This window comes from Tamandua tetradactyla, chromosome 4 (genome assembly GCF_023851605.1).
Source record: "Tamandua tetradactyla isolate mTamTet1 chromosome 4, mTamTet1.pri, whole genome shotgun sequence".
In the NCBI taxonomy this organism is placed as follows: Eukaryota; Metazoa; Chordata; class Mammalia; order Pilosa; family Myrmecophagidae; genus Tamandua; species Tamandua tetradactyla.
In genome coordinates, this window is record NC_135330.1 from 15,807,187 (window position 1) to 16,074,220 (window position 267,034).

Below are 267,034 nucleotides of genomic sequence, written 5' to 3' on the forward strand. Positions count from 1 at the left end.
TATGACCAATACAATCCCAGTCTGGTTATAGTATAACATTTAGTTAAATCAATATTAGCATTTACATTATTATAATCATATACGTTTGTCCCACAATTATTATATTTGAGCTTTGCTTTTAAACTTTTTATTTAACCTAGAACTAATAATTTCCTCATTTTTAATTTGCTTCACTTTCTATTTACCTATTGCTCTTTTCTCCAAGTGCTCCAAAAGATCTTTTACATGTGAAGCAATAGTATTTTCAAAATGCTCATCCAGACATCCCTTCCACTTGCCTCTCTCTTTCCACCTGAACTGACTGTTCTCTAGGTCTGCTGTATGGCTTCTGACTAGGCTCCTCCTTTTGCAGCTTTTCAATGTTGGATTCCCAGTTTCCATATCTTACTTTGGCTTTTTGACTTGCTGTGATGGAGTACACGCTCCAGCACTTTCTCAAGAAAGAGTGCATTGGAGATATTGAAATATATTGGTTGTTCTAGGTTGAAAAGTATTTTACCTTAGAATTTGGAAGACATTGATTCATTCTCTTCTAGCTTCCAGTGTCGCTGTTGAGAAATCTGTCCCAATAATGATTCCGCTATGGATTTTTGCACATATTGTTTTCTTCTTATAAGCTTTGAGGATTTTTAATATTTAGGTTCTGATTTCATGATGAAATTCCTTGGTATGAAACCTTTTCATTCATTATGTTGGCTTCTCAAGGGTCCCTTCAAACTTCAGATTTCATGTCTTTCAGCTTTTTTGAAATCTTTTGTATTATTTCTTCATAAGTTCCTCCCTTTCATTTTCTTTGCTCTCTCTTTTCTCAAACTCCTAATGTTGGATGTTCAGAATTCTTCCTTTATTTTTATTTTTTATTTTCCAATGCATAATTGTTCTCCTCTTTTTGTTCTACTTTTGGGGGATTCCCTTGTGCTTAGTCTCTAATCCCTTCCTTGGATTTTTAAAACTTATCTGTCATATTTATTTAATTTTCAGGATCTCTTCCTTAATCTATTATGTTTATTTTGAAAGTTTTGTCTGTTTCCAGCATTAACTCTCTTTTTTTCCAATTTTCTTTATTTTAGCCCACTTCATGGTTTCTTCTAACATTTATTTCTATATAATAATAAATTTATTTATATTTAAGAGTGTAGGTCTAAAAAGAAGTGGGAAACTCGTTTGTGTATAGTGTGTCCTTGTGAGCTTGATCGTAGGATTCGGTGGCGTTTTAGCTGGAGATTGGTTGAGTTAGAATGAACACATTCCCTGAACTCACTGTTTTCAAGTATGTACCTTATGTTGCCCCTGGCTTTGCCTGATGTTTCTGAGTCCAGAGTGTTTCTGGTTAAATTTCACTGAGAATAAAACTTAATTCTACCACAGTGGAATGGGTATAAATCGGAGATCACGGCTGCTGGAGATTGGAGCAAGGAGTTTACCTACCTCATACAGATTTACAACCATTTTCTCTTTCAATCCTGTGCCTCATTTCTTCTCCCTTGGATATCTGGGCCTCCCTGTCCTAAGACTTTCCAAATATGTCCTGCTTCTCATCAATATCAACCTGTGCAGGCACTTAGGTATTATAAAACTTCTGCTCTGCTAAGTTAACAATCCATCTATTTTGTTTTCTTGCTTTCTTTACTGCTTTTGAATGTATAAGGTAAATATTTTTATTCATTCAAAATGTACATATAAATATATCTTGTTTAATATCTCCAAGCCCTCTAAATAATGGTCTTTAAGAACAGCTTAAATCTTGGGCTGATCTGCTCATTACTTTCACTTGTTGGCATCTGGAAAAAAACCCCATCCTTTATCCACTAACAAATGCTTATGGAAAGTCCACTCTGTGCCAGGCACTGTGCTAGTAGATTGCAATACAATGGAGAAGAAAATAAACTTGGTTTCTGCCCTCACTAAGCTTTAATCGTGCATGGAAGAAGTTAATCTATTTTCTTAGGACTTGGCAAGCCAGGCACCCCATATCTATCTTAGTTTTGTGAAATGCCCCGGACTTTCCTGGTTTCCCTTAAATTTACACTCTAGGAGGAGCTGCCTAATTTATCTACCCTGAAAGCCAGGTCCAAGCTGCCTGTGTTGAGTAAAAGCACATCTGCCAGGCCACATGAGAGATGCTAACTCATCCACTCTGCCCTCCTCTGCCCTGCCCCAACAGATTATAGTATCTCAGACTTCTTAAGAGAAACTTGGCAATACAGAGAAATAGAAAGTATATTTAAAGTCACCTTTTTTCTAATGCAGCTGCTATTAATGTTGTGGATTTTTCTCTCAGCTATTTTTCTATGTATTTTTAAAAATCTTCACATAATTAACACAATAGCTTAAATATTATCCCATGTTATTTTGTACCGTTAATAAACCCACTTTTCATTGGCTGAATAACATTTCTTCAGATAGGTTTGTTAGTTTAACCTTTTCCTTAGTGTCGAAAACTAGTATTTTTTCTTCCACCTTTTTGGTGCTATAAATAATGCTGTGATAAATATTTTTTAATAAGAGGTTTTCCATATTTATGACTATTTCCTGAGTATGGATTCCCAGAAGTAGAATTATTTAGTCAAGAAGATATAAATACAGTCTTAAAGCTCTGAAGACATCTTTTTATATTGCTTACTAAAGGATTTTACCAATTCTACTTTTACCAACTTTATTCAGTTTCTAACAAATATTAGGTAATTTGCCCTAATGAATTACCACACGTTTAGTGGCTCAGGCAACCTAAATTTATCTTACCTTTCTGGAGGTCGAAACTCCAGTACAGCTGTCTCTGGACTAACAGCAAGGTATGGCCAGGGATGGGTTCCTTTCTAGAGATCTCGGGAGGGTTGCTTCCTCACTCACTCAGGTGGCCCAACTTAGTTCCATTCAATAAGGACTGAGGTCTGCATTTCTTGGCTGCCATCAGCTGTGGTCCAGCCTCCACTCTCAGCAGCCTCTCTCGGGCCCTCGCACATCACCCTCTACATCTCAGAACCAGCAATGGGGTGCTGAATTCTTCCCACACTGCCATCTTTACATTCACTGTTCTGACTCCGGTTGTCACATCTCTCCCATCCAGTTAGGAAGAGTTCTCCGCTGTTAAGGACCCAGATAATCCCGGATAATCTCCTATCTCAAGGTTTATTCCCTTAGTCACATCTGCAAAGGCTCCTTTGCAACAGGAAAGTAATATATTCTCAGGTTCTGGGGAACAGGGTGTGGGCATCTTTGGAGGCCATTACTCTACCTACTGCACTGATGATACAAAATTGCACATTTCACTAAATCTCAACTTCACCAGGTATTAAAATTCTAAGCATTTTTGTAATTTGATAGGTGAAAAATGGTATCTCATTCTTTAAAATGTGTATTTTTATTTACTCGTGAGGATGAGCACTTGCTATACTTCATATAATTATTTTAATCTTTTGGAACGTTTGTGCCTTTCTTGTAGGCAGAAGAAACATGTCTGTTCTATCATATTCCCCCCAATTCAACCTGCTCCTTGGAATTTATTATTATTATTATTTTTTAGAAAGATATTCTCCTCGAAATCCATTAAAAATTAGTTTGTTTGCTCTTTATGTCTGCTGATCAGCTATTTACTTTTTTTGTATTATTATTATTGAGCTCTTGCTTTAGTCCCACTGTTTCTTATATTTTCACGTCTACCTTGTTCTTGGTTTTCATTCTCAGTTTGCTGCAAGCATTCTCAAGCAACATTCCCAGAAAGGAACGGGAACTAACAACTAAACGTCCTGAGTTCCTGCCTGTTTTATTCTCATATTTGATCATTATTTTGGCCAAATTATTTCAAATTCTTATAAACTTAAAATAATTTTCCTTCAGAACTTTGATGGCTTTGTTTCACTGTCTTCAAACGTTACTTCATTATTGTTAATGAAAAGCCTGATTCCAGTACAATTCTTATTTCTTTGTAGGTAGAACATTTTTCCTTCTCTAGAAGCTTTAAGAATCTTATCTGTATTACGAGAGATCTGAAATTTTGTAATGATATGATCAGTAGAGGTTATGTATCCTAGTATACCCTCATTTAATTAATTAATTAAAACCTTTTATTACGGAAAATTTTAAATATATACAAAAGTAGAGGGAATAGTATACTGTATCCATATATATTCAAGTACCTATCACCATGTCTCAACAATTATCTATTTATGGCCAATCTTGCTTCATCTGAACCCTCCACTGTAGCTCCCACCTGATTATTTTGATGAAAATTTAACACATCATTATCATTTCATCCATAAAATATGTTTCCCTAAAAGATAAAGAATTAAAATAAACCACATTAATAATAATTCCCTAATACCATCAAATATCCAGTTTCTTTTAAAATGTCCCTCATTTGCTCATATTTTTGTTTTTGATTTTTAGAGTTTGTTCCAATGAGAATTCAAATAGAGTCCTCTTGCAATTAATTTATGTATCTCTCGAGTCTTGTTTAAGTAATAATTTCCCCTCTCTTATTCCCTTAGTAATTTTGAGAGCCTGAGAGAAATCCCCAGTTTTTTTTTGTTACATAGGCAGGCACCAGGAATCGAACCTGGGTCCTCGGGCATGGCAGGCAAGCACTCTTAACTGCTGAGCCACCGTGGCCCACCCAGAAATCCCCAGTTTTGATCCTGTTGATTGCAACCCCGTGTCACAAGCTCCTTTGTTTTTCTGTGAATTAGAGTTAGATAAAGAGACTTGATTAGATTCAGGTGTGATTTTTGGGGGGTGGGGGTGGAATACTTCATAAATAGCATCCATTAGAAGGTAAATAGTATCTAGTTGTGTCTTTTTTTGTGATATTAGCAGCCACTGATGTCCAGTGCCCTGATCGATCCTTTCAATTTGTGTTCTGGGATATATTCTTTCATTATTTATGTCATAATGTCTTCTCTCCTATTTTTCTTGCTCTTTCTTTCTGGAACACCTTTTAGTTAGATGTTGGTTCTCCTGGACTTTGACTTTGCTTAAATAGTCTCATATTTTGTCTTTTTAACTTTTGTTTTGTGATTCCAGTTTCCTTTACTTAATATAGAACCCTACTACTAAAACATGCTTTTAATTTATGAAAGTGTTTTCTTTTGTTCTCTGTGTTCCTTTCTTATGGCATACTGTTCTTATTTTATTGAATGCAATACCTTTCATATCAGAGAATATCAAAAATTTCAAAACTCTCTTTTGGTCCATGGATTGTCTTTTTACTCTGGCTTGAAACTTTCTATTTGCTTAAGCTGCTCATTTTCTTTCATGCCGCAGCTATTCACCAAATACTGGTAGTACCCACTTGTTGGTTTATATTTAAGAAGGCAAAAGACAGCTGGCTAGGAGTTTTGTGGATGTTTCTTTTCAGCAATACTCCTAATGCCCCATTTTCCCTCAGACAATTCTTCCACTTGCTGTTCTGTCCTGGGAGTAATAGTTGGTTGCTTCTCATTTTATGCGTTCGGGTATGGGAAGTAGTGGGAAAGCCTGCCTTTCTAAATACAGACCTTAAAGGATCGATACTTTTTTCAGCCCTGTTTCTCATTTCTGTTTCCAATTTCCCATATGGCTAACTCTGAGGTCTCTGTTTGTGGATTCCTTAGGGTTTTCTATATACATGATAATCTGTGAATAGAGGTCATTTTTTTAATGCTCTTTATTTCTAATTTCTTTTTCTTGCTTAATTGCTCTGGCAATCGAATCATATAATAGGGTTTGATATGACTAAGTCTTTAACTAGTTAGTCCAACATCTGGGTTTCCCTTATGTCGTCAGGCTTTTTTCCCTTGCATGGTCATGTTTTCCTGGTTTTGTGTATGTCTATTTTTTTTTTAAATACAGGACTGTTCAAATAATATAATGTAGATACTCTGAAAATCATATTCCCCCCACCCCACTCCTTGGGGTTTGTTGGTTTTGTTTTCGTTGTTGCTGTTGCATGTTTAGTGACTTTTCTGGACTGATTCTGTAAAGTGTGTAATCTTTATCACGTGTGGCCACTGAAGTCTCTACTAGGGTAACTTAGTGGTCATCTGATGATAGGACAGAGATATCTTTAAGTGCTTTTAATAAAAAGTCTAGTCCTTGCCGAGGGGCTCTGTGTTTGTTGGAGTACAGCTTTGATGCTCTTGCAGGCAGTGAACAACTCTTTTTTAGTTCGCTTCCTACTTGCACAGAGCCTCAAAGTCAACCAGACATGTGAGCTTAGAGCTTCCCAGGTCTTTCCCAAGCGTGCACACAGCTCTACTCATATGTGTGTCCTCCTAGATCCCCAGGAATAGATTGGAACTTTTCAAAGCCCCCATGGACACCTTCTTTTCCAGATTTTCCTTTTTAAGTTTTTGGCTAGCCTCTTGTTTTTCCAAATGGTATCACTGCCTTATGCCCCATACAATATTAAACCATTGCCAGTGAATGTTTTTAACAAATATCCTGAGGGTAGGGAGTTTATTCAGTGACCTCTATATCAGGTAACATAAAGACAAGTCCTGAGAATGCAGCTGTTTCCAGAGAGTTAACGGACATGTAAAATAGTGACAATTTTGTGGGGATGGGTTTTTGGCTATTTTTAACCCCTCTGACCTCCACAGTGGTTGCTAGGCTATAGTTTTTTCACAGCTTTCAAGGTTGCAAGGGGGTTGTTTTAAAGGATTTACAGAGTTGGACAGAGGGAGATGGAAATAGGGCAGGTGAAAGTTCCCCAAAGTTTTATTTTCTTGCATAAATGCCCCTCAGATTGTCGAAAAATTTTGGTTAATTTCAAGAGTTTTGAAAAAGTTGATTTTGACAGGTTTTGTTAGTGACCTTTTTTGCTTTTATGGAGGAGTAGATTTTTCGAGGTACCTACTCCACCAGCCAGAGAGGCTTCTTCCTTTGCCTTCATGTTAATGTCGTGTCAGGTGAAAGGAAGAAAAAATGCTTGTCGGTATATTATCTTAAGATGTCTAAATTGAGTGTTTAAAAAATGAATTTTCATTTTATTTTTTCCTACTATAAGATACTTATCACAACACCTTATTTTATATTCATGATTCAAAGTTTGTGGACATAACCCCAAAACATGGAATTTTAGTTTCAAAAAAAAAACACCTCATGACTAATCCAGTGACTTTGATTTGGGAGAGAACCAGAGTTGGCGGATGGTGATGTACCCATATGCCTTATTTTTAAATGATACTGTTTAGGAGATACAGATATTTTGTTCTCTTGTCAATGTCCTTCCACGTATGCAGGAATTGGACCTAAAGGAATTTATTTTTATCGATACAGAACAGAAGCAATAAGTTTCATGAATCAGACTGGAATAATTTATAAACAATGGTTACCCATGGGCCGTGAGTATTTTTTAGCCTTGTTCATCCTTCATGATTTAGGTGAATGAACCAAAAAGGGTTTAGTGAGGGTTGAAGTTGTTACCGGAACGTCTTAGTCACTGGAGCCCCATTTCAGGCTCTCCGACTCATCGCAAGAAGGAATTCAGGGATGCGACAAGGAAGTATAAGCAAGTGAGAAAAGGTTATTGAAAAGAAAGAAAGTACACGCTTGAGGGGTGAGAGCGAGTGTGCTTAAGGAAGAGATACATGCAGGTTTTTTGGCATGTGGATTTTTGTCAGATGAAACAAAGGGAGGTGGGGTTTGAGATATTTGTAAATCGCAATTGGTTAGGAAACATTAAGGGTTGCAAGTAAGCTATTGTGATTGGATGTCGCTATGTTTTTAGGATTGGTTAGTAAATGTGTAAATTAAGGACTGTAGGTAAGCTGTCTCGAGAGGCTGACTAAACATTCAAATTAAGGATCATAAACTGGTTATTGTGATTGGTTCACACCCTGTGGTTGAGCAATGTATCCTGCTTTGCCCAACTGCTTCAAGTTTCAGGAACCTGACTCTTCTTGCCACATGTCCCTCCTCCCCACCTACCCCCCCACCCCCTTCAGGACCTGCAAGATGTTTTCCCATGTGTAACCGGCCTCAAAGTTGGAGTGATGAAGCTAGGTTCTTCAGGAATACAAGGGATGAGGCTCACAGACCCCAGTCTTTGCTGTCGAATGAAAATCTCCCACTCTGTCATGTCTTTCCTTAAACACTGCACACTCTTCAGAAGGGTCTGTGCTGGAAAGAGCTGTTTAACTCATAGCACTACTCTACCTACTATTTACAAAGCAACCCGTGACTGAAAATATCAATTTCCAGTTGGCAGACCAAATAAAAGTTCTATTTTAGACACCTTCCCCTTATTTTTTCCAAATATGCAACTAAACTATGATGATAGTTTCACATTTCCGTAATCTATATGTTTCTTTTTTTACATATTGGGTCTGTTAAGGCTCCCAAACCCAAAACACCAATTTTATTTTTGTTTGATTCCTTTTTTCTTTTGAAAACTTCAAATTAAGTCCCTTTATATTGTTCCAAAATGAGACTTCCTTTCTCCATCCTTGGTTTCTTAAATAATTGCTCCTTTGTAAAGAACCAAACAATGGCAAACCACTGGTAATCTGTTGCTGGTTTAAGTCCTATTTTTAAACAACAAATTGTTTAATCAGAAACATGATATGATTTGGTAACCCACATTTTGTTTAATATATCTAAAGATAATAAATCTCCATCTTTGATGGAGACAATCTCCTTTAGGCAACAGAAGTTTTTAGTATGAAATAGGACACACCAAAATTACATCATTCGATACAATTTGAAACTGGAAAACTAAAAACTTAACCAATATTTCATTTTTATTTTTATCAATCCACAGAAGATTTTTGGTGTGGTTGCTTTTTATACTCTTCATTTTCTCTGATGCTGCACAACATTTTTCATTATTCTCAAGTGTACATTTTGGGGTATGATCATGATTATATGATATAGTGCTTCAGATTTGAATACTTTGTGGTTTTTTTCTTAAGACTGTCTTTTTCTCTTTTTTTGTATGCTGTGTGGTGTGTGTGTGTGTCACATTTTGTTCTTTTTCCTGTAACTATCCCATTTTCGAAGCACCATTTGTTGAGTTTTGTTTGTGTGTGCATTTGTTTTGTTTTTGTTTTTGGAGTCCATGGGCTGGGAATCAAACTCGAATCTCCCACTTGCATGGCAGGTGAGAATTCTACCACTGAACCACGCATGCCCCCGACACTGTTTTAAAGTAATGCTAAAATAGAAATTAAAATTCTAGAGAATTAGGGTTGAGACACAGGAGCTTTGTTTAGTAGAATTGGTCCTCAGCAACCTTCTTTCCTTAACTTCTCTGAGCCTCCCTCTTCTTTGTACTTTTTGATAAATCACTGCAAGTTTTGATCAACCTTTTGGGTCACCTTTATAGTATGTTCTGTGTAGATGGATGTTCTACAGCGGACTGGGTATCAAGATGCCGTACAGCATGTTCCTCCAGGCTGGTTAGTAACTTCAGTGACCCGGGGCAAGTTGTCTGTTTTTTTTCTGATCCTGGGTTTCCTCCTCTAGATCATGAGTAGAGTCTGGAAGGTGGAGGAGGAGGGGTCAGGCTCAACAAGCTACAAGATTCCTTTAGTCTCTTTATATTTTTCTATTACTCAAAGCAGAAACGTTATGGTTATGCAACACAATCTTAATTAGCCAAGAATTTTGACTTATCCTGATTTCCTTGATAACTATCCTCTTTCTAGATGTATATTTCTCTCTATATATATGTATATTTAAAATATACATCATTGTATGTTTCTATGCACATACATATTTCCATTCTATCTTCTATATACTAATCTGTAAACATTTATTTAGCAATTACTATGAGGCGGATACTGATGTAACTGCTTTACATTTTTTAACTCATTTAATCATCATATGAATTTCACAAGGTAGGACATTTGTTACCTCTACTTTATTCACCAGGGAAATGAGGTGCGCAAAAGGTAAATAACTTGCTCAAGGTAACCCTTATAGCAACTAGCTGAACTAGGATACTAACTCAGTTAACCAGGTGCCACAGTCATGCTCTTAATTACCATACCATAGCACTTTTCATGTAAGAATCCTAAGTTGCATGTTAATATGGCTTCAAGCTACTGCCTTCTTATTCTTTGCCTTTCTTTTAAATTTTGTAAAATATTATTCCACATCCGCTATTCCTCCTTTCCTCCACATACTCATTCCTCAACATCTTGCAAGCTGGCTTTTCATTCCCACCTTCTTTAAGGATTGTAGCATCAAGTTCAGTGTCTCTCTCTCTCTCTTCTGCATCTGCTGTTATCTTCTCTGACCACGGGTAGATAACTGGCTCTTACTTTTGCTCTATCTGCTCAATCCTAAATTCCTTTCCTTTCCTTTCTATTTCTGTCACACAGAGGTATTCACATTTGGGGTTTTGTCACTGCTTGTTTTGCCTCTACAATGTGATCCTGTGCTTTTGGCTTTGATATCTGCACTGGCTGAAGTTTTCTCTTCCTAGAATTCCATATTGTATTAGTTCTTCAAAACCTGGATAAAGGGATATTTCTCCACAAAGCTTTTTAAAATCTAACAAGAAGTCCCCACTTCTCCCTCTAAAATCTCATAATATTTGGCCTAGAGCTCTCTGATGGCATCTGTTTTCTACCACGTATTATATTATTTGTTCAATTTTTTATTATATTATTTGTTCAATGATTAAAATGCCATGAGCTGTAGATATGGGGATACAAAGAAGAGGAAGACACACATTCTAATTTTGTGGCTATTTTTTTCTTGTTTTTGAGTCTGTTGAGAAGACACTTGAATATTCAACATGTGTAGAGGGAGGGGTGGTGGTGGAAGAGACTATGTGAGTGAGGGGTCCTGAAACTGAAGTTTCACTGCAAATGTGCTTCTGCCAATGGTTTTGCTGGAAAGACTAATGGGTCCCAAATAGTCATCACTCTATAACCAGATAGAGGCCCTACTTTCCTTTTCTGGGGGTGGGGTAGGGAGAATCTCTGGTAGAGGATCTTGAGGCTTCTAATAATGTAAGAAAGTATTAATTTCTGTGTGGGAGCCGTTAATATTGAGAAGAAATCAAGATACTCTTATGAACTTAGACCTGGGCAGGACTGAAGGAACAGTAGATGAGAGCCTGGAGTGAGCAAAAAATTTATTAAGGGGATGGTTGGACATGCATTTAGGAATGATAATGTTAATGATAATGATAATAAAATGGCTACTACTAATTGGGGATTTACTATGTCTCTTGAAATATATTGTTCTAGTTTGCTAGCTGCCAGAATGCAATATACCAGAAATGAAATGGCTTTTAAAAAGGGGAATTTAATAAATTGCTAGTTTATAGTTCTAAGGTTGAGAAAATGTCCCAATTAAAACAAGTCTATAGAAATGTCCAATCAAAGGCATCCATCCAGGGAAAGATACCTTGGTTCAAGAAGGCCGCTGAAGTTCAGTGTTTCTCTCTCAAGTGAGAAGGCACATGGCGAACACAGTCAGGGCTTCTCTCTCATCTGAAAGGGCACATGGCAAACATGGCATCATCTGCTTGCTTTCTCTTCTGGCTTCCTGTTTCGTGAAGCTCCCTGGGAGGCATTTTCCTTCTTCATCTCCAAAGATCACTGGCTCATGGACTCTCTGCTTTGTGGTGCTGTAGCATTCTCTGCTCTCTCTGAATCTCCTTCATTCTCCAAAATGTTTCCTCTTTTATAGGACTCCAAAACTTATCAAGACCCACCTAAATGGGTGGAGACATGTCGCCACTTAATCCAGATTAACAACCACTCTTGACTAAATCACATCATCCAAGGAGATGATCTGATTAGTTTCAAACGTACAGTATTGAATAGAGATTATTCTACCTTTATGAAATGGGGTTTTGATTAAAACACATCTAAGGGGCATATATCCTCTTAAACCAGCACATATATTAACTATATTAACTGATTTATTCTTTTAAACATTTTTACACTAGATACTACTAGCATTCCCATTTGACAGATGAGAAAACTAAGGCACAGAGAGTTTAGGTCATGGGTGAAAGGGTTTATGCTTAAGTTCTGTTGCATGGAACCCTAGAATGGAAACTTGTCTTGCTGGTTGTGAGAACTCTGGTAAAAGTCTTGCCCAAGTTCTCATGGCTAATAAGTAGCAGAACTGGTATTTAAACCCTGAAATGCTGACTCCTGAGTCCCTGTTCCTATCCAAAATTGCCATACCACCCACTTCTCTGTTTTGTCTTAGATTCTTCCTGCTGCTGGTGAGGTGAGGCACTTCCTAGGACTGCACAACCACCAGCTTCTATTCTTCTCTGGTCTGGGTGCATTGTCAGGTGAGAGATAGAAGCAGAGTTTGGGGGAACAAAGCAGGGAGAAACAGGGCGTAGGGAAAAGAGATCCCATGAGCCTCCTCAGGGAGCTATTATGACTAGACTGGAAGCCAGTTTTGTTCCCTTCATTCCCAGGAGTCTCAGTTACCAGCCCAAGGAGGGCACTCTATTAGCACTGCTAGGATTTTAGGCCTCACCAGCACTGTTTTTATACTGAAGGCATCGTGACTCACCCTTCAGTGATGGGGGCATAGGAGGGTGAATGATGCCTGGAATTCTTCATTCCTCTTGTGAAAATCACATTCTCTCCACTCGTGGAAGCACAGCTTGTTTTGAGGGCAAGGAACAAAGGCTGGGTCTGGTCTGGAAGTTTCTGAAGGGATGGATGCCCTGTTGCCTGTCAAGTCCCACAGTCACCATCCCATCCACATCCTGATGCCCCATTGTTCTCATCCTGCCGCCTACATGTCCCTGCTTCATCTTTTAATGATTAATAAGCTCCTTAAGCTTATTGGAGTAAGAACAGATGAAAATGCTGGGCACACTTGCTCTCCTGCATTTTTTTACACATTGTCCTTTTTTTATCCTTTATTCTAGAACAGCCTTGAAGGATCTAGGAACTTTGGTGTTCATCCCTCCCCAGTTGACTCCCAGAGGTGATTTCCAGGACACACAAGGTCTCTCCTCCTCCAGTTTCCTTCTGACTTAGTCTAGACACCTATGTTCAGCACTCCCAGGTGAGTATTATCTCAGGTATCCATCCATCCATCCATCCATCCATCCATCCATCCATCCATCCATCTGTATAAAATTTAACACGTTGAATCTCTACTATGTGCAAAGCACAGTTATTGGCATGGGGCTATAATAGTAAACACAATTGATAGGGTTTACATTCTAGTGGATATAAAGACATAAAATACATAGTGTGTTAAGTTCTAAAAAGAAAAAAAAAAGATGGGAAAGGGAAATAGGAAGTGGTAGTGGGGATAAAATACTAGATAGGGTCATCAGGGATCACTGAGAAATAAAGACCTTTAAAAAGTGAGAGAGCAATTTAGGCGGCTATCCAGGAGTCAGATCTAAGGAGGTATAGCATGATCTGACTTGTCAAAATAGGTTGGAGCTGCCTGAGAAAGGCAGTGTTCTAGGGATTATAAATACCCTGTGGGTGAGAACACTGAACCAGGTAAGACAACGGAAAGAAGGTTTAGATGACAAGCAAAGCCTAGTGCCTATGGAGGGAAGACAAATTTAAGTGGCAATCTAGGCAAGAGGTTGGAATTGACTGGAGAGAATGTGTCCAACAAGTGGATGTAATGGTCATCGTTAGCCTATTGTCTCAGCTCTGGATCCATCCTTCTGTGCTATGCTCTGTGGGGTTGTGGCTGGGATGCTACAAACCACATTAAAAGATTCCTTTACCAGCAGGCTTCCTCTTAGGTTCTGTCAGTAGGAGGCAGGAGATGGAGACTGAAAGACAGGAGGAGGAGAGAATAGAGCCATTTTCTGTTTCTTGATGTCAGTGTTACTGTCCCAGGAGTGGTACTTTGACCGAGTAGTAGTATTACATACCAACTGTGGTAGTTTGTTGCAGCTTTTTCCAACTTCCCAAACCAGAATCACCACATGCTCCAATAGGTACCAGCAGAAATAGATTATGAACCACTGGGCTCCAGTTTCTGAGTTATGGTTTTATGTATCCATCCTTCTTGCTCCTAAATTCTCACAGCCCAACCCATCCCCTTTTGTTCCTTAAACCTTAAGGTGGGAGCTGATTTCTGCAGCTATGACACTTAATCAGACAGCCCTCCAACACCTGATCAATTCCTTATATTAAATCTCTTCTGTTGAAATACCTGGTATAGTGTCTGTTTTCCTGACTGGTATCCAATTTATATAGAAGTAAAGCTCAGAGCATGGAATCCAAGATGAAGGTAGTACTCAGAAATTTAGGCAGGTAAGTGGTATCAACAGATAGTCAAAGAGTTATTAGGAACCCCCATGTGTCTCTGATCTGTCAGAATTGGAATGATGATACTTAACCTTCTATTCTTCTTAATAAGGCTGAGAGTGTCATTTAATTTACCAGAAGAGACACCTGTATAGAGAACTGAAAGGAGTCTGATTTGAAGTTTCAGAATCCCACCTGACATAGTTTAAGCAACAAATGGGAATATTGTACGAGGATACAGAGATGTCTTTTGGGATCTTAGGGCAGAAAGAACATCTGGAGCTTGGGAAGAGTTTGGGATGGGGAACTAGAAGAGTGTCAAGATTCTCATTTACTTTTGCATTTTCCTGTACTTGACTTCATTCTTTTCTCCCTGCAGAATCTTTATCTGCTTCTCTAGCCCACATGATGAGGAGTTGCTCTCTCCTCTTTCCAAGAAACCAGTCCAGATTGGATTTGTAATCCCGTGCTCCATTTAAAAATTTTATGACACAGAATTTTAAAAATTCTATGAAACAGAGCTTGAGTTATGGCTTAGGTCAGTGTCTATTCCTGTTCCTTTCAATTCTGGCCAAAGAAATGGAAGTTATTTAATACAAGTATGGATTCTGGTAGTTCAACCCTATGGGAGGTAGAGGGTTAGTATGGGCCATTCTGGATTAAGTAGATTTACAAGTATTTACTGTCGTGGGCTCAGGAAGTCAATGAAACGTGGAATTGGGGCCATGACCTAATGGAGGTATTCAATCCCAGAAGGATTAGCCATAACTTTACAGGTCCTCTCATCTCAGGCTCGGATGTTTTCTGAGCAGGTGAGGAGGGAGGTGAGATTGGGTCTACAGATAAGGGTTAGGGGCTCCAGTTGCAGGGACTGAGAGGGATGGAGAATTAGGATCCATCTCTGTATTCAACTCAGCCAGACCTTTCTCAAGAACATTCCAGATTTCTAAAAAAAAAAAAACAATTCTACTTCTGATCTTTATTCTATTAAAGAAAATGCATCTTCCTGTGGGCTAAGAGATGTCCTTGAGGATGTGGGCTTTTATTTGTGTTCCCAGATACTGCTGGCACCCCGTGGGTGATCTTCTCAGATCAGTCTCCTAAAGCCCCTCCCCGACCCCCCATTTGGCCCGGGGATGCTTTGCCCTTCCCCCTCTGTTTATTTTATTGCCTCAAATATCTTCAGTTTTTAAAATAAAAGAATTTTGTGCAACTTCATGATGGTTTGGGATGAGTAAGGGACTGGGACTTGAGAGATATGGGCTTCATTGTTTGTTTTCCCTCCCCGTCTGGTGTGAATTCACACAAGTCACGTAACTGTCTTGGATCTCTGGTGTAAAACGAGGGGGTTAGACTGGTTGACCTCTGAGGCTCCTTCTAGCTTATGCTGAAACTGAGACTGAGGGTTGGGAGGACCTTCTCTTTGCTTTATGTTGCATAAAGTCCCAGAACTGTAATTTGCCTCAATCGTTGTGAAAGCTCTGGCAAGGCCACTGTGAAATTCTGGCAGAGAGTGGCCTGGTAGAAATGGTAATTCTGGAACATGAAGGGCCCTAGAGAACACAGATTCCAGCTATAAGACCAAATCTGAGCCTTCCCAGAAGCAGACAGGGAATTCACAGAATCAGAATCTGCTCTTTATCTTGAAAGGCAACTTGAGTGCCGCTGGACATTCCAAACTGGAATTGTGCACGGAAAAATAACATTGGTGCTATAAATTCCTTTCTGCTCCGAAATATGCTGTGTATTAGAGACAGAGAGGTGGTGTTTATGTTGTAACTCGGGGCAGTGGGATGGAATTATGCTTTGAGAGCTGAATGATAGGGCATGAAGCAAATAAAGTCCTCAGAGTGAGATGTTTCAGAGGATAAAATAACATTTAATTATTATTTAGTCTCTCTCCACAAATAGGCACTCACAGATACTAACCTTTTTGATTTCTTTCGCCATGTCCTCTAGAGTTAGGAAGAAAGTAGAGTGAATCCCTGAAAGGAAGGCTCAAATAACCAAAAGCCCTTTCCCTTTCCAAGCTCCTTGTATCCCTAGCTGGGTACTCGGTGGGGATTGCGTTGTTTCTGTCATCGATGCCGGAAGATCCCCAGCCTGGAAGCGAGGTGGCTGGGGGTCTTCATGTTTCAGAAGGAGGGTTATCATTATGTGCAAGATGACTGCTCTAAACTGGGACTGAGCACAGACAAATAATACTGCTGCCCTAACTGCCGCCTGCTCTGAAGTACGGGTGTATGCGGGAGATAGTTTAACTAACTGAGGGATGTTTCCACTAAGTTCAGATAAGGAACAAAGGGCAGCCGGGGAAGTTCAGGATAGACAGAAAGCAGAACTTTTGACACTGAGTGTTGATAAACACCCAGGCTGCTGAGAGATCGTGTTCCCTGGAGATATCTAAAAGTAGGTTGCTTTCTTATCTGACAAGGACAGTTCAGATTTCCAGACTGTAGCCTCGGAGAGGATTACATTCCTAGGATGATGATATGAAATATATTGTTTTAAAAACTCGTTTTTGTAGCTCTTGCTTTCCGCAGGGATTCTAAATCTGAGTTGTAATTCTGAGTTTTCTGTGGCTGTTTTTTTTGACCTGCCATCTCAGAGTTTCAGCAGAGGTGAGGAATTGTTCTTTTTCACAATGAAAAAGGAAATGAAAGAACAGCAGAGGAGACTCAGGACAGAGAAACCAGATAGCCTAGTTCATTAGAATTGGGTGTAAATTAATAATCTAGTAAATCAGTAGTCTGAGAAACTTTGTTGTTGGTGCCAAATGGTAGAAAGAGTACTGAAAAGCAGAAAAGATAGGTTCAAACGCAGATTCTGCCATTTTCCAGCAAAAGAACCTTGAATAAGTTACTAGTTCTCTGAGCTCATGTGTAAAATGAGGATATTAATATCTTCCCTGAGTACATATTGAGGCTGTCTGTGGATCAGATGAAGTCATGTCTGTGAAAGTACTCCTTAAACCGTGAAATATTATATGTGGTATTGTTAAAAACACAGGCAAATAAGCCCATTTTGGCCATTAACCTCAATTTCCTCTCACAGGACTTTTCAGCTCGTGCATGAAAGAGTCACCCACAGACTAACTTGAATTTTGTTTTGTTGTTCATGCCTCTTTTCTTCCTCTGGTGGAAGTCCTAAGGAAGAGTAACCCAGCCAAAGAAACACAGGAGGAAAAGAAGAGGGAAGGAAAATGGCTTAGATGATTCTTCATATGGATAACAAAACTTCAAACCCTGAAAAACTATGAATTGCCTGCATTTCCCTCACACCCTAAATCTTTCCTGTTTGCTGCATAAACGCATAGAAGTTTATTGTTAATAAAGCACATTTATGTATATTTATACACCTGTTATCTAGTTTCACCAGCCATCATCTTGTACAAGTAATATGACTTCGCTGTGCATTCGTTTTCTCATATGGAGGAAATAATAGTACCCACATCATAAAGTTCTTGTGAGAATTAAATTAAATAATGCATGTAAAGCTCTTAGAAAAGTGCTTGGCACAGAGTAAGTACTCAAAAAATTATTCCTTCCTGATCTCATTTGATCCTCACAGCCTGTGAGTTGTCAGTTCTTATCACCACCCATTTTACAGATAGAAAATTTAATGACTTATTCTCTGTGACTCTGCTCATGTGGTTTGAACTTGGATCACCTTCCACTAAATTCTCTTGAGAGGAACAGCATCTAGAAGGTAGGATCCAGAAAGGCAAAAATCCCTTAGAGTTAAAACTATCTTAAAAAGAACTGCAAATCACTCATAAGGGATTGTACTGATGATTTTGTGGATACAATTCCATAGAATGATTATTAAGATCAATAAAATTTTCCTGGTAGTGTGGGCGATGACTCCCAGGGATGAACCTGGCCCTGGCACCATGGGATCAACAATGCCAACCTGACAAAAAGGGGGAAAAGAAGTGTAACAAATAAGGTATCAGTGGCTGAGAGAGTTCAACTAGAATCGAGAGGCTACTCAGGAGGTCATTTCTTACACAAGTTTCAGTTAGCCCTTGCTACCTATCATAACTCGCCAAACCCCAACCAAAACCATTCCTGCCAATCCTAAAGAATACCTAGGGCAATATATAAGAGTCTACAAAGGCTCCATGCATTAGGATAACTCTCCAAAATCTACAAACTCCAGATGCATCCCTGGACCAAATAAGTCCTAAAACGCTGAGAAGCCATCCCTTCCAGAACATCAGCTAGTTCCATCCCCCATCCCATATTATTAATAGCCCCTTCCAACATGAAAAAGTTAGAATGGAAATAGCCCAAATACCCGTAAAGAGTGGGAGAAAGATCAAAGGTGATGGTGGAGTTATATAGAGAAGTTTGGGTTTAACAGCTAAGTATGAGTGCTGAATCATACTGATTTTTTTAGCCTCCAGTACCTTAGAGCATCTAGAAACAAAAACCTAAAACTGGAATTGTAACCCATACTAGGCTCTGAAACCTATTCTACAACTAATTGTTGTGATGTACTTTGAAATGTATTGCTTTTATGTATATATGTCATTTAAATAGAAGGAGGAGTATAACAGAGAAGATAGGATTTAACAAATGAGTATGACTACTGAGTCATTATATTGATATTTCTGTTGATCTCCAGTGTCTTGGAGCTGTTAGAAGAAAAAATGAAAAATCATGGAACTGTAACCCATACCAAACTTTAAAATCTGTTCTATAACTACTTGTTAAAATGTACTTGCAAATTTATTGCTTTTTTGCATATACGTTATATTTCATAATAAAAATTATGAAGTTTTAAAAATCTTAAAACAAAAAAAGATCAATAAAATTTGAGACTCTTGAGCTGAATCTAGGAAGAAAATAAGTGAAAATCTCTATACAGCCATAAGAACATTTAGATCATTCTGCTTTTAAGAAAACTAAGGTGTTTCTGATTGCCTACAAGAGTTCCTCAGTGATGATTTTTTAAAAAGTGTTAAATCTTTATACTTTAATATAGGCCAGTAAATTTGTGTATTGGGAGAAAATTAATCAAGAACAAAGAGTCATATCTTTAATTAGACTCTTTGTTATTGATTAGTTCTAAGATTAAGTTCTGAAATTGGTACCTAAGTTATTAAATGTGTGCATGATATGACTCTACCAGCATTCTCTGGCTTTGTGTTGGTGAGGTATAATTTCTTTAAAATCCAGGGATTATCAGATTTTGTTAGTTATTGGTGTAGCCGACAATTTGGGGTGTCTTCTAATGTATGACATACTTTTTTCAGGAAAGTGACATGAGTGAGCATGGGCCCTAGAGCCATAATCATACTACATGACCCATGGCTCACTGCAGTTTAGAGGTAGAAGGTAAATAGATGAAATACCCCGGATCAATCAAATCCTTCATCCCAGGATTCAGGAACTGGGCTTCAATAGAACTAGTCATTCTCTCTTATTCACTTGAAATTAGGAGATATAAATTTGAAAGTTAAGGCACAATTTTGGAATAATCACCTTCAGCAACATGAGTACAAGCAGAAAAGCCTGGTCTGCAGAAAAAGAATGGGTTAAAGCAAGACATACAGAGATAAATAGAGTTGGGAGAGAGAGAGAGGGAGAAATGAGAGAGAGAGAAAGAGAGTGATGAGAGAATGAGAAGAGAAGAGGAGGGGATGGGAGAGAAAGGAGAGGAGAGAAGAGGAGAGAAGATTGTGCTAGTGATGGTTAATTTCTGGTTCTAATTGCTGGCGAAGCTTAAATATACCATCTGGGTTTGCTTTTTATGAATACCTATGTGTCCTTTCAAGGGGTGTGTGTTTTTCTTAAACTAGGCCAGTTACAGTCCTTTTACTTCTTAAGGCATCATGAAGGTGTCTGGCCTCTTACCGTCTGGAAACTGAAATACTGTTTATTTTGATTCTCAACCCTAGGATTCACATGTTGGTTTGTAAACTAGAAAAGATCTTGAAAAGTCACTTTGCACATTTCCTTCTAATAAACCTTGCATTCTGACCATTTCAAATAGATCTATCCTACCTTGAGTAAAATCTCAGGAATGGGAAATTCTCTGTTGTTTCTCAGTAATTCATTTTCAGTGTAAAATAGTGCTTATAACTAGGATATGTTACCTCCTATGGAGCAAAAATGATTCCAGCTGCGCTGACCCATGTTTCCCCACCAAACCAAGAAGGAGGTAAAATTTGTTCACAAAAGAGTAACAAAACGGCATTTCTCTTCATCTGTTACCACAATTTTAGGAATTCTGGCCCCACTCAAAGCTCTATCAAATTGTTCTGAGAGTTCCCAGAAAATTTCTTCTGTGTGTTCATACATTAGCCCTCTCAGCTCTCAAGCATTTGCCATTTTCTTTCTTTCTACCTCTGGCTTCCTGCAGAAGTGGTTGCCCTAAGGCTGTAGAAGCACATCCTCTGCCACCCCCACACCCAAAGCTGTCTCTGAAATCTGAGGCTTAATTCTGCTGATTTCTCCTAATAATGTTCTAAATGCCAGATATTTTAGTAAATTATCTCCTTTATTTTTTTCTCTTTGTTGGTAGCACCTTCTTTCTAGAGTTCAAGCTTAGATCCCAGATTTGGCTGAGGATGACCTCAGTGATAGATATGGGGTTTTCCTTAGAGCTATTCTTTCCCTTTGATATAGCTCTGTTGCCTTGAAGCTGTTTTCTGTCCCTTGGTTTTCTCTTCATTCTGCAGGTCCTTCCCCAGGAGTCTCCTTGGTTTTCATAGACAGACTCTTGACAGGTGTTTCGGTTTGCTAAAGCTGCCAAAATGTACTATACCAGAAATGGGTTCGCTTTTACAATGGGAATTTATAATTTACAAATTACAGTTCTTAGGCCATGAAAATGTCCAACTCAAGGCATCAAACAGGACTATACCTGAACTCTGAAGACAAGCTGCTGGCATCCGAGATACTTGTCACGTGGGAAGTTACATGGCCAGCATCTGCTGGTCCTCTGTTCCTGTTTCATTGCTTTCAGCTTCTGGTTCCAGGGGCTTCCTCTATGAGTTTCTATGGGTCCTCTCCTAACTTCTCTGGGGCTTTCCCTTCCTCGCTTTGGTAAAGTGTTTTAGCCTCTCATAAAGGCCTCCAGCAGGAGGGTCCTGACCCACCCTGGATGAGTGGGTCACATGTGAACTGGAATAACCTAATCAAAAGTCCCGCCCACAATATGTTTATACCCTATGCTGGTTTAAAGGATGTATGCCCCCTAGAAAAGCTGTGTTTTAATCTGAATCCCACTTTGTAAAGGCAGCCATTTCTGCTAATCCCTACTCAAGCATTGCATGTTTGAAGCTGTAATTAGATCATCTCCCTGGAGATGTGATGTAATTGAGAGTGGTTGTTAAACTGGATTAGGTGATGACATGTCTCCACCCATTTGGTTGGGTCTTGATTAATTTCTGAAGTCCTATAAAAGAGGAAACATTTTGGAGATAGGAGATTCGGAGAGAACAAAGAATGCTGTAGCACCACGGAGCAGAGTCCACCAGCCAGCGACCTTTGGAGATGAAGAAAAAAACGCCTCCTGGGGAGCTTCATGAAACCAGAAGCCAGGAGAGAAAGCTCACAGATGATGCCGTATTAGCCATGTGCCCTTCCAGATGAAAGAGAAACTCTGACTATGTTCGCCATGTGCCCTTCCACTTGAGGAAGAAACCGTGAACTTCATCGGCCTTCTTGAACCAAGGTATCTTTCCCCAGATGCCTTAAATTGGACATTTCTATAGACTTGTTTTGATTGCGACATTTTCTCAGCCTTAGAACTGTAAATGAGCAACTTATTAAATTCTCCTTTTTAAAAGCCATTCCATTTCTGGTATACTGCATTCCGGCAGCTAGCAAACTAGAACATACCCCCAGGAATGGATTAAAAGAGCATGGTTTTTCCTGGGGTACATAATAACTTCAAACGACCACAATAGCACTGTCCATCTTTGCTTAGACAGGCCTAGGTAGGGGTAGATTTTAGAGTCCACACCCCTGGTTCAAGTTGGAGTTCTAGTTATACAATACACTGACAAACAAACAACCTTGATTATGGAGTAGATCCATCTTTAATGCTGGTGTTTGGGACACATGCCCATGCCTATATCCTTTATTAGGTCTGGCTTTAAGAAGCTGTAACACAAGTTTCCACATTTGGCTGGCAGTCGCACCAAATCTGAAGTTTTAGATCATTGTATTATGGTATCAGCTCATTCTTTATGGTAATGCCAAAGAGGTAAATTACACCAGGTCTAGATAGTCGGGGAGGATTGTAGGCCTATTTCTGAAACCAGATGACCATAGTTGCTTCAGGGAAGCACCTAGTAAATGCTCAGTATGTATTTATTGAGTTGGGCTGAATGACCTGGTCTTAGTCATGCTCAGGCCTGACTTCAGATGTTCTAAGTTATTTGAGAGTCTTCTTTATAGGTTTACTGTGTACTGTCTCTTCTCTTTGTAGAATAACTCCTGTTCTAGTGTTTCTCTTAGGTCTTGTTTTCTACTTTTAATGATCTCCAGGGCTGCTCTCTGAACAGTCTTCAGGTTCTCCGTGCCCTCTTACAGCTGTGGACCACAGATATCAAAGTCAGCTTTCTGATTGTCAGACTAGTGCTAAGTTTAGGAACCTCATAGGGACAGTACACTGACAGTTTTGTTCTTAATTCCGTAGCCATGTCAATTGGAAGTCTTGCCTTCCTGTTCCTCTTATGAGGAGTCTCCGCTGTAAATTTCCTATGAGAATGTCTCTCCATGATCCCTTTCCACCCTCCTTTTCCTGTTTGCCCCACTTCTGTTTTTCCTCACCTTGGAGGTCAGGCAGTCCTAGATCACCTGCCGAAGTACAAAGCAGAGAAGAGAGAGTCATAACTCAAGAACTCAGAGGCAGGAGGTTTCTTTACAGAGGGGCTATCTCTCAAAGCCTGGCTAGGTCCTCCCCACCTTCCCTTGCTATCTGCCTTCTCCCATGGGTCTCCTACCCTGGAGCCCCTACTTGTCCTGCTCACTGAGAGTTAAGATCTCCAAGACAGTTACAGCCTGTGCTTGGTCAGGAAGGACACTAAAGGGTTAAGGCTGGGAGCCTTGATGGATGGAGAGGATTATTATTTAACATTTGGAGAGCTGAGCAAGGGAGTGTGGGTTCCTTTCCTGTCGCCTACACATCCCTTTCACGTGCTCTCTGGCCATCCATGCAGAAAGGAAAAAAAAGTTTTCAAAATAGTTTAGAAAGTCCTTGTTAACGCTTGTGTTTTCATTTATCAGCGTGAATCCAGGACAGCAACAGGCCTCAGAGGCAGCAGCCACTTGGAATTGAATGGAAAAAAAAATAGGAAACCTGGACACTGGAAGGGTCCAGTTTTTTTTTTTTTTTGCTCTTGTTATTAATTATTATTATTTTGGTTAGAGAGGCAGTCGGGGTAAGGGATTAACTCAGATCTTTTGGGGGGAGGGTTCAGCTCTGAGCTTTCATGGCCAAAATACTAAAGATCACTTCCATGTGGCTGATGGGCTGGACCGGAAGCTCCAATTGGAAGGAACCCCGAAACTGAAGTTGTGCTTAAGGCTTCAGCTCAAGTAAGAAAATCGAGGTGGGGGTCACAGGGGACAGGGTGGGACCAAGTCTCAGATGGAGGGAGAGGGCTCTGGGATGGACGTTGATAGGGACAAGTCAGAAGGGAGCTGTGTCTTTAAGCCTATCCTATGGTCATACATATTTTTTCTTCTATGAATGGGTTTTGCTGTAAATTATAGCTTTGCTCGTGGTCCCTTGGGTCAAAAGAAATAGTCTCTAAACAGAACCCAGCTCTGATTGGTGACTTTCCTTCTTCCCTCCCCAACCCCCTTCCTAATTGAAACCAAATGTGTAATATATTGGATGCTGGGATCCCTGGCGCTTTCCCAGGAATCCTCAGAATGTGAGGTTTCTCTCAAAGGCATCTTGCATCAGCCTGTGGATGTATGCCTACCACCGGGCTCCTTCTACCGGCAAAGTGGAAAAAGAAGCGTTGAACAACAGCCTCCTTTTGGGGTTGGAGGAACGCAGTGGATTATAGCTCTGTTTTCTTCTTTCCCCAGCTGTGCACCCCTGGATGAGAGTAAGTTATGCCACTTTTTTTTTTCTTCTTTTCTTACTCTTTCCTTACTGAAAACGAAAGTTCCGAAGAAACTTTTTCTGGTATCTCCGGAAAAGGTTTAAAAAGGAGATGGAAGGGAAATTTCAAGTCTGGCAAGGATGGGAAGGGAATAGGACACTATGGAGGCTTGAGAAATCAAAGGTCCCATGTTTTCTGGGGTCTGGATTTACATCATGGAGTGAAGAATAAAGAGCACTAATAACCAAGGAAGCCTGAAGCAAAATAAATGCATCCATAGCAGCTGCAAGTTATAATAAACAGAGTTAGCTGAGTTGAAATTGTTGGCAGGCAAGACAGGCCGATTGCAGAGTTGGTTTTAGGATGGAGAAACCGGAACAGGGTTTTTTAGGTGTTTGGTAGTGGCATTTGAGGGTCCTGGGACTTGGGGGAGGAGAGCATAGAGCAAGCAATTCTTGTTTCTCTCGGGGAGTTACTGATTTAATTGTGAGAAGAGCAACTTGGGGTGGCTGGGCCAGTGGCTGGGTGTGGGGGAGCATTTTTCAGTCGGTGATGGGGCTGGCTCTGGACTGCCTTTCCTTTTGTTATTGAATGACTTGGGGCTGTTTTTGGTTGGGACCTCTAAGTCCTGTACTCATTTCAAGAGTCCTATCCAAAGGGAAAGAGAATTTTTCCAAATGGCCGAAGTTCTCAGGCCAGCCATTTGAGATGGGAGGTCGACACTGTTCAAGCCAGTAGGGGGTTCAGCACCATCTTGTTGACTGTTTGCTTTCTGTGCCCTTTCAGTAAAGGAGTATTGATTGAGCTCATCCTGAGAAGGGCCTCGGAGAGCTCATCTGCCGCTCTCCATTCACAGAGGTTGAAAATGATACTCAGGAAGAAGGACTGACTTGTTCAGGGTCACACAGCATGTTAGGAGCGGAACTAACAATGAAGTTGAGGTTCTCTTTACTGCTAGTTCAGTGTGCTCTCCTCTCCGTATTGCTCCTTTGTTCTTCCTTTTTAAGGCTGATTCTGGCTGAGAGAATAGAGGTGGTTTAATTAACAAGTCACCACAAGGACATTAAGTATCAGCAAGACGGTGGTTCATCAGCTGAGAGTATCTGCTGTTATGATTAACAGTGTGTGTAGAAAATAAAAGAGCTAACATTTGAACACTTTATAGTATCTTCCAGGTTCCATGCTTGGAGCTTTATATAATTGTTGGATTTAATCCTCCCAGTTCTTTAGGACGGTCTTATTTTATAGATAAGGAATTTAAGGTCTGGAGAAGTGAGATGAGTTGCTCAAGGAAATTCAGCCAATAAGTTTGAAACTCATGCATGTCTGACCCCAGAACTTGCACTTTTCTTCACCATTCAACCATAATTCCCTCACATCTCTCTCTCACTACACACACACACACACACACACACACACACATGAACACACATACGTACACACATTTGGTTGCTTTTGGAGACAAATTCCCCATTTCCCTCGGTGACCAGGGGTTCTATTTGAGGCTGCTTCTGCTCCAGGGTGGTTACTAATCTGGATCTTAGAAAGGGTCTCTGGTGGGCGTCCCCGTGTGGCTTAATTCCCGAGGCCTTGGCATGTACTTCATGGTTCATTATGCAAAGAGACTGGGATTTGGAGAAGGAAGACCAAAGTTCAAGTTCTGGCTCTACCTTTTACTGCTTGGCTGTTACTTTGCCTTTCTGAACGTTGGCTTTGTATCTATTAAATGGGAATAATAATAAGTCTTTTTGGTATTGTCGCTTTAAGAGATATTGGTCGTGAATACGTTCTGAAGGCTGTGAAGGGCTGCACGACTCACTTGTTATTATTACGATTACTGAAAACCAGAACATAATGGGAGGCAGCCCTTTATGCTCCCCCCAGGCTGGACCTGGCAGTGGGTGCTGACCGCCAGCCGGTGGGAAGTTGTGTCTGGCCGTGTGTGGGACTCTGAAATGGGCAGCTTCAGTCTTGGTGCCCATCTCCTTTGAACGGAAACATCCCTTCCTCACTGCGAATGTTCCCAGGTTTTCCATCAGCAGCTTTCCTCTGGTGGCCTAACTTGTCCGTGATTCCTCACCCAGAGCGATGGAGACTGAAGGGCACCGTGCTTATGGAAACTTCCTCTTTCTGCCTCACTCACTTGCATCTGTGCTGCCTTTGACCAAGAAGGGTTTAGTAAGAGCCAGGCTACCGGTTTCTTTTCAAAAGAGATTCGATTTTGAGAAGTTTCATATCTGGCTCCTGGTGGAACTTTGATCCAGGACCTCGCCGCTGGGGCAGGCCTCCCCCCCACCCCGCCTTGCACATCTAACCCCTTCCTTTACCTTCCGTTCCCTCTTCAGTGTCTGTAGGCAGAAAGAATGCAGCTGCTCCTGGCTTAGGGGAGCCTTGGGGAGGTCCCTGGCGCTGCTTCTGGTTAAGATCCATTTGCTTTATAGACACCAAGGTAAAGGAAGTAGAAAGATTATTTTATTTAGGACCCTCAAATTGAAACTTCCAACAGTGTTCATGCACCCGACAGAGTGGAGACAGTGTCCAAAGAAGCCTCATCACCTACTCACCTTCCCTCTCCACTTCCCTCCAGCCTCCCTGTTTTCTTCCCTCCTGATATGATGACTTTCCAGATTTTAATCATATGAATTATCTATCAGCTGTAATGAATCTGGTTCAAACCTTCCCATGTGATTTCATTAAAAAAACAACTGTTTATGTTAAAATAATCTCAAACTTACAGGACAATTGCAAAATTAATATGACATCAATAAGGAGAACTCCAGTATATCCAGATTTACCAACACATTACTTCCATATATCTTTCCTAAGATCAAGGATATTCACTTATGTAACCCACTTTAAGTACATTTATCAAGTTCAAGATATTTAACATCAATATAAAGCATATATATTCCAATTTTTTCATGTGCTTTATATCGATGTTAAATATCTTGAACTTGATAAATGTACTTAAGGTATGTTACATAAGTTTTAATGTTATTTTAGGCCTCTTTTCCTCCCTTATTAGCTCCTGTCCAAGATTAGTTGTTTTTTTTTTTTTGAAACATATACATAACATAGAACTTTCCCATATTAGCCACTCCCAAGCATACAATTTAGTGAGATTAACCGCATTCACAATGTTATACTGCCCTCACCATTATCCATTACCAAACTCTTCCATCATCCTGAAACAGAAACTCTGCACCCATTATGCATTAATTCCCCACTCTCCTTCCCTTGCCCCTGGTAACCTGTATTCTACTTTCCATCTCTTTGAATTTGCACATTCTGGTTATTTCGTATACATGGAATCACACAATATCTGCTCTTTTTTGTCTGACTTATTTCACTCAGCATGATGTCTTTTCAAGGTTCATCCATGTCGTAGTATGTAGCAGAACTTCCTTCTTTTCTTGGTTAAATAATATTCCATTGTATGGATATACCAAGTTTTGTTTATGCATTCATCTACCCATGGACACTCAGGTTGCTTCCACTTGCAGCTATTGTGAATAATTATGAACCCTGGTGTACAAATATCTATCTGAGTCCCTGCTTTCAGTTCTTGTGGGTATATACATAGAGGTTGGATTGTTGGGTCATATGGTAGTTCTGTGTTTAACTTTTTGAGGATCTCTTTTCCATAGCAGCTGTACCATTTTACATTCCCACCAACCCTCTCCTAAAATTTCTATTTCTCCATATCCTTACCACCTTGTTATTATCATTACTTTTTAAATAATCACCATTCTTATGGGTGTGATCTCATTGTGGTTTTGATTTACATTTCCATAATTCCTAATGATGTTGAGCATATTTTCATGTGATTTTTGGCCATTTGGAGATCTTCTTTGGAGAATATCTATTCATGTCTTTTGCCCATTTTTAAATTGGACTGTTTGTCTTTTTTGTTTTTGAGTTGCAGGAGTTCTTTAGATATTCTGTATACTAAATCCTTATCAGACATATGGTTTCCAAATATTTTTTCACATTCTGTTGGTTTTCTTTTCACTTTCTTCAAGTGTCATTTGATCCCTCCCGATTTTTATTTTGATGAAGTCACATTTATCTAATTTTTCTTTTGTTGCTTGTGTATTTGGTATAAAGTCTAAGAAACCATTGCCTAACACGAGTTTCTGAAGATGGTTCCTTATGTTTTCTTCTAGGTGTTTTAAAGTTTTGGTTCTTATATTTAGGTCTTTGATCCATTTTGAATTGATTGTTAGGTAGGGGTCTACTTTCATTCTTTTGCAGAACAGATGTCCAGTTTTACCAGCACCACTTGCAGAAGAGACCGTCCTTTCACTATTGAGTGGACTTGGTACCCTTGTTGAAAATCCACTGGCCACAGATGCATGGATTTATTCCTGCACTCTCAATTCTATTACATTGGTACACAATTCTGTTCTTGGGCCAGTAGCATGTTGTTTTGTTTACTGTAGGTTTGTAATATGTTTTGAAATCTGGAAATAGGAGTGTTCTAACTTCATGTATCTTTTTTTTTCAAGGTGGTTTTGGCTATTTGTGGTTCTTTGCCCTTTACTATATATTTCAGGGTTAGCTTTTCCATTTCTGCAAAGAAAACTGTTTTAGTTTTAATTCAGATTGCATTAAATCTGCAAATTGCTTAGGTAGTATTACCATTTTAATGACATTAAATCTTCCAGTCAGTGAGTATGGGTTATCTTTCCATTTACTAAGGTTTTAATTTCTTTTGGTAATTATTTTTAGTTTTCTGTGTACAAGTCCTTTGCATTTGGTTGGTTAAATTTATTCCTAAATATTTTCTTTTTTTAGCTGCTATTTTAAATGGTATTGTTTTCTTAATTTCCTTTTCAGACTGTTCACTGCTGGTATATAGAAACACCACTGATTTTTGCATGTTTGTCTTGTACCACACTACTTTGTTGAATTCATTTATTAGATCTAGTAGCTTTTTGTAGATTCTTTTGGGTTTTCTATGTATAGATAATGCCATCTGCAAATAGGGAAAATTTTACTTCTTTTCCAATTTAGGTGCCTTTTGTTTCCTTTTCTTGTCTAATTGCTCTAGCTAACACTTCCCATACAATACTGAAGGAGTGATGAAAGTGGGCATCCTTGTCTTGTTCCTGATCTTAGGGGGAAAAGTTTTCAGCCTTATACCATTGAGTATTATGTTAGCTATGGATTTTTCATGTATGCCCATTATAATGTTGAGGAAGTTCCCTTCTATTTCTAATTTTCTGAGAGTTTTTAACAAGAAATGATGCTGAATTTTGTTAGATGTCATTTGTGTATCAATTGAGATGATCATGTGTGTTTTTCCTTTTATTCTATTAATGTGGTGTGTTACATTGATTGATTTTCTTATATTGAGCCACATGTGCATTCCTGAGCACACTCCCACTTGATCGTGGTAAATAATCTTTTAAATTTGCTGTTGGATTCTGTTGGCCAATATTTTGTTTATAAGGAATATATATTTATAAGGAATATTTGTAATTTTCTTTTCTTGTGGTATCTTTATCTATCTTAAATATTAGGGTGATGCTGGCCTTATAGAATGAGCTAAAAATTCTTTCTTCCTGTTCAAGTTTTTGGAGGAGTTTGAGATGAATTGGTGTTAATTCTTCTCTGAATGTTTAGCAAAATTCCCCAGTGAAGCAATCTGGTTCTTGGCTTTTCTTTTTGGGGGAATTTTTGGGCCCTAGGAATTCCCCTATTTACCAGAATCTGAATGTCCCTTTTCCCCTAGGAAAGTGTTTCCTCCTGATCCTGAGTACTTACAGTAAGCAATACTTTGCCCAAGGCAGCTGTAACTTGACTGTTCTCTTACAGTGTTCTAGCTGCCCAGCAAGGTGCTTCAACATGCAGGGCAAGTTCTGGAATAATGAATCTATGACAATTGTCTTGATTCAGTCCATCAGGCTGCCATGAGACACACTGGCACAGACAGACATACATCCTAATATGTGCACAAGGGTTACTCTGATCCCTTCAGAACTGAGACCAGGGTCCTGCACTGGGAGCATAGGCTGACTTCACACACTGAGCTGTGGAGGGGGTGAGAGAAGAGCCAGCAATGATGCCTTTTTATTGATATGGTGCTTGCTTTGGTTTGCTAAAGCTACTGGAATACAATATGTCAGAAATGGACTGGCTTTTAACAGGGTGGATTTATGAGCTTACAAGTTACAATTCTAAGACTGTTAAAATGCCCAAATTAAGACATCAACAGGAGAATACCTTCTTTGAGGAAGAGCTGCTGGGCGGGATACCTCTGTCACATGGGAAGGCACATGGCTGGTGTCCTTCTCTCCCAGGTTTTGTTGCTTTCAGCTTCTGGCTTCAGTGTCTCTCTCAGCTTCTCTGGGGGCTTTTTTTATGTACACTCTCTTGATTTCATCTCTCTTTTATCCTCATAAAGGATTCCAATAAAAGGATTCAGATCCACCTTGAATGGGTCTTGATATAACCTAATCAAAGGGTCCTACCCACGATGGGTCTACACCCACAAGAATGGATTAAAAGAACACGGCCTTTTCTGAGGGTACATTAACAGCTTGAAACTGCCACAGTGCTCTCCTTGTTATTGCAACCTTTTAACTGTTTTCTGGAACTCTGAGAAAGATGGATCTGCCAGTTTTTGGTGGGTATTTACAACTCCTGTGGGGGAGTGTAATCCTGGAGAGTCTCACTTGGTGACATCCTGTGAAAGGATTTTTAATAATCACATGAAAAAATTGGAGTAGTCACTCCCATATATTAATGTCACATCATTTTAAGTTAGCATTACTCTCAGATGTCCTTCCCATGTTCTTTGACAAGATCCACTTTCAGCAACTTCACCTCACCCACATCTCAAATACACAACCCAAACACATGTCTCAGAGGGATGCAGAAAGTAAATACCCACCTGAAAATGAACCTCCACAGACATGATATGCTTTATGCCTGTTCACATAAGTGGTAACCTGTCTGCAACATAAACACAGTGGATTCTTCATACTTCTTGCCTTGTTTGAAGTCATGCAACATTTGTGTTGACTCTCCCAGCACAACAATGACTACCTAATCTAGAAATGCATCCACTGCCCCCCAGACCTGCCCAAAGCAACTCCTCTGAATTCAGTAACCATCCACAACAGGCAGCGCACCAGTAAGTTAGTAACTCCATTTAGATCTTGAAGATTTCTAGGCCAATTAAATCAGAATATCTGAGGGTGAGGATTGGGAATCAGTACTTTGAGGTGTTCTCCAAGTGATTCCAACGTGACCAAGGTTGAGTACCTCTGTCAATACATCTCCAATCTGTTGTCCAGCACTTCTTAGCGTAGACTACGGGCACTCTGTGGAGAGAAATCAACCATACACCCTTCCCCCAATTGTCCTTTAAAGAGCTTAACCATCAGTGCCTCCCTCTTTACCTCCCTCCTCTAGTTGATTTCTCTGACCTTGGTTGAGACCGCCTTACAATGTACACAATTTCCCTTTCCCCTAAAGTGGAAGATATTCTGGGCTTTGGATTCTTTCAGACAGATCTGGCTTCTAGTCCTAACTTCGCGCTTACTGCCTATGCGGCACTGGGCAAGCTGCTTAAGCTCTCTAAGCCTTGGTTCCCCAAACTATAAAATAAGATTTATAATTCCCAACTAATAGGTGTTATAATTGCTATTTGCAGAGTACTTATAATGCTTGGCATATAGTTAGTAAGTGTTGCTGTTGCCGCTCATTTTTTTTTTATTCTTGCTTTTTGTATGCTATATAGAGGGGATCACATTTCGTTCTTTTTCCATGTGAGCATCCTGTTATTGCCGCACCACTTAATTGAATTTTTGTTTGTTTTCTTGCTTGTTTGTTTTGTTTTGGGGAAGAGCATGGGCGGGGAATCGGAGCTGGGTCTCCCACGTGGTGGGCAAGGATTCTACCACTGAACTACCCTTGCACCCCTGATGATTATTTTTTATTAGCAGTTTAGCACTGCTGTTTTGGTTACTCTTGCCCAGCCACATAGCACCAGCCCAGCAATTTTCCCTTAGGTCATCCCTCCAGAACAACAACATTCTTCCAGGCCAACAACTTCCACCCACCAAATTAGATTTCTTTTAGAAACACCCCAAAGCCCCTTCACGGTAGAAAGGACATGGGTTTAAATTCTTGTTTCACCACCACTTACTAGCTGTGTAACATTGGACGAGATACTTAACCTCTCAGAGTCTCATTTTTCTCACCTCCCAAGATTATTAGGAGAAATGTGTCCTTAGATATGCAAAGAGGACAGCATAGAGCCGCATATGTATTTGGTTAATATATGAATGAATAAAAATGAGGACTCTAGAAGAAGCAGAAGACATAACCCCTGTCTTTAGAAACTTGGGAGACAACAGATACATAGGATAGCCACTAGTGAAAATTGCAAAAGCAGATAAAATGTTATTGGAGCTCTAATAAAGGAGGCGAAAGTGTAGGCGATTAAGTTAAAAAAAAAAACAACCCGTCATTGCTTGTCCCATCTTTCTTGGCATTGTATTTCTCATCATCATCCTTGATTTTGTTGCCATGGTCTTAATTATCATCGTAATTACGGCTCCCGTCCCATGTCTAAACTGAGATGCTCCCACACTGGTTAGAGAAGTATGTTTTTTTTTGAGTGTGTATGCTGGTGTATATGTGCGATTTTGGCAATTTTTAAGTGCCACTCATCTCAACACATGCCACTTGCGATGTTCACCTGGAATAAAATGAATTGCTGCTCAGGATGCATAAAAGGAGATTGCACTTTGGATGTCCCCATAGGAGCTATACTACATGCCTTTCAGTGCTGGAACTTTCCAGAGGGATTTAAAACTTAGAGGAATGGTGAAGGTTTCAAGGGTTGCTGGAACTTGTTCTGTAGGGGTGTGCCTCTTGGGATTCTGTGGAGCCAATTGGTCTAGAGAAGAGAGCTGTGGAAGTTAAATTATCTCAAGAGTAGTTCTTTGTTCCTGAGGCAGATTGGCTCTAATTTTAGAATGTGTACTGTGGTAGATAGAATCATGAACCCCCAACAAAAGACAGGCTCTTAATTTTAATGCAGATTTCTGAATGTGCAAATCCATTTGTAAATAGGACCCTTTAAAGGTGTATTAACAATTAAGGAATGGACTCATTTGTGAATAAGATCTTCTGGAATTCTATTTAGGCATGGCCAAACTGAATTAGGGAGTGGGCCTTGATCCACATTACTGGGAGACCTCATAAAGGAAAGCCAGATGTCAGCAGAAATGGAAGAGCAGACACAATTAAAGAGAGATCAGTGGGTGATAGGAGGCCGAGATGCAAACTAAGGAACCCCAAGTAGTAAGGGAAGTCAGCAGCAGAACCAACCGACTTTGGGGAGAAGCATGGTGTTGCTGATGCCTTGATTTGGGATTTGATTCTTGTTTCAGCTGACATATTGTGTGGTATTTGTCTTAGCAGCTCTGGAAAACCAAGACATGCACCTTATACAGAATTTTAAATTGAGATAATAATGTTAAAATAATATCAAAATAAATTAATAGTAAATCCCCCCAAATCCCAACATCCCAACACTTGGATTTCACTCTGGATTACTTCCTTCTGGTTTGAAGACAGATATTTTAATATATAGTTGATATCATTAGCCTTTATATTTAAAAGTGATTAATTTTGTTTTTCAGCTGATTATTACCATCATTTCCAAAAATGAATAATATTATTTTATCTAATAAAGCTAACTGACGCAGAAACTTTCAAAGTTATTGAGAAAGACTAAGTCAACAGATTCATAACAGATATTTGGGAAGTCTTTTTGCCACACTATTTAAATGATAACAGCTATCTCTTGAAAGAATAGTCATTTAATTTGTTTTAACTAAAATGACATACAAATAGTCTCACTTAGATTCATGGTATTTAAGCAAAGGGGTTGTGCTGGTTTGAAAGGAAGTATGCTCCCTAAGAAAAGCCATGTTTTAATATAAATCTCTTTTCTTAAAGGTAGAATAATCCCTATTCAATACTATATATTTGAAACTGTAATAAGATCATCTCCCTGGTTGATGTGATTTAGTTAAGAATGGTTGTTAAACTGGATTAGGGGATGACATGTCTCCACCCATTTGAGTGGGTCTTGATTAGTTTATGAAGTCCTATAAAAGAGGAAACATTTTGGAGATTCAGAGAGACTCAGAGAGAGCAGAGAATGCTGCAGCACCATGAAGCAGAGAGTCCACCAGCCAGCGACCTTTGGAGATGAAGAAGGAAAATGCCTCCCGGGGAGCTTCATGAAACAGGAAGCCAGGAGATCAAGCTAGCAGATGACACCATATTCGCCATGTGCCTGTCCAGCCAAGAGAGAAGCCCTGACTGTGTTCACCATGTGCCTTCTCACTTGAGAGAGAAACCCTGAACTTCATCAGCCTTCTTGAACCAAGGTATCTTTCCCTGGATGCCTTTGATTAGACATTTCTATAGACTTGTTTTAATTGGGACTTTTTCTCAACCTTAGAACTGTAAATGAGCAACTTATTAAATTCCCCTTTTGAAAAGCCATTCCATTTCTGGTATATTGCATTCTGGCAGCTAGCAAACTAGAACAGGGGTTAAAAGGATGAGATTCTGATTTTAACTTTACCACCTGCTAGCAGTGGGACTTTGCATAAGCATTTTTTTTAACCTCTCTGCACTTAAATTTTCTCATCTAAAAAGGGCAATAAGTCTTCCGGTTCAGTTATGCCAATCACTGTCCTCTGCAGCACTCCCACCCGATATTTGCTTTCAATTTTGCTTGAAATTGAATTTGCTTGACTCACTATGGTCTCCATTCCACAATTCTTCTCATTTCTCTCATTTTAAGCAAACTCTAATTCTTCTCGCTTCTCTAATTCTTCTTGCTTCTCTCATTTTAAGCAAATCCTACCTGTTTTTAAAGGCCCGCTTTTCTAGTTTGCTAGCTGCTGGAATGTAATATACCAGAAACAGAATGGCTTTTAAAAGGGGGAATTCAGTAAGTTGCAAGTTCACAGTTCTAAGGCCGAGAAAATGTCCCAATTAAAACAGGTCTATAGAAATGTCCAGTCTAAGGTCCAGAGAAAGATACCTTGGTTCAAGAAGGCCGATGAAGTTCAGGGTTTCTCTCAAGTGAGAAGCACATGGCAAACACAGTCAGTTTCTCTCTCATCTGGAAAGGCACATGGTGAACGGTCAGGGTTCCTCTCTCATCTGGAAGGGCACATAGAGAACATTGCGTCATTTGCTAGCTTCTTCTCCTGGCTTCCTGTTTCATGAAGCTCCCTGGGAGGCATTTTCCTTCTTCATCTCCAAAGGTCACTGGCTGGTGGACTGCTTCTTGTGGCTATGCTCTGCTCTGCTCTCTCTGAATTACTCTCATTCTGTAAAATGTTCTCGCTTTTATAGGACTCCAGAAACTTATCAAGACCCACCCAAATGGGTGGAGACATGCCGTCACCTAATCTGGCTTAACAACCACTCTTGACTAAATCACATTAGGCAGGGAGATGATCTGATTAATTTCAAACATACAGTATTGAATAGGGATTATTCTGTCTTTACAAAATGGGATTCAGATTAAAACATGGCTTTTCTCGGGGACATACATCCTTTCAAACCAGCACACCCGCTTAAGGTCTGGGTCCTCCAGATAACTCAGGTCTTACTTCTTGGAATACCTAGTTCTTTTGGTCAATTTCACATAGTAGAGGAAGGGCCATGTCTTAGGAGATCTCAATACACTCACCTTATAGCATAATCAATAAGTGAATATTTACTGAGCTCTCAATATGTATTATATTATACACTTACAATCTGCTTAGCATAGTGCTTATTTGTTGTTGGGAAAATTTCTAGAGGAGAAGAATTGGAGCCTCATCTCTTATATTCTTGGAGGAGCCAAAGATGTCCAATAAGTCCCTATTAATGGGTTATGCTGTAACAAACATGAGAGTCTCAAGAGAGCCAGATCAGGGAGAAATGGGGTGAGCTATCAGAAGTACTGGGTTCAAATCCTGCCTTTTTTAGTTGTGAAAACTGAAAAAAGGCACTAATTTCATTATATGTACAAATGTCAAGGAATAAATAAACTCACATGGAGTACTTGGTGCATATTTTGTTATGTAATGCATGCAGAGCTTTTTAAAAAAATTTTTAAGCAATTAATAGAAGATGTTATTCCCTAGGGTGATGATTTGTCATTCTAGGTTTCAGTATACAGCACTAGATTTGGTTTTTCCCGGGTTGGCTATAAGCAGACACTGTGTCTTTCACCTAATCATGTCTTCTCCATGTGGGTGTGTTCAGACTCTGATAGAAATTCTTATCCTTTATCTTCCTCTCCTCCACTGGATGTGTGTATGTGTACTCTTAGCTGATATCTGCTTTGCTGAAAAAAAACAAACAGCTTTATTTAAACGTTTCTCACTTGAATATTTAATGTCATATGAAAAGCAAATTAACCACTGCTTATTATCAGGTTTGGAGGTGAAGTTTTTTTCTAAGCCTTTTGTTCAGTCATTCATTACCAAAGGGTGAATGTCAAGCTTGGACGTCAGGCTGGGTTGTAAATCCTAGACTTAGGTGGATCCCTCATGGGAGTGTGAAAATGAGGAATTTCACAGATATTTAGATCTAAGCCCTCTTTATGGGGAGGGGTGGGGCAAGGAGGAGTGTAGTGAAGAAATTCCTAGGCAGCTAAATAGGAAAAAAAAAAGAGTATGGCACATTAAGGAAAGCGCCATATTTGTTAGCTATAGACTATAAGTCATTCATGAGCTCTGGTTTTAAGCAATGTGTGTGGAAATACTGGATACATTTGACCAATGTTGCTTTACACCAAAGACATGTGTTGAGGGTTGTAGATGAGGCACCACCATTTCCTTTGGAAATTGATTGATATTTGATACTCCGAAAGAATACTGAAGTAGTCATAATGAGAAAGACAGAACATTATTGAATGTCTGTTTTAGTTTGCTAAAGCTGACAAAATGCAATATACCAGAAACGGTCTGGATTTTAACAATAGGGATTTATTAGCTTATAAATGTACAATTATAAGGCCACGACAGTGTCCATGTTAAGGCATAACGGGATGGTACCTTCTCTGAAGAAGGCTATCAGTGAGCCTGGGCTCCTCTGTCACATGGGAAGGCACATGGCGTTGTCTGCTGGTCCTTCTCTCCTGGATTTCATTGCTCCCAGCTTTTGGCTTTCAGCAGCCTCCTCTCTCAGCTTCTGTGCGTTTGTCCTTGTTTTTCAGTTTCTCTGAGGTTTCTTCCATGATTTTCTCTAGGTTTTCTGCGTGAACTTTATCATTTTATAAAGGACTCAAGTAAGAGAATTAAGACCCACCTCGAATGAGGTTGAAATAGCCTCTCAGTTGAAATAGCCTAATCAAAAGTACCCACCTAAAAAAAAAAAGAAAAGTTCCCACCTACAATAGGGCTACAGCTATGGGAATGGATTAAAAGAACATTATTTTCTGCGTACGGAACGCCTGCAAACAACCACAGTGTCCTTGTACTTAATGTTACCTTAATGCTGTTTTTTACAATGAAGTGCATGGTGGGGTGGGAATGGGGAAGGTGCTGTAATATTTTCAATGCTTCGAGCTTCTAAAGGTTCTAATCGAGTCCTCCACAGGGACATAAACCATTCTTACCATTAACTCGTTCCTGCATTTACTCAGCCACAGTTCCTCAGAAGTGTTGAAGGACTACTATACTGCTTGTGGTAGTTAGATTCAGTTGTCAACTTGGCCAGGTGAAAGCACCTAGTTCTGTTGCTGTGGACATGAGCCAATGGTAGGTGAATCTCATCTGTTGCTAATTACATCCGCAGTCGGCTAGGAGGCGTGTCTGCTGCAATGAGTGACGTTTAACTTAATTGGCTTGTGCTTAAATGAGAGAACGCAATGTAGCACAGTCTAGCAGCTTGGCATTCCTCATCTCAGCACTTGCAGCTCAGCCCGGGCCCTTGGAGATGGAGAAAGAAATCACCCCGGGGAAAGTTGTTGGAACCCAGGGGCCTGGAGAGAAGACCAGCAGAGACCATCCTGTGCCTTCCACGTAAGAAAAGAGCCTCAGTGGAAAGTTAGCTGCCTTTCCTCTGAAGAACCAACAAAATAAATCCCCTTTTATTAAAAGCCAATCCGTCTCTGGTGTGTTGCATTCCGGCAGCTAGCAAACTAGAACACTGCTATTCAGAAATACTTTAAAATCTATCCTTTTGATGATGAGGTATTATTGTTACCACTACATAATTCAGCAATAGGCACTGGGGAAAAAAACACTCACCACCCAGCCCACTGATCATGGGGTGGTAAAGCTTTCTTTTGAGTAAATGAGAGTTGTATGAGAGTGGTGAGAAGGCATCCAGATATCTAGACCCATGCCATTTCTTTTTTTCTCAGAGCAACAGCTCTTAAGCACACTTCTCAGGGTTGGTTAAATGGCATCAAATGTAATATAAATGGGGCTCCTCATTCCAAGAAGATACTCTTTTGACCTCTCAAAGGTAATGGCTTTGCTAACTGCAATGCTGGGTGTAGGAGGATGGGAAGTTCATGAAGCAGTGGTGGAGGACGTCTGAATCAGACAGGATGCAGGGAGTAGTTTGGCCATGGGTTTCTGATGGATCAGATTCTTTGTTGCTTATTACTGGTGACTAGGCAGGTGCAGACTTTTTCAAGGGAGAGGGTTTCTGGAAGGATAGATGCAGCTCTCAAAGAACCTGCCCTGGGCACTGTTGAATATATGTCCCCATAATGGACTTTTGTTTTTCAAACCCTCAGGATGTTTGATTATTAGGTGTTATTAAATATGTACAAACATAAAACTAGGAAAGGCTCCTTTTAGTTCTTACTCAACTATAAAACCAAAGCAAAATTATAAATGATATCGAGCATAACTGTAAACTCAATAAGGCTTCATTGATAAACATTATTTTAACATGACAGATGATGTGGCTTTGTTGAAACTAAATACCAGTATGGAGGATAAAGATGGACAGTGGAACCAAGTAGCCTCGGTGCCTAGTTTATCTTTCATCTGGTTAGTTATTTAAACTTCTTAATACTTGTGTAGAGAGTGCCTGCTGGTGTAAGTAAGTTGAATGAATTGTTATTAATGCCTCAAGTCTATATATAAATTTGGGAAAATCAGATCTTAGACTTAACCAAAACTCTGCTAGTAGGCCATTCATCAGATGTCAGATTTAATGAGGTGTTGTTTGATAATTTGGTAAATTGTCTATTCATTTAAAGATAAGGTGAGCATTGTGGTGATATTGAAATAATTACTAAATGGGTTTTTTATTCACTTATTAATAGAATCCAGGACAGAAACATTCTCCTTTGAGTATTTACTCTGCAGGTTTCTGCTTATGAACTGGTACAAGTTGGCAGGTAAAAATCAGAGACAAAATCACACATTTTCTCACAGCATGAACATGGCATCGACAGCTATGGCTTGGCAGATTAAACTGCTCTATGCCATGCAATGACTCAGTTTTCCCACCATTACCTCTATTTCTAGATTGGTCGTTGACTTGATCTGGCATTTATTTGGCATTTGCCCATTTGTAAACACAAAAGAAAAAACTGGCACTGAAATTGCCTGACAGTGCTTGGGTACTGCTTGTATTAAATTTTTCAATTTATGGAGTTGAATTTTAAAGATGCTAGAAGTTTTGTGGGCTGCAAAAGTGCATTTATACTTTGAGAGACACTGCCTTGACTCCATTTTTCTCAAGAAAAGTTTCCTTACCTGTCCTTTTTCCTTTAAATTTCATTAATAATTAAAAATAACAATCATAAAGATGGCTTCTGGTGGATGTGTTTATTGTGTACCGAGCTTTAACTACTTTACACACATAAACTCACTTACCCTTACAATAATTGTGTGTTGTGGGCATTTTTCCTATTTTACATATGAGGGCACGTGAGACCAAGAGAGGGTTACCAACAGAGCAAGTAAATGATGGCACCAGAATTTGTACTAGGTCTTTCCTTCCAACATCCAACTCTTACCCAACACATGGTTATTCTTGAGCCTCTAATATATATTGCAAATACCCCTTTTACTTCATGTAGGCAATATAAGCACAATTATACTCATAATTATCTCCTCCTAGGCCCATCTTTTCCACAGGATCAGTTACTGTCAAACTTTACTATGCCTCAGAATCATATGGAGTGCTCATTAAAAATGCAGACCCTGAAGCTCATTCCAGATTTATCAAATAAGAAACTTTCTGTGCAGTGTCCAGGGAATCTGTATTTTTTTTTTTAACACCCTCCCTTGGGCGATTTTGTGCAGGTGCTCCTCTGACCATATTTTGAGTGAGACTTCATTAGACTGTGGGTGTCTCGGGGATGGAGATTGTTTTTTAGCCATCCTTGTATCTCAAGGGCTGGCTCGCCACATGTTTGCCAAACAATTGAAAAAGAATGAATGAATGCATAAAGGAACAACTGTCAAGACAGCCTGTGTTCTTAAGAAGAACATTTTGGCCAGACCCTTGGAAAATTTAGAGATACATGTTTAAATATCACTTAATAGTCTCAGTCTAGACTCTCCCTCCTGCAGGCCAATCGTGGCAAGGAGCCTGGGATAAGGTGGCAGAAAACACAGCTCTGTCTATAAGAAAAGAAATGAACTCTCCCTGGGCCCTCCAGGATGGAATAAAACAAATCTCCCCATTTTCTAAAACTATGAACGACTGAACCAGAAAGATTTTAAAGCTTTAGAGGTCCAGAAAAAGAAGGTTAGTTTCCCTAGTGCTTTGTAGAATTAAAATTTTCTGCTTAACACATAGTACTAATGTCAATATAGATTCATTTATTTATTCAGAAAGAATTTTGTTGGTACTTACTAAGTGCTTTGCACTCCATCATGCATAGCCCTTTCCTTTCTTTAATTTATTATTGGTTAAAAAAGGGAACAGTCAAAAAGCAATGCAAGTAAATGTGGGCCTAGCTGCTCAGGATCTGCAGGAGTGTGTGGAAGGGTTTGTGTAGCCAGGGGACTGGAGCTGGATGCTGAACGTTGAGTAAGAATTGGACAGAATTGGAAGCAAAGAGCAGGAAGAGCAGAGGCTTGGCAGTCAGACTGCTTGTAGCTGGCTGGCTCAGATAGCAGCGAGGATATGAGCCTGGGGTGGCGAGAAATTTGCACTGGGGAGCACGGATAAATAACCTCACACAGATGTGTTTTATTACATTAAGGAGAGCTTTGGAAGCTGTGGAGACTTCAACATTTTCCCTTATCGTAAAGCAGATGAGGTGGTGCTTTGAGACGCTGAATGAGGCAGCAGCATCTAAAGTTAATTGCAGGGTCAAGGTTGGGGACCAGCTAGGAAGCTCCTTTCAGTAATCCAGATGGGAGGTGATAGGGTTTGTAGCAGGGTGGCGGAGAGGGAAAGGAAAATCTAGAGCTGATATGGAAGTAACTTGAAGTACAGCGATAAGATAATGGCAGGGCAGAAGCAGAGTGAAATTGCACATTCGCTGATATAGAGTATACAAGTACTTAAAAACCCATTTCCCACAAGAAAAGTGGGAAATTTAGAAATTTCATGTGTGTGTTAAAATGTCCTTTCTTTAGGGTGGGCCACAGTGGTTCAGCAGGCAGAGTTCTTGCCTGCCATGCCAGAGACCTGGGTTCAATTCCCAGTGCCTGCCCATGCAAAAAAGAAAAAAAAAAAGTCCTTTCCTTATACAATGATGGTGACATCATATGGCATTTGCAGAGGGATATTAATGAGTTTATTTGGTAAAATAAAGAAATTGGTAGTCCTATGTAGGAACCCCAACCCCATTTAAAAAATAATAATTGTATTGTTTCATGAAGCCTGGGAACCACTAGAATATACAAAGCATCCTTTTGTAAGCAAAAGCCAAAGTCAGCTTTTATCCTAGAAGAAGAGCATTTTTTGGTCTGTTTTCATTTTTATGTGGCAGATGGAGCTTTTGTGATGCCTGTTTGAATAGAAGATTCATTTTTCTAAATATATACATAAATAAAAGCTAATTTGATTTTTATTTTATTTTAAAAATAAAAGCTTATTACAAGTTTAAAATCAGTACTCCCAAGTCAGATGTCTCAAAGAGCTATTGTCCCCTTCATTGTTGGCATAGCAGATGTTGCTGGAAGGTATCAGGAACTTTTGTTGGTTCTCTTTCCTCTTCTTGTCTTTCATTGCAACCCCCCCACCCTCCATCCCCCATTCCCAGAATGAGGACTTCTCAGAAGTGAAACTTCTCCTTGAGACCCTTATAAAAGGAAACTTGCCAATGAAACTAAGGTGATGTGTCCCAAGGCACAATCCTTGGAAATCTGTGTGATTTCTTTCTTTTTTTTTAATGATATCAAGAGGGGTGAATCAAGAAGCAGAATTCTGTGGCCAAAGAAGTTTGGGAAATTTTAGAGAATTCATCACATTTCTTTATTGTAAGATTTCCGATTGTCTTCAATATGGTAATAAGCAGCTTGACTCTCCAAGGGAGGGGTAGCTTATGATAGTCTGCAAACCTCTTGGGCCATGGAGCTCTTTTTAAAACAAGGATCCAGAGAAGAGAAGCCTGCACAGTGTACACTCTGAGAAATTAGGGACTAGAGAGTTTGCCTTAAAAATGTTTCTTGTACTAAAGGTTGATTGTTTAAGGGAGAAAAACTGGGTCTCGTATTTTGGTTCAGGCTCTGTCACTACCTGCTGCTCTGGGAATCACTGAATCTCTCTGGGTCTCAGTTTCCACAGCAGTAATCCTAATACTCGATGAACTCTTAAATTCTTTTCAACTCCTAGAGTCTGTACTCATGTGCATATCCAAAAAAGGAAAATAATCAGTGATATTTCTACTCTTTAATGACACTGATGTTGGGGCCAGTGGGGGGGAAACAGAGTAGAGAGGACAGTGACAACAAGATGAATGAGGTGTGAAACTCGGAGCTATTTATGTGGTTGCACAGTTACAGAGCAGAGATGAATGACCTTTCTAGTCCTATGGGACCTGTGCAACTATCCCGGTTGCTAAGGCACTAATAATTCACAATGGTCATTTCACCTGTGCAGTCTCAGCTTTGCTAACAAGGGCCTGCAAGGCCTTGGATAAATCCATTATCCCTCAGGACCTGGGTTTTCTTCATCTGTGAAAAGCGGGAGATGAGTGAAATCATGGATTCCCGATGTTTTGTAAAGAGGAACTATTTTAATTTGTCCTCTGGATCTTACCTGGTGGGTGCTGGGAGAAACGGAGACGGTCTTTTCTCACCATTCAATGCAGGTGGCTCCAAGTCTCTGATTTCAGTTTTCTCATCCGCCTCTGGCTTCAATTACTGCCTTTATATAACTGAAGTTCAAATCTATGCCTCTAACACCAAACTCTTCCTTGAATGTCAGGAGAAAACTTCTGCCTTTCTGCTGGATGTGTCCACCTGTCTGCATTCTAAGGGAACCAAATTCCTTATGTTCAAAGCAAAATGCATGGTCTTCCCTTGCAAATCAATTCCTTTTTCCTTTTCCCCCTAGTTTTGTAAACAGTGCTGGGGTTCCTGGTCACACCCAAGCTGGAAACCCAGTCTTCTTTGACTCGTCCCTCCTTTTCCCCTCCAGTAGCCAATCCTCCTGACTATACCTCCACATTACTTCTTTTCCATTCCTGATATTATCCTAGGGCAGGCTCTAATTGGTCATTATGCCCTTTGTCTCTGCTTCTCATTTTGTTTTCTGCATGCCAGGTTGAGCTTTATAAATCTTCTCTGAACCTGCCATCTCTCTCTTCCAAACCTTTTCCCAGATCGCTGGTCTCACTCCTTCGAAGCATTCACTGCCCTTTGTCCTCCCACTTCAACCATCTTTCCAATTTTGTCTTCAATTACCTATAGGCTCCTGTGCTCCCCCCAACCCTTCAACGATCACCTCATCCCATAATTTGCCTAAACTAACTTGTTCCTTGTTCTTAGGCTTTCATCTTCACTATTTCTACCTGACTAGATCTTAGCTGTATTTCAGGAGTGAGCACAAGAGATACCTCACTCCCTCAGTTAGTCTTCCCTGAACATGCAACTAACTTGATTTCTCCTTCTTTTAGCCTTTATCCTTTTATATTGTATTACTCCACTAAAAGAAATTATATCTTTTTTGGAGGGAAGGAACATGTTTTCTTCTTTTTTATGTTACTTATGGTACATAGTAGGAGCTCAGAAACTTTGATGTATTAATTAATATTTAAATAATTAATCTACTATTCAAAATAATCTGTCAATAAAATGATCAAATACTAATAAAGTAAATTAATCTACAAATCTAAAACTAGTAAAATCATGGTTTTAATGTTTTGCTATTTTACTTTTGTGTCCAGTTTAGGGATGACTCTGAAGAATTTTGATTTTAGTTAAGTTCTGGGTTAGCAGAATCATTAGCTTAGAGCTAAGGGTGACTTGCCTCTTCTGTGAGATGTCACCATCTCTAAGAAGAGCATTACTGTATTAGGGTTCTCTAGAGAAACAGAATCAACAGGGAACACTTGCAAATATAAAATTTATAAAAGTGTCTCACGTGACTGTGGGAGCGCAGAGTCCAAAATCCGCAGGGCACGCTGTGAAGCCAATGATTCTGATGGAGGGTCTGGATGAACTCCACAGGAGAGGCTCTCTTCTGACTCCTTCTTAAAAGGCTTCCAGTGATTAGACTGAGCATCACTCATTGCAGAAGACACTCCCCTTGGCTGATTACAAATGGAATCAGCTGTGGATGCAGCTGGCATGATCATGATCAAATTCTATGAAATGTCCTCATTGCAACAGACAGGCCAGCACTTGCCCAACAGACAAACAGGTACCACCACTTGGCTGAGTTGACACATGAAGCTGACCATGGCAATTACCTTGCCATGGCATGGGAGGGTGGCATGCTTTCTAGTTGGAGTGTCATATGGTGAAGTGATTGAAAACATGGGCTTTGGAGTAGGACAGATCTGGTTTGGAATTCTAACTCTGCCCTTTTTAGCTGTGGTACCTTGTGGGAATTTACTGAGCATCTTTAAGCCTCAGTTTCCTCTTCTGTAAAGGGAGAAAATAATACATTTGTCCTGTAATTGCTGTGGGTGTTAGTTCTACTCCTGGGAACTGTTCTTTTCTCATTCATTCTCATTTGAAGGCCTTCTCCATGCCTGGAAGGATTTTCTCTAGGTACTGTGGACCTATAAATGCAAACCATTGTAACCTATGTCATTTCAGAGGCAGGCTAGGATGCTAAAACCGAAATGCAGGGAATGTTAATACCAGTTTTCCTGGCATGGTAAGGAGGCAAGGAGAAGGCAGACCTGGGTCTCTCATTTTGAACTAGACAGGATGACAAACATCTCAAGGAATTAAATTCCTTTTTGCTGAAAATAAAATCCTCTACCATCTTCTTTTGCTTCAGGCTCATCTATCTAAAAGACTGGACTACTGGGGTTCCCTAAAGTCAGCTCAGCCCAAGACAGAACCGTAGTCCCACATCGCATTTCTGTTCATAGAACTATACAAGGGACACTAACAATGATTAGATGCTGAGAACTTACTATGTGCATCTGCTAGACATATTTTCCTCATAATTATTCTTAACACCTGTGTAAGATAGTTGTTTAGTTTCCTAAGCCGCTTTAGCAAATGCCATGAAATGGTTCAGCTTAAACAATGAGAATTTATTCATTCACGGGTTGAAACCAAGAAAATATCTAAATCAAGGCATCATCAAGTGACGCTTACTTCCTGAAGACGGCAGCATTCTGGGCTGGCTGCCAGCGATTATGGTTCCTCTGTCAGATGGCAAGGCACATGGCCGCCTCTCCTGGTCTCCTCCTTCTCCTTGGGTTCTGGTTCAGCCTCTTGCTTCCTGAGGTTTTCTCCCTCTGTGTCTGTATTTCTTTCCGCTTGTAGAGGATTCCACTAACAGGAGTAAGACCCATCCTGACTGAGGTGGGACACACCTTAACTGCAGTGACTTCCTCAAAGGTCCTACTTACAATGGAGTCACCCCCACAGGAATATAAGAACCTGGGCAGGCTTCAGTGGCTCAGCAGACAGAGTTCTCGCCTGCCATGCTAGAGACCTGGGTTCGATTCTCGGTGCCTGCCCCTGCAAAACAAACAAACATAAGAACATGATTTCTCTGAGGCACATTCAGACTACCGCAGATAGGTAACCTGCCCACGATTGTTCAGCTAGTAAATGTCTGAGTGAGGAAACGAACCCAGATGGTCTGCACAAATGTTGGCATCGGAGACCTGTGATGAGATTGGGCCAAATTAACAATATGAGGAGGAGCTTTAGCATCTATGCCAGGGACATTGTGAAAAAACAGAGTTAACCCTTGCCAACTTAGAATGGCAGGAAAATAGCTTTCAGAAATATTGTTTGGGGACACTTAGGCATGACCCTGCTTTCTTTGCCAGCGACTGTTGGGTGCTGATGATAGTGTGTTTCAAGAAGCAAGAGAGGCTGATGTTTGCAAGCATTCCTGTAAACACAGGCACAGAGGTGGTTAATGTGAGTTTTTCTGCAATAGTGAGGTAAGCCACGCATATAAAAGTTTGGCTGTCTTCTCATATTTGGAAGGCTTCAGCTGTCTGTCTTGTTAGGGAGCTAGAAATGAAGGAAAAGCTGTACCAAGATTTGTGGTGTTTGCTTTTGCTTTGTATGGCCACTTATTCCCATTAAGTTTTGCATCCTTGACTAAAGAAATTGGCAAGTTGTAGTAGGTATTCAGCAACCCACCTGAACAGTGTGACACTATGTAGATATTATAGATGTAGAAGGTAGAGAAAATAAATAGATACAGATAGATATAGCTACATTTAGATATAGACAGGTATAGACAGATATACAGACACATATAGAGATGGATTTGACATGGACATAGATTTGGAATCAGATGTAGATATGGATTTAGAACATATACATGTATATACACACACACACATGGTTTCATAGTTATATAATCATATGGCTGTATATTGTCAAGTCTAGTCAGTGGAACATAGTAGTTCAATTAAAAAGAATGAAGTAGCTACATATGCTGATTTAGAACTTTCTCCAACATGTATAATAGAAAAACCAAGGTGAAATGCATAATATACTAATACTTAATTAAAAAATGATGCATCTATATTTTTATAACTGTTATAATCATACGATTATAAACATTATAAATGTTTATAAATGCTAGTTCTAGGAGACTACTCAAGGAACTGATAACTAATTACCTCCAGGGAAGGGGACTAGTCTGAGGTGGAAGCAAAACTGATTTTTCATTGTATCTTGTGGTGGTTTTTATAATAATTTTAAGATAGTTTTTCACTGTTATTCTCCCAAGAGAATATGAGGGAGGTTTTTTTTAAAAACTTTTTTTTATTGTATAGTATAACATATATACAAAGCAAAGAAATAAAAAAGCAATAGTTTTCAAAGCATTCTTCAGCAAGTGGTTACAGAACAGATCCCAGAGTTTGTTGTGGGCTACCATATGATCCTCTCAAATTTTTCCTTCTAGCTGCTCCAGAATATAGGAAGCTAGAGGGCTTAAATCATCACAATCGACTTTATTCTTAATTTTTTTGTGTGAAAAATAACATATATACAAAGCAAAGAAATAAAAAAGCAATAGTTTTCAAAGCATTCTTCAGCAAGTGGTTACAGAACAGATCCCAGAGTTTGTCGTGGGCTACCATGTGATCCTCTCAAATTTTTCCTTCTAGCTGCTCCAGAATATAGGAAGCTAGAGGGCTTAAATCATCACAATCGACTTTATTCTTTATTTTTTTGTGTGAAAAATAACATATATACAAAAAAGAAAGCTATAAATTTCCAAGCACAGCACCACAATTAGTTGTAGAACATATTTCAGAGTTTGACATGGGTTACAATTCCACAACTTTAGGTTTTTACTTCTAGCTGCTCTAAAATATTGGAGACTAAAAGAGATATCTATTTAATGATTCAGCTTTCATATTTATTTGTTAAGTGCTATCTTCTATATATAATTCCACCATCACCCTTGATCTTTCCATACCTCTCTTTAGGATTATTTGGGCTATAGCAATACTAAATTTTTCTCTATTGGAAGGGCGTGTCACTAGTATGGGTAGGGAGATGGAACTATCTGATGTTCTGGAGAGGCTGAGCTGGGTTTCAGGACTTATCTGGACAAGGGACCCATCTGGAGGTTGTAGGTTTCTGGAAAGTTACTCTAGTACCTGGAACCCTTGTGGAATCTTACATATTGCCTAGGTGTTCCTTAGGATTGTCTGGAATGGTCCTGGTTGGGGGTTAGCAGGTTATGATAGGTAGCAAGGTCTGCCTGAAGATTGCGTAAAAGCAACCTCCAGAGTAGCCTCTCAACTCTAATATTTGAACTCTCTCTGCCACTGATACTTTATCAGTTACACTTCTTTTCCCCCTTTTGTCAGGATGGAACTGTTGATCCTACAGTGCCAGGTCTGAATTCATCCTTGGAAGCCCTCTCTCATGTTACCAGGGAGACTTACACCCCTGGATGTCATGTCCCACATAGAGGGGACAGCAATGATTTCACTCGCAGAGTTGGGCTTAGAGAGACTGAGCCACATCTGAGCAACAAGAGAGGTCCTCAAGATGTAACTCTTAGGCATGCCTATAGGTAGTCTAAGCTCTGCTACCTACATAAGCTTCACAAGAGTAATCCTGATCGAGAGCATGGCCTATTGATTTGGGTGTCCCTAAAGTTTGACACAATATCAGGGGATTGATGGCAAGGTTTAATAATTCCATATTCTTTCTCCCCTCCCTCAGAAGACTTTGCCAATACTTTTTGATTATCTGCTTAATATACTCTAGGATGTTTCTAGGCATTGCAATAATCTATATAGGATTAAAGGATCTCTTTCTTATTCTGTGTTTTCTGTGTTTCAGTTGTTCAAATGAGCTATAGGGATAGGTTGAATTAGATTATGCACTATAGAAAATTTCAGTTCCAGATCAAATAACCTTTTGTCCATTGGTCTCAAAGAGTATTGTGGTTCTAAAATATAGATACTGTCTTCCTTACCCTTATATTCTGAAGTACTTTAATCCCAACCTGCTCGGCTTCGTTCTTATCTGTAAGTATGATGGAGTTTTGCGGAGGCTAAATAGCATGTGACATTGCAACAAATTGAATCCAGAAGCAGATATGAGAAACCAACTGTTTTTTGTTAAGTCATATATTAATGGGATTTGCAAATATGTAAAGCAATGTCAGTTTTCTTGCTGATTTTTAAAAAATATGGGTTATTTGCATACAGTTTAAAATTTTTGTGACCATGGAAACATAATTTTAATGAGTTAATAAATAATAAAATGTAAAATTCTCAGTTTTAATTTCTAAGATGGCAAATGTAAATAGATATATGCAAACAAAATGTCTTTGAAGTCTTCTGGGATATGTCAAATTCCTTCAATGCATGGATGGGGTGCCTGGAAAGCTTATGTTGGATAACGGTAGATAGAAATGTCAGGTAGGAAAGAAAATCTGAATGAAGCAGAGTCTGTAATAAAATATTGCTCTCCCTTTTCTGCCTCTCCATAAAGGGAGATCTACAAGAGGTTTGGAGTTCAATGCCCTAGAAAGTTCCGGGGCTTGTGGCTTGAGGCAAAGAGGTTGGAATAATTGAGGAGAAGCAGAGGCCAGCTGTTCCGGAATATCAGCCTCCACCAAGAATGTTCCTCATCCGTTGATGTAAGTAGGGGGAGTTGCTGGAGCCCTTTTATCACATTAGGTGGCTGGTAGTGGCAGGAGGGAACACTATCTGCTCCCAGGGTGGCTCCCTTGAACTTCTCACTTACCCTGGCTGGTGTCACAGGGAATGTTGAGCCCTGGGTTTCTATGTCTTGAGCTGCCATCTAATGAGGAGACAATGTGTTCAACTGCATATAAAGCCTGATGTTGAATGGACACTTTCACTTCCTAAAATCTGGCTGCAGCCAGCCCCAGATTAGAGACTCATCAGAGGATGTCCTTACTCAGAGTGCCTCAGGGTACCTGGTTTAGTGCTTGGCCTTCCCTGCCTCTGCAGGACTCGCTGGGAACTCTGGTCTTCCCGGATCAATCTGGGTCACTTCTAATATTGCCATTTCATTTATTTATTTTTTTATATAGGTTGCTTTCTTCCAGCCATAATTTGAAGTGTAAAATAATATCTAGTGGAACCTCTAAAACCAGGATAATAGAACAAAAGGCCAATAATAAAGGTTTGGGGGACTTACACATATAAGAAAACCAAACCCAGGGATACTTTCTATAAATGAATACAATACCCAGCTCTGGGATTCAAGGCAAAAGGGAAGTGTCATACATTGCAGAATTTTCATTAGGAAACCAGGAAGCATTCCCATATATAAAGATGGTTTTCTTTAGGTGAATTTTTGTCTTAATTCATCTTTGAGCAGGTCAAATCCTACCAAATGAATCTAGAACTAATGTTTCCATGTGTCTGAGACTTTCTGGCCTGGAACTCCTTGAAGGCAGGAGCTGTATTTCCTTCGTGCCTGTATCCCCAGCATCCCGCACAGTATTGCACATGGAAGGTTCTCAGTGAGAACCTGCCAACTTGACTTAGACTTTTTTATTTATCCCTCACAGCTTCCACAGTACTTGTTCAATGAATGAATGAATGAATGAGTAAATGATATGCATCTGAAAGTTCTTGGGAGTGAGGGTTGATTACAGAGATGAGAGAAGGGGATAAAGTAGTATTTTCTCTGCATTGCCTAGGAGATTTCTCCGCATTGTCAAAATGCTTCTTGGGTCATACATTCTCTTTTTCTCTCCACTCTCCCCCTCCCTCTCTTCCTTTCTTTTTGATAAACTCTCATTACTGGGGAGGTAAGAGGTCTTAATCCGATTCTCGATGGTATACATTTCAGAATGAATAATTCATTGCTATGCTTAATCACTAACCAGACGTCATTGAAGGGTTTCTCTATTACATTAGGTTGCTCAAACATTATGTATCTATGAATCATTCTGCTTTACCTTTCAGAAATTATCATTATGGTTTTTCTTCCTCTGCCACCCAATCTCAAATGGCTATTTTCCAGAATTTATTATTTCAATATCCAAGGCATGTGATATAAATAGCCCTGGCTTGTGTAGCCTGGTCTGAGTGCTTGGTGCCCACTCCTGCCATCTCAGTACCATACCTGGAACCACCTCAAGTATTCTGACTCCCCCAGGAGAGAGTCCTTTCGATTTCCAATCCAGGCTACTTTCCTTCAGGGAATGATGAAACTGAGTCTTTCAGCCTGTTTAAAGGCTTAGCAAGTCTCAATTTCCTTATTAATAGGAAGGCCAAATAATTTATCATCTAAACCAGACACTTGCAAGGGAAAAGGGCTGCTATTAATAAATACTCAGGAGCAACAAGGTTTAATCTGGATCTATGGTCATCTATGTTTCAAAGATCTTGCATCTTTAAATGCTACAGAGAGCATAAGGTTCACAACAGGCTTTGAAGAATGCACTCCCTGAATTCTTGTTCAGGTGTTTGTTTCAGGACTAGGGGGCCCTGGCATTGATTTCACAGCACTAGTTTCTTCTGTTAACCAGTGGGCGCCTGTCCCCTCATGAATGTTAAGGCTCTGAGGGGAGATCATCAAGATGACCATAGAGCTTGTGGCCTGTGTTAGAGACACCCAGCTGTACAGTCAAGTGTGCAGTCTTTCTCTGTCTTTAATCCCTCTTCTCTTCTTTCTCCTACCCCTTCGTCCTCTCCTCTTCCCCCTTACCCCTCTGCTCCTTTCTCCTTTTTCTCTGATCCTCTCCCTCTCCCACCATCCCCCTTCTTGTCTCTTTCTCACTGTTCTTTCCACTTTTTTTGTTCTCTCTTTTTCTCTGTTTCCTTCTTTCCATTTGTCACCCTCTCATCCTTTCCCTTTCTCTCCCCACATGGCTCTTTCAGGATCCTTGGCGGGCAGCTCAAAAGAGCAACTCTGCCAACAATTTATCCTTTACAGGGAAAAGCTTGTATTTCCATCTGTAATTTGATTTTCCTTCATGAATTAGAGGCTGTCTTTTATGTATCACAAGTGGCTTCAGAATCGTGTTTCTCATTATTTTGAGTGGAGGTTCTGGCTTTGTGTATCCTGGAGGAAATGTTTTCTAGGGCAGGAAGAAAACATAGACTTGGCTGTTGGAGTTGGGGGTGACAATGGGGTTGTTTGGAAGTGGGACTGTGGAAGGAACCAACCTGGGGGGTGTCAACCTGGTACAGAATAGATAATGGCTGAGATGAATGAGGCACCATGACCACATTGCTGCATAAACCTCAATGACAGAGATTGTGGAATTTGACTGTGCCGGGATAATTATGGAAAATGCAAGAGTAGGAACAATGTCTACCCTTTGTAGGGAAAAGGTGATAAGGCATGCCAGAGGTTGATTTAGACATCTGGATGACTGGAGCTCAAAAAATGTTCTACAAAGCATAAGTTGACAATGGAGTACAGTAATATGAAAAAGGAATGGGTGGGCTAGAAAACAAGAAGCACTTATTGTCTCATGGGATTGAAGGACTTAGGCTAAAATTTTTCCTTACCAAAACAATAGCAATGTTTATTGAGCAGCCATGATGGATAAAGAATACTAGAAGTGGTTTTTTGAAGGGATATATAAAATTTTACTATAAAGAAAGGTTTATAAAAAAGGATGACCCCAGCCTAAATTGCTCATGGGACAACAGGAGAGGGAAGGCACTAAAAAGAGAATGACACAATAAGGGAAGTAATAGCATGTCCAGAGAGATGAATGGTAGAAGGAGGTAGAAGGAGGGCATGAGTACTTGTAGTTGGGATGGTCAAGGAATGAGGATGGAGAGTGTGGAGGTTGGGCCAAACCTTGAACAATAGGCAGGAATTCTATCTGTAGAGAGAAAGGTATAGTTTGGTCATTATTGATAGAACTGACCTAGTGGATAAGGATTCAGAGTGACCTAGTGAACAAGGTCTGCAGTGGGCAAATGGAGTTGAGGAAGGGGAGGAAATAGCAGTTTAGTTGGAACAGAGGGTTGGGATTGAGGAGTAACAGAAGATAAAGCTGGATAGGAGGGAGGCTTTCAGATTGGGGAGAACCATAGTGAAGACTGAGCTAAGACATCTCGATGCATTTTAGGGATTTAACATTGATGTGGCACATGTTCTAGGAGGGAAAGATGACCTTGCTTTTGGAGATGCTCATTGCCATTGCCCCTTTTGCTAAATGTGAGTGCAATTCTGAACCAGATCTAAGGTATCATAACATAAACTATTAGGGGAAAATATTTTGGGATCTAAAATACTTATATAGGAGACATTTTGAGCCAGTGTTTTCTAAGGTCACAATCTCTTTTTGCTTTGATTTTCATAGTTTCATAGCTATAAACTCTATTGCTCTTAGACCAAATCTAGGGCCACAAGTAGAAATCTTATTTCCGTTGTCCCAATTCTCAATGCCTTATAATTTCTCAGATTACATTAGATTTGGATTTGATTTAATATAATTTCTCAGATTACATTAGATTTTTTTATATTACAAATTGTGGCCTGCAGGGATGATGTTAAGTGTTCCTGACCAACAATGTTCTTTGAATTTCCTTCTGAGCTAGAACATATTCAAGGTTTTTACTTCCTGGGGCACAGAGCTCCTGGTTCTTTCCTTAATGATGAGTGAGAGCGGCTATGGTCTTCCTTCTAGACACTCATAGCATTTATTGTCAGGACTTCTCATGGATGGCAGATTGTCTTGAGAGAGATAGTCATATAACCTCTTATATTGTTTGATTTTTTTATGTGTGTGAGATTCTTTCCCCCCTAAAAAAAATATTTCAAGCCCCTCTGACCTTGTTCTGTGTCATTGGCAAATATTTTTGCTTTTGCATGACACTTAGCATGGTATTGCACAACCGTTATTCTGTTTGGGGTGATGTGGTGTTCCATTTGGAGGAACTGGGAAGGTAGTGACGGACTGCAGGAACCCACCTGCTCCTATGTCCCATCCCAGTCTGGGGTTTTGTAGAAAAATGGCCCAAAATTATATCTCTGCTACTCAGTGTGCAATCCACTGACCAGCAGCACAAGTTTCATGTGGGAGGTTATTGAAAAATGCACACTATCAGGCCTCAAACCAACTAAATCAGAATCTTTCTATCTCTTAGGAGTTTACAGTTGGCACAAATGCCTATGGAGTTTAATATGTACAGATCACCTGGGGTTCATGAAAAATTCAGATTCTGATATTATTTGAGGTTGCTTAGGTAATGGTAGAACAACTAAGCTGCAAAGTTGCCTTGCACCAAGGCAGCCCATCCTTTCTAAGGGGGTCAGTGGCCATCATTCCTGCCTTAGAGTGACATTCCTGAACAGAACAAATAGCTGTGACCAAGGGCAGCAAACTATGGCTTGTGGGCTAAATCCAGCTTGCTGCCTGTTTTTGTAAATACAGTTTTATTAGACTGCAGCTATGCTCATTTATTTACGTATTGTCTCTGTCGGCTTTTGCACAATTGAGTAGTTGCAACAGAGACCATCTGGATTGTAAACATTAAATATTTACTATTTGGACTTTACAGGAAAATGTTTGCTGCTCTGCAGCTCCAGAGATAGACCCTATCTATTTACTCAATAGAAAAGAACTAGCCATGACCTTTGTTTCAGTGGCAAAATTTGCAAGACTATCTTAAACCATCACTGTTCATGGAGAAGCTGAATAATAATCTATAATTTTCATGTAACTAATGAAGGGCCTTGATCCTCAAATTTGATTTTCCAAGGCCCATTTCATGCCTCTCTCCTTTAAGAAATGATGGTAATTTTATTGGATTGACTCCCAGCTTCCCAAATTGATTTCATTAATTGTTTAAAGTTAGTTTGACTTTCTCCAAGAATTGGAAAGAACCAAGGAGAAATTCTGAGTAGAAATATGTTTGAGACCAAGGTGTGGAAGGGGGAAGCCCTGCATGGATTGGTTAGGATTTGCATTTTACTCTTGAAACAGTAGCCTTGGCCCCAACCCATCTCTGAGCTATTCACCTGGAAGCCAGACTCAGACAGTGTGCGCTTAGAGTCCTTCTTTTAAATCTCTGTGGAGAATCCCACCACCTGTCTCTTATTTGGGGTTTCTGAATTGTGAAATGATGGCACACACAAGCTCCAAGAATAACTGTATGTGTATGCCAAGCATACAGAAACAGGAGGTAGCTACTCTGGCCAAGAAGCAGTAAATACAGAAGGGGGCCTGACATGGATGCATCTGCTCCACAAATACAGAGGAGCAAGAAGTTGTGGGAGTAGTAAGGTGGAGCCCATGCAATCACTTGAGATTATGGACTTGCTGTTGTATTTTGGAGATCCTGGCTCACCTCCACCCAGAACCAAATTTCAGGAGTTGGTTGTAGGATAATTGGGGTCATTTTCTCTTATCCAGAGTGATCTAGAGCCAAAGAAGTCTTGTTTGAGATTCTACAGGAATCTTTGCTGTAGCTCTAGGAACTCTAATTCTTACTTAGTTTCTTTTCTCTCTTTGTCTACATAAAGAGACTAAAAGAGTTTTGGAGGAGATGGGACTTCTGCTTCAATTTTAGAGTATATCTCCCCACCCAACAAATTCTGAGATTGTAGGAGTGAATTACAGCCCCATATATTGAGAACCACCTGCCCTGTTGCATGGGAGCCTTCTGGAATTCCCTAAGAGATGGTAGTCAATGCACTCATTCACTCAGCTGATGACAATGTATGGTTTTTAAGCCAAAATTGTTATTTGGATTGACATTTTAACCATTATCTCCATTGGAAGAAGGGTAATATATTCATTCATGCGTTCATTTGTGTGTTCATTTACCTACCAGGTAATAGGATGGTGGGAACTATCCTATTAAGATAAGAGCTGGGGAGTTAAACAAACCTGAGTTCAAATGATAATTCCTCTACTTATGAGCTAATTCTAACTCCTCATTCAAATTCCAGCTCAGTTGACATGTTGCCCCCATCCTGACCCCACCTTCCCTGAATCTTCTAGAAACTATGGGTTGGACTGGAAGTTTCCTTCTCTGTGCCTTTGCAGCAACCTGTGCATTGTCTGTCCTCATACCATATTATGTGGAAATTATCTATTTACAGTATATATCTGTCTGTAAATTCATTGAGGGCAGAGACCTTTGTTAATGTCTTTTTGTCCTTGACTCCTAGCTTTGTGTCTGACACATGTTAGAAATTAAACAAGTCTGTTCACTGAAGAGAACTGGTTGTGAAACTTATTTCCCTAAAGCCATGGTTTCCTCAACTGTAAAATGATGATGAAAAAACATAACTTGTAAGTTCGTTGTGAAACTTAAATTAGATGTTTGAAAGAATATTCTGTAAATATAAAATGCTTGCAGATATTGTTTTCAAATATCTGGATTGCTTGGGATTAAGTAGAATACAAATATAAGAGAATCCAGAAAATGTGTGGAGATGTGCCAGACCACTTTTCCTAAACCAAATGATTGAATGGGGGAGGATCTGGAGATTTATGCTTGTGAGGCACAGTTTGAGTACATAAGTGATTCTGGACCAGGGGTACCCTCCTGCAAGTTCTCTGTCTCCCCACTAGATTGTATGCTTATGACAGTGGGGGCATGCTGTATTCATTTCTGTAATCTTTACACTTCTAAGCACAACTTGGAAAGTGAAAAAGTACAGAGTTGGATTTTGATGGGCACTGCTAGGCCAAAATCTCCTGGCCCCTCCAATCTCCCCATATCTCTGGCTTGTATCTATGTCATCTTGAGAACCTGCTTAGTGAAATCATTATATGGGAAACATAGGTTTGGGGAGAAGAGAGTGAGTTCAGTTCGAAACACGATAGTAACAGATCTGGCAGTCAAACATGCAGCACTGGAGCAGTACAAAGGGGTGGGAGCTGGACAAATGGTGGGAGCTGGAGCCTGTTGTTTAACTTTTCACGTGCCTGTTTTAGCTTCCAAACTAGACTCAGAGCTCATTATATAGCTCCTGCAGTGCTTCATGCTGTGACTCATCCATTAAAAGGTGCATAATAAACGTTTATTGATCCATTGCAAAATATTGTCAAATGAACATACTTTTTAGGTATGCCCATTTCTCGCTGACCACTGGAATCCAAGAACCTTGATATGTAATGCTATCCAAATTTCAGCCTTCTCTCTCTCTCTCTCTCTCTCTCTGTCCAGCTTGACTTACTGTTTGTCCAGTTTGACTTACTGTGTTTATTTAAGTTCAAAAAGGACCTCCCAACTTTCTTCTCTGGGAGTGAACTACTTGCTTCAGACAGAAGGAGGTAGAAGCATGAAATGCATGTGGTTTTATATTTATAAATTATTCATAAGACACATTAGAAAGTGCCATTATAGAACTTTAGGGCTTCAGAGGAAGAAAGAATGTTTCTAGCTAAGAGGATCAGGGAAGGATTCAGGAACAGGGAGGCATTTAATATAGGTGATGAAGGCATTTAAGATGGAGGAAATAGAGCAAGTAGAGGTTCAAAAGTAGGAAGATGGAGACATATATGAGAAGTATCAAGTTCAATGGATGCTTTAATTTGACTAGAGAATATATTCAGGGAACTAATGGGAAGTAAAGTTGGAAAGAGTGGTTGGATTTGATTCTGAAAGACCTGGGATACCAGAGCAAGGGATTTGGGCCTTGTTTTCACTTTAAGTAGCAAAGAATTACTGCAGATGTTTGAGCAGAGTCATAGTTGATTTTTTGCTTCAGGAGGACATGATCTTGCTGCAGTATATAAGAAAGATTGAAATGGAAGGAAGCTAGGGAAAGGGAGAATTGTTAGGAGACCAACCAAAAAACCAGGTGGTTTTTTTTGCTCCATGGCAAGATGAATAGAGAGACAGGGGCTTCTGACTACACCAGAGGCTGGTGATTCTGCTTCCTCTGTAGCATTTAGCCCTAAAGCAGCCTCTCTACTCTGTAAAGAGCCATGGCCAGACTCCTGTGGTTCCAGAACAAAAGCCATGACTGCGTTTAAAGGAAGATAATGCAAAACACACAGGCCATGAAGATCAGGAAAGCACCATTAATCTTTTTGTTGCAAAACTTTACTTTCCAGAGGCTTGGGCAAGGGTACAGATGTCTTAGCATGTGGTCTTGGCTCCTTTATTAGGAAATAATAAATGGAATCCCCCTTAATAAATCACCAAATGGATAATATCCAAAAATATTAGTAGTTTGGAGAAGTAGGGTAGGTGAGGAAAGGAAGGGAGAACTTAGTACTGATTAGAAGACAGGAGAAAGCAGCAATGCAAGAAGTGGTCAAAGGGTTAGTAGACATTAAATTTCATATAGGCTGCCCCCACCCAGTGTAGTTCTTTGGAGGATTTTCTTCAAAGAAGAAGTATTTTGTGATTAAAGAAAATCTGTTTTAAAAAAGAGAGACTGCTTTCGTTGGGTAAAAACTTGGGTAATTTTTCCCAACCTCAGAATTTTATAAGCAATATTTTCCTATTAAACAATCAAAAATAAAAATAAATTCCAGACGCTATATGAATTACCTTAAAAAATGTCCACACCGTTTGATCTAGGAATTTCACTTTTATGTATCTATTCTAAGGAAACATCCAGAAAGGGAAAAGTTTGTACACGAAGATATTTATCATAAGATTATATACAGAAAAAAGGGAATAACCTAAGTGGCTAGCATTGAGGGTATGGGTAAGAATAGAGTTATAAACCTTGTTTTAGGTTGCTAAAGCTGCTGGAATGCAATACATCAGAAATGGATTGGTTTTTGTAAAGGGGATTTATTTAGTTACAAATTTACATTTGTTCAGAGGAAAGGCATCTAGCGTTCATCTGGGTTCCTCTGTCACACGGTAAGGCACATGACAACACCTGCTGGCTTTCTCTCCCAGCTTCTGGTTTCAAACACCTTTTCCTGGGGCATTTCCTCTCTGCATCTCCAAATGTCTGGGTCTAAGTAGACTCTGAGTGCTTTTCTTTCTCTGACTTTTCCTTTTAAACCCACAGCGAATTAAATTAGATGTCACTCATTGCAGAAGACACGCCCCTCAGCTGACCGCAGATGCAATCAGCCATAGATGAAATTCACATGCTGATGATTAAAGTCTATAGCAACAGAATTGGGCACCATCACCTGGCCAAGTTGACACCTGAACTTAATTATCACAAACCTTTAAAGTGATAGTTTTTGAGAGTTTGAAATAACACCAGAAAATACGCCATTAGTTTAAGTGAAAATAGAAGTTACAAAGTTACGTAAAGGTATGAAACCAATTATGTAAAAAATGCAGGGAAAAATTCAAATGAAAATATGACAGGATGGTAACTATATTTGCTTTTAAATGAAGAGATAATGGGGTTATTTGTTGTTGTTCTTTATACAGCTGAAAGTTCATAAATGAGCACACATTGGTTTGACCTCAGAAAAAGGAATAAAAGAGGGTAGTTACTTTTTTATGAACTGAGATAAAAGATACTGAGATAAAAAAGGAGTATTCTTTCTTTTTATAGAAAATATATGAAAAATCCAGGTAACTTTTCCTCCTCTGGGATCTTGAGAGTTGTATGTTTTGTTGTTGGGTTTTTTTTTCTTATAGAAAGATCTTTCCTATTCCTAAAGCATCATTGTATATCAGTCTGTTCCTGTGGACAATGAGACTGTTCATAGAGCTGTTTGAAAAATGGACAAGGGGCCTCCTTCCACATGACCAGGTTGGTACTACTGCTGATCTTGGCTGGTCATTTCACCTCTCCAAATCTCAGAGGGTGCTGCCAAGATCGCTTGCCGCTCTCAAATTTGGTGATCCTTGTTTCCTCACTGTCCTAGGTGAGCTCCCTCATCCATCTGCTCCTTGTCTCAGGTTGTGACTGCTGTCTTAAATGTCCCCACCCCTCTTCACCACTTCAAATCTAGACTCCCTAGCTCACGTTCCCTTTCCTTCATGTTGTGATCCCAATGGTTCCAATGAACACTAATTGCATGTATAAATCCTTTGGCCACTCATACATACTACTCTTAATAAAACTAGGGCACATGCTGAGGATATAATAGATAATATTATTTGAATAAAAATTCAACTCCATGGAACAAAACAAAGACTTTAGAGATGAAGGTGCACATTCCCCTAAGTGCTTGGTTCATGGTCCAGGAGAGCCCAACCTATGATTCTCAGATACAAAAGGGGAGAAAAGTATATAAACTATTACCAATATTTTAAAGAATCCTAAGAAAAATTGCATTCAGACCTATGCTAAGTCTATAAATCTGTATTTCTTTTTCAGCCAGAGGATGTTTTCTTTTAGTCAGCATTAAATAAGAACTTTACAGGATCCATCGGAGGATTTCCCTTTCCATCAACCGTGGGCTTAACCTTCAGTTCATGTATAACCCCTAACATGACTACAGCCCTTTTCTTCCCTTAAATTTCTATGAAGAAGACATTGCATGCCTCCTTTATCTCCACTGCCCGCAGCAGACACGTATAATAGAAAAGGTTCAGAAACTTGAGGTTGTACCAAAAATGTGAAAGTGCAATGTTTTAGCACAAATATGGTATTAGAAGCAGGTAATCTGAGTCATCTTCTGACTCAACCTCCTAAAAGTGGCTGGGACAAATGGGTGGCTCCCAACTCTTTACTCTCTCTCTCTGACCATGAGGCATTCTTTTTTCTTCTGATTTTATTAATGCCACAGGACATGACGAACTGCTAACGGACAGAGATCTTACCCTGTTCATCTTTGCACCTCTTTCTGGAGCCAAGTAGGTGCTAAACATAACACTAGTATTTATTAAGTATTTGTGGAATGAATGAATGAGCAAAAATGAAAGGCAAAGAGCTCTGGTGACAATGGGGGCATTCTGGGCTAGGGAAGATGGGCTGTGTAATCTCGAGCATGTCCCTTTATCCCTGTGGGCTTAGTTTCCCCAGCCGTTTGGAAGCAGGGGTTAGGGGGAGTTGGAAAAAGCATGCTTTAAGGAGAGAGTATATGTAAAATCAGCTGGCACATCCTTGCTGCCAAGGAGCTGATATTTGTGTAGAATTTTTCCCCTATTTTTTTTTTAATTAAGAAACCTGAAGTTCACTAAGTAAAAATAATCCACAATCCTACCATTTAAGAACTATATAAAATAAGAGAATTTCCACTTCCAGCCATCTCTTTTCATTCTCCACAGATATCCAATCTCCTTAACGATTTAATGCTTATCCTTCCTGATTTTCCCAAGGTTGCTTAACTATCTGTATGCACATATATCCACATTTTCAAAATGGGAACTGTTCATATAGATCAATCCATATCTATCTATGTTTGTCTGTCTATCATTATCTGTCATTTATATACCTACATAGATGGTGATTGCTGTATCCCCAAGTCAATCATCCTTTGAATGACTGAAGAATAATTCATTGTTCCTCCACTGCTGGGCTTTAAAATTGTTCTAGTGCTTTGCGATGACAAATAATACTGCCATGAATCTCCCGGTCCCTAGACATTTGTGAGCTTTCGTGTGCACTTACTTTAATCATCAAGACACATGAACGTGTATTATTTTCTTCAGCTTTGTGACAACTATATGTGGAGGAATAGTAGAAAATGTTACTCCAGTATACAGAGGAAGAAAATGGCAGGTGAGGGAGCGCAAGCTATTTGCCCAGAGACGCACAACTACATGTGGCAGAGCCAGAATTTCTGAATGCCTTGAATTTTGGTGCAAAGCTCTTCTGATCGCACCGAAATAGAGCTCACTTGCCAAGAGGGAGCACCCGTAGCCAGGCAGAGCAGTGCGGATCCGTGGGAAGGCAGCTGTATTAAATTATATTAAAACAACAACAATAAATGCAAAAAAAGCCTCAAGGTCAAACACATTTAAAAGTTTTTGCTTGGAAGAAATATGCTATTAGTGAGTGAAGGACCAACATCAGATGAGTGGTCCTTTCTCTAGCTTTGTGGGGAGACATTTCCCACCACCTCTTCTACATCGCCCTCAGCGTGATAGCCCACATGGTAAGGATGGTTGAGGCTGCACAAATAAGTTGCAAAGGGCACCCCAACAGCGGCCACCCCCCCAGTGAAGTGTCTAGGGAAGGCCTATGGGCGTCCTGTTAGGTTTGGCCTTAACTGACATTATTCTCAATTATCTGCAGGAAATATTAACTATGTTATTAAAATTCACAAAAGCAATCAATTGTGCAATAATTGTTACTCAGGGGACTAAGACCATTGCAGAGAGGCTGGCAAAAAAAAAAAAAAGAACAATTTGGCATAGAAAGATGCAAATTAATGGAGACAATAGGAAAAGTCCTAGGGAACAGGGCTGGCGTGAGGCTGGGGTGAGGCTGTAAGGCCCAGGGGTGGTGGGGCCAAAGATTTAGTTATCAAGATAAATAAAATTTTAATGCAATAAAACATCAAATTGGCAAACTGCAGCCTGTGGGTTGGCAGCCTATTTGTAAATACAGTTTATGGGAAAGCAGGGGAGGTCTAAGCTAATCTTTCCACATGCAGAAATTCTGGTTAAACGTGTGAAGGTTAGTACATCAGAAGTTAGCCTGTGATTCGCTGGAAAAGCTACTTCTGAAGGAAAAAAAAATTAAATGGATTTGACTATTAAGCATGGGGAATTTAACTTAGATGCAGCACAAGCCTGTTATCTATTTGGAGAGGCCTGGAATTGTAGTCTAGGGCAGAACTACTGCCGTGATTTAAATACTTAGGTGAAGCATTTAAGAAAATGCTGTTTACTTCCTTTGGAGGTACATATGTTAAAAGTTTTTCTAGTGACCCTAGTGACAAACAGGCGCAGGATTTTTAAGGATAGTCCTGATTTCAAATATTCGAATGAGTGTAACTGAAAAATAGCCTTGCTACATTTTATATTTCTTTTGTTGGTATTTTATTCTTCTCAACAAAAGCAATGTACTTAACTGTTACTGATAAAAACTGAATGTGTTTCTTTTAGAGGTTTTTCACACAGATTCACAGACTAGAAAAAAATGTCCTTTGTCAGACCTGGCACCCTGTATTTCAGGTCATAAAATGTGGTTGTTGTACCCCTCAGGTTTGCTCAAAGGGTGTGGAACAACAGAGATTATTAAATATCATTAGAATTTTAAGGGAGTGGAGATGTAAATGGGAGGCAAATCTGTTGTCTCCCATTTTTCAAATACATCAAAGCCAAGTTCCAAAACTTGCATGTTTCGAAGTCTTTTACTGAGTATTGTTACAAACATGCATCCTAAAGTGTGGGTACATGTAGTTGTGTCAGCAATAATAATCGTTATTTTTAGTATTTATCATTAATACATGATCACTGTATAATTAATAAATGTGTCATATTTAAATTAGGGATTCAACAATAGCAGTAGCTAACATTTATCGAGTACTTATTATATTCCAGACACAGGGATTATTCCTGTGTGTGCATTATCTTATTTACAAACAGTAATTCTTCCTTAGAAATGACATTCTGGTTACCTGGATTTGAAATGCCCTATATATATATATTTTGCTATTGGCTGAGAGTTATCAGCTAATTTAAAAACAGCTACATCTTTCTGTACATTAGTCTCTTTTGGTCTTACTGTATTAACATCAACAGGAAGGAAGCATAGGGGCAAGTTCTGCTGGCTCAGAGCGAAGGGGCCTGCTTTAATGAAAAAGATAAGTCAGTTGTTTTTGTTTCCTAGGCTGCTTAAAGCAGATATCATGAAATGGTTTGGCTTAACCAATGGGAATTTGTCAGCTTATAAAGTTAGTTTTGAGGCTGTGAAAATGCTCAAATCAAGTCTTGATCAAGGCAATGCTTTCTTCCTGGAGGATGCCTGCCGGCCATCTTTCACGACTCTGCCACGTGGCAAGGCATTGCCTCGTCTTTCCCTTCTCTTCTGGGTTTCCCTGATTTCAGCTTCTTGCTTCCATCACTTTCTTCCTCTCTCTCTGAGTTTTATTCTGCTTGTAAAGACCCTCGGTGATGGGATTAAGACTCAGCCCAACCTCTCTGTCTAAGCCAACTGCGCAGGTGAACTCACACCCTCCCCCCACATGGACTGTCCTGCCCAGGGGGGACATCTCCTTGACCACGTGGGACAGGACTCCTGGGGCAGCCTGGACTGGATGGTGGGAATGAGAAAGGCTTCTTGACCAAAAGGGGGAAGATAAGTGAAACAACGTAAAACTTCAGTGGCTGAGAGATTTCAAAGAGAGTCAAGAGGTTATCCTGGAGGTTATTCTTATGCATGATATAGATATCCCTTTTCAGCATGGCATATTGGAGTAGCTAGAGGGAAATACCTGGGACTGTTGAACTGTAATCCAATGGCCTTGATTCTTGGGGATGATTGAATAACTATAGAGCTTTTAAGGTGTGACTATGTGAGTGTGAAAACCTTGTAACTGATACTCCTTTTAACCAATGTATTGACTGATGAGTAAGAAAAAAAAAAGACAAAAATAAATAAATAATATGGGGGTATGGGGGTACAGGATGTTTTGGGTGTTCTTTTTTATTTTATTTTTGTTGTTTTTGGAGTAATGGAAATGTTCAAAAATTTTAATGATGAATCTACAGCTTTATGTTGATACTGTGAACCCCTGATTGTAACCTTTGGAGGATTATATCTCACACAGAAAAAAAATCATTGAAGAAAAAAATACAAATAAAAAGGAGAATATGACATAAGTAGGAAAAAAAAAACTCATCCTGAATGAGGTGGGCTGCACCTTAACTGAAGTCACCTCATCAGAAGATCCTACTTACAATGGGTTTATAGCCACAGGAGTAAATTACATTTAAGAACATATTTTTCTGGGGGTACACACAACTTCAAACCACCACATCAGTTGTAGTAAGCATTATCGTTGTTGGCCCTTACATGTAACTATTGATATATAAAAAAAAATTATTAGAGAAATTGTTAGATTTATAGAAAAATTATGCAGAAAATACAGAATACCCATATATCCCCCTCACACTCAGGTTTCCCTATTATTAACACTTGCATTAGTGTGGTGCCTTTGATACAATTAATGAAACAATGCTATTATAATTATACTTTTAACTATAGTTCCTAGTTTATATTAAGATTCACTACTTGTATTGTGCAGATTTTTTATTAAAAATTTTTATCCTAATGACATATATACAACCTAAAATTTCTCATTTTAGCCACATTCAAATATGTAATTCAGTGGTATTAATTACATTCACAATGTTGTGCTATCATCCTCACCATCCATCACCAAAACCTTTCCATCACACTCTACAGACACTATGTACCAATTAAACAATAATCCCCCCTTCCCTACCCTCATTCTGTCCCCTCGTACCCTGCATTCTAGTTTCTGACTCTATAAATTTGTTATTCTAATTATTTCATATCAGTGAGATCACACAATATTTGTCCTTTAGGGACTGGCTCATTTCATTTAATGTGATGTTTTCAGTGTTCATCAATGTTGTCACATAAATCAGAGCTTCATTCCTTTTCATGGCTGAATAATATTCCATAGAATGTATATGCCACATTTTGCTTCTCCATTCATCTGTTGATAGATACTTGGGTTGCTTCTATCTACCGTTTAGCAGTTGTGAATAACACCACTGTGAACTTTGGTGTGTAAATATCTGAGTCTCGCAGTTGTTTTGGGTGTATACCTAGAGGTAGGATTTCCAGGTCATATGGTATGCCAAACTATTTTCCACAGGAACTGCCAAACTATTTTTCAAAGGGTGACACTATTTCACATTCACACCAATAATGGACGAGTGTTCATGTTTCTCCACATCCTCTCTGACACTTGTTATTTTCTGTATTTTTTTTTTTTTTGTAGTAGCTATTCTAGTGGGTGTGGAATGGTATCTTGTTGTAGTTTGATTTGTATTTCCCTGATGACCAATGATGTTGAGCATCTTTTCATGTGCTTGTTAGCTATTTGTATATCTTCTTTGAAGAAATGTCTACACAAGTTTTTTGCTCATTTGTTAATTAGTTGTTTGTTTTTTGGTATTGAATTGTAGGATTTATTTATATATTCTGTATATTAAACCCTTATTGGATATGTGGTTTGCAAATATTTTCTTCCATTCTGTAGGTTGTCTTTTTTGCTTTCATGATGGAGTCCTTTGATGCACAAAAGTTTATAATTTTGATGAAGTCCCACTTACCTTTTTTCCTTTTGTTCCTTGTGCTTTTGGTATAAAATATAAGAAACCATTGCCTAACACAAATTCCTGAAGATGCTTCCCTGTTTTCTTCTAGGAGTTTTATAGTTTTGGTTCTTATATTTAGGCCTTTGATCTATTTTGAGTTAATTTTTTTTTGTATGATGTATGGTGGGGGTCACATTTCTTTCTTTTGCCATGTGATTATCCCATTATTGCAGCACCCAGTTATTGAATTTTTTTTTTGGAAGAGCATGGGCCAGGAATCTAACCTAGTCTTCTGCATAGTTGAGTTAAATTTTATATGGTGTGAGGTAGGGGTCCACTCTCTTTCTTTTGTGTATGAGTATCCAGTTTTCCCAGCACAATTTGTTGAAGAAACTATTCTTTCCCCATTGAATGGACTTGGCATCCTTCTCAAAAATCAATTAGCCATTAATATCTGGGTTTATTTTATGAATTCTCAATTTAATTTCACTGGTCTGTAAATATGTTTTGTGCCAGTGCCATGATGTCTTCTTAAAAACATTTTTTTATTGTAAAATATAACATATATACAAAGCAAAGAGAGAAAAAAAAATAATTTTTCAAAGCACACTTCAACAAGTAGTTACAGAACAGATCCCGAGTTTGTCATGTGCTACCATTCTGCCGTCTCAGAATTTTCCTTCTAGCTGCTTAAAAACACTGAAGGCTAGAGGAGACATTAATTTAGTGATTTGGCAGTCATACTCATTTGTTAAATCCTATTTTCTCTGTTATATCTCCTCCTTCTCCTCTGACCCCTCTCCCAGATCTTTAGGCAATGCCCATTCGAACTTTTTCATGTTGAAAAGGAGTGCTGACACTAAAGGATGGAGGATATAATCAGTAATATTGGAGAGGCTTTTCCCTTTGGGTTTCAGGATTTATCTGACCTAGGAACCATCTGGGAATTATAGATTCCAGAAAAGCAAACTTAGTGCTTTTATAGAGCACTTTATAGAGTCTCAGTTCAAGCCCTAGGTGTTGTTAAGAGTCAACAGGAGTGATGTTGGTTGGGGTTTAACAAACCATGGCAATTAACACTATCTAACTGAAGCTTGCATAAAGGTAACCTCCAAAGTAGTCTCTTGTCTCTATTTGAACTCTCTTGGCATCTGATACCTTATTTTATTACACTTTTCCCCCCTTTTAGTCTGGAAAGAGTTGTCGATCCCATTGTGCCAGGGCCACACATACCCAGAAGCCACATCCCACATTGTCAGAGAGAGCGTCACCCCAAATGTCATGTCCCACGTAGAGGGGAGGATAATGATTTTCCTTGTAGATTTGGGCTTAGAGAGGGTGAGGCCATATCTGAGCAACAAAAGACATTTCCTGGAAGCAATTCTTATGCCTCATTATGGGCAGTCTTAACTTCTCCCCTACAGAAATAAGTTTCATAAGGGAAAGCCTCAAAATCAAGGGCTTGGTCTATTTTCTTGGTAGTCCCCAGTGGTTGAGAGGGTACCTGGGGTTTTCCAGATGGGAAAGTATAATAGTTCTGCCATACTGTTTGATTACTGTGTCTTTGTAATAAGTTTTAAAATCAGGAATTGTGAATCTCCCAACTTTGTTCTTCCTTTTCAAGATGGCTTTGACTTTTGGGGGCTCCATACCCTTCCATATAAAATTTTTAATTTGCTTTTCCATATTCTTAAAGAAAGTTATTGGAATTCTGATTGGAATTGCGTTGAATCTATAAATTGCTATAAGAGGTAGAACTGACCTCTTAACAATATTTGGTCTTCCAAAACATGAACATGGAATGTCCTTCCATTCATTTAGGTGTCCTTTGATTTCTTTTAGCAATCCTTTGTTGTTTTCTATGTACAAGTCCTTTAGATTCTCGGTTAAATTTATTCCTAGATATTTGATTCTTTTAATTTGATTGAATTTTAATTACTATTGCAACTGGAATTTTTTTCTTGATTTCCTCTTAAGATTGTTTATTACAGTGTACAGAAACACTAATGATTTTGCATATTGATTGTAGAACACTGAATTAGTTTATTAGCTCTACTAGCTTTGCTGTGGATTTTTCTGAATTTTCTCTTTTTAGGATCATTTAACCTGAAAATAGGGAAAGTTTTACTTCTTCCTTTCCAATTTGGACACCTTTTATTTCATCTTGCCTAATTACTTTGGCCAGAACTTCTAGTACAATGCTGAATAACAGTGGTGACTGTGGGCATCCTTTTCTTGTTCCCGATCTTAGAGGGGAAAGCCTTCAGTCTTTTACCACTAACCTATGTTAGCTATGGGTTTTCCATATATGTCATTTATCATATTGAGGGTGTTTCCTTCACAAATCAATGCAAAAACCACTTTTCACAGTCTTTGCAAATTGGCTCTGGGTTGGTTGGTGCCCTTCTTCAGAGTTTATCCCTACCACCCAAACATCAGCCTAAGGCAAATGTGAAGTGCAGGACTCTCTCTTTTTTCTGGGGCTTGTGATCGCTTCTGGGAACCCTTTAGGATACTATACTATATGACTTAAAGTAGGTAATCATTTGCCCTGGGCTGCTTTGTTAATTGTTTCTTATACTGCTTTAGTGGGTCACAAGCTGTTTCTGCCCATAAGGCAAACCAGAGAGAAGTGTCCTGTTTCAGTATTTCAGTCTGCATCCTGATAGATTACACCCACCAACCTACAGACACTGCAGTATATTCCTAGGGGCTTCTCTGCTCCCTCTGGAACAGGGCCAGGGGCCCACAGTGGCAGTTCAGCCTGGCTTCATAGGAGCTGGGGTAAAAGCTGGGGGAGGGGCCAGCAAGGGCACCCAGACATTCTCCTACCATTTTTTTTTAACTTGAATTTTTTTATTTTTAAATTTTATTTATTTTTTATTTATTAAACATAACATACAAACACAAACATTCTTACCATATGATCATTCATTCTTGATATATAATCAATAACTCATGATATCATCACATAGTTGTATATTCATCATCATGATCATTTCTTAGACCATTTGCATCAATTCAGAAAAAGAAATAAAAAGAGAACAGAAAAAAATTCATACATACCATACCCCTTACCCCTCCCTTTCATTGATTATTAGCATTTCAATATACTAAATTTATTTTAACATTTGTTCCCCCTATTATTTATTTGTTTTTAATCCATATGTTTTACTTGTCTGTCAATAAGTTCGGTTAAGCTGTCACATAAGTTATATTAGATTAAAGAAGCATCAGACACATGGTTTTTACAATCACACAATCACATTGTGAAAGCTGTATCATTATACAATCATCTTCAAGAAACATGGCTACTGGAACACAGATCTACATTTTCAGGCAGTTCCCTCCAGTCTCTCCATTATACCTTAACTAAAAAGGTGCTATCTATGTAATACAATAAAAATAACCTCCAGGATAACCTCTCGACTCTGTTTGGAATCTCTCAGCCATTGACACTTTATTTTGTCTCATTTCGCTCTCCCCCCTTTTGGTTGATAAGGTTTTCTCAGTCCCTTGATGCTGGGTCCCAGTTCATTCTAGGATTTCTGTCCCACATTGCCAGGAAGGTCACACCCCTGGGAGTCATGTCCCATGTAGAGACGGGGAGGGCAATGAGTTTGCTTGTCGTGTTGGCTGAGAGAGAGAGGCCACATCTGAGCAACAAAAGAGGTTCTCTTGGGGGCGACTCTTAGGCCTAACTTTAAGTAGGCTTAGCCTATCCTTTGCGGGGTTAAGTTTCCTATGAACAAACCCCAAGATTGGGGGCTCAGCCTATTGCTTTGGTTGTCCCCACTGCTTGTGAGAATATCAAGAATTCTCCACTTGGGGAAGTTGAATTTTCCCCCTTTCTCACCATTTCCCCAAGGGAACTTCACAAATACTTTTTTATTTACTGTTCTAAACTCTCTGGGATTTACTGGGGCATCACTCTGGACAAACCTATAAAATCTTATGCCCTACTCAAGGTTCCATGTACTATAGTGTTCAGTTAAGCTGTCATATAAGTTCTTTAGGAAATGCACTATTCAAAATATAAATTTTGCATCAAATAAACACTTTTTTGCTTTAGTCTCACACATAAGTTAAAGTTTTAAAATATTAATTACCATGTATTTTCAATAACCTGCAGTACAGACATTTTTAAATTTGTTCATTTAGTCACTATCATTATACACTCCAGGCACTCCTATAATACCTCAGTCTTTATCGTCTATCTTTCCTTCTGCTTTCATTTGTGCCCCAGGCCTCCTCCCTCTATCATTCTCACATTCAGTTTCATTCAGTGTTTTAACATTACTGTATTACAGTTAGATAGTATTGTGCTATCCATTTCTGAATTTTTACAATCAGTCCTGTTGCACAATCTGTATCCCTTCAGCTCCAATTACCCAATATCTACCCTATTTCTATCTTCTGATGGTCTCTGTTCTTAACTGGAATTCTCCATGTTCATTCATTAATATTAGTTCATATCAGTGAGACCATACAGTATTTGCCCTTTTGTTTCTGGCTAATCTCACTCATCATAATGTCTTCAAGGTCCAACCTTGTTGTTATATACTTCATAACTTTATGCTGTCTTATAGCTAGATAATATTCCATCGTATGTTTATACCACGGCTTATTTAGCCACTCATCTGTTGGTGGTCATTTGGGCTATTTCCATCTCTTGACAATTGTAAATAATGCTGCAGTAAACATTGGTGTGCAAGTGTCCATTTGTGTCCTTGCTTTCATGTCCTCTGAGTAAATATCTAGCAATGGTTTTGCCGGGTCACATGGCAATTCTATACTCAGCTTCCTGAAGAACTGCCAAATGGTGTTCCACAACCTCTTACCAATTTTTAAAGTGCCTTTTCTTGATTTGGCACTTTCCAAGTTACTGTAACCCTTTAACTGTTTTCTGGCATTCTGAAGAAGATGACTGCCAATTTTTTACCAGTTGTTCAAAGATTCTGGTGGTGGTGCTGGTAACAGCCCTGGAGCATCTTAATGCTGCCATCTTGGTCAGCCAGTTCACTAGCTCATTATTTACATGCTTGGAAATAGTTCGTCTCTTTCAAAAGGCTGAAATTCTATAATCTTGTTTATACAGATGATTTGCATTTGTTATAGTAGAAAGGTGAAATTGTACTGTAGCTTTTTTGTTATAGTAGAAATATAAAATCAAGTTTATTTTAGTTTAATTTAATTTATCCCCTAGTATTAACAAAACATGCATTGAATCTACATAAATATGTAATTTTAGGAAAAATCTAAGGAATAATATTCTAGAGTTTGGGTTAGGTGGCTAAAGGAGTTTGTGGATTTTCTACTCCAATTTAAATTTTAAATTCGTTTCAATTCCCAGACTTTGTCTACCTGCTTTAAATATGGACCTTCTAGAAGTGGGAAAATGGAAAGTAAGGGTTCTCAAACCTGAGGTCCATACAAAAGGTATGTGGGTAGGATTTGGGGCATGAACATAAACTTGGATAGGAAAAAATTTGCATAATTACTTTCTCTAAACTCTAATCAAAATGTAGCATTTCCTTCAATTAGTAGAAATCAAAGATATATTTATATCACATTATATTTGTGGCAGCTATCTCAGATTATTGAATATATATTAACACTTTGAAATTATAGCAATTATTAGACTCCAGTTCCCTTATTATTATTTTCTGAAATAATAAAGACACGTATATTAATGTATCATACATAGTTTAGTAATATTTTGATAAAAATGTTAAAAAATAAATATTTTTATATCTATACTTTAATATAATTATTTTTTGTAACCTATGTTCTTTATTTTATGCTTTAAAAATCATTACTCCTAGAAAGGGTTCAGAGGCTTCCCCAGACTGCAGAAGGTGTCTATGGCATGTTGGGTTGGAGGAATCCTGTTGGGCCCTTCCTATTCTTTGATTCTATCAGGGAGAGGATGATGGCTTGGGTGTGAATGTTGTATTAGGAGTATGGGCATGTGCATGTGATATCAGGGTATTGTCCTTACAAATGGCTGATGGGTCAAGAGGAACAGAATGAAATATATGTGATACTTCCATGCATGACTGCTCACTTAAGATGACACTTAGCTGGCCGCCTTCACTTAGGGGAATATGCAGCATCAAAAGGTAGGTCAACATAGAGTCAGAGAGGCTCTCCACCTTACTGCTTTCTCAAGATCTGAGTCTGGCCAGGCGATCCCTCTGTGTCTCATATGTTAAAATGGGATGGACAGTGTCTGTCGTCTTGTTGCATGTGACTGATCTCTAGTGATAACCAAACAAGAGAGAGAATGGAAAAGCATCCTGTAAACTCTGAAATGCCCTGCAAGTATGAAGGAGTCTTGTGGGCAGAAAGGTTGTCTGGATGCAGATCCAGTTTGACTCTGCAGCCCAGCACAGAGGGACCAGAGGCTCTTTGGGCTGGGGTGCTTAGGAGCAGGGATAATTTAGTGGGAATGGGCAAGGGGTTTGTGGCAGGCTGAATGATGGCTCCCAAAGATATTTATGTCCTAATCCCTGGAATCTGTGACTATGTCACCTGACAGTAACAGAGATGTTGCAAATGTCATTAAATTAAGAAACTTGGCATGGGGAGATTATTTGGGATTATCTGAGTGAACCCAATATAATCAGAAGGATCATATAAGAGGGATTCAAAAGGATCAGTTAAAGAGAGATATAAGGACAGAAGCAGAGGTCAGGAAGGGAGAAGATGCTACCAGTCTCTAGAACCTGGAAAGGACAAGGAAACTGTCTCCTTTAGAGCCTCCAGAAGAAACGCGCCCCTGCCAACACCATGATTTTAGGACTTTTGACCTCAAATAATAAATTCATTTGGTGGCAATTTGTCATAGCAGCAAGAGGAAGCTAATACAGGGCTACCAAGCATTCTGATGTGACAGAGTGCTGCTGACTTGTGCAGGGCCCCTCGTGCCATGGTGCTGGGCATTGCCCTAAAGTTTTTAGTCGTGATTGCTTGATACTTATTTTTGTTTGTTTTATCTTTGTTTCTCTAGGCTGGTGTAGATAAACTCGGAGTTATTATAATATCAAAAAAGAGTACTTCTCTGATTTTGTTGACATTCATGATTCTAGGGCTTTGGCCTCTTTCTCTCCCTTCCACCTACATCCAGGGTTGTCTCTCCTGTGGCTCAGGAAATTGCCCTCTCATCTACCCTGTGCCTGCTGCTATTTTTTCCCCTTTCCTTGCTCTGGCTCTGTGCGGTGCCGCTGGCTGCTGGGCTCTCCGAGGGTTGCTCAGGCCTGGACGTGTGTCAGCTGCAGCCCCCACCGCCATCTCCACAGCAACCGCACTTCCCAGCCCCTCCCAGCCAGGGTGCACCCATCCGCGTCTACCGTGCACAGCCGCGCCGGAACCGCTCTGCTGTGTAGAGCTGAGGCAACGATGCTGCTGACATCACTGTCTGGCTTGGGCAGTGAAAACGAGGCGCCACCTCGAGCCTGATGAAATGCCATGGTGCAGTTCTGCTTGCTGTTTTCAATGTGTCACTGGGAATATATAGTTTTAATGAAAACAGCCTTTTCCAGGTTCGCTTCAGGAACCCTTTCCTGAGCGCTGAGGCACAGGCCTGCAGCGGTGGTCGGGACCGGCAAGGGGAGCGGATGAACTCACAGTCACCGCTCTCTGCCGACACAGCTCCTGATAATTGGCTCAAGCCTGTGGTCTTGAGTCCATCTCCCTTAGGACGAGCAAGTTCCCTGGAGGCTCTTCGGTCCCTCGTTACAGAGACTTCTGGAGAATCTCCTGGCAGAGGTCCTCTCCATATGCTGGGCTCTCTCTGCATCCTGCAGTGACCTCAGCTTAGCCTTGGTGGTAGGGGCCTTTCTGGCTGCACCTCTGATTTCATGTGGAAAATATTAGAATGGTGACTCTTCTGTTCTTCATTTGCCTGAGAAGCAGTTTTAGGGTTCAATTGGATGCCCACAACTGGTAACCTCTAAAATGCATGCTATCTTTGAGGCTAAGCTCCTCCACTTTGGCAGGATATTTCTCCTATTCCAGCTGTGTTAGAGCTGCTGAACAGAATATTAGGAGAGGTGGTGCATGGCAGGGGTCAAGATTTTAAAGGCCAGAACTAGGTTTGGGTGAGAGAAAGTCTGTGTAAGGTGCCCTGCTTTCCCTTTGGGAACCTTCATCTTTCTGTGACTTTGACCAACTTCCCTAATCCTAGGCCTGAGGGCTGCTCTCTGCCAGCCCTTCTAACTTTACTGCTGAGAAACCTGCAGTTCTTCCAGGGCTCTTCTTCATCATATGAAAAACTGAAGATTTTACTTTTGCAAAATAAACCCTATTGCCTCATTATCTTTAGGGTCAACATCTACGTTTGGGAGAGGGTGATTCCAGGCAGATATGTGCGTAGGAGGATTTGTGGTCACCACTAGTACTTATGGCAGGGGTTTCAGGCTGACGGGGGAGTACCTCCTGGTGGGACAGGCACCCTGGTTCTCGGGCGTCACCTGGGGCTGCTGTCCCCTTCAACTGTCTTTCCATTCTTCTGTTTCATCTCTACCAGCTGGAACTGAACATGACACTTAGTAAATACTTAATACATTGAATGGAAACATACCTTCAGAGGCTATCCCTGATTTTGTATACACACATACATACACACACTTTATTGCAAGGATTGGTTTACGAAATGGTAGGAGCTGGACAGACAAATCCAAAGTCCTTGGGGCAGGCTGTCAGGAAGGGCAGGCTGCAAGGGAACTGTAGCCCAGCCAAGACAACACATCAAACAGACATGACACTGACGAGTTTCCACTGGGCCATTGACATTCAAGCTAATGTCAACCCGAACACTTCTGATGATACTGAGTGAATTCAGCCTGCCTTATGTCTCTGTTCTTCAGTTGCTTTAACAAATACAAACCCATTTCTGCCTCTGTTGCTTGTTGATACCGAATAGCTCATGTGGTCTGGAAGGATTAGTGGATTCTCTCTGACTTGCCAAAAATAAGTGGTTATGTTAGCCGAGGAGCCAGAATGCGAATTTCAGTGATTTGACTCTGGTACAAGTTCTGTGGGGCTGGAGGGATGGTGTTTTTTCTTTTGGCCTCTTTAACATTTTATGCTTGTTATGGTGGGTGAAAGGCTGGATTTGATCTTTTAATTGTGAGCTGGGAGGTTCCCAGTAAATGAGGGGTGTGGTCTGTTAAGGGAAAAGTGGCTTTGGTTTGGCCTCTCTGCACTCTGTCAACACACGCACATGTTCTGCCACATGTGAGCGCGTTGTGTAGGGAGCTCATTACTCAACGGGGAGGGCTGCCCGTGAGAAACTGCGGGCAGTGGTGTGGGGAAGGAGGGGGTCAGTGGTGTGGGGAAGGAGGGGGCGGCAGGGAGAGCGAACAAGTTGGTACCACTGACTCCTCATCAGCTCAGTTCTGCCAAACCTCTACTCATTCCTTCCGTTTTCTGCACACATTTATTAAGTGCCAACGAATTGCCAGGCTAAGCACTAGGCTTTCAGGATTCAGTAGTAAGCAGATGCTGTTCCTGTCTTTTTAGAACTTACCCTGGGCAATGTCAATGAACGATAGTGTTCATATCCTTGGGTATTTTCTGTGCCCCAAGCAAGTGGATTATGACAGAGGAAGTAGAGGGATTAGTCTACATTAAGAGTCAGGGGAGCATCCGGGAGCAGAGGACTATTTATTAATACCTCCCCTATTTTAGGGTTGTGCCCTTCTTGTGACCCGCCTTTCTTCTCTGCATACTCACCTTAGCCTTCTCGGGCTGCCTCCTGGTTTCTGTCTCCTCTCTTCCCAGACCTCTCTTTCACTCAGACTCTAGTCTTGAATTTCTAGTAGCCTAATGGACACAACTTCATGTGGAAACGTTCAGGCATTTCAAAGACGCAGCATCTGTAGAAGAACTCAAACCCTCCATCACATTCTTTCTTCCCTTTTCTGGCTCTGATCATTTTATCACAATTCCTGAAGTCATTCAGGCCAAAGAGTTAGTCATCTTTGATCTGCCCTCTCTATCACTCCTACTGGTTACTTGGTCCTGCCCTTTCTACCCCCGTTATGTCACTTATCTCTCCCTCCATTGATTTGTCACTCCCAAAAGCCTGGTTGGAGGGTCTCGGCCGTGTTCCCGGACAATAGCTACAGCTTCTTAACAACCTCCATGTTTACAATATTCCCTCCATTTAGCCCCTCCTGTTTAGAGCTACTGGAGCATGTATTCTTTCTAGATCTTCATGTGGAACTCTATTGCTCAAAAACCTTCAGTGGGTCACTACTGGGCTGTGCAGCCAGATGCCTGGGCTCTAAACCTGACTCTGTCACTTACCAGCTGGGTATCCTTGGGGCAAGTTATTAACTGTTTTGTGCTGCAGCAATTTCCTTTATGAAATAGTTGTTCCTATCTCAGAGGGTGGCTGTCATATTAAATGGGGCGATGTATGTGCAGCGCTCTTACAGTGCTGGACTTGATATTGGTATTTCAGACAGGCGGATCCTCTGGCCCCTTGTTTTTCTCTTATATCTTGACTTTTTGCTTTTCCAACTCTCTTTGACTATTATATTTCTGAATTGGTATTTGCAGAGTAATCTGCAACTTAATGGCTGGATCTCCATCAATACATGACATACTTGTCTTCTCCTTACATTCCCCTAAAAACTGTAGTCACACACTCTCATATACATGCACACAAGCAACATTTGCATATAGATACACACACTGAATTATATATACACACATACATACATATGTTAATAAATGATCTTTTCTTTTTTTTAATTAATTGATTCAATGTTTTGATGATATTCCTAAATGAAAAAGATTTACTTAGACAAACCACTTTGTCATGGACAAAGATTAATTTTGAGAACTGGCCAGCGAATGGCTTTCTATCACACTAATCAGTGAAACGTTGTTTGTTTTTTCCCCAGTGTACTGGTTATTCTGATAAGGGGAGACTGTGCAACCAGTCTTAGCTGAAAATCTCCTGTGAGCACATTTTCAGAGTCTCTCTGGTCTCCACGAAACAAATCCACTCAGGGACCTGGAAAACCTCCTCTGAGATGAGCTCATGCAAATGGTTTCTGGGATGAAAATAGCAATGTGAAGTAGTGCTAGGGACTTCAGGTTCACAGATTATAATGAGAAGTTTTCCTGAATCATTGCATACTGTAATTTCATTATTACATACATTCTTTAATTGTGGGCTCTAAGTGCCCACTTTGGTTCTGTAATTAGATATAAAGGCATTGATTTTAGATATAACTATCAGTTCAAATGTATCCCTAGCCTACCTTTCAGAAAAAAAATTTTTTTCCCTAGCCTACCTTTCAGAGAAAATTATTACCTCGTTTCAAAGGTTGTGGTTTGGAAGGAGCCTCTCAGATGGCTGCTTTGGGGGACCAGTGGGTGTTTCATGAAGGGACCCTGGAGAAGGAAGGACATGGGAGCGGCGCTCTGCCTATATTCTCTATGAAGTTTGCTGCATCGTTTCCATAGACCCTGCTGGGTCTAGAGCATGGAAGAACTCTATTAATTCAAATAGATTCGGTTTTTCCTTATTGGAAAATGTAAAGGTGACATCAGTGCCTAATGAGTGATGAAAGAGGAAAGGAATAATACTCATGCAATTCTAGACTTTTGTTTCTCCCGTGACTTCTTAAAAGATGAGAAAATTAGGCATTTTAGATTCATGGGGCTTGCATTTTGTATGTATATATATATATATATATATATATACAGTTGAATAACTGAATGAACGTGTTGCCATTTGTTGATATGGAGAAGAATAGAATAATGAACTGGGGTGGGGTGGGGGGAGTAAATTCAATTTTGGAAACATCAAACTTAAGATACCTATGAGTCTTCACGGTGGAAATACCAAGTGGTCTGATTGTCATCTGAATATGGGGCTCGGCTGAGTATATAAATTGGAGGGTCAGGAATCCCCTGTAAAGCTGTGAGACCAGTGAGATCACACAGATAAAATGTGTATGGGCAAAAAGAGAAGCTAGATGGACCAGGACCTTTATGAAGGCTCATTGACTCCACCACACTCACTCTTTTTTTTTTTGCTTAGGTTTATAAATAGGGGCAAATAGATAAATGCGTAGAAGATTTACGCACCCACTGGTCCCCCAAAGCAGCCATCTGAGAGGCTCCTTCCAAACCACAACCTTTGAAACGAGGTAATAATTTTCTCTGAAAGGTAGGCTAGGGGAAAAAAATTTTTTTCTGAAAGGTAGGCTAGGGATACATTTGAACTGATATATATGCGTATATATATGCATGTATCTTTCCTGATCTATCATCTATCTTTCTCATCTACCTACAAGAGAGAGATTGATTTACATTGTTAAGAAGCACAGACCTTGATTAAACTAGAATCCATTTTACAAGAACATTCAATACTTCGAATCTCTCTGATTTTTTTTCTTCTCTATAGCACACTACTTAAAAACAACAAACAGACACAAGATCAACTTCAAGGATACACCCCCACCCCCCACCCCGGACCATGACATGATCGGCTCACCCTAAATCTTCTACACATTTATCTATTTGCCCCTATTTATAAACCTAAGCAAAAAAAAAAAAAAGAGTGAGTGTGGTGGAGTCAATGAGCCTTCATAAAGGTCCTGGTCCATCTAGCTTCTCTTTTTGCCCATACGCATTTTATCTGTGTGATCTCACTGGTCTCACAGCTTTACAGGGGATTCCTGACCCTCCGATTTATATACTCAGCCGAGCCCCATATTCAGATGACAATCAGACCACTTGGTATTTCCACCGTGAAGACTCATAGGTATCTTAAGTTTGATGTTTCCAAAATTGAATTTACTCCCCCCACCCCACCCCAGTTCATTATTCTATTCTTCTCCATATCAACAAATGACAGCACGTTCATTCAGTTATTCAAGCCAGAGCTCTCAAGGCCATCCTGGATGATTCCTCTTTCCACATATGAGCCATAAGCAAGTCTTCTTTCAACTTGTAGCCAGATCTGTCCACTTCCCTCTTTCCCCAGTGCTATTGTTCAAGTTCATGCTGCTATCACCAGTGGCCTAGATAAATGCAATAGCTTGCTGTTTACTCCTCTTCAGTGCTTGCCCTTGTCCATCTTTCTTCCTAATGCCAGCAAGAGCAATTATTTTAAAATGTAAGTTAATTTATGTCACTCCCTTGCCTGAATCTTTTCATTGAATTGAACTCAAACTTTTGACCATGGCTATAAAGTTCTACATAGTTCGGTACCCCCTGCTCTCCTGACCTCTCCCCACCACTCCCCTCCAGTTTCTCCTATCCAGCCACTAATGAATGCTTTGGTTTCTTGAAAAGACCAAACTCTTTTTGTGCTTCAGGACTTTCATGCAAACTATTTTATTTGCCTAGAAAAACCAACCTCATGCCCCCACCCTGGCCTTTCTTCTGGGTGGTTATTTTTCATCCTTCAAGTCTGAGCCTTCACCCTTGCTTCACTATCTGAAGATGTTCTTGATATTCTTGGTCACTGTGTTGTATTCGCTTCTTTCATACCACTCATCAGGCATTATACTTGGTTTGTTTCCTTATTTCCCCCATTTGGTGTACATTTGACTAGGACAACAGTTCCTGGGCTTTTAACCCACTGATGGGTTGCCCAGAACTTGCCACAGAACCTGGAACTCAAAAACATCTATTGATGGGTGAATGGATGTGTGGATGGTTGGATAACAAACTCTGCATCCTGGGAGTTACTAATCCAGAAGCCAGATTAATGTGATTTCATACGTAAGCAGTGAACAGGATAGAGTGTGACTTTTATTTTTTTGGCAAGAGAGAACATTCTTTTGCTTTACAGTACCAGCAACAAATCTCTTGTTTGTTTTTGCCAGCTCTTTTGAACCCACAATTCAGTAGAATCCTACCTCTGAAGGTGGGCTGACACAGAGCACTGTACAAAAATTATTTGTTATTTACTAATTATCTTGTAACTATTATTATTAACATCACCAAAAGCAATGCTGGAAAAGCTTGGAAGCAACCTCATATAGAGTCTCTTCTCTTAAGCCACATTAAGGTATAAATAGTACACAATAGTACACAACCACATATTCAGAGAATCAGAGAAGAAACACTGTTTCATTCAGCAAGCACTTACTAAAGGCATTTCATGGTCTGGAGCCTGTGCTGGATACTGGGGAGATGGAGTGAATAATACAGAGTTCAGAGGATATTGGGCATAGGAGGATGATGGGCATCGGAAAAAATGAGTGCATGACAGGGATGGTGCTGCTGGCATAGGGATGGGACCCTGGAGGACTTGGTGGTCAATCCTATGAAGAGAGGATGATAGGAAAGAGAAGGGTGGTATTCAGTCAAAAGGGACAGATGAGAAAAGGCCTGGAGGCTGGAAATAGCCTTGAGCTTTCAGGGAACACAGTCTTGCTGCTGAAGCATGCTAGAGGTGTTGGAAGAGATGAGAACATGGAAGACTTGCAGGTCATCCTAAGACTTAGGTGATGGGATGGAGAAGTGGTCACTGGGGTTTTCTTTAAGTAGGAGAGTGGCCTGATCAATTTGAGTTTTAGAAAAATCCTTTGGAGGCAGAACAGAAAATAGGTGGAAGAGTATGAGAAGCCATGAGCACAGATGGGAAGGGGAGCTGAGCATTTGGAGAGAACCCAAAATATAGGCAAGAAGGGTGTTCAAAGATTATTATAGTAAACAGGAGAGAAATCCTGGGCCTGGCCTACCAATACAAAATCAGAGATAGGTAGTGGGTTGGAATGAGTGGAAGTGTTTATGTTTTTTGAGAGTAAGTTGGCGTGTATGTGTGTGCGTACACACAGGCAAGTTAGTTAGAATGTGCTAGTAAACATGCATGTTAGAATATGTGTGCACACGAGTTGCAATATGTATGTGTGTGTAAAGTGGATGGTGTGTGTGTGTATGCATAAATGCATTGAAATGCATGTATGTTTTGAACATGTATGTGCATGGAAGTGCATTGGATTCTGTATGTGTGCATGCATAAGTGCAAATGAGCAGTCAAGAATAATATTTACGAATACTTATCTATTTGGCTAAAGTCTTTAAAGTGCTCCTTATGTCTTATTCCTGATCACATGCTCCAAGTCACATGCAGAAACGGGTGGAATAGCTCGGCCCAGCAAATCCATCCTGACTCACACAAAGCTATTTCCAGGACAGTTAATTGTTCTCTTCTTTTGCTCACACAGCCCTTTTCTCTATAACATCTGTGATTCTATTATTGTGAGATTGTATAACACTTTGTCCTTGCTAGCGTGTGAGATCTTTAACAACGTCATAACATGAAGTCTCCAAGCAATGTCTCCTTTGGAAAACACCAGTAATAAGCATTACCATTTATTAAGAACCTACTATGTGGTAGATAGTGCCAAGTACCTTATGTGTAATGTTTTTTCAAGTACCTGGAGTTTCAAAATTCCTAGGAGGTAAATATTATCAATTGCCTTTTGCAGATGAAGGAAGCGAGACTCACGAAGTTTATGCAACTTACCCAAGTCACCTAGCTAGAAAGCAGAGAGCTAAAATTGGAACCCCCAAATGGTGCTCTTTACCCTTATGCTCTGCTGCTTTCCGTTCCTTATGATGTCCAGCCCTCAGTTTTTTATTTCCTGCACAGTGGGAAAAAGTCACTGCCCTTTCAGTGAGAAATAAAAAGGTTTAATTTGGTCAAAAGGAAACACTGCTCCCTTTGTGTTCAAGGGGGTTTGGCCATCGCAGGGAGTGAACCAAAAACAATATTATCCCAGAGACATGGCCAGTTTGTTGATGGGTCCTAATTGGTTACTTACTCTTTGCAAGAGTCCATTCATGGATAAATTTCAGTCCTTTGGGAAACGCAATTGATCTTTCCAGGCTCCTCTTGTCTTTTCCCAGGAGAAGTCTCATGCTCATTTTCACGGAGCCTCTCCTTCATGCACAGGTGGGAGTTAGCCAAAGGAGGTCTTTTAGCTTGTTTTTAACTCTCCCAGCTTTTAAATGCCCTCCAAGTTGGATAACTCATCCACATAGTCTTTTATTTAGCATCTTGGAACTGACCAGCACCTCCCAGGCAGCCCTCAGTCCTGGAAGCCAGGCAGAAGAGATAATGGGAGGTTATGAACTTCAGGGCTCCAGGAAGGTACCCCATTTCCTAAACCACTTCCCCATCTGCTGGATATGAGCTTAATTTCTTCAGCTTTAGGTTTTGATCTCTATTTAAATATAACTCTCCATTACTCCTCCCATTTTATGTTATTTATAGCTATGTATTAGAACTTGGGCAATTAAAACAAATTTTATGGAGAAGAGATCATGACTTTGGGCAACTTATAGGGAAAGGAGAGGATGAACTTTGTGAAAATTAATGCCAGAAAGGTCACTTGATGGGAAACCTTGGCATACTGCAGACAGATCTTTCAACATAAAATAGCCATTAAGGACATGGCTCTGAAGCCAAATTGGCTGAGTCCAAGAGTTGACTCTGATTAGAAGCCAATTATGAAGCTATTATTGCAAGCGCAACAAGTGAGGCAAAATAACAGACAACATATAGTATTTTGGTTTTTTTGTATCCTGTATGGTAGGGGTCACATTTTATTATTTTTCCATGTGATTATCCCATTATTGCAGCACCATTTGTTGATTTTTGGGGGGACTGGGAAGAATACATGGGCCAGGAGTCAAACCCAGGTCTCCTGCATGGCAGGCGAGAATTCTACCAGGGAAGTACCCTGGCATCACCAACATATAGTTTAAGAGTGTTAAGGCTAGAGCCAACTCTTGTCTCTGGCCATTATAAGTTCTCTGACTTTGGAAAAAACTCTAATGCCCCTCTGCCTCGGTTTCCTGATGAAAAATCAAAGAATTTTTTTTTGAGGAATTAAAGCAAGTCAGTATACCTAAAGTCCTGAGAACCATGTCTCCATGTATTATGTATTAAGCATTATTACTCATAAGATTATTTTATTTCTATATATTGTCATCTCTGAATTTCAAACACTGCTGTGGAATAGATATCATTATTACTTCCTTTTTAGAGGGCAGAATTGAATCTCCAGTTTAGGTCTTTCTAAAAGCACATCAAAACAAACAAACAAAACAAACAAAAAGAGTTGACTCCATACCTACTAGTTGTGTGACCTTGGGCAGGTTAAGTAACTTCTCTGAGTCTTAGTTTACTCATTGAAATTAGTGATACTAATTTCTACTTTATAGAGTTGTTGTGAGGATGAAATGAGGCAATGTATGTAGAGTGCTAAGAATAGTGCCTGACACATAGTAAACTCTCATTAGAATGAACTATTATTAATATTTGGTTGCTAATGGCCTTTCATACCTGATGTGAAAACCTCTCTCAAATTCTCTGGAATTTAGCATTAGAAACCCAGATCAGTAGAGTATTAGAGCTGAGATGAAGCTTAAAGATCAACTAATCCAAAATTTCCTTTGTAGATGAGGAAACAAGCCCCAGGTGGGGAAATGACTTGTCCAAGGTCACAGGGCAGGTCCCTAAAGGGTTAGAAACTGTTTCTGAACTCCAGGCTTAGGATGTTCTTCTTATCACAAAGCTTTCCATCCTTGGCTGGAGGGCAAGTGGACTAACCCTTCAATCCTCTTATCTTCTTGCTTTGCAAATGGTAGAATTTCTAAGGAAATTGCTTAGTTAGGAAAGTAGGTTGTGTTCAAAGACCTGAGGGGTGGAGAAATTGCCCAGCCACAGGTCTCCAGACTGGCCATGGTGAAGGGGCTCAGTGGAGTCTGAGTTCCAGAGGCCTGTGGGTAAAGGAGAGGGCCCTTAAAGGTCTTGGAGTAATTTGAAGTAGACGGAGAAACACGGACATTCTTAGAGACACAGATGAATATATTTTTAAGCCACAAACGAGTATGTTTTTGTCATGATGAGTCTTACAATTCTGAGGCATGTCTTTAGCAAGAATACTAGTTCACTTCTCTCATATTGAAGCTTCAGTTTAATGACGTCTGACACATTTAGAATGGCTTTTGGAAAAACTGACTCCTTTCTAAATAAGTGCAAATAACACAACTCAACCTTAGAGAAGTTTTCTTTCTTTTTTTTTTTTTTAAGGGGGTGAAGACTTTCCTCACAATCCTATCATCTGAACACATTACAGTCTTTTTCTGTAAAACACAGAACTTTTATAAAATTGAAATTGTAGAGCTAAAACATTTCTAAGAAAACTCAAGTCTTGATCTTGGTTCAATCAGGGATTTGTTGTTTGGCCTCAGGGAAGTAATTTTGGCTTCCTTTCTGGGGGCGGGGTGGGGGTGGATAATATTGTGTCCTTACAAATGTAAGCAAAGAAGTCTGTTTCTGTGACGAAGCATAGTAGTAGGGGGAAAACATTGTACTGGAGTTAGAAGATTTCTATTGAAACCATACTCTAAGCCTCGCATCTGCTGTCCCTTCTGCTGGATGATCTTGAAAAAGTATCTTAACTTTCTGGATCTGTTTTCCCAACAGCTGAGTTGCTTTGCAGGATATAACACAAAGTAGAATGGGAAGTATAACTTCTATAAAACAGATTACTGCCACATAGAAGCAGCATCAGCTTGTTTAATATGTACTGTGCTAGTCTTTGACAAACACGCAAAAGATTTCTAGTGACTCAGGATTAAAATCTCGGTTCTATAACGTCTTTAATAGCAATTTGATAGATTGATTTACACAGTTAAAATTGTGGATTGATTGGGAGTCTTTTGCTATGCTGGTTTCTCAAGTCTTCTCCTCTCTGGGTGACAGGGGTACTTTAACAGATCATTTTGTCCTTCCCTTTTCAGTAGTTAGGCTCCCAAGTCCATGCAAGTCCCAGGAGACCCTACATGGATGATGGGGGTGGTGGGAGAGTGAATGTTCACAGGAAGGGAACAGTGGACCTTCATAACTCTGATCTGAGTTATTTTATCAGGTGCTTCATACCAAGGGGAAAGGTGGGCCCTCTTTGGGAAGCTGAGACACCTGCACAACATTTTGGGAACTCCTACCAAATCCAGGATTGCCTTGAGCTATAATCTCATGAGATCCTGGGTATGTTTGTGCCTGCATTGGACAGAACCCAGGTGCTGCCCTGTGTCCCATCTAGGACCCTCCTACCTCTTTCCTGGAGAAACCCACAGACAGGGTGGAGGGTGGGCATTGAAGGTTGTCTTGGGGGATCTCGCTTGAACTGGACACTGCTGCTCTAATGGACCAGGGTGAAATTTGCTCCTCCTTTTCAAGTGGGCTAGAGAATCTCCCCAGCCCTTTGGCTTGGCAATGTTTCTCAGGTCTTCTGGGATCATAGGAGAGGCACCTTCACCTCCTGCCGCCTTGAACACAGAACAGCAGCAGGCTGTCATAACTGGTATGCATGGATGCAAAAGTTATTACCAAAGGCCTTCAATAACCTGAAACTTCACTTTTTTCCCAGGTGGCAAGTAGGTCTATTAAGAGTATATACAACTAGTGCTAAATTCAACTCCAGGGAGGGGAAGAGACAGCCGTACTTACTGGCTACCCCAGGCTGGTAGCATAGTGGTGTAAAGCAAGCATGCTGAAGCCTGACTGTCTGGGTTCAGATCCCAAGTCCACTGCTTCCCAGATGTGTTAGCTTTGGCGAATTATTTTAATTCTCCATTTCTCAGTTTCCTCATTTGTAAAATCAAAATAATTATAGCACCTAACTTAGAATATTGTTCTGAAGATTAAATGAATTTATATATTCAATGGAAACATATGCAATTGTTGATATTTATCTGTTTTTAACCTACAAAAATGGCAATATCATATGGTTTAATCTAATATGTAAAAGCTCTAGGACTGAAGGTGTCATGTCAGTATTAGATAGTGGCTATCTATCCAAATAGTTGAATAAGCAGTAGGGTAGAAGAGTCAACTAAGTTCTTTTGGCTCTGATTTTGAAGAACAGGAGAGCTATATTATAGGTGAATTTTAGACTGTTTTCAGTGATATTCAAACCACCATTTTCGTCTTGAAACACTTTGACCTAATGAAAACTTATGTAGAAGCTTGATATGTAAAACAGGATAGAGTGGCTGCTCTAGGGGAAGCATTAATAAGGTGCCCTGAGCTTTGCCTGTATGGCCCTTTCCTGCTAATTAAATGCTTCTGATGGGCTCTGAGGAGTCCTTAGTTCTCGTGAAACACAATTGAAAGCCTGCGGATCAGATGCTCTTCTATCCATCCAGTATTCTGTCAAATAAATATTTACCAAGGATCCACTCTGTGACAGCTGTTTGTTAAGCATTGGGGATAGAATGATGTAAAAAAATTGACTTAGTCACTCATCTCACACAAATAACTCAAATAAGATGCAGCAAAACCACATCCTGTGCAGCAGGGGAGTGTGGTGCTGAGAGAGCTTATGGTGGAAGGTCAGGGCATATTTCCCACTGAACTGAGGCTTACGAGGTCTCTCAGATTTCTTCCAACTTTGAGATATGGCTGTACTTTGGACTTTCTGGTGCAGAGTTGGGAGCAGACTGGTGAAATTGAAGGACTTTGAAGGTGGAATAACCTGGTTCAAAACCTGGTTCACTATTTATCCTCTGGACTATTAGCTATGCTTTCTGAATCTCACTTTCCTCAATTGTAAAATGTCTAAAGTTAGCGACTATTGTGAGGTTGAAATAAAATAATGTATAAAAGTATCTGCAGACACTAACAGCCCAAAAACTTTAGCTTCAAAGACCTCTGCTTTTGGGAAGAGGGATAGACATGCTTTTCCTTATTCCTCCCACCAAGTACAACTAAAATCCTTGGATGTTATTTATAAAATAAGTTCAAGAAGACTCTAAAATGTGGAGCAAAGAAGACATACCAGCGACACATATCAGAACCTGAGGAATAACATGTTGGTGAGTTCCTTGGGTTTTGTTTTGTTTTATTATGGACTAGACACTGGAGTAGCTGGCAAACCAGAAACATCAATGGATATAGAAAAAAATGAAGCAAAACAAAAATAAAAAATAAGAAAAAGTAGCTTACTCTAACCAAAGGATCAGGAAAGAGGCAGCCTAGTAAGACAGAAAATATTTAGACAATAATAACACTATTCCAGCATAACACTACAGAAAAGACTGGGTCTCACCTCCACACAGGAACCAACAAAGGCTGAGTGGGGAGTCTAGATTTCTATCCTTGCCAGTTTGTACGAGACATCCCAGTTCCCTCCCTTTTCCCTGTTAGAGTGGTGTCAGACAAGACCCTGCCATCTAGTAATGAAGCCCCTCCTATCCCCACCAATGCAACGTCAGTGAAGTCCATGTGAGGAGCAATAACCAGGCATCCCTCCCCTCTCAGTTAGGGAGGTATCAGTGGAGTCCTAGAGGAGATCTAGAATCCCCATTTCTAACCAGCAGTAACAAGGCACTCCTTACCCCACCCCATTTGGGCAGCAGTGAAAGCTCAATAGGAGACATAGACATCTACCCTCACCTGGGAGGTAAGAGGTACCTCTCACCATACTTCCCTCCAACATACTTTCCCACAGGAAACCAAATAATAAAGAAGACTTAAATAAGACCCAGAGTCTCATACCCAAAATGTCCAGGTTTCAATAAAAAACCACTTATTCCCAAGAACCACAGGAAGATCTCAATCTGAGTGAAAAAAGATAATAGATGTGAATGCCAAGATGACAGAGATGTTAAAATTATGTGATAAAAATTTCAAAGCAATCATCATCAACATATTTCATGAGCAATTGCAAACACACTTGAAACAAATGGAAAAATAAGAAAGTGTCAGCAAAGAAATAGAAGATGAAGAAGAATCAATGAAAATTTTAGAATTGAAAAAAGCAGTAGCAGAAATAAAAAGTTCAGTGTATAGCTTCAACTACAGAGTGGAGGAGACAAAGGAAATGTTCAACAAGCTGGAAGATAGAACAAAAAAAATTATCTAATCTGAACAAAAAGGGAAAATAGACTGTAAAAAAATGAGCACAGTCTCAGGGACATGTGGGACTAACACAAAATATCTAACTTTTGCATCATTAGAGTCTTGGAGAGAGAAAAGAAAGAAGTGAGACTTTAAAAATGCTCAAAGAAATAATGGCTGAAATCTTCCCAAATTTGTCAAAAGATATGAACCTTAAATAGGATTAATCCAATCACCAAGACACATCATAGTCAAACTTCTGAAAACTAAAGGCAAAGAGGAAATCTTGAAAGCAGAGAGAGAGAAATAGCATTTAAATTTAAAACTGAGAAAATAAATGAAACAAACAGCTGGTTCTTTGAAAAGATCAAAAGACAGAAACCTCAAGCAAGACTGACCACAAAATAAGAGAAGATATGCATTACTTACTAATATTAGGAATAAGAAAGGGGATATCACTGTAGGCCCTACAGACATCAAAAGGATAATAGTAGGAACAACTGTACACACATAAATTTGATATCTAGATGAAATGAATCAAATTTTTTGAAAAACACAAATTACCACAACTCACCCAATGTGAAACAGGTCATTTGAATAGTGTACACCTATTGATTTAGTTTGCTAATGCTGCTGGAATGCAATAAACCAGAAATGGGTTGGCTTTTATAAAGGGGATTTATTAAGTAACAAGTTTGTAGTTCTAAGGCCATAAAAAATGTCCATTCTAAGGCATCCAGAGAAAGATACCTGGACTCAAGAAAAGCCAGTGTCCGTCACATGTGAAGTCATGTGGCTGGTGTCTGCTTGTCCTTGTTCCTGATTCCATTGCTTCTAGCTACTGATTCCAGTGGCTTCCTCCCTAAGCATCTGGGGGCCCATATTTGGCTGCCCTGGGGCTAAACTCTGGGTTTCATCTCTTAGCTTAACCAGACATCTCTTCTCTTTAGGTTCTGGCTATTTCTGTGAATCCTCACTTAGCACCCAGGCTATTTCTTTTGTGATTTCCAATTATCTGCATCTATGTCACTTCTGAAGCAACTCCAAAATGTTTCCCCTTTTAAAGGATTCCAGTAAACTCTTCAAGACCCACCTTGAATGGGCCTAGTCACACCTCCATCTAATCAAGAGGGCCACACCCACAATTATAAGCATGTTACATCTCCATAAAAGTAATCTAATCAAAAAGTCACACCCAGAGTTGAGTGAGTCAATCTCCATGGAAACAATCCAATTAAAGGTTTCCACCCTAAACAACAGGTCTGCCCCACTAAGAATGGATTAGGAAAAGAACATAGCTTTTCTGGGTTACCATAACAGTTTCAAACTAGCACACTTAGTAAGGAAATAGAATTGGTATTAAAAAATTCCCCCCAAAATGAAATCTCCAGGCCCAGATGATTTCCCTGGAAAATCACACTAAATATTTAAAGAAGAATTAACATAAATCTATGTATGCAATTCTACACGGTTTCTTCCAGAATATAAAAGAGGAGTGAACACTTCGCAATTCATTTTATGAAGCTATTACCCTGCTCCCAAAACTGAATATGGTACAAAAGAAGAAAACTAAAAAAAAAAAAATCCCTCGTAAATATAAACACAAATATTTTTAACAAAATATTAACAAACAGAATTCAACAATATATAAAGAATTTTACACCATGACCAAATAGTATTCATTCCAGAAATACATGGCTGGCTCAATATTTGAAAACCAATAAATGTAATCCACCATATTAACAGGCTAAAGAAGAAAAATCACATGAGTGTATCAATTGATGCAGAAAGAGCATTTGACAAAATTCAACACCCATTTGTGATAAAAACTAGATGAGAAGGCAAGTGAAACATAATAGCTAGAACAGTTTAGACAAAGATGAATAAAGTGAGAGAAACCAGTCTACCCTACTTGAAAACTTATTACGTAGCTACTGTAATCAAGAGTGTGTGGTATTGATGGGAGAATAGACACACAGAACCAATAGAACACAACAGAAAGTCAAAAAATAGACCCCTACAAAAATGCCTCTGTGTGGTTTTATTTTTCAAAAATCTCTACACTTGGAGTCAGGATGCCTAAGTTTAGATCCTAGGACTCTTGCTAACTTGCTGTGTGGCCTTGGACAAGTGACTTTTGCCAATTCTAAAACACTTTGATTCTCTTTTTCTGTCTGCTTTCCTCCTCTGTGTAATGGGACATCCTGCCCTCCCTCCCTTCCAAGATTGTGGTTGACAAAGGATGACAAAATACCTTTCTTTTTTAAGTGTAAGGAATTCTTCAAGCCAGAAGGACCATTACATTCACTGCTGCTAATTCTGCACCTCAATACCATGAGAATTCAACTCTGTACACATGGAGTCAAATGTCAAGAACATTAGTGTAATTTGTTTATAGGTTTCTTTCTTCCCCACTAACACTACCAACTCTTCATTTGGACTTTTTAAGGAGCGTGAGGAATGGGACTCATTTTTGTGGAACTGCTCCTAAAGTTCTCCAAGGCTCAAAGTTCAGAGTTTGGTTATGTGAACTTTGGAGAATCTCTATGAAGAAGAAATTTTATAGCCACTTGAGAGGTTCAGAAATAGACGGTTTGCTTCCCAGTAAAATACTTCTGCTTGGGTGGGCAGAAATATTGGCAACGGTTCAAGTTAACTAACATCAACCATCCAAAGAGAATTATATGTAAATTCATGTTGGGTAGGTCCTGAGACCTTTGAAAACCACAAATGTGGAACATAAATACATACATACTCACACACAGAGACCAATACACCCTGAGCACCAATTCCACCTATGTGGTTACTACCGTAAATACCTACAGTTAAAATCAAGCAGGAAAAATCGAAACATATAAATGTAGATAAAATCCAAACTTGGACTGGCCCACAGGAACTTTTGCCCCTCAAGCCAGATGGTTGGACGTGCGAATTATGGAGACAGTTACCCTGCTTATATACTGTGATCTTGTAATTATTAATAAGCATGGGCATAAATACCTTATGCCTTGGTTTGCTCTTCAGTATAATTGGAATAGTAATTATAATAATGATCTTTTAGGATTGCTGCAAGGATTTTAATAAATAATTCATGTTAAGCTTTTATGCCTGAAATACATTTAGAACAGAGTGAGGCAGAAATAATTCTACTCTTTCATATAATGTCACCCATGAATTAAGTAGGACTATGGGGGATGCACTGCCTTAAATTACTCTCCCCATGGATCCTGTCATGGTGCTGTTGCCGAAATACTTTCATGGTTTTCATTAAAAAAATTTAATTGGTGAAATGCAAACATCTTTTGATGAGGGTTGGAGAGTGATTCATAAACTAGTTTATCAGACCCGGAGGCAGTTTGGAGACCTGGGTTAGGGGCCTGGGTCTAATCTCAGGGCTGCTGTTAACACAATGTATCATTGTGGACAAATCAACTGATGTCTCTGACCTCATTCTTATCTGTACAGTGAGAAGGCTGAACTGGGTGGTGGCTGAGGTCCTCTCCATCTGTAACATCCTATGAGGCAGGGTGCTCCACAGGGGAAGAGACTGTTTCATTGACGTAAATGCTGTTTTGGTTTGCTAAAGCTGCTGGAATGCAGTATATCAGAGATGGGTTGGCTTTTACAAAGCTTTTTTTACAAAGGGGTTTTATTAGGCTACAACTTTACAGTCCTAAAGCCATGGAAATGTCCAAATTAAGGCATCAAGTGGATGCCTTTTTTTTTTTGAAGAAAGGCTGATGGCATCCAGGGTTCTTCCACCACCTGTGAAGGCACATGACTGGCATCTGCTGGTCCTTCGCTCCCAGGTTTCATTGCTTTCACTTTCTTATTCCTGTGACTTTCTCTCTGAACCTCTATGGGTCCTTGCTTGTTCCTCTGGGGACACCTCTCTAAGCTCTCTGTGTCCTATGGATCCACTCTTAGTGTCTCTGGAGGTGTTTTTTTCTCTCTCTGTTTCTTGGCTCTGTATTGGCTCTCTCCAAAATATCTCCGGACTATTCTTTTCTCTCTTTAAACATCTCTCTCTGTTTTTTTTCTGTCTTTTATTCTTTTCACAAAGGACTCTGGTAAAGGATTAAGACCCACCTTAAATTGCACGGGTCATATCTCCACAGAAACAACCTAATCAGAAAGTTCCCACCCAACAACAGGTCTTCACCTACAAAAGTAGATTAAAAGAACATAGTTTTTTTCTGGGGCACAAAACAGATCCAAACCCGCACAAACACTATGAAGCTTATAGTTAAAAATGAGCACTTTTTCTGTATCTGCTACTTTTCTAAAGTCTTTTGACCTATTTAGCCCTTTCAGCAATCCTATGAAGAAGATTTAATCATCTATCCCATTTCATAGATGAGAACACTGAAGGAGAGAGAGGCCAAATGATCTGCTCAAGATCACATAGCTGGTAAGCATCAGAGCTAAGATGCATGCACAGATACTGTCAGGTACATACACCAGGCATTGATGGGGTAGTTTTCTTAATCTCTATTCTGTTCAGACCCAGACAGTTCTAGGCGGCACAGAACTAAAGAAGGACCATGTCCTATTTGTTTTGTTTCCTCTACAGACCTGTAATAGTATTGGAACCCTTGTATAGGTTCCCCATAAACACTGATTATTTTTGTCCTTACTGCTGTTTTTGCTGGCAGTGATGATGATTAAAACTTGTGCTGTTTTAAACTGAGTTCGGCCTGGGTTGCTAAAATCATATCGCAGTTGACCATGTTAAGCTTCATTTCTTTCATTAATCTTATCCAGAGGAGGTGAAGGTGCTGGTTAGGAGCATAGGAGGGCACCTGACAGAGCAGGAAGTGAGAAGACCTAGACCCAGGAGTGGAAAGTGGGGCTGCCAGGATTTGGGCTGCTCTGGCCTCTTTTCTGCCCACCGTCACCTTCATCCCATATTCAATAAAGTGGTCTTGGGTGTTTCTCCAAGTCAGAATTGCGCCTCTCTGATTGCTCTCCAAGTTGCTCTGGATGTGATAGAAGGAAGAGAAGGCAAATCATTACCTTCTCGGGAATAGTGACAAGTGGTTTGCTCTTTCTGCTGTGACCAGTAGCTTCGTCCCAAGTCTATTAATAAGTATGACAACCATTGCCATGAAATGGCCCCATTGTTTGACTTGCTTTCCGGCCTCTGTAATTATATAGTCCTCCTTAGCAATGTTGAGGACTCACTTCTTATTTCCAAAACTGATTATGGCAGATTAGGAGGGTTGGTTTGCTTTGAATTTGTTTGAGTTCTGTATATCATTGACATATTCTTTAAAAGTGTTTTCCTAGTGTCTTAGGAAAAAAGCTCTGCTTTTGGAACCAGTCACCCTGGATGTTCTAGTCCCAATTTGGGCTTCAGCTGACATGACTCTGTGATGACACTCTGACTTGTGTTCTCTTATGCCCAAGATTTCTGGTGGGGATGGAGGAAACACTTGATGCGTCAAACTAGAGGGATGCTGTTGGCCCAGGTTGGGGACAGGCAGGGGTTGGATTCTAAGACCTTGACCTCATCACTCTGGCCTTAATGCAGATACATTCCTGACCCCCACAATGAATAATGAGCCTTTAGGATACACATACCAGACATTAATGGAATACTCAGGTGGATAATTTTCATGGGTACCCTTTCATATGCTGGTACAATCAGAAAAGCAACACATGATGTAGGTGAGCCTCTGGTGTTTTCACTCACAGCTTTTTGAAACTGAAATCCAGTCTACTAAAAGTTTCCAGGCTGACTCAGTCCAAAGGTGATTATTTGGAAAATGTGAATGGGATTGGTTTGGTGACTTTGATGTTATGCAAGTGAAGGGATAGGAACAATTGAAAGAGACTTTACTTCGGATATGTTGTTAGTGGCTTTACTGGTGGGAATACTTGAGACTTGGTTAAGAGCTAAATAAGTGAACCTAACTAATTCCTGCAGTCCAAGCACTAGCACACACAAATGGATACACCTTTTGCTGTTTGTAGTATGACTTCTTCTCTGTCTCCTCTCATTTGCACAAATATCTTCACCACCTGGTACAAGTGGCATGCTACTAACAGCTATACTAGTATAGTGCTAGGTACTAAACACAGGTACTACCCAAATGTTTTACACATGTTAACTCATTTCATCTTATAGCAGCTATGCATAGTAGATATAATTGTCATATTTTACTGATAAGGCAACTGAGGCATGGAAATGTTAAGTATCTTGTACAAGGCAAATGAGTGGTTGAGCCAAAATCTGAACCCAGGGAATTTGGCTCCATAGTCTAAGCTCTTAAACACAGCCTACGCTGGCTCTATAAAATCTAAAGGCTTACTGATTTTAAGCTTTGTAAGTGAAGAGTGTTTAAACATTATCTCTATAAAAAATCGAGCTGTGGGGGTTTAGGCATCTGCCTGTGAGGAAGACTCTGCAGTGACTCAGAGAGGAGGGACGTCCAGGGTGCGGGAGTAGATATGATAGTCCAAATGCTGTCCTGGGTTGAACTGAGCTGTGCTGCTTCCAGGTGCTGACCAAAGATGGTCCAGAAAAGCACCACAGGCTCCCAGCGCCACCCTTGCTGAGGCCGATCATAGCTTGGCAGTCATTGTCTGGGTGCTGACCCTCCCCACGCTCTTGTCAATGCGTTGGCACCTTGGAAGCTTTGTTTCTGCTGCTGATAAAGACCCAGGTTCCTGAGATCCCCTTACAATGTTCTGCCAGAAAACTGCCCAGATTCCTTAATTCAGGCTAGTTCACACTAATCCAGTAATCAGGGTTGGTTTTGTATGTCGTTCAGTGTACTCCGTGGGCTGGTGTCCGAGCTGCATTGTGTGTTTGCACTGTGTCTCTGGTGCCAGTTGCTGCGTGGTCGGCTGCTTCAAGGATAGCCAATGGCAAGACTTAGACACTGTCATGTAGCTGAATTCATGGCAACTGATATTTTTTTAATCTCCCTTATGTGTGGTGATAGCTAAGGCTTAGAGCTTCAGCAACCTGCCAGGCATTGTTCAAGCCTCACCACAACCTTATGTAGCAGGTGCAGTTATTGAACTCACTATTAAAATTGAGGAAGTGACACACAGATTGCTTTGGAGCTTTCCCAGGTCATTGAATCAACAAATAGGGAAATGTGGATCTAAATCTAGGTGTTAAAGCACAGTGACTATGCTTATGACCATCAGATATCCGGCCTCTCCCTTGTGGGCTTTGAAGGAAATCAAGTGATAAGTAACAGAGGAGCCACCCTTCAACATTGTCTTATTAGTCTCATTTTAAAAAAAATGTTTGGTGGTCTTTGGGTTTACTTTAAGTTGATGGACAATTGAAAAACATGTAAAATGTCATTTATAAATAATGCTTCAAGGTTTGTCTCAGGTTAACTTTTCAAAGGCCTTAGCAAGGAACCGGAAGACAGAATGCCTGAGCCTTTGGACACTAAGGGGTCATTTAGCCTCAACTTATTGTTGGTGAGAGAACAGTCATGGCTGTGGGGTAATGAGGATGCACATGATCTGGGGGCTTCCTAAACACTGCAACATGTGTTTCCTCATTCTATGCTCATAACTGTCCTCTGAGAACAGGACTTTGTCTGTCCCTATTTTATGGAAGAAGAAATTAGGGCTCAGAGGTGTTACATAACCTGCTCACAGTCACACAGCTAGTACATGCTGGGGCTGGCATAGGAACCCAGGCAGTCTGGCTCCAGAGTTCATGTTCTTAATTAACCACCAATTTAGGGTGGAAAGATCACTGGGTTTGGGGTTAGGACACTCATGCCAGCTCTGCCGAAATATCGGCATGTGTGATGCTGGCCAAGTCATGTCTCCTCTATGGTTCTCATTGATTCATTGATTCATTCATTCTACAACAATTTTCAGTGTACCCATTAGGTACCAGGCATTGTTAGTGCTGGGCAAAGATTGATGAATAAGACAGACTTGGTCCATGCACTTGTAGAGATTATATTTCAATGTTCAGTTTCCTCAGCTGTAAAAGACAAACATTAGAATATATTAATATTTCTCAACCTTTTGAAAACCCATGCCCCTTTTTATAAACACAAAACATTATGCCTCTTTTAATATTTTTTGAAGTTTTCGAGTAAGTGAATTATCATGACTAAAAATACATGAAAGCTGTTACAATGTTGAGTAATTTTTGTTTGACTCTCATAGGTCCTCATCTCTGTCCCTGGGGAGATTTGAATACACTGGCCTGTACCCCAGGCATTCTTTTGGTTAAGAATCACTGGGATGGTACTCCAGCTCTAACAACAAAGAGATATAGAGTTTAATTTTTTCATTGCTTTGATATGCTGGGGTTAGTTTGTGCCTATTTGATTTATGTTCATCCTTCATCAAGTTTTGGCTCTTGGGTTTGTATGACAAATTAAACGTTACTCATTCCTTTTACTGAAAACCCACTTACCCTGCCAGGTTTTTTTTCTTTTCTTTTCTTTTCTTTTTTTTTCATTTTTAAACAGTTTTATTCACACATCACGGCCAGAGTATTGTTGTCATGAGTCATGTGTTCTCTAACCATCTGACATTTCCCCATCCTGTTTATAGAGGGAACACCGAGGGTCATGCCTGTCTGTCTGACACAGCAGGCCCACAGACTCCCCCTCCCTTCGTAGCCTTGCCAGTTAGATGAGCTTTTGGCTCTAGGAAGTGCCTAGGCTGTTTTTATTCTGAGATTTACACGGGAAAAGATGCTTTGCAGATCCCTTAGAATACCCATTGGCTTGTAAATGCTTCCTGAGGGCTGGGGTCTGGAGGGTCTGGAAGGCTTGGCTGCTCTAACCCCTGCCTTGCAGCTGACTCTGCATTGTCCTCTCTTCTCTGTGGGTTCACTTGTAAATGCTCAGGAATGGTGCCACTATGCAAAGTAAGTGAGCACAGCATACTCGCTGGTTGTGTTGAAGGAGCAGGGAGCAAGACAATTATTATTAGAATAATTCATTTACTTAGGGTTCTGAAAGGAGTGGCAGGTGGTATGAGAAAATCAATTCAAATTCAACAAACGTGAATATAGACACTATGCTCAGCGATAGGCCTATGGGGTGGAAATGACCAGTGAGGTGCTGGCAAATGCTTAGCAACCAGCTCAGCAGGGAAAGGGAGTTCTTGATTTGTAGCACTTGCCCATTTCCATGGTGTAAATACTCCCACCAGCATTGATTTCAAGCTGCCAACCAGGTATCAACTGCCTTGTAGAATTCCTGACATTTTTAGTAATCTGCTCTCATGAGCCTGTCTGGGTTGGCTCCTTCAACCCAATGCCAGGGTCTGCTTTCAAAAGGTTGTCAGTTTAGGGCGGGCCATGGTGGCTCAGCAGGCAAAGTTCTTGCCTGCCATGCTGGAGACCCAGGTTCGATTCCCGGTGCCTGCCCATGCAATTAAAAAAAAGAGAGAGAAGGTTTAGACTAGAACATACATAAATTGCAATGGTGTTTGATAAAGGCAGAAATAGGAGTATGTACAAGATAGTAAGTTATATCAGAGGGCAGTTGTTCAATTCTACGCATGGGGGACAGGGAGCACATCCATGTGGTGATCCAGAGACAGGAAAGATGTGTAAGAGAGGTTGGGGCACAAGTAGGTGGCCACAGGGGACTTCAGAGCATCTCGTTGCCTTCAGGTCAAGAAAAAATAAATGGCTTGTTGTGGCTTGAAGATCCCTCACAGTCTGGTCCCATCTTACCTAGCTAACCTTTTCTCCTACCTTCACTGACAGAAATGAAGCAAGGCCAGCCTTGCCTTCTCACAGCCCTGGGAACATATCCCTGTTCTGGCTCCTACCATCCTCCCCATTTGGAAAGCATTACCGTTCCTCTCCATTTCCCTTCTTTACTCATTCCTTTATGAACTCTTCCTGCAACAGTTCCAAGTCACAATGGTTTCCTCCCTCTCAGAATTCTGCAGGCAGGTCTCATCTCCACCCCACCTCTTGGTCCCCCATCCTCCACTGCTGCCCATTGGCAGTCAGCTCTTAACACGTCACCATGCTCTGATCAGCTGGACGATAGGCTCCTTAAGAGCAGATGCAGTCGGTGTCGTCTACTTCTTTCATGGTCTCCATAATTCACAATAACTAACTAGTTAATTAAAAATACATGTATGATGCCATTAATCCCCTTAGCTGGCAAGAGTGGCTTTTGCTTACTCTTGTAAAACCAATAAAACCTGATTTATGACAAAGGTGACCTTGCAGATCGGTGACAAAAGAATAGTTCCATTAATTTATCCACTTTTTCTCCATCCTCTACTCCATCTATTGCCTACTTGGGCAACATTCCTTAACTCTGCTTTCCCATATCCCATTTATACCTCCTACTGATTCAAAGTTGCTTATCTCATCACCCTTCTGCCCGAAGCTCCCCTGTGGCTCCCTTTTGTGCTGAGTAAAGGCCAAATGTCCCACCGGAAGTTGCTTCTGCTTCCTCTCAGAGTCCATTTTTTGAGCCTGCTCCAGTCACACCAGAATTAGTCCATTTCCCCATATTCGCACTGAGTGCTCTGGTCTCTGGGCCTTCCTACCAGAGGTCCTTCTGTTTGCAACATTCTCTCACCCCACGTACTCCTTTTAGGTCTTGCACATCCTGCAGGGCTCAGCTCAGAGGAAGCCTCCCCTAGGAAACTCTTCCTGCTTTCTGTGCTTTGGCTTGATGCCCTTACAAGATGCCCTCATAGCACCTTGTGTCTTCCCCATAAGTGCCTTTTTAATCATTCTGTGATTGCCTTGTATTTTTCTGAATACCACCTTCCACCCTCCACCACAGGGAAGTCATTGTGTCTGTTTCATATCCTTAGCACTTAACACAGCTCTTGATGTTGATGGATTACTCAATAAATATTAAATGAGTGAATGGATATTGGGCTAGATCCCTAGGATATGACCACAGCCTAAAGGTATTTTTTATTAGTAATTGATAGAAATATTTTATAGCCAAAACAATATTCGTTAAGTTCACAAAAGCCAGAACAGCTTTGTGTTTAGGATTTTTATTTCTGGTAATGTTGTGCTTTATAATTTATCAGATGCATACAGATTATCTTTCAAATTTTAAGTTTGTCTTATTTCCCTCAATTGCACTTAAAATTTCAATAGAGAACATTGGATTTGTCTGTGAAAAAAAAATTTAAATGAGGAGATCCAAATGTCTTGTTCTGGTTGTAAAGCAATCTCCTTATGTGACTTATTTTTAGATTTAAGGCAATTTCCAGAAAAAAATTCAGTTACTTTTTATTAGTTTTGGCAAGTTTTTGACAAATGAGGGGTGGAGATTCTTTCCAATTTGTCACAGCATTCTTCATATAGAAATGAAAGCGTTTAAGGGTGGAAGAGAAAAGGGAGAAAAAGAAACCAGCTCTTTCTACATGTATGGTTTGTACTAATAAGAGAAGTAATTCTGCTGCTTCCTGCAAAGCATGAGCATTAGAAGAGGGTTGAGCAGAAGGGACATAAAAGAAGTGGATACTGGACAATGTGTCAAAGTCTTTCAGACTGACTTTTAAAAATTGTTTAACAAGATTATTTGAAAAATTATTAATATTTGAGCATCAGACACATTGATATTGTAGCTCCTATTTAGTGGGCATTTGTTATATGTCAGACACTTTGATATCTGCTTTAAATAGACTATTTCATTTTATTCTAACAACAGTCATATGGGGTAGATACCAGTACCCTATTTCTCAGATGAGGAAATTAAGGCCCAGAGAGGTTGAGTGATTTGCCCTAGGTCACACAGCACGTCAGTGGTAACGTCGCGTTGTGAACCCATTCCCTCTGACTTGAAATGTGCAAGCCTCCTAATTATTAATTTATACTGCCTCCTATATTGAAAAATAAGTTACATAACTCACTCTAGAGCTTAATGCAACTTACTTCAGGTTATCTATTGCTGTGTATTATCCATTCTTCAGACAGAAATGACTGAAATACCCATTCTGCACCAGTATTTTAAAAGAGCGGGAGAAGTGATGGCAAATTCCACGGGTCAATAGAACATCTGACTTAGAGTTTGACACTGAAATGATATCATTTTTCACCAAATAACAGTAAATATAACCTTCACCAAGCCAAGGTTCATAAAATAAGCTCTCTAAATCGTGGGTAGGATGGGTGGGTATATTTGAGAAACAGTCTCTCTTTCCTGGGAGAATCGTGACCCTGAAGAGGGAAAGAGGGGACCAGCTGGCCATCTTTCCTTGAAGGGCGGGCGGCCCCCTCTCTGGCCCCTGGGCTCTGTGCTCTGGCCTAGGGTGTGTTGGTTTGGCTGTGACTCTCTTCCTTCGGTTTCCCTCTCCTGGTGTCGTATTTCATGAGCCTCAGGCGATGCCTGACGCAGAGCTCCGGGCTTCTGCCGGTTTCAGCCTGAGCCTCTGGCTTCGATCGCTGCCTCTTTGGCCAAAACTGGGTGAGGGTTTGAAAAATGACACTGATTGGGTACACATTTGATGGAGGCGATTGGTGGATGAACACCTCACCCAACCCCATCCCAAAATGAAACTGACAGCTACGCCTTCCTGGAGGGGATCCAAACCACTGCCTCTCCCACCCGCCACCCCACCCACTTCCGGGCTGCCCGCTCAACTCTTCCTGCTGAAATCGGAGCGCTTGTGCCTCTCAACCTTCTTCCCTGCCTGTGCTCTCTTTCCAGCCTCTAGTTTCCTTTGCAAATAAAAGCCTCCAGTTCTCTGACTGTGCTAATTCTTTATTGTGGGACTCCACAACCCATTCTCCAACTTCCAGACCCCTGGATCCCTGAACATAGCTGCCCAGAATCTCCACTTCCCTAGGACATCTCCACTGCCTAAGAGACCCCACCAGCCCCTCCTCCCTGCACCTCCACCAGGCAGGTGCAGGATGCCCATCCTGAGTCTGGTCATGATCTTAGTGAGGAGGGTACAGTCGAGAAGTAATAAAACATTTAAAGACAAGTCTTTCTCATGTAACTTGTTTCTTGAACTTCATAGAATTCATGGAGAAGGATTATTGGTTAGGGTGTGTGTTTCTTGGAAGAGACAGCGTTAAAGCCAGTTTTTAAAGAGAACCTAGGTCTGCCCCCTAGGAAGAGACAGAGGGACAGCCCAGCTGTTGGAACCAAGATGTTTCCCAGGGTAGAGCATAAAAGCCGGGACATGAGACCCCCTGGCAAGAAGAAATGGAAACTGCAAAACCTCACCCGGTCATTTGCTGAAAGCTGTAGCATCTCAACAAGTACATAACAGATGTAGGATTAGATATACTTGGGAGAAATATATTCCAGTAGGAGGTTGAACCTGACTACTTTGTAGGCTAACCTGGATTGCTTCACATTAGAGTGAAGAAAGTAGGACTTTTTGTTTGTTTGTGGTATGCTTGTTTTTGCTCCCAAGGTGCTGTAACGTCACAATTGCTCAACATGTATGTGCCCCAGCCATGGACTAGGGGTGGTCAGAATATATTTACTATGAAATGAGACAGGTTCCAGTTGTAATAATAATACCAGATGTCAAGTGTCATTCTAAGTAGGAACTCTCCCCCCCCGACGGTCCTGTAAATTATCACTGCTGTTGACATCTCATCTTCAGATGAGGAAACTGAGGCCTGAGTGTTCAGTGACTATCTAAAATCACACAGCTAGTAAAGGTCCGAGTTGAGATATAAAATGGGACAGCCTGGTTCCAGGGTTTGAGGTTCCACCACTGTGCCATACTGCCTGCTAGGGCTGTTGAGGGAGTGATTGTTGAATAAGGAAGGCTAGGGTTGTCCATTTCTGACCCTGAGTCTATTTATTGATAGTTACTGATAATATTCTCAATAACTGAGAATATTAAATAATTCACAATTTGCCATTATTCAACTGCCAATTAAATAAACCATCCATGAGATGGAGATAGAATCTCCTAACTTGTAGTGGTGGATGTGGCAGTTTATCTCCACTTCCATCTGCATTAGAACTATCTTCTTAGAACACTTCGCTGCATGAAATTGAATATAGTGGCTGCAGACTGAGAGGGGTATTGAGAAGGTGGAATAGTTGAGAAGGGAGGAAGATCAGACAAATGACAAAGTTCTGTGGGATACTGTGTCCAGGGAGGACAGAAGCTGTATGGGTATACGCCTTGCTTACCAGGGGGTAGGTGGGCCCATTTCTGTATGCACACTTGAGGTGTTTCAGAGCGTCAGGGGGAGGCATGGTCCAAGAGAGAGGATACTCAGCTTAGCAGGTTCCTGGTCATTTGAGGTACCTAATTCTCCTTCTCTGTGCCTGCTGGGAACAGAAAATACATTTAATTCACTTTCACTTCTCCTTTATTTTCTCTTTCATTTCAGCCCATGCTGTGGTGACTTTTTATTTTTCAGGGGAAAAGAAGAAATAGTAGTACCCCCTCAAGGGTGCAATAGGGAAGAAATGAGACATTTATAAGCAGCTCTTCCTCTGTCAGTGTATTTGTTGAACTTCACAGACTTCATGGAGCAGAAATACTGTTCACAGCGTGTTTTTCTTAGAGCCAGCCCTGTCCTCTGCCTGCTTCTTCCCCAGCTCCTGTGAACAGGCATGACTTCCAATTCTACATCTTCAGAACTAGGAGAAGTTGCAGTTAGGAGTTTTCCTGCCAGCAAAAGCTGAGCACTGAGTCTGGCAGGTGCCCTGTGACTCCTCTCCTTTAAAATTATGAGAGTTTGAGGAAATGTTTAGAGGGTCCCCATAATACTAATCATTCCTGTCGCTAGTTTAGAGGTCTTCTCTCTTAATTCATGATCTCTCAAGAATGTGCTTTATTCCTAAAAGCTTAACCTCGGGGTTTTCAGAGGAGAAGAGGGGAAACTAAGAGGATTTCCCAAGCCTGAAATTACTCGATTGACTCTTAGAGCATGCAGCTCACGATTCTGTACTTCTTTTGGGTGTCTCTGCATTGCAAAGACTTTCCCCAGGAGCTCCACAAATCCTTACTTAACCAGGTTATCTGCAACAGGAGGCTCTGGTGGCAGGATATCCACAAGACTTGCATAGACTGCTAATTTAAGTCTGTGTTTGATGATACCTGTGGATGTGGGGAGAAGGCAAAGGTGGTTTGGAGAACTGAGAAGAAGCATTTGGATTTCTCAATCCCTCTTCAAAAGCTGTTTGCCGAATTGAATTGAAGTTTATCTCATTAGCATTATAATGCTAAACACTGGCCTTGCTAGGCCATAATCGTTGAATGACTGCCTTTATAGTCTATGTTAATGGCACTTGTACTTATTTATAGCTCATCTTTTCCAATTCTGCATTGTCTCTGGACCCTTTCCACACTTCTCAATATCACTAGTTTAAGAAAAACTCAGATTTCCGTGAAAAACTGAGTTTGGTAGTGGTTTTAAATTGGGGTTGTGTACTTTTATGAACCTTTGTTTTGGAGAGTATAGAATGTTGTTGGAGAATAATTTGAGGCTGAATGCGGTCATGCGATCTGGTTCCTATAAACTGTCCAGCTGGTGGCTGGATACCGTTATACCATTCCCTACTTCCTGTTTAACTCAAAGCATGGAATGTTAAATGTAGATTACGTCCAATGTATTCAACTTCTATTAGGTTCATTTTTATTTCCTTTCTATCGTAGTCACTCATATTTATACAAATGTCTGAATTTGATCCAAGTGAAAACCCAGTTTTAGATTCAGAACACCACAGATATAAGAGTAAGAGCCAAAATTCTATGGTTAGATGCTTAGACATCAATGCCAAGATTTTTGGATTTGCAAATAAGTAGATTAGATAACACTCAGAAAGATCTCTTCCTCCTAATTCGCATCTATTCTCAGCTTGTTCTGTTTTATCAGTTGGTATGAGACTCGATTATTTAGCACGTGTGATCCCATGCATTATGAGCAGCCACAGATAAATGTCACGGCTCAAAGATGGCTTCTTTACCTTGAACACACAGAGGTAGACTCCCAGCACTATTGCAATAACCTATTTCAGCTTTGCCTCGAACCTATCTCTGACCGCTTTTCTTTACCTGTTTCAAATAGTCCATGGTTCTGACTTTAGGATTTAGTTTCCAATTTTCAGCCTTAACCCCACCCATTACTTGACGCTCAACACCAATACCCTGGCTTCCACTGGCAAAGTATCCTCTCCCTTGTTGTCTAAGAGTGTGCTCCTTCTTGCCAGCCTTGGAAATTATGCAGAGGCTCATGACCTGGTGGGTGCTATGCTCATTGGGCTTTTATCAGACCCCATGATCATAACCGAGATATTAACTCCCCTATGCCACATCCCTTTCCATGGAGATATGTCAAGAACATCATGCAACTCATTTGCAAGTCATATTAGAGATTCATACCCAAGGGAATATTTACATCTGGGACAGCCTAAGACTTGGGAATAAAGGACAGTATACACAGTACTGAGTTTTCAGAATTGCTATCACATCATGATTTCAGACTCAGGACCTGGTGTACATGCAAACATCTACACAAGAGGAAACGTTCATATAGAAAGATGAACATGCTGTGGTTGACTCATTGTTTTTATAAACATGTTAAAATGGACACTTCAGGGCGGGCCATGGTGGCTCAGTAGACAGAGTTCTCGCCTGCCATGCCGGAGACCAGGGTTCGATTCCTGGTGCCTGCCCATGTAAAAAAAAAGAAAGAAAAAAAAAATGGACACTTCAACCGAGACCTTGGAAGCGATGGGACTCCAGGGCGCTAATGTTGGGATTTGGGGCCATAGCAAGCCCTAAATGTTGTTGAGAGATATTCTTGAGAAGATGCAGCCTTGAGGTATTATTTATCAATGTTGATTATCACTTAAAGGGCCTTATGGGGAGCAGGACGGAATCATGCCCTTAAACTGCTTATAGCTACTGGGTAGAGAGGGGGAAAAGGAAGGCATGTGTTTCCATTCTCGTATTCTGGCTTCTGTTTATGTTGTAGTGAAATGAAATAGGAGAAACCCTGAACAGTGGTGGTTTATATTTCAATGGTATTCAAGACCCTGATGAATAATTTAGAATTTGGGGAAATCAGGAGGTGGGAGGAGGAAATGAAAAACAGAGGTCATTTATCCATGTAGGTCTGTGGATGAAAACACGTGAATAAGTAGGATTCTCTGACAGATCCCAGGGGATCTAATTACTATTTATAGCTATTAAATGACCTTAAGTAGGTTGACCATATTTGCTTGGAAAATGGTCGATGTTGCTCTCTAGATACTACTTCTAGTTGAAGCTTAATGTTGCTTTAAATAATTTAGTCGTAGGAGAGCAGATTCCTGATATACCAGAATTGTCACAGAGTCTGGGTAGATGGCACATAAGAAAACGGAAGGTGAATTTCCTCCAGAAAATGACCAGATTTCGTACCTGCCTATGTGTGTGGTATGAATATGTGCGAATGGCCATGTGACTACAAACCATGTGCCTCTTGGGCCATAAGCTACACTGTATATGGCTTTAAATCTGTATCCTTGTAAATAAGGTCGTTCTTTTACCTCACCAGTATTGGCTAGTGTCAAGTAACTCTTGTTCTGCACCCTTATTGACAGATTATTAAAATTAGAAAGGGTTTTAGAGGTTATTTAGTCCAGTCTCCTTTGTAGAAAAGGACTGTACCTTACAGCCTCTACCTGAACACCTAGTAATGGGGAGTACATACCCTTACAGAGAAGCACACTCTGTTTTTCAGTGGCTCTAAGTTTTAGGATGTTTTCCCTTATTTTTAGTTGAAATCTGCCTTCCTGAAACTTCCTTAGTTATGGCTTTGGAGCTCTGTGGTATGATCTGAAAATGACCAGATTTCATACCTGCATATGTGTGCGGTATGAATATGTGAGAATGGCCATGTGGCTACAAACCATGTGCCTCTTGGGTCATAAGCTACATTGTATATCCTGAATCTTTTGACTTCAGGACATTGCATCATATATTTGAAGATCATCATCAAGTCCCAAAAGAGTCTTCTTTGTTTCAGGTAAAACATTGTAAGACTCTTCAATCAACCCTTGTTTTCCTGGTAGGGAGTCACCCATCATCTCTTCTCCCATTTTTTCAGTGAGGCTATCACAAGCTCTTTGAACTCAGGGATACTGAAAGTACTGATTCCTTGTCATTCAGTCTCATTCTTTTTATCAGCTCCAATTGTACTGTTTCTGGTTCTTCTCTTTCTCCTCTTCATCTTATTTGTCCTCTAAGCAGCCTCATCACACCAGCATTATTGTACGTTAAATACTGAATCACATTCCTTATCTTTGTTCTTTTGCAGCTGCCTCTCTACCTTCCTTCTAGGATTATGTTTTCTACCTTCTTTTGAAAACTTTTAACTTCTCCTTTCAACTGCTTTGCTGAAGAGATGCTCTTTAGGTCCCTTCCCTTTCTCCACCAGCTCTGCAGTTTATACTTTCAGTGCATGGAAGCAGTAAGTCCAGAAAGACAGAGTCTTATGTTGTTGACATAACAACATAAGCTGTGTGGATGTTGTCCACAGAGCTAGATTTACATGTGTGACTCTATGTCACTCAATGAATGTCTGTTACTGCTAAAGTCTCTGAGCACATAGTTTGTTGATGTGGGCTTGGGAGTAGTTGCTTCTACGTGCAATTTAAGTTTGAGTCCGTAACTATTTCAACTTCATGGCTCATTCTCCTCTCAATAACTGTAGCACTTTTATACTTTACCATGGAATTTAATCAAATAAACTTTGTTATTGCCCATCCAGAAAGAACAGCATGTGAGAGGGTATGTTCTTGGAAGTCCTCCCCTTTGTTTTACAGATTGAGAAGAAGAGTCTTAGGGAGAATGTTTGGTTTGTCCAAAGTCACACCATTAGTTGAGCAGCTGATCAGATACTGTTTACACTAAGCCATTTAGCTAGCAACTCCCTTGGTTTTAAAAGAGATAGGGACTTAAACTGTAACATTCTGTTCTTGTGTGTGTGTGTGTGTGTGTGTGTGTGTGTGTGTGTGTACGTGTACATCTTTTCCTCATTATCACCTAACACATTGTCTGGGGTGTAATAAGTCCTCAATAAATGCTTATTAATGAATCCTTAAAACATTTTTTCCTTTGAAGGTTGGGAAGATGTTTAAGGGGAAAGGAATGGATCAATTTTGAGGCATACAGTATAACCAGGGAAGTCATAGCTTGGGAGAGAGAGTCTGCAAAGTTTATTCAGAAATATATAAAGCATTGTGGTAGGTGTCTTGGTGCCTACAAAGGATGTGTGGCCCAGTCTCTGATCTCAGTGAGTTGATAAAGAGATAAGCAGAGTTGGAATTATATAAATGAGGTTTAAAAAGTAGAGATGACTCAATCATATGGAAAACTAACTTTCATATAAGGGAGAATATAATCAATATCAATGAGGATTCCGAGGAAAGGTTGATGAAGAGCTTGCTACATTACATTGTTATTCTCATCAAAAGAGTGGTGAATATGCAGGAGGAAGGTTGTTGAGATGAAACATGAGAAATGGGTGCTCTCCCACACACTATTGCTTAGCTAGTACCAGTCACACGTGACAAACATATCACAAACCACCACCACCATAAGTTCCTGAAACAGAAGAAATTACGAATATGAAAAAGGAAGCCAAAGTTGACTTAGTCCCCATTATATATTAATACGATAACTATTTCCTGAGTACCTGCTCTGTGGCAGGTGCTGTGCTGGGTAGTGGGGATTCGGTGGTGACCAAGAGCAAAGGGAGCTGTGTCTTTATGGAGTGTAATTGCAAGTGCAGACCAGACTATGTCCTAAGAGGGTCACAAAACTGCCTCATGCAGGGAAGTGCTGAAGTGGTCACATATCTCCTCATGTGCTGCTATTCCAGTCCTTGGCTTTCCTATTTAATGGATTCTGCCAGTAACTTCTCTCCTCTATTCAACCCCAGACTTTTCCTGTATCTCTCTGTCTTTCCCAAGCCTAGTCCCATTTACAACCCTGCAGAGAAACCCGGGGGAAAGATGACGCTGTACACCATTGGATCCTGTGGCTCTATGTACATTCCTGCATGTAATACCGTGTGAGGTCCTGACAAAAGGAACACAATTCTTCACTTGCCTTCAGACCCCCCACCTCCCTTTTAAAATGTCAGATTCTCATGGTTATTGAAAAGTCTCATCCTGCTAAGAACCTAAAACTTAGAGACATGTGCTCTTTTTCTCATGGTCAAACACAAATTTATTGGTCAATCTCCTATCGATGTCCTTTTCTGATCGGGAGACCAGATATGAGGGGGTTCAGGGAATGGGTCAGACAATGGGGTAGAGAGAGCACCTCCCTGCTGCTAATCCTGACTCACCCCGACATAAATGTCTGTGCATTCTCTGATCACCAGGGAGTGCCTTGGAGCCGTGGAGTCAAATGGCCTGGGTGCGTAAGTGGGCAGAGGAGCCAGGTTTGCAGGGTGAGAGGGTGCTGCCACATCAGGCTTCTTCAGCATCTGTGTGCAGGATGGCATAAGGAATATGCCTTTCACCTTGATTAACGCCTGTCGTTCTGCATTGCGGATGCCTCCCAGGACCCAGAGGGAGACTGTGGCCTCCTTTCTGCGCAGACCTTTGGCTGGACTTCCTTAGCTATCCCAGAGGTGGGAGGCTGCGGCTCCTGCAGCCTCAGGCTTGGCACCAGCTCATCTCTGATGGATCCAGGACCCGGATTCCCAATCTCACCACGGCCAAGGTCTCTCTGTCCCAGAGTGACCTCCTGGGCTCTCCTTCTAACTGGCTTTTAATAGCCCCTGCCATTGGTGATTTTCGTGCTAGATAGGAGCCAGTGGATTCCTGAAAGGGACTGTGTGGGATTCTCTCACCATCTCCACTCTGGCCTTGGTCTGGCTGCGCTCTCATCTGTGGTCTGGAAGGAGAAATGACGAGCCCGGGCCGTCTGTTGTTTTTGTATTGTGTGATTTAAAGCAGCCAGAGCGCTCAGTACTGTCATACAGTATGTCCGTGGGCTGGAAGGGGGAGCTGACTCCACTGATGGGTCAGGGACAGCTCTGTTATGTGGAGGTGAGCCTGGGAAAGTGTTTGGAACCGTGGCTGATAGGATTTAGAGAACCGGGACTGAGAGAGGCTTTAGTGGTCCTCCATCTTCATCCATTCCAACCCTCTCACTTAAAAGAAGAGGGAAGTGAGGCTCATTCCTGGAAAAGGACTGCTGCCCAGGGCCAGAAAGTAATTAGTGGCAGAGTTGGGGCTACAGCTCAGGCCCAGAAGTGGATTTGCTGTCACCTGCTATTCTGCTTCTGCACGCCTCACTTGTTTAAGATCCTTCTGAGGCCCTGAACCTACTTCTGTGTTTGTCATCTTTCATTATACTTTCTAATAAGACAGGCCTTTCGAATTGTCTAAGCTTAGGCTCCCTGGAGCCTCGACTGCCCCTGCCAGGCCCTTCCACTACCCTGAACAACCTGTGTGAGTGAGGTTGAGGTGAAGGGAAGGGGCAGATGGAAACACTGAGCTTCCTGAGGCTAGGCTGCTCAACCCAGCTCTAAGGTCAGCTGCCCTGGGAAACAATGAGAATCACCGGAATGAGCTGGGAATTCCTTCCTTCCTCCAATCAGATTCAGAGGCTGGCAGTTAGAGTTGAGCATACCCTTTGGGCCTGAATGAGAATGTCCTTTTAAGCTGGTGGTAGGGATGGGTGAGGGGACCGTGGCAGGATACAACCCAGAAACCATATCAACCACCCCTAAATAACCATACATACCATTGCACTTGCTAGCTGTTGGATCTTGAGCAAATTATCTCCTCTCTCTGTGTGGCTGCCTCCTCATATGCAAATGGAGATAATGATAACAGAAACCTCATCACATTGTTATGCAGATGAATGAGGAAATTCATGTGAAGCTGAGCACACTGCCTGGTATCTAGTAAAGCACTCCACAAAAGCTTATCATTAGTTCTGAGAGAAGCATAATATTTTGCCCTTCTGGAGTTACAGGCTTATTGAGGAGACAAGAATTTTTACAAAAATATACAGACATAATTAGGGAGCAGTAAGAGTCAATATATGGTTACCTGTTGCTAAGTTATGGGTAATAAACACAATGGAGTTGAGAGAAAAGACAAATTATTGTGGCCTGGAAAAAGTGCCATGGAGTTGGTGCTAGCCTATTGAAAAAGCTGTGTACTACATCTTTCCAATTCTTCTAGTAGTGACATTAACAGGTCAACAGCCATTCCTGGTAACTGAGAACCCCTCGGGCCATCCATTCATTTCACCCAGCACATTTTCTGTTTACCACCAGACACTGTCAGACTCTGTGCTGTGCACTGGAAAATTTAAAGACGGTTATGACAATGTCCTTCCCTACAGGAGCTCACAGTCAAGTGGAGTGACAGCATGCATTAAAATATTACAACTAAGAAATGCTATATTTATACATATTTACATCTACAAAGCAATCGTCTGAACCCAAAGGTGGAATGGGTGAGTCAGATAAGAGTTCAGAACAAGAATTTGAAGAAAAGCATAGATTTTCCTGGCAGAAAGGGGGACATCGAAAGCCATGAGCTCTAGTTCAAGGGAGTTAAGTGTTAAGTCTTTCTCTGGGAGAGGTGGAGTTGGTGGGAGGTTAGAACCACATTGGAACATTCTGAGACTGAGATTGTGAAGACTCTGAAGCTGGGACTATTGGGTAGGTGCTTCGTCTCACCCTTGACCCTGGCTATGTGGCATCTTTGAGATGGGCCAAGAATAGAGAGGAGTGGGCCTGGCAGGGTGGAGAGAGGGAAGGTTCTTTGCATGTTAAGAGTACAAGCCAGGCACTGCTGACTCAAAGGAAACTTCCTTAATGAAGATGGAGTCTGCAGATGTGTAATATCCTTAAATAAACTTATATTTTTTGCACCACTTGGTTCAGAGGCTGCCAGTTAGAGTAAGACCAGCAATGAAACTCAAAATGGAGGGAATTAGAAACTGAATTTTTCATTTTGATGTTGATTTTGACAAGGATTGCTGCAGCTACAGGTGTTGAGGAAGTTGCTCGAAGGAAGGAGTGGGAACCGGGAGAGGAATTCCAGACACTTCATCCTAACCCAATTGTTGAATGAGACTTTCAGGCTCTATGATTTGGGGAAGAACTGCCAGGCTACATTCATCTGAGGTGGTAGGGCCTGAGAACCTTCACTCTGGGGAGTCTTTATGTCCCCTGACCTTTAACTGTATAACACCCCATCCCTAAAGTCAGAGGGAAATAGGCAGATTGAGTTTGGAATTACTGTTCCATGTCCTCTCTCTGCTTGTTTTTGCTAAGACCTAAGATGTTATTTGTTTTTTTTTTTTTTTTGAAACAAGAAACTTGCACGTTTATTGCAGAAATTTTTTGATTATTTTTTAATGACCAATGATGATGTTATGTGCTGTTCTAGTTTCACAGCTGTTAAAACATATACCATACAATGAGTTAGCTTAAACAGAGGGAATTTATTGGCTCACAGTTTTGATTTTCCTTCTTTCTACACTTTACTCCATACCTCTCTCTTCTGTCTTTTCATATCTGACTCTAGTGCTCCCTTTAGTATTTCTTGCAGAGCTGGTCTCTTGGTCACAAATTCTCTCAGTGACTTTTTGTCTATAAATGTTTTAATTTCTCCTTCATTTTTGAAGGACAATTTTGCTGGATATAGAAGTCTCGGTTGGCAGTTTTTCTCTTTTAGTAATTTAAATATATCATCCCACTGTCTTCTAGCTTCCATGGTTTCTGCTGAGAAATCTATACATAGTCTTATTGGGTTTCCCTTGTATGTGACAGATTGTTTTTCTCTTGCTGCTTTCAAGATCCTCTCTTTCTCTTTGACCTCTGACATTCTAACTAGTAAGTGTCTTGGAGAACGCCCATTTGGGTCTATTCTCTTTTTGCTGAGACCTCTTGAGCCTAAGAAGGCCTTCTAAGTCCCTGAGAAGATTTGCAGATGTCAGGGCTTGTGGGCACAAGGGGTCGAGGTGCGGGGAGGAGAACAAGCTGGCCTGCTCTGAATTCAACTTCTCTCTTTCTTTCTCTCTCAACTTTGAAAGCCTTCCTCAGCCTTTTGCTTCCTTCAATGACCAGGGCATTCAAACCTTTCATTTTTCATGATTCCTTACCTGCTTTTTTCCCTTCTTGGTCTTTCCTAAAGTCTATGACTCATCCAGGCCCACTTGTATATCTCCTCTCTCACACCAGCCCTGCAGCTACAGCCTGGCAGGCACTCACTCTCCCCACTGGCTTGTTTGTTTTTTTCAAATGTTCACATACATCAGCTGTGAAAATCTCATGGCAAGAACTAAGGCTGACCCTTTTATTGTTGTCACCTTACCTCAGGTGACATGACCTGTGCTAGGCTTACAATAGATATCCAGCACGTACTTTTCACTTAAACTGCTGATGTTTCCTTCTCTTCCTCTGCATCATTCTCTTAGCACGTCTTTATATGCATCGTCCCATTGATTTTAATAGTGACACCATGTTCTGCTTTCACCCATATCTCGTACTTTCCAGATCTGCAGAAAAGTGCCCCTCAACCCAGGGAGTGTTTAGCATCTGGCTGTTTTAGGAATCCGTAACCTATATTATTTCTGAAGTTATCATTGCCGAATATAATTGTGAAATTCTAAGAGCGAAATCCACTCTACCTCCTTTAGCTGATAGGCTCAGAGAAGGTAGAGATCCCTGGGGTTTTTGTGGCAAAACCCCCAGGGTTAGCTGTCATTCCTGGGCCTTTGATATTTTAAGGGAAAGGTTTTATTTATATTGCACCAATGAAGGGGCAGACTCTGGGGGTGTCTGGAAAGGTGGGTACAGGTCTGTTTCCACTGTGGATTTCCAGCAAGGAACAGGAAGTAGAGTTAATTGATATCACACCTAACCTTCTCTGGGTTTCAGGGATATCTTCTAAGTTGGATGAGATAGAATTTATTTATGTCACGGGGTTTCAAGCCCATGTTTCAAGCCTGTAGTAAAAGTAAGCAGCTCAAGAGAGCCATGTGCTTTTAAGAGGTCAGCAAGGCCACAGATGCCAAAAGGAGGGAAGCCTATAGTGTAATTAGGCAGCCCTATACTGCCTCCTCACCCCACCCCAGCCATGATTTAGCAGTCTGTGGAGCCTGGGGGAGAGAATGGGATAGGGAATGAAAAAGAGAGGGCCTGAATGGAACAGATGCTCTAGTTTAGGATAACTTTCAGCTGATTTGAACTCAAGGGTGGAGAAAAATATCTAAATGAGGAGCCAGAGATTGCAGAGCTAGTGAGGTTCAATGATTTGCCCAAGGTCTTATTGAACCCAAGGATGAAGAATTGCAGAGCTTCTAATAAATTGTTTTGTGTTTGGAAAATGCTCTGCCTTCACTTTGTATTACTTCCTTCTTCCCCTCAGTGATCCATGAAACCATTATTTGATATCCCCGATACTTACAACATAGAAAAGACAATAGGTGGACGATGTCACTTAGTCAATGTTCTGTGACTCTATCCAGCCCCTGGAAGGGGTAGGGATCTTCCATGACAAGGTTTTTACTCAGCATCCTCTCCTCTTTCTGGAAGGAGGGTGAGAGAATGAGACAGCTCTTTGACTCTTTCCCCCCTGCACCTCTTGTGCACACTCTAATTGTCTCCAGTTTACAGATGAGAATGAAGAAGACAGAATCAAAGAGCTCTTCTAACCAAGGCAGGCTCAGAACTTGTTGTTCCATCCCCTTGTGAGCAGCATGGGTCACCCCGGGTCACCTGGGGCTCACCCTTGTTCTCAGCACTTACTAATTGGCCTTTGGCTCAGCACTGAGGGGCTGCATTTCGAGAATCACGAGGTTGGGACTCCCAGAGGAAAGCTGGGAATGGAGGAGGCTTCACCAAATCCTCGGGAATAGAGATAAAACATGAAGATGTTTGGGACAGCTCTGCTGTTTGTGTGGGTGTGTGTGTGGTGGGGCGGGGGGAGGAGGAGGGTAGGACTGCCCTTTGCCAAAACCAAGCTCATTTCTGCATATTTGTTCGCTGAATATTAAATACTCCAAAGATTGCTCTTCATATTTTCTTGAATCTGAAGTGAAAATGACTCATCAGAAAGGAAAAACAAGGCTCGAATGCCCTAAATGGCCCCTGAATTAAAATATATGATCCCAAAACATGTGAGTCGTTTGCCCTCCACGTAGTCTTCAGCACCTGCAAAAGCAAGGACCACGCACTGTGCACACACCACACAGTGTGTGTCTGCTCCAACGTGACTGCATCCCTTTATCTCTTTTCCCGTCCCACTCTCTCCAGAGCCCCACCCTTTCCCGGAGGGAAGGCCCATCCATGTTTAGGTGGAGCCACCAGGCTGTGGGCCCCAGATGATTTTCCAGGAGGGCAGTCATTTCCTCTTTGGCCCTGTCACAGGCTCAGTGTGAACATCCCTGAGGGAAATTTTTGAATTTGAATTCTTTAGCAAAGGGATGTTCATGTCAGATTATCCCTACTTTTGGATCCGGGAAGAGGGACTTTCTGGGGAGAATGCCTGCCTGCGAAGCAGATGTGTCCTGTGCTGCACACCAGCTGTATTTCTGAAAAGCTGGGTATAAGCTGGATTTGGGTATATTGAATCCTATTTTGAATATACCGGAAGGATTAGCTATTCAAAGGAACCTGGCACTGAATCCTTTTGTAAAGAGAAGACTTATTTTGTAATGTGGATATTCATTCGATGATTTACCAATTTGGTAAGTAGGTGGAACATTTTTATATATGGAATGTTATTTTAAATAACTGTGCTGTGTGGGAACTTGTTATTAAAAGGTACCCAACACTGACTCCTTCTGTGAAGAGTTTTTTTGTCACATGGATAAATAGTTCATGATTTATGATTTTGGTAAGTTCAGGCATTTCTTAAAGTGGAATACACCTCTGGTTTTGCTTCAGAGAAAGAGATGTGTTTTGTTAATATCCAGATGTGGAGGAAAGGAGAACTCTACCATCTGTGAGTTATGGTCCCTCCGAAGGGGCTTGAGAGGAACTCCCAAGTACTCACACTTTCCATTTTGTTAGGGCCAAAGATCCCAAGGGCTGCCTAGTCTGCTCACTTTCCATGGTATCACAGAGGTGGAAATGATTGTGCTATTTTTTCCTAATAAATGCAGTTGATTATTATACCTACATTTATAAAAGTCTCTCTTTACTTCTGTCTCTATCAATATCTTTAAATATCTAACTAGCTAGCTATCATCTCTCTACTCCTCTTTCTATGTCTCAACAGCATGCATTCAATTCTATAGTAAAAAATGGACCTTGCAGTATGGCTTGTGCCTTGGGCCACCCAAGTGTTGCTGTTTCTTCCTGTATGGATTGCTGGATCTTGCTCCAAGGTTGCTGGAATTGTGAGCTAGTAAGAGACCTTAACTTCCTGCTCACTCTCTAACTTAACAACTCAAAAGCCATTTCAGCACTTGTTTTCCAAGATTCCTTGTTTTAACCCCACTTACCATCCTATTTGAGCAATAGAGTGAAGCTTATTACTGGGGAAATGGTCTGCCATTATTTTTAAAATTTTATTTCAAAATTTCTGCAATTCCCAAGCACTCTGTACTGACCAAGCAATGACTCCCTCAGATCCTCATCTTCTGGTAACCTCTTAACTATTTCTGCCTCTACACATTTTCTATTTTTAGATATGTCATGTAAGTGAAATTCATTCATCAAAATGTTTTCAAGGTTCATTCATGTTGTAGCATGTATCAGGACTTCATTCCTTTTTATGATTGAATAATATCCCATTATGTGCTTGCACCACACTTTCTTGATCCATTTATGGGTTGATAGAGACTTAGGTTGCTTTCACCTTTTTTAGCAATTGTGAATAATGCAGCTATGAACTTTAGTGTACAAGTACTTGTTTGAGTCCTTATTTTCAATTGTTTGGGATATATGCTTAGTGGTGGAATTCTGGGTTATATGGCAATTCTTGTGGTCAACTTTTTGAGTAACTGCCATACCGCTTTCCACTGTGGCTATATCATTTTACATTCCGACCACCAACATGCAAGGGTTCTAATTTCTTGCAACCTCTCCAATACTTATCATTTCCCATTTTTAAAATAATAGCCATTCTCTTGACTGTGAAGTGTCTCATTGTGATTTTAATTTGTATTTCCCTAATGGCTAATGATGTTGAGTATCTTATCATGTCTTTATTGACCATTTGTGATCTGCCTTTCAAAGGCAAGTGAAACAAAGGAGTCCTCAGATGTATAACGCAGAGCTGTGGGAGACACAGGACTAGCTGGGAGTGAGCCCCTACCTGTGTGAAATCTCTACAGAATGGGTCACTGTTGGGCACAATGTGCTGATGGCTTGCTCTTTCGCTATTGATGTACCCCTGACTATGTTTCAGAAAGAGAAAGTTCTCCGAAGTACCTGATATACCTGTTATACAAGTTATACCTGCAAGGAGTTTGCTCTTCCAAGTTCTTGTTCATCTCATTCCTAGAAAGCTGTTGATTTCTAGCTGTGGCTGCAACTTCTTCCATCTTCCCGACCTTCCATTTTGCGTCCTGGTTTCCCTGACTGCTCTGACCCGTGGCCTGTCCAGCCTGTGATGTGGTTCTAAGGTAGAAAGTCAACCACATCTCATCAGCTCTGTAGGTTCCTAGCCATGGCTTCCTCTGTTCATTCAGTTTGGCCAGGAAAGAGGATACTGTCCATGAAAAGGGAAGTGTGTTCTTTACTACAAAGGACCTATTCTCTCTGAGACACATTGGAAAATATTGAGCTGTGGGAGAAGAAGCAGTGGTCTTGAAGTCCGAGAAACTGGAATCCAGTCTTGACTCTGTCTCTTTCTAGCTTCTTGACCCAGGCAAGTCAGTTCATTTCATTTTGATACAGAGATAAGCAAGATTCCTGACCCCAATGACCCATGGATTGTCTTGAAAGAAAGACAGGTAAAGAGGCTAATCATAATTCAGCATGATAAATGGGGAACAGGGACAGACCAGGTTTATGTACCTCCATTGTGGGTTAAATACCTTAAGAACTTACTTTCCTACTCTGTAAAAGGGGATGGCAGTCCCTTCCCACAGGGTTGTTGTGGGGCTCAAGAAATAATCATGCATTTGGAAGTATCTAAAAAAGTACAAACTGTTCTGAAAAAGAAAAGTAAGAAAAATCATCAGTTCTCAATTGTTTTCAGCATCTACCCTATTCATCTACAAAAGGCACAAATCAATAATCTCTCCATACACAAGTGATTTTAAAGATGTAGGCCATGTTCCTTCCTTACCTTCAAGCTCTGGGATATGCATGGTGAGTTGGAAAAATACCCTAAGGACTCTGTTACCCACCCCCCTCACTGGAAAAATTTTTCTCAGAAAAATTAGTATAAATTATATAAGTAATGAACACATTCTCCTGGTTACAAAGCAAAGCATTACAAATAAGACGAAAGTCTCCTTTTGATCAGCATTCCCAATCTCCCCTGCCAACACTTCAAACAATCCCCCAAAACCATCTCTGAGGGAACCACTGTTATCAATGTTTTTTAACCTTCGTTAAACCTTCCAGACCTGTTCTCCCTATGTATGCATTTATGTGTGAGTATGTGCATGCATGTGTTTGTATCTACCCATAAAACCTATCATGCATTTTTTCATAAATGCAAACAGTTTGATCACCTAACCACATGTGAGGAGTATCTTACATGTAACTACATGTGATTGTAATTCTTTTTTACTGTGGCGTAGTATTGGACAGTACCACCCTCCTATTGATGCAGATATATATAGATTATTTTTTGGCATGGGCAGGCTCCGGGAATTGATATAGATATTTTTACAAGTTTTCATTTCAAAATGTATTGTGAAACACTCCTTTATGCATGCCTCCTTGTGGACATACACAAGTCTTTCTCTGGGGTAAATAACAATAAGAGGAAGATAGGTTATAGGGTATAAACTTTTTAAAATTTAGATTATATTCTAATTTATACACCCAATGGCAGAATTCAGGTGTACCCAATTCCTCATATTATTGACAAATTTCATATTATCTCACTTAAGCATTTTGTCAATCTAGTGGATAAAATTGGCATTTAACTACTGCTTTAATTTGCATCATTCTGATTACTAATAAGATTGAGTACGTCTATGTATCCTGGCAATTTGTTGTCTCTTCTATTAAATGCTTATTTAGTTAGACGGCCCATTTTTCTAATGACTGTCTAAAAATGAATTATAGAAGTTCTTTATATATGCTATAAATTATTGTCTTGTTATAAGATTCCAAATATTTATCTTAGCTTATTGCTTATCTAAGTTTGTTTATGAGGTCTTTTGTCTCAAAGAAGTTTCTAATTTTTTTCTTTAGACTTTTAATTTGAAATGATTTCAAACTTATAAGACAGTTGCAAAAACAATCTAAAACTCATGCAGAGAGGAGGAGTGCCTCCGCTGTCTCATCCCAGATACCCAGATTCACAAATTTTAACATTTAGCCACTTTTCACATTTGGCATATCATTCTATCTATCCTTCCTCTCTATCAATCTATCACCCATTTATTTTTTAGGCATTTGAGAGTACGATGTATATCTCATGTTCCTGAACACGTACTTCCACATACATCTCCTAAGAACAAAGGTATTCACTTATGTAACCACCTAAAGTACAATTACGAAATTCAGGAAATTTAACATTGATATACAGTTTGCAGTCTATATTCCACATTTTTCATATGCCCCCAAAATGTCCTTTTGAGCCTTTTCTCCTCCATTATTAGATCCCATCCAGAATCACTTATTGCATTTAATTTTAGTCAATCTTTCGTTTTTTTAAAAAAGCTTTTTTGGTAATATATAAACATTATGACCTTTCCCATCTCGACCACTCCCAAGCATACGATTTAGTAGGATTAATCACATTCACAATGTTGCAGTGCCCCTGCCACCACCTACTACCAGAACTTTCTTGACACCTCAAACAGAAATTCTATACCTGCTATGCATTAATTCCCCATTTCCACTACCTCCCACCCCACTCCTGGTAACCTGTACTCTACGTTCTGTCTCTATGAGTTTGCATCTTCTAATGGTTTCATATGAGGAGAGCTATATAATATCTATCCCTTTGTGATTGACTTATTTCACTTAACCTGATACTTTCAAAGTTTATCCATGTAGGGGTATGTATCAGAACTTCATTCCTTTTCAAGGCTGGGTAATATTCCATTGTATGTATATACCACATTTTGTTTATCCATTCGTCTATTATTGGCACTTAGGCTGTCTCCAACTTTTGGTTTTTGAGAATAATGCTGCTGAGAATATTGATGTGCAAATATCTGTTCAGTTCTCTGTTTTCACTTGTTTTGCATATGGAATTGCCAGGTTTTATGATGGTTCTGTTTAGCTTTTTGAGGAACTGCCAAACTGTTTTCCACAGTGACTGTACCATTTTACATTCTTACCAACAGTGTACGAGGGTTCCTATTTCTCTGCATCTTCACTAGTACTTCTGAATTTTTGTGTAAAAATTTAACATTCTTTTCATTTATGACTCTTACTTCCTATGTTTACTTATGCAGGCCTTCCTTACCTTTCATTTATAGTAAATTCCCCTACATTTTCTTAAAATGTTTTTATAGTTTTATTTTTACACTTTAGGCTCTTTATTTTGTATATTATGTGAGGCATAGATATAACTTTGTTTTTGAAAAGGCTGTTTGTGCCAATCTGAAACTGTTGTGTACTCCAGAAAAGCCCATGTTCTTTAATCCTGATTCAATATTATTGGGATCATTTCAATTAAATTGTTTCCATGGAGATTTGACCCACCCAATTGTGGGTGGGAACCTGTTAAGTAGGTGGTTTCCATGATGTGTCTCTACCTATTTAAAGGTGGGTCACTTAATGGAGTTCTTTAAGACAGAAGCATTTTGGAAAAAACTTCAGAGCTGGCAGACAAGAGACATTTGGAGATGCAGAAAGAAAATGTCCCTCAGGAAGCCTTTTGAAGTGAGAAGCCAGGAGAGAAAGCTAGCAGAGGTAGCTATGTGTCTCTCCAGCTGACAGATAAAAACTCCAAACATCATCGACCCTTTTTTTGAGTCACGGTATCTTTCTCTGGATGCCTTAGTTTGGACATTTATTTATGGCCTTAGAACTATAAACTTGTGTCTTAATAAATTCCCTTTATAAAAGCTGTTCCATTTCTGGTATATTGCATTCCAGTAGCTTTAACAAACCAAACTGTTGAATCATCTTCACTGATTTTAAGAGCCCCTCTTATTATATAGTGAGTCTTTTCTAGGGTGCCTGTTGTTTTCATTGTTCTCCTTATCTGTTTCTGCGCCAGTCCTATACCAGAGGCCATTCCTGGTCACCTTATCTAAAATAGCTTTCATTCACAAAATAGTTGCTGAATAATGAATGCAAGTCAATGACTTGACCAGAGGTATTTGAGTCTTTTTTTTTTTAACCTGAATATGTTGTTTGTTAAAGGAATTTTCTAGTATTAACCAAATGAGTGGGTAGAGAAGGACCTTTCCAGAGCTTTGAAATTCTTCCATGCATGCTTATGGCTTCTGTTCACATTGCTTAAACATTGAACCTTAGGAAAGTCTCATTGAAAGGGGCAGAAGAGGATAGTTCCTGCTTATACTAAGCTTTGGGGATATGTCCTTTTAGGGTATGAAATTTAGAATGGTTAAGTGCAATCTCTGGCTATGTGACTTAAGACAGTTACTAATTCATTCTGCAAGCACTCTGGTAAGTGTCAAGAATACAAAGATACATCAAATAAAAATGGGACTAGGGTGGGGCAGGCATTACTCAACCGTAGCAATGAATATACAATTAGAAGCCATGATCAATTCTGTATAGAAAAATTAAATTCTTTTAGTGCGTGTAACAAGCAAGAGGATCAGAGAATATTAAACTGAGAATGTAATCACCGAGTGGAGATTTGAACTAACAAAAAGAGGTAAGAAACTCCTCGACAGAGGTTCAAGGCAGAAGGAAATGAGAGAAGGAAATAAAGACCCACCGTGACTGAAGTGGAAAGGTTGAGCAGCAGAGTACCTCTAGTGAGGTAGGCAGGGGACACTTTATACTGTAGTATGATGACAAACAAAACCAAAGAAAACAAACAAAACTACATGGATTTGGAGTAATGTGAACCCTGGGTTCACATATGAGTTTTGGCAACTATCAGCTGTGTAACCTGATCAATTTTAACCTCTTTCTCCTCAATTATCTTAATGATGAAAACAAACCTCACTGGGTTTCTGCAAATATTCCATGAAATGGTCTCTGGTATTTGATAGATGTATATTGTATTGTTGTGCTCCTCCTGTGTATACTATGGTCCTTCTTTTTTCTTTGCCTCTAGTCACCCTAATTTTAAGAAAGCAAAGCAGAAATAATCACTGATTTTTGGAGATTGACACCTTGAGGCCAAGCAGCAGTTTCCCAAAAGAAGTCAGTCATTCAACATTTTTTTTAGTCCCTATTATGTTTGAATCCTACTTTCTCCAAGATATTAAAGTGAGTCATTTTGTAGCTAATGAGTAAATGAATAATTTTTGTAATAGTATTGTGGAGGATTTAATAGAGGTAAACACAGGGTATGGTTTGGTGAAGGGGAAGCAGGGGATGAGGTACAGAAAACATTCCTTGTGGAAGAAATCACTGGAGGAGCTTACAGAGGGGAGAAAATTTTTGCCAGTAACCCTTGAGGGAGAATGCTACAGGAGACTGAGGAACCACAAGGACGGACACAAGGCTGCTATCAGAGGCTGGGTAATCTAGCTAGTCTTGGGGCCTCAGCACTTACCAAGTGGCTGCATGCAAAGAGCTCAGGTCTTTGTGGAAGGACATCCTTGGATCGTGGTCCCTGGCTAGGGCTAGATTATAGCCAAGACTGACAACTGCAAGACCTGCCTGTGTGTTTCTTTTACAGGGCATATTTGGTTAGGGACTCGTTTATAGAAACACAGTGTTCCTGCTGCTGGCAGAGGCTAGGTACACTGAGACCCATATTTTACCCCATCTAAACCAACGCTTGTAACACTTTGCGGTCTGTGGATCACACTTCCTACCCACTCCCACGCACACCATGGCACCACTCTATTCTTTTGTGATTTGTTTTGGCTTCATCCTCTTTAGGCAGGATCACCTTGAATATCTGACTTTTCTACCAATTTCCTGGGGTGGAGTTCTACTGCCTAGAAAACACCATAGAAAGCTTCTGTTTCATCAAGTAAGTGTCTTAGCCATGTCATCCTCCTTTCTACCCCATCTCCTTTATTGCCGATTAAAATTTACTCATCTTTCAAGATCCAGATCAGATGCTGATTTCTCCATGATGCATTCCTTGACCACTTCCTTTTCTCCTTTCTACTCTTTGGGAGAAAGTCATGAACAGCCCACACTTAAGGAATGGGAAATTATACTCCACCTCCCTAACGGTGGAATATCTACTTTAACTATTTGGAATTATTCTGCCTGGCAGATTTGTCTATTCTCCCCCATTTATTTATTTGTTCAATCATATATTTTTATCAGTATAGAATTACGATACTTATTACATATTTTAGGGTAACTTACTACTTTACTTATTTTGTTGCTTAGATTATTCCAGTTTTGGCCATTGGCTTCTGTACCTCTTAGATGTATCCTAATCATTATGTATTTGTTTTTGTTGTTAATCTTGTGGACTTTCTTACTTTTTAGCACTACAAGATGCTCCAGGCTCATCTTGTATTTTCTGCCCCAGTCCCAGAAACTGTCATTTGTTCATGGAGCACAGGTTCCTTTTATTAAAGAATGGTGTTACAAACCAAGATTTGGACACTGGGTGTGTTCATTGCTAGGTCTTATTTAGCAGATAGAATAAGGAGACAAGTGGGTGTATATTCACCTGTGTATATAGCATATCTATAAATATTTCTATATGTTACCATCTTTTCTTTCTTAAGCCAGGCATGAGTTCATACTGATATTTCCAACTGTAATTGACTACCACATGGATCATGCTGAGGGAACTTTTAAAAATAGAGAATTCTAGGCATCACTCCAGAGACAATGAATCAAGATAAATATTGAATTTATTTCTTTTGAAAGGCAAACACACTCAAATTATTGAATGTTTTCCTTGGTTTAATATTGGAATTGATATAAAATTATGATAATGTCAGTTAAGATCATAATATAAGTTTTACTTTATCACCATTCACCATTCAGGTAAGTATTTATCTTAGTAAAACTTTGTCACTTGGCTACAGTTTTGTTCATTTTAATTCCACGAGCCTACGATTTAATAGAGTTAAAAAATTAATATATTAGGTAAGTATTGAAATTAAGTCCCACTCAGAATCCAAAGTGTGATTCTGAGTCCTAGATGTAAAAATAAACACTGTAAAAATATAAATTTAATTGCAAAGATCTGGTTGATTCATGTTGGTGGTATCTGCCTCACTCACTTCCTCTCTCCTCTCTCCCTCTCTCTCTTGCTCTCTTTTTTCTTTTCATTTTTGGTGGGCCACAGACTTCAGTTCCAGCACTGTCTTCTGAGATGATCGTGATTCCCAGAATGCCCTTGGTGCTGCTCCTGTTGCTGCCTATCTTGAGTTCTGCAAAAGCACAGGTTAATCCAGGTAACACAGCATTGCTCGGCCACATGCTAGAACCACAGCGGAATGGTCAACCTATCAGCATTCGCCTCAGGAAAGGCAGCGCCAATGGGCTTCAAAGGATTGCTTGCTTATTAACTTCCATGGTGAAACATGGCCAGAGCTGCGAATAGAAATGCATGCATTTTCTCTCTACCTATAGCATATTAAATGTTGAGAGAGAGCTTTTGATCTAGAGTAGAATGGAGTAAGATAAAAGGGAATCTTTTAAAAATGGGAGGTAGAGAAGTTGGGAAAGAAGCAACCATTTGCTTCTGCGTCTTCTGGGAAAAGCAGAAGGAGAGAATTTTTGGATACCTTAGAGAATGTCTGCAGGTTTGTTTTCCAGTTGTTTCTGATTGGCTTAGGCCCGACTGTAACTTGGATGCCCTGTTATCCATTTAAGATCCTGCTCCTGTGGGATCTCAGGCAGATTCTGTTTCCTACAGAGTGTGACCATGTGCTAGGAGGATCTTTTAGACCCATTTTTAAAAATTACTTTTCAAAATTTAAATTGGTATGGATAATTGTATCACTTGTCTGTTACCACAATAACACCACTTAACAACCTATCCAAAGTATAGCATTTGTTTTGCTCATGAGCCTGTAGGTTGGTGATTTAGGCTGGGCTGGGTTGAATTGTTCTTCTGGTCTTTTCTGGGTTCATTCACAAATCTAGGGATCTTCTTGCTATTGGCTTGTATAGTATGACCTTGGCTCTGACAACTGGACCTACTGGACTGTGTTCTGCTTTATCCTCCAGCAGACTAGCCTTAGGGCATTTTCTCATGGAAATTGCAAAGGAGCAATAGCAGAAACAGACGTGAGAATTTTTCAACTCACTTCTTGAGTTATGTTCGTTATGAGCTCACTAGCTAAAAAAAAAGTTATATGGCCAAGTCTAGATTCAGATTGGGAAGGCATAGATAAAAAATTGTATTATGAAGGCCTGCCTATGGAGAAGGGTAAAGAATTGGAGTCAGGTTTTCATTTTGCTGCAAATATATAGAAAAGTAGACATAAGTTTTCACCTTATGATTTTTATGAACTAAATGCAACTCTATAAGCAATACCCAGATTGACAAACAAAACCTCACTGCACTTCAGAAGTCCCCCTCATTCTTTCTTCCAGTCACTCCCTTCTTCAATCCAGGTAACTATTAGCCTGACTTCTAACAACACAGATTAATTTTGCCTGTTTTTGTGCTTTGTTTAAATGGAATAATATTCTGCAAATGTATCCTTTTGTGTCTGGCTTCTTTCATGCCATATTTTGTTTATGATATTCATCCATATTGTTGCATGCAGCTGTCAACAGCCGTCAACTGTTCATTCTCATTGTTGTACAACATTACTTTGTATGAATATTTTAATTATTCATTCTAGTGTGCATGGGAATTTGGATAGTTTCTAGTTTGGGGCCGTTATGAGTAATACTCCTATAATCATTATTGTGCAGGTCTTTTCATAGAGATGTATACTCAGTTTTTGAGGGCATGTACCTCGAAGTGAAATTGCTAGATCATACAGAAATATAAGATATGCTTTTATACATATTTCCGAAGAGTTTTCCAAAGTGATTTTTCTAGTTTGCTGGCTTCCAGAATGCAATATACTAGAAATGGGATGGCTTTTAAAAAGGGGAATTTAATAAGCTACTAGTTTACAACTCTAAGGCCATAAAAATGTTCAAACCAAGGCATCCAGGAAAAGATACCTGGTTCAAGAAGGCCGATGAAGTTCAGGGTTTCTCTCTCAAGTGAGAAGCCACATGGCGAACACAGCCACAGTTTTTCTCTCAGCTGGAAGGGAACATGGTGTCATCTGCTAGCTTTCTCTCCTAGCTTCCTGTTTCATGAAGCTCTCTGGGAAGTGTTTTCCTTCTTCATCTCCAAAGGTCGCTGTCTGTGGACTATGTTTCATGGTACTGCAGCATGCTCTGCACTCTCTGAATCTCCTTCATTCTCCAAAATGTTTCCTCTTTTATAGGACTCCAGGACTTCTCAAAACCCAACTACATGGGTGGAGACATGTTGTCACCTAATCCAGTTTAACAACCACTCTTGTTTAAATCATATTTCCAAGGAGATGATCTGATTAGTTTCAAACATACAGTATTGAATAGGGATTATTCTACCTTTGTGAAATGGGATTTTGATTAAAACGTGGCTTTTCTAGGGGACAAACATTCTTTCAAACTAGCACATTCCACCCTCTGGAACCTAAAAAAGGCATGTTTTCCCCATATACAAAATACATTAATTCCATCACAATATCAGAAATCCTTAAACCATTTCAGTAGCAATACAAATGAAATACAAAGTTAGAAAAAGTACAAACTCCTACCAAAGTTAGTTACAGCCATGGTCTGTTCTAAGGCAAATTTCTCCTCTGGCTCTGGACCTATAAAAACTCAAAACAAGTTATTTGCTGCCAGCATACAAAGGAGGAACATTCATAGGATACATATGCCCATTTCCATAGGGAGGAAGGAACACAGGGGTCACAGGACCCATACAGTTTCGAAAACCTGCAGGGCAAAGTCCATTAGATTTCAAAGTCTGAGAGTCATTTATCTTCTGGCTTTAGAAAGCCGCAGTCCCACCCTTTCCCAGGGCCTACACAGTGGCTTGCCTCTCTTGGGGGACATTGGAGAGACCACCTTTTTTTCAGCTTCACCCTCTCCAAGCATCGGGACTGTACCTGGGCTCTCGGCCATCTTTACGGCACACGCTCAACCCCTCCATGTGGTGGCAGCCACGCTCTCCCCAACCCCCAAGGAATGTGCTTCACCCTCTCTGAGGCCTGAGGCGGCATGACTCTTCCATTGCAACTAGGTGGAAGGCCCATCCTCTGCCTTTGGGGTAAACTCACCCTCTCCATGGGCTTGGGTGAGTTTGCTTTCCTGACCTGAGGCTTCTTGACTTCAGACCCCAGCCTCAATGGTTTTGCCTCTGAAGTTATTTTTCCTCCAGTATGTCCCTTCTCTGTCCCTCTCAGTACAAACTGGCAGTGGTTCTCTTTATACAGGTCTCACAGCACTCTTGTTGGCTTCCTATGCAGTAGCCTTGGATCATGCCCATCAGACATAAGGAGTTTCCACAGATCCTTCCTGGATAACTCCATGTCCGATCCTGACTTTCTCTGAAATGGCTGAGTGGTTCCACATTTGGCTAAGTCCTCATGTGGGGCACTGTTCTCTGAGGTCTCCCTTCCAGGAAGCCTAGAATTCTCTAGAGCATCAACTTCTGGTTTCTCTGTACCCAAGAGTTCAGTTCTCAGCTTATCTCTTTCCTGTCACATTTCACTATAAGCTGAGAAGAGAAACCAGGCTGCCCTTCCCACATTTAACTTGGAGATCTCTTCTGCTAAATATCCAAGTTCAAGGCTTTTAAAATCTGCCTTCCAGCCAAAGCCACTAGTCAATTTTGCCAGATTCTCTGCTATTTTAAAACAAGGATCGCCTTCCTTCCAGTTTGCAACAACACTTGGCTCATTTCTGTGTAGAGCCTGGTCAGAGGTATCTTTAGAGTCCACATTTCTACCAACAGTCTCTTCAGAGCATTCTAAGCCTTCTCTATCAAACTCCTTACAACTGCTCCAAAATCTTCCCCTTATCCATTTAAAAAGCTATTCCAACATGTTTATTATTTGCAAACTGCAGCAGCACCCCACTCTCCGGTACCAAAATCTGTTCTAGTTTGCTAACTGCCAGAATGCAATATACCAGAAACAGAATGGCTTTTAAAATGAGGAATTTAATAAGTTGCTAGTTTACAGTTTTAAGGCCATAAAAATGTTCAAACCAAGGCATCCAGGGAAAGATACCTTGGTTCAAGAAGGCCGATAAAGCTCAGGGTTTCTCTCTCAAGTGAGAGGGCATATGGTGAACACAGTCACAGTTTCTCTCTTGGCTGGAAGAGAACACAGCATCATCTGTTAGCTTTCTCTCCTGGCTTCCTGTTTCATGAACCTACCCGGGAGGTGTTTTCCTTCTTCATCTCCAAAGGTCGCTGGCTATGGACTCTCTTCTCGTGACTATGTCGTTCTGCTCTGCTCTCTCTGAATCTCTCATTCTCCAAAATGTTTCCTCTTTGATAGGATTCCAGAAATTTCTCAAGACCCACCCACATGGGTGGAGACACGTTGTCACCTAATCCAGTTTAACAACCACTCTTGATCAAATCACGTCTCTAGGGAGATGATCTAATTACAGTTTCAAACATACTGTATTGAATAGGGATTATTCTATCTTTATGAAATGGGATTTTGATTAAAACATGGCTTTTCTAGGGGACAAACATCCTTTCAGACCAGCACAGTGATTTTATCAACTTACCTTCCCACAGCAACGTGAGAGGTCACTTTGTTCTATGCAGTTTTTCAGTTCTTGAGAGCATTTCACTTCATCCTTTTTTTTCTATAGCGTGAGGGTACATTTTTTTAAGTGCTCATACTCTTCTCTTCCCAGAAATCACATTTTCATGGACTCTTCTTTATCCCACCAATAAGAAATATACTCAAAACTCCTTGTATTGGCTAAATAAAGCCTATGCTTTGCTACTTTCTTATAATAAGCTAAGGTTGTATATCTCAGGTGCTGGCAGTGGTCACATTTTTGTGCTCTGTATTCTTATTCCTCTCAGGCAGTTGCTGCAAATTTGGCTGCTTTCTACCATATTTAAGAGTCCTAGTATCATTGTCTCTGCTCTGAGTTGCAAGGAAGAGTTGTAGGCACATTCAGCAGTCCGGTATTTTGGTGGTAAGCAGTGGGACATGACAAGAGGACGTTTGAATGACTAAACAAAGAGTGCTTGCCTTTGGTGTTAAAGTACTATACTGTAGCTGGGGAACAAGAAATAATGGGCTGTTTGATGAGAGCAAACAGCATCTTAAAAGCTTTTGTTTTCCTATTCCTGTTGTCAGGTATTTCTATTGGCTCTTTTTGCCAAGGAAAAGACCTAAGGTCTTTATAGGAACATGGGCCATTTGAGGTATATTGAAAGACTTATCCTTCTCTCTACCATTGCTTCCCATTTTACCAACTTAAGTCAGAGATAAGTAATGGAAAATTGCCATCCATCATCAGTATTAAAGCATCGAGTCACAAAACTTGAAACTGATGGTCTTCTATGGCTTTCACACTGCTGAGCGTAAAGTAGGTATATAGGAAATGACTCTTCAGAAGCTCTTCATTGGTGTCTACTGCAAGACTGAATCAACAGTAAATTCTTGGCCAGTTAAAATTTTCCTACAATTTGACAGCATTTCATAATATTTCATAATGAAATGCTGGACTTCAGTCTGGAGACCTGGGTTATAAACAAATCTAATAGATGTTCAAATATATTGAAGTATATTTTAATTGATTATTGAGTATAAAATATGGGTTTGCAAATAAAAGAGTGAAATGGTAACTGGGTTAACAGTAAATTCAATTGATACTAAAGTCGAAACTCATTAGTTCGACCTCACTGTTAAAGATTTTACAATGATCATTTGTCAACAAGCTTCTGCTATTAGCATAACTTAGTTGTCAATCAAGATATTGAATATAAAAAAATCAATACAGAAAAGTATCATGGGTAATTGCTGTTATTTTAGCAGAAACCAAGAGATGATGAATGATATTGTTGATATTTAAAGACATTCTCTGCTTCCTGAGACTGTAAGTCTCCTACAGGTGTCACTCCGTGGAGATTATCGAGTAGTGCTCGTGTGATATTGAGAGTTGATCCAGGCATGAAGTCAGTGGTGCCCACTGCTCTCAAGTATGTGAGATTTGACAGGGGTAGCAGAGGAGGTGGTGGAGCAGGTGATATTGGTGGCATTGCCAGTAATGGCAGTATGAAGATGGCACTGTCAGTGGGGGCTTTGGTGTGGCTGTGCAGCTCCGCGTGGGAAATGCTGGCATTTAGGTGTGTATACACAGTCACAAGTTCTGGGCCGTGCACCTAGCCACACCAGGGACTGAGAGCTAATGACTGGCAATTCAATTCCAAAGTCATGGGAAGGGTCTGAGGCATATCTCTATGTCAAAATTATGGCCCAGTTAGGAGTATCATTTAGTTGGTGATAACCACATCAAGTAATCACACCAACAATTTTTGCAGATCATTTTTGTAAATTGACAAATGATTTGCATGTCATTAGAAAATTTGATGAATGCTTTGCATTTCACTTAGGAAAAAAATCTATTTGGTTTACTTATAAAATTATTCTGAGGCCTAACTCTAGTTATTATCCTGGCTTAGTCATAAATGAGTTAAGTGACATTGAGCAAGTCATTATACTTCTCTTTATACTTTCTCAGTCCTTTCATCTGCAGTGAGATGAAGTTGGATTAAATAATCTTTGAGACCTGTTCTAGTTTGCTGCCTGCCAGAATGCAATATACCAGAAACAGAATGGCTTTTAAAAAGGGGAATTTAATAGGTTGCTGCTAGTTTACAGTTCTAAGGCTGAAGAAATGTCCCAGTTAAAGCAAGTCTATAGAAATGTTCACTCTAAGACATCCAGGGAAAGATATCTTGATTCAAGAAGGCTGATGAAGTTCAGAGTTTCTCTCTCAAGTGGAAAAGCACACGGCAAACACGGTCAGGGTTTCTTTCTCAACTGGAAGAGCACATGGCAAATATGGCATCATCTATTAGCTTCCTCTCCAGCTCCCTGGGAGGCGTTTTCCTACTTCATCTCCAAAGATCGCGGCTATGTTGTTCTGCTTTCTCTGAATCTTCCTCAGTCTCCAAAATGTTTCCTCTTTTATAGGATTCCAGTAAACTAATCAAGCCCCACCCAAGTGGGTGGAGACATGCCTCCACCTAATCCAATTTAACAACCACTCTTGATTAAATAACATCTCCAAGGAGATGATCTCATAACAGTTTCAAACATACAATACTGAATAGGAATTAGAAGAAATGGCTGCCTTTACAAAATGGGATTAGGATTAAAACATGGCTTTTCTAGGGTATATACATCATTTCAAACCAGCACAAGACTGTTCTGTCACAAAGTTGCTATGATTTTATGGAGTGGGAGCTTTGTTGTCCCTGTTGGGTGTATTGAAGCTTGGAAGCATAGCCCATGAAATTGTGTGACTGTTCTTTTGTAAGAAAGGCCACTTATCCCCAACTCCTGCCACTTCCCAGACTCGAGTAGTCTAAGTCTACACTTTAGAGAAATTTTACCTCTGGGGCTAAGCACCAAGGAGATGGTCATTCAACATCTTGAATTTAAATGCTAAAATGACCTGCTAGTGACAGGCTGGATAAAAACTCTGTCCTAACCTAACATCTAAACTGCAGGAGCTTTTTAGTAGTAGAAATCACCCAAAGGTGGGGACAGGAAGAAGCATTTCAGGCAGAAGAAACAGCATAACAATGACTGAAAAGGAGGGAGAAGTGCATAGGGGGTGGTCTGTGGAAGGTGATGAAGGAGAGACCCAGAGGGGCTGCTCATCTCTCTCCCTGTAGGGTCAGGCTTCTCTTTACCCTCCATCTGGACTGGGCTTGATCAGAGATCTGAGGGTACTTCCAAGGGAAAGTGAGGCCCTTAGATTCCACCCCATGGCTCAAAGAAACATGGCAACAGGCAACCCAGGCATTTGGAATTTCCTGTTTTCATATCACATTTTCCCTCATAGGCAACTTGCTAGTAATTCAGAGCTCTGGGGTAGGGGCGGGGGGAGTTCTTCCTTTGGTGTCTAGAAGGTTTTCACCTTGAAAGGAGAGACAAAGCTATTTGGGGTTTGGGATTTGGAGAGGAGGAGCTCTTCTTCTGGCCCCAAATTGAAGTTTACCACTGTGTTTTTTGTTCTTCCCAGCATCAGTTCTGCTTTCCAGTGAGTTCTTAGGGTGGCACGTTGATATCTAGACAAATAAAATCCTAGAATATTGGAAAGGACTTTAGAGGTATTTAAATCCCTTTCCCTTATTTGCAGACAAGGGAACTGGGAATCAAAGTGGGCAGGTGATTTGCCCATTATCTTACTTGTAGCTTGTGATTTGAGTAAATGACCTTTCTTGAATAATCATGTATGGCAATGCAGCCTCACAGTTTCTTTTTTGCTACTTCCAGTGTACATTTATGGGAGGGAAAAGTAATTGGGGTATTATGGACAGCCTGGGGCTAAGGAATAGAGCAAGACTAACCAGGATCATCTAGAGCTCATGCCTGGAACCTCAGTCTTTCAGAGAAACTGAAGCACTAGGGACACTCTAGTTCCCTTCTGCCCAGAGTTGCACCCTACTCCCCATCCACTTCTCTCCCACCGAGGCTGATACATGGTGCTTTACCTACACATACTTCCTAAGCTGAAAATCATTTTTGTCTCCTTGGATTCTCATCATTCATGTCCACAGAAATGTGCTGAGAGGGTTTTTATGGCCTCATCTGTTAATAAGAATGTGGTACTGATTTCAGGCTTGAGGGCTGTTGCTGCTGCTGTGTGTGTATGTGTGTGTGTGTGTGTGTGTGTGTGTGTGTGTGTGTGTGTGTGTGTGTGTGTGTGTGTGTGTAGAAGACCTGAACAGGGCCCTAGGAGGGAGATAACAAAGCTGAGAGGAGACCTCCTGGGTTTAATTTCTCTTAAGTGAGCAATGCTAGATGCTGCCCAGATTGTTTTTTTTTTTGCTTGCATGTTTTTGCTAGCCTGAGGGTGGCCTCTGGTATCCTTCCTGTCAGTAAAAGGATTTTTCTCTGGGGGCCACAGAGACTCATAGACCCTTTGAGGCTTCTTGTTTGTGCCAAATAGAGAAAAAGAGAACGCATAACTTGAAGAATAGTACCAATGAACATTTATTGAATACTTACTATATTTCCTGGTACCATTCTCAGCGGTTTCAACAAATTTCACATTCACAATAATCTTATGAAATACGTAGTATTATTATGCCAGCATGTCCCTTTCTTGGACCTGTCAGTTCTTCCCATCACCTATGAAGCTCACATTTGCTCCGGACTCCCCCCGTGGGAGCACCAGTAGTTCTGAGGACCAGACACAGAGTCGGTGACTGTGGTTACAGTGGCCACCCAGCCTGGGCACCACGAGGTGTGCAGGACTGCTGGCTCATAGCCTCTCATAACAGTGCTTTCCTGAAAGCTGACAAGAAATCCAGGGGCCTGAAGAGATAGATCAAGGTGTATATTATAAAACTATAGGTATGCAACATAGATTGATAAGAGATATAAAATAATATCCCCATATAAGACAACACAAATATATAAAATGTGTGGGTGTGTGTACGTATAGATTTATATTCATACCAATCAGGTCACATATTCAATATCATGCTGGTTGAGATACTGAAGGATGGAGAGTGAGGGCTCTGCAGCCACAAATAGCTAATTTGTTTCACACATCTACTCATTCATTCATTTTGCCTTCTTTTCTTCTATTTGTTCTTATAGTGTACCAAATATTTGGATCAGGTCTTTATAAAGCAATTGCTATCTTGAAACCACTAGGAAAGCATTATTTAAAGCACAAGTCTCAAACCCGTGGTCCCTTCCAGGCCAGTGCAGTGTGTGAAAGGTCATGCAACCAGTTCAGGTGCTACAGGGTCATCACACAAAGGCTTTGCTTACCTTTTGTTAGCTGTGCCTAGCCCATCCTTGATTTAAAGAGATCCTATGACATCTCAGCTCCTTTTATGAAATGAATAATCCTTTTGCAAGCTGAACAATAACTTGATGTAACTTCTTTAGGATTACATTTAAAAACCAGTGAGTTTTGTAAAGTGTAGCATATCTGTAGTTTGCAGAGTGTGGAACTTGAGGTCAGTTTGCTTCTCAAGGATAGCAGGTTCATCAGGAAGCATGCTCAAAGCTCATTCTCAAGATGCAGGGGCTAATTTCAAAAGGACTTGTGTTGGAGGAAAAAGGAGGTGGGAAGGAGAAAAAGAAGAAAAGCAGAAAGGAATAAGGAGAAACTGCGAGGAGAGAGAAAAAGGAGGTAAGAGAGAAGATAGGATGGGCAAAACCAGTAGCTGACTCTATATGCAGATAAGACCTGTACATCACCTGCCTCTTGAAGACTCTAGCTAGGCGGATCGTATGGTACAGATATATAGAATTACAGGAAGAACTGATCTGTATTACGGTTATTTCCCAAGGTCTTCTGGCTACACAGAAATACAATACTACACTGCTAGCCTACCATCCCCACCAATTTCCTCCCCCTTAGAACTATTTGCCAAGCACTGTGCTTACATGCAAAAATATTGAGGTGCTTTTAATTTGAAGAATTAGCTATGATGGAGGGTCTGCCTGCCCTGGAGAGCTGTGTGTCATGGAAGGGAGGATACCATGTAATCTACACCTTTGGAGATCAGCAATAGGAAATTTGCAAGACCTTCTCAGAAAAGGGGATGATTCTACCTTTAAACCTATCCAAAGAACTTCATTCCAATCCAGTTTCCTTTAGTAAACATTTGGTGAGGTCCCTAACCTCCCTGACCTCCCTGCCTGGAGAGGTTCAAAATGGTTCACTGAGGAAAACAGAGGCATAAAGAGATATGCCCAAAGTTGTGAGAACTATAATGGTGCAGGTTATATGGGAGAAAAGGAAAGGAGCATTTGTTCTACCTGGAAAAAAGGGAGAAGGAGGCTTTGAAAAAGTTAGAGCCGAAGAAGTAGAGCCAGATGAAAAGAAGAAGGGAGAACATTTGCACTTAAGAAAAGGCATGGAGACATGAACAGGAAAACTGCAGGAGGGGACACTTATCATTGAGGGTTCAGGAGACTGAAAGTGGCATTAGGGTGGCAGCAAAAACAGGAACCCCATAATTCTGGGACCATAAATATGTGACATATGAACAAATACATGTCACTTGTCATATCTTCCCTCCTGGAAGGCATGTTCCTTGTACTACCCTATTTCAACAAATCCTGGGATCCGGACATTCTAGGATTTAGACAGGCATAAGCCACCTGTGCTCTTTTCCCAGTTGCTCCCCAATGTGGTGGTTCTTTCTGAATCTGGGGTCACACCCTAGCAGTGTAGAGATGGTGTGGTGATGGCGGAGCGTGCTGACAGCATGATATGGTGAACAGACCATGGTAAGGGAAGTCAAGAGATCTAGATTCTAGTTCCAGTCCTGTCATGATCTAGTTCTATGACTTTAGGCAAATCTCTGTCTCTTACTTTGCTCACTTATAAAATAGAGACAATAATCTGTTCTCTGCACTATCCAGATTTACTGTAAGGGCCCAAAAGAAATAATGGATATGAATGGGCTTTGGAAAATCATATGCAAATATTGTGTTATTTGTTGCTTTTGGAAGAGAAAGGGATAAAGATAACCCAAACACCACAAAACAATAGTTTCTATCAAGCAAATGATGGAGGAGGAAAGAGAAAAAAGACCATTATGGCTCCTTGTGGTCTCCAAGAGAGACTCAAGTTGCCTTTGGGGAATGGGGGCTTTTAACAACCCTGGACTCTGGTTGTTACCAGTCCAGTAACATTACACACACCCAAACATTATAGTGTGTTTATTCTAAGGAGAATAGTGTGATTGTTGGCTTAGCTCTTGGTCTTAGCCACCAGGTCTCTGAAGACCATGGGATGTGGCAAGATAGGGCGCCCAGAATTCTTTGGTGGTTTGGACACAAACACAGTAAAAGAAAAGTTAAGACATTCAAGACAGTAAGGTATTTTATCGGCTTAAGAAGAAGGTGATGAATTGATTAAAAAAAGCAACTTTTTTTTCCTCATAGATATGTATGATGTTAGCCTTTGTCTTATTTGGTGTGGTACTGAGCTCTTGGGTATTTATGGATGGCACCTATCATAGTGCTTGGCTGATATAGGCAACCAGTAAATGTTTGAGGCATAAGGAGAAGGGGAAAGAAAGGAAGTCAAGAGCCTTCAGGTTTCTCTGAACTTTTTTCTGGAAAAGAAGATCTAAACAATGTCATGTGAGACTTGATCTCACAAAGATGTTGGGAAGCTGAGAAAGAACTTTAGGAATATCATCTCTTTAAATGATAGGGATGCTAAGCATGTAGTGAGTAATTCAGGAAGAGGAGAACTGACTGAGGTTCCCTGAGCTGTAGCTACTGACTCACCAGGATCTAGCCTTCTGGTTTCCAAGGGCTAGGAGAGCGCATCCCCTGCAAAGGCAGAACAGCCACAGGCTGCCAGGGAAGATGATGCTTCTGTGATATTCCTAAATCCCTAAGGTGTCCCTGCTTTATATTGTCATGAGAAGAGCCCTGGCTACAGGAATAGGATCAATCCACCTTCAAGAAAACTACATTTTAAAGTATGTTGTTTTAAGTAGTTTGAACCAAAATTTAGGATTTTGTTATAGCTTTTCTTGTTGAGAAACCTGTTCAATGATAGACAACTAGAAAAAAAAAAAAAGAAAATGATTACCCCAATATATCATTGGTTACTGATTGTGTTCTTTGATTAAATACGAATATCCTTGATTTCTCTTAAGAAGATTTGATTCCTTAGTTAGCAATGCACATTCATACACAGTGCACTTATTAGTCCTATATCTTAAATATGGGTTATCGCACCTAAAAGACTGATTCTGAATTCCTTCCTTGAAATACCAAGAGTAAGAAATTTACACATATTTGGGTGAATTTAAGCACATTTTCATTTATTTATTGCCACGAAAATGCCCTGCCTGTGGGCGACAACTGGTTGGTCCACCTCCCTGTGAAACTAAGTGGTTTTCTTCTAAAGAATGGTTTGAGTCTTCAGCTTTCATAGGAGGATGTCACCCCAACGTCCAGACTGACCAACAGTTAAAGCAGTTGGATCTGCCCTTACTTGGCAAAGAAGAGCATCGTCAGTCTGGGTAATTGGTAGAGTATAAGCTTGAATTCTTTGTGACAAGGTGCTTTTTGAAAACTCCTTCGTGTGTTCTCTAGGGACTCTCTCTCTGAGGGGTCCTGAACTCTAATCTTTGTCTTGTCAGACTCTCAAAAACTCAGCTTGGACTTTCGGGGGAGTGCTCCTTAGATTTTTTACCTCCCTCCCCACACAGCCCCAGTATTCGGCAAGTGTGATAAGAAACTGGCTGCGTGCTTGAGGGTCTCAAATCTTCCTCAAAATCCCTACTAATTTCCCCTCAGCTGCCCTCTAGGGGTGCAGAGACCAGAATGTAAGCCTCCTACCCATTCCTCAAATTGGCAAATGGCTAAAAGTGGCTGCGGAAATAATCTTCTCTGAAATCCTCCGTTCTCTGATGTCCCTCCATTTTCATTGCCTCGGGGGCAATCAGATGTCTTCAAATGGGTGATTTATGAATTTTGTCTAGATCTTTCAGTTATTCTCAGGGAGAGTGCCATCTACTGCCAGCTAACCTGGAAACACAAACAAAAGAAGTTAATTTTTATATGTTGCCACTGTGATTCTTGTTAACCGATTATGGTTTACTTTTTGAGTTGGTTGCTAGGAAGATCAGAACCAAATTTGAGCACATTATGAGCAAAGGGTATAGAACCAAGTGTTATATATTTTAGATACTTATCTTAGCTATAGCTTATCTTATTGTCCCTATTCTCTTTTCCCTGTAATCTGTACTCCCTCACTTATTTTTATTTTTGTATATCTTATGCAACTTTGGAAGTTGATTCAAATCCTTTTTTAGAAAAAGTCAGGGTAAAAATAATTAAAATTGAATAATGACTAAATTTGCTAAACATTATTGCCATAAATGCTTTATATATTAGCTCATATATTCTTCACAGCATTCCTATAACCAAGTACTATTATTAATCTTAAACTGAGGGACTGAAACTTAAGTAACCTTTTCAAGCTCATAAAACCTCTTGATTGCATAAGAGAGATTGAACATAATATTATAAAACTCATAATCTCCTCTCCTCCCCTCACTTGGTATCATTTATTGAGCTCCTAATACATTCCACAGAGAGTACTAAGCACTTTGCATTCGTTATATCAGTTCTCTAATGCAACCCTGCTTGGCAGGATTATTATCTCATCTTTAAAGATGAGGAAGCTGAGATTCAGGGAAATTTAGCAATTTGGGTCTCAGGGTCACATAATTTGGAAGTGGCAGAATCTAGTTTTGAGCACAAACCTATCATGGATCCAAACTATACCATGGTTTACTCTTCAACTCCTGACCTTCTAGCTGTCTAGCTGTCACTTTGGTTTAGCTTCATTTTTGGAGGAAAGGAAATTCTATTTTATTGTGAAGCCTTCACTGACTTTATTCACCAGGATGAAGAACATATAGTTTGACCCACACCTTGGTACCCTGAAAACCACTACAATTTGAGAACCTCCACATACCCCATTTCATTTAGGGTTCACCAGGAGTTCTGAAACAATTGTTTCTGGCAAGTATTTTGGGCTTTCAGGAAAACCGCATCCTAAGGGGCTATTCATAAGGGGCATTTCAACATGGACAAAAGAAGTCTTAGTGAAATAGCCTCATTGCACCTAAATAATAGCTCTGCAAGCTGAAGAAATGAACCCAAATAATCTTCCTTGACCCCTAGCAGCATCCCCTTATGTAGTCATTTACCTGCACAGTGAACTGGTATGAAGTAGCCTCTTATGTGAAGCTTATGGGGACTGGGGTCCAGGTGACAGCTTCTTTAATTGGACTACCTTGTGTTTGTACAATTGTACAACTGGGAGAACTAAACATGGTAGCCTATTTTAGAAGAAAGAAGAAACAGGGATCAGGAGACCTGAATTTCAGTCCTGGATAAACTAGCCAGCTGTGTGTCCTTGAGCAAGTCCACTTATCTTACTCAGGCTAGAAAGTTCTCACATTTACCAGGGAGCCATTGGAGGGGTTGATTTCTTCCTGGCTCTAAAGCTTTATGGTTGCAGTTGTCCTTTAGAGAGTAGCCCTTCTATAGATATATATAGTCCCTCCCACCCTGGTCAGCCTTGTCTTTCCTGTGCCCAGAGGCCCAGGTGTCAGGTCTCTGGGTCTCAGGCTTCACATGGGTCATGTGTGTGTTTTCCTGGAAGCTGCATATAGGGCACTCATTGACGGGGAGCCTGTGGTCTGGAGCTAATAGTGAGATGGTAAACATGATGGAACAAGCAGCCCTTTCAGGTTCTCAGCTTTGGCAGGAGAGTGTGAAAAATAATTCTTGGGAAGCTGGGCCCTTGTGGCAGCTGCCTCTCCTCACTCAGCCTGCTTGCCAGGCCCTACGGGAGCTCAGGAGAAGTCAAGCTGTCAGCTGGGCCTGAGCAGCCGGCACTGGTAGTTTTCCACTCTGGGAAACTGGAAAATGGATTGGCTTCTCTGTCCAGGAGGTTGGTAGGTAGCGGAAACATCAGGAAACCACCAAAGCAACTCAACAAGCAAAATCAGGAGAAACTTCTTTGCTGCAGGGCCTATTGCTACCCTTGTAGTTCTCCACCCTTTCATGCTTCTTGACATTTCATAATGTCAAGGTGCTCAGGGGCAGATCAGGAGATCTGATAAAAAAGGAAATTGGCTTGGGGACAAAGGAAGGGGGCCTAACATTTAGGACTTGGCCCAACTTGGCAATTCTGAGTACTTGCCATTGGCTGGACTTCTTTCCACAAGAGGAATTTACCAAAAATAGGCATATTCAATAGGAAAACCATACCAGGCCTGCTGAGAAGTCCCATGCTGGTTGATGTGATCCAAGGCCCATCCTGGTTCCAATGACCCAGTAAGATGAGAAAGACCATCCAAGATTAGCTTGTGTACTTTCCTGTACCCTTTCTCTGGACCCCCCAGATTACTGGTTAACCAACAAGCTTTGCCTAATTTCTTAATTTGATTATTGCCGCTTTCCTGATTCTTATCTCTGAACTCCTTATGGTCATCTTTACATTCCTTGGTTCCAAATAGGGCCCCTGGCCCTGCTCCCATTGTCCAAAAAGCTTTTGGCTATACTTGAATTCCAGGACCTTACTCTGGAATTGGCCTGTGGATCCTTTCAAGGCATAGAACAAGAATCTTGACAACTATCTTTTTCCAGTCCTCTGTGCTTCTCCTAGGCTGGGGTTCCCTTCTCAGTGCAGCTTGGTGGATAGTAATCAAGTGGCTACTGACTAATATCCATGGTAGAACTTCTCTTTTGTCAAGTAGATGATACTCAAGAAGTTCTTGAAAGACAGTCTCTGCTGTTGGACATGGGCATGAGCAGGAAGTCAGATGGTGCACACTCTGACTAACCTTCACTCCTATCAAAGGAAGCATGGCCTGCTGAAATGCAGCTGAGCAGGATGTTTCTTCAGCAGACACGTGCTCAGTACCTATTACAGCCAAGTACTTTTTGAAGTTCTGGGATAGAGAAATGAAGAGTTCAACATGTAGTAAAGTTCACAGTCTCCTGTATCTATCCTTGCATTCATCCTTCCACCTGTCTATCCATCTCTTTATCCCTTTGTCCAATTATCTATTTGCCAAATGTGTGTTGAACATTTCTCAGAAAGCTTGGAATTTCAATCAAGAGGTAAGCAAGCACAAGTGAAACAAAATCTGTAGGAAGAGTGCTACTTAAAGAGTCTACCCCCACTACCACCATCACATTTTTCTCATACCATAATTTAGTGTGTTCTTTAGCTTTGTCTCACGCTATTTGGAATGGTAATAGCTTTCTATTAACTTGATTATTGAAAATCTATTGTCTATTGTCTCTCTCCCCTTCTAAAATATAAGATCCAGGAGATAAACAATTTTATCTGTCTTGTTCACTGCTGAAACTTCAGAAGAGTGCCTGACATATAGGAGGAATGTATTTGTTAAATACGTGAACATTTGGTAAATAAATACATTTAAAAAATGAATACAGCAAAAAGGTCACAATAATATATGTATGTAGTGACTCAGACATATAAGGAAGCCTCATATATCTGCTGCCTGAAATCACATCATTAGTAGGGCTACTAGCTTCCCAGTTTTTCATTTTTAAGCCCTGTAATAATGAACAACAGAAAGCTCTTATTTTGTTTCTTTTTCGATAGATACATATTGGGCACTCTGTTCATGCCAGGCATCCTTATAGACATTGAGAATACAAAAGAGAGAAAGACAGACCTAGTCTCTGCCTCACAGTACTCACTATTTAGTGAGGAGACCCAAATTAACAATTAGCTATATTACAATGGTGAAAATGCTATAAAATAAAGTTACCATGTTATAAGAGAACATCACAGATTCTTATTCATCTCTGTGTGTGTGCGTGTGTGCATGTGTATGTGTATGGGGTGGCAGTATGAGGTTCAGAGGAATTCCCCGAGAGAGCTGGAGGGTGAGCAGGAGTTAGCAGGTGAAGGGGGTGAGGAAGAGCTTTCCAGGTAAAGGGAACATCATATACCAAGAGACTGGAAGGTATTTTGTGCATTTACAGAATTGGAATTAAGTCGGTGGGCTAGAAGATGGAGAGAAAATACTTGGGGGTGGTTTCAATTGAGGTCAATTATGCAGACCGTTTGGATTATCTTTTCCTAAGAATGAAAAGACTTTAGAAGGTTTATGCAGGTTAGCAAGATGTCAGAATTTAGGTCTTAGGAAGCTCATGTTGGCTGCTGAGTGGAAAAGGGATGATAGAGGAACCGGAAGAGGAGCTTGAAGGCTGTTAGAGTAGTCAAGATGTAAGGTTGTAGTCAAGATGTAAGCATGGGCTTGCATGGGAGGAATGCTGAAGGAGAGAAATGCTGTACTCAAGAAAGATGAAGGGCATAGAATTTTTAGGATTTGATGTCAGACTGGGATATTCTCAGAGCCACATTTCCTTCTCGCCCCTGTACTCTTCCTCTCCAAGAATTCTATATTCATCCCTACTAGGTAAAGAGTCAAAGCCACCCAGCTTGACTCAGGGAGCACTCTTCAAATTTTCATCTGCCAGGTGAAGTCCTATTGAAAATGTTCCTAGATTGTAAGCTCATACAACAGTCATATTTACTCTGGGAGTTGTAATTGTTATTTCTAAATTCTGAGACACTGAGCTCTTTGTGTATAACCTAGTCATTCCATGGAACTTTGGGTATCTGTGTGACACTTGAGACTCAGAGCTGGAGTTCTGCAGTTATGAAAGTCAACATTATCCCATTCAGCAACTGATAAAAGCACCGAAAAAGTGATCAGACTTCAATTAGAGATATGAATGAGGCTGATCTAGGTAGGACTAAGGTAAATCAGACAAAAGGGTAAAAGATGATATTGACTATATTTTAAAACCCCAACTTCTCTGTGAGACCAAAGGAAGTGATGTTTATGTGGTGCAATATTTATATTTTTGTAGCACACTGTCTAATTTAACTTGCATACTCAGTTTATTCGAACACCATAATTACATAGAATAGGTAGTGAGATCTTGCTGGTTTGTACAGGTTGGTGTGATGCCCCAGTACATCCCAGAGTAAGCTGGGCAGAAGATTAAAAAAGTGTTTGCCAAGTCCCCTTGATGGACTTGGGAAAAAGGTCCCAAGAGAGAGACTTTTTCTGTAAACTAACTCCACAGGTGAACTCACTGCCCTCCCCACTATGTGGGACATTACTCCCAGGCTTATGAGTCTCCCTGGCAGCATGCGGCATGACTTCCAAGGATGAGTCTGGCCCTGGCATTATGGAAGTGAGGAAGTCTTCTTGGCAAAAAGGGGGAATATAAATGAAATAAAGTTTCAATGGCTGAAAGATTTCAAATAGAGTCGAGGAAGTTATTCTTATGCACTATATAGATATCCTTTTTCAGCTTTGGGAGTATTGGAGTAGCTAGAGGAAAATACCTGAAACTGTTGAACTATATTCCAGTAGCCTTGATTCTTGAAGATGGTTGAATAGTTATAGAGCTTTTAAAGTGTGAATGTGTGAGTGTTAAAAACTTGTGATAACTCCCTTTGTCCAGTGTGTGGACAGATGAGTAAGGAAAAAAAAAAGACAAAAATAAATAACCAATAGGGGAGATGAGGGAATGGGATGTTTTGGGTACTCTTTTTACTTTTATTTTTAATTTTTATTCTAATTTTTATTTTTTTGGACTAATGAAATGTTCAAATATCTATTTTGGTAGTGAATGCACAGATTTATGATGATAGTGTGGACCACTGATTGTACATTTGGATGATTATATATATAATTTTTTATTGCCTCTCAATAAAAAAATCATTGAAGAAAAAATTCTCATTGATATTGTTGCTGCTCTTCTGTCCATGCCAAGCTGGCTTATACTCCTTTAGTGATGGAAGGACTGGAGGGATACAGGGGAAGGGGAGCCCTGTCACAGTAAATATTACCTTATTTGAAAGATTGATGCCTCATCTCATCCACTCAGTCCTCTAGTTCTCAAACTTGAGCATGCATCAGAATCATCTGAAGGATTTATTAAATCAAGCTTATCCTAACCCCAGATTTCTGACGTGGTAGATCTGGGCTAAAAATTGAGATTTTGCATTTCTAACTACTCCCCACCCCCACCCCGTGCCAGTTAGAAAGTACTGTGTACTCCAGAAAAGCCATACTTTAATTCTGATTCAATCTTGTGAAAGAAGACATATATTTTTAATCCTGATCCAATACTGTAGGTTGGAAACTTTTGATTAGATTATCTCCATGAAGCTGTGACATACCTATTGTGAGCGTGATATTTTGATTAAATGGAGATGTGACTCCACCCATTTCAAGAGGGTCTAATTAGTTTACTGGAATCCTTTAAAAGAGTAAACATTTTGGAGAGAGTCAAAACCACAGAAACTTCAGCACTGACAGAGAGAGAGAGCTGACAGAAACTTCAGAGCAGAGCTGACAGGCAAAGAACAGAGATACCGACGAATGTTTGGAGATGCTTGAAGCCCAGCGGCTGTCACCATGAGATGTTAAGCAAATCAGAACTTGGAGAGAGCCAAGGGCAGCCAAGAGATGAAAGCAAGCCCCAGAGAAGCAAAATGAGGAGCCCCCAAAGGAAAGAGGCTGAAAGCAACAGAGCCCAGGAACAAGAGGCCAGCAGATACCAGCTACATGACTACCCAGCTGACAGAAGTGTTCCTGACCCACTGGCCTTCCTTGAATTGATGTATCTCTCCCTGGATGCCTTAGTTTGGACATTTTTATAGCATTAAAACTGTAAATTTGTAACTTATTAAATTCCCCTTTTTAAAAGTTATTCCAGTTCTGATATATTGCACTCCAGCAGCTAGCAAACTAATGAGATTTTGGTACCAGAGAAATGGGATGCTGTAGTGGTTTACAAATACCCAAACATGTTGGAACAGCTTTTAAAATGGATAAGGGGAAGACTAGAAAAGTTGTGATGTTGTTGAAAGAGAAGGCCTAAAATGCTTTGAAGAGACTGTTGGCAGAAACGTAGACTCTAAGGATGCTTCTGATAAGCTTTAGACATAAATGATAAATGTATCATTACAAACTGGAATGAAGGCATTCTTTGTGGACGGAAAGCAGAATTTGAAAGTGATGAACTTGGATATTTAGCAAAAGAAATTTCCAAACTAAATTTGGAAAATGAGTCTGGCTCCTTGCAGCTTATAGTAAAATGCAAGAAGAAAGAGATAGATTGAGATCTAAACTCTTGGGTACAAAGAAAACAGAAATGGCTGTTCTGGAAGATTCTGAGCTTCTGGAAAGTGGAACCCCAGTGAATAGGGCCCCATAATGAGGATTTATCCAAGCCTGGAAGTAGTCAGCCATTAGGAGTTATCCAGAAAGGATTTGTGGAAAGTCTTTTTGTCTAATGGGCATGATCCCAGCATATTACATAGAAAACCTACAAGAGTGCTGTGGGATCTATATAAATGGAACCAAATGCCAGTCTAGACTAAAAGGGACAGAAAAGGAACACAGTGAAAGGAAAATGTCTTCAGAGGCAGGAACATGGAGGCTAAGATCTGGAGCCAAGAAACCTCAGGGCAAGAAAACAGACTGACCCATACACATGAAGAGGGTGAGTTTGCCCTGGAAGCAGAGGGTGGGCCTTCCACTTCATTGCTGAGGAAGAGTTGTGCCACCTCAAGTATTGGAGAGGGTGGGACACATAAACAGGGACTGTGGGGAGCCTGGCTGTCATCCCATTGTTCTGGATGGTTGAGCATGTGTTGTAGAGATGGCAGAGATCCCCTATGTATGGAGAAGGTGGAGCTGAGATAACCATTGGTGGTCTCCCCAATGTCCCTCAAGTTTACAGCACACTCCAGCATGTGGAGAGAGAGCAAGGCTGTTGCATGGGCCCTTGAAAGGGGGCTACTGCTGCTTTCTAAAGCCCTGAGAATAAATGACTCTCGGACTTTGAAATCCAATGGAGTTTGCCCTGCAGGTTTTTGGATCTGTATGGATCTGGTGATCTCTGTTTGCCTTTTGATCTCTCCCTATGGCAATGGGAATACATATCCTATGACTGTCCCTCTGTAGTATGTTGGCAGCAGATAATTTGTTCTGAGTTTCACTTATCCAGAGCCAGAAGAGAATTTTTTGCCTTAGAACAGACCATGCCTGTAGCAGATTTGATGAAGTTTTGTACTGGTTTTAACTTTGTATTTTATTTGTATTGTTACTGAGATGGTTTAAGGCTTTTGCGATATTGTGATTGAGTGAATGTATTTTGTATATGGAAAAAAACATGTCTTTTTGGGGGCCCAGAGGGTGAAATGTCCCAGTTTGAAAGTACTGGTACTTCAGAAAGCCATATTTTAATCCTGATCCAATCTTCTGGGGGAAAGCCATTTCTTTTAATCCTGGTCCAATACTGTAGGGTTGAGACTTTTGATTAGATCATCTCCACGAAGATGTGACACTCCCAATTGTGGGTGAGATTTTTTGATCAGATGGGGATATAAATCCATCCATTCTAGGTGGGTCTTGATTAGTTTACTGTAATCCTTTAAAAGAGGAAACATTTTGGAAAGAGTCAGAAATGACAGAAGCCTCAGAGTCAACAGAGAGAGAGCTAACAGAAACTTCAGAGCAGAGATGACAGGCAGAGAACAGAGACATGGATGTTTGGAGACAGCAGCCATTGCCATGAGATATTAAACAAGTCAGAACCTGGAAAAAGCCAAAAATGAAAGCCAGCCCTGGAGAAGTTAAGTGAGGAACCCCACAAGAACAGAGGCTGAAAGCAACAGAGCCCAGGAACAAGGGACCAGCAGATACCAACCACATGACTATCCAGCTGACAGAAGAGTTCCTGACCCATCGGCTTTTCTTGAATTAAGATATCTTTACCTGGATGCCTTAGTTTGGATATTTTTATAGGCTTAAAACTGCAAACTTCTAACATATTAAATTCCCCTTTTTAAAAGTCATTCCAGTTCTGATATATCACATTCTGGCAGCTAGTAAAATAATACACTGGCTGATGTTGATTCTGCTGGTCTATGGGAGCTCGCTTTGAAAACCACCTATCTAACACAATGGTATGTGAAATCAACATGACAAGGAGACCTTCTGGAGGGACTTGGCATTCCATTGTCACCTAATAGCAGTGTCCTATTTGGGATCTCTCTTCCTCCCTTACTCTTTTCTCCACCTCTCTCCATTTTACATATTTTTCACCTTATTTCCTCATCTATGAAATAGAGAAAGTTCTGGGATGGGTTCAGTGAAGACAAAGTGTTCCTTAAAGGAAGACAAAGTGTTCCTTAAAGGCAGCTGAGGTAATCTGTCAAGACTGTCTTGTTGCTGTTCCCAGGATAAGCAGTGCCTACATGGGGAAGTTATTTGCAGCAGTATCATAACTTACCCCATGTGATCCCACTTCCTCACTTCTGGTTTACTTCAGCTATTCATTAAACTTCATTATATTCATGACCAATGAATGGAGATGTGTGATAGCCCCGGAATGAAAGCCCAATGGGATTGTGAACATGGGTTTCTCTGGACTGATATGTCCCCAGAGAGTCATCATGTATCCAAGCTGTTCAGAGCCTAGAAGCAGTAGTTCTGAAGCCTGGATGCACAGCAGAATCACTAGGGTAGCTGCGATTTAAATTCATGTGTCAACTTGTCTAGGTGATGGAGACCAGTTGTTTGTTCAAGCACCCACTGGCCAGAGTGTTGCTGTGAGGATATTTTTGGATTTAAATCACTAACCGGTTGATTGCATCTATGGCGGATAACATCTACAATCAACAAAGGAGATTGTCTTGAGCAATGAAGGAAGTTTCATCCCTTCAGATGATGGCCTTAAAGGGAGAACTGATGATTTCAGCAGCTAGAAAGAAGATTTTCCATCTCTGCTTCAGGCAGCAAGCTCCTCTTGGGGAATTCATCAAAATTCCCCAACTTGCAGCCTGCTCTATGGAATAGAGACTTGCCAATCCCCATAGTTGCATCAACCAGTTTTTATAATAAATCTCATAATATTTACTTATATATGTAAATATTGATTTTTATATACCCTGTCAGTTCCATATCCATGGAGAACCCTGACTAATATAGGAGCTTTAAAAATATTCAAAAAAGACCTAAAAAACAAAACAAAACAAAACAAAAATTAAAAAAAATGAAAATATTCAGGTCACTGAGCTCAATTTCTCGGATGTGGCTCATGAACTTGTATTTTAAAATCTTCCCAGGAGATTCTAAAGCCATTGGTCCATGGATTGGTTTTGGGGAGCCACTGCCTTAAAGACTATCTAGTCCAATTCACTAGCTTTCTACTAGCTGAAGAAACTGAGACCCAAGGAGGTTAAGACGCTTGCTCACAACCCATGTGGTGTAAGTGGTAGAGCCAAGAACAAATTTGAATGCTAGATTTTCAGCAATTGTGGTGCTTAATGGGAACAGAGCCTTTGGAGTGAGATTCTAACCCAAGTTTGTATTTTACTCAATGGTTCCCAAGCCTGAGTAGTTATTTAAACTCTCATCCATAAAATGGGAGATTAAAGGGAAATGTGAAATTATGCATATGAAAATACTGTTTGCATTGCCTGACATTTGATGATTGTTTCTAAATCATTGCTGTTGTTATTGTATTTCATCAAATTTAAGAAAGCACTGACCCTAAGATGCATCCTTACTTTATGTGCCTCTAAGAAATAAAAGCACTGCCAAATAAATGATGATTCAGTATTTTCTTATCAGATGCATTCAGATTTCAGAGATGTTAAAATATGAAAAATATGCCAGAATTGTGGTATTCCAGTTCTCTTTCCTTGACCCTTTGAAGATTCCCACATTACTGAATTAAATACCTAAACAGTAAATAGAATGGTCCTGAAGAAGAGTATACCTAGTGTGTTTGGGGTACAGCAAGGAATTTGGTTGCAGTGGAAAAGGTGAGGTCGAGTTAAGGACAATGGCAAAGGTACAGCAAAGTTCCACTATTATTAGTGGAACTAGGACTTGTGTTCCCAGTGCTAGTGCAAGCTTTCTGCTACACCTGACTGGGGCATGTAGCACAGGTTAATGGCCTCTAGAAGTCTCTCCTTGCTCATTAAGTTAATGGTGGTGAGGACTAAAACATCCAGCAATATGTAAGAAAAGCATTAAGCAGGGGCCCAGAGAAGATCCTGAGTTAGCTTGGGCTTTGGCCCAAGTGGTGGCTGAAGCAGAAGAGAGGGCTATGCCCCATATGTGATATTTTTTTGTTTTCAAAAAGTACACTGACCTCATTCATTGGTAGTTTTGTCTCTGTTCACATTTAGTAATTCCTCATCCTCACTCCTGCCTTCAATTTCGCGTGTAAGAGAGTTTAGAATTTGAGAATTTGACATTTCATCCCAATAGTTCCAATTTGCACCAAAGATTCAAGCATAGTGGTTATCTGAGGAACCCATCCCCTCAGATTGAGAAATTATATACTTGATAAGAATAGGCAAAATGATATCAAATCCTCATGTTCATCTCTTGAACCAGATCTGACTTGGAAAATGCAGTGGACACCGAACATAGAAGTGTTCCAGTTTCAAAGATAGACATACTGTTTTTGAAGCTATCAGCTAGCCTTTGGCCCAGAGCTTTTCTCCCCTTTCCTAAAGCAGAAGGGAGCAGACTCTTTCCTAGGGTCAGATAGGAATGCAGGCGCTCCATTGGTAAGATATAGACAGGAAGGCTCTCTTGACTTTGGTTCACGGTGGTGGCTGTTGATAACCTCATTTTCTAAACTCATGATATTCCCTAAGGATGGGAGTTCTGCTGTTTCTGTGCCATGTGAGTACTCTGCTCACATGAAAACTTTTCCCTTTGATGCTTTGCCACCTCTTTGGGACACTTCCAGGAAATGGGCTTTGTACCTGTTAAACTACAAATTGCCTGCTTCTCTTCCCTTCCAAGCCTGGGGAAGTCTCTTCTTTCTCCTTGCCACCTTCTACTCTAACTTCCAGTCTCTTCACAAGCTCAGGCTTTCCAGGAAGCTGTTTTGTCTTCTAGCAGTTTCCAATTTCTCTTTCGATAAACATAAACTTCTCATGGGGTGAAGGAAAATGAACTGCTAGGAAAGGCGAGGAGAATATATAGTGAAAGTGCGCAAATCAGTTTCTCAATACTTAATCCTGACCCAGAGGTTACTTTCTTAAGAACAGCTTTATTGAGGTATGAGTGCATACATGTAAAGTGTACAATTTGATAAGTTCTGGCATATGTATAAATCCATGAAATCATCATCAAAATCAAGATGAACACATCCATTTCTGCCAAAAGTTTCTTTGTGCCCCTTTGTAGTTCCTTTTACTCATACCTCCCTTTCCAGGAAACCACTGACTTGCTTTCTGTCACTATAGATTGATTCATTTTCATTTTCTAGAATTACATATAAATGGATTTATACGGTATGTACTCTTTTTGTTTGCTTTCTGTCATTCAGCATAACCATGTTTTAATTTATCTATATCCTAGCATGCATCAAGAGTTCATTCTTTTTCACTGCTGAATCAAAAGTCCAGGGCTAGGGTGAGCAAGTGAGGTCCCTGGGGCACAGGTAAGGAGGCACTCAGTCTCAGAGTCACACAAATGCCTAAGCCTGACAATGAGTGCCTCTTTACATTTTGCATTTTAGGCTCCTTGCTTGACTCACCTTATTTCCAGCCCTATTGAGCAGCATTCCATTGTATGGATATACCACAATTTGTTTATCCATTTACTTGTTGATGGACGTTTGGACTGTTTCCTAAATTTGGGTTATCTATTACAAATAAAGCTGCTCTGAAGACTCATGTATGAGTCTTTATATGTACATATGTCTTTATTTCTTTTGAGTGAATACCGAGAAGTGGAGTGGTTACATGATACTTACATTTAACTTTTTAAGAAACTGCTAACCTGTATTGAAAGCACATTCCAACCAGAAGTATATGAGAGTTCCAGTGTCTCCATGTCTTCACCAACATTTGTTATGAATAGTCTTTTAAATTTCAGCTCTCGAATGGGGGTGTTTTGTTACATCCTTGTGGTTTTTATTTGATATTCTTAAGGACTAACGATATGATCATCTTTTTATGTGCTTATTTGCTATAGATATATTTTCCTTGGCAATATCTTTTCAAATATTTTGCCCAGTTTTGAGTTGGCAGTTTGTTTTCTTACTATTGGGTTTTGAGAGTTCTTTGTCTATTCTGGAATCAAATCCTTATCAGATATATTATTTGAAAATGCTTTCTCCCTGTCCGTGGCTTGTCTTTTCATTCTATTAGCAGTATCTTTTGAAGAGAAGTTATTAATTTTGATGAAATTCAATTTATCAATTTTATTGTGTATGGATCACACTTTTGGTGTGATATATAAGAAAATTTTTTTCATAACTGCAGGCCATAGCAAATTTTTTCTTCGTTTTCTACTAAAACATTTATGATTTCTACATTTTGGTTTATGATCCATTTTGAGTTGATTTTTGTATATAGTTTAAGGTATATGTGAAGGTTCATTTATTTTGTATATGAATATCTGGTAGTTTCAGCACCATTTGTTAAAAATACTGTCCTTTCTCTAATGAATTGCTTGTGTACCTTTGTAGAAAATCACTTGTTCATGCATGTGTGGCGGTCTATTTGAGTATTTTTACACCAATACCACACGTCTTGATTATTGTAAATTTGTAAGTCTTAAAATCAGATATTAGTTCTCCCAATTTGATCTTCTTTTTCAAGGTTGTTTTGGTTATTCCAAGTTCATTTCCATGTGACTTTTTGAATCATTTTGTTAATTTCTACAAAAAAAGCCTGGTGAAATTTTGATTAGGTAGAATGGGCATCTTAATAGTATTAAATCTTTTGACTCATGATTGTATTTCTCTATTTAGCTCTTTAATTTCTTTCAGCAATTTTATGTAGTTTTCAGTATACTCATTTTCACATCTTTTGTTAGATTTATCCCTAAGTACTTCATGAATTTTGATGCTATTGTAACTTCTGATTGTTCAGTGCTAGTATACAGAAAGACAATTGATTTTTGTATACTTCTTATGTGCCCCAAACCTTACTAAACTCATTGGTTAGTTCACGTAGTTGCTTTTATATAGAGTACATCTGATTTTTTGCATAAACGATCATGTCATCAGTAACTAAAGACAGTTTTACTTCTTCCTTCCTATTCTGGATGCCTCATTTCTTTTTCTTGCATTATCATCCTGGCTAGAGACTCAAGTATAATAGCGAATAGACCTGTTGAGAGCAAGCATCCTTGTCTTGTTCCTGATCTTAAGGGTAAAACATGCAGTCTTTCACTATTAAGTATGGTATTAGCCCTAATTTGATGGCATTTATTTCTTTATTCTTACATTTTAGAGAAATTTTATCAGGAATGGATGTTACATTTTATCAAATGCTTTTCCTGTGCTTATTGAAACAAATGTGGGTTTACTTTTTTAGTTGTTTACATAGTGAATTACATTGATTTCTGAATTTTGTATTGTTGGATTCATTTATTAAATTTTGTTTAGAATTTCTTCATCTATCTTTCTGAGAAATAACTGGTTTGTAGTTTTCTCTTCTTGTAATGTCTTTATTTGGTTTTAGTGTCAGAGTAATGCTGACCTCATAAAATGAGTTGGGAAGTAAGTAGTCCTTCTTCAATTTTCTGGGAATTTGAGAGGAACTAGTATTACTTATCCTGAAATATTTGGTAGAATCCACCAGTAAAGCCATCTGAACCTTATGGAGTTTTCTTTGTGGGAAGTTTTCTAATTACAAATTTAATTTCTTTGATAGATTTGGGACTATTAAGGTTATCCATTTCTTCTTGAGCTAGTTTTGGTAAGTTGTGTCTTTCAAGAAATTTGGCCATTTCATCTAAATGGTTGAAATTGTATAAAGTTGCTTGTAAGATTTCCTTATTATCCTTTTAATATCTATAGTATCTGTAATGATGGAACTTCTCTCATTCCTGATGTTGGTAATTGCATCTTCTCTTTTTTCCTTATAGTCTTGCTGAGGTTTACCATTATTTGCAGTCTTCTCAAAGAACCAACTTTTGCTTTTATTACTTTTCTGCTGTTTTTTATTTTCTTTTTCATTGATTTCCCCTTTGACCATTATTATTTCCTTTCTTCTAATTACTTTACATTTAATTTGCTGTACTTTTTTTTTTTATATTTTTAATGTGAAAGCAGAGGTCATTGTTTTGAGACCTTTCTTTTTGTCTACTACAGGCATTTTAGTGCAGTAATTTTCCCATAAGTACACTCAAACAATATCCACAAAATTTGATATGTTGTGTTTTCATTATTTTGCAGTATAAAATACTGTCAGTTTTCCCTTTTGATATTTCTTTGATTCATGGGTTATTTAGAAGGGTGTTATTTAGTTTACAAATATTTGGATATTTTCCAGATATCTCCCTATTATTTATTTCTAATTTGATTCCATTGTGGTCAGAGACAATACTTTCTATGACTTGAATCTTTTAAAATTTATCAAGACATTTTTTATGGTCCAAAATATGCTCTATCTTGGTAATATTCCATGTACATACTCAAATAATATATGCTTTAAAAGAATGTTGTGGCTTGGTACACTGTTAGGTAAAACTGATGGATAATGTCCAAATCTTCTATATCCTCACTGATTTCCTATCAACTTGTTTTATCAGTTATTGAGAGATGAGTATTGGAATCTCCAGCTATAATTGTGGATTTGTCCATTTCTCCTTGAAGATCAACTTTTTCCTAATTTTTGGTGAAGCTCTGTTACCAGCTGCGAAAAATTTAGGATTATATGTTCTTGATAAATTGACCCCTTTATCATTGTGCAAAGACTATCTTTATTCTTCATAACATTCTTTGCTCTGAAATCTATTATGTCGGTGTTATTATAGGCACTCTAGCTTTCTTTTGAATAGTGTTATATGGCATGTCTTTTTCTATCTATTTTTAACTTACCTATATCATTATATTTAAAGTGTGCTTCTTGTAAGCAGTTTATATTGATACTTGCCCTTTTTAATCCAATCTGACAGTTTCTGCTTTCTAATTGGAGGAGTATTTAGATCATTTATACTTTTCCTTTATTAGAAAAGTTGTGGGTTACAGAACAGTCATGCAGAATATACAGGATTCCCATATACTAACTACCCTATACCATTTATATTTAATGGGATTATTTATATGGTTAACTTAAAAACTATGTTCTTGCTATTTATTGTCTATTTGTTCTTTGTTTCCTTATTTCTGCCTTCTTTTCAATTCATTGATTCCATTTTCTTGGTTATTATTTATGTCTTTTTATATTATTATTTTTTAGTGGTTGCTTTAGGGTTTGTATTATACGTCTTTAACTTAATAAGCATATCTTCCAGTAGTATTATATCACTTCCCATATAATATAAGAACTTTTAATAGCAAACTCCCATTTCCCCTTTCCATGTTTTATGCTATTGTTCTCATGAATTTTACTTTTACATGTTATAAATCCTATAATGTAGTTATTACCTTAAGTCAATTAGTCAATTACCATTTAAAGAGGCATAAATAACATGAAACACATCTTATGTATTTACCCATGTAATTATTACTTCCAATGCTCTTTGTTCTTTTGTATAGATACAGATTTCCATACAATGACATTTTCCTTCTGTGTGAAGGACATCCTTTAACATTTCTGGTTGTGTGGGTCAACTGTTGATAAATTCTTTCAGTTTTCCTAGGAACAGAAACATGTTATTTCACCTTCTTTATATATATATATGTAAGTATATATATTTATAGGCAAATCTTCACACGCATACAGTCCATACATGGTGTAAAATCAATGGCTCAAAATACCATCACATAATTGTGTACTCATCACTATGATCATTTTTTAAATATTCACATCACTCCAGAAAAAGAAATAAAAAGAAAAAAGAAAAAAACTCATACAACTTTCACTCCTTTCCCCTCCTTCTCATTGTTATTTCAATCTACCCAATTTATTTTACCCCTTACCCCCTATTATTTATTAATTTTTATCCATATTTTTTTACTCATCTGTCCATACTCTGGATAAAAGGAGCATCCAACACAAGGTTATCATAATCACACAGCCACATTGTAAAAGTTATATCATTATTCAATCATTTTCAAGACTTAAGGCTACTGGGACACATCTTAACTGTTTCAGGTACTTCCCTTTAGCCAGTCCAATACACCATAAACTAAAAAGGGGTATCTATACAATGCATAAGAATAACTCCAGGATAGCCTCTCAACTCTGTTTGAAATCTCTCAGTCACTGAAATTTTATTTTGTTTCATTTCTCTCTTTCCTCTTTTGGTCAGTAGAGATTTCTCCATGATGCCAGGTCCTGAAGAATCCCAGGAGTTTTGTCACATGTTGCCAGGGAGATTTAATAACCTTCATTAAGAAAAAATTTTTTTTTAATTTTTGAAATATAATTAACATATAATAAAATATACCCTTTAAAAGTGTACAAGTCATTGGTTTCAAATGACATCCAACTTAAACATTATTCTCATCAGAACTGACCACCTTACTGTAAGACTGCTTCAGAAACTCCTTGGAAAGACATTAAAATTTTCATAGTAATTATTTTAATAAATAAATGCACTGTTAAATAATTACAGTATGACTATCTTTATATCTGAGTATATGAGAGCTGTATATATGTAGTACATGTGTTTCTGATTCACCTTCATTTTTGAAATACATTTTTCTTGGGTATAGGATTCTAGGTTGACAGATTTTTGTTAGTTTGTTTCATTGTTTTGAAGATATTGTTCCACTGCTTTCTTGCTTGCATCGTCTCCAGTGAGAAATTTGCTGTCATCCTTGACTTTATTCCTCTGTTCATTATGTGTCTTTTTTTTTCCTCTGGCTGTTTTAAAGTGTTATATTTATCAGTAGTTTTAAGCAACTAGATTATAATATGTCATTATGTAATTTTCTTCATGTTTCTTGTGCTTTGGGTCATTGAGTTTCTTGGGTTTATAATTTTCATCAATATTGGTAATTTTTTTGCCATTATTTATTCCTATATATTTTTTCTGTCCTCCTCTCCTGCAGGGACTCCTTTTATATGTATATTAGGATGTTTGAAATTTTTCCACAAGTCACCGATGCTTTCTTTGTTTGTTTATCATTTTACTAATTTTCTTTTCCATCTTTGTTTCATTCTGGATAGTCTCTATTGCTATGTCCTTAAGTTCACTGATCTTTTCTTCAATGTCTAATCTGCTGTTAATCACATCCAATGTATTTATTCTCACACATTCAAGTTTCATCTCTAGAAATGTGATTTTCATCTTTGTTATGTTTTCCATAGATCTACTTACCTTTTGGAATGCATGTAATAAAAATATAATAACTGTCTTAAAGTTCTTATCTTCTAATTCTGACACCTGTATTAGATCTGAATCACTTTCAATCCATTGAATTTTTATTTCTTATTATGGGTTCAATTTTCCTGTTTCCTTATATGCCTGTAATTTTTTTTTGTTGCCTGAGGCATACTTATACTAAAAATTACTTTTTAAAAAAAATGAAATTCAAATTTAACCTGGTATTCTATACTTTAGCTGTCAATCCTATGTCCTGTGAACTCTAGCCCCCTTGGTCTCTCTGGAGTCTTATCTTTATCTTTTCAACCCAGGGAGTCTGCCAGGTTCTGCCTGAGTTCCCCATCATTGTACTGCAGTCTGGACACTCTTTTTAAGACAATAAGCTGGTGCAATTGTAAGACTCATTTTTGTTTTCTGTGTCTCAGGATTGGCTGTCCTTAATTAGTCAAAGTTCATTATCTTGAACAAACCCATTTTTTTAAAAGATCATGTCTGTTTTGGGTTGTTTCACAAAGGAAGGTAATTCTGGTTCCTATTGCTCTATTTTGTTTGGAAGTAGAAGTTCATCCCCAGAGGTTTTTGTTTCTAGCCAGGGGCCAGAACATGTTGCTAATGGGAACCAAAACTGTGTGTTAAATACCTTCAAAGGAGATTTTGTTGGCTTTGTTTCATAGCTTCATGAACTCAGCTACCTAGAAAAGAGGCATGAATCAAGGGTTGAGTATAAGAGAGTCACCACTGTTATAAAACTAATTAGAAATAAACATCTTCTGATGGATAATAGAATGAGAAGCTCTGATTACTACAAAAATCAAAGGATAAATTAGCACATTACATTATTTACCAGAGTTTGGTCAGAAAGATAGTTTGGTTGAGGTCCAGGGCTTGGAGGCCTGAATGGTAATAAGTTTGGAGGCAGGGCCAGGAAGAAAGACTGATAAAATCACAATGGCCAAACTGGGGTCATAAAGAGACGTAGGAAGTCTTAACTCTTCTTCTTCCCTGTCCAATAATCAGTGACAGTCCTGGTTGAGTTTGGAAATAAAAACAAAAACATTCTCTCTTTTCTCTTCACTTTCTCTTGGTTCAGCTATATGCCGCTATCCTCTGGGCATGTCAGGAGGCCACATTCCAGACGAAGACATCACAGCTTCCAGTCAATGGTCGGAGTCCACAGCTGCCAAATATGGAAGGTGAGAATGGCTACCCCAAGAAAGCCTGAGCTCTGATTAGGCAGATTTCCTGAACACAAAGTCCTGATTAATCGGTCTGGGAATAGGGGATGGTACTTGGCAGCTGGTGGAAATGTGGGAAAAACTACACTGGGTCTATTTTGCTGTGTGTATTTTCAGAGAGAGAATTCAGGTCTTGACAGAAAGTGCTGACTTGACAAATCCCTCCCAATCACAGAGGCCTCAGAACTACACCGACCAAGGCAAATGGGTTCATTGACAGGCAGTGAATTTGCTTTATTTGGCCTCTCACTATGAGCTGCTGCAGGAGGTAGATCAGAGTTGCAGAAATGGGAAGGTGCAGGTTATATTAAAAGGAGTCAAAAGATTCAGTACTCTTCTTGATGGGTATCTGAGAAACATTATTCATGGTGCAAACCATCAAGGACTTACCCAGACATTGAGGCCTCCAATAAGTTCTTACCGACTCTCATGGATATCCCACGTGGAAGGACCATTGTTACCCATCAACAAAGTGTGATGAATTTCTTGGGATAACATAACTGGTGTTCTCTAAATCAGTAAATTACCTACTGAGAAACTGCTCTGCTGGTTGGAGTTTAATTTTCCACCTAGAATCTAATTCTTATGGTGTAAGGTATTGATTTCTGCTAAAATAAAATCACTCCTAGGAAAAGCAATCCTGTTAAACTTTCTCCACAATGTATGTCTTAGAGGGTGAAAGATTAGAGTGATGACCTTGGGGATGATAAGGGAGCAACCCTCAAGAGTGGAGAAAAAACTATTCCAGGAAAGAGATAAAGTGGTAAGAAGCTCCCCTAATAAATCTTATACTGATTTCACAATTTTGCTTGGTGGTAACTCAGCATGGAGGGAATAAAACACAACCAGATTATTCACTACTCCACTGACATGCTCTTAACCCTTACCCACATGAGTTTCCATAGATTTTCACTGGGCTGCCGTGCCCATCCTCCTGGTTACAATTCCACTTCATTCCATATACCCCACCCACTATCCCTCTCTCTCATTCCCAATGGCTTCATAACTTGGCATTCAAGAAAGGAGCAGCTAGCCTTGTAAAACTAAGGCTGGAAATGGAGAAAAGATGGTGAAATGATTCTGTGAGGAAGCAGAGGGTAAAAAGGGTTTCATTTCTCTTGAGGTCTCTAAATCAGGTTGGGACATAAAGGCTGCATGTGATCTGAAGGTCACTAGCTCCCTGGTGGTGACTATCTCTGGGTTTCATGGTACCTCAGGGAGAAGGAACTAACCACATGTGGGTACTGTGGTAGTAGTCAGACTGGTAGGGAGAACCCAAAGAGTCAGCTGGACTGGGCTCCCAGCCTGCTGTCTCCACTCAGGACAGGGCAGCTATTTACTGTGGCTTTGGTAAACAACTCTGTGGTTTTGTGGTTCCCCCCTCTCTCTCTGACCCTCACCCCTCAAGGCTGGACTCAGAAGAAGGGGATGGAGCCTGGTGTCCTGAGATTCCAGTGGAGCCTGGGGACCTAAAGGAGTTTCTGCAAATTGACTTGCACACCCTGCACTTTATCACCCTTGTGGGGACCCAAGGACGCCATGCAGGGGGCCATGGCATTGAGTTTGCCCCCATGTACAGGATCAAGTACAGTCGGGATGGCACACGCTGGATCTCTTGGCGGAACCGGCATGGGAAACAGGTAGGAGAAAGAGAGTCCAGACCCTGGTTCATTCTGGCCCATATTTGAACAGGCTAGAAGAAGAACTGCAGAGGATGTCTGTGTAGATGCACGTGCCCACAGGCTTGGCTTGCCCTTGTAAATGAGAGACTGAGGATGAGGGAGGGTGGGAACAGAGGAAGGAGAAAGAGGAACATTAAGACTGTTGTACAAGCTGAGTAAATGCAATTCTGCAACCTTGAATTAAAAGGAGAGTGGCCATCAAAAGCATAATGACTTGGAGTATGAAGAAAGTTCAGCAAGATGTCACAGCATCTCCTCACTCTTTCTCTTCTCTCTCCTCAGGTTCTAGATGGAAATAGTAACCCTTACGACATTTTTTTAAAAGACTTGGAGCCACCCATTGTAGCCAGATTTGTCCGCTTCCTTCCAGTCACCGACCACTCCATGAATGTATGCATGAGGGTGGAGCTTTATGGCTGTGTCTGGCTAGGTAGGTCTCTGGCAGAGAGAGCTTATAGACCTCATGAAATACCTCAACCCTGATAAATGAAAGCAATCACATAAAAAAGGCATGGGCTCAGTAACTCCTAGAGTGAAGTGATTCCCCCTTGGTTAGAGTAAAGAAAGGAACATTGCTCAGTCACCCAGAGCTTGGTACCCCACACCTTGAATAGTGAATTCAGAGTCACTCTGCTGACGGCTGCTCACAGGCCTCCCTGTGTGCCCAGGGTGGATAAACTTGTATAAACTTGTACTCTTGAAGGTAGCTTATCTGAGCTGTTGGTGTATCACCTTCCCACAGGCACTGACAGAGTTGTGCTTCCTTTGGCAGATGGTTTGGTGTCTTACAGTGCTCCAGCTGGACAGCAGTTTGTACTCCCTGGAGGTTCCATCATTTACCTGAATGATTCTGTCTATGATGGAGCTGTTGGGTACAGGTAAATTCTGGGAAACTTTGATCTTCAAAATGAAAGGTGGCCACTAAAAGAGAATAATACTTTGTTATGGCTTGGGTTCAATAACCAACCAACCAACTGGTATTTATTTAGCCCTTTTACTAGACATTGTGGGATAATTTAGATGAAGTAAAATACATGTTCATCACTGCCAAGGAATTTTGAGCCTAGTTCAGAAAGACCACTTAATCACACATAAAACAACAATAAATTACTCAAAACAAAGGGTAAACTTTGTGGCATGGTTTTTAAATATGGTAGCCATATTTTTTTGACCCTTGAAGCAGGATATATGATCTCACACAAATATTGATCTGCTAATTGGAACAAAGTGCCAGAAGAATTGAAGTAATAAGGATAAGTATAATTATTAAATTGGACTGGTCAAGAAATTGTGAAATACTAAACTCTATATTAAACTCTGTGAACAGAGGGAGACTAGTGAGGCTTACAATAGAAAAGGAAATTTTCTAGGATGAGATGAGAATTGGAGCAGAAGAAGGATTGGAAGTTAAAAAGGAGTAGAAGAAAAGAAGCAGGGCTGAGGACAGGAATGGCCTAATTATAGCAGAGGTTGAAGGGAGCTGGGAACAGCAGAAAGGACCAATGGATAGGACTGAACTGGACCAATGGGGCCATGGTGGAGAAATTATAATTAGATACAGTAGGAACTTGGTTGGATAAGAATTGTTCCTATCCATCCCTCTTCACTCCAAGACTTCATTCTTCTTCTAGCCCATTTGTTTTTTCTCTTATTATTTATCTGTAAAAGTCCTGGGAGAGAGACCATACCACTATGTAGTCCAGACCAGATGATGGATGTTGCTGATAGCTGAGAGAGGGATAGATTAGTGAATCTCAGGAAAGGGAGTGAGGAATCAAAGTACTTGCATTGGCTTAGGGTTGGATGACCACGGGATCGACCCCAGCTGCCATCCCGTGGTCATCCTTTCTGTGTATTTATTGATTCAAGTATTAATTTATGAACTACATTTGATAATACTGAGTCATTATAGAGAGATTCATCCAGTCTTCTATTATGGTTCACTTCCTTTCCATCTACTTTGTTACTATTCTTCCCCATTTGCTTAAACGGTCTTGATATCATTTCTTTCAGCCTCACCCAGTCAGCACATACTCAAGGCATAGGAGAAATCAGAGATTAATTGGATTCAGTTTAGTTGAATAAATCAACTATTAATATGTACAAGGAATTTGTACATAATTAATATGTAACTTTCGCTGGGCATGATAGTTATTAAAAAATAATGAAGTCATTGGACCACTTTTAAGAAGGTTGCAGTTGAGAATGCGGGATAAAACAAGATATAAATTACTATGATACAAGGATAGCAGTAAGAGGTACCCTATGAATTCTCTGGAGTTCAAAGGAGAGGGCTAACTAAAATAGGAAAGCACTTGGAAGCACTGGGAGTGAGACATCCTGATTCATGTATCAGTAAGTTACTTACTTAGTTCTGTGAATATGAAACAGCTGTAGATAATAATAATTACTACTTCTATTTGCTTTCAGGCTTATGTGATAAAAATGCATAAGAACTTTTTGTAAAGGCAAAGTCCACAAGCAAGTAAATTATATGATTGTAGGGCCAGTGAAGAGATGAGGGAATAGGTACAATTGGAAATGGGCCTCAAAGGGCGGAGAGAATTTTCACAGATGTTGAAATGACATTGGAAGCAAGGGTATGGCGTGAGGAAAAAGAACCAATTTGTAAAGTTTAGGGGAATGTCCAGAAAACAACAGTGGTTTAGTGAAACATGGGTTGTGTTTATGTAGCAAAGCAATAGATGAGAAGCCTAACAAAGCAAATGATATCCTATTTTGGAGGAACTTGAATGTCAGGGCCAGGAGTGTTCTTTCTTCTTCTTCCTCATCTCCTCCTCCTCTTCCATCATCATCATCATCGTCGTCGTCGTTATCATCTTCATCATCATGAGTCTTTGAAGATTTTTAAGGTTAAGGAGGTTATGATTGGAGCTGTGCTTTAGACTGATGAATCAAGCAGCACGTAAAGGTTAGATATGAATGACGAGAACAGGTGATGAGGGACATTTTCTCACTCCAAATTCTGTCAGGTGAAAAGAATGAAGGATTAGGGTGACAATGTGAATGTGAGAATGGGAATAAGGAAGAGACATTCATTGAGGGGACATTTGCTGCAGACCTGGGTTCAATTCCTAGTACCTGCCCACATGCAAAAAAAAAAAAATCATTTAGGGGACGTTTGCAATCTGATTGGCTATAGGGTACAAGACAGTAGGGTAAAGAAAAGATTTAGATGAAGCGTTCCAGTCTAAATGACTGAAACAATGGGAATGCCATTTATTCATTCAACAGATATATTTTTAGTGCCTACTATGCACTTTTGGTGAATATGAAAGAGGAATGTAATTAACAGAATTGGGAAACTTAGGTAGAAGACCCAGTTTAACAGGGAATGATGATGGATTTAGTTTATGATATATGTTTAAGGGATGGATAAGACAGCCAAATGGAGAAGTAAGGTACAGAGCTCAGAATATAGTTATAGAGCCCAGAGAAAATATAAAAAATAATTGCAGAGATTTAGGCACAATCAGCTTCCACTTAGTAACTGAGATATCTGGTTGGAATGTGGTTGAGTGATGAGAATAAAGCTAGTTTTGGAGTATCAGAAAATGGATAGTAGCAAAAGTTACTTTTTAAAATTAAAGTATATATGAGTAATATAGACTTGTTAGAATAATTCCAACTATTCTGAAGTATATAAAATAAATGGAACATTTTCTCCTTATCCTTTCCCCTCTTGCTTTAATCTTGTTGAAGGAGGAAATGATAAGCATTCTTTTTAAAAATTGTGTTGATTTTTCATAAGACTTTCATGGGAATTTATTTTTCTGGGGACAGATGGGAAAAATATTTATTGCAAGTAAAGTTGCGTTCTCCTAGCCTTCTGATCTTTAGAGAGAAGAAAAAGAAAGCCTTGGAAGGGAGATCCAGGCTCTGGCCACTTGGATAAGGCCAGTCAAATTTTATAATTTGTCAAACATTTTTCAATGAACAAACATATTTAAAAACGTATCTGTAAGGCTGGCATAATCACTCAATCATTTTTGTCAAGTCACAAGTTTTATATATTTGTTCTGGCTGTGAACTTTAATGGGCACATGCACAAGTGCTGGAGGGTGAGAATCCTGACCCCCTCCCAGAGCTTGAGATGCAGAAGTTGAGGAGAGAAAAGCACCACATAATGGACTCTTGCTCTTCCCCTCCAAAGGAAGAAGGAAGGAGACCTCTTTTTCCTTTAAATAGTCAAATTAACATAAATACACTTGCTCCCCAGGTGTCCAGCACTGAGGCTTTTGGTAAACTTGGCCAAACAAAACAGCCTCACACTCAGAAGTGAAAAAGTCTATCAAGCTAGAAAACAAAACTAAATCCAATACCTGAGACTCATGAAATCTTTGCATTTTATTCTATGATTTCAGCATTCTTCAAATTTAATTAAAATTAAATATAAATTAGTATTTAAATTTGTCAGAGGTACCTCTTTTTTCCTCCTTTAGTTTGATATAACATTGTATAGTTGGAGATGTAGGGTAGAAGAGGACATGATTGGCTTCTCTGAAGTTAACTGAACAATAACTACGTACAGCCAAAAGAGATTCAGAAAAATCTCCAATAAGCTCTGGGACCATTTATTTGGTGATGGGTTAAATGCTGCCATCTACCGTTGTGTTCCTTCCATGCATGCATTCATTCAAATATTAATTTATGAACTACACTTGATAATATAGAGTCATTATAGAAAGACTCAGTTATAGTTCATATATAAGAATAGTCAACGATACAACAGATCAAAAAAACTTTTCAAACGGAATGAAAAAAATTTCAATCACAAATTGCTTGAAAGTTTAAATACTAGAGGGGTAAACATCAAACATCTTGTAAAATCCATTTGTGTGTAATTCTTAGTTCTCTACTGAGACAGGATAAATGAATCAATACTATAAAATGCATTTGATTTTTGTAATTCTTCAACCTCCAAGATAATCAGCTCTAACAATACCGGGGGTGAGGAATCTGGATGAAAGCTCTTCCCTGAATGTGTGATTAACCCAGGTTCCTCCCTCCCTTTTCCTTCTCCTCTCCGGGCCTGAGCAGCATGACTGAGGGGCTGGGCCAGTTGACGGATGGCGTGTCTGGCCTGGATGATTTCACCCAGACCCATGAGTACCACGTGTGGCCCGGCTATGACTATGTGGGCTGGCGGAACGAGAGTGCCACCCATGGCTACATTGAGATCATGTTTGAATTTGACCGCATCAGGAATTTCACTACCATGAAGGTCAGTGGAGTCAGGTGGGATGGAACTTCTTCCAGAAAGCCTAAACCATTGCACGGTAGAGAAAAGACATCTGCTGGTATCACCAGATCTAAATTCAAGTACCCATGTAGTTACCAACTAGCTAAAAGCATTTGTTTCACAAGTCACTTCACCTCTTTGGGTTTGTTTCTTCATTTGCTGATGAGGGGTTAGACCAGTTCAATGGTTCTCAATGTTTTGGATTTTGTTTGTTTGCTTTGTCCCAACATCAAAGTGGGCTTATCTATTAGTACCCATGATACTTTGATACTTTTAGGGTCCATGAGTATGTTTTAACTTCTTTTTAAAAAATCAGAAGAAAAAATGAACTTTTAAGTTAATGGGTTATGATCATTTTTTTTACCAATACAGTTGTAAAATATAATTTTTAATAGTTTTGCATGGAGGAAGGGGCCATAAAGGCAAAATTGCTCAAGGCAAATGAAAGTCATAGTACAGCCCTGCCCACTCCCCCAGGGGGAGGGCATACCCTCCTCAGTAATGGGGCTCATTGCAGCTCTGATTCTCAGTGGTGGGGGAGGGATGCTTTGTATTAGGAACCACTCCCCATCTCTGGGATGTGTTCTCCTCCCTCCCCCACTGATAAATCATAATATAAGATTCCACACTATTCTGTTCTCAGAACTCTTTATTTCCTTTCCTTTTGCAGTAACACATTATTGCTACTTATCTGTGTCTGTGTATGATTTTCTACTAGACCTCAAGCTCCCTCAAGGGAGTGATTTTGCTTTAAAATCTCTGTCGTGGGGCGGTGCAATGGTGGCTCAGAGGCAGAATTCTTTTTTTTTTTTAATTTTATTTTTTTTTATTAATAAAACCAATCAACATACAATATGAACATTCTTTTTTTATCACATAGTTATATATTCACCATCATGATCATTTCTTAGAACATTTGCATCAATTCAGAAAAAGAAATAAAAAGAAAACAGAAAAAAAATTCATACATACCATACCCCTTACCCCTCCCATTCATTGATTACTAGCATTTTAACCTACTAAATTTATTTTGACATCTGTTCCCCCTATTATTTATTTATTTTTGAGTCATATGTTTTACTCATCTGTCCATAAGGTAGCTAAAAGGAGCATCAGACACAAGGTTTTCACAATCACACAGTCACATTGCAGAAAGCTATATCATTATACAGTCATCTTCAAGAAACATGGCTACTGGAGCACAGCTCTACATTTTCAGACATTTCCCTCCAGCCTCTCTGTTATGCTTTACCTAAAAAGGTGACATCTATTTAATGCATAAGATCAACCTCCAGGATAATCTCTTAACTCTGTTTGGAATCTCTCAGCCATTGACACTTTATTTTGTCTCAGAGGCAGAATTCTTGCCTGCCCTGCCAGAGACCTGGGTTCAATTCCCGGAGCCTACCCGTGCCCCTCCAAAATTCTCCAAACCGCAATGCCCGGCGCCAATTTGTGCTGATTCAAAAAATGTTTGTGAATGAAGTAGTGATATTCTTTATTAGCTACTGCAGTGGTTTAGACTCACAACTACTTCTGCTACTTTGGTAGAAAGAGGAGAAGATATGATGGGCAAAAATGGGACCTTGACACAGAGCACTTGCCTATCTATCGACAGAGACTCAAAGGAGAGACTGGGGCCAGGCAGGAGGACTTGCTGTTTCTCATGACTTGAACCAACATCTGGATTCTAGATTTTGAGTGAGGACCAGGGTTTTAGTCTGACTTTGTTATGAGTTCTGGGAGGCTCTTTGCCAGGTTAGAGGAGTCAAAAAAAAAATGTACTTTTTAATCCAAGTTGTCTACAAGTCCTAAAATATAAACTATTAGATATATTTTGCTTTCCTTAAATATCATCTCCCAAACACCTGTATTAAAATGTGAGCAGGAAGAGTAAAATGTTAAAAAAAAAAAAAAAAGTAATGCTTACTGAAATAGCACGAATTATTTTATCAGTTTGTTATCATGGAACAGTTAAGAAGAAATGGGAACTGGAATAAGTTAATTTTGCTGAGTGGTTAGATAGAAGTAGAAGGCAGACACTGGGTATGTGAAGAAAACTGAGAAGCTCTGGGAAGGGACTTCAGCCTGATTTCCATTTTCTCTGAGGCAAATTCTCAAGAGAAAGGGCTGACCTAGTTGTAAGAGCTGAGAATATCTCTGTTGCTAAAATGATGACTTTCCTAGTACCCAGCTTAAATAATTGCTTCCCTTTTCCCTTTCTCAATTCCAAGAGTGTTTCATAGAGAAATACAGGGGAGGAATGAAAAGTGTAAAGTGACCACATTGGATGCCAAAACTGAATTTTAAGCTTGTGGAAAACTAGGGACTTACAAATAGAGAGGAAACTCCTTTTGCTGGATATGAGAAAGAGACCTCAGCAGCTGATATGGTCCCACATAACTTACTGGTTTATTGAGGAGAGTGAGGGAATGCTGATATAAGTCCCAGGAAAGAGAGAGGCAAGTAAACCTGACTTCACACATGGACCTCCATTTATCTGTTTTTTCTCCTCATTAATAATTGGGTACAGAATATTAAAGACCAACAAAATGGTCTACATTTATTTATGCTCAGTCCTTAGCTTCAATATTTGTTTCTTAAACTCACCCATCCTTTTATCTCTCCACCTTTGTTTTTAATTTATCAACAGTATTTGGAGCATACATAGCACTTTGCTAGGCTCTAAGGGTTTTCGGATTAATAAAATATGAAACTGGGACAATTTTTACTTCAGCAGGGAAGGCACTACTTATTTGCAAAAGGAAGCATAATAGCGTGTAACATATTCTTCATAATTTAGGGAGTAACAGAATATGCATAGTAACTAAAAATATGCTTTGAAAGAAAATTTATTTGCATTTCTGAATAATATGTATATCCATATGCATTTATGAACATGTATATCAATTCACCATTATTGGGAGATTTTCTAGTTCCACATATAATAAAATGTATTTTAGAGTCTCAATAAAATTATATTATTTTTTCAATAAACATTAGTTTTGCTGAGTCTGCAGCAGTTTCTGCTTGCCCAGTTTATCACAGATCAAGATTCTTCTAAAGCATATTCTGTAATGAGAAGGTGCCAGAAACTTCTGAAGGGCTGGCTCAGGACCAGTTCTTTTAAGGCCAAACAGATTTCCAGTATATATTAATTTTTATGAGACAAACAGAAAGTAAAAGATGAATTTTAGGTACTCATGCCTTCTCAATAGTAGTTTTTGCCTCATAGGCAAATTATTGCCCATTTTTTCTCTGAAATATGAAATATAATATAAAAGCATACTATTGCATTTCAAAAATGCATTGTGTTTATTAAATAAATATGTAAGTCAAGTCCACATGGGAATGAAATCCTATGCTATTTATTTGCATTCCAAGAGAATTCCCAAAACATCTGTGGGAAAGATTATTATCTACCCCCTAGGCAAACACTTTGCAGATTTCCAAACATCTGAAAATTCTACTCAAGCTGTAGTTGGATTTTCTTTTATTATTATTATTTTCTTTAACCTTGTCCCATTGACTTGTGATTAATAAACTGGAAGTGTTAATTCATCCCAAGGAAGAGAGTAACATGTTTCCATCGATAAAACAAAATGGAAATGTTAAGGCGATTTGCTCTGTTTTTTGTGTGGCGTTGTATGTGGAAAGAACACGGGGCTAGGAAGTTCGAGACGCAGTTCTTCTGTGGTCTCACCATGGGCAAGTTAAACCTTTCAGAGCACCAGCTTCTTCATTAGCAAATTGAGAGCTGGACTAGATGATTTCAAAGGTCTGTACTAGTGCTAATATTCTATGATCCTATTCTTTCAGAGTATCTCTGGTTGATTTTTCAAGTCATTGCATTTCTGCACTCATTGCTTCTCCCTTTAGTTAAAAATAGATTCTGAATGACAGCTAATCATATAGTGACTATCCAGAAACTAGAGAAGAACATTGAAAACAGTTAAGGGATCATAATCCAGGACCTAAACCAAACATTAAAATGGAAGAAGGAAATATATTCCCAGACTGACAATAATGTTTTGCCAATCTATGAAAGTTTTATGTTCAAGGAATGGTGACCAACAAAACTTGATATTCCACTTAGTGCTCAGCCAGAGGAAATGGAATTAAACTACCATGAGGGACTTGAGTTAGTTACAAATATGAACATTCAACATGGTGCGACAGAGGGAAAGCTGTGGAATCTTTTTCCCTAATGACCTTAAAGGTTATAAATATACTGGTGAGGTGGTCATGGCAGCAGGCAAGGGGACACAAGCTAATTTCCAACAGACCTTCTTTCCTCATCTCATAAAATATCCATGAGGAAGATTTTATGCCTTCATCAGAATTGCTTTACTTAAAATACATTTAACTGAGAGAGATGATGAAATCTCATGGCTTCGGGTGAAAACGCTAACACATGGCACTTGAAATGAAATTTCTGAAAAGAAAGATGGATTTTTTTGGGTTTATACTATTTCCAGTTTCTAACTTAAATTGGTTAAAATGAATGGACTGGTTTTGGAAAGTTCTTCAAAGGAAGTAAAATGGTAGCCTTCCTCTTACGTCCGTCCAAAATACTTTGATACTGGACAGACAATAACTGTGACTGAGAGGATTATAGAATCAGAATTTAAAGGGCAGGTAAGAACCTGAGAGGATGCTGGTCCAGCATTTAACAGATGAGGAAACTGCAGCCCAGCAATACAAGCAGTGAGGTGTCCAGTGGCACTCAGTTGCATAGAGGTGACTGGGTTGCAGCCCAGGTTTTATAAGGCTTCGCTGCCACTGTGATGTCCTTAGAAGGAAAAACCAAAAAGACTGCAGAGCACCAGCTATTCACCAAGTGCTCAAGGAAACTGGCCAGTCTGGGTAAGCTAGCGCTGTGTTCCTAGGCCACCTCGCAGTGTCACCCTATCACTCATATGCCTCTTTCTTTGCCAGGTCCACTGCAACAACATGTTTGCTAAAGGAGTGAAGATCTTTAAGGAGGTACAGTGCTACTTTCGCTCCGAAGCCAATGAGTGGGAACCTAACGCTGTCTCCTTCCCCCTTGTCCTGGATGACGTCAACCCCAGTGCCCGGTTTGTTACGGTGCCCCTCCATCACCGCATGGCCAGTGCCATCAAGTGCCAATACCATTTTGCTGACACTTGGATGATGTTCAGTGAGATCACCTTCCAATCAGGTGGGGAACTCGAGGGCCCTTTAGGGAGGTGGGAGTAGGGTGATGAAGGAGGAAGGCACACGTCCAGAGCTTGTCTGAGAGGAGCAGGGTTGTACAGGTAGCTTCTGATTGGTGGGTAGAGAGTCACACGCATTCTTTGCATTACTAGTTTTAATTGGGGAAGGGCAGAGATAAGAATGGAAGTGGACAGAATATTTATTTGGCTCTTCTTACACGTTTGTCTAGAAGAGATGTAAGATAAAGGATTAAAAAACCCACCAAACCAGAGTGCAGTGTATTAAAAAAAAAGAAACATATAAATTCAGGCAGTTAAGAAGAATACCTAATTGCTATTAAAATATTTAAATGAAAATTTCCAGATAAACACAAAAGTGAACAATGAACCCCCCATCTATCACTCAGCTTCACTGATATTTTACCATATTTGTTTCAGGCATTCCTTCTTTTAAAGAAAATCTTTTAAAGTATTTTAAAGCAAATATGAGATATGACTGATTTCACTGCTAAAAATTTTAGAATGTCTCTAAGAAAAAACATCAACTTCATAAGTATAACACCATTATTATATGAAGCAGCATTTGTTAATAATTCCTTAAAATCACCTAATAACCTGTCCGTATACAAATATCTCTGATAGTTTAATAATATCTTACTGGAGTTTGCTTGGTTGAATCACGATGCAAATAAGGATTTATTTGGATTCTTGCTCTATGCCCTTTATTATGTCTCCTAGGTCTCTTTTAATTTAAAATAATCTCTTCCTTATTCCTCCTAATTCCATTCTGGCTTGACTGTTTGCTGTCTGTGGTATGATTTTACCTGAGCTTCTATGCCCTGTCATTGTTATTGACTGGAGGTTTTTTTTTAATTTACATGCTAATCAGATTCAAGTTCAATATTTATTTTTGTCAAGAATTCTTCATAGACAGTGCTGTGTACTTTATGTTGAATATCCTCAGGGAAAGTAAAGTTCAATTCTCTCACTTTTAGTGATGCTAAGATTGAACTCTGGATTCAAATGGTTATCCCTTTTGGAGAATGTTCTTCATGAACTTAAAAATATTTACAACTCAAAATTCCCATTTTAATCACCTTCAAATCTACAGTTCACTGGTATTAATTACATTCACAATGTTATGCTATAGTCACAACAATCCATTACTGAAACTATTTTCAACACTCCAAACAGAAACTCTTCATCCATTAAGCCATGAATCCCCATTCCTCCCCATGCATCTCTCAGGCCCTGGTAACCTGTGTCTACCTTCTGTCTCTGTGAATTTGCTTATTCTAGATATTTCATGTAAATTAGATTATAAAATATCTATTCTTTTCTGTCTGGCTCATTTCTCTCAATATGATGTCTCTACATGTCTGATACATGTAGCATGTATCAGAACTTCATTCCGTTTTTATGGCTGAATAATATTCCATTGTATAGATATACCAAATTTGTTTATCCATCCATCTGTTGACAGATATTTGGGTTGTTTCCACCTTTGGGCTATTGTGAATATAATGCTATTTTGAATATTAATATTAAAATATCTGTTTAAGTCCCTACCTTATATATTTTGGGGTATATACCCAGAGTTGGGAATGCCAAGTAATTCTATATTCAATTTTTGGGGAACTAGCCAAACTCTTTGTAATAACGGCTACACCATTTTACAATTCCACCCAGAATGTAAAAATGTTCCAATTTCTCCACATTCTTGTCAACACTTGTTATTTTCTGTTTTTTAAAAAAACATCTCACTCTTTTTAGTCTTCATAGTTCCTGATAGGAAAAATGCACTTAGTCTTAATTGACTTGTACTTGAAGAATCACTTCTCTTCTGCTACTTTTAAGGTTCGTTCGTTGACTTTGGCTATCATATATGTTAATGTAGTTCTCTTTGAGTATTTCTTACTTGGGGTTCATTGGGCTTCTTGAATATGTATATTCTCATTCTCATCAAATTTGGGAAGTTTTTAGTCATTTTCATCAAATATCCCTTCTGTCCCTTTATCTTTTTCTTTTCCTATCCTTTTCATTTCCTCCACAGGGCCCCTGAAGGAAAATCTGGGAAGAGAAACTTCTTTTTTAGAAGAGAAACATTTACATAACCCCAAGAATGGGGAGTTGGTACATTATAGGTACATTATATATACATTCATGCAGTTCTGTAACTCCCTTAGACTCTGCTCATTTTCTTTAATTCTTTCTTTTTGCCCTTCAGTTTGAATGATTTTAATTATCTTATTTTCAAATTTGCTTTTTCTTTCTTCTTCCTGTCCAAATCTCCTGTTGTACCTCTCTAGTATATTTTTATTTCCATTATTGTGCCCTTCATCACCATAATTTTTGTTTCATTCCTTTAAAAAATTTCTAATTCTTCCTTTGGTTCATGCATTATTTTCCTGATTTCCTTTAGATCTATGTCCATGAGATTTCCTTTAGTTCATTTAACTTATGTAGGGTAGTTGACTTAATGCCTTTGATTAATTTTTCTAATATTTGGGCATTATCAGGGATAGTTTCCATGGCTTTGTTTTGTTTCTTTGACTGGGATCTCTTCCTGCTTCTTTGCCTCATGACTTTTTGTTGAAGTCTGGACAATTGAATATTTTGATGTGTTGATTCTGGGAGTTGGACTCTCTCCTTTTCCCAGGGTTTTAGTGTCGATTGGCTCTATGTTGAGGTTTAATGAATCTTATTCTGAACTTATAGATCATACCGCAGTGAACAGCTTGGTTCTTTTTAGGCCTTTTTGAGCATGTGTCTAGCCCTGGGCATGAGCAGTAGTTTTTAAGAACTCCCCATTCTTGGGGATATGTAAACAGAATGACCTCTTGACTCTATCTGAAATCTCGCAGCCACTGAAACTTTATTTCATTTCATCTCTCTTCCCCTTTTTTGTCAAGATGTAAAGCACTATTCTTGATAGAACAGCAACATCAAGCAGTGATTGAGCTTACTGGATGCCAGGCAGTATGCCACATCTTCAAAAGTTGGAAGGGTATTGTTCTTGACATTCAAAGTGGTCTCAATAGTAAGTGGTCAGAAGGAGAGGGGCCACTAGAGACTGTTTGTCCTGGACAAGATAAAATGAGTGAGTCTTGTTCTGGGTGTGGAAGAACAGTACATAATGTAAGGCAGCAGGAGAGGATACATTAAACGTAAACCAGAAGAACATATCATTTTTTATTCGATTTTTAAAAGAAGAAAATTTTGAGAGGGTTTGCTAATTAAGACATACTGATAAGGAGGAAGCTAAGTATAGAATTGTCATATGATCCAGCAATCACATTACTAGATATATATTCAGGGAACTGAAGGCAAGGACATAAGCGGACATTTGAGTACCAATGTTTATAGCCACATTATTTATGGTTGCCAAGAGATGGAAACAGCCCAAATGTCCATCAACAGATGAGTGGTTAAACAAGCAGTGGTATATACATATGATAGAATATTATGCAGCTGTAAGACAGAGTTAAGTCATAAATCATGTAACAAGTGGAATGAAACTTAAGGACAGTATGCTGAGTGAAAGTTGTCAGAAACAAAAGGACAAATACTATGGTCTCATTAATATGAACTAATATTAATGAGTGAACTTTGAGAGTTAAAATTAAGAACACAGGTTATCAGGAGATAGAAAGAGGGTTGAGATTGGGCATTAGGTGCTGAAGGAAAACAGATTATGCAACAGGACTGATTGTAAAAATTCAGAAATGGATAGCATAATACTACCTGGTTGTTGCACTTGAAATTCAGATTTAGAGCACTGAAGCTATGAAAGTCAGCATTATCCCATATAGCAACTGTTAAAAAAGTTGAAAAAGTGATTATACTTCATCTAGAGATGTGAATGAAGCTGATCTGGATAGGAATAAGAAAAATCAGAATACTGGGTAAAGGATAATATAGCCCATATTTTCAAACTTCAACCTGTTTTGAGACCAAAGGGAGAAATGTTTATTTGGTACAAATACATATTTTGGGTAACTCATTATCTAATTCAACTTCTTTGGTCAGTTTACCTGAATAGTAAAACTATACGGAATCTTGAATATGGCATGAGATCTTGTTGGTTAGTACAGGTTAGAGTGATGACCCAATATATCCCAGAGTATTAAGGAAGAGAGTAAAAAAGTATTTGCAAGTTTCCCTTGGAGGACTGGGGAGAAAGGAGGAAATATTCAACTTCCCCATCTGGGGAATTCCTGATATTCTTGCAAGCAGTGGGAACAACCAATTCAATAGGCTGAGACCTTAATCTTGGGGCTCACCCCTATGAAGTTTATTCCTGCAAAGAAGAAGCTAAGCCTACTGATAATTGTGCCTAAGAGTCACCCCTAGAGAACCTCTTTTGTTGCTCAGATGTGGCCTCTCTCTGTAAGCCAACTTGGCAGGTGAACTCACTGCCCTCTACCCCGACATGGGACATGACTCCCAGGGGTGCAAATCTCCCTGGCAACATGGGACTTGACTCCCAGGGATGAGCTGGGACCTGGTATCATAGGAATGAGAAAGCCTTCTTGACCAACAGGAGGAAGAAAAAAATGAGACAAAATAAATTCTTAGTGGCTGAGAGATTTCAAAAAGAGTCGAGAGGTTATTCTGGAGGTTATTTTTATGCATTATATAGATATCCCTTTTTACTTCACTGTGTATTGGAGTGACTAGAGGGGAAGTACCTGAAACTGTTGAACTGTGTTCTGGTAGCCTTGATTCTATACAGCTTTTACAGTGTGACTGTGTGATTGTGAAAACCTTGTGTCTGATGCTCCTTTATCCTGGGTATAGACAGGTGAGTAAATAAATAAATAAATAAGGATAAAAATTAAATAAATTGTAGGGGGAAATTAAGGGTAAAAATTGGGTAGCTTGAAATACTGTGGGTCAATGAAAGGGTGGGGTAAGGGGTATGGGATGTATAAGTTCTCTTTTTTCTTTTTTCTTTTTTTTACTGGAATGATGCAAATGTTCTAAAAATGATTATGGTGAAGAATACACAACTATGTGATGATATCGTGAGCCATTGATTGTATAATATGTTTCAACTGTATGTGTACGGTTATTTCCTAATAAAAATATATTTTTTAAAAAGACATACTATTATTGAAAAAGACATACTGATAAGAAATAGAACACATATTTAGAAGAATAAATATGAATACTAACTGACTTCTTGTGCTAAAGATTTTATCTAAGAGTAAATGGATAAATTCTTTTACATGAAGTATACATTAAGAGGGGTAATTGAGGTGCTCAAAAGCAGTATCACTTAAATTCTAAGTGCTAAGCAGGGGACAATAGATTCCTACTCTTCCCTAAGGATTTTCTCAGCAAAGTAATTGATTCACTTATCTTATTACAGTTAGTTATAGCTGTAGACCTTAGTTTTTGACTCCTGGGATCTCTTAGGTATCAAATCCAATGTTATAAAATACTAATTCTCACTGGAGCTTGAAGACTCAGTTCAAAAAAGCATATGATTTTAGATGCTGGCTGCGCCTAAGAAGAAAAAATACGATTTGGGGAAGGAATTTTTTCAGAAGGGAAACATATAGTTTTGTTTGACCCTCTTGATTACACAGATCAGAGGGAAAAATTAGTAGCCAGCATCATTCTAACAAATATACTTTTGGGGCCCAGTCTCAGAAGCAGCACTATAACTGTTAAGGGTACTCCAGTGCCAGTCATTTATAAGAATAAACATTTAACTTATGAGTTAAAGGGCTAGGGCAGTGAGGCATTATGAAAATCCTTTTATAAAACAATTTAATTTCCTGGAAAGAAATAGCAACCTAGCACTATGTCTGGCCTATGCCCACTGACTCACTGTATTCCTTCTAAATTTTGCTGAATTAGCAATTCAATTCCTATGCATGCTTCCTATGCATGCTTTATGCTAATACATGGTATAGTTGTGAGACCACTGTTTCTCAAACTCTTTGAACTCAGACCCAGGTATATATAAAAAATATATATTTTTGTATGCTGTATGGCAGGGTCACATTTCATTCTTTTTTCCATGTGAGTATCCCATTATTGCAACACCATTTGTTGAGTTTTTGTATGTTTGGTTTTTTTTGTTTTTGTTTTTGTTTTTGTTTTTTTTTACATGGGCAGGCACCGGGAAATGAACTTGGGTGTCCGGCATGGCAGGCAAGAACTCTGCCACTGAGCCACCATTGCCCACCCAGTTTTCGTTTGTTTTTGCTTGTTTGTTTTTTGGGAAGTGAATGGACCTCGAATTGAACCCTGGTTTCCTGCATGGCAGGTGAGAATTTTACCACTGAACTACCCTTGCACCCCCCAATATATAATATTTGAAACAACAATTTTATAAAAGAAAATCTTCCCTTACTATAAAGATGAATGGTGATATTTTATTTCATTTCTTAAAAAAAAAGTTGTTTCACAATGGGCTAGGTTACAACCTGCAGTCAGAAAGACAGTACTACCTATTTGACTTTTCCTAGCTCTGACTCACCCTTGTTTTGCAACAGATGCTGCAATGTACAACAACTCTGGAGCTCTGCCCACCTCTCCTGTGGCACCCACCACCTATGGTATGTGTGATTCCTGGTTATAAACATTAAGTTGAAGGGATCTCCTTGAGGGTAAAGAAAGATTGAGATTGAGATTTTCAAAATCCTGACTGTTTGTGTAGGAAGCTCGAGAGCATGTAGGTTTGGATAAAGAGTAGCACTGGAAAGGTAGAACAGTCCACTGGCAAAGCCAAGGGCTCAAACTCATTCTCACTGCTGCTTATTGTGATTCTTAGCTGAGACAGTTTCAAAGTTCCAGCTGTTCCATGACAGTTTGAGAAGTTTGCGCAGAAAGAAGGAAAGGGGCATTTCTCCGTGAGACCAATAGTGGGGATCTCAATGAATGGGTTGAAATCTATGAAATAAAATGCTGGTCTCTAATTGGACATAAATATGCAAAAGTATATTTATTGCTTCAGACAGCCGCTGGTCATACCAGCCAGTGATATGGGAAACATGTATGACTGAATATCTCCAAAGAGGACTCTCGGCTACCTTAACATATCTCAAAGGATGTGAAGTGTGAAACTAGCTCTTCACCTCTTTTTATTTTTCCTCCGCCTCTTTTGCATGAGGTACCCAGTAGGGGCCTGAAGACCCTGGAGGTAGTAATAATTATAGGGATGAAATTTGGGGAATAGAAAAACTCTCCATTGTTCAGTCTGATATATGGTGATGGAGGGGGTCTCCTGTCCTATGGAGTAGGAGAATTATAGTATATAGGAGCAAAGTCATAAAAGAGTAGCAAGTCTAAGAACAAGCAGAAGTATTAAGGATAAAAATCCTGAAGGACAGGTTCTACCTCCATGCCCCTAGTCCCATGAAATGATTGTATTCTCCCATCTTTCTCTTCCTGACCATAGATCCAATGCTTAAAGTTGATGACAGCAACACTCGCATCCTGATTGGCTGCTTGGTGGCCATCATCTTCATCCTCTTAGCCATCATTGTCATCATCCTCTGGAGGCAGTTTTGGCAGAAGATGCTGGAGAAGGTGAGGAGTGGGGGAGAGGCATGGGGCAGGAAGTTACTCCTGCTTTTCTTAAGCTGCTGTTGCTCCAGGACTGAGAGTCAGATTGTAAGGATTATAAATGGTGAACAGAATTAACCAGGGTTACCAAGAAGCATAGGGCTGGAAAAGCTTGTTGCTGCAGGGAGCCAAAAAAGATCATCTAAATTAATGCTCTCATGTTTGGAGATGAGATTTTGGAACCTCTCTAGCAAACTCAGAAAACCCTTCCTAACACATTAAGTCTCAATTCAGGCTTCTCCTTTGAAGATTCTCATTCACAGGGTATGGAGGGCTTGGTGCAGAAATCTGTATTTTTTTTAAAAAACTAACAAATGATTCTGATGAACAACCAAAGTTGAAAATCACTCTCCTAAAACTGAACCAAAATTTCTGATAAGGCCACTGAAATTCTTCTTCTTTCTCTATTTGTTTGCTTGTTTTGGTGTGTTTGGAAGCAGACAAATATCCAGCCTCATTAATACCCAAGCCAAGTTGCTCACGATTCTATTCTTGTTGCTTTGTGTACTTGAAGTCTATGATTATATACCCCTCCTCGAACTCTTCTTTTCTAGGCTAAATGCACTGAATAATTTTTATTATATTTCTTGTAGCACTTTAAATTCTACAAAGACTTTATCCACATGCATTATTTTATTTAAACCTCACTAGGTAATAAGGAAGTGAACAAACCAATATATTTTAACTTTTTCTGGTGAGAAAATGTAATGTGCTCAAAGTTATGCAACTAGTATTTTTTTTCTTCCATGTACTCTCCTATTGTCCAATCTTGAAATATAATTACTTTTTCTTCCAAAATAGATCCATTCCATCAAAGATGGAATGTCTATGACTTTTCTATGACTTTTTTTCATTTCCTGGACCAGAGAGTAGTCCCCTGGATACTGTTGCTAAGTGTCTGATTCTCTTGGAGTCTTCTGATGACAAAATGATTGTTCTTGTGATCATGGACACCTTCCCTGGTCAATGAGTTCTTCTCAAGATACCCACACTTGAGAGGTTATGCAAACTCTGAGCTGTGAGGCTTTGAACTGCCTGCTGATGGCAGAAAACAGGAAGGAAAGCATAACTGGGCGGATCTCTGTGTTAGGGGGTGGACTGTTGGAGGAGAACAAGCCTGTGTGGAGTATACTCCCTAGGAGGGGAAAGAAGACCATGAGAATGGACTCGGATCTCTAGAACTCTTTGGATGTTGGACAGGAGGGAAGGGGCTCAAGTCAAAGAAAGGAAGGGAACAACCCAGACAAAGTAGCCTGCTGTTTCTCCTGATATGTTCCACATTCAAATTTCTGGGATGTTTGGAGTTTTAGTTTTAGTCATGAATATTTCACGGAAGAGAAGGCCTTCTAGCTTTCTACAAGGACCTCTACCACCAGTCTAAAAACACTTAACCTAAATTAAAGCTTTCAATGCACAAATGGTGACTGAAAACTGAAAAACAGAATCCACAGAGAGCTCACCCATTGGCATGAATACACTTCAGGGTCTCAATGAGATACTATTAAAACATTTTTTCTTTTAGAATGATAGAATTGCCAAAAAAGTGTTGCATGATGAGGAGTAACAAACAGTAGAGGGGAGGGGTCTGGAGGACTAAAATTTCATTGGACAGTTTGAAGCTAATATGTCCTTATTGAGTAGTCTGTTATGACTGCATTTTAGTTGAGGTTGTATGGCCTGTATTCTCTACTTTATGAACAAGTTTTATCTTTAATTGAGCTAGACTTTACCATCCTTCTCTGGATTTTTCTTCTGAGACGCTTTGGAATGTATTTATAGGCTGGGAAAGGAATATTGGGTTGAAAACTCTCTAGGTTAAAGAGAATGACACAAATTTTGCCTTTGAATATTTAACTTGATCTTCAAGAAATTCTTTCTACCCTCATAAATCCCAAGTGAGATAGCTCAGGTGCTCTGAAATAATACCCAAGATTTCTTTCTGGGGACAAAAATTTTTGAGGGAAACCATTGAGCACACATTCCAAGAAATACTACCTTATATAGCTTTGAGTATAGCATTATTTGTTGGATACTCTTGATGACATCTTCAGTATTCTTTCTTTGACAGTCAGCCCACATTTATTGAGTACCTACTATGTGCTGGGCTCCATGTTCAGAATTTGGGACACTGTTGCAACCAAGAACTTTTCAGTCTAGTGGGAGAAGCAAACATCTAGATTTTCCACTCAGCACTCAAAAGTGTTTTTTTGGGAATGGAACATTTTACATATTTAAATCCAAATAGTCACATATATTCAGATGCTGGCATCATCCTTTTGAGGGAATAGGCAGATCACATTAGATAGGATATCAAAACAATTAGTTGTCTTATGCTTCATATTACTGTGTTAGGTACAGTTTGTCTCAGGATCCCCAGGCACCTTAGGCTTTTCTTTCCCATTTTTTAATCATCTTATTTTTGGTTAGTAAAAATGGGAAGAGGGTGGTTTCCTAACCCATGATTACTGATTCATAATATTGCAGCACATTGCTGAGTTAATGAGCATTTTAATTCATGTCTACAAAAATCAAAGCAGTTATAAGGAAATGCAGTAAATGTCACCATTTAATAGAACATAGAAAACTTCGTAAGATTTAAAAGATCTTTGATGGGATACTGATAGTTCTTATGATGTTATAAATAATGCTTTTAAGTGCATCAATGAAAGTCAATGAATGTTAGCAGCACAGGCATTTAGGAGATCAAATTCTACTCTGTAGAAATGAAGAACTGTTCTAAATTTCTACAAACAATAAACTTTTATTGTTTGGGAGGTTTAGCAGTGGTAAAGCATTATTTCATCTAAGTGGAAGACATAGGGTTAAGAAAGGGGAAAAGTGATAACCCTCTGTGAGCCCTTTTTGCATGTCTTCTCTTCCAGGCTTCCCGGAGGATGCTGGATGATGAAATGACCGTCAGCCTTTCCCTGCCAAGCGAATCCAGCATGTTCAACAATAACCGCTCTTCATCACCAAGTGAGCAGGAATCCAATTCTACTTATGATCGCATCTTTCCCCTTCGCCCTGACTACCAGGAGCCATCCAGGCTGATACGAAAACTCCCAGAATTTGCTCCAGGGGAGGAGGAGTCAGGTGAGGATAAAATAGTGGGCAGCAAATTGAGGGAGAAGCCTTGGCAAGCATTACGAAGGTATGACAGTACTGCTCCTAGCCAAGTAAATCTACTTTTAGTCTGTGCCAACTTCTTGAGAAGTCTACATTCTCTTTATAGGTTTGTTCTGTTGTTGCTTCTAGCTGAATCTGAGCACCTTTCCCCTGCTACTGACCATGCAGATGTTTGGAGGAATCCAAATGTCAGAAGAAGAAGAAAGAAGGAAAAGGTGTTATAGGGTGTTAATGCCAGCATCATTAAACAGTCTAACTAGACCAACATCCTTGTTTTCCATGAGGAAAGTGAGAAGACTCAGATAGGGTATTTACCCAACACCAACCATCACTAAGGGTAAATACAGGACCAGAATTTCACCTGGAGAAAAATAAATGAAGTTAAAATTATTCTGGAATTTCCATATTCATGGATATCTTGATAATTCCTGTCTAATTTTGTTGCTTTCTCTTTGGTAAACATTTTTAAAAGAATACAAGATCTTATTATGAGAAAAAATATTTCTTGCCTTTTCTCAAAAAGGCATTGCTTTGTCAAAACAGTGCCAGTTGACTCAATTCCCAAATGTTATTTAAAAAGTGCTGCAGAGTGACATCAGAAAAGGATGTTGGAATCGTCATTGAAGCTTGGATCAGCTTTGCCAAAATGTCACCAACCTAGTAGTGACTCAAATTGGTGTAGGGGACTATCTGGCATTCAGGAGAGAGGAGCTCAGCCTGAGCTGATTGTAGAAGCAAACAACAGGACCAAATGTGAGAGGATAGGCTTTTCAAGGAGCTAGCCTTCAGGGGAACTCATGAAAGGAAGAAAGGAAACCAACATGTATTTATCATTCAATTCGAGAGAGCAAACCTTGAAGGAAAATATTCAACTAAGTTGATTTCACAGAGACAGCAAGAATAAAAAACTAATTTATTTCTTAGACTGAATTGAGATATTATACCTGTTTTTCAGAGTTTAAAGCATCTCCCCACCCCCTTCCCCATTTTAATATTTGAAAAGTCAGAGTGTATCTTAACCTAGCTATGCATATTTAATATTAAAAAATTTTAATTTCTAACCTAGGTTATTAAAACAATGATAATGTCTTAACATTAAGGAAATTTGGTAATAAAGTTAAAAAATTGAATACTCCCACTCTTATGGAGCATGAGCCTTCCTATATCTCTGCCAACTGTAGGAGAGTAGTATACAGTACCGCAAGATTAGTCAAGGAAGTTGTTAATGTTCATCTAATATGAGAAGAAGAATGGGAGATAAAGGGTTGGCCTATGTTCTGAAGACCACAAGAAAGGGTCCCTAGTAGAAGCAAACCCATTTTCAAGTAAGAATGTCATGGAGTGAGTAAGGCTGTATTAGGGGCATGTCCTAGCCTTCCTCTCAGATTTTCCTTATCAGAGAGCTCTCCAAAGATGCCCCAGGCTCGTTGGAACCAGACCCATCGCTTTGTCTTCCCAGGCTGCAGTGGTGTTATGAAGCCAGTCCAGCCGAATGGGCCTGAGGGGGTGCCCCACTATGCAGAGGCTGACATCGTGAACCTCCAGGGAGTGACTGGAGGCAACACCTACTCGGTGCCCGCTGTCACCATGGACCTGCTCTCAGGAAAGGACGTGGCTGTGGAAGAATTTCCCAGGAAACTTTTAACCTTCAAGGAGAAGCTGGGAGAAGGCCAATTTGGGGAGGTGAGTTGCTCTTTTGAGTGGTACCTTCGGTTCTTGGTAGCTCAAAGGGAGTGGTCGAGCAGTGTCCCTTCCACAAGTGGACTCACAACTGAATGTCTCCTCCACTTGCCTGTGCTTGTGTTGTCCTCTGGGAGACTAGTATTGGGTCAACCTCAGCTTTGCCAAAAAGCTGTGGACTTCTGATTTCTGTATAGGAGTCTTTAAAGCAGAAAATAAGTAGACTTTATATATCCTGAAAAACATTCAATGTTTACAAACTTTTTTACACTAGGTTACCAAGGGTGGGGGCCTGTAAGATTGATCATCCTTTATGAATTGTCCAGGAACACCCTGCTGTTTGTTAGCCACTTTATTTTATTTATTTTTTAATCATTAATGGGAGTTACATGCAAAATGGTCAAAAACAACCTCACCCAACTTTCGGTCCCAGAATCAGCCACTTGGGAATGAATCACCAACTAAGATAAGGAGGAGCACCCTTCACATTGACCTCAGAGTGACACATGGAACATCAGACTTTTCACTCTTACATCAGCCACATGAACCTCCTGAGAGCTCAAGGCAATGGTTTAAGTTGCAATGGGAATTCTTCAACACTGCCATCTAAACTCCAAATGTGATATGTGGCTTCGTAAGAATAGTGCTGTTGGTTTCCAGTATGGGTGTGACACTCTACACTTTTGTAAGTTTGTATTGGAGGAGATAGAGGGGTCTATGGCCTCTGTCTGAGGTGTTATATGGATTCATATGGCCTCAGGATGTTAAAGTCAGGCTCATTATACTGTTACATACATAGGTGTTACTTTCAGTGCTAACCCCATACTAAGGGATTACGCAATAGGGGAAATTGCCTTAGTGTTTTAAATGATCTGGTAACTAAAACATTCCTTGAGTCAAAGCTCAAGCATTTATACTATGTCATTTTATAGTGTTCTATGTTATAATTAAATAGTGTGTTATAGATTCTTCACTCATTTATTCAACCTTCCAGTCTATGTATATATTATTTTATAAGGCAGCAATGTGTCATATTAGCTGGGTACTTTACCATTGTTTGTATCAATTATTTAATCAAAGATATATTAGACACACCTTCTTATCAGTCTTTTGATTATTTTGCTTGAGTTTTAAGAGTTAGTTTATCTCCAGGGAATGCCCAGCAAGAGTACTGAGACATCTTCAGGAGAATGATGATGCTGAGACTAGATGACTTTTATCTAGGTTCATCTCTGTGAAGTGGAGGGAATGGAAAAATTCAAAGACAAAGATTTCGCCCTAGATGTCAGTGCTAACCAGCCTGTCCTGGTGGCCGTGAAAATGCTCCGAGCAGATGCCAACAAGAATGCCAGGTCTGTGGTCTGCATTTGAATTTTTCTTTGTGTAAGTCATCTTTTAGGACTACAGCAACATTCCTGGAGACTTTTGAGCAATTGTTTTCTTTTGAGGTGGGAAGGTATGTGCTGCCTCACTTTTCCAGTGCCATGTTTCAGTGTTCTTATGGAGTCAACTGTCCCATTTTTGTTCCCCAGCTATCTCAAATATATATATATTCTCCATTCTGTTTGCTATATATTTACCCCGTAATCCCTTTTGCACAGCATTTCCAAGCATACCTAACACATTCTCAATCTCTCTCTCTATGTGTATATATATATACAGCTATACCCCAGAGTGTTGTTACCTTCTCCAGAACTTTTCATGAGCACAGAACATCTTTCTCACTGAGCCTTCCCTTCTGCTTTTATACTTCTATGTTTACTTTCTCATCTTTTTTTCTCTTTTATTCTCCTTTTCTTCTATGTCCAGCAACCCCCAAAATAAGAAGCTACCTCTACTTGGAAAAGCATTCATGGAACTCAAAGCAAAAGGATCCATAGTTCTTTAGCAGTTTTCCAAACCATCTAATAATCTCTTGGATCCTTTGCTACATAAATTGCAGTAACCAGCCATACTCCACTGTCTGACATCCTTTCTATTGCAGTAATGGTGAGTTAATCCTCACCCATACAGGCATGCTAGTTGAAAGCTGGCTTTAGGTGTCACAAAGCACCCTGCATGTCTGTGTACATACACATGTACTCATTTTCATGGTTTGATTTGTCTCACGATATTCAAAGTGACAGAAAGTTTATCATTCCTAGCTCCCCTTTTGTCACAAATTCCAGAAATACTGATAGGGTTTCATTAGAGGTCTTGCAATTGACAAGATATGGAATGAAGAAGAAAGAGAGGATTGGGTACAAAATTATAGAGGTTTTAGAATTTCTAATGGGAGAATTTCAGTTTTAAGAATATTAGTATGAAAGAAAAGTGACATCCTCTGTGTCCCCTAGAGAGATGGAATATCCATAAATATCAATCTTCGTAGATGTTCAGAGAAAGTGGCCAGGGAGAAACAAGCCAGGATATGACAAAGCGTGTGGTGAGGCTTGGAGTGCCCCCACCTGTGTCCACTCCCATTTAGCAATGATGAATGGCCTGAACCTGGCCTTCCTAAACCGTGGATACCCTTGGGTTGGGCTTGAAGGGGAAATAAATGGGAGGAGGGATGTTTCATCAAGAGTACGTTGGTTCTAAGGGGTTTATATTGATCCAGCATGACTCTCAGTCTAGGATTCCTGGAAAAGTGATGGGAGGCTTATAACTGATTTGCTCCTATAGTTTTGGGAATGTGGGCCAGCAGTTTCACTAGTCCAAATGTTGCTATTGGGAAGGTTATTGTAGCCCATTTTTTGACTCGAGGGTGGCTATCACCATGTACTCAAACAATTTATTAGTCTTGGCCAAGTGCATACTTCTTTTGAAATGACCCCACATTACTACCGTGGCTTTTAAGCAACTCTGTTTTGGAGAAGCTACCAAATGTATGTTGTGATCAACTACTGGTGCATCCAGTATTAAGAAAAGCTGCTATGAGAAAATAAAGGATTATCAGATAAACCAGGGGATAATTTTTCACTTTAAAAATTGTTTCTTCACTTTAGTAATAGAGTGACTCCATGGCTTTTTAAAAAGGTAATTAATTACCCCTGGTGCACTTAAGAGATAATTTTCAGTGAAAAGTTAGTAGTTTTTAACAGCATATAGCATTCAGCAAATGCTAATTAATTGCTTGCTATGTTTCAGACATTGTACTAGATACTAGGGATGCAAATATGAGTAAGTCATTGTCCTGTTGTCAAAAAGAGTTACAGTTGAAAAGTGATGCATCATATTCCAGATACAACAGTTCCAGGTACCAATTTCTGTGCCCTCTCTAAGATTATCTAAAGGGAAACAAGGCTTGGCATAATGGCCATGAATAGAATTTGCTGTGTATTTTTCTGCCTCTTTGAGTCTAACTCTGGAAACCTCTGGATTAATCTGTATCTGTGTCCTCGAAAGGAACGATTTTCTTAAGGAGATAAAGATCATGTCCCGGCTCAAGGACCCGAACATCATCCGTCTCTTAGCTGTGTGCATCACCGATGACCCTCTCTGCATGATCACTGAGTACATGGAGAATGGGGACCTCAATCAGTTTCTTTCCCGCCATGAGCCCCCCAGTTCTCCCTCCAGCAATGCACCCACTGTCAGGTAAATAAGCCAAGTCTTTGGTCTCTTCTTTGTACTCATGATACCAACCTGGGCTCTGAAGATGGGAAGCAGTAAAGCTTTAAGTTTGTCCATGTTCTGAAATGATGGGAGAGATGGGGTCAGGGAATAATGGAGCAGCTGCCTTTTGGGGGAAATGCAAAGGGGTCATTAAGAATAGAGAAGGGAGGGTGAGGTTTAAACTGAGGTGTCTTGGTACCAACTTTAGAATGTGTATCTTTTATGACTTTCTGTATCTGTAGACCACTTTCTCCCTTCTTTTCTATTTCCTCAGTTACGCCAACCTAAAGTTTATGGCTACTCAGATAGCCTCTGGCATGAAATACCTTTCCTCTCTCAATTTTGTCCACCGAGATCTGGCCACACGAAACTGCCTAGTAGGGAAGCACTACACCATCAAGATAGCTGACTTTGGAATGAGCAGGAATCTGTACAGCGGCGACTACTACAGGATCCAGGGCCGGGCAGTGCTCCCTATCCGCTGGATGTCTTGGGAGAGCATCTTGCTGGTGAGTTCCCAGAATTTTTTTTTTAATTTCTTTTTATTTTTTAATTTTTTTAACATATGATCATTCTGTTCTACATATATATTCGGTAATTCACAATATCATCACATAGTTGCATATTCATCATCATGATCACTTCTTGGAACATTTGCATCAATTCAGAAAAAGAAATAAAGAGACAACAGAAAAAGAAATAGAACAAAAACAGAAAAAATAAATAAATTAAAAAAATTATACATACCATACCCCTTACAGTTCCCAGAATTTTTAATACCTGACATGTAGGCAGGTGCACATGGCACGTAAAGACAAGCCTGAGATGGCAAGAAGCAAACTCAATGGACCTCGCTATTTTTTCTGCCTTGTATTAATTATTATTATTTGCCTATTCTGGCATGTTTCTAAATTTTCTAAAATGTTGTTCATTTTAGAAAATTTGGGGAGAAAGGTTTAAAAAGTGCATCCGTAATGAAAAGGGCTTTCGTTTCTTTTTTTCTCCACCCTTTCCACTCACTCAATTTCTTAATTAATTAATTAATCCCTTAATTAATTTCAGGGATTAGAAACCTTATAGTTTAAAGAAATGTTTTCTGCACAAAATGTTCTTCTTCCATATTAATTTTATAACCATGTTTCTAATTAATTATTGTTTTTTTAAAATGCTCACCACCATTCCCTTTTTAATTATAAGCACATCATTCTTTGCTTTATCACTTTTATTCGATTCTTGATGTTCTAGACCAAAACCAAATAAGTTTTTCTAAATGTCTCTCATGGAGGTTTATTTTTTGACTAATCCTATCTGAGACATTTTATTGTTGATTTTTACAGGTGACTCACTTAGCAGTATTTTAGAATTATTTGACTATAAATTTTAGTTTTACACTGCTGTGTACATGTAATATTTTGTCTTCTGTCATTTAATGTTGCAGAGACAAGCCTGAGACCAATCTAGTTTTGTTCAATTGTAGTTAGTCTGTTTATTCCATGCTTACATTCTTATAGGATTTGTAAATTAATTTTGAAATGAATAAAAAGTAAAATCATCCCATTTACCTCCCTAAGATAACCACCATTAATATTTTGGTTTATTCCTTCGAGGATTTTTTTTCTATGGACATCTCTCTCTCTCTCTCTCTCTCTCTCTCTATATATATATATATATATATCATCTATGTTACATAATTGATAAAATATTTTGCATATACAATTCCCTATTTATTTTTTACTTAGCATTTTACCATGGCATTTCTTATGCCATTAAATATTCTTCGAAAACGTGATTTTAATGACTGGATAATAAATTCTATTGTGTGTATGTATCCTGTAATTTGATAATGTCTCTATATTTTGATATTTATGTACTTTCTAATTTTCTGCTATTATTAAAATTTTGTGATGTAGACAAGTTTACGCAAATCCTTGTAAAGAGCTGCATCATCACTGTGTATCTGAATTGTATATTATTCCCGTTTTTATTGCCATAGCTAAGCGCTGCTCACTTTTAAGGTGCTGTATGGTTTTGAAATGATTATTAGACTTAGATTCAGAGGACCCTGGTTTGAATCCCAGTTTTTCCATTACCAATGGTCTTATGAACCAGGAAAATTTAATAAACCTCTCTGGTCTTGCTTTTCTGATCTGAAAAATAAGGATAAATAATATTATCTACTTCGTAGCATTGTTGCATTGACGGAATAAAAATGTATAAATGTATCTAATACATGCTGATTATATCTGAATCTCATGGCTGTTGCTTGTTTTAAAGTCCATTCTTCAAGACTGTTAACAGCTATCCCTTAATTGGAAAGTGAGAGTCCTGGACTCACTCAGGGACTTATTCAAGAAAAGGCACTTACACCAGAGTACTCTATCTCCAACACAAAAGCTAGTGACCTTCCATTGAACTTTGTCTTTCTCAGGGGCATTTTCCCAAGGCTACACCAGAGCCTAAAAGCTGACTCTGTTGGAGAATCAGGTAGCTTATAGTTGTATCCCTTTCAGCTCTTGGATCTCATGTCAGACTAAGCAGAGGTCATAAGAATGAGAAAATGGTCTGTTTCTTGGTGCCAAAACAGCATAATGTTTCCATTTCTGGCTCCTCTATGCATATCTGGGCCATTTCAGCATTCTTGGTGCTGGGTTTGGGAAAGGACTAACTGAGATTATGAAAATCTCACCTGCTCTTGTTGTCCACAGGTTATTCTGATTTGCCTTTTTCCCCCTCACTTAATAGGGCAAATTCACGACAGCAAGTGATGTGTGGGCCTTTGGGGTGACTCTGTGGGAGACTTTCACCTTTTGCCAAGAGCAGCCGTATTCCCAGCTCTCAGATGAGCAGGTCATCGAGAATACTGGAGAGTTCTTCCGAGACCAAGGGAGGCAGGTAGGAACTGTCTGGGACAGATGGATGTGGACTTGGGTGGACCTATAGGACAGGTAAAGGGAAGTCCTGACTTAGTAGGACAGGCCTGAGCTGGAAGATGGGCTACCTGGATGCTCATTGTTTGCTATTAATTATCTGGATAAGCACCAAGGTCTTTCTGGGGTTCTATCCACACCCTGCTTTACCCATGTGCCAACCCATTGATCATTGGAGGGGATGAGTTAAGTCAGGCTCTTCCCCAGGAAATAAAATCCTAGCCCTCATGCTGAAGCTTTTCCTTGATCTAGATTGTGTGCTTTGTCTTTCTGGTTGAAAACTATGAGAACAAAAATATAAACCTTAAACATGAATAAGGGATGTATTAGCATTCATTTTTAAAATGACACCTTTAGTATGAGACATAGTATTGGTTTGGACTATCTACAATGTCCCTAGACGTGTGTGTCCAGAAGTGGTCTAGGATGTCATGGCTAGCTGCTCCTGGGAGGCATCTCTAGGCCCAGCTGTTATGGCCTCAGGATTCAGGGAAAGCTGGGTTCCAAGAAAAATGAAGAGTCTCCATTCCTAGCTAAGATACTCTGAAATTTCTTTGGGTCGTTCAGTTTTAAATTTCCTATGAGGTTGGAATTTACAGTTTGCTAGTGGCTGGAGCACTACACCTCCCACAAGTGGCCTGGCTTCAGCCTGGAGTGTAGCATCTCAAACAGGAAAATAACAATTGGTGAGGCGGAAGAAGGCTCTTGCAGAAAAGAAGAGCAGGTCCTCTGTGACTTACATAGATTCAAGCCAGCAAAAGATAAAGGAATGGCAGGAGATAATGCAACGTGCAGGTTGAAAATAAGAGGGGGAAGTCTTTAAATTTATCTTTATTTTGATAGACTATTGATATTTTGTTAGTAGACATCTAAATTATCTATTTTGACATTAAGGTAGTTGTTTTATTACTATGGCAATGGGAAAATTTACTCTAGTGTGCATGAAATAATTAAGTAGACCAAGGAAAACTGTTTTTGTTTTTTTTTCCTCCCTGGACTAATACATCCTGGCCACTATGCCGCCCATTAGAAGAAACATGGCCAGTTGATTAGAAAATTCTATTTTATTCATCAAAATAGTGGCCCTAATTTGAGTGTATCTTGGAATTGTAGGCACAGAGAGGAATATTTTAAGATTTTTAGTTTCCCTGAACTTATTATTTAGTGACTCAAACCCTACAGGGAGGAAAAATGGTCACATGAGGCAAAATTGGACCAGCAAACATTCAGCAAAAGACAAACATGTCCTATATCTCCACTGTCTGCTTTGCATTAAAAATCATCTTGATATTAAATAGCTTCTCACTCAGCACTAAAAATTACATATTAGTTTCAAATGCTATGCTATTCCATTTCATAAGAAAACACTTTTTATCATTTTAATGAAAGTTTTCATTTCTAATAATCTCCAGGATTTAATATTGGCTTATTTATTTATAAATGATCAGTTTAAAATGGTCCACCACTTTCACTTTCACTGGATACTAGTGGTACACCAAATACATATTTTGACCAACCACCAAATGGTTGAGTATCAAAGTCATATGTTGGACCGAAGGCCAAAGCCAAATAATGCCACTATCTACTGAATAAACTTCTCACCTATAAGTGTAAAGTAAATGTTTATCAAAAAATTATAAAATTTAATGTATTAACTATTAAACCTACTATATTAAATGTATTACTCATTTCATTTTATTATATATAGTTACTAATAAATTTTATTAAAATTTCAGCAAATTTTAAGTTTGACATTGTATTGCGACAGTAATTTCTCAATACTATCAGTGGTTAGACGATACGTGTGTGCCCAACTCATTTTGGAATGGCATGGTTAATTATATCACTAACTTATTGCACATAGTAGACAATAATGCAGATGAAAATGTCTGAGTAACATTCGTTAGCAGAGAAGGAATTGTATACTTAGGAGTTATAGCTTAAATAAATTTTAAGTCTTTGTCTTCCAATGAAAGTTTTTGAAGTCAATAGCAACAATTTTAATAATTAAAAAATGTATTTGAGAGACTTCTTGGAAGATGGCAAAGTGGAGTGAATTGAGTTCACTCTTGCTCATGGAACAAGAGAGATGAAGGGGAGAAAATGACTGGAACTGCAGTCTGGGGTGTGAGTAAAGAAGCAGGGCCTCTAGGGTATTTTGGGAAGGAGAGAGATGGGGGTATCAGGATGGGGAGACCAGAGTGGGTCAGCTGACCGTCATGAGGGGAGGTGCATCACGATGGGGCAGGGGCAGGAGCAGGGACTGATCATGGGGCCAGATATCAGGAACAGCCGGCCCTGTAGGCATGGTGTCTGGCAGACACGTGCACAGGGTGCTTGGCAGATTGTCCCCCCTGCGTTGGTCGGCTCCCCAGTCCTGAAGGCCAGGACGCCGAACAGCCACCACAAGCCCGGAGCAGTGCCCCTCCCCCTCCCACCGTCTTTGAACTGCTGCAGTCCAGGAGGGGCAGGCCTGGAGGAGGAGGAGCCTCAGACATGCCCCCTGCTCCTGAGAAGCAGTAAGTGCAGGCTGGCTAACTCCCTATCTGCCTAAGTTTGTATTTGTTTCTTAATATTATTTTTTCTTTTTCCCTTCTTTTTGTTTTTTAATACTTTTTTCTACATATATATATTTTATTAGTAGTATTATTGGTTTTTTATTACTTATTATTTTTATTTTTAATTTTTATTTCTTGTTTTATATATATTTTTATTATTATATTTTATTTATTTGTATTACTTTTTTCTTAATTTTTCTCTCCCTTTGTTGGGCACCAGTCTGAGTTCACTTACAATATATCTTGGTGTCTCCTTCTGACTTCGGAGCCTACTACTAGTGAGGTTTTGTTGTTGTTGTTCCGCATTTTTATTGTATTCTCATTTTTTAAATTATTATTATTATTTTGGGGGTGCCTGGGCCAGGGATGAGCCCAGGTCTCCTGCATGATAGGTGGCCGTTCTACCACTGAAGTACTTGTACACCCCGGCCTAGCTTTTAATAGACTCTCAGGTTGAATTGTAGCCCCTACGTGAGGATTCAGACCTTTATTTGGCAGGGAGAACTGACAAACCAAGTGCAAAAGGAAACCTTCAATGCAAAATGAACTAAATACAAAACTTTAGATGACTGAAGGAAACCAACTTGCAAAATAATGTTATTAAGATAATTGAATGTCCTGAACAAAATAGAAAATCATAAGGCACATGAAAATCCAAGCAGAAATGGCCCAGATGAATGAATGACCAAATCAAAACTCCAGAGAGAACACAGAATATGACTCAATTACTCAAGGATGTTTATAAAGAAATAAAGGATATCAGGAAGTCACTAGAAAAGCATAAAGAAGAATTTGAAAGATTAAATAGAAAAATGGCAGATCTCATAGAAATGAAAGATACAGAGACCAAATTAGAAATACACTAGAGACACATGATAGCAGATTTCAAAGAAGCTGAAGGAAGAATAAGTAAACTAGAAGATAGAGCAATTGAAATAGAGTGCACAAAAGAACAAAGGTTAAGAAAGATAAAAAAATAGAACTGGATCTTAGGGAAATGAAAGACAACAAGAGGTGTGCAGATACAAGAATCACTGGTGTTGCAGGAGGAGAAGAGAAGAGTAAAGGGCTGGGAAAGTTAGTTAAAGATATTATTGGGGAAAATTTCCCAACCTTTTTAAAAGACATAAATATGCAAATCAAAGAGGTCCAATGAACTGCAAATAGAATAAATCCAAATAGGCCTACTCCAAGACATATACTAATAAAATTGTCAAATGTTGAAGAGAAACAGAAAGTCCTGAAAGCTGCATGAGAAAAACAATCTATTACATACAAGGGAAAACATATAAGACAGACTTTAAACTACTCAACAGGCACTATGGAAGCAAAAAGACAGTGGTATGATATATTTAAGATCCTGAATGAGAAAGGCTTCCAACCAAGAATTCTTTATCCGGCCAAGTTATCTTTCAAAATTGAGGGCGAGATTAAAATTTTCAAAGACAAAGATTGAAAGAACTAGTCAACAAGAGACCTAATCTATAAGAAATACTAATGGAAGTCCTATCAGCTGAAAAAAAAGACAGGAGAGGGAGGTCTGGAGGAGGACACACAGTTGAAGAGTACTAGTAATGGTAATTTCAAGGATAAGAAGAGAAAGGAGGAAAAGAATATATAGATCTGACAATAAAAACTAAAGGATAAGATGGTAGAGCCAAGAACTGGTTTTACAGTAACTACTTTGAATTTAATGAACTAAATTCACCATTTAAAAGATACAGGCTGGCAGAATGGGTTAAAAATATAATCCATCTATATGCTGTTTACAAGAGACACATCTCAGACTCAAGGGCACAATTAGATTGAAAGTGAAAGGATGGGAAAAGGTCTTCTATGCAAGCTGTAACCAAAAGAAAGCAGGAGTAACTATGCTAATATCAGATAAAATGTGTTTTATACATGATGGAATATTATGCAGCAGTGAAATGAAATGATGTCCCGAAGCATATGACAATGTGGATGAACCTTGAGGACATGATGCTGAGTGAAGTAAGTCAGACATAAAAGGACAGATACTGTATGGTTTCACTACTATGACTCTGGTAAAGGTAATCTTAGAGGTTACTCCCTAGAATATAGCAGACCTAGAAGTACACAAAAGCTAGAGATGGAGAAAGGCTATCCAAAGAGATTGAATCTAAATTCAAGGGAATGGATAGAAGTGATGGTAACTAATTAGCAGTTTATAAATAATATTGCCATATTGTAGGTAAATATGATTGAAAGGGGATGTATAGCGCCATGTAGCCCCCTGATTAAATTAACAATTATAAAGATGTTCTCATATATGTTAATGGTTCGATAGTGGACAAGGAGTCAATAGTAGAGGGATATAGGGAGAAAACTAAAAATGCATGCTGTGGTCACTAATTAACAGGAAGACATCAACAGTACCACAGCACTACCAGGGGCAACTAATTTAGGGTATGGACAAGTGATAAGGAGTAGTTTTGGTTTGATGGTTGGTCACATTGTGTTTGCTGGTTCTTTGTCATTATGGACCAATAAAAATTGTCTAAAATTGAGAGTGCTGCTGATTGTACAAGCAAGTGAAGACACTGTAAGACATGGTTTGTACAATTTTTGGACATTATCCATGATGCCCAATAGATGGAGGGAACTGAAGTATACAGTGAGTGAGAAGCACAATGATGGATGGTGATACATTTATATGATGGAATATGGTACACTACAAAATAGAGGGACATCAAGAGGAACACAACAAACTGAATAAACCTTGGGGACAATGTGTTGTGCACAAATTAGCCATTTGTGCACAAATATGTTAAGGTCTCTCTCAGAAAATACTTATAAGAAAATGGGAGCCTAGATTGTGGGCTCTTATAGCAACCACATTTGGTCTGAAGTTGTAGATGGATTTCTGGATTCTGAGACACTGAGCTATATGTGTATCAGCTGGCATTTCCCTAGAACTTTAAGTAGTTCTGTGATACCTAGAACCCAGAAATGGAGTGCTGCAGCTCTGAAAGTTAGGATAGCTAAAAATAATATCAGTTAAAGTAACCAAAAAAGAGATCAGGCCTCAATTAGAGTTTAAAACGAAGCCAACCAGCTAGGTCTGAGGTAAATGAGAAAGCAGGGTAAATGATGATAGTGTATGTATTCTAGACCTTTATCTACCGTATGAGACCAAAGGCAGAGTGGTTTATTATGTCTAGAACCTAAATTTTCTGTAACATAATCTAAATCAATTTCTCTTGCTAGCTCATTTAAACAACCCAAACTCTTGGAGTCCGGATTGTAATTCTGTATAGTTTAATATAATGCTAGGATAAATCTCAGACTGTGGTAGGCTGATAGTTAAAAACATTGGTAGTGTCCCTTAAGGGTCCAAAGGGGAATATGTATATATATATATATATATATATATATGAACTATTAAGCTTTCCCATGTGGGAAACCCCTGGTACCTGCTCAACCATTGGGGACTCCCAAGGAAATAAGCCAAACCCTGGATTTTAAGGGTTGCCTTAATGAAACTTTTTCTGTAGGGGAGAAGCTAAGACTACCCATAATGAGGCCTAAGTGTTGCTTCCAGGAAGCCTCTTTGTTGCTCAGATGCGGCCTCTCTCTCTCTCTAAGCCCAACTCTGCAAGGAAAATGATTGCCCTTCCCCCTACATCGTACAAGCCATTCAGGGGTGAAAATTTCCCTGATAACTTGGGGCATGACTCTCAGGGATAAGTCTGGCCCTGGCTTGACAACATTTTCCCAACCAAAAGTGGGGAAAGAAGAGTAATAAAAGAAGGCATCAGTGTCCAAGAAAGATCAAATGGAGTCAGAGGCTATTCTGGGGGCTGCTCTTTTGCAAGGTTTAGTTAGTGCTAATTGCCATGGTTTGCTAAACCCCAATCAACATCACTCCTGTTGACTCTTAAGAACACCTAGGGTTTGAACTGAGACTCTATAAAGGTTTCATGCACTAGGTTTGCCTTCCTGGAACATATAATTCCTGAAAGGTTCCTAGGTCAGATAAATCCTGAAACTCAGAAGGATCAGCCAGTCCAGAATTATCAATTAATTCATCTCCCCATCCTTTAGTGTGGACACCTCTTCTCAACATGAAAATGTCAGAATAGGCATTGCCCAAATGTACCTATAGATTGGGAGAAGGATTAAAGGAGAAAGAGGAGGTATAACAGAGAAAATGGGCTTTAGTAAATGAGTATGGCTGCTGAATCACTATATTAATATTCCTTCTAAGCTCCAGTGTTTTGGCACAGCTAGAAGGAAAACTCTGAGATGGTGGAATTATAGTCCATGATAAACTCTGGGTTCTGTTCTGTAACTACTTGTTGAAATGTGCTTTGAAAATTGTGGCTTTTTTTTTCTTTGCTTTGTATATAACTTATTCTCATAATAAAAAGTTTAAAAATGTATTTGACATTTTTGCTCTTAATTTGTCTTCACAAGATGTGAAGAATTCCCAGATAGCACTTTTCCTGAAAGCTCATGGCCTAAATGGAATTAAATAACTAAAAATTGAATACAGTTTAAAAGTTTATGGGGCGGGCCGCGGTGGCTCAGCGGGCAAGAGTGCTTGCCTGCTATGCCGGAGGACCCCGGTTCGATTCCCGGCCCCAGCCCATGTAAAAAACAAACAAACAAACAAAATATAATAAAACAAGAAAATGTTTAAAGATGTTTCCCTTTCTTCCTCCCTTCTTTCCTTCCATCCTTCCTTCCTTCTCTGTCTTTCCTTCCCTTCCTCCCTCTCCCTTTAAAAAAAAAAAAAAAAAAAAAAAAAGTTTATTGTGTCTCATGATGTAGAAGGTAATAAAACTCTACAAGTATGAGGATTATTATGAAATATAATTTCCTTTTTTAACAAGTTTATGAGATTTTGAAAAGGGCAAACAATAATTTATGTGATTTATTATTTAAATTTTGTTGGTATCAGTTGGCTCAAAATGTATTTTTTTCTAAAATTCTTCTAAATTCTGTCTAAAGTTATCTAAAGAATATCCCAGAAATGGCTTACCAGTTTTAAGTTTCGCCAGCAATACATGAGTGTGCCCTTTATCCTATAGTCTCATTTGCATTGGTAATATTTCCTCTTAAATGGTTGCTATCTTACAGCCATCATCATTTGTAACATACTGGGTTAAGGTTTGCCAGATTTCATCAAATATTCCAGTAGAAGTCAAAGTTATTAGTCTTTTTATTTGTTAATTAAGAATGGACAGAGGGAATAAGCAGACTCCGTATAAAGCCTGGCTCTTACGATGCATGATATACACTGCTGTTGGGGAGGGAGGAGGCCAGGCAGGGGAAAGTTAATGAGTAACCAGCTGCAGAGGTTGGATCTAGCAAAGACAAAGGAGGTTCCAGAAAAGAGCATAGGAAATTTAGGTATGGTTCAGGAACATGCCAATATATCAGCATATTCAAAAACATAGGTGAGGAGATGTCAGCAACGGAATATAGGGAGCAGGACACAACCTGGCAAGTCAATAGAGTGACGTCTTGCTTGTGGAAGCTGTGTACATTCATGGTAAGATCCAGTCTGTAACTGGAGATTTGGGAGTAGAGCCAAATGTAGCCCTAGTTCAGAGGTTAAGGGCAGAGCATAGTCAGGATAAACATACAGATGGAGATGTTGGTGTATGACGTAAAGCAGAACTCCAGTCTCCTCCAGATGGCGCCAGTACAGGGGAGGGGCAGCACAGTACAGGGCAGGGGGAGCACAGTACAGAGGAGGGGGAGCACAAAGAATGTTATAGTTCGGGGGCTACGTGGACATATCCTGCCTCCCAGTTTCTGCCTTTGGCTAAGATTTTCTTCCAGTCCAGGAGCTGAAGCTACTACTGTCCTTTCAGCCTCTACTGTGATTGGGTTGGCCAAGATAAGCCTCAACATAGGTGAACCATAAATGGGGGATCAATGTCCTAACTCCTTGGTTTCCAGTCTGAATAGTCAGTATCAGTACATGTATCAGTACTGAGGATACAGTATTTTTTTGCTTCAGTTTCATTGTCTGCCTGAAGTGAGGACTCAAAAAAATGGCCCATCAGGAAGTCTTGCTCTGTACAAATAAAGAAGATAAAGGAAGGGGGAATGAAAAAGGACCAATAATTTAAAGACTTGTGAGTAGGGAGAATAGGCATCTCACTCATTTCAGTTTATTTAGCATGAGAAAGTGTGGTGGAGGTAAGCAACACCATGATGCAATGACTTTTCCTTTTCCTCTCTCTTCTTAATAGTCTCTTTTTTTGTTGTTTATTTTTGTTTTCAAAGACTTACCTCCCTCAGCCTGCTATTTGCCCTGACTCTGTGTATAAGCTGATGCTCAGCTGCTGGAGAAGAGACACCAAGCACCGCCCCTCATTCCAGGAAATCCACCTTCTGCTCCTTCAACAAGGGGATGAGTGACGCTGTCAGTGCCTGGCGACATTCTGATGACCCTGCTCCTCCCCTCAAGTCCTACCACTCACCCCTGCCGAAGCCACTCCAGCTGGACATTTAATGGACCTATAGACGGAGGCTTGTTTGCTTTGTTCTCCTCTGTCCCTCGCCTCTCTCAACTCTGTTCCCCCAACCCCTCCTCCTGACTCATATATACTTTTTTTTTTTTTTTTTTTACATTAAAGAACTAAAAAAGAAAAAAAAAATCCTAGGGCAGAGAAAATCTAGTAAAAGAAATTTTACTTGATAGACCAGAATGTTGGTTAACAAATGCTAGAAAATTCAGATAATTTATAAAGGTTAAATATGCTTGTGTTTATAAATGTGTAGATTCTACAATATCTTTTTCCATGCTATCCTTTAAAAATATTTTCAGAAACAGAAATTTGAAGGATACTAATGTCTTGGAAAATGTGAGGTTAGGTTTAGGGAAAACCCTTGATAGATGTGGAGAATCTGAGGATACAGTATTGAGCAACTAATCCAATTAGGAAGATTTCCTAATTTGGCCTCTGGGCTAGTCACTGAATAACTATTTGTATTTCTATCACCAAAGTGAATGATGCATTCTTGAAAATCGCCAGCTTCTGTGAAATGGGTGTTCTGTTTATTCGTGGGCAGGGTTCAGGGCTGAATTATAGGTATGTGGATAGGAAAGAGTGTCTATTATAAGGCTGTATGAAGGGGAACAGTAATTTACAGTAAAATTTAAAAGTACCTTATGTATCCAAGGAGTTTTGAGTAGCGAATGGATATAGGAAAGGAGGTCTACAAAGGACAGGTAACAGCTGTGCTCTTCATTTGTGATTTCTGCAGAGTCTCCTCCTCTTGCTCTTGTTCAAATATTTTTAGGTGTGTGTTTAGTGGGAGCCTAAGTTTTGAATCAGTAAAGCCTCATGTTTTTGACATCTTGATCTGAGGGCCTCTGATTTATCTCCAATCTTTCAGCTCTTTTAAGGGATGAAAGCCTCTGTGGCCAGGTGGACTGGGGAGTGAATTTCTCAGGCATAAATATCTGAAAGCCATCTGCTGCAAGAAGATTGACTAAGACCAATGAGGAGAATTTAAAAAGAGACCAATTTCGACTCCATATTTGGGAAACAATCAGAATTAGGGCATAAAAGGATGAATGGGCTGCCTCCAGAGGTGGGGAGTTCTTTATTATTGAAGAAGTTTAGATATAGGCTGGAAAAACTATGCAAGAAAGGTGTAGGCTTCCAAAAACAAGGCAGATGGTTCTATAAGATGATATTTAATGTTCTTCTAATTGAAAAGTCTTTGATTTCAACAAGGCAGAGAGCCAGCATGTTGTGAGAAGTTGTCCACTGCTACTGCTTAGTGTACATCCTCTCTTGTTTTAGAGCTTGTATGAGTAACAGAAAAGGAAGCACAAGACTGGTTTCTTTTCCTCCAGAACTCATGGGAACTGATACATTGTCATCCTCAGATTTAGTGAGAAGCAGGAAAAGGGAACCCTCAATTCCTGTCAAGGAGAAACAAGAATGGATTACAGAACAAGCTTCCTAAATTGAGAAGAATCAGTCTTGACCCTTAGATCTGCTTCGATGGTCTCACCCTGTCCCCCTTCCACATAGTCTCTCAGGATCTTGAGTGCTCCCCTCTGTTTGACCTTCAGCGTTGCTGCGGTCTACTACGTAAGCATAAACCCCATGACCCCAATTTTCATTTGGCAGGTCATCTTCTAACATGAGCAAATGCTGTTTCCCCATAAACTTATGACTCTGGGCTTCAGTCTCTCCTGGAAGTAACTCTGGAGAGTCATTGATTTGAGGGTCAGGAGAGCATTGGTTGGGAGTGTTAGTTCTATTTCTGCCTCAAGACAAGTGTTTCATCTAAGGCAATCCACTTTGCCTCTTTGTGCTTTGTGATTCTTGTCTCTAAAATGAAGACAGTAGATTAGATGGTCTTGGAGTCTTTCCTGCTCTGATGTTGTTCAGTGCTCACTGGACAATTGGATCTACAACTGTAACCCATGAGGATTTAGTTTTCTAATAATTTCTGGCTCTAAGAATGGTGGTCATGGGTCAGCAAAAGGGATACAGGAATCCACTGTAATAGTAACACCTGCCATTTGTATGGTGCTTTCAAGTTAACCACATGATGTTTCCACATACATCATCACCTTTGATGTGAGCAGGGCTGGACATGTTCTCCTGTATCTTGATAGCTGCCACCCTCTTCTTTCAAAATAAGTATTTTAACTTCGTTAAAACCAAAGGGACTTGGGGTGGGCCACGGTAGCTCAGCAGGCAGAGTTCTCACCTGCCATGCCAGAGACTCAGGTTTGATTCCCGGTGCCTGCCCATGCAAAAGAAAAAACACAAACAAACAAGCAAAACAAAAAACAAAAAACAAAAAACTAAAGGGACTTGAAATCAGGACTTGAAACCTATTCTCCTTTATCTACATGCCTCTGGTAGGGCTACATCCAAACCATGCCATGACTTCTTATGCGGTAGGAGAAAGTAATATCATGTTCCCTTTCTTTGTTGTTTTCATCTTCCTCATTTCTTTTTATAGTTCTGCATCAATTTGCTGCATCCCATGATTCAACCCCATACAGCGTGTTTAAAATGAACTTAGTATGTCTGGATTTCCCTGGCCCTAAATCATAGAAGGAATCTGTTTCAGGTGACTGCCAAATATGTATTTTCATGTACAGTTATACTTTGCTGGGATGAGAAAGGCTTCTTCTTCTGGTAGTAAAGCCTTTGTATTACAGGCATAGGTTTAACTTCTAACCAGTTATACTTATATGTGAGGCAGGTTAAATTTAAGAAACCTAACAGAGTATATAATGAGGGCTTAGTATGTAGAATTTAAAAGTAGCTCAAGTCTGAATTGGAAGACTGAAGCTAGGAATTATTTGGAAAGGGATATAGGACAGGGGATGGGAAATTGTGGGGCCTTGTTACCTTCATAGTAAGTTTTCCTATTCATGATATCTGGGGAATAGTTTCTGTCCAGATTATGTTTTTAGATGGTCAGATATAAATTTATACTTTTGTTGGTTAATGTTCTGATCGCTAGGTCAACATCTTGATGAGCTGTCCAGATGCATATGTGATCAGAAAAGATCTGGAGTGGAAAAAGGTACCCAAGAGGAAAATGTTTCCATGCTATGGAAAGATCACTTGCAAGTGTACAAGGCTGTGTAATAAAGAGCAAGTGGAGTAAAAACTGAATCAACAAGTGAATATACAACTGAACGGGGAAGAAGATGGGAGCTAGAAAGGAGGCTACATAAAAAGAGGCAATGGTGTGTGGGGGGAAGATACAAGGGATGGTCAGATCAAACAAGGTGGAAACAGGGGTAGTGGAGCTGCTGGGAATCCATTCTGAGGCAGGAAAGTTAGGAGAGGATAGAAAAAGTAAGTGTCCTGAAGATGAAGGATAAATATGGGTGGAAAAAGAAGAAATTCTGAATGTTGGAGATCAGAAAAATATTAACTAAAAAATGCAAAGTCGACTGCAAAGTCTGTAAAATGGAAAGAGCTTTTTAGAGAAAAGGGGAGGTTCTTTATGAACATTAACCACATAAGCAACCATCAGAGTATGACCTTTTCATTTCAGAGAAAGTAGTTTAGGGAGAGAATTTGAGCTCCTGTGCATTCTAGACCACTTCCAGTGCTGAGGATAATCAACTCTTTGCTTGAACTGGACTTTGTTTCCCAAGTTGAGCTTTGGAAATGATGACCTAGAGATGGGGAACTTATGGTAATTCATGAAGCTTAGCATTTCCTTCTGTTAGTGAAATCCAATTAAAATGATACCCATCATTTCGGTGCCCATAATGGCCTCTGGAAGACATTCAAACAATAGGCTAACTTAGGCAAGACTAAATCTTTTTGGACATCTGTGCAAAGAAGTACGTGCTATGCTGGAAATGTGTTTTTCTAGCCCCACCCAGGCTTTCCACAAGAAAGAAGTGATATGGAGCTATGCCATGTGTTTTGAGTAAAGGAGAACAGAAAAGGAGAGTCTGAAGAGGGGGAGAGATGAAGATGTTCTAGGAAAATATTGTAAAACAGAACAGCATCTGTCTTGGTCAAAGTTAAAAAGAAAAAAAAAGGTGGAAAAGAAGAAAGTTAAAGTTAGGGCTCAGATCACCCTACTTTGAATTCATAGGCTCATAATTTGCCATCTGAATCTGTTCTTTTCACTAAGACCTTTGATCTGGCAGTGAGTATGGTAGGTCCCTAAAGGCTTCTAGAATACGCAGATCCTGATCTAAGGGGGAATCCTTCAGAATTAAAATAAACATTTTTATAGAAATAGGTGGTTGTCAATTCTGTCTGGTAAATGCCTTGAATGCTGAATTGAGAAGGAAAGAGGTTGGAATAGCTAATGGTAATTTGATTTCTATCGATTTGAATTTTCTGCTACAATTAGCTGCATTGTCTATAGTGACAGTCACTTCGGTAATTGTTTAGTTTCCAGATACTTTTTAGAACTTGTTATTTGGTAACTCACAGATAATTTAAAATTCATACGAGGTTGCAAAAATTGCAGAAATTTGTATTACCCTTCACTCATATTTCTCAATTGGTAATGTCTTGTATAACCTGATAACCTCTTCCATAAGAATGACCTATTTTCAAAACAGAAAATTGACATTGGCATAATACTATTAATTAGAACCTCTTCCATAAGAATGACCTATTTTCAAAACAGAAAATTGACATTGGCATAATACTATTAATTAGCTACAGGCATTTCGCTTTCATCAGTTTTTCAAATGTACTCATTTGGTTACTGGATACTTTAACCCTTGTTAATTTGTACCCTGGATCTGCTCAGATGCAGCAGGAAGGACGCTATCTGGACACAAGTGTACCAAATTCAGAACAGAGTATAACAAATTGACCTGTTAAAGATCACTGATCTTTATCAATGATCAATATCCTTTCTATGCTGTTTCTAAATTTTCCAACTGTTTTGGCTGTTTGGCATTTGAAACCATCTGAGAACAATTTGTGAAAGATTTGGCAGCACACAAAAAAAACCCAGTAAGATCTGTCCATAGCTTGCTGGGCAGAGAATCAAGTATGGAAAGAAATTTTAGATGATTCCCGTAGTTCTTACAAGCGAATATGATTTGTAGTGGTGATCAGGAGAGAACTATAGAGTGAACCAATATTTTATTCGAGGGCTAAGTGGCATTTGGTGAATGGCAGCAGGGATAGCTTGTGGAAGGGATTTAGTACAGTGTGTATAGACCTCTGATGTGTGATAAATAACTATTTTTAGAATAGTAGAGAAATTTCATTTGCCTAAATATTCGTAAATGGAATAAAATAACCACATGGAACAAATTAATTGCCAACCCCACAGCAATTTGGGGAGAAGCAGAAACTGCTTTTGTGGATTACAGCTTTGAGGTTTGTGATGGCAGTTTTAAACTGCTCTGTTTAGGGGTCACAAGATTATAACTGTGTTCATCACCACACACCCGTCTTCTTTAAAGCTCCTGGCACATGGCTGAGCACCTGATGAACATTTGCTGATGTTAGTTGAATGAATAAAAAAGGAAAATAAAGACTTGTCTTCCAGCATAACCTGGGTGAATTTAAGAAGTGCTTTGCTGAAATATAGAGCTGGCTTACTTTCAAATGTGAAGAAAGGATAAAGTGCCCTAACTTGTGCCAAGTGAAGTACATGCTACAGTTGTGTATTTCCGGATGCTGAAATCTATCTATGGCAATGCTTCTTTCTTTGAGGTATTTAGAAAACAATGCAAGGTGGTTCTTAATAGGACCCCCCTCTAGACCAGGGACCAAATCCTGACTCCAATCCCAACCCATTGGGAACAAGCTATCTGGTTTCTCCAGCAGACACCTCGTCCACCACTTCATGGGCCTCTGCAGAAGAACCAGGGTCTCAAATTACTCTGTGATTACCCACATTCACAACTGCATGTCAGGGAAGAACTTGCAAAGAGACTGCTGGGAAAGCACACTGGGATAAGGTAAAAGGTTTTAGGTAAAAACTGTTTTCCTGAAAAGAGACTTGGAAATAAATGAGAGTTGGGAGGATTTCTGCATACATGCCAAGAGTTTGTAACCTAGCCCATTTTATGACCTTTATCCTTCGTGATATTCTATTCTTCTGCCCTATTGTCTGGGAACTTTTTCAGAGGAGTGAGTTTCTGAAGCAATCATTATGAGGAGGAAACATCTGGGCCCTTCTGCAGGCTTTGGAGGATGATGTGTCCTGTCGAGGGATAAAGAGTTAAACTGATTTAATTCCTGCTTAAAGCTATTGTAGCCATTCCAAAATGGAATACGTACAAATTCTCTGTATTAGAAAAAAGAATGTGGTGCCAATTGTATATTTTCTTTTCTTTATTTATTCTCTGTAAGTCTATCTGTCAGATGATAAATTGTAAATAACAATGAATAAAGAAACATGCTACTGATGAATCCTTCTTTCTGTGTAGAAAGTACCAGCTCTGGGCTTTGTCACCCTTACTGGCCACATTTTAGGAGGGAAAAATGGGATAGGGGACAGAGCCAGGGTGTGCATGGTGTTGCCGGCTGTTTTGGAGGATATCTAAGAAAGGGCTACTTACATGGGCCTCTTGCATATTAGTTGAACGTTAATTAGAAGAAAAGCACATCCGGACATAGCAGTGACTGAGATTTTGTGTGCTCCCATTTTTCCAGTTATGGGCAATCCATCCAAAATTAATTGGGAGATTCTTAATAGTTGCTTTTGCAGAGTCATCTTGTTTGATACACAGAAATTCCTTCTAAATCCAGTTATGGTCTGTCTTAGACTGTTCACACATATACACAAAGCAACAAAAATTATGAACAGCCAGAATACAGAATCAGTCTTCATAACAGAGATCAGGATTAAAACCATTGAAAACATCATGCTTCTTACCTGATCCCTGATGAATAACTTTGTTCACTTGATTTTCTAAGTAATATGAACATGTTTTTTTCTGCCATGACCACCACAGCTAAGGGACTGCATATACATTCTCAGAGAACAACCATTCTCCGCACTCATGAATGCACACTTTCACCTCAAAGGCTTCTGGCTCGACTCCAGGACTAAAGGTCAGGGGTTCAAGGAGGTGGGCAGCGGGAGTGAGAATGGGGGTTAATGTTGCTTCCTATTGAAACGGAGCTCAAAGGATATTAAGGAATGATGAGAAAAAAAAGAAAGGAAGAAAGAAAGAAAGACACAGACGGACTCAGGGGGTCTGAAGCTTGAGTTTACTTCAGACAGACTTCAGACAACTTTATTCTCAACCAGATCCTTGTTATATACCACAGGATGTCAATAGATATGCAGGCATTTCCTGAGGGAGCAAGATTCTTATCTCACAGTGTTCTTCATACTTAACATAACTGTTTTGGGTAAACATTCTCTTCCTCCCAGACTGCTCTACATAACAATCACCACAGTTTACCGCTGCCATCCCGAGGCCAGCAGCTTGCAACAAATTCTGTAGGTCTTGCTTTAAACTCTTGGCTTCTACAGGTTAAGAAAGAGAAAGCATGCAGGAAAAAATGAACATGGACAGCAGAGATGTTCAAAGAGGGCTAATTCTGTTGTTAACAACTATAGCCAAAATTTAAAGGTCGATATCAGTGGTATATCAGTGCACACATTGATATGGTACAGATACATATAATACATATATCTGAATATATCATTTGGCCTGAGGTCAGAGATTATGTCTGCTCCTTTATGTTTGAACTAAAACTGGGAAGACTCATCTTGTTAAGTGTAGAAGACAAGCAGAGTGATTTTTCTCCATATATAACGTCATATGCATTCGGTATTTGAAAAAGAGGTGTGCACACATAATATTTTCTGGTCCTTGAGCCCTATCTGACAGTAATTTCTTATGTATAAGGCAGCATATGAGCTCTTATCATCTAATGAAAAGGTTGTTTTTGGCAGTTTGGGGGGAGCCTGGGTATACAATGACTTGAAGAGAAGGAGGACGTGGACAAGAGAAGCAAGAGGAGCGCCACTGGTGGTTGCTATTTTGCTCCAGTTTGCAAACTGGGCAAGTTAGTTCTGGAGAGGTTTACATGGACCCAGACTAGAGCTCTGTATTGGGAGCTAGAGATACTTTTACACAGTCACATCTACCTGAGGACGCATTTAGACACCATGAAAGGAATCAGAGGTGGGATTCAGTGTTTAGGGTAGAGATAAATTTGTCATCTGAGGTTGTAAATAGCGGTCAAGGTACAGTTGCCACATTTACTATTCTCATCACGGGGCCAAACACTGTCAGGGATAGATGTGGTCTATGTGCAGCTTGAAAACAGAATGAATCTATGACTAATATAAACTCAAGGCACACCTACCCACTTGTAGAAATTTTTACCCACCCTTCTGTAAAAATATATTGTGACCACTATTAAGCTGTGTCCTACATATGAGGAAATAGTTTTAAAATATAAAATTAAGTCATATTTGGTGTCAACATAGTTTTGTTCTTGTGTTCTCTGTAGCACTTCTAGCGGTTCAGCTGGTTTTTTCAAAGGTTGCAATACCTTGAGGGTTTCCTCACCTGGCTTGGATGGAAATCATGGTGGGAGGGAGAGGCTGCAGGTCTTGCTCTGAGCTTTTCCAGCCTCCACCTGCTCATAGTCACTCTTACACTGGTTGCCATTTCCATATTGTGGTAATACCGAATCTCCAGGGTCTAGGATTTTCTTGTGGGGAAGTTCTTCATAGCGCAGCCCACAACTCTCTCTCCCCTCTCTTAGTCTCTTTACATGTCACCTTTGAGCTCCAGGATATTTCACAATGAGCTTTGGGTATAAACTAAACTGAAGATTGGGGTTAATTTTCCTCCAGGACCTTTAGAAATATTGTTAAATTGCAGTCTCTTCTCTTTAGAATAGTTGAGAGTGTGGTAAGGGCGCAAGCTGAGTTCCACCCAAATGACAAAGAATTTTTGTTTTTTTTTTTAGGAATCTAATATTCAAATAAATAGATTTATTTGTTCAATCAAATTTAATTGGTATAAGATAAATGCTTACCAAGCTAGTTGAACCTCTAAGATATTCAAAAGCTAGTAAAGATGATCTTTCGGGATCATTGCTGTTCAAAAATGATTAAAACTCTGAAAGAGGACGTGGAGTAGACTCCATTACATAAACACAGGAGCCATGCTCAGTGTTACTCCAAGCATGCCGTGTTGTTCTCACTCTAGGATAAGTACAGAAACTTAAGAGTAAGCATTAGAAAATTTTATAGCATTACAAACTTTTATAGTAGTTTAACAAAGTACTTATGTGATGAACCCAATAATAAAAATTGGGTTTTGTATTTTGTATGCCTTTTGCTTTTTATTTCACTTTTGTAGTAACCCATTTTTATTGTATTTTCCAAACATGCCTCTTTGGGGATGCCCTGGAAAAACAAAACCAGTCCTTAACCACTGAGAGTTTTAGACTTACTGATGTCGGGGGTGACCTGGAAAGTTCCGGGGTTCTCTGATTCCATGCCATGTTCCACATTTTGAATGTTGGTCATTTATGCATGATTCTACACAAAATTCTTCATGAAATCAAAGTTTATTTTCCGAAGGATGATTCTTTAGAGAAGGAGGCGGTCTGGGAATAGCAGAAGCTGGGCTGGAAAATACCATAGGCCTGGATCTTTTGGGCTGTTACCAAAAAGGAGTGGAAAACTAGCTAGATGATCCCTAAACTCTGGTTCCTAAGCTAAACCCTTCCCCCGAAACGCGGAGCTTTGGTGCAAATACCCTGCAGAGAGTGAAGTGCCAACCCGGGACATCAGGACTCAATTCCGCGTGTCCCCCACCGATCCTGGACCCGAACACCCCTGCAGGCTGCAAACCCCTCAGGACGCCCGCCAATCGTCCTCTCAGCAGAGCAGGCTGGGGCGGACACCTGAGCGCCGGAAGGGCAGGGGGTGGGGCGTCCCGCGGCCCCGCCCCTCGGCCTGTCTCACCCCACCCGGGCGGGGCTCTGCGTGCGGACCGCGCGCTGCGATTGGAGGCGGGAGCCGAGCCGGCATCTGAGCAGGGGGCGGGGCCTCGCCGGGGCTGGCCTGGGCGCCGCGCGCGGGGCGGCTGGGAACCGGCTCCTGGAAGGTCTGCGGACTCCGGTGTTCTCTTCCTTTCTTGCTCCGCGTTCGGGTGCGCGACGATGAGGAAGGTGGTTTTGGTCACCGGGGCGAGTAGGTGAGGCCTCCCTCGCGGTAACCGAGGAAGCGGCGGATCCGGGGTCGCAGGGAGCGGGAGGTATGGGGGCAGGGGGCCCGCCGCACGCCGACCCCGGGAACGACTGCCCCAGATTTGCCTCCGTGGGGCCCGGACTGAGCCCCGACCCCCTTCTCTGGGTCCCCCACGGCGCGAGGAATGGACGTGACGCCCCCTTAAAGTCCTCAGGTACTGGTGCTTTGAATGAAACTTGGCAGTGGAAAGAAAGCCTCCAGTTTCGGTAAGGAATGAGCCTCGTCTGTTATCGAAGGAACTTTTTCTCCTAGCAGTTTCCTGCATGCACATTTTGTCTCGTCAGCATTTGCCTGTGATGATGGCATTGCATCCCTTTCATGAGTTGTGTAAGTGAAAAATGGAAATCAGTACCAAGGTGAACTCTATATTAGAAGCGCTAAAGGACATCTCTTATATTTTTAGTCCAGTTATTGTGTCATTAAACTTTTGCAAAACGGAAGGAACACAAACTGGACAGCAGTCTCAGTAAATGAATATTAGAGAGTGGGGTTTTCCCCCTTCTTTAAGGTTATTTATTTATTTTTTGTCTTTTATGACTGCCTGGGCTCCTGATTGGAGCTAAACCTAAAGTAATCTGTTTTCTGAACCATAGAGAAGTGCTTCTGCTTGATACCATCCCACATAATGCATCTGAAATGTTCTTTCAGTGGCATTGGCCTGGCCCTGTGCAAGCGACTGCTGGCAGAGGAGGAGGAGCTTTACCTGTGCTTGGCCTGCAGGAACTTGGCCAAAGCTGAAGCTGTCCGGGCAGAGCTGCTGGCCGCTCACCCCACAGCTCAGGTCACCACCGTGCAGGTGGATGTTAGCAACCTGCACTCAGTGTTTCGGGCCTCCAAGGAACTGAAGCAAAAGTAAGCCTCTCGTTGGCAGGTTTCCTGTCATGTGATTGTGCAACACAGCATTCGATAAAATAAAAAAGGGTAGGAAAACCTAGAAAGGACAAGGTACAGAATGAGAAGTTATGCTGAGGAAATCTGTAGAGGGAGCCGGTTACTTCTCAGTATCACGTTCTTATTCATGATCATCATCATTTCTTTAATATTTATGAGTACACCCTGACACATGGTCAGTTTTAAGTCCTCACATGAATGTAACTTTGATATTTCAGTGCAATTTTTATATCTTTCCTCCACTTAATAACTTCATTAAATAGATTGCACAGATACTGCCATTTAACAAGTGAAGAAACTGAGACCAGAGATAGAATAATTTGCCTATGAAGGTCATCCAACTTTAGATTGATTAGGTTTGTCCTAGAACCCAGGTTTCCTCCCTGCTTCAGGGATTTTTCTCCAGCCTGGTAAAAATTTGCTCATATCTGCATAATAATTCTCATATAACAGGCATTTGATAAATGAAGTAATGGAGTCTTTGGATGTGTAACCACGCTTCCCTCCCCCCCACCCCCAGAGTGTACACAGAATTGCAAATAAGCATACAATGCATTTTTTCTGGGGAGAAAGGGCATGCTTTTTTTTTTCCCTACTAAAATTCTCAAAGGAATTTATGGTTAAAAAGGTTAAGAACCCTGCACTAGTCCACACTATTGATTGTCTGCAGTAATTAATATTGAATATTTTTGTGAATGTAGCCTTTAAAAAATAAGGAGCTACTTTATTTCTTTAGACAATAAAAGAAGTGCAAGAGAAACAAGTAAGGCTCTGTCTTTTTGGTAAAGGTGAAGATAATACTTCGGTTTACATTTTATTTGTGAATTGATAGAGTCATTTGCATCTCCCTGTTCCAAATGCATAAGTTGCAAAACAAGCAAAAGCTAGTTTCCTGCACCCCAGTTCCTCTTGTTGCAGCCGTAGCCCTTTGTGAATTTAGTTTTTCTCTCCTCTCCTCCTGAGCTCTTAGAGTTTTCTGCCACATCATTCTTCTTTACAACTAAGAACATTTTCTAGTCTTCACTTTCAAATAAACTGTGGTATGTTCTTTCAAATAAACTGTGGTATGTTCCACATTTGCTGCTCCATCATAACTTAGTCTCCAAGTGTATAAAATTGCACAGAAATTGTCATTTCAGAGTTATAAACCATTAGAGCCTAGAAAGAAGTTATGACTCATGTTTGCAGGCATTTTCCCCCCAAACTTAGCAGAGTTTCTTACCTGTTAGGTATAGATTTAGTTATGTTTCCTTATTTAGAAAAAAAGAAACTTCATCCTTAATAATAGCCCATTCCAATACAGATGACTTCTGAGATTTTAAGTTTTGACATTTTTAATGTTAGTATTCTGAATTACCTGCAAAGGTTCAAGATATTTAATAATTTGTGCCTAATTTGGAGGACAGAGCTGGAAAGGAGTATTAACCAGAAGGCTTGAGTCCAGAGTTCATTATAGCTCCCCAAATTCTGTTGGAAGCTACCCTCAAAAATAATAATAATAATAAAAAACACAATATGCAAATCCTTAATCTGGCTAAAAAAAACTGTTGAGAAAATAATAGTGGAATATATTCCTGCTAGCTTGCTGTGGCTATCTTTTTGGTTCAGAAAGTATTTTCTATCTTTCATAGGCCTTGATTCTGTTAATTCTAGAGATAACTCACAATTTTGTCTTGGTGTTTTACTTGCAGGTTTCAGAGATTAGACCATGTATATCTTAATGCTGGGATCATGCCTAATCCACGGCTGAATATCAAAGCATTTGTCACTGGTCTCTTTTCAAGGTAACTTCTGTGTTCTAGATGACCTGGTTGGAGGAGGATCATCATTTTTTTCTGCCTAGCTTTGCCCTTACTATGTTAAATTGGGATAATGAAAGGTGAAGTGATATTGAGAAGTAAAGACATAAAAAGGAGGTACTGCCACCACATCATGAAAAAGAGCGTTCATTGTTTATGGGGAATGCTGCAAGTCATGTTTATAGTGTTCTCGGTCTCCAGGACATGCCGATGGGTTGGACTTCTCAGAAGGTTGCTTGTTGGTCTGCCTGAATGTATCTGTGAGCAAGAACATTTCAGAATTAGGCAGAGTTCTCAGTGAGACTTGGATGCCCAGGAAGGCTACTTCAGATAGCATTTCTCAGGTGTATTGCAGGTGCTCTGACCAGTAGTGTGGGAAAATGCAGAGAACTAAATATCTTCCTGGGAGATCCTCAATACACATTCATATAGTGACTTTAAAAATTTTTAACTGCAACCTGCAGTAAGAAATAAATTTTATTTTGTGACCTAGTACATTTATTCATAAATTAATATTCGTACTCTTGCTACGTGCTACTTAGCATATTGCTGCTTTGGCATAACGTTTCCACCTTTTAAAAAAGAAAAAAGCAACACTGATCTCAAGCTACTAAAATCTCCACAGCAAAACACTGAATTTGTATGTTTGATGCTCAAGGACACCATCAGGAGAGCAACTTGTTTAACTTTGTTCAGCAGTTAAACATTGGTCTGTGCAGAGAAAGACTTTTCCCCCTTGGCATAGCAATTTTCTCGGATTTGGAAAAAGATTAAGAAAGTGTCAGCAGAGAGTTTTTGAGAGACTTTGGCCCCTGTTGAGAGTGTGAGCTATAAATACATATTTCTAGGGGTTTGGAGGGTGGGAGGGTTGGAGGAAGGAAGTATTTCTTGAACACCTGCTCAGTGCAAGGCACAGTATGAAACAAAATACACACATCTCATTTAATAATTACAATTATATGGCCTGGAAAATAGGTATTTTTCTTACTTTTGTAGAGTCAGGCTAAGTGGTTTGCTGTGGTGGGGCACGGTGTCTCTTCCTTATCTTCAGTGAAGGAGCTTACATCATAAAATTGTCTTCTGCTGTTTCAGAAAAGTGATCCATATGTTCTCCACAGCTGAAGGACTGCTGACCCAGGAAGACAAGATCACCGTGGATGGGCTCCAAGAGGTGTTCGAAACTAATGTTTTTGGCCACTTTATCCTGGTAAGAAAGGCTGTGGACTTAATAAACTGACAGCACTATGATCCCAAAGGCCTGCATGGACACCTTATGGTGTTTTTTTAAGTTCATTTGTTTAGGGCCAGCATTAAATCTTCGAATAGTAAATAGGTTGATCATTCTACTCTGAAAACATTGCTTCCCTAAAGCAGTCTATTGGTATATGTATGAGTATGTATATGGATATATGTATGTTTTTCTGTTGACGTCAACTCTGGGTGGCTGCATATATTTATAATTTATGACTTAAAAAGCTAGACTTCTAGTGTCACTGTTGAACATCCCAGTATGTTAGTCAGGATTCACTAGAGGAACAGAACCAAAAGGAGAGATCTGTAAATATGAGATTTATAAAGGTGTGTCTTGAAACCGTGGGAGTGAAAAAGTCCAAATTCCGTAGGGCAGCTGTGAAGCTGGCAGCTCCGATAAAAGGTCTGAATGAACTCCACAGGAGAGGCCCGCTGACTGAAGAAGCAGTGAAAGAGTCTCTCTTCTTTCTTAAACGCCTTCAACTGATTGGATTATCTCATTGTGGAAGGCAAGGCCTTAGTTGATTGCAGATGTAATCAGCCACAGATACTATCAGCTGACTGGTGATTTAATACACTGGCCTTTAGCTTTATCGACCAGTCACGAGGTAGCCTTGCAGACCAGACAGCTGGGCATAATCACTTGGCCAAATTGGTACCAGAACTGAACCATCACACTCAGCAATGTTATATATAAGACAGAAATTTCTGTTTTCACCACTCTTATTAAACCATTTTAGAAGCCCTGGCCAATGCATTTGGAAAGAAGTTGTAAGTAGAGGAAGTAAAATGAATATTATATGTAGATGTTATGATTATATACCTGGAAAACCCAGGAGAAACAACTATTAGAAACAACAGGAGAATTTAATTAAGTGGTTGGTTACGAAATGAATATGCAAAATTAGTGGCTTCTTATATATAAATATTAGTGATTTAAAGGATATAAAAAAGATTTCTTTTACAGTAAATAAAAATATCAATTGCATGGAAAGAAACATAATCTTGTTCAGGATCTCTAAGAAGACTTTGAAACTCTGATGCCACACAAGGTGATTTCACCTGAATGAACAGTAGTTCTTAGAAAGGAAAAGTCAATATGTTAATTATTCCTAAATTAATCTAAAAATCTAAATTACGGTAGGGTTACAGAGGAAGAATTAAAGGTGCTTTTTCAGTTCATATGGAAAACACATATATACCAAAAAAGCCAAGAAAATAACTGAAAGAAGAAAAGTTACATGGATGACTAGTCTACAAAAATTTTTAAAACATGTTGTATTTAAAATACATTAATATTTTTTGGCCCTAGTGCTAGAATAGAATGGTAGATTAATGAGACACAACTGAGTCTTGAAATAGTCATTGAAATACATTTGGTAAGTTTACATGGTAGGTTGACAGATCGGATTGGTGGGTAAAAGGTAAGATATTTAATAAAAGATTCTAGGAACTCTCTGGAGCATTCCCATTAAATAACTTCATATCCATTTCAAGATAAGTGACAGTTGCATCAAATAGTTCAGTTGGAGAAGAAATCAAACTTTTAAAACTACCAAAAGAAAAATGTGTATAACCTTGAAAAAGATCTTTCAAAACAAGAACACAGGCAAAAGTTGAAAAAATTTGGCTACTGCAAAATACTACCATAAATATTTCAAAGGATAAATTGCAAATCTGGAAAATTATTTACAACACGTTAATCAGCCTGAGGGCTAATTTCATCAATACAGAGTTTGTACAAATCAGTAATAGACCAGTAACTCAAAAGGAAAATGGACAAATAATATGGATTAACAACCACAAGAAAAAGGAATACAGGTTACTTATATGAAAAGGTGCAATCTTTGCTCATAAGCAAATGAGACATTGTTATATTAGCAGTAATTTAAAGAAAACTTGATATACTTCATGAAGTTGGCTAGGATGTGAGAAAATGAATGCTTTAATATATTGCTGGTAAGAATTTAAAGTGGGACATCTTAGAAGGGTAATTTGGCAATATCTATTAGCAATTTTTTTTTTTTTTTTTTTTAAAGGAAAGACAGAGAGAAGGAAGGAAGGATAGAAGGAAGGAAGGAAGGAAGAAAGGGAAACATCTTTAAACATTTTCTTGTTTTATTGTATTTTGTTTTTTTGTTTTTGTTACATGGGCTGGGGCCGGGAATCGAACCGAGGTCCTCCGGCATAGCAGGCAAGCAGTTTGCCCGCTGAGCCACCGCGGCCCGCCTCTATTAGCAATTTTAATAAAAATAAAATACTGATTATTTTTAGGAATGTATGTCTCTTATAGATACCATCACACATGCTCCCAAAAATATTTCTATAAAAATGCTTCTTGCAGCATTGTTTATGACAGTAAAAGCCTGGAAATACCTGTCTTCTCAATAGATAACTGATATAGTAAATTAAGATACAAACAAACAATGGAGTATTATGGAACCACGGAAATGAGATTAGTATTGTATCCTTATTTGGGGCACTCTTATTTTATTAAGAGAAAATATATGTAGTGTGCTCTCACCTGTGTAAACAGATAGCAAAAGATTTAGGCATATAATGTTTCTAGAATGAAACGAACGAAACTGAGAACACTGGTTGCCTCTGATAAGAGGAACGGAGTACTAGAGTTTCAGGATAGGATGGAGAGTCACTCTTCCTTCTATATCCTTTAGAACTTTTTTTTTAATGATATGTAGTATTTTACACTAAAAAGCTAATTGAAAATAAAGTAAGGGTGAGATTGAATTACTTGATTTTTAAAATAATTTTACCGAGATCCACTGTCTAATATTTCCTTACTCTTTTTATAATGTTATTCTAATTCTTTGCTCTTCTTTTTAATTATTAAATTAGTTCTTAATGATAGAGGATAATTTATTTAATACTATTACTAGTCCATTAATTTTTGATGACTGCTACTGCTTAAAAAGTTAAGGTTGGAGAAAATCAAATATTTGGGTGATCGTTTAAAGTAGAGGAATGACAAAGAGATGGCAGAGGAGAGCTGTGGTCAGCGGTGTCCAGGTCACATGACTTTACCTTTGGTGCCCTTATACAGGCAGGTATATCAGCATGGGTTCTGGAATCAAATAAAATAATCCCAAGGCTTATAATACTTTCCACCCTCTTCAAATTAGATTTAAGAATCATAACACTTTTTAAAAACTTAGATTCCAGGCTCAGGGTTAAATGCATTTTATAATTGAATCAGTTTCCTGTTTAATTATATGTAAAATGACCAAACATTTAAGGTTTGGTTTAGTTCACTAAGGTTGCCGAAATGCTGTATGCCAGAAATGGGTTGGCTTTTATAATGGGATTTAATAACTTACAAGTTTATAGTTCTGAGGCTGTGGAAATGTACAAATTAAGGCATCAGCAGGATGTTACCTTCTTCCTGAAGGCAGGCTGCTGGCGTCTGGGACATCTCTGTCACATGGGAAGTGTCTGCTGGTCCTCGGTGTTTGTTGCTTTCAGCTTGTGGCTGCTCAGACTGGCTTTCTTTCTGAGCTTCTCTGTTCTTTTCCCTGTCTTTTATCTCTGCTTCTCCTTGTGCTTTTCTGAATTTCATCCTTTTATACAGGACTCCAATAAGGGAATTCAGACCCACCTGGGGCATGCCGCAACTGAAAGAACCTAATCAAGAGGTTCCGCTCACAATAGCTTTCCACCCTGGGAATGGATTAGCTTTAAGAACATGATCTTTTCTGGGGTACATACAGCTTCATACCATCCTACGGTTGTTACAAAGAGTAGATATAATACTGTGAATCTTTAGTCACAGTGCGATATTTCAGTTGAACAAGATAATAGATTTAATGTTGTGTTTATGACTTGAATTCTGATTGTGCTTGGCTTATTTGTTAATTGCAAGCATGTATCACATCTGGAAGTAGGTGTTTTTTTTTTTTTCCGTAACAGTCTTTTTGTTTTAAAACAGTTTTAAATTACAGAATAATTTCAAAAATAGTACAAATAGTTCCTATATACTTTCCCCATAGTTTTGCCTTTAATTAACATCTTATATTAGTGTGGTACATTTGCACAATCAATGAACCAGTATTGCTACATAAAGTTCATACTTTATTCAGATTTTCTCAGTTTTTACCTAATGTCCTTTCAAAGGTATGGTATTAACACTTAATAGACATGTTTCCTTAGGCTCCTTTTGGTTGTGACCACTTCTTGGACTTTCCTTGTTTTGCATGATCTTGACAGGTTTGGGGATTATTATCAAGTATTTTCAATTGTAATTCAATTGAGATTTGTTGGGTGTTTCTCTCATGGTTAGAGTCAGGTAATGTAATGTGTTTTGGGAAAGAACAACAGAGAGAAAGTGCTACTCTCATCACACAATATCAAGGGTACTTACTATCAGGGTGACTTATTGTTGATGTTAACCTTGAAAACCTGGCTTGAGCTAGTGTGCCAAGTTTCTTCACCTTAAAGTTACTCTAATTTTTTCCCTTATACTGTGTACGATGTGTACTTGGGGGAAGAAGTTACTTTGCACAGCCTACAGTGCTAAGGAGTGGGAAGCTGTGCTCCATCTCCTTAATGATGGAGTTATCTACATAAATTATTTAGAAGTCCTCTACCTGGGATATTTGTCTGTTCTCCTTCATACATTTATTTATTTCCATGTGCACTAATAGATATTTATTTTATACTTTGAGTTATAAATACTGCTTTATTTTCTTGCTAACAATATTACAGCTTTGGCCACTGGGAGCTCTTTCAGTTGGCTCCTGTATCCCTTTGACATGCCCCGTCATTGTGGGGTTTTTTTGTTTTTATTTTAGTTTTTGTTTTGAGTACGTTCTATAAAATGCTCCAGGCTTATCTTGTATATTTCCTGCCCCAGTTCTAGGTTCAGCCATTTTTCTAAGGAGCTCTGCTTCTTATTATTGGAGAATGATATTGGAAACCAAGGTTTAGGTGCTGGGTATGCTCATGACTCTGACATGCCAGTTGGTTTTGGGCCCTCTCAGCTGACAGAGCAAGGAGATATATGTATGCGTACTAACTCATGTTTAAAAAGAAATAATTTTTATATTTAATCATCTGCATTTACATTAAGCTAAACAGGAGTTCATACTGATGTCTCTAACTCTAATCCATGGATCATTCTAGCTTCTTCCCTTGCTTATCTGTAACCTCCCATGCTAACAGTGAGAAACCTGGCTGCCACCATCCCCTATCCATTTACTTACTTGTTCAGTTCCAGTATACATGCATAGTGGTTTTAAAATTGTCACCCCGTACTCCACCAATGGTTTTTGGTACTTTTTTGGGTTCCTCCTTTCCTCACCTCAGATTCGCGAACTGGAACCTCTCCTCTGTCATAGTGACAGTCCATCACAAATCATCTGGACGTCATCTCGCAATGCTAAGAAATCTAATTTCATCCCAGAGGACTTCCAGCATAGCAAAGGTCAGGAACCCTACAGCTCTTCCAAATATGCCTCTGACCTCCTGAGTGTGGCTTTGAACAGGAACTTCAACCAACAGGTGAGCCTGTCTCAGTGATGTGGAAATGTCATGGCAGTGGTTTTTTAACTACAGTTGATTTACTGATAATATGGCCAACTTCCTTGCACACTCTTACAAGCTTAGAAGGTGGAATATTGTTTCTTGAGCAGGTTTGCTATGAGGACAAGATAAGATACAAAATGTGATCTGTAGTTGGAGTATATGAAGGTTTCAGGGCAGAGATAATTAGCTCATGACTTTTTAGTTAATGTGGTTTATTCACCGTTCTGTAACTCTTCATGGCATATAATTATGCAATAGAATGATAATGATAACAACAGCAATAGCTGTTCTTTAAGCAATTGCTAGGTTTTAGGTGCTGTACTAGGCTTTAAAAATATGTCACTTGATAACTCTCCTGACCCAGGGAGGTTGGTCTAAGAATCCCCATTTTGATAAGATACTAATGTTTGGAGAGGTTAAGTAATTTACCCAAGGTCACAAACTAGTAGATGCTAGTGCTTAGATGACCCCAAGTCTGTTCCTTTATGGCTTGGACTTTTCCTGCTAAACCATGCTGCCTCCCAGTGTTTTCATACCAGATGTTATGGGATAGTCAGTATTTAAAAAGCCTTTAGAATAGTGGTGATTTGTAGTGAGACTCCAGAGCTCTGACTCTATGAGGATCACAGTCTAGAGGATTTTTCTTTGAAGAAGGTGACCCTTGCCAATGATGCTGTCTCCTTGTGGCCACCGGGGTCTGGAGCTTAATGCTGCTTTGTATGTCTTTGTTGCATAGGTGTAAAATTTCAGCTGCAAACCCCAGTGGCTGAAGGATTACAAAAGATCATGCAAAGCTCTCTCTATTAATAAAAGGTCTCTATAAATAAATGCTCTCTTTAGAACTTTTTAAAATGATGGTTCTAGGCTGAGGACCCAATTTAGAGGTGTTCACTTGGAGAAGGTCTGTGTGGAACTACACACAGCCCTTTGTTCTTTTTGATATCAGGAGCTCCTGTCTTAAGCTAAAGGTATGGGTGCTCTTATGTGCATGCAAGGAAATAGCCACTTAATTTAGGTTTTGCTGTCCAAGTTTACTAGACAGGAAACTTGATGGAGGCAAGGACTAATGTATATGTATTTTTTAGCAGAAGTTATCATCACAGTTGACAAGCTGATCTCTAGGCCAATTACAAGGAAAATTCAGAGTATACCAGGCCCCATTTCCTATCCCCCACCCCCCAATTTCAAACTTGATTGCCCATGTTCTTTAAACTATGAGTTTCTTAAGAGTAAAGATTTTATCCTACTAATTTTTGCATCCTTACTAATTTTTGACTCTCTCCTGGTAGTTTAAGCATGTTGCTTAAACTAAAATGGTTAACCCAGCTTCAAGGACACCTCAGAGCATAAATCTTTCATCTTCTGGCTTCCTGGCTCATCTATGTTGTCTCCTTTATCAGCTAGCACATACATAGGACTCAGTCAATATACACTGAACTAGAATCTTACTGCTGTCCCTCTCTGTACTTCCAGGGTCTGTATTCCAGTGTGGTGTGCCCAGGTATAGTAATGACCAATTTGACTTATGGAATTCTACCTCCCTTTTTATGGATACTTCTGATGCCAATCATATGGCTGGTAAGTGATAAACATTTCTTTTCTTAGTTTACTAAATCTGTTCAGTTTGGGGCCAAAAATACACGTTTAGTGGTTGGGAAATGATTTAAGAAATTGAACCCAAAGGTGGCAGAATTCCATTTGTGGTGCAGAAAGAGACGGCTTTTCTGTTCTTTTGTAATGTCCCTCCATTATGGCAGGCGTAGGAAAAAGATCAGAAGAAAATATGCCTTCATGTTAACCGATTGACTGAGTGGTGGGGATTAAGTGTCATTTCTTTTTTAGATGTCTTTATTTTTCTTATACTTAAAAATGTTCTATAATTAGAAATGTATGTTTTCTTTTTTAATATTTAAATGAATTATATTTTTGTGATTCTATTCCATACTACCAGAGACTCTTATAAGTGGTCAAATGACTATTGCTTTTTTACCCTCAGCTTCGCTTTTTCACAAATGCATTCACAATGACCCCGTACAATGGAACAGAAGCACTGGTATGTTATTAAAGTTTCAATAGTTTGTATAATGGCTTAGCAGATATGAATTTTAAATGTACTTGTAGAAACAATTTCAACGGAAAAGAGAATAGTTGAATAAGCTTTGAGAATAATTGATATCCTGTTCAGGTCTAAGGTATACCCACAAAGCTAAATGCAGAGCCTTTAGGAGGGAAGTTTGGAAATTTAGCATCTACACTGGATAGCACTGTTATAGGAAATGCTCTTCTACACCAGCAGCTAGGAGAGAGACATGGTGGTGGAACACTAGAGTGGCAGGAAAGCAATATGGTGATAGGGAAGTCAACGAGAGATTGTCCTGTGGAGAAGGTGTACCTTGCAGTATGAGAGTCAAAGCTACAAAGTCCAACTCCACATGCCTGAAGAAAGTTCCTTTTCCTTCTGCTTATATTAGAGAATCAAGTTGTTACTTAGGAAACCAGTGATTTTCCTTAAATTACACATGGCAAATGGATTGCATATGTTTCCTCATCAAGGGCAGCCTCTCCTATGGATCAGAATTGTTAGAGAAGATGAAACTTGTCATCTAATCTTTTCACCATCTGGTTGAAATCCCATTGATTATAGTCAGTTCCTTCTGTGTTTGTCTCCCTCCCTCTCCTGAGCTCCTTCAGGATTTTTGCTATTCGTTTTTGAAACGTGGTACACTGACACTGTAGTGACTGCATCTGACGGATTCTTAAACCTTGGCTGAACTGAAATTGACAAAGATAAACATTAAGGGAAATGGCTTGAAGCTCTTGTCTTGGTGTTTTGGTAAATGTTGCAGAGTAAATGCATTTGTTGTAGGGACGCAAATTGATTATGAAAGGTAGGACTTGTAGCTATTTTAAATTAGTTCTTAATATCTTTGACAAAAATGGTAGAAATACTAATCAGTAGTCTCTCTTTTTTTTGGCATGGGCAGGCACCGGGAATTGAACCTGGGTCTCTGTCATGGCGGACAAGAATTCTGCCACTGAGCTACTGTCACACGTAGTCTTTTAAAGATTACTCTACTCATGGTGCACATTTACGGCACTGAAAATTAAACCGAGAGGTCAAATGTGTTTTGAGTTGTCAGTAGTGTGGGGAATTGTTAAAAGATAAGATCCCAGGATCTCTTATTCTAAACATTAGAATCATGTTTAGAAAAAAGAACACGTAAATAAATAAGACCCTCTTTAATCATATGGTAACTACTCTAAGAATAGTCAGGATGGAGAATGAATGAGGAGCTGGCGTAGTTGGTATAGGCCTTGCTCACTAAGTAGACTTGATCTGGGCGCTGAAGGATAGGTGAAATTTAGGTAGGTTAAGCAGTATGACCCAAGGCCGCAGTTCAAAAATATTTTTGCTATTGTGACTTTCTTATAATTTTCTAAAATCGGGGTGGGATGGAACATGTCACCCCAAGCTTTTATGTCACCTAATACATAGGATGGGTATAGATACTGGTGGATATGGATGAGGATTCGAGCAACGATATGTAGAGCTTGATGGTCTTTCAGCATTTGGATAAATTTTGTCTCCTTAAATGGGCTGAGCTTGAGTGTTCTGAAGCAAATGATTAAGAGCACGGCTTCTAGAATTGTGTTTACTGTGTTCAAATCCCAGTTCTCCAGTTCCTGGCTGTGGGCCCTTGGGTACTTTTGTCCCCCTACCCTCACCCCCACATGACTCCCTACTAAGTCTTTTATTATCTGAAGAGTAGGAATTTTATAGCAATAAATGAAACAGGGCATACGAATTATGTAGTACAGAGTCTAGCACATTGTAAAGGAGTCTATTTAGCATTTAATATTTTAGGGAAAACTTAAACTATTTTAAAAACTATTTTAAAACTATTTTAGGAAAAACTATCTTATTAAAAATAGCGTAGTCTTGGCATATGAATTGACAAATTAATGGAACAGAGAGTAGAGGGTGTAAAAATATACCATAAACAGATAAGAATTTACTGTTATGATAAAGATGGCATTCCAAATCAGTGTGGGAAAGATGGATTATTCAAAATGTGGAAAAAATAGAATATGGTCTTTTCTTCATACCTTCCACTAAAATAAAATTCCAGATGAATGAAAAGATTTGTACAAAAAAAATTAAAGTAGAAAATTAGGGAAAATTTTTTAATAATTTTGATTGTGCTTATGTAAATATTTCACAGATTCCCAAATCTGTAAAAAAAAAAGTCTGAAAATTTGACTAATTAAAAGTTAAAATTTTTTGCATGGACAAAAATCCTATCAAATAAAGTCTAAAGACTTTTGCCACATGTAGTATCAAAGACACAGGGCTAATTTTCTTAATATATATAAGGAGCTTCAACAAATCAATAGGAAAAACAGCTCAGCTTCATTCACAGTAAGAGAAATTCAAATTACAGGTACAATGAAAAACTATTTTTAGCTCCCATTAACCAAGATCAGGAAGTTTGATACTACACTATATTGTCAAGGCTGTGGAGACACTGGCCCTCTTCTGCATTTCTAGGACGATAAATTGATTTAGCATCTACCAGGGACTCTTTGGCAAGATCAAGCAAAATGTTAAATGCACATATCCTTAATCCAGCAATTCCATCCTTGGTTTTGAGCACATTTATCTTACAAATGTGCTCAAACGTGTATAAAGTGATATATTTATTATTCATTATAGTTGGTTTGTAATAGCAAAGGCTTGAAAATAACTGTCCAACAGTTGGAGAACGTTTATATAAATTATGGTACATCTATAAAATGAAATATGCTACTCTAAAAAAAAAAGGAGCTGCTCTACATATACTAATATAGAATGATCTCTAAGGCATATTGTTTAACATGAAAAATGCAAAGTGTGGAATACTGTATATAATATACTTCTATCTGAGTGAGAAAAAGGTATATATATTTTTAAGTGAATAGATCGTCTTTGGAAAACTACACAAAATAATAGTAAGCATGGTTGCCTCCAGAAAGGAGAACTAGGTGGTTGGAAAATTGTTTTACTTTTGAATGTTATGCCAGGCAATGCTTATCTATTAGTAAAATAATATAATCAGTGATCTGTATTTTACCCTGGCCTGACCTCAGAACCAACTCTGAATAAGCTAGTCATGAACTAAGTATGCTGTGAACTTTTAATTTGGGTATTAAAGATGAAATAGGGCCCTTTTGCTTTAAATTAAATTTCCAGGGATACTATTAAGCAGATTGCCTTACTCTCTTCCTTCAGGTTACGGTAGTGATTCATCAAGACGCCATAATAGCTAATGATAATCAAGAGACTTTTTAGAATTTGTTTGGAGTGCTCTGTAAAGTACTGGTTGTAAATTCCCACGATCTTAACATGTTCTTTTCCTTTCTAGGTATGGCTTTTCCACCAAAGGCCCGAATCTCTCAATCCTCTAGCCAAATACCTGAGTTCCACGACTGGCTTTGGAAATAATTATGTAATAGCTCAAAAGGTAATAAATCTGTATGCTTTGTAACATTAAAAATGTTAGCTACTAGGGTGTACTGGTGGTTCACTGGTAGTATGCTTGCCTTTTCATGTGCAAGACCTGGGTTTGATTCCTGGACCGTGCACCCAAATAATAATAAAAAAATGTTACCTACTAGGCTGAGGAACTAACTGGTTCCTGCTTTCCTGCCCAGCCCACCAACTGCCTACCTTCTTCCTGAATCTTCACTGTGTTTGCTGGCCTAACAATGAATTTTTTCATTTCTCTCTGCCCCCTCCTGTCTGTGAGCCTTTGCACATCTTGTTCTCTCTACCTGAACTGCTCGTGCACTTCCTCTTTTAACCGGTTGATGTCATCTTCTTAAGATCTCAGCTTCTCTCCCAGCCTTCTGGGACCAGGTCCAGTGCCTCAGTTATAGACTTTCTTGACAGCTTAGACTTGTTTAGTATAGCATTCATTTACCATCAAGCTTCCTTATTAGAGTATAACTTCATGGTGATGAAAATAATACCCCACTTTCCTAGCAGGCTCAATAACTGTGTTACAAGTTCATTAAAATTTGAAGTACCTTTCTCTGTAAAGCTCACTTTGTTTTATGTGTTCTAACACCAGTTTTGCTTTTGCCAATTACTAGCTTTAATAGATTACAAAAAAAGGTGTTTTTGAGAGGCAGGGATTGAAGTACAGGAGAAAAATCAGTGCTGTGTTTTTTGAGTCTGTATGGTCTCCAAAAGAAATCAAAATAGAGTTGTGTATTAGGAAATGAGAAAATTTATTTTGAACCTGTGAGAACTCTTTTGTTGTATTTTTATCATGAATCACATTTACTTCAGACTCACATTTTTCACTGCCTAACTTATTATGGAGAGGTATTGGCATAAAATAAAGCCAGATGGTGGCAAACGAGTTATCTCAGTAAATCAAATCATTGGCATTGATATCAGTCTATATGTCAGCGTGAGGTGTAAGGGAAACATGCTCTCTGCTTCCCCTGGTACCTGTTTACTAAAAATGAACTTCCACTGTTTTGCAAAGTGTGTTTTGTGGAATACTAGTTCTTTGAGAATATCTGCAAAAAGGAGTTCCTTAGATAAGTTAACTTTGGGTAATCCTTCATATTATATATCCCTTTTTCAGAGACGTGCACAATACACAGCCAAGCTGTGTATTCTCTGAGCTTGGAGAAGTTGGTACAATTAAAAAGTTCATATGAAATTGTTTAGTCTTGGCTTTTACAAATTTTTCTTGATTACATGGCCTTTTTAATTTTTAATTTCACATAATACTTAGTAACATCCCAAAGAACAAACTCTGGAAAACTATTCAAAATTAATAAGCTTACTTTTAAGCCCTCAGGCTTTGTTTGGACTTGCTGTCTCTATTGATCTAGAGGGAATGGTGCATTTACGAAGGGGAGAAAATGTTTAATCCTATAAACCAAATTATTTTATTAGCATTTTATGGAAATGCCCTGAAGAAAGTTTTCTAACCTTAGATTAATTTGGGGAAGTCTGCTTTCTTCTTTGTGAGAAGAGAGACTAAACTAGAAGATCTCTGCTGCCTCTTCTACCTTCAATGTAGAAAAACCCTAAGGCAGTTGAATGAATATAAATGTTATTTCCAAAATAGTAAATGTTTTTTTTTGACTTTTAGTCTTTTTTTTCATGAAAAAAGAACTGGTTTCAAGTTCAAGTATTGACTTGGGTATTGCTTTATTTTAAAGGGGCTAAAAGTTTGATTTTATATAGTGTATCAGTTAAGATGTGATGTGCTGCACATAACAGGATTGTGAGATAAAAATGGATTAAACAAGACAGAGGCTTAGATTTCTTGCATGTGAAAGCAATTTGTAGAGAAGCAGTCTCAATTTGTCAGACACCCAGGTTCCTTCCAGTCACTGTTTTGGCACTCCATAGGGTGTGGTGCCCATCTTTATGTCTAAGAGAAGGGGGAAAGAAGGGAATGTCCCCTTTTAAAGTGGGAAGTACCCCTGTCTTAGTTAGCCCCAGCTGCAGTGGTGAAGTACTGCAGATCAGTTGGCTTGAACAGAAATTTATTTACTACCTCACAGTTCTGAATAGAGGAAGTCTGCCATCAAGTTGCAGCAGGGCTGTGCTTTCTCTTCAGTGGAGTGAAATCTGTTCTGTGCCTCTCCCCCAGCTTCTGGAGGGTGACCGGCAACCCGGGATGTTCCTTGGCTATGGCAGCATAACTCAATAGCTGTTTTTGTCAGTGACTATCTCTCTCTGTCCAAATTTCTTTTCTCCACAAAGATACCAGCCGTGTTGGACTAGCGCTTACGCTAATCCAGCTTGACTTCATCTCAACCAATAATATACTCAAAGATCCCATTTACAGATAAGCTCACATTCACAGAATCGGGGGATAGGACCAGATATTTTGGAGGACACAGTTTAATCCATGACAACCGCACAATACTTCCGCTTACGTTTCATTGGCTAGAGCAAAGCCACATGATGCTTGCTAGCTTCGGTGGAAAGCTATGATGGAAAATGTAATCTTTTATCTGGAGGGCCAAGATAAAACCAGTGCCAAGCTGAAACTAGGGGCTCTTTTACTAAAGAAGAAAAGGAAAATTGATAGTAGAAGGTGGAGTAGCAATTGGAATTTCTAAAAACCTCTTTATCTTCCTCTTTGCCCTTTCTTATATCACATTTGGTTGGTATCTTCTATCACTGGGTACATTGGTGTTAGGGGAGATAGCAAAACCTCAGATCTCTTACTCTTGCTATTTAAGAGAGGTGTCAGTAGATTTGATGAAGATTGGAGTTCTGATTGAAAATTAATATATCCTCAAGTTCTCAGAGTTTCCTAACAGTCCCTGCACACCTGCCCCTTCAGCTCTTCCTGTTGCCCCCATCTTTTTTTTTTTTCCAAGTTATCCTCACATGGTGAATGCCCTCCTTTTATGTAAATACTGTTGAGTTTTTTTATCTCCTTTTTAGTCATTCCTATTTTTCTTCTTTCCCAGATGGACTTAGATGAAGACACTGCTGAAAAGTTTTATCAAAACTTGCTGGGACTGGAAAAACAAATTAGGGCCACCATTCCAAAACAAAATAACCAGAGCTGATGACACTTTGAAACAACCTACCTTCTATGCGTTCTTCCAACACGTGGGCTTCCATTGAGCTGGATGATGTGCATTCATAGTGACCCGTGAGCCATGACTATCTCTTTTCCTTTCTTCAAGAATTACCTTGAAGACTGTGTGCATGTGTGTCTGCACATGAGAAAAAGACTGCAGTTAAATAGTCTCCAGAATGTCACCACATCAGAGTTACTGGAGTCATTCAACAGAATGCCTGTTTATCTTGCTCTGTCAACTGGAGCCAGAGCTTGGCCATGGGATGAGGCATGGACTTGAACAGTGGATACAAAAGCATACACTAGCCCTCTCCTTTCCTTTGGGCCTGCCATTCTATGAGTGGCACCCTTAGCTTTGTTCCTATTTTCTAGGTCTTTTGCCTTATTTCTCTCTTCATGTACTACTTTTAACAATCCTAAGGGTACAGATCTGCAATTAGTTAATCTCAGGAACAACAACAGTATATAGGTGTTTGGGCCACTTAACTTGTTTATTTTAAAAGTATCTCTAATTGATATTGAGGTTGTCCATGCTAAATTTTGGGTCTGGCCCTTATCACCATCTGGAAATGTATTCGGTACTAACCAGCCTGTTTTCATAGATGTAAACTTGAAGCACAAAAGTTTTTTACGTTAAGTTTCAATAAAATTTTCTAATTGAATCCATGGCTGCTGGTAGGATATCTATTGGTATCAGGCACATTACAGTAGGAGGGATAAGTGTTATTAGGAGTTAGTTAACATGTCAGATAATGAGGCAAACTTTTCCTTAAAAATCAAGGCCTGGGCGGGCCACAGTGGCTCAGCAAGTAGAGTTTTCGCCTGCTGTGCTGGAGACTCGAGTTCGATTCCCGGTGCAGCCATTTGTTATAAAGGTAAAATATTAAATACCTAGATTTTTTACCCTGAATACAACCAACCTAACATGTGGAATTTAACAAACAGTAATTTTCTGAATGAGCTAATGAAAGTGAAAAAATTACACATAAATATAATTTCCCCACAGTTTTAAGTGTGAATTTGTTTTTATTACAGTTTTTCTAATGTTTTATCGAATAATTTTTTAGAATTAAAGATTATAACTGAAAATAAGAACTGAGAACCACTGGAACCTTCCGCTGTCTTTGAGTGAAAAAGTGAAGTTGGAGAATTGAAAGCAAAGCTGTTTTTATTTCATTCATTTATACCATAAATCTAGAAAAGGCATTTTATCTATTGTGAGTCTCAAGTTCCTCATCTGTCAGATGGAGTAATTATTTCTCTCCTTCCTCTCCTCATGGGAATGGAGTGAGGATTTAATGCAATAATGGGGCAGTGTTTGAGAATGATTTCAGTTTGCATTGTAGATTAATGATCCGGATGTGTTTAAAATGCTGCAGTGTAAGGAACTGTGATCCCTTCCACTTTGAGAGTTGGTTCTGTTTTCTAAGTGTTAAGATTTCACCCTGGAGGCACAGTCATGTCAGATGAGGTTGGAGAATCAGCTGTAGTACGGGCAGCATTTGATCTAGTTTGGGGACAGCCATTAACCAATAGTATGGGTTTGGGCAGCTTACTTCAAGATTTATGACCTCAATTTAATTACAAAAATATTGATAACGATGCCTACGTTACAGAATTGTGAGATGATATCCTAGTAGAGGTAGTCATTTAACTATTATTCAATTCTGTTCTACATTGAGTATCCAAAAGTAGGCTTTAAATAAAGTAAAACCAGATTTCATATCTTTTATGATTGTCAGTAGGTTGGTGCTTTACATATTTTCTGAGCCATTGTATCCAGTACAATGTATCCTCAAAAGAGAAAACAAATCTTAGCACTTCCCTTTGTGTGGTGTACCTCAGAAATTGATTCCTGTCATTAAATGATCACAAATTTCACTGTTTTTGTATCTCAGCTTGCTACTTGTTTGAAGATTTGTAGTTGAGACTCCAGGAGATACCTGCTTTCTTTTCTGTAAGACCTTGGCCTGGCACATTTATTGTGATTTCCATGGTGATTCAGTATAAATAATTATTTCCACAGATATGTATTGAGTGCCACTATATACCAGGCACTGTTGGCTTTTGGCGATAGAGAAGTGAACATGTGGGTGATACAATGCGACATTCCTAAATCCATCAAATAATTCTAGAAGGAGAGAATTGAGAAAATTGGAAAGGGGCCATATTTGAAGAGATAACAGCTGAGAATTCTTCAGAATTGAAGAGAAAATTGGACTGTATAAGGAAGAAGTGAAATGCGAGAAGTAGTGAATGAGGAAATTTGCGACCATATAGGCAGTTATTAAACATGTAGATTTTATAAAACCATGATAAAAATGACTTGTTTCAAGCAATAAAAGCAAAGCAGCAATATTCAAGATGGGAGAAGGGTTTAGAGCTAAGAAATTCTAAATATTGTTCATAAGAGATATACTGATTAATTTTAGTTATTAACATATCTGATGTGCTTATTAACATTTTAACAGCAATATCAGGGAATAGAAATAAAATATACAGTTTCCAACTGTTTTAAAAAAACAGCAATTTTTTAAAAAGGTGGAGAGGGGATACAGAAAATTCAGACTATCCAAAAATGAATGCATAGGGGAGAGGAAAGGACACTTAAAAAAAAAAAAGTTTAACAAAATACCCAAATTATATATTCAAGAATATCAGATCAAAATGATTATAAGTGGAGTAGACATGCCAGTTAAAAGATAGATTGCGAGAGTGGATTTAAAAATTTTTTTCAAGGGAGAGTACACCATGAACACACAGAAAGTAAAAGGAGAGAAAATATGCACCTGGTGTTTTAATTTCCGGGCTGCTCAAGCAAATGCCATGATATGGATTTGGCTAACAATGGGAATTTATTAACCCACAGTTTTGAGGCCAAATCAAGGCACCATCAAAGTGATGCTTTCTCTGAAGACTGGGGATCTGGGGCTGGGTGGCAGCTATTCCTGGTCCTTCGCTTGTCACATGGCAAGGCACATGGCCACATCTCCTGGTCTCTCCTTTCTCTTCTAGGTTTTGTGATTTCAGCTTCTGACTGCTCCCTCTGTGGCTTTTTCTCTCTGTCTGAATTTAATTCTGTTTATAAAGGACCCTAGTAATAGAATTAAGACCTACCTTGACTGAGGTGGACCACATGTCAACTGAGGTAGCCTCATCAGAAGGTCCTACTTACGATTCACACCCACAGGAACGAATTAAGCTTAAGAACATGTTTTTCTGGGGTACATACAGCTCCAAGCCATCTCACTTGGCAAATACTAATGAAAAGAAAGCTAGTAAGATAGTATAGCTATATCAAAACCAGATAAAACAGACTTTAAAGAAAAAGCATTTTTTAGGTATTAAGAGAGCCCACATATAATGGCAAGGTAAAATTACCATGAAAATCTTATAAACATGTATGAAATACTATTGCTTAAAACATGAAAAAAAACAAGTTTACATAATTAGGAGAAATTGAAAAATCTGCAATTTTAATAGACTGCAATTAGTGTTTAATCATATGAAAAATTAGTAAATTTTTGGAAGATAAGAACAAAATAAGCTTTATCTAATGAATGTAAATCCTGAGCTCACCGATGGGGGGTCATATTCAAGTCCAGAGAAGACAATTTCAAGTGTTTTTTAATTTGTTTTTTGTTAGAGAGGTTATGGGTTTACAGAACAATCATGCATAAAATGCAGGATTCCTTTACACCTCCCCACCACTAAAACTTGCATTAGTGAGGAAAATTTATTATAATTGATGATAGCACTTTTTTGGTAATTCTGTTTTTTAGAAGTAGTTTTGTTTGTTGCAGTTGATGAAAGATTATTAAAGTAGTACTAGTAACGAATGCCCATGGATTATGTAGGGGTATTTTCCCCCATATTCGAAACTTACTGTTATTTCTTTATGCATGCCTTTATTTTATTATTCATTTGTTTACCCATACACTGGGTAAAGGCAGTTTTCAGTCGTGAGGTTTTTACACTCACGCAGTCACAGGATAAAAGCTGTATAGTTATACAATCATTATCAAAGATCAAGAAAAAAAAGGTCCCATTTAGGCAGAGCAAGAACCAGAAAAACAAGTGTTAAAGTTGTGAACACTTGACTACAAGTTATACTAAAGGTCTAGAAAAAGCTGAACTGAATACCTAAGGAAAACAGAGAACGAAGTCAATAAGAAAACCCTAGGTAAAAGAGTGAAAATAACCTCCAAAATAAACCAATCAATGAAATCAAATGCTGAGTGTTTTAGTTTCTTAATGCTGCGAGAAATGCACTATACCAGAATTGGGTTGACTTTTTTTTTTCATCTTTTTTCTTGTATACTATAACGTATATACAAAGCAAAGAAAGGAAAAAAAGCAATAGTTTTCAAAGTACTCTTCAAAAAGTAGTTACAGGATAGATCTCAGAGTTTGTCATGGGCTACCATACCATCATCTCAGGTTTTTTCTTCTAGCTACTCCAGAACATTGGAGGCTAGAAGAATAAATATTTTTGTCATCACAATCAACTTTTTTTGTGAAAATTAACATATATACAAAAAAGCAATAAATTTCAAAGCATAGCACAACAATTAGTTGTAGAACAGATTTCAGAGTTTAGTATGGGTTATAATTTCACAATTTTAGATTTTTTCTTCTAGCTGCTCTGAGATACTGGACACTAAAATACCAATTTAATGATTTGGCAGTCTTACTCATTTGTTAAACCCTACCTTCTCTGTATAACTCCACCATCACCTTTGATCTTTCTCCCACTCTTTAGGGGTATTTGGGCTATGGCCATTCTAACTTTGTCGTCTTGGAAGGGTCTGTCAGTTATATGGGGTAGGAAGATGGAACTAGCTGATGTTCTGAACAGGCTGGCCCCTCTAGGTTTCAGGATTTATTTGTTGCAGTGACTTATCTGGAGGTTGTAGGTTTCTGGAAAGTTACCCTAGTTCGTGGAACCTTTGTAGAATCTTATATATCGCCCTAGGTTTGGTTTGGCTTTTATAAAGAGAATTTATTAAGGTACAGATTTACTATTCTAAGGCCTTAGAAATGTCCAATCTAAGGCATCCAGAGAAAGATACCTTGACTCCAAAGAAAGGCTGATATCTATCACATGGGAAGGCACATGGCTGGCGTTTGCTAGTCCTTTGGCTTCTGGTTTCAGACGGCTTCCCTGGGGGTATTTTCTTTCTATATCTCCAAACGTCTCTGTCTGTGTTGGCTCTGAACTATTTCCAAAATAGTTTCCTCCCAAAGAACTCAACAAGTGGATTAAGACCAACCTTGAGTGGGCAGAGATACATCTCCGTGGTAAGCATCTAATCAACAGGTCCCACCCACAGTTGAATGGAACACATCTCCATGGAAACAACTTAATAAAAAAGATCTCATCCATATGTTGAATGAAATGTCAGAGACAAAAAGACAAATATTATCATATCTCATTCATATGGAGATTTGAAGTCAAGAGCATGGGTTATTCGGTTAGGGCCTATTGTAAAGGGTCCTAGATTGTATACTCTTACAGCAGTCACATATATTCAGGAGTTCTATTATTTCTAAATTCTGAGAAAGTGAGCTATTTGCATATAACCTGGTCATTCCCTGAAACTTTGGGTATTTATGTGACACCTGAGACTCAAAATTAGAACTCTGAAACTGTGGAAGTCAACACTACCCAATATAAGAACTGTTTAAAAAGTTGCAAAAGGAATCAGACTTTGACTAGAGCTATGAATGAAGCTGAGCAGGATAGGACTGGGGTAGATCAGAATACAGGGTAAAGGATGATATCATCATATTTTAAAACTTCAACTTCTGTGTGAGGCCAAAAGGGGAGATGTTTATTTGGTGCAAAATTTTTATTTTGGGTACCACATTAGCTAATTTAACTTGCATGGTCAGGTTAGTTGAACACCATAAGTACAAGGAATCTTGAATAGAGTATGAGATCTTGTTGATTTGTCCAGGATAGTGTGATGCCCTGATATATCCCAGTGGAATTTGGGCAGTGAATAAAGAAGTATTTGAAAAGTCTTCTTGGGGGACTTGGGAGGAAGGAGGAAATATTGAGAATTTCTACTATTCTTGCAAGCGGTGGGGACAACCAAATCAATAGGCTGAGCCCTTCATCCTGGGGTTCGCCCCTATGAAACTTATTCTTGTAAAGGATAGGCTAAGCCTATTATGCCCGAGTCACCCCTAGAGAACTGTGCTGGTTTGAAAGGATGTATGTCCCCTAGAAAAGCCATGTTTTAATCTAAATTCTATTTCATAAAGGCAAGATAATCCCTATTTAGTACTGTATGTTTGAAACTGTAATCAGATCATCTCCCTGGAGATGTGATTTAATCAAGAGTGGTTGTTAAACTGGATTAGGTGATGACATGTCTCCACCCATGTGGGTGGGTCTTGAGAAGTTTCTGGAGTCCTATAAAAGGAAACATTTTGGAGAATGAAAGAGATTCGGAAAGAACAGAGAATGCTGTAGCACCACGAGACAGAGTCCACCAGCCAGCGACCTTTGGAGATGAAGAAGGAAAATGCCTCCTGGGGAGCTTCATGAAACAGGAAGCCGGGAGAGAAAGCTAGCAGATGATGCCATGTTCACCATGTGCCCTTCCAGCCAAGAGAGAAACCCTGGCTGTGTTTGCTGTGTGTCTTCTCACTTGAGAGAGAAACCCTGAACTTCATCAGACTTCTTGAATCAAGGTATCTTTCCATGGATGCCTTTGATTGGACATTTCTATAGACTTGCTTTAATTGGGATATTATCTCGGCCTTAGAGCTGTAAACTAGCAACTTACTCAATTCCCCTTTTTAGAAGCCATTCCGTTTCTGGTATATTGCATTCCGGCAGCTAGCAAACTAGAACAAGAACCTCTTTTGCTGCTCAGATGTGAATCCTCTCTCTAAGCTGACTTGGCAGGTGAACTTTCTGCCCTCCCCTCGCTTTGTGGAACGTGACTCTCAGGGGTGTAAATCTCCCTGACAACATGGGACAGAACTCCTGGGGTTCACCAGGACCTGGCATCATGGGATTTAGAAAGCCTTGTTGACCAAAAGGGGGAAGAGAGAAATGAGACAAAATCAAGTTTCAGTGGCTAAGAGATTCAGACAGAGTAGAGGTTATCCTGGAGGTTACTCTTATGCATTATACAGTATCCCTTTTTGGTTTATGGTGTATTGGAGTAGCTGGAGGGAAGTACCTCAAACTGTTGAGCTATGTTCCAGTAGCCTCGATTCTTGAAGATGATTGTATGAAGTCATAACCTTTACAATGTGACTGTGAGATCATGAAAACCTTGTGACTGGTGCTCCTTCTATCTAGGGTATGGACAGATGAGTAAAAAAATATGGATAAAATATAAATACAAAATAGCAGGGATAAAGTGGTAAGTTAAATTGGGTAGTTTGGAATGCTAGTTAGTGGTCAGTGAGAGGGAGGGGTAAGGGATATGGGATGTATGAGGTTTTTTTTAAATTTATTTTTCTGGAATGATGCAAATGTTCTAAAGATGATCATGGTGGTGAAAACACAACTATGTGGTGATATGGTGAGCCATTAATTGTATACCATGTATGAACTGTATGTGTGTGAAGACTTGTCAATAAAAATGTTTAAAAAAGAAAAAAGATCCTCCCCATACTGTCTTCTCCCATAAGATTGGACTAGGAAAAAGAACATGGCTTTTCTGGGATACACAGTAGCTTCAAACCAGCACACCAAGACACCAACAAAAAATTATGAGTCATACTAGGAAAAATGAAGATATGGCCCATTCAAAGGAACAAAGTAAAACTTCAAATGAGGTACAGGAGTTGAAAAAACTAATTAATGTTCAATCAAACATGATAATTCAAGTAAAAACTAAAGAAGAACTCAAAAGCTTGAAAAAACAAATGACAGGACTTATGGGAATGAAAAGCACAGTAGAAGAGATGAAAAACACGATGGAGAGTCATAAGATAGAAAATAAATAATGGGGGGCATAAAGGGTAAAAAATAAGGTAGTTTGCAATACTAGTGGTCAGTGAGAAGGAGGGGTATGGGGTTTGGGATGTATGGGGTTTTAGTTTTTTCTCTTTATTTTCTAGAGTGATACAAATGTTCTAAAAAATGATCATGGTGATGAATACACAGTTATGTAATGCTATTGTGAGTCATTGATTGTATAGTTTGAATGGACTGTGTGGTACATGAAGATATCGCAATACAAATATTTTTAAAAATGTAGATATACTGACCAAAGGAATAGAATTAGGTGTTAGGACATAGACCTTTTCATCTACAGGCAATTGGTCTTTGATAAGGCAGTCAAGCCAACTCAACTGGGACAGAGCTGCCTCGTCAATAAATGCTATCTGGACAACTGGATATCCACATACAAAAATTAGCTAAAAATTGATCAAGTCCTAAACAGTGCGAAGACCATGAAACATTTAGATGAAAATGTAGGGAAATATCTTAAAGATCTTGTGATTGGAGGTAGTTTCCTAGATCTTACACCCAAAACATGAGAAATGAAAAAAGAAATAAATAAATGGGAGTTCCTCAAAATTAAACAGATTTTGTGCATCAAAGAACTTTGTCAGGAAAGTGAAAAGGCAACTTGTACAATGGGAGACAATATTTGGAAACCATATGTTAGATAAGGAGTTAATATACAGAATATATAAAGAGATTCTATAATTCAACAATAAAAGGACAAACAATCCAATTAAAAATAGGCAAAAGACAATGGACAGACATTTTTCAGAAGAGAAAATACAAATGGCTCAAAAACATGAAAAGATGTTCAATGCTACTGGCTATTAGGGAAATGCAAATTAAAACCACAATGAGATATCTCAAATTTACTAGAATGGGTATTATCAAAATAACAGAACTACAAGTGCTGAAGAGGATGTGGAGAAAGAGGCACACTTTTCATTGTTAGTGGGAATGTAAAATGGTGCAACCACTCTGGAAGGCAGTTTGGTGGTTCCTCAGGAACCTAAATATAGGATTGCCATATGATCCAGTAATCCCATTACTAGGTATGTATTTGGAGGAAAAGAAGGAAAGGACACAATCAGACATTTCCACACCAATGTTTATTGCAGCATTGTTCATGATTGCCAAGAGATGGAAACAGCCCAAATGTTTATCAATGGACAAGTAGTGAAACAAACAGTGGTATATACATACAATGGAATATTACACAGCTGTAAGGCAGAATAAGCATGTAACCTGAAGCATGTACCAACATAGATGAACCTTGAGGACATTATGCTGAGTGAAATTAGCCAGAAACAAAAGAGCAAATACTGTATGGTCTCACTCATATAAACTAACGTTAATTGTAACCTGTTCCCTGCTGGCAATGGTGCCTGTTATGCCCTGCTCCAGCGTCAGGAGTCTCATCGCTAAAAGAATTTAGATAAACAAGAGGACCAGTAGAAATTAGCATAAAGTCTTTTAAAGGGAGAGAGAGCACATGTTAATGAAGTTAACACATACATATTCAAGGGAGAAACACCACGGACTGAGTGGGGTAAATTAGCTTGTTTTATAGGAAGGTTTTACTGGTGGCAGGTTTCCATTTTTCCATTCCACCTTTGAATAATAGGGAGTTACATAGTTTGTATTAACCAGGAGCTTATAGGGCCAGCATTGTTTCAGGAAGATATAACTATTGATGCTTGTAACCAGCCTGTCACTTATCCAAAATTGGTCTTTGGGCAGATGTTTAACAATATTTGTAACCCCAGGCTTTCTGTTATTAACCAAGAATTTCCTTCATTACCATGATTTTACAAGCTTTTGTGGTTTGGGGAGGTTTAGATAGTTTTGGGAGATTTCAGGACTTTAGGAGAAATTTTTGTTTGCAGCTTTACACAAATTCCTTTGGAGCTAGATAAGAAACCAGGGACTTGCAGTTGTCCACTAACTCTTTTAAGAGCTGGATAGGAAACTAGGGCTCTGCAGTTGTCTGTTAACTTGCTCAGAGCTAGATAGGAAATCAATGACCTGCAACTGTCCTATTCTTTCCTACTTTATAATGAGTGAACTTAAGGGTTAAAGTTAAGAGTAAAGATTAACAGAGACGGAAAGAGGGTAGAGATTGGGCATATGATGCTGAAGGACTACAGGATGTTCAATAGGACTGATTGTAAAGATCCAGAAATGGATACCACAGTACTATTTGATGGTAGCACAATATTGTAAATACTCTGAATGAAGCTGAGAATGAGTATGGTTGAGGGATGAGGGCTAGGGACATAATTGACACCAGAAGGAAAGATGGAGGACAAGGATTGGGACAGTATAACTTAGTGATGCCTAGGGTGGACAATGATGACTATTAATATAGAAATATAAGAATGTTTTTGCATGAGAGAAAACAAATGTGTGTCAACATTGCAAGGTGTTGAAATTGAGATGGTACATGGTGAAAAATACAATCAATGCAAACTAGGGTCTATAGTTAACAGTAACATTGTAATTTGCTTCCATTGAATGCACCAAAGGCAATATGCCAAAACTAAATGTCAATGAGCAGGGGTATGAGGGAGGGGTATGAGATTCTCTGCAGAAGAATTGGAAATGCCCTCATACAGATTGTAATGGTGAAGGCATGGCTATGTGATTATACCAGGAAGCATTGCTTTTTCAACTTAGGTTGGATTGTATGATGTATGAAATGAACTGTTTAAAAACGAACAGAGAGGTACAAGTGCTGGAGAAAACCTGGAGAGAGAGATGTACCTATTCACTGTTGGTTGGGAAGTGGAGCGCTGCGGGCCCTCTGGAGAGCAGTGTGGTGCTCCACAGGAGGCTGAGGTTGCCGTATGACCCTGGAACGCCATCGTTATGTGTATTGGAGGAACTGAGAGGGGGGACATGACAGGTCTGACAGTATGTTGAATAAAATAAACCAGAAACAAAAATGCAAATACTGTGACAACTTACTAATATGAAATAATTGTAATGTGCAAACTCTGAGAATTGGAATCGAGAGCATAGGTTACCAGGTGGAGGTTTATTGTAAAGGTTCCTAGGTTGTAATCTCTTACAGCAGTCACATAATATTCTCTCAGTAAATGCAGAAATAGAATTCAGTTCTTATGCATGACAAAAGCATCATAACAAAGAGTAATAGAAGGGAACTTCCTTAATCTGGCATAACTAGCAAATACCTATAATAGCATTACAGATAATGATGAAATAAAAGAATTTATTTTAAAGATAGTAACAAAATATATGTACCTGTTATCCCCATTTCTTTTCAACATTATGCTAGAATTTCTAATGAGAGAAGTAAAACAAGACAAAATACTGAAATGTCTAAGGATGAGAAAAGAAGAAACAAGTTGTTATTTGCAGATGACCTGATTGTCTTTATTGAAAATAAAAACAGTAAATAAGTCAGTGTGGTGGTTTGAGGCTGTTCTGTACCCCCGGAAAGGCCATGCAATTTTAACCCATTCCTGTGGGTGCATATGTGCTGAGGGTGGGACCTTTTGGTTAGGTTATTTCAATTAAGATGTGACCCAGCCCATTCAAGGTGAGTCTTCAGCCTTTTACTGGTGCCCTTTAACAGAGAGGAAATTAAGAGAAGCTTTTAGAGAAAAATTCCCTGGAGGCGCTGAGAAAGGAAGCCACTGAAGCCAGAAGCTGAAAGCAACTAAATCCAGGAGAGAAGGGAGAGACCAGCAGATGTCGCCTGGTGTCTTCCCATGTGACAGAGATGTCCCAGATTCCAATAGCCTTTCTTCAGAGAAGGTAGCAACTTGTTGATACCTTAATTTGGTTGATACTGTAAATTTGTAAGTTAATAAATCCCTATTGTAAAATCCAACCCATTTCTGGTATATTGCGTTCTGGCAGTGTTAGCAAACCAAAGCAGTAAGGATACAAAATTATTTTTTAAGAAATCAATTGCATTCCTGATCATCAGAAAGAAACTATTAAAAGACCAGTAACAAAAGAATAGGTAGTCATGCCATGAAAATCTATACAAAAGTTAAAAATTTATTACCTGGAGATATTTGGATCAATAGGGGTAAATCTAAAGGTATAAAACATTGAATATGAAAACATCCAAGTTTCAGAAGGATGCAACAGTTTGATTGCACTCATAATTTAGGATATATTCATATGTAAAAAAGTATTAAAATTTATAGAAATGATAAACACCAAATTAAGGAGGGTAGTCACTTTTGAATGGGAGGTAAAGGAAAGCAGTGGAGAAACATTACATGGGATTTGCATAGGTATCTGAACATTTTATTTCTTAAGTTGGGTTGTATTTATGTGTGTATAGTTCTATGGAACTTAATCCCATGTACAGATTCATGTTACCACCACCACAATGAAGGTACACAACTTTTCCAATACCATAGCAGAATTCCCTTGCACTACTTCTGTATACTACCTCCAACTTACCTGCCCCATATCTGTGCTCTGACAACCACTAATATTTTCCTCATCTCTATAGTATGTCATGTTGAGAATATTATATAATAGAACATAGGAATATGATATTATATATGCTATGACTTAGAAATATATAGTACTAATTAAAAATGATATATAAATATAATATAAATGGGATCATAATGCCCAAGAGTACATTGGGTCATAACTTAGTGTATGTTTAGTTTTATAAGAAATTGACAAACTATTTTTCAGGGTAGCTGTACCATTTTACATTCCCACCAGGAATGCATGTGACATCCACTTTCTCTGTATCCTTACCTGTATTTGGTATTATGTTTTTTTTTTTTTTTAGTTAAATCATTCCAATAGCTCGGTAGTGATGATGATGTCTCATTGTGTTTTTAATTGTCACTTTCCTGATGACTAGTGATGTTGAACATCTATTCATGTGCTTATTTGCCAACTGATATACTTTCCTGAGAAAGTTCCAGAAATGTCTGTTCATGTCTTTTGCCCAATTTCTAACTGGCATGTTTGGTATTTTTACTGTTGTGTTTTTGAGAACTCTTTATATATTTTAAACACAAGTCCTTTGTCAGAAATGTAGTTTGAAAATATTTTCTATCATGCTGTAGCTTATCTTTTCATCATCTTTCATGGAGAAAAGTTTTTTATTTTTTTATTTTTATGAAGTTCTTTTTATCAGTTTTTTTTCTGTTGTAGATTATGATGTGGTGTCACATCTAAGAATCTTCACATAGGCCTAGGTCACAAAGATTTTCTCCTATGTTTTCTTCTAAAAGTTTTATATAGTTTTATATTTTACATTTAAATCCATGGATGCCACTTTTTTTTAAATTGTCAAATTTGTGAAAATAAAATTGTTCATAGTATTTCTCTATTATCTTTTTACTGACTGCAAGAAGTGTAGTGACATTTCCTATTTCATTCCTGGTAATGGTGATTTGCATTTTCTTTCTTTTAATTTTTGACAGTCTGCTTTAAATTTTTCAGTTTTACTGATTTTTTTGAAGAACAAGCTTTTTTTCCTCATTAATTTTCTCAGTTGATTTCCTATTTTCAATTTCATTGATTTCTGCTCGGATGCTTATTAGTTCCTTCCTTCTACTTGCTTTGGGTTTATTTTGCTCTTCTTTTTATGGCTTCTTGAGGTAAGAACTTAGGTTACTGATTTGAAGAATTTCTTCATTACTAATGCAAACATTTAGCACTATAAATTTTCCACTCAGAACTGCTTTAGCTGCATTCCACATTTTCTTTTATTAGAGAAGTTACAGGTTTACAAAAAAATGTAGAAAATACAGAGTTTCCATATATCCACCTCACACACACAGTTTTCCCTATTAGTAATGCTTTGCTTTAGTGTGGTATCTTTGTTATAACTGATGAAACAATGTTATTATAATTATACTTTTAACTATAGTTCCTAGTTTATACTAGGGCTTACTGTTTGTGTTTATAGTTTTTTTTTATTTAAAAATGTTATTCTAGTAACATATATACAATCTAAAATTTCCTATTACCACATTCAAATATATAGTGGTGTTAATTACATTCAGAATGTTGTGCTAACATCACTACCACCAATTACATACTTTTCCATCACCCAAAGCAGAAACTCTTTACTAATTAAGCATTAACTCTTCATTCCTTACCTCTACCCAGGACCCTGGTAACTTGTATTCTAATTTCTGATTCTGTTTTTGATTATTACAACTTTTTTTTGCATGATTTCTTTGGGTTCATCCATGTTGTCGCATGTGTCAGAACTTCATTCCTTTTTACAGCTGAATAATATTGTATGTATATACCACATTTTGTTTCTCCATTCTATTGCTGATGGATACTTGGATTATTTCCCTCTGTTAGCAATTGTGAATAATGCTGCTACAAACTTCAGTGTGAAAATATTTGTTTGAGTCTGTCCTTTAAATTCTTTTGGGTATATACCTAAAAGTGGGATTGCCAAGTCAAATGGTAATACTTAACTTTCTGAGGAACTGTCAAACTATTTTCCATAGAGGTGGTCCCGTTTCACATTCCTACCAACGGTGGAAGAATGTTCCTATTTCTCCATATCTGCTCCAACACTTGCTATTTTCCATTTAAAAAAATTAGTAGCCATTCTAGTGGGCATGAAATGGTATCTCATTGTGGTTTTGATTTGCATTTTCCTGATGAACAGTGAGGTTGAATATCTTTTCATGTGCTTTTTGGCTATTTGTATATCTGCTTTGGAGAAATGTCTAGTCAAGTCTTTTGCCCATTTTTTAAATTGGTTTATTTGTCTTTTCATGGTTGAGATGTAGAATTTCTTTATATATCCTGGATATTAAACCCTTATTGGATATGTGGTTTCCACATATTTTCTCCCATTCTATAGGTTGTCTTTTTACTTTCATGATGAAGTCCTTTGATGTATAAAAGTTTTTAATTTTGATAAAGTCCTATTTATCTAATTTTTCTTTGGTTGCTTATGTATATGGTGTAAAGTCTAAGAAACCATTGCCCAACATAAGTTCCTAAAGAGGCTTCCCTATGTTTTCTTCCTAGCGTTTTAAAGTTTTGGTTCTTATATTTAGGTCTTTGATCCATTTTGAGTTGATTTGTGAGGTATGGGTCCACCTTCATTCTTTTACAGAATGGATCCAGTTTTCCTGGCACCTTTTTTTGACACTTTTCAAAAATCATCACCATGATGTCATGATTTATTTTTGAGCTCTCAATTCTATTCCATTAGAATAGAACTTTCAGTTCTCTTCCATTAACTGTGCCTGTCCTATGCCAGTCCCATGCTGTTTTGATTGCTGTAGTTTTGTAATAAGTTTTGAGATCAGGAAGTATGAGTCCTCCAACCACATTTTGTTTCAGGATGGTTCGGCTACTTGGGGTCCCTAATCCTTCCATATACATTTGATGATTAGCTTTTCCATTTCTGCAAAAGAGGCTATTGGAATGTTGGGTGGAATTGCATTGAATTTATAAATAGCTTTGAGTAGAGTTGACATTTTAACAATATTTAGTCTTGCAATCCATGGACATGGAATGTTCTTTCACTTATTTAGGTCTTTGATTTATTTCAGCAATGCTTTATAGTTTTCTATATACAAGTCCTTTACATCCTTGGTTAAATTTATTCCTAGATATTTGATTCTTTTAGTTGCTACTGAAAGTAGAATTTTTTTCTTGATATCCTCTTCAGATCTGTTTTTTTTTTTTTTGTATGCTGTATGGAAGGGGTCACACTTGATTCTTTGTCCATGTGAGTATCCCATTATTGCAGCACCATTTTTTGAATTTTTGTTTTTGTTTGTTTTGGGGAAGTGCATGGGCCAGAAATCAAACCCAGGTCTCCCACATGATAGGCGAGAATTCTACCACTGAAATACCCTTGCAGCCCCTTGTTAGATTGTCCATTATTAATATATGGAAACACCAGTGATTTTTGCTTGTGATCTTATACGCTGCTAACTTTGCTGAATTCGATTATTAGCCCTAGTAGCATTGTTCTGGAATTTACAGAATTTTCTCTTTTTCGAATCATGTAATGTGTGAAAAGGGGAGATTTTACTTTTTCCTTTGTAAAATGGATGACTTTTATTTTGTTTTCTTGCCTGATTGGTCTGGCTAGAATGCATTCCACACACCATGTTTTTATTTTCATTCAGTTTGGTGTGTTTTTAAAAATTTCCTTTCAAGCTTCCTCCTTTACCCATGAATTATTTAGAAGCATGTTGTTTGATGTCCACATATTTAAAGATATTCCTGCCATATTTTTTGTTAATGACTTATGCTTTAATTTTATTATGTTCAAAAATAAACTCATTTCAATTATTTAAAAGTAGTTAAAGTCTGTTTTTACAGGTCAAGTCATGGTCTGCCTTGGCAAATGTTCCATGGGCTCTCCTCTACAATATGCCTACTGTTGTTTCCTCTTCAGAAAACTGCATTTGAAAAATAGTTTATTTGCAAGCACCCATTTTCTTATTTCTGAGGCCTTTCATAAGGAACAATGATTTCTTATTTGTGGTCTATGTGTATGAATTCATTTCTTACCACTTATAACACCGTAAAAATCCTGTTCCCTATTGTAGTTCTGAGCCAGGCTGCATATAAAGGGGTTTAAAAAGAATAGATATGGGGAACAGTAGGAAAAGGAAAGGGAAGCAGAAAGTATTTGATGCCAAGACAGCTCTTCTTTTCACTCAGCTCACAATTGGAGGCAAATTCATTCAAGAGAGATGTTCAGACATTTAGAAGTTCTCTTGTAATGAGGGGCTAAGGATAGTTCATTTTATTATTGACCATCTGAGACTGAATTCAGGCACTTGAAGGAACCTGCAGCTAGATTTTAAAGTTCAGGGCAAAAGTGGATGAGAAAAGTATTAAATAACCAGTGACTCATAAGACTGGCAGATTATTATTGAGAGGACAGATCAACGGTTGTTTAAGAATAAAGTAATTATGAACCAGGTCATTCTTCTTAGATTCCAGAAACTAAAATGTGTACATCCACAAAACAAAATTTTGGGATTATTGAAAATACATGGAAAGATCAACAAAATGGTAATATTATGACAACTATATATGCTATACATAATACAACATTTTAACAGATTAAATGCCTTCAGTCCAGAGTTCTGTTCTCTTGTCCTCTCTGTCATTTTCCTTGGTTCAGACAGTTTTTCAGTGGTTGCAGCAGCTTCCTCAGTGAAAGGTGCCAGTTCACTGGACGTGTAAGAGATAAGGACTTCCTTCTTAGTTTGGATGGAATTGATGACGGGAGGAAGAGGCTGCTGCCCTTGCCCTAGAGCCTAAAGCCTTTTAGGAGCTCATAGGTTTTTCTGGCTGTCATACTCAGGTTATAATGAGCATTGAACTTCTAAGATCTAGACCTTTCCCTGGTCTTTAAGGCTGAATTCTTCATGGGACAGCTGTACACTGCAGCCTCCATTCACTTTCCTTTCTCACATATCACTGCCAAGCCCGTGACCCTTCATATTGAGCCTATGTGTCTGGGTTGGGACTATTCTTATTCTTAGGAGTTTTAAAGTTTTCAAGTTCTGAACTCTTATGCTTGGAGGAGTTGGAGTGAGAGAAGGGAAGGGGCTGGGCTCCATTCAAATCATGGAAATGTCTGAACTATCCAGCATACTAAATTTCAAATAGTCAAACAAATTGGTATTAGAGATTTATTCAGAAAAATCTTGGGACAATTGACTAGCAGTCTGGGAAAAGAAAAAATTGACCCCTTCTTTCATTCCTGTAATGGACAAAATTCAAAATGTTCCCATGATCTTTGCCAAGTGTGTCCTCTATGATTGAGTTATATACTATATGTTATACATTATGTTAATCTCACTTAAAATAGGGAGATTATCCTGGATTTTTTGGGTGGGCTCAGTGTAATCAAATGAGTCCTTAAAAGCAGATGGGAAGTGGCAGAAGTCAAGTCAGAGAAACTTGAGACATTCGCCACATGGTGTTCTCTGGGCACTTGGAGCAAACCACCTGATTGTGGAGAGAGTGTCTGGCAGGGAATGTGAATAGCCCCTAGAAGCAGAGAATGGCCTCCCCGATGGACAGGAAATGGGACCTCAGATCTATGGTATGAGGGGTTGGATTCTGCCAAGGGTGTGAGTGACCTTGAGAGTGGACTCAAGGTCAGACTCTCCAGTCTGGCAGATATCTTGATTTTAGCCCTGAGACCCTGAGCAGAAATTCCAGTTACATTGTGCTAGACTTCTAACCTAAAGAGCTGTGACATAATGAATTTGTACTGTTTATAGTAACTTGTTATGACAGCAATAGAAAACTAATACAATTCCTTCAATCAAAATAACTTCAAGATGGATCAATAATGAATAATAAGATTACATAAGAATTAAAAATTTCTGCACAATAAATTGTCATAAAATCAGATACAAAAACAAACTGGGAAAAATATTTGTCACACATAGAAGAGCCAGTGGGGTAATTTCCTTAATATTTAAAATATATATATAAATCAGTAGAAAGATTCCTAATCTCACCCATAATATCAAAAGGTTTTGTTCAGGGTGTGAAAGTACAGGCACTTTCAATTAATATTGTTTGTGATATAAATAGTTTACTTCTTTGGAGAGCACTTTGGCAGAATCTATTAAAAATAAAAATGCACAAGGGCGGTGTGCTGGTGTCCCCTTGGCAGAGTTCTCACCTGCTGTGCCGGAGACCCAGGTTCGATTCCCAGAGCCTGCCCATGCCAAAAAACAAACAAACAAAAAATGCACATACCCTTAGCCATTCTACTTTTACAGATTTATCCTACAGCTCCGCCTCATAAATAATGTACAAAGATATTTTTGTATCTATTCATACTACACTAGTTCATCATCCTCTATCCAAAACCCTTAGTACTGAAAGTGCTTCAGAACTTAAAATTGTTTGGATTTTAGAAAGATAAGATTATATATATATAGTACAGTATATTTTGTAACAACTCTAGTGTGAGCTAGGATATCACCTTGTTATCAAACCCAATGATGTGGCAGTGAAATATCCTAGCGATTTGTTTTCTTTTTAAGTAATATATGCTGACAATTAAAAAATAAAAAAAATAAACTAAAAATTCATTTTAAGAGGTATGCAACGAAAAGTCACTAAGTAGTAGGGAAAAAAACTATAATAGCCACGTATCACCTCAGCTCGAGTCTTGCTGCCAATGAATATGAAAAGACTCAGTTTTCTAAGACTTTGGGGCTTTGGGACTTCAGGTGACAGATTTAAACCTTCAGATTTAAAATTTCAAATGAATATGTAGTAAAACACATTCATCATAGTTTTGTTTTGTTTTCTGTTTTCTTTGTAACAGCAAAAGAGTAAAAAGAATTCAAACATCTCTAGTCTCTAGTGTACCAGATAAGGAATTATGTCGTATCTGTAAAATGAAATACTATACAAGTATTTAAAAAGAATAAAAAGCAGGTATATATGGATAATATTAGGCACATTGAAATGTGAGTATTTTGCTTTCGTAGGTATATACATATATACATATATGTACATACACACAAATAATTATACATAGGCTGTCTGGAAGGACACATAAAAAACAAGTGACAGAGGTTGTTCTAGGAAGGTGGACTGGGCAAGAGGACTAGCACATGGACTTCTCATAGTATACCTCTTATCCTGAATTTTTAGCTTATATATTTTATTTTTAATTGTCAGCATGTTATTACTTACAAGGAAATCAGATCTCTAGGATGCTACATGGTTGTTTCAGATTTAGCTCTGTCTCCAGGCCTCCTCATTGGAGCTGCTACCTCCGGGAAAGCGGGATGTTTGGAAAGATCGTCCTGAGAAACAGACAATGTGTTAGAATTGATTGAAATATTTTTTTAAAGGTTCAGGTTAAAGTGTAGGCAGATGGAGCAGATCACCTCTTCCACATGATAAAACTACGTATATATATTTGGGTAAAAATACAATATAAATAGTGACTACATAAAATTCCTTATCAAAACCCAGATCATTTCCCCTTTCAGCCTGTAAACAAAGATATCACGACAAACGAACAGCTTTCTCAATGATGGTTGCAATTAAGAGGGTAAAGGCGAAGAAGGGATGCAAGATTAGAGTGTGAACCCCCCAAATTACACAGTGGCTAGAATTTTTAAGTTCAAAATGAAGCGAAGAAGTGACATAATGATTCAAAATTTTAGCTCTTAGCAAACAAAAAGAAGCAAGACAGAATAAATACAAAAGCAAACGAGAACTTTAGAAACAGAGCCCGTGATCCAAGCGAGGAGGAACTGCGTGGCGGATTCTGGGTCCTGCGGCGCCGCTGGGCCAGGAGAGGTCGCGCTCACCTGGCGGCGCCAGGCCAGGTGTGGCAGTGCGCAGGGGGCTGGTGGGGGCGGACGGCGCCCCCAGCCGGGGCCACTGGTCGCCAGGTTCCCCTGCAACCAGACCGGTGGGGGCTGACGAGCTCATGGGCGGGGCCGCAGGATCGGCGACAGTTAGAAACTAAGTCCCATTTTGAAAACTGTGGTGCTGGGTTTGCGTGCCCGTCACGGTGACGATGAGGAAGGTGGTTTTGGTCTCCAGGGCGAGCAGGTGAAGGCTTCCCCCCTGCGATCCTTACGAAAACGCCAGCCGGAGTTGGGGTTACAGCTCCGGTGTCCGGCGACTGCATGTCCTGATCCGGCTGGGACCAGGCCCACTTAACTCCGGGAACCAGAGACCCGCCCTCTCGCAGCAACTAGTATGATCCTCCAGTGTGAGATGCAAGAGTAGCAAACCGCCACCGACCTAGCTCAGATCCAGAGGTCCTGACTCAAGGGGTCACCAATTCGTTTCTGGTTTGATGTATGTAGAGATTCTCTACCTAACTGATTTTACCAGTCCGGATAGAAACTGTTGGAGCCGAAATGGTTTTCTACTCTTCAGAGCCTCAAAGCACTGGGTAGCATCTGTCAATTCTTCTTTAGCAACTAACTGATTGGAGGGATGAAAACGAAAGAAACAAAGACAACCAGAACTGTCTCCTCATCCCGTAGGCTCTTTCTGCTTCTGGGTGTTTCACTATTATTTGCATTTTCAGTGAGGGCAGGGGTGTGAAAAGAAATATAGACATGTTTCTTTTCATAGAAAAGAATAGATTGTTTCATTGACAATCTATTCTGCGGGCGTGAGATCTTTTTAGTTTGTGCAGGTTAGTGTGATGCCTGATTGTCCCTGAGTAATTTGGGCAGAGAATAAAAAAGTATTTGCAAAGTCACCTTGGGGAACTGGGGAGAAAAGAGGAAATATTAAAATTCCCCATCTGGGGAAGACCTGATATTCTCACAAGCAGTGGAGACAACCAATTCAATAGGCTGAACCCTCGATTGTGGGGTTTTCCCCTATGAAGTTTGTTCCTACAAAGGAGAAGCTAAGTCTACTTAAAATTATGCCTAAGAATTACCCCGAGAACCTCTTTTGTTGCTCAGCTGTGGCCTCTCTCTAAGCCTCCTGGTCAGGTGACCTCACTGTCCTCCCCCCTTGGTGGAATATGACCTCCAGGGGTGTAAATCTCCCTGACAACATCAGACATGACTCCCAGGATGAATTGGGACCCAGCATCATGGGATTGAGAAAGGCTTCTTGACCAAAAGGAGGAAGAGAGAGATGAGACAAAATAACGTGTCAGTGGCTGAGAGATTTCAAACAGAGTCAAGAAATTATCCTGGAGGTTATTCTTATGCATTATACATATATCCCTTTTTAATTTGTTGTGTATTAGAGTGGCTGGAGGGAAGTACCTGAAACTGTTGACTGTGTTCCAGTAGCCTTGATTCTTGAAGATGATTGTGTGACTATATAGCTTTTACAGTGTGACTGTGTGACTGTGAAAACCCTGTGCCTGATGCTATTTTTATCCAGGGTATAGATAGATGAGTTTAAAAAAAAAAGATAAAAAATAAACGAATAATAGAGGGTGATAAGGGGTAAAAGAAAAAATTGGGTAGATTGAAATACTAATGGCCAGTGAGAAGGAGGGGTAAGGGGTATGGGATATATAAGCTTTTTCTTTTTTCTTTTTATTTCTTTTTCTGGAGTGATGCAAATATTCTAAAAATGATCATGGTGATGAATACACAACTATGTGATAATATTGTGAACCATTGATTGTATACTATGGATGAACTGTGTATGTGTGAAGATTTCTCAATAAAAATATTTTAAAAAGAAAAAAAGGCTTCCGTGAAAATGATTCACCTTTTAATGTATTTAATTGCATTCCCTATTAACCTAAACAGCTTTTTAGACCTTGAGTGGAACTTTGCCATGTCCAGTGAATTCTTACAATTTCCCTCTCCTTAACTCCCTTAGCTCCTGAAATGTCTTCCACTCAGCAATGCCTAAATACTGCCCATAAGTCAAGACAGATTTTTGTTACAAACCATATAAAGCAATTAAATGGCACTAACCATGTGCGAGTCATATTTTCAGATTATCTTTACTAATTTGTCCCTCACAAGATCACAATATGTGAACTTTCTGTGCGGGTGTGCATGTACATATATGTAAAGACTTCATTTTTCTCAGAAAAGAAAGAACAGGTAGTAAAGATATTTGGCTCTGGACTTAAGGGGTTAGATGCAGCACATTCAGAATGCTTTTGTTACCATGTGGGAGGGAGATGTAAAGACTTATTCAATGACAGGTCATATTTATTCTCTTTTTAAAACACTGTCCTGTGTGTTTCCTCTGAAGACTTCCCTCTGAGGACCTGTATATTACTCTGAAAACCTTCATCCTTGATCAACCTTCCCTTCCTAGATTCTCCTTCCTGGAGCCTATTTTGTATTTTCTCCACTCTTCCTTTTAAAATTCCAATTCATTTAAGGAAAGGAGGGCATCCCGAAGACAAACACATACTTCATTTACATGACTGGCTAATGAAAAATAAATTTATTCAGTTGTTCATGAAGAAAGCATTTATTGTTTGATTCTAACTGTGATAATGAAACCTAATCATGGTACAGTACTCACCCCTGAGGCATTTGCAAACTAGTTGAGACTATAGAATAGTTATTGAAGATCCTGCCTTTAATACCTACCATGGATGGGTTTTAACCCCTCTCGGATACCTGTTACATAGTAAGTGCAGGATGATAACTTACTGAATGATAAACTTGATAGAAAAATGAGAGGACAACTATCATTTATTAACAATTTCTTGAGCAGGTGGCTATTAGAGCATACCCTCTCCCTTTATTTGCGTCATTTTTGAGTTTTTTTTTTTTTTAATCTCTTCTTGGGATCCTAATTGGAACTAAAAGGTCACAAATCAATTTTAGGAACCAGAAAGAAATGTTTCTATTGGGCATTGTTTTAGTTTGTCAGGTTGCTGTGACAAAAACTGCACCGTGGGTTGACTTAACGGGAATTTATTGGCTCACTTAATTTTAGAAGTCCAAAATTAAGGCATCAGCAAGACCATGTTTTCTCCCCAAGGTCTACAGCATTCTAGTGCTGGCTTGCACCAACCTTGGGTTTCCTTGGCCTGTGTCTCTTCTGTCACAGGCCCATCTCTTCTTGTGTCTACTCTTCTGTTTTCCTCTGACTTGCTACATTTCGCTCCTGTGTGGCCTTTTCTAACTTCTTGTTTCCAGTTTCTTCTCTTTATAAGACCTCCATTAATATGAATGAAGACTCACCCTGATCCCTTTGACCACATCTTAACTGATAATATTTTCACAAGGTCTATTTACAAATAAATTCACACCCCGGAATACAGGTTAAGATTAAGAGCATGTCTTTTGAGGGGGTGTGTATTTCAGTCTGCCACAGGCACCATCCCACTTAATGTATCTCCTGTGTCTGAAATGTTCTCTCAGTTGCACTGGCCTGGCACTGTGCAAGCAGCTGCTGGTGGAGGAGGAGGAGCTTCACCTGTGCTTGGCCTGCAGGAACTTGGCCAAAGCTGAAGCTGTCCGGGCAGAGCTACTGGCCGCTCACCCCACAGCTCAGGTCACCGCCATACAGATGCATGTTAGTAACCTGTGATCAGCATTATGGGCCTCCACGGAGCTCAGGCAAAGGTATGCCTCTTGTTGGTAGGTTCCTCTCATGTGATTGTGAATTAGTTTATAAAATGCGAAAGTGTCGTACAGATGTCACATCCTCAAGTGCCCCAGTGCCTAGCCCAGTATTTGGAATATGAGTCACTTAATGAAAATTTGTCATAAGAATGAATGAATAAATTGGATGCTTGAATAGACTTTTGTGTGTGTGTGAATCCCTGAAATAGTATGCAAAGTATGTGCTAATGTACCTTTGTACATAGTTACCTTTTTGGGGTAAGAAGCGTTAATTCTATACTCCTTATTTAAAAGAGTGCATAACTCAGAAGTTTAAGAATGCCTACAGTAAAAAAAAAGCAGATATCTATGACTATGTTATAAACTGTATTCTCAACAATAAAGTGCAAAATCTTTCATATTAGCAACCAGAAATAACAACAACAAAAAACTTTTATTTCCAAAGGCAGATAAAAAAAAGAGAGTATCTTCTTTTTGGGTATAATTCGCAAAAACATAACAGGATTCTGCCTCCTTGTCTGGCTTCCCATGACAGCATTTTGTTTGTCTTTGTTAAGACAGGCTTTTGCATCTCCTGGTATTTTATGTAAACAAAAATTAAAAGCTTATTCCTTGAGTAGAAAATAGAGTTGAATATCTATCAGGACTTGATGATAAAGAAGAATCTCTTAAACAAAACAACAAAAAAATGTAATGTGACAAAAGATCTGTAAAATTAGCTATATTATAATTAAGAAATTTTGTTCATCAAAAGACACTTTAATGTGTTTTAAAAGTTTTTATTTAAACATTTCAATGTAAATTTGTATCTCTCTCTTGACACTCCCATTCCCTTACGCATTATATAACATTTCCTGTAGATTCTTTGATTTATTTATCATGGTTATTTTAAAAATCTTTGTCTCTAATTGGGTCATCTGAACATCATTTTTATTGACTGATTATTTTCCTCTGTGCTTGGTAATTTGTGGATGATTATGTATAGAAATCTTGGATTCTATTTTACTTTTGAAAGCTATTTTGTTATATTCTAGCAGACAGTTAAATCACTGGTGGATTACCTCTATTTTGTGAAGAATTGACTTCAAGCTTCGTTAGAGTGTGTCTATTTTGGTTTTGACTTTTGTCCTAGGGGAATTTCTTAGTCCTGGGATATGGTCTTTACTCCTATGACATAGCACTGCGGGGTTTTCAGTGGAAAATACAAGATAGTTACCGCGTTCTCTCACCTGAAAGGACTTGACCTCCACATTCAATCTTCCCAACAGAGGTCACCTGTTGAAATCTCTGCACAGCCTTTTCAGTCTTATAGCTATTGTCTCCTCCATGGGCTCCTCCGACACTTGCTGCGTTTATGTCAAGTACAGGGGCAACCAATTATGTGAGAGTTTATATGTAAATTTGGAGCTTCCCACCTTCTGCGAATCCCTCTTTTTCAGGTTTTTCTCCTCTATTTCCACTGGCCACTACTATCTCTCTTTTGATTCTTCATATCAATAGTCGGCAGCTTTCTTTTGCACTCTATCCCAAAGAGCATAATGTGATATAGACTGAGATGCCTTAAGAGGAAAACAATATTAAAGTGCGTATCACTCATTGGGATTCCCTTCTTTCAAAGGTCAACTCCTCTATTGTTCTGCACAAGTTGCATCACCATTTGGAATCTTCAGTTACTTTTTTATTTGTCACCATTGGGAAACTTATGTTATTTTTAATATTTTCCCCAGCATTTATAATTGCTGTTTGAAAACAATTTAGCTTTATGCATTCTATTTCACCGCTACTAGGAATCAGGACTATCACTTTATTGAGTATATAATTAGTAAATTGGAAGACACATCCTTTTTTTTTTTTTTTTAATTTTTTTTATTAATCAAAAAAAAAAGAAAAGAAATTAACACAACATTTAGAAATCATTCCATTCTACAAATGCACTCAGTAATTCTTAGTATCATCACATAGATGTATGATCATCATTTCTTAGTACATTTGCATTGATTTAGGAAAAGAACTAGCAAAACAGCAGAAAAAGATATAGAATGTTAATATAGAGAAGAGAATTAAAATAATAATACTAATAATATATATATATATATAAAAGGAAAAAGAAAAAAAACAAAAACAAAAGATACAAACACAAAACCATATTTCAGGTGCAGCTTCATTCAGTGTTCCAACCTAGTTACATTACACTTAGGTATTATTGTGCTGTCCATTTTTGAGTTTTTGTATCTAGTCCTGTTGCACAGTCTGTATCCCTTCAGCTCCAATTACCCATTATCTTACCCTGTTTCTAACTCCTGCTGGTCTCTGTTACCAATGATATATTCCAAGCTGATTCTCGAATGTCGGTTCACATCAGTGGGACCTTACAGTATTTGTCCTTTAGTTTTGGGCTAGACTCACTCAGCATAATGTTCTCTAGGTCCATCCATGTTATTACATGCTTCATAAGTTTAGTCTGTCTTAAAGCTGCATAATATTCCATCGTAGGTATACGCCACAGTTTGTTTAGCCACTCGTCTGTTGATGAACATTTTGGCTGTTTCCATCTCTTTGCAATTGTAGATAATGCTGCTATAAACACTGGTGTGCAAATGTCCGTCTGTGTCTTTGCCCTTAAGTCCTTTGAGTAGATACCTAGCAGTGGTATTGCTGGGTCGTAATCCATTCTGCCATTCTATGTCTTTTGGGAAATTCAGTCCATTAACATTTAGTGTTATTACTGTTTGGATAATATTTTCCTCTACCATTTTGGCTTTTGTATTATATATATCATATCTGATTTTCCTTCTTTCTACACTTTACTCCATACCTCTCTCTTCTGTCTTTTCGTATCTGACTCTAGTGCTCCCTTTAGTATTTCTTGCAGAGCTGGTCTCTTGGTCACAAATTCTCTCAGTGACTTTTTGTCTATAAATGCTTTAATTTCTCCTTCATTTTTGAAGGACAATTTTGCTGGATATAGGAGTCTTGGTTGGCAGTTTTTCTCTTTTAGTAATTTAAATATATCATCCCACTGTCTTCTAGCTTCCATGGTTTCTGCTGAGAAATCTACACATAGTCTTATTGGGTTTCCCTTGTATGTGACAGATTGTTTTTCTCTTGCTGCTTTCAAGATCCTCTCTTTCTCTTTGACCTCTGACATTCTAACTAGTAAGTGTCTTGGAGAACACCTATTTGGGTCTATTCTCTTTGGGGTGCGCTGCACTTCTTGGATCTGCAAATTTAGGCCTTTCATAAGAGTTGGGAAATTTTCAGTGATAATTTCTTCCATTAGTTTTTCTCCTCCTTTTCCCTTCTCTTCTCCTTCTGGGACACCCACAACACGCATATTTGTGCGCTTCATATTGTCATTCAGTTCCCTGATCCCCTGTTCAAGTTTTTCCATTCTTTTCCCTATAGTTTCTGTTTCTTTTTGGAATTCAGATGTTCCATCCTCCAGTTCACTAATTGTAGCTTCTGTCTCTTTAGATCTACCATTGTAGGTATCCATTGTTTTTTCCACTTTTTTTCTTTGTCCTTCACTCCCATAAGTTCTGTGATTTGTTTTCTCAGATTTTCTATTTCTTCTTTTTGTTCAGCCCATGTCTTCTTCATGTCCTCCCTCAATTTATTGATTTGGTTTTTGAAGAGTTTTTCCATTTCTGTTCGTATATTCAGCATTAGTTTTCTCAGCTCCTGTATCTCATTTGAACTATTGGTTTGTTCCTTTGACTGGGCCATATCTTCAATTTTCCGAGCGTCATCCATTACTTTCTGCTGGTGTCTGGGCATTTGATCAGATTTCCCTGGGTGTGGGACCCAGCTGGTTGAAAGCTTTTTCTGTGAAATCTCTGGGCTCTGTTTTTCTTTTCCTGCCCAGTAGGTGGCGCTCGTGGCGCTCGTCTGTCTGCACGGCAGTCGGCCCGGGGAAACCGCGCGTGGAGGCGGGGGTCGCTGGCCGCCGCGGCTTGGGAGAGTGCCGGTCCTAATTGCCCAGCTGGCCCGAAACGCCAAGCGTGACGGGAGGGCCCCGCTATCCAACGTTCCCAGTCAGACCGGGGAGCCACGTGCGTGGAGGGGACCCCAGTCGCCAGCCGCCACGGCCGGGAAAACGCGCGCCCCTCGGGTATCTCACCGCAGCAGATTCTCCCTGCCCGTTCAGCTGTTCCAGAATGGGGTACGCTGTCTTTTTGGTCTCTGTCGTGACTCCGGGAGCTGTTTCGTATTGTTTCTGTTTCTTTAGTTGCTTTTCGGGAGGAGGAACTAAGACCCGCGCGTCTTACTAAGCCGCCATCTTCTCCGGAAGTCCACACATCCTTTTGAGAAAATGAATCGATAACTTGGACAAAATATAAAGGAAAAATATGCCTGAAGGCATTAGAGAGATAAAAATGTAGTAACAAATTCCTGGCTATGATCTAGGGAAATGTAGAAATTCAGAGTAGTGATCTTCTAATAGGTGTTAAAGGCTGTATTTCTCCTTTGGGTGTTTGACAATTCAGGAAGGAGAAGCAGAGAGGATGAAATCAGATGAGCATAACAGGGCTTGGAGGATAAAATAAGAATCCATGGCCCATTGTTTAGGGATGGTGATCCCTCTGTTTGTATGAGATCTCTAAAGACTTTTAAAAAGATGGTGCACTAATTTTCTAGGGCTGCCATGATTAATATAAGCTTGGTGGCTTAAACAGCAGAATTTATTGTCTTACAGAAATCTGAAATCAAAGTGTTGGCAGGCCATGCTCCCTCTGAAACCTGTAGGGGAGACTCCTTCCTTGACTCTTCCTAGCTTTTGGTGTTCCTTGACCTGAAGTTGCAGCACTTAAATCTCTAACTCACTTGTCATAGGACATTCTTCTCTGTGTGTGTCTCTGGGTCCAAATTCCCTCTTCATATAAGGACTTCAGTTGTATTGGCTTAGGGACCACGGTAGTCTTTACTAATCACATTATCAAAGATCCTATTTTCAAACAGGGTCACATTCACAGCATCAGGGGTTAGAACTTGAACATATCTTTTTGGGGGATACAATTCAACCCCACCAGATGGTGAAGCAGAACTAGACTGGCCATCACAGAGAGGCTTTTAATCCTGTCATTCCTGAAATTGGATTAAGGTAAGTAATAACAACTGATAGTGGATATAGCATGTGGTAGAAACAAATTTAAATTCTTTATCCAGTCTGATACCATCATCCTAGGACTCAGATTATTTCTACAAACATGTTTTTCCCCCCCAAAACAATGTCTGGTGCATAATAAAAAATAACCAGACACACAGGCAGACTGCATGAACAAGCACTAGAAGATGTGATAGAAAACAGTGCTCCACAGCACTATGGTCAGTGTCTAGATGTAGACACTATTTTCTATTATAAGCAATGTTCAAGAAGTTTGAATAAAAATTAAGCATTTCAGCAGAGAATTAGAAACAAAAATGGATATAGCAGGTTAAAAGAACTAGAACCAAAATGTAAAATAACCAAAATTAGGTATTAGATGGATTTGTCTTTAAAGAAGTATCTCAACCCTATAAAGAAAATTGGTAAACTGAAAGACGGATTAGAATATATTCCAGAATGAATCACGGAGAGATAAAAGAATGGAAGATACAGAAAAGAAGCTTAGAGGCATGGAGGACATAATAAGAAGGATTAACGTACATGTAATTTGTCTCTGATTTGAGATTCTTTGATTCAGTATTTGACGAGATATTGATTGAGGATATTTTCAAAACTGTTTAAAGGTATAGCCACATATTCAATAGGTCCAATAAACTCCAGAAAGGGAAACAAAACAAAACAATAATTAAACTAAACCTAAGCATATCATGATAAAGATTTTGAAATAAAAGCAAGGAAAGGAAAGAAAAGACAGCTTGCCCTCAAAGAACAACAGTGAGAATGATAGGATTGCCCTAGAAATGATTGAATAATACATTTATATGGCAAAAGAAATGAATTGCCAATCGAAAATTCTTAATCCAACAAAAAGTATTTTTCAAGAATCAAGTTAAAATAATGATTGCAAAGTGTAGCACCAAGAGCCTTAAATTTAAGGAAACAAAAGTGTTTTCCAGTGAAAAAGGAGAATTATTTGGGTGGAGAGTTGAACATGAAAGAAGAATGAAGAACAATGAAAAGTGTAAACTTACAATAAATCTAAGTTAATATTAACTATACAAAGCTAACCACGTCTTGCAGTATTTAAAATATGTAGAGTTTTTGAAACAAAACAATGGCATATTAGTCAGGAAGAGGGTAGATGAAATTAAAGTATTCTAAGATTTTTACACCATGCAAAATGAGGGCAAAAACACCAATTAATGGTAGACTTCAACAAGTCAAAGATGCTTGTTGTACCCACAAAAAGAACAGTAAGAATATATAATCACCCTGTTATCGATAAAGGAAGAACAAAACTAAATAATAAAACACATTCAAGCCAAAAGATGAAAAGAAAGGAGAAAAAAGAAGAGGAAAAAAATTTTAAAAGTGTGTAGAATGATAGTAGACTAAAAGCAACTGTATCAGTAATGACATTAATGGATGAAGTGTGCATGTGATGGGGAAGTGCAAATGGTTAGTGCAGGTTTAGTTCAAAGTGGCTTGTCTAAATAACAAAATCAAATTTAGAAAGCTCACAGATCATTTCTCATTGCAACATTTCATAATCCCCTTCCATGGCAGCCTCTTTTAAGCACTTTTACACTTTGGTGTCCATGCTTCACAGCTTGTAGTGAGCCTGCCAATGAGTACTTTACCTCCTATTTGGCTTTTGTAGTCCCATTTTTTGTATGTGTGAGTTCTCGGTATCTTGTGACATATCACCCTGACCCATGAACTAAAAATGTTTTAGATGACTCTTCGCATTAATTACAGGTTGACACCAAGGTTATTTTATCCAAAGACCAAAATTTATCAAAATTATATATAAAATATAATGTCAATTTATGGAACCATAAAGAAAATCACACTAAGATTTAAGGGAGAGCATTTTCCCTGCATGATTCTGATTACTAGTTAGGCTCTTGACAGTGAGAGATGGCAGCTGCGCCAACAGACATAGGTTAGGAAACATGGGCCAGAGAATATTTGAATCCTGACTTTGTCTTCTTAAGCAGGGATTCATGAATTTATTTATTGATTCATTAAATATGTATGAGTACCTACTACATACCAGGCTCTGATTAAGAGAGGGAGATAATGCAGTGAGAAAAACAAAGCAAAACAAACAAAAAGAGACTTCCTCTCATAGAGTCTACATTATAGAAGGAGAAAGACAGTCAATAAACAAATGTCTATGTCAGATGGTGACAAGTGCTATAGAGAAAAATAAAATTGAGGTAAAGGATGGGAGATACTAGTAGGGGGTGGATAGAGGAGATCTTGCTATTTTATCAGGGGGGTCAGGTGTGGTTAAGTCACATTTGAGCAGAAATCCCCCAAGGAAATAAAGGACATGAAGATGACTGGGGACAGTGTTTTAGGCAGAGGGAAGAGCAGGTGCAAAGGTCTTGAAAAAGGAATATGTTTGCCACTTTCAAGGAATATCAAGGAGATTAGTGTAACTAGAATGGAGTTGGCAAGATGAAAAGTGGTAGGAGACAAGGTTAGAGAGATAGTGAGGCCATTTCAAGGGTTTTGACTTTTTCTTCCTAGTGGTAGGAAGCCACTGCAGAATTTTGAGCACAGAATATTGTGGTCCAACTATTTTTAAATGATTATTTTGTTTGTAGGCAGGTGAGAGTTGTAAGGTTTAGGAGGCAGAAGAGAGAAGAGGCAGACCAAGAAACCTTAGAGTGAGCGAGTTTATTCCTGCGCTCCTGGGCAGAGCTCACAAACTCCAGGTAGGGAGTTGTGAGCTCGCCGCTGGGTCCTGGTACAGGCGGTTTTTAAGCAAGGGGGTCAGGTGGTGTCTAGAAGAGGTGGCACATTTTATACAGCTTGAGTCATGGTGACCTTCCCTGTTCCTCCGACCTAACATTCCAGCCTTTCTGTGATAATAGAGTGCCAAGATCTTTCTGACTACTTCCTGCTGCATTGGGGCAGTGTGGGGTTAGAGACTGGATCCGTCATAGTCAGGAGAGTGGGGAGGTTGGCTATAGGAATCTGGTGAGGAAGGCAGGCGGTGATAATGATGTAGGAGCACTTGGTTGATTGCCACCCGTGACAGTTCTTGTATGCATCCTTGAAGGAAATTGAGGAGATGAGTAGCTAGGAGAAAGAAAAGACAGATGAGAATAATTGGCCCTAGTAGTGGGAGGAGCCATGTTGCCAGGGGCGAAGAGAATTAGGTTAGGGCAGAGTTGGTTCCCTGTTTTCTATGGTAGAGATCTTCTTTTAGTTTGTTTAGGGTGTAAACATTTTGTTTTACCAGACCCGACTCGTTGATGTAATAGCAGCACTCTTCTTGGAGGAATATGCACGTCCCTCCTTTCTTGAATGTTAGCACGTTCAAGGCCCATCGATTTTGAAGAGTCACCTGGGCCAGTGAGGTAAGTTGACGTTGCAGAGAAGATAGGGATTTTGATGTTGATTCCAAGGCTACCTGCAGTCGAGTCTCAAAGTTTTGAGAGGTTAAAATACCATGCCCTAGTGCTCCTCCCGCTGCTGCTGAGGCTGTGACTGAGGCAGCCAGGCTGACACCTACCAGGATAGGAAGGAAGGCAGCCGTTTTGGAGTGAAGAGGGGCACAGTAGCCAAGTTAGCTTGGATTTACCATAGAGGGTTAATTGAGGAATTATGGTTACCAGGAACATGGTCCTGGGGTAGTGGGGTTGAGGCACTTGGTAAGAGTCCCATTACACCAGAAATATTGTCCTTTAGGGGCGTGGGTGGAGTTGTGGATGATGATGTTAGTTTGGCATTTTCTTTGGAGCTCTGCTTGGCTAATGGTTGTGTGGGTGAGGTAGCAGAGCCTAAGGGGGTAGGGAAGGTAATTGGGCTTTGGTTCCCATAGGGGAATGTTTTTTAGGGTGGTATGGCAGGAATTAGGGTTATGATTGTGTATTTGGGTAAGATTTATAGGGACAGCTGCTAACAGGGGCCTTTCCAACAAAGCACAAAGGAAACAGTGGGTTATGTTGGGAAGTATTTGTGTTTGGTTGAGGAATTTAAGGTGTGTTGGAGGATTTGGAGCCACGTTTGAGGGGCTGTTGGGGCAGAGAGTTTGGCGAGGTGGTTGGAGAGGTTCTGCTCTGCTTGTAAAATGTTGATAGACACCTGGGTATGAGTATTATTAATGAAGATATATTCACGATGTGTTTTAATGGTGCTTACGGGGTACTGGGACCAGCTGCTGTAGTATAGTTTGCCTTGAACCCCCGTCACCCATATAGTGTCCCAGGGATCTGTAATATTCATGTAAAATCATTTGGAACTGATGTAGAAGAGTCCCATCCCATCATTAGCATCATGTATTTTGCATGACCAATGGGGCATCTCCCATATATGTTGTTATACTTCTCCTGGTTGCAGTAAGCTTTAGTTTGATTGTATGGAAAGCAGGCATATGGCCCCCCAGTTGCTAGCAACTGATTTAGGAGTTATGGGGATGGTTAAAGATTGGCTACAGCCTGCGAGAGGGCCGTCTCCTGCACCAATTACATGGCTGGTCAACTTGCCATTTTGGTTAACAGTTTCCTGGATTTTGAATTGCCATATATAGGAAGTGCCCTCAATGGGGGTTAGGAGGGTGAATAGTGCGAGTGAGGCAGATGCGAGTGGGCCCCAGAGGGTGACAGGTGTATGGGTTCTCATTCTGTTTGTATAGCTTGACCCGTGACAGGTGGTGCCAAGAGGGGTCACCTAGAAGTTTTACCACCGTAGAAGTGGTAAGAATCACCATGTGTGGGCCAGTCCACTGTGGTTGGAGTGGTCCAGGTTGGAGCTGTTTAAGGAGTATTTTGTCTCCTGGCTGGAGACCATGGGGAGGATCAGCAGTATCAGTTTCCCCGGGTTGTGGCAGGAATCGATCGGCGTGTTCCCGCAGCCAATGCCTGATTAAGGAGAGATATGGTAAGTAAGAGCCCAGAAGAGGAGGCTGCACCAGTAGATGGTGATTGAGTAGGAATGGGCGGCCATACATGAGCTGAAAAGGGCTTAAGAAAGTAGGTGCTCATGGAGCGGCGCGTAGTTGGGCAAGGGCCAGCGGAAGGAGGTCGACCCAGGACTGTCGTAATTTAATGGCTAGTTTGGTTAATTGCGTCTTGATAAGACCGTTAGCTCGTTCTACCTTACCAGAGGATTGGGGTCTGTATGGGATATGTAGTTTCCAGTCTATTCCCAAGGCAGATGAGGCTGCTGGACCACCTGAGAAATAAAAGCTGGACCATTATCGGATTGGATGGAGGTAGGTAGTCCGAAGTGGGGAATGATTTGTTTTAGGAGGATGCCAGCTACCACATTAGCAGTTTCCCGTGTAGTAGGGAAAGCTTCTATCCAGCCTGTCAGGATGTCAATCATAGTTAGTAGGTATCGGAATTTTTTGTGGGTGGGCATGTGTGTGAAATCAATTTGCCAGTCCTGCCCTGGAAGGTGGCCCCTTAGTTGATGGGTTGGGAAAGTGGGGCGCAACCCTCCTTGGGGGTTTGTTATCTGGCAAGTGGGACACAGGAGGAGCAGACCGATGTTATGAGGTGAGTTAGGGATGGGTGATGGAATAAGGGCTGGAGGAACCCTGTGAGGGCCCTGAGTCCAATATGAAGTGATTAATGCACCTGAGAAAGAATACCGGGGGCCTGTTTGGTTGGGAGAGCCACCTTGTTATCGAGGAAGATCCAGCCCTCTGGTGTAGTAGAGCCTCCCTGTGCAAGGAGGTTTTCACGTTCCCTGGAAGAATAGGCAGGTTGAAGGGAGGGGAGAGTAAAGAAAAGAATTGGTGCTGGAGGGTTTAAAGGTGAGGGTTCTCAGGTCAGTTCCTGTGCAACAGCATTGGCCCAGTTATTTCTGCAGGTGATTTTGGATTTATTTGTTTGGTGTCCTTTGCAATGGATGATGGCCACCTGTGACGGTCATTGACGTGCTTGAAGCAGGCGTTGGATAAACTTAGCCTTAATTACAGGTGAGCCTTTGGTGGTAAGGAACCCTCGCTCCTTCCAGATGGCTGAGTGGCAGTGTGCTATCAGAAAAGCATATTTGGAGTCTGTGTAGATGTTGGCGGATTTATTTTCAGCTAGGTGTAAGACCTTGGTGAGAGCAATTAGTTCAGCCTTTTGGGATGTGGTTCCCTCTGGGAGCTGTACTGCTTCAAGTATTTTGGTGGAAGAAATTATAGCATATGAAGTCCGGTGCTTTCCCCGTTGGTTTATTATTGAGCTGCTATCAATAAAGAGGGTGAGGTCTGCCTGTGACAGGGGTGTGTTTGAGAAGCCCTGGTGTGGGGAGGCGAGCTTTTCCATGATTTCAGTGCAAAGGTGAGTGGGCTGTGGAGAGGGGTTTGATAGGGGGCTGTGAGGGAGAAGAGTAGCAGGATTGAGGCCAGGCGAGACAGAGTGTGATATCCGAGTTTTCTAGGAAGAGTAAGTGAAATTCCTGGAGACCGGAAGGAGTAAGTAGAGTGAGAGATTTATGGGATAAGAGGTCTTGTAAACAGTGAGGTGACAGTACTTGGAGACGCCTACCCAGATTAAGTTTAAGAGCTATACAAGTTAGGGTGGTGGCCGCAGCTGGTGCTCAGAGACAGGGAGGCCACCCACAGGCAGTGGGGTCCATTTGCTTAGAGGTAGGCCTCTCTAAGCAATTTATACTGGAGTATAAATTGGTCCCAGGGGTTGGGTTAAGACTCCCACCACTATTCCTTGTTTTTCGTCGGTGAAAAGGAAGAAGGACTTGTCAGGATTTGGAAGAGCGAGTGGGGTAGAATGAAGTAAGGCATTATGGAGAACCTGAAAAGCTTTAGCTATAGTAGAGGGGTCGTTCAGGGGCCCCATGGGCATCACCTTGGCTGCTTCATAAAGAGGTTTTGCTAGGAGGGAAAAGCCGGGGACCCAGTGTCGGAAGAACCCCACAAAACCTAGGAAGGATAGAATTTGTTCAGCATTTTCTGGAGGCTGGAGTTCTCGGAGGACTTGCTGTCTGTCTACCGTTAGGTGTCAGGATGTGGGAGGGAGGCGGAGCCCCAGGTGGGTGACGGTGGAGGAAGAGAGCTGAGCTTTGGCAGGGGAGACTTGATATTCTTTGTTAGCTAAAAAACTTAATAGGGTGGCTGTAGCCTTTGTGGAAGTTTCTTCAGAAGGGCTGCAATACATCTATGTATTGGAGAATGACACTGGGAGTTAGATTGTACCCTATTAGGTCCCTGGCTAGGGCTTGGCCAAAGATAGGGGGGCTGTCGCGAAACCCCTGAGGTAATACCATCCACGTAAGTTGTTGGGCAGCTGAAGAGTCCAAGTCTTCCCAGGTAAAGGCAAATAAATTGTAACAGGCAGGGTCTAGAGGGATTGTAAAGAAGGCATCTTTGAGGTCTAGGACAGAATAATGAGTGGTGTGAGGAGGGATGTGTGAGAGAAGAGTATATGGGTTGGGAACTACTGGGTGGCTGGGAATGACAGCTTCATTAATTAGTCTGAGGTCTTGGACTAGACGATAAGAACTGTCAGGTTTTTTGACAGGCAAAATAAGGGTGTTATATGGAGAGTTAGTGGGTATGAGGAGTCCCTTTCCCTTGAGCTGGTTAATGATGGGTTGGAGTCCTTTTCGATGGGTTATGGAGATGGGAAATTGTGGCTGAGATGGGAATGAGCAGGGATCCTTTAGCTGGATAAGAACTGGTTTAGGATGGGAAGTTATTAGGGGAGTTGAAGTATCCCATACCTCTGGGTTTACTAGGTGAGGCGGTAGAGGAGGTGAGGGAAGGGTGGAACCCTGGGTGGAGGTGGAGGCCACACATAAGGGTAATAGTAAATTCATTTGAGGTTTTTGTATCCAGTGAAGTGAGGCTCCTAATTTGGTGAGAAGATCCTGCCCCATTAGTGGGCTGGGGCAGGAAGGCATCACTAAGAAAGAGTGTGCAATGGGGTAGCCTTCTATTAAACATGTAAGTGGTCCAGTAGTTAAGGGGCACGAAGGATGGCCATCTATGCCCGTAACTGTGACCTGGGAAGGGAGAAGTTGACCCGAGTAAGAGGGGAGGATGGAGAAGGTAGGCCCCGTGTCCACTAAAAAGGACGTGGCCTTACCCGCTACCTTGATTGTTACCCTGGGCTTGACGAGGGTGAACGGGGTCACTGAGGCCGGGCGTCATCCGTCATCGGTGGCCAGGCCCAGGACTGCCAGCAGTGGGTCAGGAGTTGGAAGGATGGCCCCTCCACAGCTAGGCGCCGAGGGGCAGTCACTTTTCCAATGTCCCTTTTTCCCACAGAGAAGGCATGGTCCCTTGGGTGGTCGAGGATTGGGGCACTGGCAGGACCAGTCCTGTCGAGGCCACATTTGAAGCATTTTCCTGGTGGCAGATTAGTCGTAGCCAGCTTCTTATCAGTTGAAGTGGGCCGCAGGGCCGCAATCAGGAATTGGGTTTGTATGTTTGCCCTTCAGTGGTCCCGGGACTCTTTCTCTGCCCTCTCTAATTCATCATGAGTATTAAAAATTTTAAAGGCCATGTTTACCAGGTCACGAATAGGGGTCTGAGAACTGTCCTCGATTTTTCTAAGTTTGCGCCTTATATCCAGAGCTGACTGGGATATAAAATGTGTGGCTAAGACGGTTTTGCCAGCCTCCGAGTCAGGGTCTAGGTGGGTATATTGGAAGAGGGCTTCTGTGAGCCGGTTTAGAAAAATGACAGGATTTTCTTGAGGACTTTCGGTAATTTCCCTTAGCTTATGAAAGTAGATGACTTTATGGGAAGGTTTTTGCATGCTGGCTATGAGGCATGTAAGTATTTTGTCTCACCTAATCCATCTGTTTCTCCCCACTGGAGTGTCAATTTGATAGTCCCACCCTGGCTCTTGATCTGGTACTGCCTCAGCCCCTACCAGCATGGTGTGGTCAGTTATATGCACCTGATTAGCATGAGCCCTGGCCGCATTGAAAATGTGGTCCATTTTATCTGTAGTTAGGGAAGAAGAGAAGATTACATGAATGTCATGCCAGGTAAGGTCGTAGGCATTAGCCAGATATTGGAATTCTTTAGTATAGGTAGTTGGATTGTTGGAGAAAGAGCCAAATTGTTTTTCAATGTGAGAGGGATCAGCCAGGGAGAAGGGAGCGTGTACTTGAATTAACCCTTCAGGTCCTGCAACTTCACTGAGGGGGCAGAGTAAAGTACCTTTTGAGCAGGTATGGGAGCTTACAGGTGAGGATGGCAAGGCTGTTGAGGACAGTGAAGGATTAGGCAGTGGCAGAGGAGCCGGTGAAGGGGAAAGGGGGCACAGTGGTGGTTGGATGCTGCTGGAGTAGAAGGAGGGAGGAAAGGATAAGATGGCAGCTGGAGCACCACTGGAGGAGAAGGAGGAAGAGGAGGGCAAGCTGGTGGTGAGGGCAAGCTGGTGGCGGGAGCACCGCTGGAGGAGAAGGGGAAAGAGGAGGGCAAGCTGGCAGCGGGAGTGCCACTGGAGGGAGAGGAGGGTAGAGCAGGGGAGAAGAGGATAGTTTCCTTAAATATGGTGGAGGCTCTGGTCGTTTAAAGGAAGATGAATCGAGGGGGTCAGAAAGGGAGGAAGTTTCACCGGACTGTTTGTCCAGGAGCAAGGGCTTGGGGGTTTCTTTGGCTAGAAGAACCTGAGCCATAGAGCAGGAAGTGCAGAGAGAGGGGTGGGAGCACAGAAGAAAAAAAAGCCTGGACATAAGGAATTTCGGCCCATTTGTCGTTCCTCTGGCAAAAGTTGCAGAGGTTTGTAAGGATATTAAAATCAAAAGTCCCATCCTCAGGTCAATGAGAATCATTGTCCAATTGATATTGGGGCCAAGCCTTATTACAAAAGTAAGTGCGGCATTTTGGCCAGATGTCTGGAAGTAAATCCAGTGTTGATAGGTTAGTCAGGAGACAACCCAGCGGGGTAGAGGGTTTGGCTTTCGAGGATGTGCTGACCATACTGATGGGTCTGAAAGGAGAAAGGACTGGCCCAGGGGGTGTCAGCATCCCAGTGCCCTGAGAGAGTCCTCAGAGCTCTTACGAGGGGGGCTTGTCTTCCCAGGGGACGTCTCACCCTGGTTTGAGTCCCTTTCAGGTCCTGGACCTGAAAATCAGGAGGAAAATGAGAAGTGGGGTGTCCCCATGACTTTTCAAGTCCTGGGAAAGGGTATGAGGTTTGCGGGAATCCCTGTTCACCTCAACCTCAGAAGACAATCTGATGTGAATTTACAATTTTCAGAGGGTAATTTATGGACAGGCTCTCTTGGAACCATGAGACCCAGCAGCAGGGCTAGGAGGGAAGGGACTTACCCAGTCTGTGGTGGATGTAGCAGTGAGCCGAGGGATCCCTTGTCACTGGATGTGTGGAGGAAAGAGGAGAGAGGAGGCCGGGTTGCCCCTGTCCAGGCAGGCGGCACCTGCACTCTCCTCCCGGGTTTCGGCACCAAAATGTAAGGTTTAGGGGGTGAAAGAGAGAAGATGCAGACCAAAAACCCTTACAGTGAGCGAGTTTATTCCTGCACTCCTGGGCAGAGCTCACAGAACTCCAGGTAGGGAGATGCGAGCTCGCCGCTGAGTCCTGGTGTGGGCGGTTAGGTGATGTCTAGAAGGGGTGGCACATTTTATACAGCTCAAGTCATGGTGGCCTTCCCTGTTCCCCCAACCTAACAAGAGTGAAAGCTAAGAAATAAGTTAGGAATATATGAAATAATTAGGTAAGAGATTATAGTGATTTGAGCTAGGCTTTTTTAATGGAATTGGAAAGAAGTAGTAAGATTTGTTGATAAATTTGCTGTGGAGAGGAATCTAGGGTCACTAAAGTTTTAAGGCCAAGTGACTGGGTGAATGGTGGTGTCATACTAAGGTCTTAGGAAAATGCTGAGGGAGAAGCAGACTTGGAGGGAAGCTGATATTTCAATTTTAGACAGGTCATTCTTGACTGTTCAATATCTAACTGAGAGTATTGAACATTTGGATATACATCTGGAGTTTAAAAGGAAGGGGGAATGGGTGTATAAATTTTGGAGTCATCAATGTATAAATGTAAAGCCTTTGGACTAGCCAGGAAGAGATTTTACAGAGAGAAAGAGAAAGGGGCAGAGGTCAGAATCTTGGGGCACTCTGTATATGTAGAGGCTGTGAAGAGTAGGAGAATTCAGGAAAGGGAACGGAAAAGGAGCAGTCGTGGAGTGGGAGGAACAGACCAGATAAATGCGGGGAGTGTTCTACCGTGTCAAAACAGGGCAAGAAAGACGAGGGTGGAGAGTTGCTATTGCATTTGGCAGTAGGCAAACCATTGCTGACATTGTCAGGAGCTAATTCTGGGAATGGACGGCTGATTGGAGTGGCTTAAGGGAGGACGGAGGGGGAAGAGAAGGAGGCGTAGACTATGGATGACTCCTGAAGGAGTCTTTCTGTGACAAGCAGAGAAATGGAATAGTTGAAGGGTATAGGGGTTAAGAGATGATTTTTTAAAATAGGGGACAATGGCATATTTGTAATTGGTTAAGAACAACTCAATAGGGGGGGGTTTAATCCAGTAGAAAGGCTAATGAAGGAGGAGGGAAGGGAGTTGTCAGAGAAATGACCAGAGTGGAAACAAGTGGTAGGATTCGGTGCCCAGGTTGGGAAAAGGGGTCAGGTGGGCTGGTAGATGTGGTGGTGAGAGGGTGAGGAATTTTCCTTTGATTGTGTGTTTTGACCTCAGTGAAATAGGAAGTAGAGGCCTTGGCTAAAACCAAGGAACAGGGGAGGTGTTGAGGTTTGAAGAGAGAGGAGAATGTGTAAAACAGTTACCCAGCAGAACATATTAGTAAATGAGGAGAGGGAACATGTTAGTAAATGAGGAAGAATTGCCGGGTAGCATTAAGGGTTCATTTGAATTTATGACTGTGAGTTTAAAGTGAGACTCTTCAGCCTGGTACATGGCGCATTAGCCACACCAAGTGTGAAGTGGTAGAGAGTGCAATCCAACTGGGATTGAGGCTTTGCCAAGCCAATATGTTGGAGGATGAAGGGGTTGAAGGAATTAAAGGGAAAGATTGTGATGATGAGTCATGGACTCTCACATGGGTATGGAACATGTGGTGGGGGGTAGGATGTGGCGGGGCAGGTGGAGGGCAATTCAAAGGTGGTAATATAAATAGATGGATTGTAAGTTCTGGAAGGGTTTGATTGAAGGACACTTCAACAAGATATTGTAAATTTATGTGGGCAAACATCATACTGTTTAGAAGCAGGAAAAACCTGATGATACTTATGATATCAAGTCCCTTTGGCTATCTTCTTTTGAAAACTATAATGTTTTGTTTTCCCTTTTATCACCATAATCTTGCTATGGGTTTTTTTAGCAGCAGCTACCAATACCATACTGGTGTTTAAAATGCATATTTCAGAGATTATACTACATATTCCTAAATTTTGCAATCCTAGGCTGAATAGGAAAGCATTTTTCTCTGGACTCTTCAAGGTAACTTCTGTTTCCTGGATGAATTCAACAGCAGGAATATCTTCATTTGTCTGCCGAGTTTTGCCCCAGATGTATGAAATAATGCTGGCAAAAGGTGTGGGGATGTTAAATAGGATGAATGTATAGGAATGAGTATTGCCGTATTAGTATGAAAGGAAACATTTCTATTATGAGAAATGCTGTTAGGCATGGGTATTTTAGTGGCATATGAAGTTTCCAAGACTACAAAAATTGGATTGTTTTCATGATGCAATAGGAAATTAATAATTCTTGGAATTAATGAATGTGCCAGTGTCTTCCTTCCTAAAAATTTGATCAAACAAAAAACCCTATTATCCTTACTTCCTCAGCAGGCTATTGCCC

The 267,034-nt window shown here is 39.5% G+C and overlaps 2 protein-coding genes across 7 annotated transcripts; both read left to right on the plus strand.

Annotated features, from left to right (window-relative positions):
* Nucleotides 1–23,590: 23,590 nt before the first annotated feature.
* DDR2 (discoidin domain receptor tyrosine kinase 2) lies at nt 23,591–203,233 on the plus strand. 5 transcript variants are annotated; one of them, XM_077156737.1, is made up of 19 exons: nt 23,591–23,749; nt 49,851–49,998; nt 122,392–122,485; nt 123,773–123,881; nt 156,630–156,732; nt 158,183–158,414; nt 158,739–158,886; nt 159,229–159,334; nt 163,518–163,701; nt 168,658–168,901; nt 175,406–175,468; nt 176,311–176,441; nt 179,360–179,570; nt 181,063–181,286; nt 182,508–182,635; nt 184,671–184,862; nt 185,155–185,389; nt 187,623–187,772; nt 196,627–203,233. In XM_077156737.1, coding segments are annotated over exons 2-19 (2,691 nt in total). In that variant the 5' UTR covers nt 23,591–23,749; nt 49,851–49,996; the 3' UTR covers nt 196,762–203,233. The 5 variants fall into 5 exon arrangements, with proteins under 5 accessions (XP_077012852.1, XP_077012851.1, XP_077012853.1 ...); XM_077156736.1 differs by lacking the exon at nt 23,591–23,749 and adding an exon at nt 24,038–24,270; XM_077156738.1 differs by lacking the exon at nt 23,591–23,749 and adding an exon at nt 24,038–24,270 and having other exon boundaries at nt 179,360–179,453.
* A 3,623-nt stretch (nt 203,234–206,856) lies between these two features.
* On the plus strand, nt 206,857–226,144 carry HSD17B7 (hydroxysteroid 17-beta dehydrogenase 7). 2 transcript variants are annotated; one of them, XM_077156743.1, is made up of 9 exons: nt 206,857–207,001; nt 207,703–207,906; nt 209,637–209,729; nt 210,837–210,951; nt 216,315–216,509; nt 218,007–218,111; nt 218,530–218,586; nt 221,936–222,034; nt 225,024–226,144. In XM_077156743.1, exons 1-9 carry the CDS (start codon nt 206,967–206,969, stop codon nt 225,123–225,125), a joined length of 1,005 nt encoding a protein of 334 aa, XP_077012858.1. In that variant the 5' UTR covers nt 206,857–206,966; the 3' UTR covers nt 225,126–226,144. The 2 variants fall into 2 exon arrangements, with proteins under 2 accessions (XP_077012858.1, XP_077012857.1); XM_077156742.1 differs by having other exon boundaries at nt 206,870–207,260.
* Nucleotides 226,145–267,034: the final 40,890 nt, after the last annotated feature.

Bases quoted from the DNA above. Each gene is read 5' to 3' on its own strand.
- DDR2 (XM_077156737.1), top strand. The intron at 158,887-159,228 runs GTAGGTCTCTGG...TTCCTTTGGCAG, and splicing joins TTATGGCTGTGTCTGGCTAG to ATGGTTTGGTGTCTTACAGT. The intron at 176,442-179,359 runs GTGAGGAGTGGG...CTTCTCTTCCAG, and splicing joins GGCAGAAGATGCTGGAGAAG to GCTTCCCGGAGGATGCTGGA.
- HSD17B7 (XM_077156742.1), top strand. From the start codon at position 207,064: ATGGGGGCAGGGGGCCCGCCGCACGCCGACCCCGGGAACGACTGCCCC. The intron at 210,952-216,314 runs GTAAGAAAGGCT...TCCTCACCTCAG, and splicing joins TTTTTGGCCACTTTATCCTG to ATTCGCGAACTGGAACCTCT. The intron at 218,587-221,935 runs GTATGTTATTAA...TTTCCTTTCTAG, and splicing joins ACAATGGAACAGAAGCACTG to GTATGGCTTTTCCACCAAAG.